General features: G+C 50.2%; 3 protein-coding genes and 1 long non-coding RNA gene across 17 annotated transcripts; 2 read left to right on the forward strand and 2 right to left on the reverse strand.

The window, feature by feature from the left end:
* The first annotated feature begins 58,334 nt into the window (after positions 1-58,334).
* On the forward strand, positions 58,335-197,772 carry AFDN (afadin, adherens junction formation factor). Of its 14 annotated transcripts, none has more exons than XM_070043504.1 (34): positions 58,336-58,716; positions 98,513-98,708; positions 101,884-101,999; positions 103,715-103,878; positions 106,338-106,498; positions 113,571-113,728; positions 120,437-120,548; positions 121,692-121,859; positions 128,733-128,827; positions 130,076-130,338; positions 139,465-139,534; positions 143,060-143,178; positions 145,947-146,008; positions 146,137-146,342; positions 148,333-148,353; positions 149,092-149,237; positions 149,566-149,660; positions 150,064-150,329; positions 152,329-152,472; positions 153,891-154,089; positions 157,936-158,039; positions 160,062-160,148; positions 173,340-173,405; positions 173,596-173,669; positions 174,044-174,162; positions 175,587-175,781; positions 176,365-176,456; positions 176,788-176,973; positions 179,160-180,086; positions 182,127-182,162; positions 188,390-188,503; positions 191,519-191,792; positions 194,915-194,999; positions 195,823-197,772. In XM_070043504.1, the coding sequence occupies exons 1-34, from the start codon at positions 58,612-58,614 to the stop codon at positions 195,974-195,976; spliced, it is 5,379 nt and encodes a 1,792-aa protein (XP_069899605.1). In that variant the 5' UTR covers positions 58,336-58,611; the 3' UTR covers positions 195,977-197,772. The 14 variants fall into 14 exon arrangements, with proteins under 14 accessions (XP_069899610.1, XP_069899605.1, XP_069899607.1 ...); XM_070043506.1 differs by having other exon boundaries at positions 182,130-182,162; XM_070043507.1 differs by having other exon boundaries at positions 103,718-103,878.
* A 25,401-nt stretch (positions 197,773-223,173) lies between these two features.
* On the forward strand, positions 223,174-234,999 carry KIF25 (kinesin family member 25). Its single transcript, XM_070043451.1, is given in 10 exon segments — positions 223,174-223,259; positions 223,831-223,902; positions 225,084-225,233; positions 226,930-226,952; positions 230,305-230,437; positions 231,795-231,914; positions 233,328-233,540; positions 233,923-234,032; positions 234,035-234,094; positions 234,995-234,999. Coding segments are annotated over 10 exon segments (972 nt in total).
* Positions 235,000-244,668: 9,669 nt separating this feature from the next.
* Positions 244,669-262,481, reverse strand: FRMD1 (FERM domain containing 1). Its single transcript, XM_060283529.1, has 12 exons — positions 262,342-262,481; positions 260,769-260,905; positions 256,472-256,562; positions 251,088-251,167; positions 250,717-250,799; positions 249,344-249,791; positions 248,992-249,057; positions 248,631-248,699; positions 247,881-248,055; positions 246,979-247,353; positions 245,477-245,556; positions 244,669-244,890 (listed from the first exon to the last, which is right to left on the reverse strand). Exons 2-12 carry the CDS (start codon positions 260,835-260,837, stop codon positions 244,669-244,671), a joined length of 1,758 nt encoding a protein of 585 aa, XP_060139512.1. The 5' UTR covers positions 260,838-260,905; positions 262,342-262,481.
* An 8,705-nt stretch (positions 262,482-271,186) lies between these two features.
* LOC132593368 (uncharacterized) lies at positions 271,187-281,085 on the reverse strand. The gene is made up of 3 exons (XR_009558766.1): positions 281,067-281,085; positions 280,445-280,565; positions 271,187-271,499 (listed from the first exon to the last, which is right to left on the reverse strand). It is a non-coding gene; the product is annotated as an uncharacterized lncRNA (long non-coding RNA).
* Between the last annotated feature and the right edge of the window lie 4,017 nt (positions 281,086-285,102).

Consider the following 285,102-nt stretch of genomic DNA (forward strand, 5'->3'; position numbering starts at 1 on the left):
CTTCAATAACCTCACCTGCAAAATGCAGATAGTCGTGGGCCTCCTTGGGCGCAGCAGGGAAAACGCAAGGGTTTACACAGGCTGTGCCGCAGCTCCCGGCGTGCGACGTGCAGGAAGCCCTCATCGAACGAGAGTTGCTAAGTTGTTGTTGTTACTCCTTCATTGGTGCCTGGGAGGGGAGACTTACACAAAAGTGCAGGAATTCCTCAGCGTGGATTGCAGACCCGAGTGTGGGAACCGGGCTGCGCGTTCATTCAGTAATGGGGGCAATTTCCAGGCACGAAGCAGACAGAAGAAATGGGGCTTGGGTGACAGGTGAGATTTACGTGGAAGATGTTGATCCAATAGAGCCAGCCCCAGGACCCAGCTCCACTGCAGAGCCGGGGGCAACCGCAGGCCCCAAGGACCAGGGGCTCTATACGATGAGCTGGAAAAGCCCCACCCGCCTTGGAAGGTCAGAATTCTGTGAATCACTGAGAGTAAAAGAGTGCCTCCAAAGCGGGCTTCATCTTCACCCAGACCTGGCCTTGGTGTTCTGCGGTCACACACCGCATTCTCTAAGGGGCCAAGGAGACAGGCAGGCGAAATGCAGACCAGGAAGGCTGTCGGCCCGTCCCCTGCTGCGTAGGGGCTCAGGATGGGACGTGCTGTCAGGAAGATAAGCAGTCGTACTGGAAGGTCACTCGTCTTCTAGAAATAGCGCTTAGCACGAACAGCCCCTCGGGTTAACCCTCCCAAGCCTTTCACTCCTCATTAGGCCCAGGGCCACATTGCCCGGGGTGACCTGGCCACTCAGCCGTCTCCACCTCTCACATAAGAAAGCCTCAGTGTTTCTGAGCACAAGAGATGGATCAAATTAATCAAGTAGTGGGCTTCCCTGGTGGCGCAGTGGTTGAGAGTCCGCCTGCCTTTGCAGGGGACACGGGTTCGTGTCCCGGTCCGGGAAGATCCCACATGCCGCGGAGTGGCTGGCCTGTGAGCCATGGCCGCTGAGCCTGCGCGTCCAGATCCTGTGCTCCACAACCGGAGAGGCCACAACAGTGAGAGGCCTGCGTACAGCAAAAAAAAGGTTAAAAAAAAGTTAATCAAGTATTGATCGACTCAAATGTGTCATTAACTATTATTATTGCTATTTCCATTAGCTGAAGTTACATTTTTTAATTGATGAAATTCTCAAATTGTTTGGCATGTGTAGACACGTCTGTGTAGAGAGGAAAGTCCTTTGCCCTCATATTGGACACAGGACGGCCATTCCCCGGGACAGGGCTCAGTGGATCAAAGGGAGCCTGCCAGCCCACTGCCTCAGGTCAGACGGAGCATGGCCTGGGGAGAGCCGCGTGTCCAAGGCATTCCACAGTCAAGCCAGAGAAGGGCACTGAGAGATCCCAGCATCCCAGTTCATCCAAGAGAGAATCCGAGTCACTGACACAGCTTTAGAACCACACAAGGTAGGTGTGAGCCCTCCTGGAGCCCCCCTAAATTATTCATTCACCAGCAAACATGTGTTCTGTCAGCCACTCCGCGCAAAGCGCTGTGATGAGTAACACACGATTCTTTCCCTCAAGAACTCTATCATTTGGAGGAGACAGGCAGGTTAATCACTAACTCTTACGCGGGGCGGGGTGAGATAAATGCTTAAATAAACGTACAGGCAGCGCATTACGGGGCTGCTGGGAGGGAGTCATGAACGCTGACTGGAGGCTTGGGGGGTGAGCCAGCATTTAAGTCGGGCCTCGAGGGCCGCCACAGGCAGAGAAGAGCGAGGGAAGCGTGGCCCAGGCCGTGAGCTGGGACTTAATCCGTAACCGTGTTTACTGGATTGCACTCCACACTGTCCGAATATCCAAACGACATTTAAGGATGTATGTATCCAAGCCCCTCGCCTCCCTGTATAACTCACCATCTGTGCTAGGTTTGAGCCTATCTTCTGTGCTTCTTTAAGTAAATAAAAGTAATGCTAATATATCTTCTTATCCACCTCGCCCCCATACGCAGTCTGTTGTCCGCTTTTCGCCTGGCATCCGCGCCCGGAGGCCTTTCCCCGCAGGGCACAGAGACCGTCCTCACTCCTTCTCGCCTCTGCGTATCATCCGGGCTGCAGAGCCCTTTCCCGCTCTTGCTGAGCACAGCGAACGGCGCGTTCTTATCAGTTCTTTATTCGATGTCCGCCTAAACATCCAACGTTGGTTTTAGGAAGTCAGCAGTTCCACGTGCCGAGCTCTAGCGCTCAGTCATAGTCTCTCCAATACAAGTGAAGCATGTGAGTCCGGGAAGCCCCTCCCGAGAGCACAGCGACCGTCTGCTACGTGTCTGCCATCCCCCCAGCTTAGAGCGGTGCAGAGGCCTTGCTGGTGTTCGGTACCCGAGGTCAGGCGGTCAGGGAAAAAGCACCGGCCAAGGGCCCAGAGGTTGCAAGGACGCCTCTCCCGTCACAGCCTGGGCCCCTTTCCTCTTAGGCTGGAGTCCTTCTGTCATCCAGGCCTCCAGGAAGTAAGTGGCTACCAGTGACTCTGGACCAGGCCCTGGGAGGCTCATTTGTCCATCTGCGGAACCGGAACCCCAGGCCTGCGTGGTCACCCCCCAGCTGTAGCACAGCCCGAGGTTCAGGCCTCAGGCCTCCTCAGACCTCCTCAGACCTGGCCCCCGGCAGAGGGAAGGAGGAGACAGAGGCCGCCGCTGAGGGCAGGAGTCGTTGTGAGAGTTGGAAACACACGAATATTTCTAATGAAATCCAAGTTGACACAGAGTCGCAGGGCAGTAGGCTGCGGACCTGGGGTCGAGCGGGTCCAGGGCGAGCCGCACATCTCATGGTCGCTGTGCTCAGACCGACACCGTGTGCGGTGGTCGTCGGGGGTCCGTGGAGCCGTGATGAGCCGGGGGCCCAGCTTGCTCCCTGGGCAGCCACTGGCCTGGCTGGTTCCGTGCCCACCACCCACACCTGGGAACCGAGGCCCGTTGGCCCAAATCCAGGCGACACCCAAGAGGGCAGAGCAACGACGGCCCAGAAACACCTCTCCCAGCAAACACTTACTGATGTGCCCCCCAAGTGAGCAAACGCCAGGCAGGAGCCCCGAGGATCCCCGGCCAGAACTGCAGCCTCTGTCTCACTCCCCCTGTGACGCCCTCTGGGACTAATCGTCCCAGCCTGAAAGGGACGCACAAAGTCCTCCCAGGAAAAATCACCCTTCACCTGGGTGACTGGGGCCGCTGGGGTCCAAGCTGCTGCCCACCCTCCGGAGCCCCCATGGCCTGCAGGGGGAGGGGACACAGAGGGACTGCAGGTGGGAGGCCTCGCAGCTTCCCCACCCCGACTCTCACACGCCCACACAGAGCCGCAGCTCGGGACTCTTCACCTTGGGGAACTCCTCTCCTGTCCCCATCTGAGCCAGGTGAGGATGCAGACAGAGGGGGAACAGTGCAGACACAGACAGTCTCCGCCCACCGCCCTTGGGATGTGGGCCACCACGGGCCTCCCTGGCCTCTTTCGTCAGCTGAAAACTTAGGAACAGGCCTAAAGAATTTTTCAAAGATTAAATACAATCACCCGTACAAGAGCCCGCAAGTGGTTCGGTTCTGCGTGTACTTTGAAGCCGGAGCGAACACACTTGCTGATGCTTGGGTGTGAGGGATGGGAGGTCAGGTTGCGGGCTAGCGCCCAGGGTGGCCTGTGCAACAGAAACACGGGCTCACCCCAGCCGAGGCGGGCAGGGCGCGGGGGGCAGGCTGGGGAGGGACAGGACATGCGTCCTGAGACGCCCACCAGGCATCTAAGCGGAGGGACCCAGGACCCAGCCGCCCAGGTGAGTCTGCAGTTCGAAGAAGGGGCTGCCCTGGAGCTTGGCTTGAGGGTCAGCGGCACAGAGATGATGCTCAAATCGGGGAGAGGAGACCCCCCCGCTGCCCCCCGCGCAGAGAGAGACGAGGATGGAGAGCGGGGCCAAGCGCACCAGGGTCAGATGTTGGGGACCAGCCAGAAGGGGAGGCCGAGGAGGAACCTGATGAGGTGGGAAGGAGCCCGGAGGCCCCGGAGGGGGGGAGATCTGACGGGCAGACGCTGACGGGATTCAAGTTCAAAAGACGGGGATTACGCCTTGGGTCAAGCAACGTGGAGAAGACCGTGACAGAGCAGTGGGGCGGACCAGGTCTGCAGGACAGCACGAGGGGATTTCTGACGTCAGACGGAGATAAACGTCAGACAGAGACAGCGCGTTAAGAAGTTTGCCGACGGGAGATGCAGGGAACTGGGGCCAAGAGGAATTTGGGGCTTTTTTCCTGAGACGAGAGAAATAACAGCACATTCCTGCGCGAGTTGGAAAGACCAGGAAAGAGGGAGATCGGGCCGAGGCCGGCCAGGGAGGGTGGAATTGCTGCTCCCAGCCCAGGGCAGCCGCGGGGTGGGCCAGGTGCTCAGGGAAGGGTCTGGCCTTCAGTGCAGCGTGGCCGCCCATCCGATCCCAGAAGCGTGATCCACAGCAGTTCCCAGATGAAAGTAGAGGCAGGGCTCCCGCGGGTCAGCTGGCTGATTTGTTCAAAATAGAGACACTTGCAATGCAGGTAGGCTTGTGCGTTTTGAAAAGCTCTCTGGAGACATTTAACGGCCCCATTACAAGGAGTCCCCACCTACCCAGCCCGGCCCCATTACAAGGAGCCCCTGGCATGCGGGATGCAGTGATACAGCCAAGAGACGGCTGGGCCTCTGAGGCCCTGGGGTGACAGTGGAGTGTGTGACAGAGGCTGTTCTGGGCACAGGTGGCAAAGGAGCAGGACGTGGGGCAGTTGGGCCTGCAGTCGGTGGAGAAACCGCGTCCCCATTCATTATATTTATGGCTCTGCTCTGATTCATTCATTGTGATTTTACAGATTATTTTCATTTTAATGTGCAATTTACTTTTCCTATTTCCAAGCCGGCAGGAATATTTCACTGCTGCCCCCCTGGGTCCCTCTCCACATTCAGCTGCCCCTCTGCTTCAGATCCAGACAAGGTCATCCTCATCCTGGAGATCCTGAGTGGTCCAAACAACCCTGTTCTATTCACTATTCTATCCCTCAGCACAGTCCTACACAACCCCCTACACACACACACACACACACACACACACAGAAAATAACCGGAGAACCACACTCCCAAAGGTAACCATCCTCTGACTTGAGGTGTCAGTAGGACGTCCAAGTTTCTCTCCTGGTGCTGTAGTGGCCCATCTCACTCCCTACAGCCCTGGGGAAGGTTCTCCCAGCTCTGCAGTGAAGGGCTCGCATGAAGGGAAGAAATTGAGATTGGAGTCAAGGAGGAGAGAGAAGGGAGGGGACTGAGCCCCCGGTGGTCACCTACCGGTTGCTGCCTCCGTGGTTCTGGGGGGAGAGGGTCCCCGACTCATGCCTGCCAAACCCAACCTGAATGCCTGGAGAGCGTCACGACCACACAGAGCGGAGCGCGGAGGAGGTGGTTTTATGGAAAAGACCTGACGGGGGGTGAGGGTGGAGGTGCACCTTGTACACAGTAGGTGCTGAGCAAGGATCCGTGAGAGGGGGAATGGATGAATGCAGGGCGAAGCGACAGCGGGTGAGCAGAGCCTGTCATGTGCCAAGCCGGAGCCTCAGGACGCAGGGTGGGAGCCAGTCGCCCAGGTGGGAACAGCAGCTGGAGGGTTCCCTGAAGCCCCTTCACCCTCCGCCAGAGACCACAGGCTCCGCGGGCTTCCCGACAGCCTTCAAGTGCCAAGATCAAAGGTGAGGAATGTTTTGAAACTAGGAGAAGCTTGGGCTCCATCCCTGGTTTCCCAACCCCTCTGTCCAGAGTCACTGTGATCTCTTCCCTGAGTGGAGTTTGCACAATTTTTCTCCAGCCCAGCTAACGCAAAGAAGTCGACGGGCTGGGAGGCTCTGCCACTTAAGTTAATCATCGTAAAGGGACAGCAGGCCGTTCCACATGCTTTCGTGTATTACCTCACTTAATCCTCACCACAGCCCTGTTTTTATTCACATTCCACAGTTGAGGAGACTGGGCAGTTACAAAGCCCCCCAAGGCCATGGTGAGTATATTGGTCCCTGGGAATTAGACACAGGCAGTGTGGCTGCACAGGGCTTGCTCTTAACCTCCAGGCTACACTGCCTCCCTTAAGCCAAAACACTAGGTTACGGCTGTCTACTGTGTCCAGCCGTCCGTCCAGCCACCCGACCATCCATCTGCCCACCCATCCAGTCAGCTGTCCACCTGTCCACACAGCCATCCATCCTACCATCCCTCCTTCCCACCATCCATCCCTCCATTCAACCATCCACCCCCCTGTCCATTTATCCATCCGTTAATCCATCTTTCCATCTGTCTGCCTGTCCATCCATCCACCCATCCAGCCATCCATTCATCCATCCATCTGTCCGTCTCTCTGTCCATCCAACCACTTATACATGTATCTATCACTAACAAGTCTTATAGGATACTGGTTAGGCAGGGGTCCAAACAAGATGACAAAGGGAGGAAAAGGAGATGACATGCTTATTGTCTGTATTATCACACGTATTAGTCTACACACATGGAGAAAACACGAAACAGAGGCTGAGGTCTGGTGAGCATTCTTCTGCGGCCCAGGAGGAAAGCTCCCAGGTGTCTTCCCTATTGACCCCCCTCTAGGTCCATCCTCACCCTCATTCTACCTGTTATCTCTGCACTTCACACCATCCTTACACTCCCCCAGGAAAGCCTTTCTTCTCAGCCCCCAAGCTTCACGTTAGTTCTGGACGACACTGCATTTTTGCCGAAGCATAAACTTCATTTATGGAAGGAAACTATTTACACATCTTGTCATCAATTACCAGGACCAGAGTGACCTAAGGGGTCGACTGCATTGATTGGTGAAATTATAACAAAACACATCTCATTTTCCACAATCTTCGCATCATATTCTATGACAAGTGAAACTCCCATTCTCGGGACAAGCTCTGTTGTAAATATAACGATGAACTAGGAGCTATTTCTCAATCTTGTTACCACCAGCGTAAATTCAGATGTCAGCACGCAAGCGACTGCCAGGAGACAGCGTGAGTGCCAGCTCATAATGGAGTCTTTGTGTTTCCATCTGGTGCAAAAGAGAGGAAGCAGCTTTGATCAACAGATAATATGCACAGTCGTTGGGGGCTTTCAATGCAGCCCATAAACACAGTCTTAAAATTGAGTTCTGTAAAGCTTTGCTCGCCTTTCGTTTCTTTGTACTGGCCTTGACCAACCTGAAGCTTCTGTAATGTTGCTACCCACGGGACAAAGTTGAAGGACAAACATTAGAATGAGAGAAATGAAAGGTAATCTTGCTTTTCCTTCTGATTTTAAAACAAGGTCGCTATGGGCTTCCCTGGTGGCGCAGTGGTTGAGAGTCCGCCTGCCGATGCAGGGGACGCGGGTTCGTGCCCCGGTCCGGGAAGATCCCACATGCCGCGGAGCGGCTGGGCCCGTGAGCCATGGCCGCTGAGCCTGCGCGTCCGGAGCCTGTGCTCCGCAACGGGAGGGGCCACAGCGGTGAGAGGCCCGCGTACCGCAAAAAAAAAAGAACCAAAAAATACCCCAAAAAACCAAGGTCACTATTTATCACATCCATATTATATATTACGTATCTCCAGACCCTCATTCTCCCGTTCGGTGAACGCTTGCTTAGCTATGCTTTTCTGAACAACAGCTCACGTTGATCCAGCGCAGAGACGGCAGCTAACGCTGCTCACTGGTACCATGAGACGCCCCCGCACTCAAATCCCTTTCCTCTGGCCACCGGTTCTGGCATCCTGGGCCCAGAAGAGGATAATGCAAACCCAGAGGACTCACGGCTGATGCCCAGTGGACGTGTAGAAGGAGCAGAAACTGACACCTTGGGGGTGTTGGACTCTGTGGGTCGTTGCAGCCTCCCTAATAAAAGTGCCCACTGGGCACCGGACTCTGTTCTAAAGCCTTTAGCTGCAGCCGCTCATTTTGTGCTCAGAGCAGCCCTCTGAGACGGACTCCGCTCGTGCCTGGTACAGAGCCTGAGGCACAGAGCGGAAAGGTTTATGGCACTCTTACACCCCAGCGCTTTAATAAATCAAGTCATTTATAAAACTCAGATTCTGTTCTTAAGGTCTTAAATATTCAGTTTTATGTGCACAACTGTGGATGACAACAGCAAGATGATTCCCCCTACTTCTTGAGAGTGAGGGACATTAAGACTGAATAAAGGCTGCAGACCGCCCCCCTGGCCAGTCGGGAGTGGTCCACAACACTCGCCCCAGAGCAGTCAAGAATGTGACTAGAACCCAGGTTCCAAGCGGGTAGAGCTGCGTCAACCTCATTGGGCCGGTTTCAGCCATGAGCTGCTGAGCCCCGAGCCACACCTCCCCTGCCACCCCAGGACCTTCAGCTCGGTGCTGTCGAAAGGGGTTCAAACCCTGGGGTTTCCACAAGGAACTGCAACGGAAGAGAGTGAGGGCTTGCTTCCGGAGCTCCACCCACCCCCAGCTCACCAGAGCTCCTCTGCTCCCGGACTGATGCATTGGATTTCCATTCCAACCTTATCTGAAGAGAGAATTCCATGCCTTGAACAAACGTTGAAACCCACTAGTATAAAATAAGCCTGCACTCAGCACTACTTACAATAGCCAAGACATGGAAACAACCTAAATGCCCACCGACAGATGAGTGGATAAAGAAGATGTGGTACATACATGCAGTGGAGTATTACTCAGCCATAAAAAGAATGAAATTACGCCATTTGCAGCAACATGGAGGGACCTAGAGATTATCATACTAAGCGAAGTAAGTCAGAAAGAGAAAGACAAATACCATATGATATCACTTGTATGTGGAATCTAAAATACGACCCAAATAAACATATCTAAGAAACAAAAACAGACTCACAGACAGAGAAGAGACTTGTGGTTGCCAAGGGGGAGGGGGTGAGGGAGGGATGGATTGGGAGTTTGGGATTAGCAGATGCAAGCTATTACATATAGGATGGATAAACAACAAGGTCCTACTGTAGAGCACAGGGAACTCTATTCAATATCCAGTGATAACCCATAATGGAAAAGAATACAGATATGTGTAGCTGAGTCACTTTGCTGTACAGCAGAAATTAAACACAACATGTAAATCAACTAGACTTCAATAAAATTAAAAAAAAAAAAATAAGCCTGCACTCAGGAGGCGCACAGAGCAGGTCGGCGAGCCAACTTTGCACTTCCGAGTCGTGCAGGCTTGCTAGAGTTACCTTCCCCATTACTTTAGTGCCTCGGGCATAAAATGGAAATAATAGGATATGGGACTTCCCTGGCGGTCCAGTGGTTAGGAGTCTGCGCTTCCACGGCAGGGGGCATGGGTTCAATCCCTGGTCGGGGAACTGAGATCCACAAGCCTCGTGGCGTGGCCAAAAAAAGAGAAAATATTAGGAAAATTGTGCCTACCTGGCAAGGCTGTGGAGCAGCTCCAACTGCACGTGGACTGTAAGGCTTGTGATGGACGCCAGGGCGTCCGCAGGTCTGGGAAGGACAGCCTTCCTGGAAGAGGCAGCATCTGAACTCAACCTGAAGGATGGAGAGTAAGCAGCTGACCTCCCTCTCCACGTGGAGGGGAAGCACAGGGTGAGACCGCTCCTGTGCCACGCGGATCAGCAGCTTGACATGGAAAGAATCTGCCTGCTGAGGTTCTTGCATTTTTTGTTACTCAGCTGCAGGCAGGGAGCAGAGCGGAGCGTACTGCTGCCAAAATAGATTTCTAAGATGATGTGCTTTGAATCCTGGCAGAACTCCCGGTTGGATTTATGCTCCATCCCAGTGGATTTCTAATTCTATGTTAGTTACCTCAAACGTAGCCATCTTCAAAGAAATTCACCGGCCCGTGACATTTGACTTAATCATAAAATCAGTCTCTGGGAGGAAAATCTCGTCCTCCAGGCTCCAAATCACGCGGTAGCAGCCGGGACAGAAAACAAGACTGAAAAGTACACCTTGGCCTCAATTAAGAGGCATAGTTTGTGCATGAAAACCCAGTCAAGTTGAATGGAACTTTTCTATGGGAATTTTCACTGGGGTTGGACGGGGCTCTTCAGGGTAAGCGCGGATTCCAGGAGGGAAATGGCGCTCAGGTGGGCGGGGGCTTCCTGATTGCCCGACCTCGGCCAGGTTTCTGCGCTTCTGGCGGGGGAGGGGGGCTGGAGGGGAGTCCCGTCCTCCTCCTGTGTTCCTCCAGCCAGAGACCGAGGGCCCGAGGGTTGTGAGGACACAGGGAACATGCTTCTGAGTCCCCACCCGACGCAGGCCGGTGAGAAACGGGACACGTCCCTCGGTGGGGGGCAAGCACCTGGACGGGCACCCCGCGAAGCCTCCGGGACGTCCTCCTCCAATCCGACTCTGCCATTCGTTCATGAACCATGCGTTCATCCCCCGCTCTCCCACTCCAACCCCCCATCCCCACCCGCCCAGGGAGGCCCAGGAACCGCCTGCTCTGCAGTGGACAGATTTGATCCCCATCTCACTGATTTAACTACCATTTTTGGTGACCTGGGTCCATCAATCTGATGTCCACAACCTCAGATTGTAACTCATCTTAAGCAAACTTTCCCCAGTGACCCGGCTGTGGCCTGAGCGTCACTGGCACCTGTGGCACACGTGTAGACCCCCGTGAACACATCCTTGCTTTCCCACCCGGGCCGGCGGAGTTGATGAGGTTCCCACCAGGCCCATTGGAGGCGGGCAGGTTGGTACTTCCAGCTCTGCTGGGTTCACGTTCTTCGAAGTCAGCCTAAGCGGCTTGAACCAGCTGCTTCACCGCCCGGGAGCTCAGGTCAAGACTGTGCACTGGGGAGGACAACACCTTCCCCACAGCAGTGTGGTGCTTATGCACACAGTGCCCGTGGATCCAGCAGGCACCTTGTTTATTTTCTTTAGTGGTAGCCGCCGGCTGAGTGACCAGCGTGCTCCCCGCGGGCGCGTCTGAGGACCTTGCCTCCGTCGGCTCGTCAGCCTGCAGGCCGCGCCATCCCCAGGCGCTCCCGGATCCTGGCAGTTATCGCCAGGGTAGCAGGGAGCTAGAGATAGATGGCTCAGGGCCCTCCCGCCGGTGGGGTCTCCTTTCTGAGACGGGGCTGTGCTCGGCCGGCCCTGTGGAGAGGCCGACACACAGGGGCCGGCCTGGAGGGAAGGCGCGACTTCCCAGAACAGGTCTGACGGGGTTACTTAGTCACCAGCCACCTGACCTTCACAGCAAGTCACCCTGGGGCCTGTGGTCTCCCTCCTGAGCAGACCCCAGCTGGGCGCACATCCTCGGTCCAGTCAGCATCATTCACGCAGAAAGGACCACGGGGGGCCCGGCCAGCACACGTCAGCCGCCCAGAGCTCCCTGGACTTTTCTCCAAAGTGGTCCCTGACGGTGTTGTGAAAGGCTCTCCAGGATTCAACTAACCGTGTGGGGTTGCGCGGAGCGTTCGAGGGAACAGGCCTGGGGAAGCGTCCCCACAGGCCCGGGGGTGACGCAGGCGTGAGAGACGCTGGCTTCATCTCGGCGGCTTCGTCCTTGGCCCCGGCACCTCCGTGGTCAGTGATTTCCTCTCTAGTTTGTCAGAATCGTCTAAAAACGCACATGGGGGTTTTCCAGATTCCTGTCTCTTCTTCCTCAGGTTATGACTCTATAATTAGCACTTGGATGTATTGAAAGGCTCCTCGGGGAGATGGCGCTGCTCTCATTTTCTGTAAAATCGCCTTCGTTTTCAGGAGGTAACATCTCTCAGCACTCAATCCCTCTCTGGGATCATCAGAACAGTACCTCAAGGTTCTACTTAGTTTTATACAGGGACCAAGTTTCAGCTGAAGAAACAGAATGAATGACCAAATGTAGACTCGAGAAATGCAGAATTAGGCTCATTTTAACACGTGGGTTGTAGCATCAGAAATGTGTCTGGCGTGGCTCCCCCGCACAGCATCATTCCTACATATGCATGAGACACGTTTCCTCCATTGCAGTGAAACATTTTGCCCTAAAACAGTGAGTCCCCGCGTTTGCGCCTGATAACCACCCACGGGCTCGTGTCACCTGTCCCCAGGCTCACGGGGAGCGCCTGCTGGCCGAGCCGAGCCGCCAGGACCCCAGAAGCAGGTCTTCTAACCGAAGTCCACAGACGGGCCAGGCTCCAACGACGACCCCGCTTGAGGGGAAGGACGCGACGCCCTCCCAGGAAGGACACCCCGACTGTCCTGCCCACACCTGATGTTCAGCCGCCCTTCCTCGCCCTCCATCCGACTCCAGCAAAGCCCCGATGGGCCTGCCAGGACAGCGCTTCCCAGGGGGAGGTGGAATCGTCCAAATGTGGTCCCTAGAGAGGAAGAGGGCGCCGACGCCCAGAACTGTGGCTTTGCATCCTGTTACCCGAGAATACGACTCTCTCAGAAGGCAGGGATTGTCCCCCAGGGTCGGGACCGAGGTGTGCAGGATGCCCATCACGGAGGTGAGAATGGAGCCTCCGTGGTGGGACAGCCAGGAAGGCCATGGTCCCTCCTCCACCCAACCTCTCTTCCCGCGGCTTCTGAAGACCTGTCCTCTTCGGCACGAGCGCCCCTGCCCCTTTCCTCATTTCCGCAGAGCCTCTCCACCCAGACCCCACGTTCCCAGCACCTCTTTTACACATCGCCCCTCCTCCCCCAGTCTCTCTGCCTACGAGACCAGATCCAAGCCCCCGAGCGTGGTCTTCGTTCTTCTCTGCCCACCCAGCCTCGTAGTACACAGCACTCCTTCAAGCCAGGGCCCCGGTCCCGAGAGTGCCGTCTGCGCGCCCTCTGGACCAATGCTCCAGCAGCCCCAGCTTCCCTGCCCCCGACCCCATTCACAGGACCAGCCTCTGCTCTCCTCTCCAGGTGCTCAAATCCTGACCACCGCGTACGCAGATACCACCCTCACCTCAAGCCTGAACATCCCAGAGCAAACGCCTTCAGCCTCCTCATTGTTCTGGTACCCTCTGTGGGCTCTGTCGTTCATCCGGCCCCTCACAGGCACGCAGGGGGTCCCTGAGCATGGAGCATCTTCAGAAAGGATGAAGGCCTGCCCATCAATTGTTATAAACCATTCCTCCTGGTCCCGTCCATTTAGACACTCTGCAGTGGGGGAGCATCAAAACAGTTAACTGAACGGTAAACCAATTTAATATGTAAACCAATATATGCTTTAAAATGGTACAATATCTTCCCCTTCATCCTCTAAACTACATAATTATCACGTCAACACTTTTATATATGAAACCATTTACCAAGATGTAGGAATTGTAGCACAAATTGTTTATCCAACCTAATAATTTCCAAATCATCCACAGACACCTAGGACTTCCCTGGTGGCGCAGTGGTTAAGAATCCGCCTGCCAGTGCAGGGGACACGGGTTCAAGCCCTGGTCCAGGAAGATCCCACATGCCGCAGCGCAGCAAAGCCCATGCGCCACAACTACTGAGGCTGCACTCTAGAGCCCGCGAGCCACAACTACCGAGCCCACATGCCGCAACTACTGAGCCTGTGTGCCACAACTACTGAGCCTGCGCTCTAGAGCCCACGAGCCACAACTACTAAGCCCGTGTGCTACAACTACCAAAGCACGTGTGCCTAGAGCCCGTGCTCCGCAACAAAGAGAAGCCACCGCAATGAGAAGCCCGCGCACTGCAGCGAAGAGTAGCCCCCGTGCGCCGCACATAGAGAAAGCCTGTGTGCAGCAATGAAGACCCAACACAGCCAAAAATAAATAAATAAATAAATTTTTTTTTAAAAGAAAAAAAACAGACATCTAAAAACTTGGGTGTGACTTTTATTTGACAGAGCTGTCCCTATAAGATGCCTCTGACTGAGCCACAATTGACATGGGAACCCCCAAATCCTTCTGGCTTCCCTTTTAATTACACTGTCGTTAGGCGACTTTAGTTCTTTTAACATCTTTGACATGGTTCATAGGACAGAAGCCTGTGTGAGCGTTTGCAACACTAACATCCATTCTGTGTAAATATTCCAGCTCTAAGAACACTGTCTGACATTTTCGCGTGTTCAATATCTCTGCTATTAAACTAAATCTTGAAAACTGGTTCTTGGATTTTCATATTCACTAGCTGGCTGAATTTTCTTTCTCCACGGGACTTCACACACGTCATCTGACCTAGTTTCAGAATTCCAAAATTTAAAAACCTTAACATTTCATTTTATTTTTTCCCTTTTTTCATTAAACCACAAGTGCATTTTCACTTAATTTATGAGGCAAGCTGGTAGTTTTTCCTCTTGGAACAGCTACTGTATGCTTTCATTTCAAATTTCATATCTTATTTCTTCCCTTGAATATAATCTTCTACTTTTCCTTCATAGTTTCATTTATTTGTTTTCTGTGTTCGTTCACTGAAGAAATATTTGTGGAGCACCCACCAGGGGCAAGTGACATTTTAGGCACATGGGATACATCAGTGATCAAAATCGACAATAAAATTAACAAAAATCTCTGCCCTGAAGGGGCTTACAGAGTAGAGGAAAGAAAATAAATAATAAACATAGCAAAAAAAGAAAATGATACCTGTTTAAAGATGATACGAGCTATGGGGGAAAAATAGAGCAGGGAAGAGGGTTCAGGAGTTCTGGGGACAGTGGGGACTGCTTTGAAATTTTAAATAGAATTCTCAGGGAAGTTCCCACCTTCAGGAATATATGTCTGAAAGCTTTCTTCATCCTTGCCTTAATAACTGAAATGTCTTTCTTAATGCTAAAGAAAATACTGACACCTTTGTTGGAGAGTAGTGTGCCTTAAAGCCAATATTTAAATGTTTATCCTCTCCCAGTTCACTAATTTTATTAGAGAGGCTGAACTTACCTTGATACTCTTTTTAAATGCTGTAATACCTCTAGCTGTACAGGGTACCCATTCAGATTCAAATATCCTTCTAATTTCCTTCATTTCTATTCCTAGCTCTTCAGATGTAGTATTTATAATTCTCTCTGCTGTTTCCTTGGTATATGAAACAAATATGAAACTTTTTGAGAAAAGCTATAAGGTGATCAATTTACATATTTTATTATATCATCCAGATATAATTGAATGTGGTCATTTTAGACGATCTAAATTAAAACATTTGGAAATTTTGGCTAAATAAAAATTTAGCCAGAGTGACACACTCTCTCTCCAATTAATTACAATTAAACTACATTACAATGTAATTGTAATACACGGCTGATTATACGTACCCAATATGTTCTCTATAGGAAGATTTTCCACCAAAATTATTTTTTCAAGCACTAATAATAATGATTGATGTGTAGCTACGTCCACCCCTTCCAGAACCACAAAATCAACCAAACCATGAAACTATCTTCAAAGCTCTGATTCTGCACTTCAAATAAATGTTTACAACATTCTTAAGTGAAAGAGATGAAGCATGACCAACAGTGATGGAAATTTTGCCGGCTTGGTTTGTAAGTTTCTCTAAAAGTTGTTTTCACATTTCAAGAGATGCCCATTTTCAGTTAGCAGTGTCGAAAATCTAGGTTACAATGACCCACTTACATCAATGTTGTATTTTTTGACGTTCTAGTAAATATTTCATGTCTGAAATGCCTGATTCATTTTAGCCACAGAGTAGGTGGTGTGAAAGATTATGATAGTACTTTCTCAGTGTTTTTTATTTGATTTATTGATACCCTTTAATAAAAATTTTATGCTTTTATTATTTTAAATATTTATTACATGAAACTGAATTATGATATTCTTTAAAAGTCTTCCACATTAACTATCACAAATATTCTTTACATAAACTATGCCTTTAGCACAACAAGTTTATCCTTGTGCTAAAATACGTAGGTGATTAGCATTTTCACTTCTAATAAACATTGGCACCATCTGCATTGGTATTTATATCAGTATCAATAGGCCACTCAAGTTTTGTTGAAATAATCAGCCTGTTTTTAATTCCAGGAATAGAGCTTTTCTAGTGCATTCTTGCATAATATCAAACGCTGCTCCAAGCTAGCCTGGTGCTTACATGGTATCAGAAGATAGTCCAGGCAGCAGATCTCATTAACATCATTTCTTCTTTGTTCTGAAGACTCAGAAGATGCATGCGTGTGAGATTTAAAGGGAGCATTAACACACCTAAATAGAGCGGTGTTTATAATATTTTATTATAAATCTGCAGTTACTACTTACATAAGAAGTTCAATGCACCATTGCAGTAAAAACAAAAGTTTCTCAGAGGGCTTCCCTGGTGGCGCAGTGGTTGAGAGTCCACCTGCCGATGCAGGGGACACGGGTTCGTGCCCCGGTCTGCGAAGATCCCACATGCCGCGGAGCGGCTGGGCCCGTGAGCCATGGCCGCTGAGCCTGCGCGTCCGGAGCCTGTGCTCCGAAACAGGAGAGGCCACAACAGTGAGAGGCCTACGTACAGCAAAAAAATAAAAAATAAAAAAATAAAAATTTTCTCAGAAAACAGTGAAATAGGAAGCCCATTTATCTTTAGAAGTCATAATGGCTGTAACAAGTTTACATGGCCATAATGAGTTTACATGAGAATTTATATCATTATGAAATATTACCACTATCACAGATACTGTTAAGCTATTTACCAACCACTGGGGAGATATTTCAGTATTTTCCCCGGCAGTTTCTTCTTGAGAACAGGTTCCTGCGTGGCCATATCTGGGCATGCTAGCTTGGTCCCAGCCAGATGATTGTTAAATCATGGTCAAGGGCTGTCCTTGAGGATGTGCAGATGGCTTTTTCATCCAACTAGAAGAGCAGAGTTGGCTACAATCATCTGTCCTCACACCACCCCCAGATTCCAGAACAGAGCCCTGCGTGCACCGCGTGCTCTGTGGTCATCAGGGCGTTAACGTGTGATGGGCCTTGCCTCCATCACGCCTCTCCGGGTGCGTGGCCAGACTGCACGTCCTGTTCTAGGGAAGGGTCTGCATCGTTCACCACGTAGTTCGGGCTGTTTTAGCCACCCCAGCACACTAGATCAACAGTTTTAGGAAATGGACCAACGAAAATTCTCAAGTACCCTTATCCAGTTTTCTTCTTTGAATGTTTTGAGGATGAAATGAGAAAACGTATACAAAGTGCCTGGTTCGTCCTCGGCCCTAAGTGACCATCAACTGCTCTTGCCGTGCAGTGCCTGCCCAGCGCTCCGGACGCTGCTTGGACTTTTCTCCCAGACACTCGTTCTCAGTGGCACTCACTTGGCGTTTGGTGTCCATCTGTCCGGACACGAGCCTTCCTGTCATAGTTCATCCTCCCGACGCTTCCTATCCGCGTGCTTTAGGGTCGATGGCAAACTTGATGATTCATTCCTTTGCTTTCTCCTTTAAAGGCCTGACTTCAGTCAATTTTCTTCTAACTGGGGGTCTGACAATCCAATTCAAGTATGTTTTAAATAAATGTTCTGTTTCTTCTGTTGCTTCCACGTGGACATTTTCCCAGCATCCAAAGAGAAGGTATGTGGGAGATTAAACAGTGAAGCCGTTATCAGTTAACTCTGTAATTTGCTCACTCATCTTCCCATAGGATTGATGAACACGACAATTGTTACACAGATTTGGAATTTCTTGCTGTCTCTTTCGACTGCCTAAATATTTAGACACATGGTATCTAAGCCATACCTATTTCTGTTCCCAATTACTTAGTTCTCAGCTTGGCCCACAAATAGAGAATGAGATTGTTTTGTTTACACTGGAGTGAGAAAGTCTGCTTTGCGAAATCCAGAGAATACGGTTTTCTAAACTGGGAAGGATTCTTGATAGAAGTGGGAGAGTTGCTATAACTATTCTTTGAAGGCGAGTGGGGAGCAGGGCGTTATCAGGCTTAGAGGAGGTTTCAGGCGTTGAGACTGGGGCTCCGGGGTCAAACATCAGACCTGCAGTCACCACGACCTCCAGGACAGCATCATCCACCCACGCATCAGCAGACCACATGGACCATGGGCCCGGGAGTGCGGATGCCCTCCTGCAGTGGCCGCCACCTTCAGCCCGTGCCCACACACTCCCTGGTCTCTAGCGGTTCCACAGGCTCCGGGGTTCCACCGGGTCTGCTACTGAGGACCCTGGCAGAGGAGGAGGGGCCGTTGCTGGACATCGCTGTCTCCAGGGACGTGTCGGGATGTCATTTTAATATATTATCGTGCTCTTGCTATGGATAATGGTAAAGGGACCCACGCTGATGGGTGGGAAATAGAAAAAAAATACTGGGGAGGGCATTTCCAGGTAAATGGAAATGAGCCAAATTCCGCTCCAGGTCAAGATGTACAAGTATCCACCTTAAATAAATGCAGGTGAACGAGGTCACCAGCTGTGAGCCCAGCAAAGCAGCGCCGGCTTGCTCGGCCCGTCCATCTAAATACGCAGCTCAAACAGCGCACGCCGCCTGGTGGGCTGGCACGTGCTTCAACTGGTGCGCCGCGTACGCACATCAGTTTGGCCATGGGTAGGAGTGGTGTGACTGTCCCCAGTTCTATTGAGAACGGCATCATTCACTTCCCTGGCCCAATGACAGCTGCTTCTGAATAGGAAGCAGTGCTTGTAATATATTCAGGACCATGTTCGCTTCCCAGTGGCCTTTCACCTCTGTTCCTGAGCACTGGATAAGGAGGAGTTATGTTCACAGCCTGCCATGCAGCCCCATCATCCATGCGCAGCAGACCGACAGGTCCTCATGGCGTCAGCACCAACCAGGCCCCCAGGGCTGTGCTCAGCTGCACAGAATCACACCATCCTCCCTTGTGGAAACACCCCCGTCCCCTCTCTATCACCACCGCCCTAGCTCCGTGGCTGCAGAAAACCGACAGCCCCACATGGGTCTCCAGCGGCAGCGGGGACTCCAGCAGCCTGGACCCCGGCCCCGCTCCTCCTCGAACTCCTCTCCCTGCTGCGCCCGGCCCCCCACCGGTCCAGGCAGTTTACAGCCCGAGCCCCAGCGCCTCCAGCCCCTCCAGGATCTCCCCCTCCAAAGCCACAGCCAGACTCATCCCCCAGGTGCCCGGCCCTCCGTCCAGCCTCTCCTGCGCTCAGGAATGTACATGCCTCACAATTACCGGCCACGCGGCTCACCAACTCGCTCGTCTGGTTCTGGGGCCTTTCCGTGCCGTCTGCATCCAGCGCGCAGGTGACGCCCGATTCGTCCTGTCTGCCCCCGGCCCCCGGCCCCGCCAGGCTTTGGTGTGGCCACTTCCCCGGCCTCTGCTGGCTTCCCGCCCCAACTCTTCGCAGCAGTGCCCACCGTGCCGTGTGCAGAGCACTGCATGCCTGTCACCTCCCCACATGGCAGGCCAGGTGTGTGCTGGAGTCCCCACATTACAGCCTGGGCAACAGCTCAGGACAGCCAAGAAGCCTGCTCAGGACCGTGCTCCAAAGCAAGGCCAAGGCCGGGCCCCGGGGCCGGCCTGTCTACTCCGAAGCCCACGAGTCCTCACCCCCAATTGCACAGCCTCCCTTTCCTCCAACTCCTGGACCAGCTATTAGAGGCCCCTGCAGTGCAGCAAACTTTCTAGATAACGAGGCGGGTGCTTGGCTGAAAAGAGCCCAAAGTGCATCAAAAGTAGAAAGATATGAGCAATAAAAAGGGTGACTCTTAGTATAAGGCAGTGAGTGATTAATACCACATGAGTGGCAGAGATCACGTTACTACAGAAGGAAGAAAAGCTGCCTCTGAGGCTAAAATGGCCTGGAGACGGTGCTGTGGAGAAGGTGCATCTGAGCTGGGCCTAGAGTGACAGGCGTGTCCCTACGGTGTCGATAAACAGACAGGTTGGGGGGACCAGCTTCTGGAAGGAAGGATCGTCACGTTCCGAGTTTCTACTTCTCTTCCAGGTTGCAGTTTCTTGCTGCCTAACCGTCCCCTAAGATTCAGTCGAGCCTCCCCAACGATGCGTAAGGCATCGTCTTACAAACACAAATATATCCAAGGGTTGAAATACACACCTTCTCCTCCTCGGCCAGGGCACGGTGCCCGGGCTTCAGCTGTCCATGGTTTGTACGCGTCACGTTTCCCTGGGGGCTGGTGAGTCACCGGTGCTTCCACTTGCAGGCCTGCTCCCTCTGTCCGCCCTTCTTTGCGTCTTGAGAGGCAAAGTGCCCACGTTAGCTGTCCCAGTAGCCACCTGCTCGCGGAGGCGCGTATTCAAAAGAGAGAGGCTGGGTCTCTGCGTCTGAACAGCTGCGGTACCAGCAATTACGCTATTTCAAGAGACTCACTTTCTTTTATGCCCACGGATGAAACTTGGAGGCGCCACTGAAAGCCAGGTGGTCGTGCATGGATTCTGAATCTCTACCCGAGCGCCCCCGTGCCTGCTCGGCGCCAGCACTGCACTCGGGTTTCACCCGGGATCTCGGCCATCACTGTTCAAAGAGAATGGGCAGGGACTCCCCTGCTGGTCCAGTGGTTGAGACTCCGTGCTCCCAGTGCAGAAGGTGCGGGTTCAATCCCTTGTCGGGGAGCTAAGATCCCGCATGCCGTGCGACGCAGCCAAATATAGACACACGTAAACTAAGAGAACGGAGAGGATCAAACATCGCGAGATTTAACCCCCTTCCGGTGTTCCCTCCTTGCACACACGTCAACGGGCCCATCAAAGCAAAGTAGGTGGCCAAGCTCTTTGGCCACATGTGTAGAGGAGATGTGTGATGCGTTCCAGAAAATAACGCTGCAGCTTCATGAACCAGGCCCTCGTGAAATGCTTAGTGGGTGAATAAGTGGGTGAAGGACTGAATCACTGAGCAGGTGGACTCGGCACTGCACGGGCTCAATGGACCAGAGCTGGCAAACGCCAGTGTAGGCGGGCGGGTTCCCTGGGGGCAGATCCCTGCTCCACAGCTCCCCACCCCCGATACCAGAGGGTCATACAAACAAAAAATTGCTGCACGGGCCACAGAAGCAGCTCTAGATGCACAAGTCATCCAACGTCATTTCGCCCTCCCAACACGAGGTGTCCTCTTCTCCGTTCCTTAGGTGGCGAGACTGAGCACCACAAGGTAGTAACTCAGCTGAGGTTGGACAACCAGCTGGCAAAGGGCTGAGTTTCCAAGTCCGACTCCAAAATCTGGGCTCTGAATGTCTGTGCTGCGGTCGTGCTTCTCATACCTTAATAAGAAAAGGAAAGGTCTGGGCTGGGCTTGACAGCCTGCTTTTTGAACAACCATCCGGCAAAGCCCTGCTGGTGGCCGACAGACCTCAAATCACTCTCCCCGGTCAGTGCCGTGGTGATCTGTCCCTTAAGGCATCGCCCACAGCTTGCCTAATTATATGAATGATTCCAAAGTTTTATTTTTGTAATTCAGTTTTGTGTTAGTCAAGATTCCCCAGGGGGACTTCCCTGGCGGTCCAGCGGTTAAGACTCTGCGTTTCCACCGCAGAGGGCAGGGGTTCAATCCCTGATTGGGGAATTAAGATCCTACATGCTGTGCAACACGGCAAAAAAAAAAGAAAAAAAGAAAAAGTTCCCTAGAGAAGAAAAACCAAGAGGAAAGACATACATAGAGAGAGAGAGAGAGATTTTAGGAATTGGCTCCCAGACCTGGGGGGCTGGCAGGTCTGGAATCTACAGGGCAGGTCAACAGCCTGGAGATTCAGGTCAAAGTTGATGTTACAGTCTTGAGCCTGAAGACAGTCTGGAGGCAGAGTTCCTCCTTCTTCAGGAAATCACAGTCTTTGCGCTTAAGGCTGATTGGATGAAGCCCAACACATTCCGAGAGTCACCTGCTTTACTCAAAGCTGGCTGATTTAAGGGTTCATCACATCTACGCAACGCATCCACAGCAGCATCTGGAGGGTGTTTGAACAAACATCTGGTCATCATAGCCTCGCCAAGTCGACCCACAAAATTAACCATTACAAGTTTCAACTTCCAGAGGCATATCCCTCCTTCCCCTTATCGGGGCAACTACTCTTCAAGTTTTATCATCTCTGCCTTGGAAATAGGTCTCACCTGTGGTCCTCTTTCTCCATTGCCCTTTCTCATTTCTAATTTTCACCCCAAGCCTCAAATTCTGTCCTTGCCAAGAAACACTCTCAGTGATTTCCCTTGAATGAAGGCTCACTTCATTCATTTTCTGGCAGATGTCTGCCAAGTACCCAAGTTATTCTGACATTTGTTCTTTCAAGTAAAAGAAGATGTTCCACGGAAGAGTGGAGAGTTCAGCTGGCAGCTCAGACAGCCCTCAAGTCACCCGCCCATGATGCGTCGGCTTCTGGAGAAGGCTGTGCACGCCTGTCCCATTTCATTGCGTAGAAAATTTTAAAGATATGTAAGATCTCGATGGTTGAGACGTAATGAGGTTCATTTTGGCTGCTTCACGTTCTTAAGTGAAATTGGCAATTTTCTCACCGAAGTGCTTAGTATGGAGAATCCAGCGACCACCCACACAGGGAGCAGCCGTCCTGGGTGGTCCTGAGACACCAGGAGTTCTGCGTCAGGACACCTGTCCACACGGGGACAAAGGCAAATGACATTTATATTCTTGCTACGAATATAGTTTTATTTTCACCTTTATATTTACATGGAGTACTATTATGAAACAGTTTTGACCTTGCAGACCTGAGAGGACGTTAGGGCTCCCCAGGGCCCCACGGACCACACTTTGAGAACCAGTGGCCTGGACTATTACATTCTACTCGTTATCTCACTCCCAACGCCCTCCACAACCTGACCCCTCTCACTATTACCTGATAATTCCATTTCTCACAACACCTTCAAAAAAGAGTTTATGTCAGTCAGACCTGTATTATAACACCAGCTCTGTTATTAGCTGTGTAACCTGGTGAAAATTAGCAAAACTTTATCAACTTCGGTTTTTCTCATCAGTAAACTAGGGGTCAAAATACTTACCCATCAGACAGCTGTGAAAATTAAAGGAGTGAATATATGTAAAGCACCTATCATTCATAAATATTAGCTCCCCTCCTTTGTCCCCCACTATGGCTAAAAGGACAGCAATTCCCTAAAAGCCCTGTCATGCCGTAACTCAAGCTTTAATCAGATTTCCTTGTGTCTGCAGGGAATTCCCAGGACTCCAAAATCGCGCTCCAAAATCCTTCCCCAAGGACTGGCTGACTTCCATCTCCCGCCTTTGAGCACGAAAGGCAAGTGTTTTCTGAATTATTCATTTAAGTTAGTCATACGCCTGTTCATTAACCATTTCACAAGTGTATCTTCTACCTACAACTAAAATCTAAGCTTTCTGAAGATGAACTATTTAAAAACTGTTATAACTCTTTGGTATTCGTGATCTGTTGCCCCATGACAGATTACCCCAAAATGCGGTGGTTTAAAGACAGCAATGATCATGACGCTGTCTCCTGCTTCTCTGGGTCAGGTCACAGTGAGACGCCTTGTCCCTGCTCCGTGACAGCTGGGGTTGGAATTGGCTGGAGGCTCTCTCACTCCCATCAGTCAGCAGATGCTGGTGTCAGCTGGGGGCCTGGTGGCTGGACCACCCACCCACACGTGGCCTCTTCAGGTGGCCTGGGCTCCCTCACAACATGGCAGCTGGGTTCCCAGGGTGGGGTCCAACAGAGAGACAGAGCTGGGCAGAAGCTTGCGGCTTTCGATGACCTAGCCTCAAAGTCACACAGCCTTACCTCCACCAAAATCACTGGATGGGACGCTAACCAGATCCCACAGGGACTCAGAGGGAGGAAACATTGGCCCTCACCTCCCCAGGAAGGAAGGTCAATTCCATGACAAGTTTCAGGAAGAGTATGTGAGGTGAGCTAAATAGATAGGTGTGGCCACCTTTTGAAAAATCCTCCTACACCCTCTAGAAATTGCCTCTGAACGAGTGCAAGCGAGCACGCGTGAATGAATAAATGAAGGGAGAGATGACTGTCGTTTGGAACAGATAGTTTTTCTCAACTGAAACGAATCAGGGTGTAGCCGAGACTGTCACACTGAATTCTATTCTCTGTTTATTCGTCTGGTTCTCCTCCACCAAATGGTAAATTCTTTGCAGGTAAAAACTGTGTCTGGGATCCTCAGAGATTAACCCAGAGACTGGTAGGTAATAGGTGCTCAGTAAGTACTGATCGGAAAGAAAAAAGGAAGGAAGGAAGGCGGGAGGGGAGGGGAGGGAGAGGGAGGGAAGGGGAGGGGAGAGGAAGAAGGTTCTTTCAGATGCTCTGAACTCTAAGATTCAGTGATGTGGGCTGTTCTGGTTTCAGGAACCCACAGTTCCCATCTGTGCAGGAACCAGAGCAAAATTGGGATAGAAATGAAACATAAATTAATTCACTGTATGCTGTATGATTCTCTCTCCACGGCCAGGAGCCATTTTTGCCTGAAGGGGAAAACAGAGCCGCCTTTTTCAAAACAGCTCGTCTTTGGACACATTTTATAAACTCAAAAGGAGGCACCAGCGTGTTCTACTTCAAGTCAAATAAAAGCTACCGTACCTAATAGTGATTTCACCTATTTTTTTTCTTCTGCACACCAGGGAATGTTTTTGCCCTTTTAAAGAAATAATTCACTTACATCTCTATTGTACATTTCCTCTGAAAGCATAAGGAAGAGAACACTTCAGAGATGAATGTATTTGCTAATGTTAATGCTGGATCAAAAAGGAGAGCTTTCTGTTTTTGAAAATTAAACTTACCTTTAAAAATAGTTGATGGAAAAATGAGTTAAATCCAGTAAGAAGCCTAGAGGTTTACATAAAATCTGATAATGAAAATCAGCTTCCTTAACTACTCCAACTTTATGAAAAGAGAGAGTATTTTCAAATCGGTCCTGAGTTAGGAATTCTACCAAATTACTCTCTTGATATTTGTCTATGACATCATAATTATTGTAAGATAAATAGGCTTTTCTCCCCGATACATTTTCCTTGCCTTCCATTTTCAGGCCGAATTTTATGAAATCAGGTGTTTGTGTGATAACGTGGGTTTGCCTTCCTTCTGAGCCCGGCCCGTGGCCAAGACACCAGCATGAACATCCATCTCCCGAACTGGACCTTCCACCGACCACTGGCTTGAGAGCTTTCAAAGTTATTCTAATTGATGCTTTCAGTGTTTCACCTGTGAATGTTTAAAAATATTCATCTACATTTAATTTTTGAGTGGGTCCTGTATCCATGAGATCAGACACACCAGCTAACTTCCCAGATCCCAACAGGTAACCACGGTTCCTGGTAAACAGACGTGGCTTCATGCAGTGTCCCCAGCAAAGCCCACTTGTTGGCGCCAGAAGGACAAACAAGCCAAGTAATTTAGGCTTTCAAAAGAAGGAGAGAAAGAAAAAGCCCTGCGTTCCCTAATAACAAAGGATAACTCGGGGTGAGCTTTTCAGATAGCACCCCGCCTGTGTCACCATGCAGCTGAGCTCAGGGTCATCTCCAGCAGGTGTTTCCGCCGCCCAGTCCGACCAGCACCTGTCCCAGCAGCAGGAGTGTCTGCCAATACCCCAGCAGGTTCTGCTCTTCTGCGGAATGTCAGTTTATAACTGCAGAGACTGATCACAGTTACTTCTTACCTTGAAGAGTTCCTTCCAGTCCACAGCCAAAATGACCCTCTGAAATAATCTACACTACTTCGAATCTAACGCTCAAAATATACACCCCACTCCAATTTTTTCCCACTCTTCTAACCTCACTAAGGCCTTGCTCAGAACTGAAACCTTTAACAAATTTTATTTGCAAAATATTTGCGTGCACTTAACTTTCAGCATGCCTGTACCAGGCATATGAACATTAGTGAGGTTGGTGCAGGTCCTGGACCACACTGCTCCAAAGGCCAATTTCATTCACTTTCACTACTCAGGGCACATCAGTTACTCAAAAACGTCTCAGAAAGAACGTCATTTCATGAATAACTGTGAAGAGATTATATAAATATAGTAACTATATATCATATAATAACTATATTATGTAATAATTACATAGTACGTAATAATATATTTATATATAATAACCATGAGAAGTCAGATGTAAAAAAAGAAAACGTCATTGGGTATTTATGTGATCTTTTGCTGGAGAAGGGCTGTTTTTGTCTCTGTTTTGGCCGCCCCTCACGGCTTGCAGGACCCTAGTTCCCCAACCAGAGATTAAACCCAGGCCACAGCAGTGGAAGCACTGAGTCCTAACCACTGGACCACCAGGGAACTCCCAGAAAGGCTGTTTCTTTTTAACACACAAAAGCAAAGAAAGAACCCATAAACAAAACTGTGACAGATTTTTTTACCTAAAAATGTAATATCTTTATCTGTCAAAATCTCAATTAACAAAATTAAAAGAAAATGAAAATTGGAAGAAAACATTTGTATTATACATTAAGAAAAAGCATTAATATTTCTAACATGTTTGATTATTTTAAAAATCAATAGGTAAAAGGTCGTCCCCATGACAAAAATGGGGACAGGGACTTAATTGGCAATTCATTAAAAATGTATCACAAATACATCAAATAGTATTCAACTTCTCTAAACTTCAAAGAAGAGTCTGTCAGAGCAATGAGAAATCTGTTGGTCATTGAAAATATTGTTTTATCTGGTTTTTATTATGTTTTGACAAGGGTCTTTTTTGGTGAAGATCTGATACACCAGACACTCTCAAACACAGGTAGAGGGAATGTAAATTTACCAAGAGACTTAACAATTTCAGACGCTATAACCCGTTTATTCCAGTTCTGTGAATCCAAGGAAGAATTGGAAATTTGCAAAGTTTTGGGTAAAAGGATGTTTGTGCGGCATTATTAACAATAATGCATGGGACGTCCCTGGTGGCGCAGTGGTTAAGAATCTGCCTGCCAATGCAGGGAACACGGGTTCAAGCCCTGGTCCAGGAAGATCCCACATGCTGCAGAGCAACTAAGCCCGTGCACCACAACTACTGAGCCTGTACTCTAGAGCCCACGAGCCACAACTACTGAGCCCGCATGCCACAACTATTGAAGCCTGCATGCCTAGAGCCCGTGCTCTGCAACAGGAGAAGCCACCGCAATGAGAAGCCCGTGCACTGCGACCAAGAGTAGCCCCCACTCGCCGCAACTAGAGAAAGACCGCGTGCAGCAACAAAGACCCAACGCAGCCAAAAATAAATAAATAAATTTAGTAAAAAAACGAAACAACAAAAGAAAAAAAACAATAATGGGTCCTAAATGTTCAAAAACAGGAGACGGGAGGAATTAACTATGTTTTTTCCTGTTTGGTAGAAAACTATACAGCCATTTAAATAAACGTGATTTTAGAAAGTATCTATTGACCCTGGAAAACGCTTACGACGAAGTGAAGAGAAAAAAGCAGGCTCAGATCACAATGATTTCCCCAGCAACGTGTGTCAGAGTTACCTGTGTCTCTGTATTTGTTAAAAGTTCACTCATTGATTCTAATGTATACCCCTCCACCAAGAATCACCAGTATGCTGTATTATCCCAGCTCTATCGCGTAGAAAAAAGATTGAAACAAAATCCACAAAGTATAGTGTTTTTTTCCCTAGATGGTGGAATTAACAGGCAATTTTATTTTGGCTTAAAACATTATTTTTCCCAAATTCTCAATAATGAGTATTCATTACATTTGTAATTTGAAAAGGGGGCTATTTTTAAAATGTAAAATAAAGTCTTTAATCTGGGATGAGACATGCTTTGAAATGTTGACAGGACTCGCTTCCCAGAGTGGTGGAAATACCAGACATCCTTGGTAACAGCGTAAAGAGCATACTTACTGAGTGACTAACAGCTTATAATCAACCAAGTTCTAACTGTTTAAAAATTATTTCAAATTAATTTGTGTTCTCTTTCTATCAAAATCCAACCCATCACTTAAAACCTGAGAATCAAAGCTTCCCTGAGTGCAGTCTGCTGTCATTTCTTTGTCCTCTGCGTTCCGGCTGTGACCTCTTTTCCACATCGATGCCTCCCTCACCTGTCCTCATCCAGCACCCGGTTAAGCTCGATATCTCAGGTGCAAAGCCGTAGATCCTTACCAAGCACAACGTGCACCCGGTGCTCAGAAGGCACGAGGTTCAAATTCCTGACGGTAACTTGCACCGCAGACTGGAATCTTACAAACCTCAAAGTCACGGAGGTGCTAATGTCCTCAGCTCCCAGCAGGTGTGTTTAGGGCCCAAAGGAACACACGCTGGGAGGTTGTTCTAAGCCAGAATCCACCAGCAGGTGAAGGGCTTACCTGGCCTGCACACGCTCAAGTGCTGTGGGCACCAGTGGGTCGTTGGAACCTGGGTAAAAGCGTGTGTTTTCACAGACCACGTCCCAGCCGGCACTGCCCGGCGGGGGCCTCTGCCCCTCAGTTGTCTCCTGTGCGGGCCGCACGCCGCTCGGCCAGCCTTTCCCCGCAGGCCCTCTCGTGTCAGTCACAGGCCACCTCGGCCCCAAAACATTCCCTGATCCAGTGGCTCGGCCCTGTTCTCTGCTGGCTTCTAGTGGTAACAGAGTCTTCCTGAGGTTAAAATAAACTCATGTCTTCAAAACAAATAAAAAGCAAGGCAGAATGCGTAACTTGGTACATAACTGACCTACGCTATGGACCCTTAGGGTAAGCGTATTTCTCTGCAAACACGTATACTTCTCTACCCGTTATTACAACTTGTGTATGAGGTCCCCTCCTTCCAGACCCTGACCTCCTGGGGGGCAGAGCTGTCCCCATCACGGGGCATCCCCACCAGAGCAGATGGCGATCGTGGCCATCGCTGGCGGGGGAGGTCACTCAGCCTTTCAGGAAGGGGCTGCCACGTGATTATGTGGCATTTATCGTAATCTGATCAACAAATTTTTCTCTTTGTATGAAATTTAATTTTATCTTTTTTCCCTCTTTACGTGGAAATTTTAACGTTTCATTTTTAAACCTCCTAAAGTAATGTGCTTCGCAGGAGAAAACGTATATAACTAGGGACACACGCTGCTGGAATCTCTGGCCCGTGCCGTGTCAGTTAATCTTCCTCCCAAGGAGATGGGCTCCAAGCAGGTCCCCCGGCTGCCAGGTCAGAGGCAGGTCACACTCCAGGCTCGAGGCCGCCTCATCTGCATCAGAGGGGCCGCCCCTTGCACGTATCTCACCTTGTGTTTTTACCTTGGACTCTCTGATTTCTCATAAATTATAACTGGGAAGGACGTGCGTGCTTTGTGCTGGAGGGGCACACGATGGAAGCGTGGAGGCCAGTGTCCAGGGCCCTTGTGTCTGAGGCGATTTTATTCTCTGGCAGGAAATCGAACACCCGGCAGTGATGAGGCCCCGCAGGTGAGGATCGACGTGTTTCTTGTCCGGCCCTGGGGACGCAGAGTGCCGGCTGCTCCCACAGATGCAAGGCTGATCGTCCTGAATGTTTCCAGGAGATCCTGCTAATGGCCAAGGTCAATGGCGAGACCAGTTGAGTGCAGCCAGCCGTCAGGGCAGGGTCTCCTCTGGCTGGGGTTGAGGGAGGGCCGGCCTGCTGGGAGGTTAGAACAGCCCGAGGGAAGCACGAGCCGCAGCCCTGGGCTCCGAGTGTGAAGACACAGGCCAGGCTCCCCTCTCATCCGCTCCCGCACCGTGGCTGGAACACGCGGGGAGACACTTAATACTAAACACTGAGGCAGGAACGAGGGACACTCAGCAAAGTTCTCGCCAAATCCTCTTTCGTTTACACATCTACAAAATAGGAAGCCTCAACTAGACGATTCTCATGATTGTAGAGTGGCTTGGTTTAGAGAATTCCTGCTTTTCCCCTGATTATCTACTTTCATACACGATTAGAGCAAATTGTAATCAAACCTCATTAATTTATAATTACAGGAGTAAGGCCCATCTAGTTCATTAAGAATCTGAATTATAACGTATCTGAAGAGAAATGCAAGTTTATTATTGGTAAACTCAATACATTGTACAAAGATGTAAGTGAATAAATGTAAAATGTTATATAAAAGGGCTTGTATGCTGGGGGTCTAGACTGTGAACTGCAAACTATAAAACATCCTAACAATAAAGTATAGTTCTGAACCCGGACCCTGAAGACATTCAGTGAAGCTCCTTTGTGCTATTTTGTTGAGTTTGTTATTTATTTTAGATGGTTTAGTCTTGTCTCTCCAACAAGATATCAAGTCTCTAAAGCAAGGGAGTGTGTACCACAGGACTTATGAGAAGGCTCTTGAAAATTTTCAGGAGTAATTCGGAGATCCCTACTCAATAGTTGCTGTGGGCTGAATTTTGTGCCCCCCAAATTTCTACGTTTAAGCCCTAAATCCCAGTATGCCTGTATTTGGGAATAGGGCCTAGAAGGGAGTAATGAGGGTTGCGTGAGGTCATAAAGATGTGGCACCCTGACATGACGGGATCCACGTCCCCCTAAGAAGAGACATCAGACCTCTCTCGCTCTCTCCCTGCTTATTGGCACAAAGAAGACGTCACATGTGCGGGGAGGTGGTGGGGGGTGGCGGCCCCCTGCACCCAAGGGACCCCCGGACCGCAGAGGGATGCCTACCCTGCCGGCACCTGGATCTTGGACTCCCGCCTGCAGAGCTGTGAGGGGCGAATTCCTGCAGTTTAAGGCCCCCGGTCTTTGGTACTCTGTCACAGCAGCCTCAGCAGACTAACTGGTGGTGACTTCAAACGCCACGTGGACTTGGCTGGCGTCCTGTGGACAAAGCAGGTCCTGAGGTCAAGGCTCCTATCTCTGCCCCTGGCCCAGGGGGACGCAACCTCGCCCTCCATCCTCTGTCTCTACCCCCAGTCGGAGACTCGGGACACCCCCCTGGCCCCACCGGCACCAGGACCCCCCTCACACCCCATTGTCTTCAGGAAGATGCCATCTCCCATCCCCACCCTGACCTGTCACCTCTGCAGTAGGCCTGCTTCACCCAAGGGAATGAAGGCTTTCCTTGATCACCACCTTAACAAAAGGTCAAGGAATCAAACAAGGAAGAGCAGCCCTTCCCTCCCACCCTCAGGGACCCACTATCAGCCCCGCCCAGCCTGGGCTGTGGATGGAGCAGGGTCCACGCAGGGCCGTGGATAAATGACAGGCTCCTCTGTCACCTCGGATTTCAGAGAAACCACGGGTAATTTCTTAGATCCAGCTAGATTTAGCCTGTGCTGTATACTACCCTGCAGTGCTAGTGTGCTGTTATATTAGCCTGTGCTGTATACTGCCCTGCTGTGCTAGTGTGCTGTTATATACCAGATGATACTGAAATTCTTCATGGTGCATCTGATGACCAGATTGCCCAGCCCACTGTGTTTCCTTTGCTCTGTCTGGTAACCCTTTCCTCACAGGAGGTCTGAGCCGAGCATCAGGGCAGGGACAGAGGTGACACAAATGAACTCATTTACAAAACAGAAACAGACTCACAGACATAGAAAACAAACTTACGATTACCAAAGGGGAAACGGAGTGAGGAGGGATGAAGTAGGAGCTTAGGATTAGCAGATACAAACTGCTGTACATAAAGTGGATAAACAGCAAGGTATAGCAAGGGAACTATAGTCAATGTCTTGTAAGTACCTATAATGGAAAAGAATCTGAAAAATAATATATATATTACTAATGAATATATATTTATGTACACATAAACGAATCACTTTTCTGTACACCAGAAACTAACACAACATTGTAAATTAACTAAAAAAAAAAAAAAAGAGCTGGGACAGAGGGAAGGTGCTGTTTCCTGGCCACGTCCACCACTGGTCGACGAGGCTGCAAGCAGGGTTTCACAGGAAGGAGTGGGAGTGCGCCTGAGTTTTCACTCATTCCCAGGAGCTGTCGGTCCCTGAGGCCCTGCAGGAACCCGCGGGCAGCTGGACACGAGGACGCGACCTTCATCCTCAGGAGCTCGTGGGTGACAGCTTCCCCCGTGACACAGCCCTACCACGTGGGTCGGGCCAGATCCCTTCTTGCACTAACCAGAGCTGGGAACTGTGCAGGTCTGAGCTCTTGAGACGCCTGTTTTGAAAGATGCTGACTTTGTTCTGCTTAAATTAAAACGTCAGGACGCTATCTCACCTTGACCCCGTGGGCTGTTTCTTGGTTACGACAGAGTCGCCTCAACCTGGTCCTTCCCGCCCTTCTCGGGCACGCGGGCTTTAGGGCTGAGTCTTCACAATATGATTCCTCTGGGGTTTGCAGTAAGAACATGCATTCAGCTGACACTGTATCCTGCCTTTATCTCCACTTCCAAGCAATCTCCACTTCATCTCTAGTGTGTTTTACAGTAAAATTGAAGAACAGAAAAATATACAGTTAAAAAGTAATGAAAAGCTGTCTATGGAAAGCGCAAAAAATAGCAAAACAAACAAAAACCTTTCAGAAGTCGGCACAGTGTTTGTGGGGATAGGGTGGGTGACAGGGCCTGGAAGTGGCCAAGGAGGCCCTGGCGTCCAAGGGTGCGGGGTGGATCCGCCCTGACGGTGAAGGGGTGCCGGGTCTGTGAAATTCACCACACGGAGGATTTAAGTACACTTTTCTATATGTCATATTTCCATAAGGGGTGAAAGAATTTTTAAAAAGCAATGGGAAAGAGGGCGTGGGTCACACAGATCAGGAGACCCCGAAGGCATCTGCTGACGGACGGGGTGCCCACGGTTCTCAGAAGGGCTGCTTTCCACAGAGCGTTCAGACGCAAATGCATGTTTAACGGCAGGATTTACATGCCTAAAATGCAAAAACCTGTTGAAACAAACTGTGCCTCTTTTCCCGACGGTCCCATTTAATAAGGCGCCAGGCAGTCCAGGGCCACGGACCACGTCCCTCCTGGGCCGCCCAGGTGTGCGGCCCAGCCAGCAAACGTGTGTGTTTCATATATTTTCCTTTAACCCTTTGAAAATAAGCACACGTGAGCGCTGTACATACGTGTTTTATGGCCTCATCCGAGGCCACAACTTTCTTTCCTTTTCTGACGATACTCAAAGTAATTTTTGATAAGAATGTGACCAAAGTCCTCACTTTTGACGTCTCAGAATTTCAAAGCAGCCCTGTTGTTGGGTTTTCAGTGCAAACTCTAAAAGGTCCGATTAGATGCCAAGTATGACCACCGTGATCCTAGTAGACTTTCTCCAGCACCCGAGGCAGCCTGGGGGGCTCTGAGACCCTCCATCCGTCTTGGTCCCTCCCCCTAAATCAGCTCATTCTCCTTAAAAACCGTCCGTATCTGACAACTGCCAAAGCATAGGCTACCCCGAGATCCTTGATGCCCATCAACACACACTCCCTGCGTTCTCAGTCACGGAACTCTGTATTTTCACTGCACATCTCATGCTACTTTTCCATGTGATTTTGGGGGTCCCTGGGGGGCAGATGGTTGCCCCCGCTGCTTTGCGACCATCACGTGCTCTGCCTGACACAGATTCTCTGCCCAACAAACATCAGATGATAAGTAAATTGTAGTTACACAGAAGCCAGGGGAGGCAAACGCCCTCCGTGTGGCTCTATAATTCAGCACCCGGAGCACGCTCCTTCCCGCGTATGCAGCAAAACCCTCCCTCTGAACCCACGGTCACCGCAGCCTCTGCAGATGTCCCCACTCACAGCTCCCTGAGAAACCTGTCTCGCCCATCGTGACCTAGAAAACACTCGGGCGTGTGTGGACCGGCCCCCAGCCCTGGCACCCTAGGGGGCAGCCCGGGGGGACAGCAGCCCTGTGACCGGAAGGTCCCGGGACATGGAAGGCTCACTGTCCCAGCACCTTCAGGCCACGGCCCCCTCATACAGCTTTAGTATTTCCTACCGCACTCAGCAAAGAGGGTTTATTCCTGTTCCCCCAAACATTTACGGCCCTACACAGGTTCACTGTCATCGCAGAGCTAAGCAGACAGACAGCGGCTCATTGCTGGATACAAAAGTATAAAGATTCCCAGAGCTAAAGTCAGATAGCTGATAGATGGATGCAGAGAGAGAGAGATAAACACATAGCTAGATAGGTACATAGTTACAGAGCTAGGTACATAGATACAGAGCTAGATACATAGATAGATACATAGATAAGTGAGATAGAGATTGAGCGAGAGAGAGAGAGAGAGAGAGAGAGAGAGAGAGAGAGGGAGGTGATCCCTGGTTGAAGCAACTTTGATCACTACCATCTAGACAAGTGACAGACTCCGGCATGTGGAAGTTTCTGGTGCTGTGCTGGTGTGCACAGGTTATGCATAAAAGCATTTTTGAAGGGGCAAGAGTGGAAGGAAGGAGGGGGGTAGAGAAGAGAAACAGGGGATAGAGAAGGCAGAGCAGACCTCCGTTTTTCCAACAGGTGGTTAACTGGGCAGCTGCAGCTGGACCCCTCTGCGGTTTCCCCACGCCCAGAACGACGCACACAGTTCCAGATTCTGCAACCGTTAAATCAGAGACTCTCCTCCACGTTCAGACAGTTCATGAAGCAAACAGCTAGAGCAAACTACTTGCACATCGCTCCTCTGGGGCCAAGGTCACTCCTACTGGCCGTTTCTCGTCGCCAGCCACAGTGCTGGGGCAGCCCGCGTCTCCCCACTTTTCTGTGCCGGGGCCGCTCAGAAGCTGGGGGGCTCCCTGCATGCAGAGACAGCCCCAGACGAGGGAGCGGAGGGCGGGGGTCTCGCTTTGGACGTGTCCCACGGGTGCGTCCCACGTAGGGCTGTGTCTGCAGTGGTGACATCTCTGCTGCCAGTCCTTGCCCCGTTCCCCTTGCCGTGCCCCACCTCTGCTCCCTAACTCACCGCTCAGAGAAACCGCCTGCTTTCAGAGGCGCCCAGCCGAGACCCTTCTTAGCTCCTGGTCCCCCAAACCACCAAGCCTACCCTCCGTATCGACAGGATTTGGTGGTCTCGACAGTGCCGCTCAGTGGCGGCCACAGCCCTGATGAGTTGGAATCAACAGCACTGACCCCTTTCCTGACAGCATCGTGCACCTTGGCCTGACTGAGGACGAAAAGAAGCAATCGCGACAAAGGCGGCCCAAGCCTCTGTAGCAGGAGCTCGGAAACCTCACAGCTGCTCTGGACGGGCGGGGACAGCAGACAGGCATCCGGCAGGGGCCCTGCCTGGAACAGGGGGTCCCGTCTCTCAGCACCCCCGGGCCCTGTCTGAGAAGAGGGGCCCTTGTGGTCTTGCCAGGGCAACGGCAGGAGCTCAGCGAGCCCAGCCCTGCGCCTCACGGCCTGCGGGCACCTCCTACACATGCCACCAGTGGCCAGGCGGGCAGGGTGCCGGCCGCTTCTCGTGGACGGGCCCAGTGTGGTAGAATATTCAGAAGCAAGCCCTTGTCCAGCATCCTTGTCCAGCAGCCCTGCCCAGCAGCCTGGAGCCGGTCCAGCTGTGAGCCTGCCTCTTTCACAAGCCCAGCTGAGGCCCGTGGACGGCTGGCAGGCGGAGAGGTCATCCGGCTCCCCTTGCAGCACAGAGAAAGGATGCGTTCGCAGCCGGGCACAGAGGCCCTGGCAGACAGCCCCATCCCATGCGATCAGGAGATGACTGAGCAATTCCAAACTGGGGCAGGAATGAGCCCGGACAGCAGGCAGGAGGACGCCCAGCACCTCAGCTGTGCTGCCACCCAGGGCTGCATCCACCCTCGCAGAGGTCAGGCTGCACGGTCCAGCACACGGGTGGGCCCCGGCTGAGACAGCCGGCCAAGTGCCCCCGGGAGGTGTCCCAGAGGATTGTTTCTGGTCAGCACGCACGGTTCCCAGTGTCAGCCATCATTGTTATAAATGGGGCAGGGATCGACGACAAAAGGGACGAGGAGGTCCCCACTGTCCCCGCCACCCGCTCATAAATGGGGCAGGGATCGACTACAAAAGGGACGAGGAGGTCCCCACTCTCCCCGCCACCCGCTCATAAATGGGGCAGGGATCGACGACAAAAGGGACGAGGAGGTCCCCACTCTCCCCGCCACCCGCTCATAAATGGGGCAGGGATCGACTACAAAAGGGACGAGGAGGTCCCCACTCTCCCCGCCACCCGCTCCTCCTGGAACACCGTCCCACCCCCAGCATCCACCCCCTGGCCCTGCGGGACCCTGCCTCCCGGTCACTGGGAAGGGAGGGCGTGGGACTGCAGCTCCTCCCCAGCTCTGCTCTGGCCCCATCTCACCATGCGCGTCCATTCCAAATGCTCCTTCCAGGGGCTGAAAAACTAAATCACATGCATTTCTTTAGTTTCTTTAGTTAAGAAAATGAAGTTTCACAGGAGTTGTTACCATCCAGGTAGAGGGAGAAGAGGAAGATGAAAAATCAAGTGGGGAAGTTCTGCTCTGAGAAATGAGGAGAACAGGCACTTATTAAGCGCCTACTGTTTACCCTCCATAGGTGTCCATTCAATCGGCCCCGACAGCAGAGCTGTTGCGTCCCTTTTACAAGGAGGTTTCGACGCTTGAGGACCAGGCAGTTATCACCTGTGAGATGCAGCGTCTTCAGGCTGCTGGCAGGAACGGAGCGACGATCCTGAGCCTCTAGACAAAGGTGGTGGAGGTCAGAGCAGATGGAAAAACGTTCAGGAGGAGGTGTCCCAAGGTCGTGAATCCAGAAAGAGGCAATTCCACTGTGAAGTTAATGCACGCTTCCGCATTATGAAGGGAGAAGTGAAACGTGTTCTGTAATAGTGGTCCCTGTGCTGTGTTGCATGCGAAACGGTGTTATTCTTGTTACATGACAACGACAGAAGAGAAGACTTTTAATTCATCCATTCTGGAAAATTCCTGAAATGACTGAAGAACACAGACTCTGCCGAAAATTCTGGAGGCCGCTCTCCGTTTTTCAAGAGACTGCAATGTGGTGGTGATACAATCATGTAAACAGTCGTAAGGGTTGCTATAAGTGTGAAGAGATGACCGGGACCCCAGGAAGAACGCCCTGTCACGCAGAGGGGCTCAAGACAGCCCCCACCTCGGAAGAAGTTGCTGGGAAAAAACTACTGTTGCTTTTTTTTTTTTTTTTTTTTTTTTTTTTTGCGGTACGCGGGCCTCTCGCTGCTGTGGCCTCTCCCGTTACGGAGCACAGGCTCCGGATGCGCAGGCTCAGCGGCCACGGCTCACGGGCCCAGCCGCTCCGCGTCGTGTGGGATCTTCCCGGACCGGGGCACGAACCCGTGTCCCCTGCATCGGCAGGCGGACTCTCAACCACTGCGCCACCAGGGAAGCCCCTAACTGTTGCTTTTTTAATGGCATTTCATCCACTATTACTGCTGATTTGGCAGTAGAAGAAGCGGTGGGCTGAAATTGTCTCGGAGCTCTTCTCAGCTGTGCTGTTCTGTGATGTTAACATGGTGGGAAGATTCTAGGCTGTTCCCAAAGGACAAGCCAGAAAGGACTCGCAGTCTTACAAAGCAGAAACAACCTCGCCTCTGCGGTTAAGAGATAACCTTCACCATCGCCGTGTCCTGACGCCCCTCAGGCCAGGCCTCAGTTTGGGGTCACATCACTGGGTCCAGGTCCACGGGCGGCTCCAGAGCTGGGCACCTGAGCTTCCGTCTCTGAAATGGAAATAGAAACAATGCCTGATGGGTGGCACCAAGGGTCCTGATGAGACAGGGGAAAGGTACAGTGCCCTGTGATGTTCAGTACCGAATGCGGGGCTTTCTCTCTCAAGAAAAGGTTACAGAAGAATGTAGGATTGACTAATAAATAAAGCCATCCCATGAATTGATAAAGAGGGAACACTTTCTGAGGTTAAATGAAATTTCCGGAGGTCTAGTGATTTTTACCATCCAAGTGAAATAGAACTCAAATTTTATCTGTGGTTCTGAAAAGTCCCCTTTTATGATAGGGTTTATTCAGTCCGGTTCTGAGTGAGTGTGCTGTTGGGATACAATTAGTTAATCTTCACCCTTCATTTGTCCAAATTGTTCAGCATGTGAATTTGTTCTTGAGGAGAACGACTCAAATTAATAACTAGATTTTTCCCCATCTTTGGAATGTGCTGCATCAAGTTCTGCCCCATTTCCTGGTAATTCAAATTCTAATGGTAACCTTCACTCTTTTGAAACTTCCTTTTGTGACAGGGATGAGGCTGTCTTAGCCGCAAAGAGGAAACAAGAGAGGCCTGTGTCAGACACAGAAGGACAGTGGCACACTGACTGTCTCCTGATACCTCCTTCTCAGTGGGCCAACCCTTTCTGATGCCCTAGCACCCCAGAGAATTGGGGTACAGTTTTTGTGACTCTCAGTGACACCGGGGGTCTCCAGTGAGGGCAGGGCAACCCCATATCAGCTCTCAGAGCCCTGCTGACTGCTGCCCTGGCCACACTGCTGCCACCATAACATCTTCTCATTCCATCACTGGGTGCCTTCTTCTGGTTCAGTTAAGAATTCTCAGTCAGCTCTTAGTGAAATGGAGACAATAAGCAGTGTGCCGAAGGTCATGGAAATGGTACGTCGTAGCTCAAAACACACCAGCTTTCCTCATTTTCAGGCCAGCGTTCTATAAGTCAATCAGATCGTGTCTTTGAGTATTCATTAGACACCCATCGCACGCTCAGTGTCATGTAAAGGGCCCTGAGGACGGAGGAGAGGAGGTGTGCCTCTGGGGCTTGAAACATTTATATTCTAGACCAGAGCATACACCCACCAGAAACAAAAGTGAGAGAAAGCAGAGCAGAAGAAAGCAGCTACGGAATGGGCTGGAGAGGACTGCTTGAGGAGGGGAGGATCTCACGTCACGACGTCCTCGCTGAAAGCTCCTTGCATTTGGGGTCAGGGCAGGGTTCCAAGCTGCAAACATTTTTCTTTATACCTACTAGTCTACAGAGGAAAATTGAAAGGCAAAACGACTAAGAATGAATACACTTGCCAAAAACAACTAAATTTAATTTAGTAACAAAATGAACCAAGTTTAAAGTTGTTCAAGTGGGCAAGTAGTCGTCCATGTAAAAAAATGTTTTTTCTTTAAAAAGAGAAACTGGCTAGTTCAGGGAACCCTGGGGGTCCAGCTCGTGAAGGCTGGACGGCGGCTTCCAGGCACGGGCACTGCAGCCCCAGGGCTCCGATGCCACAGGCTCCGCCACCCAAACAGCCAGCTGCTTCCTTCCTGCCCCTTTTGTGAACATTTTGTTATGTTTTGTGAACATTTATTACTGACACTTTATTTGGTTGGTGTTATTCGAGAGTGAACTGTTTCATGCAATCTATTTTTCGAAATAATGGAAACTCACTCCCTTAAGGGCTAATACTTTTAAAAACTATTTTAGATGGTTTGTAATATGTGAAACTTCTTTTTGCATTCTTAAACACATAACAGTTTAAACTTTTTGCACGTGTGTGATTCAGTGCCTTTGTTAGGAGAGTCAAATTTTGGACAATTATGTCATTTAGAGACACTGAATTAGGGAGGGGTCTTCGTACCCACATTCAATGGTTCCAGACTTCAATTACCTTAATCTTTTGTATTTGCTTTTCATAGTTTCTCTTCTTCCTCCCGCGTCTGCTGTATTTTCTTTAATAGATTTCAGATCTCATCTTGTGGGCTAAGACACATCATGGCTAAGTAGTTAGAGCGAAGAAAAGCTCAGGACAGGGAGAGGAATCAGGATAAAGAGACTAGAGAAAATCTCAAAAGTGAGATTTGCTGTTGTTGTTAGAAAGCCCCTGCTACCCGCCCACCCCGGCTGGGAGCGAGCGCAGAAGGGTTTCCGCCAGAGCGGCAGCTACGGAGGGCAGACGCTCTTCTCATATCCTCTCTGTCTCCTCGTCCCGGTCCACTTGGTCCTGAACATTTTCCTCTCCTCTGATGCTGCCCCGTCGCCATCACCAACGTATTGTACTGTGTCTCATTCAAAATCCGTGGGCTCTGCTCTCCCCGTTCCGCCGCCTTTACCACCAACCTTCTTGATAAATAGCACTTCCTGTTTCGACTTCCTCACGTCCCTTCACTCTCCAAAAAGCTGAAATTTGATTACCTGCCCCCCAGCTAGTAAAGAAATAAAATTCACCAAACCTGACCCCTAAAGAAGCTGCCCTTGCTGGTCGCCCACGACTTCCTAAACTGGTAAACCTGCGAGCAGGCTGCCACCCCCACAGCCCCCCAAGAACCATGCCCCCCTAAGGGCCCTGCCCTGATCCTTCCCGAACTGCTTCCTGTATCCGCCTGACTCTTCCTCAGCCTCCTGTGTGCACTTCCCTTCTTCCAGCTGCCCTCAAGGCCGGATCCGCCCAGGGATTCATCCGGACTGTTCTCCTCACTCCACTCTCAGCAGAAAAGCTGTCAGCCCGCAGATGCCCCAGCCTGTCGAGGCCGTGGCTCCGCCCACTGGGTTCTATCTTTGCTCCTCTCCCGGCAAACTTGGATTTGTTTGCTGTGTGACCAGAGCCAGCCTTTTGCTGTGCAAAACGCGGTGTACTGGCAAGATGGGGACGTGGGGAGAGTTAAAGGGCGTCAGAAGATGCAACTAAAAGGCGCCCGGGAGGGCTTCCCTGGTGACGCAGCGGTTGAGAGTCCGCCTGCCGATGCGGGGGACGCGGGTTCGTGCCCCGGTCCGGGAAGATCCCACATGCCGCGGAGCGGCTGGGCCCGTGAGCCATGGCCGCTGAGCCTGCGCGTCCGGAGCCTGTGCTCTGCAGCGGGAGAGGCCACAACAGTGAGAGGCCCACGTACCGCACAATAAATAAATAAAATAAAATAAAAGGTGCCTGGGAGAATGACAGGGACCAGGTGCTGGGCGTCTTCACACTTTTCAAGGAGCAAAGGAAACCTGCGGAGCTTCCAGGCTTTCCAGGGCCCTGAGCTTGGCCTCTGCGGGCGGGGGCTCTGGGATGGAGCCATGTGGCCACACCACTTCCCCGAGCAGCAGTGTCATTACCTCCCTGCCTGGCGGGTATCTTGTGGCAGATCAAAGCGACTCTAACCCAGAGGACTTCTGCTTCTGCTTCTTTATTAGGGGCATCACCCACCTCTGATGGCCAGAGCTGGGAACTCAATGTCTCCAAATTGGCGAGCAGGCCCGAACCAGTGGGGTCCTGGCCCAAAAGGTGGCACACTGCAAAGGGTTTAACAGAAGAGAGTTCATGGAGGGACTATTTAGACAGATGTGGGCAGGGTTATGGGAACACAGAGGGAGGGGTGAAAGTTGGAGGCGTCCTTTTCTGTGAAATGTCCAGTGTGGGCATCTACAGAGGCAGAGAGTGGATCCGTGCTCACCTAAGACCAGAGGCCCAGGGGCCGGGGGCTGGGACAGTGACTGCTGGCAGGTGCCAGGCTTCTTCTGGGCTGAAGAAGATGTTCTAAAATTGATGGTGGTGACAGCTGCACGACTCTGTGAATGTAGCCCAAACCATTGAATGGTCTACTTTAAATGGGCGACTCGTATGGCATGTGAATTATATCTCAATAAAACATATGTATATATATATGTGTGTATAGAGTGAAGCTTCTAGACATCTCAGAACTAAGCAACAGGGGAACTGTTGCCCCCAGACAGGAGGGGAGGGACCAGTGATGCTGGACCCTGAGAGTGGCAGAAAGTGAGGTAGCAGGGGCAGGAGAGACCCCACGCTCTCTTTTCCCCCACAGCCTCCAGCCTGTGTTCCCTAGTGTCACACTCAGTCAGGGGAGAGGTCAGCCTCCTGGGGCCCAGGGCAGGTGCCAGGGAAGGCAGATGGAGGATAGCCAGAAAGTATGAATTCACAGAATTATGAACTGCTTCATCCCGTCCTCCACCGTTGATACGTTTGCAAGGACCCTCATCAGGTCAGGCCTTGAACTTAATAGAATCCTACTCCTAAAGCATCCGTAAGACAGCCAGTCCTCACGTGGACGCCGCGGGGCCTGATGCCGGGATGGGAGCAGTGAGAGCGCAGGGATGTGGCCGTGGCGGGACTGTCTGTGTGGAGGAGGGTACACACGTGCAAGCCGAGTGAGGGGAAAACAGCGATGTGTGCACAGCGTCTGGACTCAGGGCAGGGGTCGGGCTGACCCCAGGCTGCCTCTGTCAGGCACTTCTGGCCTATTCTCGCCCAGACAGCATGTTAAACCGCTGCTCTCAGATACGTTCTGTGTTAGCATTGAGTACTCCCCAGCTATAGCCATAAACATCATAAATGTAAACAAGGCATTTGGATGAGGAAATGTGTCACAGACTAAAAAGGAAACTCAAATCTTCTCCAGCAAACTGCAAATCACATCCAAGGGCACATGTTCTGGGAGTGGATCTTGAAAGAAAACTCTCCAGAAACATTTTATAAAGACATCGTTCAATGAAACTAAACACAAGCAGAATTTGGTGGTTTGGATGCTTTCCTTAAACAGAAGTTGCAATAAAATGTTTTGACAAAGAAATGCTAACTCACGTGGTTTAATATTTCATGATTTCCTTGTGAAAGTTTTACGAGAAGCTCTGGTAAGAATTTCTAAACGTTGTAACTCTTGTGGGTGTAGTAGCGTGGCCTATGATCGATATCCAATGCGGGCAGAGGCCCAGCAGGCACAGATGAGGCCACAGAAGTTAGAGGAGTCTGTCCGATCTTCAGTTAGGAACTAGAAACAGGAGAGATCGCCACAGTGTGTGTGAGGCTGTCAGCAGGATTTACTGCCGGGAGCGCTCCACAGTTAGTCCCGTGTCACACAAGCCTGAGCGAGCACCTGGTACCTCTCAGCGAGAATGATTTCTCATTTTCCTTTTTATAATCTACTCGTAGCCTACTCTTCTGTTTCCTGTAAACTACAATAGGAAAACACAACAAGACAGAACTAATGCACGGCGGACATTCTTTGGTTGCATTTTTTCTTACAAACATGCTGTACGGTATAAGGTGTACATTCGATGGATAACACTTAAAATAGGCACCCCATGCCAGATACTCGGGGACCACCTGAACATGAGAGCCTTGGTCTGTCCTTGGAGACATCTGAACAGCTGACTTGAGCTGAGAGAAAAACGCTGGTTGTTCATAGGTATAATTAGGACGTGAAACTTGAATCTAATCACAGGTACCAACTGAAACCTGAGAGAAAGGAATGATGAGTTGACAACTATTTACAGTCAACAAAACCAAATCTTGGTGTCAGAGAGGAAGGAAGCATCTTTTTGAGAGACTAGCATTTGCCAAGGTGATCTGGTGCCTCTTCCCATCCTCACAGTAACCCGAAGGTGGGTGTCAGCGACAGGCAGTGCGCGAGACTTCACCCTCTGTGCGAGCTGACGGGGTAGCCTGGCACAGTGCCAAGGATGCTGGCAGAAGACACAAGCCTCCCAGCTCAGAGAGGCCTCTACTGCTCCCAGCACAGCAGGCAGCATGAGTTCCACGCCTACCTCTGTCCCCCTTGACCCCCAAGTCCCACACGGGTGATGCAGCACATCCTGGGTTTGTGTCCCAGCGGATCAATTCCACGCCTAGGAGCCCCCAGTCTTTTATGATCGGTTGCAAACGACCTGCCCCCTGCCCCAGAGGGAGACATTATCCCTATTACAAACAACAGCGAATGAACCTGCCCCTTGCAGATTAGAGGGAGGAAGACACTCCATCTCCCCAGACTGTTTGCCTTACTCCCAACCTGGGGAAGATCGTTGTAACAAAAGCTGTCAGTGCGTCTGCTCACAAGAGACCCGTGGACAGTCATCTCCTGACTGTGGGCAATCTTCTTCCAGTTATTACAGATTTGTAAATTAAACGCTGGAGGAGGCATCCAACCTGCTCAGGGTCACCAAGCTTAAGCTGAAGCATCAGGATCCCAGTGCAAGTGGGTCTGATCCCTGAGGTCATATCTATCAGACAGCCGGACAGCATCCTTCCGCATGAGACAGCAGTTCGTTAATACAAAAGGCATTATTACCACACACTCCTGAATCTCCCACCTAGCTCCTTGAGTATGTAGATTTCTCAACGACAGACCTATTACCATCAATCCTTTTAAACAGGCCTCACAGCCTAGCACTACCATTCTGCATTTTTCACATGTAGAACATGAATTACAGAAAGTAAGCCAGCAGGAGAATCAGAATTGTAGCAGGGACGGGGCACATCCTTACTGGGTTTGGTCCCACCTTTGGAAAGCAAGGCAAAGCACGGACCTCTGTGTCCCCTTAAATCTTTGACTCTTCAGACCAGGCCATTTTTAATGCTACATGGTGTGGCACCTGAATTTGGGCACACCGCACAATTTTTTTTCTTGTAAAGCCAATAATATTATATTTCTCGATAGTTCGGTAACCCAATTGAAAAAATTATTCTGGTCTATAAACAAATTTTCTAAGTCATTGTTATGTGTGCATTTCTGCAGGGATCTCTTACCAGAAAACACTTTTTAAAAAAATTGTATTTAAATTTAAAGATTATAATTCTTTTCTAGACACAGAGAAAGATTTTATACAATTGAAATGTATGGTTTATTCCCAATATCGTCTACTGATTTACTTCTAAAACGTTTGTGCTATATGTGCCCATTAAAAAAAGAGAAGCAGCGAAATTGCCCAAATTAGATGGTCTTAAAAAGGATCAGAAAGAAAAAAGTGGCCAGATTTTTGCCTAAATCTAACTACTTCAGGAAGTGAAAACCACACAGGAAACCACTTTGACCAAGTGCATGACATTTACTAGACATATAACATGATTTGGTTTTCAGATAGTGCAGAATCTTTCTGCCAGCTTTATTGAGGTATAATTAACATAAAATAAGATGCACATATTTAAAGAGTATAATTTTTTTAGTTTTCACATATGTACACACCCATGAAAATATCACCACAGTCAAGATACTGCCTTGTGATCCACTGTAATCCTCATTTTCTCCCCTCCCCAGGTGTATGTGTTGTATATATTTTCTTCCAGACTTGAGTAGAATCTTGACAACTCATGAAACCTCAGACATAAATGTTTCCAAATTAAAGCTTCTCAGATTAGCTGTGAAGTTTTACATTCTTAATTTGTATAGAAAAGCAAGATATGTTATACTCTATTTTTAACTAAAGCTTTCAATTTAATAATTATATCGTACAAAATACATTAGCCGATTTTTAAGTTATATTTAATAACTTAGGAAGATTTTTTCATTGACTAAGAATGCATTTTCGAAATATTAATTGTACAAACTTATCCTGCAACTTGATTTTTTTTTTCCTTTCAGCAAAATGAACTAAAGTGAGAATGTGTTAATCTATAAAATTAATTATAAATATGAACACCTTATGAAGCACACTGGGCAGGGATAACTAAGTCTAATACTGTAGTAGTAATGGTTACATTTTGATCATATTATAGGATTTGTATGGCAAGTTTTTTCATTTTAAAACAAAGTTATTCTGCAACAGGATGACCCTTGAAAACATGCTAAGTGAAGTGAAAGAAGCCCGTCACAAAAGAGCGCATGTTGTATGATACCTTTTAAATGAAATGTCGAAAATAGGCGTAAAAGTAGAAACAGAAAGATTAGTGGTTTACTAGGGTTGTGGGGTTAGGCAAAGTGAAGACTGACTGCCAATAGGTTTGGGGTGGAAGGATGTTCTGATATTAGCGGTGATGGTCGCACAGCTCTGTGAATATATCCAAAAACCCACTGAACTACACACTTATAAAGGTGAATTTTATGGTATGTGAATTATATTTCAATAAAGTGAGTATTTTAAAAAATTTGCTGAACTTCCTGAAAAATATCAATAAAGCCCTACTTCCATTCCAATAATTTGAGTCTCTTTGTGTTCTCAACCAGATACTCAACGTTTCCCAGAATTCACGTCCCTCTTAGATGACTGATGCTAATAAATAAAGCTGAGACTCAGCTCCTTGAAAGGGTTAGTGAAACAGAAATCTCAGCACAGAAATCTGAATTTAAAACATCCCCACCTCCACTCCCCACCGCCACCCTCCATCCCAAAACAGAACTCCAGGCCTAAGTCAAATCCAAATGTTTAAAGAGGGGTAGGGAAGATCAAAGAGAAAAAGGGGGACACTTCCAAGTAATTTTTATGAGACTAACATAAGTTTGACCTCAAAATCTAAAAGGACATTATAAGAAACTAAAGTGATAGGCTAAAATTCCTCATGCATATGGATCTAAAATTTATAAAAGGTATTAGCAAATCAAATATAGCAAAGTATAAATAGGATAACACGTCACAAAATTTGGGGTTCATTCCTGGGAGTAGCATATTAACATTATTTTTTCTAAAAAGAAAAATTATGTAATCATAGACTTGATAAAGAAAAACCATGTGAAATCATTTAATCCATTTATGATTTGAAAGGAAAATCTCTTAGCATCTAGGAATAAACTTATATTTCATTATTACAATAACAGATATTTTTTGAAGGTAGGAATAAAGTGAAACGTCACCATCATGGTAAAGAGAATTTGAAAACATATTTAATAGTGAAATTTTGAAACTTTTCCACCTGAGATTAGGAAGTAAACAAGAATGTTTGGTGTCACCAACACTATTCATCATTAAACTATCAGTTCTAGCCAGTGGAATAAAAATATAAATGTTGGAAAAGCAGTAACAAACCTGCCATTGTTTGCAGATATATGATTGTGCATGTAGAAAACAAAAATTATTAGAATGAATAAATGAACTTAGCAAAGTTGTTAAACACAAGTCACTATTTTAAAAATCAAATATATTTCTATGTACAAGCAATAGAACAGCTGGAAAACAGCTGGAAACATATCATTTACAATACCATAAAAAAATCAAATATTTAGGACTAAATCTAAAAAAAGTTGAACAAGAACCACACAGAAAAAACTATACAACATCATTGCGAAAAAGTAAATATGATCTAATTAAATGGGGGGTATACCATGTACATGGATTAGAAATGTTTTTATTATATCAGTTTTACTCAAATTAATCTATAAATTCAATGCCACCCCAATAAAAATCTCAGCTAGATTTTTTTGTGGTAATTGACAGTTGATTCTAAAATTTACTTGGGAACACAAAGGCTCAAGAAGAGCCAAGATGGCTTCTAGTAAAAAGAACACAGTGGAAGGACTTAGTCTATCAGATGTCAAAATTTATTATAAAGTTTCAGTAACTAAGGCAGTTTTTTTAAATTGAAGTATAGTTGATTTATAATATCATGTTAGTTTCAGGTGGACAGCACAGTGATTCAGTCATATATATATGTGTGTGTATACATATATATATATATATATATAGTCTTTTTCAGATTTAAGGCAGTTTTTTTGTGTAACGATAGACACAAAGACCAAAGAAACAGAATAACTAGTTCAGAAACAGACTCACACATATGGACACCTGATTTACGGCAAGGGTGGCAGCATGCACAGCAGTAGAAGGATTTTTTTTCAATCAATGGTGTAGTCGGCAGTTGCTGGATCTTTCAGAATGCATTATAATTATAAATATCCCCAAATATTGGACACCTGGCTTGCCAGTAGAAAACCCCGAGAATCTCATTTTGGACTAGAACACTTTCTCTGGGCTAATTATCACTGCCCTCCAAGAACAGCTGTGAATCGGATGTCTTCTTGGTTTCAGCAAGGCAAGTATAGTGAAATCAAGTCCCATCTGATGCGAAGTGAATACTTTCCTTCCCTTTTACTTCCGTAACTTAATATCTCTTTATCAGCTAATACCATATATCTAGGTTTCTGAATGAATATCTTGTTTCATGTCACCTCTCTTTTTTATTTTTTCTTAACCATTTAAAAATGTGAAAGCATTCTTAGTTCGTGGGTCATACAAAAACGGAAAGCAGGCTGAATCTGGCCCACAGGCTTGTAGTTTGCCAACTGCTGGCTTAAAATATTAACATTCGCTCACATTAATCTGCAGCCTATGTGACCTCAGAATAGGGGCTGCTTGTGACGGTGTAGATTTGTGTAGAAAATTGTACAAGACTGAAAGTACTTAGAATGTACCTTTTTAAAGCGGGAATTCACCCTGCCTCGCCACTCCTTATAATTGCCTTGCAACAAGTAAACCAAATTATTAAACTACAGAAAATAATTTTTTGGCATTTGTCTTTGAATGGGCATCTCTTCATGAATTTACTATATTTTAACAAATAGTTTCTAGGTAGAACATAACTCTTACTTGTAATTGGGTATATATCTGCTGGATACTTTGTTATATATATACTCTTGGCTACAGAGCCCCCTAGAAGTTTATTTTTTACTCTATTGCCAGTTTACTATTTATAAATTGAAACTCAAACTGTAATCCTGTCTTCTTTATTTAATAACTGTGTGGGAAATTAATAAACTGTGTGCTTCTTGAAAAAACTCTTGTTATTAAACCAAAAGAGTCTTGTTTCTGGAATCCCAGTGCAAATGAAAGGGCAGAATCATAGAAAATTCTCTCATAACTAGCTGCTGAGATTAATGTTTTAAAAGATGCTAATGATATCTTAAGCTTCTCATGGGAATTACAACCATGAAACACTCAAACTACATAGTACCTAATCCTAATACTGTTTAGTTAGTAATACATTCCTGACCGCGCTGTGGCTTCCTGCTAGCCTAGTGAAAAAGTCATGGTCTCAGGACGTATTAATATACAATTATTTTAAAGAATTTCGTATCTAAACAACAAATTGCTTCAATCTAATCTAAAATGCGAGTTACTCTATATTTATTCATTTTGACCTTGATATTTAAGTAAGTCTTCATTAAACAAACAAACCCTTGAAACCAAAAATTGTCATACTTTTCAAAATAGATACTCAGGTCAAAGGAAACTGGACACATTATATGAACAACTAAAATTTTTCAGTCTATGATTTTCATCTCTTCTGATAATTGGGTTTTTTTTAATAAATTAATTTCGTTTATTTTTGGCTGCATTGGGTCTTCATTGCTGCGCGTGAGCTTTCTCTAGTTGCGGCGAGCGGGGGCTACTCTTTGTTGTGGTGCACGGGTTTCTCATTGCGGTGGCTTCTCTTGCTGCAGAGCACGGGCTCTAGGCGCGTGGGCTTCAGGAGTTGTGGCACGCCGGCTCAGTAGTTGTGGCTCGCGGGCTCTAGGGCGCAGGCTCAGTAGTTGTGGCGCAAGGGCTTAGTTGCTCCACGGCATGTGGGATCTTCCCGGACCAGGGCTTGAACCTGTGTCCCCTGCATTGGCAGGTGATTCTTAACGACTCAGCAACCAGGGAAGCCCTGAAAATTGGTTCTTTAAATTGATTTTTCTTGTGAAAACTCAATCTAAAATTTATTTTTAAAAGATAATATTATTGTGTAATAATATAATCAAATTATTTACATAGTTATGTTTTGTCTTGGTAACTACCTTAAAAAATAAATATGTATCAATATCTGTGCCTTGTTTTTAAAAAAATCAAGCTGGTAAAAAATAATCAAACTGGTGAAAATATTGGGCAGAAAAATTTATCTGTGCAGTCTTGTAATTATTCTATACATCACAGAGAGGTAAAAATAAAATCTTACTCTCTGAAATTACTTTAAGGTTAGTGCGTTTTCTATACCAAGAAGAGAAAACGATGTCAGTGGAAAGGTCTCCCATTTAGGGAACACTGCATCTCTATGACTGCAGGATTGTAGTTCATTCATTTTTCACAATTCTGAGGCATCCTGCCAATTATTTAGACAAGAAAACTGGGTTTCAGAAAGAGAATTGGGCGTTAGTGGCCAACAGCAGTTTGACATTCAACGAGGGGTCTGTGCGACTCTGAGCCCGTGGTCTCCATCACACCGGGTTACGATTGCTAACAGAGGTACAGACCACCTGCACGGGTCCACCGGGAGGAGGGGCCTGCAGTTGTGGTCAGCGGGGAGCACTTCTGCGAGGGCGTGGGCCTGGGTCTGGAAGTCGGCGGTACTGAAGACAGGCCACATTGTGCCCTAGTAATCACTGGCCCCACATTTCAGCGCTGAACGCCCACTGCGGGGCCCAGGGACTCTACAGGGTCAGCCGGGGCTGAGACCGGCTGATCGATTTTACGGCACCTTCACTCCTACGGGGACTCGGTCACTGCAGCCAGGGAAGACGGGGCTGGGTGGCCACTCACTGGGTCTTCCACCCAGAAGAGACATACACCATTTGCATCTACACCATTTCATTGACCAAAACTAGTCACGTGGCCATAGCTGACATCACACGTGCAAGGTGACATTCTGTGTGCTTAGGAGAGGGAAATCGAAACCGGTCCACAGAGCTAACGTCTAAGGGAGATGGTTGGGATTTCAACCGGGGGGTCTGAATGGGGCATTCCCAGTGGAGGGAGGGAGATGAACAAGGCTGGTGGGCAGTGGGCAGAGGCTTGCTCGTCAGATGGGAGGGGGATGATCTGCTTGGAACTCACACGTGGAACAGTAGGAAACTGAGCTGAAAAAGTCACCTTGGATGCTAGGGTTTTTTCAGGGTGAACAGAGACATGATCAGAGGAGTGTGCTGGGAAGATGGGGACAGTTTGAACTGAGGAGAGGATGCAGCAAAGAACCCAATAGGAGGGTATATAGTCATAGAAAGAACTGCTAGGATGGGAGCCCAGTAGGATATGGAAAACGAAAGAGGAGGAAGAGTCAGGGACAACACTAAGATCGGAGTGACACGCGCCCAAGCCAGGCCTTCAGAGCAGCCATGTGATGGGGGGAGGGGGGAAGGGAACAGCAGCAAGACACCGTGAACCCTGCAGATGGAAAACGGCTGGAAAGGTGGCTTAGTAACCTAGGAGAGAAGAGAGGAGCACCTACTTCCCTACACCTAGAAGTTTAAAATGTTACAGTATGTAACGTACCAAATTCAGTGTTGCAATGAAAACAATGGTAGCACATAGCCCCAACGAGAATACAGTCAGATAATGTTAATTCCTTAATTCTATGGCTTGAAACCCGCCCAAGGTTTACTGCAACATTCTGAGCAAATAGAAGTTCTAATGCAGTGTCTTTGAATAATTAAAATATGCATAAAAAGTTAAGATTTGATGATTTTTCTTTTTTTCCACATACATAAGCATGAATACTTCTGTACTGTTTTACTCCCATCCAAGTCCATTAAAAAAAAAAAAAAAGCTTTTCTGGACTTTCCTTTTTCTCATGTACCTTTTTATCCCCTGCAGTGCCAATATTCAAATCTAAACTGAAGACATTTCTACACCCACGGACACTTGGAGAATACATTCATGTGCTTACTTTAACTTAAACCTTGTTGAAGCCTCCGTTAGGGGGGTTGTTCAGGTCATTGCCGTCAAGAAGGTTATTTTTTGCTTGAGAAACTGAGCCTCCGAGAGCTACAAGGACCCCCCTCACTGTCCTACGATTCGTGGAAGGGATGGATCTCACACTGCAGAATCTGACTCCTTCCCCAAAGCTGCTTTCTCATTCTAACGCCTCTGATCACAGGCATAGAATTGACTTCCATGCTAGTTCAGTGATATAATGGAACCAGCCTCACCCAGGAGAAAGGAGAAGTGTGACCGCAGATGTGTGACATTGGAAAAGTCATAGTCTCAAGGTCAGAAAGGACCTAAACAGTCATCTGAGCCAGCGATTATCAGGCCTGACTCTCAGAATCACTTAGGGAGACTTCAGATATACAGACTCCTGGACTCGCTCCGCATTCTGGTTCTGTGTCTGGGATTTGGGGCTGAGGAAACACATAGGTTTAAAAAGTCCTCTGAAATGAGAACAGAGTCGATAGTTGATGACTCTTGTTGTTTGTTTTCAAGGTATAATAACAGGAGGGGAATATATATTTTAATAGTCCTAGTCTTCTGAAGATACATCTGAAACACTAATGAAACAACACAATGTCTGTTTTTTTGTTTTAATTAAACACTAATGAAACAACACAATGTCTTCCCTCATCAGGGATGAGGGAAGAGGGCAGCGGGTCCATGAAGCAGGCTTGTGGTAACTGCTGGAGCTGGGTGATGAGTGGGGACGGAGGAGGGGTTTCTCATTATGCCTGCATGTATCACTGAGATGCTTCTATAATAAGGAAGTTGCAAAAAAAACTCCCCAGGAAATTCTGATCCGACCACACAGCCCTAATGCAGAGGTTGCCTGTGTTTCGTACCGTGTGCGCTCACCTACATCTTTGTGGTATTGCTGAAGATCACTCACCCATGCACGCCAAAGTGTGGAAATGGTTTGACTGAAATAGGGCATTTAGAATATAGAGAAGTGAGCACGTGGCTAGAAGTAAGTGTTCTCAGATACGGTTTGCTCCCCCAAAACCAGGGACTGTTTTCTGGGTCCACTCTTTGATACTCCACTTTCCCCTCCGTTTTCAGTCCATTCCCAGGTAACTTGTAACATTTCCACTTTGACCTTTTACCCTATAGTTTCCCTACTTTGTGTCCAGGTGTGTATTTAGTCTCATTCATCCTGATCCACGTTTGAAAGCACTTTTAATCTGAAGACTCTTGTTTCTCACATTCTGGAAAATTCCCAGCTTTTATTGCTTTAATTATGCTTCTCTGCCATTCCCTCTGTTCCCCTGGAATTCTGATGAGATGAGACTGACCTCTCCCAGACTATTCTTGTCTCTTACAGACTCTTATTTGTTTTATTATTTTTTTTTTGCGGTACGCGGGCCTCTCACTGTTGTGGCCTCTCCCGTTGCGGAGCACAGGCTCCAGGCACGCAGGCTCAGCGGCCATGGCTCATGGGCCTAGCTGCTCCACGGCATGTGAGATCTTCCCGGACCGGGGCACGAACCCGTGTCCCCTGCATCGGCAGGCGGACTCTCAACCACTGCGCCACCAGGGAAGCCCCAGACTCTTATTTTTTAAAAATCTTTCTTTCCATTCTACTTTCCAGAGGTGTTTCTCAGCACTTTTCTTCGTTCTATTGTGTTTTTTATGTCAACCCCTAAATGGATCATTTCTAGGATTTCTAATTGGTTCTTTTTTTTTAATTTTTATTTTTTGCGGTATGCGGGCCTGTCCTGTTGCGGAGCACAGGCTCTGGACGCGCAGGCCCAGCGGCCATGGCTCACGGGCCCAGCCGCTCCGCGGCATGTGGGATCTTCCTGGACCGAGGCACGAACCCGCGTCCCCTGCATCGGCAGGCAGACTCTCAACCACTGCGCCAGCAGGGAAGCCCTCTAATGGGTTTTTTAAAAATACATTCTTGTTTTAGTTCTGTGAGTTCCTTATTTCACAATTTCTGATCCCTTTTTATGGATTTATTCCATCATATATTCCCTTAAGGTCCCTAAACATTTAAAGCTTTTTCTAGACTGTTCTATTACTTTTATTTTGTCTGGAGTGAGTTCATCTCTAGATTGCGGCTTTTGATGGTCCTTTAGCATTCAGTTTACACGTGGGTATTGGCATATTGGGCTTGTCAGCTCATCCTAGGTGGGGGACTCTCTCCCATGGTCTCTCTTGCTGTGCCCCTTTGCTCACCCCTGCCTCTGGCTAACGAAGGCCTTGACCTGGTCCACTGGGGGCCCTGCTCCTGGAGCGAGTCGTGTTATCTCGACCGGAGGCGTCCCAGATGTAGCCACTGCAGGGCTCAGCTCAGCTCCAGGCCAGAGGCTGTATGAAGGTTTTCTCTCCTCCCGTGAGCACTCTGGTGCCCACGACCCGACAGGAGCCCAGCTTCCGGCAGCACCAACCGGGTTTGGGCCCCTGGGTTTGTCAGGACGGCTCCTCCGGCCCCTCTCACCACTGTGCACTTGTGTCTGGACACCAGTCCTCAGAGCTGGTCACGTTGTTTCAAGAGCCCTCTGAACTTACATTTTCTCCTTCTTTTTCGTCTTTTGCTCGTGTGTATTTAGAGCAGGTATATGTGTGTGGCACGGGAGCCTCAGAGCACAGACCTACAAACCATCATGACAGGAGCCTTACCCAAGCTTTTCACTTCTCATGGAATTATTGCAAACGTCAGCGGCACTTTCAAAAATGCGTTAAGTTGCACTGCAATTCCAAAAGCAAACACCTGAAATGTGGTATTTCGGATTTCCAGAGATGCTGGTGGATGAAGAAGAGATTTGGCTTGGGGGAAGTCTGGGGATGTCCCACTCCTGGGTTTCCCATGGACAAGACACTTGTCAACACTTTCTTCTCTGGTTTCTCTTAGTTTTACTGCTGGTAAAGCATTTAATAGCACATGTTCCCTTCATTTGGTATGTTTTTATTTGTTTAAGTACAATTTAATGGGAGTTTGCATTTAAAAATGCTTCCAGGAAAACATTACGTATATGCTATACCTCAGCATATATTATATATCACACAATTATATAAAATTTATATGCTTATATTTGTATAAATAATATAATGTATTACAAGTATTGTGTATATATATATATATATATATATGTATATATATATATACCCGTTTTCTAGCAAGAAAGGGCATGAGACATAGAGAACAGTTGATATATTTGTACCATTTGTCTTCTTAGGTCTATTAAGTTCCTGATCTTTTTCCTGATCCTATTTTCTGGAGTCTGTGAAAATTGGGCCGGGAGTCAGTTTTATTACATTTAGTTCATCTTAGAACCTGGTTTCCATAATGATGCCTACATTGTTTGGCTTTTGTCCTGTCAGTGGCAGCCAGTCGATAGCGTCCTATAAAGGCTGCTCAGGAGCTCGAGGCCTCAATTCAAGAGTGAGGGAGGTACTTTCCTCGTCTAGCCCCAGTTTTGGGGACTATTGTCACGAGAAAAGAGAAAGGCTGATGGAAAACTCCCAAGGCCTCCACGCTGAGGAAACTGCCCTTGTGAAGACCCCTCACTTGAGCAGCGGCCCACCGGGAGCTGCCAGCAGCCGTGGACGCTGTGTGCTAGCGGCCCCTCAGCACGCCATGCTCACCCAGTTGGGGTGATGTGTCTGACACCACTGCACGCGAAGCTCTGTGGGACACTCAGCAGTGGGAGCAGAGACAGAGTCAAAAATCAAGAGATGAGTCCCGACACCTGGGGCTGTGGACACAAACAAGGTGCACGAAGCAGCTTTCCAACACATTGCAAGGGGCATGAGCCATGTTCACGGGCTGTAATTCTCCCGCTAACACACACACACACACACTGAACACAGGGACACTCGCAACACATATGGACACACATATACAGACAGACACACATGGGCTATTTTCTTTGTATTCAGTGTAAATATCTTATTTAACTGTTTTAGATTTGGGTTTTTTTTTCAGCATTATCTTAGGTTATAAAATGCTAGAGACCACATTTAACCACAGAAGTCTTTCTGCATTAGTAATATTTAATTTTTTAAACAAGTAAGATTAATTTCCTATTTTAAGGGCTTTTTTATCTCTTCTTTCTCTGAAATCTTGTTTCCTGAGAATTCTATTAGGTAATCTAAAATTTAACTAATTATCAGGAACATTGGAATATAATGAAGAAGAGTTTAAAGATACATTTCCCCATTTATCCAATAAAGTAGCACATACCCTACTTATTTCTTGAGACTTTATCCTCCGGAATTTCTCTCTCTCTCTTTTTTAAACTAAATTAGCCACACTGACCTCTTTAGTCATGGGTTAGGCAAAGGAAGAGTTTGGTTATTTAACTTTCTAGATTAGCTAACTAAATTAACTTTCACTTGCTTAAGCTACTGTGGAAGGTAGTCTACCCTAGAAATTCTTCAATTTGAACCTTTATTATATCCCTTTACTTTTTGTTTAAAGACCATCCTCTGAATTGATATAGCTAATAAAAAGCTTATAAGATGCTTTGTCAATTACAGGATGAAACATTTTAAAATTCGGTTAATTTACTGAAATATGAAATTTATTGGCAGCTAGAAAATGACCTATAGGTCATTAAATATAGCTAATATAGTGAAATATTGTTAATATATTTGTACCATTTTTTTCTTCTGAGATGGATTAAGTTCCTGATCTTTTCCCTGGCATTTTCTATTTTCCAGAGCCTGTGAAAACTGCAGCAGGAATAAGTTTATTCCATTTGGTTGGTCTCAGAAGCTGGGTTTCATAATGTTTCCAAAAATATTTTTAAATGTTCAAAGCTTAACCAGAATTTAAAATTTTTCATTATTTATTTGTTCTTATATATTTATCCCCATTACATGATACTGCAAGGTTTTAAGTAGGTTTAAGTTTTAGAGGTATTTAGAACTATTTGTAGATCAGTGCTGACTTAAATAGGAGCTCTTAATAGTGTAGCTAAAAATAAAATAATACTTAGAAAAAGAAAACCAAAAGGTAAATATATACACTGCAAAATAAAATTTTTAAAATGGGTACTCAGATTAAAAAACCTGATTTAAACCTCACCCAATGAAGCTCTGTTTACCTTCGGTCTGGTCTCTTACCCCACACCTTAGTTCCTCTGTCTACACAGCAGGTTTAATAAAAAAATCCCATGTGACTTAATTTTTATACAGTATCTCTTGAGTAGCACTTACATATGATTTCTGAAACGTATCAGAACTCAGCAGTGCCATAAGAATAGAAGATGGATAGCACGTGTACTTACAAAATTAACATATGGCTCAGTATATTTCTTACAATTAGTAGAAGAACTTGTTAGCTTGAAGGTTTTCATGGCCTAAATGTACCAGTTCTAAGAGTCTTCATGAGTTAGTAATCATGTGTATTCTATGGGTCTCACCTTGCTTTTAAACCTTTGTCAAGAAACTAATGTTGGTTGGGACCTACTATGAATTGTATACTCATCTGCCATTCACACCTAATGCCAATGGGGATTTTTAATGAGTCAGAAAAACAATAATAACTAACATTGATTCAGAGCCTTCTACATGTCCTGCACCAAACTGTAGGCATTTCATGTATGCTACACACGTTTATTACAAAAACAACACTGCAGGGAGCCCATACTTATTTTTTAGCAATACTAAATTTTCTACGTGTACTTACTTCAGACACCAGCAAACTAATTGCCGGCTTTGCAAACGAATTCTTCGCTCTAAGAGCCAAGTCATTCTTGCTAATAGCATAGTCAGGAATAAAGTTCTTACTGTTATAATTCAGTTGACACTATAGCTGATGACTCGCACGGCATGTGTGGAACTTAGCTGGACAGTTCTGAGCTGTATGGACACCGTGGTGTTCACCACAACAAACAAACAAACAAAATCCCAAAACAAAAAACAACTTGAGTCTATAAAGAAGCACAGGAACTAAAAAGCATAAAGGAACAGAATGTCAGAACACAGATGTCTCGTTTATATACATATGCTTTTCCGCAAGTCACCACATTTTAATTTTGAGAAAGGAGGCTGGAGATCTATTGAAGAATTCATTCCCCCATGGCACTGGTTCAACCCTGCAGGCTTCTCTGCTGAAAAGCCTCCTTATGAAGCTGAACTGTACTAGTGCCGCAGAAAAGAGAGCTGAAGACAGAACCCAGCAGGGATGGTAGAATTCTCGTCTTTCCCAGAAGAGAAGAAATCCAACTGGTGGAGGGAAAAATCATCTCACACTGGAAAAGACAATGACAAAAATAAAGAGCCTTTGTCAAATGTAGCTCACTGTTTTCATCACTTAGCTGTGGTATTTCAGAGATGAAGGTTTTTGTTGCAACACATCACAGATAACACAGGAGATTGACTTCACCTGGCCCAGCACTGCACGGGGGAAATAAATGTCTGCTGGCAGGTGTTCTGCTGCCAAATTTGTTTTTTTTTTTTTGGCGGGGGGCGGCGGTGGGGAGGAGAATTAAAGAGAAAACACCTAATGAAATAAATACTCCTAAAATGGACGAAACTTGCTGCTGAAATGAATGTTAGGTCTGCAGAGGCACCGGGACACTCGGAGGCTCTAGCGCTGTGGAAAGGCAGCATCTCCCCGCGCCCGGGGGCACCTCGAGGGACCCCGTCACCTAAGGCTGCAACCTGGTGCTACGAGAAGACGTGTTTTCTGATCCACACGCAGCCAGGAGGCCGCTCCGACCGGACACCGTGGGACCAACACCGACATGGGGGCCCAGCCCCGGGGCGGGGGGACCCGCAGCGCCACGACAGACGCGCCCCCCCTCGGGAGGAAGGCCCAGCAGACGGGAGTCACCCAAGAGCCCACACGGGCATGGGGCGCTGCGGGGCCCCGTGCGATCAGCGCCCAGAGGGGCTCTGCGAGTCCCAGCCCTGCGGCCTCCACGGCCCAGCGCGCCCAGCCGAACCTGGCCCGCTCGTCTGACCCGGCAGCGCCCGTCCGAACTCCGCCCACTAGCTGGATCCGATACCACCCGTCCCCACACGGTACCATACGAACCCAGCCCGCCCGTCTGAACCCACCGTCCGAACCTGGCCCCCTAGTCGGACCAGTACCGCCCATCCGAACCCCGCCCACCGGTCGGACCTGGTACCGCCCGTCTGAACCCGGTACCGTCCGAACCCGGCCGCCCGCCCGTCTGACCCGGTACCGTCCGCTCGAACCCGATACGGTCCGAACCTGGCTCACCAGTCGGACCCGGTACCGACCGTCGGAACCCAGCCCCGCCCAGCGGGCGGCGCGGCGCGCAGGCGGGCGCAGCATCACCTAGCGGAGGCCGGAGGTGCGGGCGAGGGCGCGCGGGCGCGGGGGCGCGCACGGCGGGCGGGGCGGCGGCGCGTGCGGGCGGGCGCTCGGGGCACACACCGGCCGGCGGGCTGACGCGGGGCGGGCAGGCGGCTGCGGCGGGGAGCGGGGCCGGTGGAGGCGGTTGAGGAGCCCGCGGAGCCCGAGAGCTCGAGAGCTGAGGCGGCCGGACGCGGCCGCGGAGCCGGGAGCGCGGAACCGGGCGCGCGGAGCCGGGAGCCGGGAGCGCGGGGCGCCGGCCGGCGGGGCCAAGCCCCGAGCCGGGCCCGCAGACCTAGGCGCGTGGCCCCCCGCCCGACCCCGACCCGGCCCCGACCCCGCGGCGGCCCGGGCGGGCGGGCGAGCGCGGCCGGAGGATGTCGGCGGGCGGCCGCGACGAGGAGCGGCGGAAGCTGGCCGACATCATCCAGCACTGGAACGCCAACCGGCTGGACCTGTTCGAGATCAGCCAGCCCACCGAGGTACGCAGCCGGCCGGGGTCCCCACCTCCCCGGCGACGCCCTTCCGCCCCCCGGGACCCCCTCCCGCGTCGGCCGCGCCCCCGGACCCGGGGTGGCCGCGCCGGGCGCGGGCGGAGCGCGGTCACCTGTGCCCCGGCGGGGGGCGGGGGAGGCGGGCGTGGCGGGGACGTCTTTCGCGGGTCTCCCCGCCCGCAGCCGGGGTCGCGGCGCTGGGCCCGGGCCCGCGGACCTTTGTCACCGGTACGCGCGAGCATGTGACCGCGGCCGCCGCGGTGGGTTTGGAACTTGGGGGTTGGCGGCCGGGAGCGTAAAGTAAATATCGGGATAGTTGTTCCAATTGTGCGGCTCTGCTGATAACGCGGCCCGGAATTGAACTCCCGTGGAAAGAAGGTTTCCTCCCATTCGCTGCCTGCGCTCAGGTGGACGGGAGGGCGCCCCTCCCCGCGCCGGCCGTGCGCGCGTCCGCGGTGACCCAGGCTGGAGAGGGGGAGGGGGAGGGGGGAGGGGGGAGGAGACCTGGGCTGGGGGAGGGGGCCCGGACCGGGCGGGGGGAAGATCGAGGGAGGGGGTGGGGCAGAGGACCTGGGCTGGGGGTGGGGGTGGGGGACGATCGAGGGAGGGGGAGGGGGGCTAGGCTGGGGGAGGGTGCCCGGACCGGGGGGGGGAGATCGAGGGAGGGGGAGGGACTGGGGGAGGGGCTGGGCGGGGGCGGGGGTGGTGGCTGGTCCTGGGCGTGCTCCTGGAAAAGGAGGAAATCTCTCTTGCTCTCGGCCTGGGACAATGGTAGTTGTTTATAGCAAAGCTGCTGAAAGAGTTCCCAACAGTTAAAAAAAAACAACAAAAAAAATAGGTTTGGTCCCCATCCGCCGGTCTGGGGGAGGTGGGGGATGGGAGTGGAGGTGAGGGTCAGGGAGGGACCCTGAAAACCGATTCATCCCCGCTAGCGCTCAGAGCTGTGCCTGCTTCTCAGGCTGTAGTTGCACAGACTTTAGCCACACGAAATACACCTTACAGAGGATTTACGTCCTCTTAGGAAATTATTTTAATAGCATCTGTTTCTGATTTGTTGTAGTAGGTAGTTCAAAGTTAGTATTATTTACTAAAATGCCAGCTTTTGGGCAGCAATACTGTTTGGCAAATTTGAACATTCTCATGAAATTTAATCCCTATCATTAAACTCCAGTTTATATTTCTGAGTAAACTTGACCTTCACCTTTTCAGCGTCTTGATTTTGCTTGTGGTGGGAAAGATCCATTTCTTCTGTCTTCCTGGGCAGAGCCATTCATCTTACTCCTTAGTTGAATACTAATATAAATTATTAGGTTCAGGTTGCCAATTTGAACACCGATACTGAGTTACTCCTGATTCACAGCTCATCTTCTCTAATGATTTTATGGGTTAGGTGCTAGTAAGCAAATTGATAATATGTAGTTAAGTGTTCATAGGCTTATTAGCACATCTTTTGAAAGGTGACTGCAGTAATTTGGCCTTCAGGATTATGTTGTCTTTCAGAATAATGAGTTCATTTTTCTTATCTCTGGCTTTAAAAATTCGGATGTAAAATATTATTTTGGTAGATAGTTGTTTTTTTCTGTTTGAATGGACCTATTTATATATATATATTTTTCAGAGATTTCCCAAGTCTGGTTGTGAAAAGGAATATTTTTTCAGTTTAGTAATAGGTAATTCAGTTTACTCTTTGGGATTTTAAATTGCATTGGCATTTTAAAAAATCCTGAATCAAAAACAGATTAGTTAATTGATTTTATTAATTCTATTTTTAAGCACTCGATTGAAACTTTTTCTCTATTTTTTTAGGTATACGAGTAGTTATTAAAGTAAAACTGACCTCTCATTTGGAGAGCTACTCTTTTCCTAGTTATTCTGTGGGTGAAAAGTTGCTGTGCACACGTGTTGAAGCAAAGCAAAAGTTAAAGGACATTTCTGGGGAATGATTATATATTTCATTTAGTAGTTTTTCCTCCCCACGTATATCTGAACATTTCAGTTTTTAGAAATGATTCTCCAGGATTATGTTAGAAAGCTCTTCATAATGAAATAAGTTGGTTTTTTAAAACACCTGTATGTTATTTTCTTAGCTCTTATATTATCTCATACCTAGTTCACACTTCACTTTTTGTTTTCTGGAGAACCTTTGCACACTATTAAGTTTATTGTGGTCTTGGAAGTTTAAGCTTCGCATTTAGCATGTATTTTTCATTATGATGTAGGTAAAAACTAAAGTTAATAATTCTCTAAATCACTATTTCAAGGCCAACAGTTTCGATTTGCTTTATCTAAACTTTGTCGTCTGCAGTTTTTTACTATCTGAGAAATAATGAATTGTTACTCTATTTGTCCATCACAAGTCATTGTTCTTAGTTTTCTACAAGAATGTAACCATTATATTGGCCTTTATTATGGTCAGTAAATGTTGAGCAAATTTACTGCAGAATTTGATTTGTAGGAATATGATTTAAGCCTTATATGTATATATTTGGATAATCTTTTCTTATGTACATACATGAGAGTTTAGTTGTGGTTTGTTTTCTTTTGATTGCTTTTTTGGGGGTTACAGTGGTCAATATCTGTTATCAAATTATATAACTATAGATCATCTGTGATTGGTTTCAGGCAGCCTTGGATAACCACTGATCTGGGGTGTCTGTGTTTAGGAAGATGATAAACTTGGTTTTTTGCGTTACATTCACTTTTAAAGAACATTAGAATATGTTTTGAAATAAACTTGGTTAAGTTTGCTTCATATTCACCTTTGTGTGTTAAAGGGCTTCCAAAGAAAAAGCAAGTTATATTTTATCATTGTGTATTTTTCAACAGCTTCCTCACTCTGGATCCCAGGTCCTTTTGGAATTTAAAATGAGAGTTGATGATCTAAACTTAAAGTTGATGTTTTCTCACCAGGAGATTGATATTAAGCTGAATTAATATCTTGATTACTATGGGAAACTATAACTCATAATAAATGCTTCTGAGAGCTTTTTAGTCCTGTCTGTCCTTTTCTTATTTTTGATGTTAAGTCTTTATTTCCTTTAGGGATTTCTGATTATTTATTATGGCAGAGTTCTTGTTCCTAATCTCATTACCTCCTCAGAAGAGGGCTTCTCTAGTTACCCAGAGGTCTCCGTGTTGTTTTTTGGTGTTCTGTTGTTTAACTTATCCCAATTTTGTTATTATAGCCGTTGGTTTGTCTGAATCCCTCTCTGATTGCATGAAGGCAGGAGCTTAGAGTTTTATTGTTTTAAACAGTTTTATGGCTGTCACATGGTAGGTGCTCAGTAAATATTTTGTGGAAAGAATACTGAATATGGCTTCCTTGGTGTGTACCTTTATTCTTGACAAAATAAGATACATGCTTTTTTAAAACTTAGTGAAATTGTCTTTTAGGATCTTAAAGATTTATCTTTTCAAGTCTTATTCTTTTGCATAAAGTTTACACCTAAATGCAAAAACCATGCTAGGTAGTTGACCACTTCATGAGACATTTCTTAAAGTCATTTGTTTTATTACTTATTGAATTCATTGCCTTTATTTTGCATTGATGGGAAAAAAAGTAACCTAGAATTTGTGTGGATACCCATATATTCTTTATTAAAGGTAAATATGTTCTAGTTTAATATTCTGATTAATCTTGAGAAGTAATGTGGTGATTCATGTTACCCAGAGGTGTGGGTAAAAAATAACTTGAAGTTTGTCAGCGGAGGTGGAGTAGGCAGTCTTCAGATGAAGTAGTAGTAATTGCATAATTTAGAGCTAAATCTCTATTTCAGACTAATGCTTAGGTTGTAACTATGCTTTATCATACAACTTAACTATATTTGAAACTAGTTTGAAAACAACAGTTGTATTATTAAACGTTGGTACGTTAGAAGGTCTGTATTTCTGGTGAGTAATGTATAACGAGATAGGCAGTTGCCAGTGATGTGTTTTTAGTATTTATAGGTATCTCTGCTCCTTTTAAAAAAATCTTTAGGGCTTCCCTAGTGGCGCAGTGGTTGAGAGTTCACCTGCCGATGCAGGGGATGCAGGGGACACGGGTTCGTGCCCCGGTCCGGGAAGATCCCACATGCCGCGGAGCGGCTGGGCCCGTGAGTCATGGCCGCTGAGCCTGCGCGTCCGGAGCCTGTGCTCCGCAACGGGAGAGGCCACAACAGTGAGAGGCCTGCGTACCGCAAAAAAAAAAACTTTACTTTTTTTTCCTGTAATAATTGGTCGCAGTTTATGTTTGTGGGTGTGTGCTTGTGGGTATGAGATCTAGGCTCTGTGTCACGTTGTTTCCTTACCTTGTAACTGAAGCGGCATCTTGACTAGCTTCACTTTGCTGTGCTCCTGACATTGAAAAATAATTTTACTTTATGCAATTTATAGACTTCATGGAATGTAAGTGTTGTAAGTGTAGGCTTTTCTAGAACTATCAATTTTTGATTGTGGTTAATAGTAGAATAGCAAAAGTGGTTCTTTCATATTCATGAAAAAATTTGATTTGCAGAAGATCAGGATATGGTACCAAGTTGGTGGGGTGTTTAAGAGAACAAGGTTTAGGGTTATGTCATTAAGGATTTAATTGAGCAGTTGTAGTGTATAAAGCATTATTATTAGTGGTTGGTCATTATTCTGGTGGCGTAGATGAATTTGTTTATAAACAGTTTTACCAGACTTGAACGTGGGTGTAATATCAGAAAATGCTAATAAATAATATAGCAGTTATTTTGATATTAGCTTGCTTTCCTTTATTATACATAAAATGTATATATGGATAATATTTATGGAAATTAAACTGACCTCTTAATTGAACATTATTTTCAGGTTAGGTAGAGTCTGTTGATTTTGGTTCAGAATTTTGCTGTTGCTATTAGCTTCCTGGCTGACTGTATTTTGGATACGCTCGTTCACCTTGACGATGCCTAGGACGGTGACCTATACTTACGTTTGTAAGTTAGATACTAAGCAGTGAGCCAGATCCCACAGACCCCACTTACCAGGTCTGGGCGTGTCCCAGGCGTTGGCTGACACTGACAGGCTGGCAGGCCCTGGGAATCCATTGGTGGCTCCCAGTCAGGGCCCCACAGGTATGAGGTGACGGTAGGTGTGGGCGTGCTGTCAAGGTGGACCATCTTTATGCAGGAGCTGTGCACGAGCTGGAGCTTTCCCTTATATTTGGGGTCATGGATGGGGTCTAAATAAAGCAGGCTGAGGGCTGGTGGGGGGGTATTGGCTTGTCTGTCTCAAGTCATCTGGTTGAGATTTTGTTCTACAACAATAAAAATATAAAAGCTCACTTATCATTTTGGCATAGGTGATTGACCAGAACCATAATACATGTAATTCAGAAAGTGAACGTGCTTTATAAAGTTTAAGTACACAGAGAAGTATCAGGAGTTCACGTGGAAGCCGGGAAAGTATTTTCCCAGTATCAGTGGACCCCAGACAATAAGGATGATCTGGAGTTTATACTGGCAGTTTTACGATTGTGTGTCATGAATGAAATTATTTACAGGAACCGAGATTGAATAGTTTACGATGACTGGAAAATAGCCAAAATTTCTGTGTTTTCACTCAAAAGAAGTTTAATGTTAAGGAAGAAGTCAGTTGTGTCACTTACAGAAAGTAAGGTGTGAACTTCTGTCGCTGTTGTTTGCGTCGTCGTGTTTTTAGGTTGGATACACACAGCATGCTTTGCTTTCTCAGGCCGGTCACTGCGTCATAGTTGGGTTGACCTGTGGAGCACTGCTGTGACGACTGATCACACCAGGATGACAGGCGTGAGGGAGGTTCACTCTTCGGCGTGAACAAGATGAACTTGCTTAAATTGTTTGTTTTTTCCATTCCCTGACTTTACTAGTGCTGTTCGTGCCCATTTGATCTCGGCACGCTGGACAGGATCATTCACTTCTTTGTGTTTTTAAAGAAAGCCATTTTCCATTTCGGTTGGACGGAGTAAACTGGAGGAGGACATGTCACTGTTGAATCTGGTTCTGCTACTGTCGGGCAGTACAAACAGTGGGACAGGTGCTTCCAAAGGAGAAGTCTCGCCTAGCTTCCTAAAACTCCCCCTGAGAGTTTCACTGTTATTCAGAGTAGAAGAGAGTTTGACCCCCAAAAATAGGACCCAAGAAAAAAATGCTCATTCGTTACTATTGTTTGGGTATTTTATTGGTTAAGAGCAGTCTAGCTGGTGTGTTTTATTCTGAATCATAGCTTACAGTTCTCTGTTGCTTGATTTCACACATGTTCTGTTAAAGGAAAATCAGACTTTGGTTTTGGCAAATTTAAACCATTTGTTCCTTTAAAGAATGTACCCTCTCTCTCTCTTTTTTTTTTTTTTGCGGTACGCGGGCCTCTCACCGCTGTGGCCTCTCCCGTTGCGGAGCACAGGCTGCGGACGCGCAGGCTCAGCAGCCATGGCTCACGGGCCCAGCCGCTCCGCGGCATGTGGGATCCTCCTGGACCGGGGCACGAACCCGCGTCCCCCGCATCGGCAGGCGGACTCTCAACCGCTGCGCCACCAGGGAGGCCCCAACAATGTACCTTCTCTTTACCCTTGTTTGCTAATAGTGGTACTTTCCATGGTGACTGACTTATTATACTTTCTATTTCCTGATTTTTGCAGGAGAACTAACAGAATTTCTATCTTATAATTTCTTTTTGTGCTGCTGTTACCAGCTTCTGGTACTGAGGCTGGAGGTTGCCAGTTTTCTCCCCTCTTGCTTTGAATCTGGTCTAGTTCCATATGTTGAGTAGAGAAAATGAAACGTGAGCAGCAATACAGTCACCGTTGGACACGGTCAGATGTTTAAAAACCAGGGTATTCTTAACATGCGTGACTCTTCCTGTATTCATACTTGGTATAAAATGTGTGCCTTGGGAAGGTGTCTTTCAAATACGTTATTTTTAGGTAGGTATTGATATTATCTGAATAAATTTCTGAGTGCTCCAGACTTGTAGAGAAATGCTCGTGAAGTCTACCGTGGTTTGCCGTGAGTTTACGATAAACCGCGATTTTACATGAGCTCCTTAATGGGCTCTTAGTTTACGCTACATTAGATTTTTCACTTTAATGAATTTTTGTGTTGGCAAGTACTTGGGGGGATTATTGGGGGGATTATTTTTAAGAGACATTGGTAATAAAAGTAAGAATCAGTTATATGAAGATTTCTGGTTTGAACCTAAGTATTTTCACTTCTGGTACACAGTTCTCCTTTGGAAGATTGCTTTACGTATTTTTCCTATTCTGTTACATTAAGCTCCATTTGTCTGCTTTGCACTTGGAATGGGTCTTGTACGCCGGCATGCATTGACCGTTTGGAAAATACTGGTTCACTGAGCTGTGGGTTTTCCACGCGTTGGTAAATTTCTTTAAACAATATAAAACGATCCCATTGTTAATATCATCACTGACTAGAAAACTCTTAAGTGCTGGGAAGCTCTCAAGCTCAGTGGTGGAGACACATTTTCAAAACGCCTAGTGTTCTGTCAAAGCTCAGATTCTATTGCCGGCAGCCCTGCCACAGCAGCACTTGAAGGAAGGGGCTCTCGCTTCGTTTGTTCCTGAGGAAAGGCCCCCACATCCACACCCGAATAACTGTAGTTTGTCAGCAGCTCTTCCAGGTGGGCGTGGTGTTCCGTGAAAAAAGCGGCTCGCTCAGCGCGCAACGTTTACGCGGTCGCACACGCGCTTTTTCTTGAGAGAGCCGTCGGACTCTGATAAATGGACTTCTCTATGTGCACTTCGTATTTTGGCAAGTAGAATATTGAACAGATATACTCAAGAGCCCAAGTGAAACTGGCCTTTTTGTAGGTGTGAATGAATAGCAGTGAGAAATACGCGGGCCGTTAGTCCAGGTTGCTGCTGCGGCCTCGATTTGTGAACGTGCTGTCAGAGTTACCTGTCGTTACTGTGTACCGTCAGTTTAAATGCCAGCGTGGTGAGCGAGGCTGATACTGCCTGAGTATTCGTAGGAAAAGAGTTTTGACCTCCCAGTTGACCTGAGAGGGTCTGAGGGGGGACCCCAGGGATTCCTGGATTACAGTTTGTGAGCTGCTACCTAGAATACTTAGTGATTGGTTTTAAGAGTTTTGGTTTGGGCTGATTTTTAAAATATATTCTCAGGTGGATATTAAAGTCTGTATTCATGGTATTTTCCAACTAGGGCTATAAAATTAACATGTAACATTTAAAGTGTGAACATAAGACTCATTATGATAGAAAGGTATATTTTAACATATATTAATTTATTTGACATATATATTTGCTTAATTTTTGTTTATAAATACCTATTTTAATTCTTAGTTATCAGTAATAAGATGCAAGCATTTTTACATTTTTGCTGTTGAAGGGTACTGGCCATAACCCAGCTAAAGCAGTGACTGTGAAGTTTTATTACTCTGATTCACTCAGGCTGTGACCTGGGCCACTCCCTCCTGGGCCGGAACAGTGGCAGGTAGCGTGGTTGGTGGGTGTGTCGTTGACGTGGGCTCATGTCTTCAGGTGCTTGTCTGCCCTTTCCAGTCTCTCCTTCCCAAACATCAGCTCTGCATTATGCCAACCACTGACTGTGTAAGGATGTTTTTTTGGTTGTTGTTTTTAAATTTTATTTTATCTATTTATATTTGGCTGCGTCGGGTCTTCGTTGCTGCGCGCGGGCTTTCTCTGGTTGTGGCGAGCGGGGGCTACTCTTCGTTGCCGTGCAGGGCTTCTCATTGCAGTGGCTTCATTTGTTGCACAGCACGGGCTCTAGGTGCGCGGGCTCAGTAGTTGTGGCTCGCAGGCTCAGTAGTTGTGGCTCGCGGGCTCTAGAGCGCAGGCTCAGTAGTTGTGGCTCACGGGCTTAGTTGCTCCACGGCACGTGGGATCTTCCCGCACCAGGGCTCGAACCCATGTCCCCTGCATTGGCAGGTGGATTCTTAACCACTGCGCCACCAGGGAATCCCATAAAGATGTTTTTTTCCTACTGTTTTTAACCAACAAACAGTTTGTATTTTCCCTTAGCTTTCATATATCTCCCGAGAGAGAGACAGACAACACAGGTAGTATTTATATTTTAAAACTCGCCATGCACGATATGGAATTGTAATGCTTATAAATAATAGGTGAACATATTACTTTTTAAAATGCATATGGTAAAAACAAAATATTAGAATACTGAATTTGTGTTAAAGATTAGCAACACTTAAGATTAATGTAGCTACTCAGCGGCAGCTTTTTTTGCAGCAGATATGTTGTGTTCTTCATTCATGGCTAGGTGTAAGTTCATTTTGAAACTTTGGTGACCATTTCCTTTCTACTGATAGTATTACTGAATTATTTTGATGGTGCACTGTTTTTAACCACTTAGTGAGACATGTTTATTAATAGACATCTTGTTTTAATTTACCAGAGTAATAAAATACAGATAAGAAATCTGAATTGCTGAATAAGTGAATTTGTGAATGATTCCTTTGTAGATCAGCTGAGCTCTGCTTCTTCAGAGGATGAGCCTACCCAGAGCGCCAGGGACAGTGTTTTCACCACATTTCATATTTAGGACCTCGAATATTTTGAAATGTGTTTTTAATTCTAGTTTGGCAAAGGTGACCTTGTTGAGTTCATAGTACAGTTAAGGTGTTTTTGTGCCAAGCTTGATTTCGGGTTTTAAAAATAATTTTTTATTACCTTCATGAAATTGTTATTTTGGGAATATCAGGGACAGTAAAATTAAGACCAGTGAATCTGGAAAAGCACTAAAAAGCCTTTATGATGTTCTTTTATGGTTTACTTTTGAAGTGTATTCTTGAAAATGTTGTTAGACATCAGGAGTTAATGCATTTGCTTTTTTTCTGTTATGGAGATTATGTGCTTATTTTAGAATATTTGGAAGCACTTGAAGTATACATGTATGTTTAGTTGCATTTGGTTATTAATTATTTGCATTTTAACCAGTACTGAATCATGTTATGTTATTCATCATGTTATTTAGATTATCTAATCAGCCAGGTCTGTCAGGAATCCAGTTTTTAAAAGCTTCGTAGGTTATTCTGATAACAGTTATAATACTTAACATTCCGTGACTGTATAGTGTCTGTACGCATGGCGTTAGTGTAAATGCTTTGCATGTATTCCCTCTTAGTTTTTACAGCAGTCCTGTGAGGTGGGTACTTTTGCTAGAGTCTCATTTTGGTTGAAGAAACCAAGGCACAGGGAGGTCAAATAACTTGCTCAAGGGCATAGAACTGGTAAAGCTGGGAGCAGTGATCGGAACCCGGGTAGTCTGGCTCTAGAGCCTTCCTGTAACCACGATGAGAACTTGGAGAGTTAAGATCACTGCAGTTTAGAAACGGAACAATTTAGAGCTTAATTTTAAGGAAGAACCACAGGCATGACACAGTGAGACCTTATGTGCACGCGTATGCGTATCTTACATATGCATGAGTGTATGAATTTTCATCTTGACTTTTTAAAGCCCTATTATATCGTTTATCTTGGAGGCAGGTGATTCTGTGTTTTGTAGTCAACGTGGTGCAGCCGTATTTTATTTTCTAACTGTACGCAGACTGTTGGATACCTTGTATCTTGCACAGTAGCCAAGAATTTGGTAGCTTCGCTGATAGCCTTCCTGTGCCCGAGGGAAGGAGAGGTAGGCCCTGCCTCCCTGAGGTTCGGGGCGCTCTTCTGGCAGCAGGGCGGTGATTGGAGTCCAGCCGTCTGCCCACCCCGGTGTACTTCGTCCCCTTTCCTCTTGATGGCCTCCTTCACTGCCTTTCTTCCAGACTTTACTCTGGATCTGGCTGTGGCCCTGGCCCTTTCCTGGTCTGTGCCTCAAATGAAATGACAAGCAAAACTGCTGGGGCTCAGTTAATTTAACTTCATGAAGTGTTGTTTACATGTTACCTAGCAATTTCCCCCCAGGTGACATTGGAGTTTCAACAGAGTCTTCCAGAGCTAATTCCTTGTTGGTTACTGACGATTCTAACTAAGGTCTACTGAGTAAATATTTGCCTTTCCCAAACTGGAAGGGAGAATTACAGGCAAAAACGGCGGTTTTGGAGAACAGTATAGTGGACCTTCGAGATCATACTCACTTCTCTGTCATGAGCCTACGTTTTCTCTTCTTGAAAGAAATGGTAAAGCGTGGAGGAAGTTTCTCAGTGGGAAGTTAAGTGTACTTTTCTTTTATGAGCCAAGGGCTAAGTATTTGATTATGGGAACCACGCAATAGCATACCCAATTTGTGATGACAGCAGACTAAGTGTACTCGCTAAACTAGCGTTACAGGGTGATTAGATGCATGTAACTTCACGTTGTCACCCATCATGTTTTCCTTACTTGTATCAGTTTGATGTTGCATTTGCCTTTAGATGCTGTGGTTCATATTCTAGCATAAAATATAATTTGACTTTAAAGTTATCATTAATTTTTTTTAACTGAGTGGCGCCTAAACTATTAAATATTACTTGTCTGTGGTTTGCACAGCTTCTGAACACGTTTCCGGTGCTTCAGGAATGTTTCCATTTTATTGGGGTAATGACGCTTGTAGACATTTTATCTTTAGTGTAGTTACAAACGCATGGGATTGGTGTCAACAGCTCGATTCTTGAAAAACATTACAGACTTTATGTTAAGTACAGTGATAATTCTTGTTTGCTTCTATGAACGTGTGAGCAAAGATTTTGGAAATGGTTATGCACTTACTTCAGGGCCTGAGTGCTGTGAGAAATTGCTTCTGTGGCATATCTGTTTTTGTTTCTTTTTCTAGTGGCTTAGCCCTGTTAAAACTATGGCATTTAAACACTTCTCTTGGGTTTGTCATAGGCTAGTGCAGTGTTCATTCATTCAGACTAATATTTATTGAGTGCCTCCATGTTTTAGGCTTTGTTTATAGGGCCTGGGCCTACACGAGAGAAAGCTGAACTGCTCTATCTGAGGGAGGGAAGGGAAACAAGACTCGGAATAATGGCCCCATTGTGCCCTAAGAAGAAAGCTTAAGGCGCTGTGGCCCGCAGTGCCGACAGCGCCTGGGCCTGAGGTAGAGCCCTGGCCCTCCCACGCGGTTCCCGTGACCCTCTCTGCCGCCGCATATCCATGGGCGCTCACTCAGTGGTCACCTACTGCGTGCCAGTCGCTGCGTAAGTGCTGAGCCTGCAAAGCTTAGTGGACCCCGATCCTTTTCTCACGTAGCTCCCGTCCTAGTGTGGCAGGTAGACTGAAGGGCACGGCGGTAGTGTGGTGAGTGCTCCGCTGGGATGCTGAGGGGCCGGGGCCTCCTCATAGACTGTTGACATGGGTCTTGAGATGATGGGGGATTTTCCCTGTGGATCGGGGGAGGGTGTTCCTGGCAAAGAGCGTTACTAGTGCAGCAAATATGTGTTCATCTGATACCTGTGGGGCGGCGGTGATCAAGGGAGACATCTGTGTGCTGGTTTGGAGGAGTCAGGGGAGCACGTGGGGGCCGGGGGAGCACGTGGGTGGGCACAGTAAACAGCTGTGGAGGCCCGGGGAGCACGTGGGTGGGTACAGTAAACAGGTGTGGAGACCGGGGGAGCACCTGGGGGCCGGGGAGCACGTGGGCACTGCACCTCCCCTAGAGGGCAGGTCAGCAAAGCTTCACTGAGTTCATTTTAGGAAATGTTTACTCTGAGTCCTGAGGAATTTGTAGAAAAGGTGGAAAACTTATTTAAAAGTATTCAATCTGGTTGAATCTCTTTTTGCGCCCGTGAACATGCAGGTGCGTTGGTGACCTGCAGGCTGGCTTGTTCCTCAGTACTTTCTGCTCCTCCCTGAAAGAGGATCGTAGGGCTTTGCCTTCTTGGCACCAGGCTTGACCACGTGGCTTGCTTTGGCCAGTGACACGCCACTCTGAGCAGCAGCTTTAGGTCCCAGATGCGCGCTTCTGTTACTGCTCTTCCCTCCTCCATGAATTAGTGTGTCCCAGGCTGGGGCTGATGAAGAAGCCTGGTGGAACAGAGTGATCGCGAGAGAGAAATGGAACTTTGGAGTTGTGGCCCCTGAGCTCTTGAGTTCATTTGTTTTTGCAGCATGGCCTAGTGTGTGTCCGTGTGTGTCTGGATGTATGAGTGTGCCCGCTGGCCTGTCTGGGCCAAGGTGCCAGCTGCTGGCTATGGAGCTGCAGGTGTTAACAGGGCTGGTTTCTTGCGGGCCTTGTAAGCCAAGGTGAGAATGCTGCAGATGAAAGAAGGCGATGAAGTTTGCAGTTGAGCGCACCTGGCCTCGCTGGCGTCAGAGTCTACGGGGCAAGGGGAGAGCGGGCCTGGAGGCAGGGGGCTGACGGGGTTTACGGCGGGTGTGTCTGTGGGATCAAGGCCGCAGTTCACGTGGAAGGAGAGGATGAAACCTGAGGAGGTACAGGTGGGACTTGGAGAGTGGCAAGGAGATTGTTGAAGAGAAAAAGTTGTCCAGGATCATCTCAGGTTTGTACTTAGCTACTAGGTAGGTGGTGGTACCCTTAGGCGGAGTTAAAAAAAAAATACAAGTGGTAGATTAGATTTGGGTGGGGAAGTAAAAAGTTGTCTTTGAGATGTATTGAATGTGAGGTGCTTATGAATGTCCGGGTAGACGTTTCCTACATAGACAGCTAAGAGGAAGGGGACGGGGGAGAAGGGTGTGGCTGGAAGGTAGCCAAGGCTGGGTGAGCTTCAGGAGAGAAAGGACCTAGGTCGGAAAGCTTGACAACCAAACTCTCTGAGGTCGAGCGTACGGAAAGCCGGAGGCCATCCAAGTCCAGTACAGAAGAGCATGTTGCTGTCCAGCCGGGGGAAGGTTTGGAGCGAAGGTGTCTCGTGCTGAGCTTTCTGTTCTGTGATCTGCAGCCACCTTGTAACTCATCTCGTCCCTGCCTTCTTGCTTCCAATCCTCCTGGCCTGCTAAACTGCTTTTCTCGAGGTAGCCTTGGTTTCCTAATTGCCAGAACCAGTTGCCCATTGCAGGCCCACAGAAAACTTTATTTGCCCCCCCTTTTTCTTTGCAGTGGTATTTGTGCATTTTCACCTTCCCTGATTTCCCCTGGGTGACTCCATTTGGCTCTTCTTTCTTGGCGTTGTAAGTATTTTAACGTTGGACTCTATCCTCTACTTATTTTTTTTTTAACATGTACAAACATCTCTTTTTAATAAATTTATTTTATTTATTTATTTATTTTACTTATTTATTTTTGGCTGCGTTGGGTCTCCATAGCTGCGTGCGGGCTTTCTAGTTGCGGTGAGTGGGGGCTGCTCTTCGTTGCGGTGGGCCGGCTTCTCATTGCGGTGGCTTCTCTTGTAGCGGAGCACGGGCTCTAGGCGTGCGGGCTCAGTAGTTGTGGCTCGCGGGCTCTAGAGCGCAAGCTCAGTAGTTGTGGTGCACGGGCTTAGTTGCTCCGCGGCATGTGGGATCTTCCTGGATCAGGGCTTGAACCCGTGTCCCCTGCATTGGCAGGCGGAGTCTCAACCACTGCGCCACCAGGGAAGCCCTCCTTATTTCTGTAATTCAGAAAAGACCTGTAATTAAGTATGGGACCATTATCCTGAGGTCTAGCGGGCAGGTTGGTGTGGAGCGGAGCTGACACAGCACATTTACTTAAGACATTGACTGTAGACGGTGCGCTTGCGTGGATACGGGCACACGTTGCTTGTGTTGCTGGGTCATGGGAGCCGCGGGGCGGTGGTTCGTGGGAGGGCTGGTGTCCTGGTGGCCGCTTCCCCTGTGCCGCCTTCTCTCCTCCTCTCCTGCGCCGCGCGTGTCTCGGAGTTGCTGTGGGGTCTCTGCAAGAAGACGGGGGCCTGGCGTGCTTTTTCGCTAGGAATTAGGGAATTTCCGAAACACGCGTAGCTCGTTGCAGAGACTAACGACTCGACAGCACATCGTAAGAAAGGATAGATTCTTTCCAGAAAAACGCCGCTGCTTTTTACCTAGAGCTGTGATCTCTAGTTAGAACCTTCTGTGGTTACATTTTGTTGACGGTTCAGTGTCTGACTGGCCCCAGGAGCAGAACCTCCTTGCGATAGTGGCTGTTGAAGAATTAAAATTAAGTAAGACTTTTAGGTGAGTAGTAACTGACTTATTTTTACTCAAAAGGAAGCTATAGACACCTTTATAACACCTATATAAAATTCTCTTAATTTTTGATAGCTATGTAATTAATATTCCGCGTACTAGTCATACTATTCACGCTCTGCAATACAGTGTTTCAGTAATGCTCCTGTGAACATTTTGCGAACATCTCTTTCTGTAGTCGTATTTCTATAAACTAGATTTCCAAAAGCAGAATTTACATCACAGAACATTTTGATAGACTTTGCCAAATTCTTACCTTAAAAGGCTGTTGCAGTTCATACCCCCATGGTTGTGGGTATGACCCTTTACCTAACGCTGTATATTGAGAACCAGTTTTTCAGTCTGACAGTTAAAAGGTCATCGGTTTCAAACTTCACATTTCCTTGTTCATTGTTCAGGTGGAGCGTCTTTCATGAAGTCACTGGCCATTATACTTTTTAGGTGAAGTATCCCTTTTTCTGTTGCGATGTTTGTTTTAATCTTTTCAATTTGTACAAATGCGTATTGATGTTTTACCCTGTATTAAAAACATTTTTTTTACTTAGTCATTTTGGTCTTCTAATTTTATATCCGTAAGTGAATGTATTTTACTGCTCATTTCTTTCTTTGTTTTTATGTACTTGAAAAGTAGCTAAAAGATCAAGGGAGCACCTGTTTTTAAAATTGTCGCTATCTTAGCTTGAGTTACAGCTGAGAGCTTCTATCTCTTTCCTTTTACATTTAGTAATTACCATATTTTGTAAGCGTGTGGACAGCCTTTCTTTCTTAGATCAGGCTCAACTCTATTAAATCTGCACCACCAGACTTTACAGTATCAGAAGGAGGCTTACACATAGATGGGTTTGTTTCGAAGGTCTTTAAATGTTGAACTAGTTTGGAGTTTTGCTTTATGTCCCTAGTTTTCAATATAACTATAAAATGCTAAATTAATTTTACTTTAATGATTTTATTTATTTCTGCATTGAGAGGATTCTCAGAATGAACTGTAGGGGTATGTTTTTCCTTTTTAGCAGTAAATGACCTTAAAACCTTTTCCAAAAACCAGAATATGAACTTTAGAAGTTCAAAGCTAAGTCATGAGCTTTGCAGAAATTAGCTTTATTGTTAGTTGTAAATAGTTAAGGTTATCTGACTACTTAAAACTTCTCATTGATTTGATTTGTTTTAGTGATATGGTATGTATTTTTTTCAATTTATGTTATTTCTATAAATATCACAGTAAAGAAATTAATATGTTAAAAAACGATGATTAGCATTAAAAAAAACCAGGTGGTTTTGTTTCCTGGTGTTATCTTTTAGAATCTTCTATGTGATTTGGGGGAGAGGTAGCGTATTGGATGCCTAGTAAATGGCATTTTCAGGGGAATCACTCATTGTAAAAGTCATCCTTAGAACTGCGTGTGTGTGTGTACCAAATGTTGTTTAACTCTGCCGAGCGATTCTGTCTTGTTAAGACAGTCAGTAATTACATGATTATTTTGCTGGTTTGGTTATTTGGTTGATGTGAATAGCCACCTATAAAAGAAGAAAACCGTGAAGTACAGCTGTACTTTGCTATCAGTTTAAATTGTCTGATTTTAAAGATGAAAGTTAAATTTTAGAACTTTGTCATTGCTTTTCACCCTAAGTTGCTCAACCCTCGACCTCACCCAAACCAGTGACCTTCAAACCGCCAGATGCGTCACCACCTCGCGCCCCTCTGACTTGCCCCCCCCCCGCCCAACTCCATCTGCACTTGGCCTCCGGGTCTGGTCAGCTCTCCTTTGCCGCGGGGAGGAGCGCCCAGGTCTGGCTGTGACCTTCCCTCTGCCCCACAGGAGCTCTTTCCTTCTCAGGGCTTCAGGTGCCGGCACGGCCCAGTTTGTATCTGCAGGTGTGGTCACTGCCCAGAAGGGACGTGTCCGGCCCCAGTGCTGACTCCCCACTCCGCGCACACCTGCATCCCCTGCGGCCTCCCCGCCTGAGCACCAGCTGGCCCTCCGCTTGGCTCTCACCTTGCGCCCCAGCCTTGCCCCCGTTCCAGCTCGCAGACCTCCCGTTCCATCAGCCGCGGCAGAACCTGGCTGCTCTGCCTTCCAGGCATCATCATCGTCTCGCCTGTCCTCGGCATCCCCGCTGCCTGCTGCTGGCCCAGTCCAGGAGGGCCTCCTCCCTCACCTGGGCTGCTCCAGTAACCTCTTGCTTTTTCTTTTTCCCTCCCGTTGTCTACCTTTGCCCCCCTCACAGTCTGTTTCCCATGCAGAGATACACTTCTAAACCTTAAGTTAATAATACAGTTTTCTGTTCAGGCTCTCAAGTGGCTTTACTGTTACTCGGAGTGTAGCTCAGCCTCCAAAGCCCAGCACGATGCTGTTTTCTGAGAAGGTCTAATGCTGCATTTTCCCGTCTCATTCTGCTCTAGCAGCAGTGGTCTCGCCGTTTCTCAGATGTGCCCACCAGGCTTCTGCTTGGGGTCTTGCTCTCGTTTTCTCTGCTGGGAATGTTCCTTCCCTACAGCTCAGCTTTTGTTCAAGTCCCCCTTCCACTTACATCCCCCAGTGACTTTTGGTCCCTCTGCCTTACTTAATTCTTGTATCACCATCTGTCATTGTTGTGATCTCCTCCTGTTCGATTCTAAGTTCCGTGAGAACAGAGACGGTTTTGTTTGTTATTCTTCCCCCATCGCCTAGAGTTCGGGGACAAGAAGAGGAGGAGGGGGTGATGATGGTGATGATTTAACTGGAGATAAAAATGTTCTACCCCCTAGGCTTAAGGTCTGTTCTGAGTCTTTTTCGGTTACTAAATTACAGTTTTCATTTCTTTTTGAAACGTTTATTATAGATTGTTATTCCCGTGTTACTGAATATTTACATTTTTAATACAGCGTAAAAACGTTACTGTGAAGTGAGCTTTACCTTTGAACTGGCTGATGTCCCAGCTTTGGAAATCTGACCTGTGGTGATGGTTTTTATTTTGTCCTCCCTTCTAGACAGTTCCTTCCCTTTTCTTCCATTTCCATTCCTGGAGAATTATTACTGGAAAATTGTAGGGAACCCTTGTCCTGAAGAGCTCTGGCTAGGAGGTTCATGGTTCTACCACAGTTGGCATCCTGGGGGGTCCTCTGTCGTGGGGGTAGTGCTTTGGGGGGGGTCCCGCGCTCCTCCCGGCCCATCTCCTGTATGAGTGACTGTCGCGGCCACGCCTCTGACATATTACACGCCGAGCAGTGGTTTAGATGCACAGCCAACCTGTCCCTCCATTTAATTCCCGAATCAACAAGGGATGTATTATTATTATTACCTACATCTCTTTCAGTTGAATGAGGCTCAGAAAATTCAAGGACTTAGTAGTTATAGTTCCTTCTCCCTTTCGGCCTCCAGAGATAACTACTGACCTGAAGACGGTAGAGAATAGTTTGTGTGTTTGAACTGTTGTGTAGTATTCCTCTGTCCATTATCTCTGCTCCTGTCTAGGGACGATCAGGTTGTTCATAGCTGTCCCGTGTTACAAAGGAGGATTTACAGAACACCCTTGTCCGTGTTTCCTTCTGTGCTAATGACAGTGTTTAGGAGGATATCTAGAGGTGTAATTTCTCGGTCAGAGGCCATACACAGTTTCTAATTTACCAGGTTCTGCCAAATTGGTCTTTGAGGTGGTCTTTGAGATGGTTACACCAGTTGACATTTCAGACCTCAGAATTCCTCACGTCCTCAGTATATTCAGATGTTTTTGTAAGCTGGAATATATGAAATAATAATTATTACTTACATTAACCTGATTTCCGTGAGTGAACATGTTTTCTTACGTCTATGGTCATTCTGATTTTCTCTTTGAATTACCTATTTATATATATTTTGTCCTTATCTTTTTCGGTGAGCTGTTTGTATTTTTCTACTTGATTTGTAGGAAACCTTTATAAATCCTGAATACTAATCTTTTGTACATTATATATTTTGCCAATATATTTTTGTTTATAGTTTTTTATTGTTTATAATGTCTTATCACGTAGACTTAAAAACGTTAAAATGTAGTTGGGTTCATCAGTCTTCTCCTTAAGCTTTTGTTAGACCTTTTCCCTCTTGTTTGATGAATATGCTCCATGTTCTATTCTGAACGTTTTACAGTTGAACTTTGTACATTCAGGTATTTAGTCTAATTAGAATTTCTTTGCGATATGGGACTCCCCCGACCCTCCACCCCCATTGTAGCCCAGTGCTTCAGTGCTGGTTTTTCTGGCCTTCCCTTTTGGACCTCTCTTTATAAACTCAGTGTGTGTCAGAAAACGCTGACACATTTGTGTTATCTGTCACGTAGTGGGATGCTTACCGATTGCTTAGTCTGCATGTGGCTGAAAGTGGGGAGGGTTACAGCCTTCTTTTATACAACAAGGTCAGAGATAGCTTCACATGGTGGTTAGAAGTATGGCCTCTGGTTTGAGATTTTCCTGAGTAAGAATTCTGGCCCATTGGTGTTAGCGGTGTGATCATGGTCAAGTGCCTTCGTTTTTCTAAGGCTCACATGAGGATCTGTAAGACAGGGAGATAATGGCACCCACCTCATAGGGTTGCTGTTAGGGTTGAAGTAGGTGATGTAAAGAAAGCACTTAGTTCAAGGTGGCTACTTTACTTCTGAACCGAGGAGACTCTGTGAGGGTGCGTACCTACACGAGTCAGGCGCTCTTCTGTTTGTATGGTTCTGTCATCATTATTATCTGGATTTTTCTTCCTTTCCGTGTTTTGCTTTCTTTGCTCCAGCAGACTGTCCTCCTTGTTCATCTCGGGACGGAAACTCAGATCTGTTTGCCTGGCCTTATATCAGTTGAGGTTATTTGTGGGGCCCCATTGTATGTTTTAGGTTGATTCTGTATTCCATATCTTAGATTGAAAAAAACTCTTATTTGTTACTGTTTCTGATTTTGTCTAGAAGTGGTAATATCTTCTTCAAAAGATACAGTGTAATGTTATATATAAAAATAGAATCAGTGGTTTTTGAGGCTTTCATTTACAGAAGCTAACACTTTTTTCTCATCTATCTGTATCTTTGTCTTTGAGTTCATGCCTACAACATAGTCCATTAATTATCTAAAGAATTTATTCCAGAATGTACTTTTTTAGTTTATTCATATATATGTGTTATAGTTAAATATCCCACATATTTGGAATGTTTATTTTCAGTGTGGACAGTTCTGGAATAGAAGTTGGAAGTGTTATTTTGGTGAGCAGAGTGAGAATCTGCTTCAGTGATTGCTTCTTTTCATGAAAATTCTCGTTTGCAGTTATGTTAAGAAAACTCCTCAGTTGAACAGTGAGCTCTTCTCATCAGTGTCACTTTGCCCTTCTAAGTGTCTTTGCTAGATTAGTGCTGTTACAAGTCCTCCTAGACTTTGCCTTCAGCAGGAGTTCAGAGGTTGGTTCAAGATGGCGGAGTAGAAGGACGTGCGCTCACTCCCTCTTGCGAGAGCACCGGAATCACAACTAACTGCTGAACAGTCATCGACAGGAAGACACTGGAACTCCCCAAAAAAGATACCCCACATCCAAAGACAAAGGAGAAGCCACAATGAGATGGTAGGAAGGGCGCAGTCACAATAAAATCAAATCCCATAACTGCTGGGTGGGTGACTCACAGACTGGAGAACACTTACACCACAGAAGTCCACCCACTAGAGTGAAGGTTCTGAGCCCCACATCAGGCTTCCCAACCTGGGGGTCCAGCAACAGGAGGAAGAATTCCCAGAGAATCAGACGTTGAAGGCTAGTGGGATTTGATTGCAGGACTTCGACAGGACTGGGGGAAACAGAGACTCCACTCTTGGAGGGCACACACAAAGCAGCGTGCGCATCAGGACCCAGGGGAAGGAGCAGTGACCCCACAGGAGACTGAACCGGACCTGCCTCCTAGTGTTGGGAGGTCTCCTGCAGAGGCATAGGGTGGCTCTGGCTCACCGTGAGGACAAGGACACTGGCAGCAGAAATTCTGGGAAGTACTCCTTGACATGAGCCCTCCCAGAGTCCACCATTAGCCCCACCACAGAGCCCAGGTAGGCTGCAGTGTTGGGTTGCCTCAGGCCAAACAACCAACAGGGAGGGAACACAGCCCCACCCATCAGCAGACAAGCGGATTAAAGTTTTACTGAGCTGCGCCCACCAGGGAAACACCCAGCTCTACCCACCACCAGCCCCTCCCACCAGGAAACTTGCACAAGCCTCTTAGATAGCCTCATCCACCAGAGGGCAGACAGCAGAAGCAAGAAGAACTGCAATCCTGCAGCCTGTGGAACTAAAACCACATTCACAGGAAGATAGACGAGATGAAAAGGCAGAGGGCTATGTACCAGATGTAGGAACAAGATAAAACCCCAGAAAAACAACTAAATGAACTGGAGATAGGCAACGTTCCAGAAAAAGAATTCAGAATAATGATAGTGAAGATGATCCAGGACCTGGGAAAAAGAATGGAGGCAAAGATGGAGAAGATGCAAGAAATGTTTAACAAAGACCTAGAAGAATTAAAGAACAAACAGAGATGAACAATACAATAACTGAAATGAAAAATACGCTAGAAGGAATCAGTAGCAGAATAACTGAGGCAGATGAACGGATAAGTGACCTGGAAGACAGAATGGTGGAATGCACTGCTGCAGAACAGAATAAAGAAAAAAGAATGAAAAGAAATGAAGACAGCCTAAGAGACCTCTGGGACAACATTGAACGCAACAGCGTTCGCATTATAGGGGTCCCAGAAGGAGGAGAGAGAGAAAGAACCCGAGAAAATATTTGAAGAGATTATAGTCGAAAAATTCCCTAACATGGGAAAGGAAATAGCCACCCAAGTCCAGGAAGTGCAGCAAGTCTCATGCAGGATAAACCCAAGGAGAAACATGCCGAGACACATAGTAATCAAACTGGCAAAAATTAAAGACAAAGAAAAATTATTGGAAGCAGCACGGGAAAAACGACAAATAACATATAAGGGAACTCCCATAAGGTCAACAGCTGATTTCTCAGCAGAAGCTCTACAAGCCAGAAGGGAGTGGCATGACATATTTAAAGTGATGAAAGGGAAGAACCTACAACCAGGATTACTTTATGCAACAAGGATTCAGATTCGATGGAGAAATCAAAAGCTTTACAGACAAGCAGAAGCTAAGAGAATTCATCACCACCAAACCAGCTCTACAACAAATGCTAAAGGAACTTCTCTAAGTGGGAAACACAAGAGAAGAAAAGGACCTACAAAAACAAATCCAAAACAATTGAGAAAATGGTAATAGGAACAAACATATTGATAGTTACCTTAAACGTGAATGGATTAAATGCTCCAACCAAAAGACACAGGCTCGCTGAATGGATACAAAAACAAGACCCATATATATGCTGTCTACAAGAGACCCACTTCAGACCTAGGGACACATACAGACTGAAAGTGAGGGGATGGAAGAAGATATTCCATGCAAATGGAAATCAAAAGAAAGCTGGAGTAGCTATACTCATATCAGATAAAATAGACTTTAAAATAAAGAATGTTACAAGAGACAAGGAAGGACACTACATAATGATCAAGGGATCAATCCAAGAAGAAGACATAACAATTATAAGTAAATATGCACCCAACAGAGGAGCATCTCAATACATAAGGCAACTGCTAACGGCTGTAAAAGAGGAAATTGACAGTAACAGTAATAGTGGGGGACTTTAACACCTGACTTACACCAATGGACAGATCATCCAAACAGAAAATTACTAAGGAAACACAAGCTTTAAATGACACAATAGACCAGATAGATTTAATTGATATTTATAGGACATTCCATCCAAAAACAGCAGACTACATTTTCTTCTCAAGTGCACATGGAACATTCTCCAGGATAGATCACATCTTGGGTCACAAATCAAGCCTCAGTAAATTTAAGAAAATTGAAATCACATCAAGCATGTGTTCTGACCACAACGCTATGAGATTAGAAATCAATTACAGGGAAAAACACATAAGAAACACAAACACATGGAGGCTAAACAATACGTTACTAAATAACCAAGAGATTACTGAAGAAATCAAAGAGGAAATCAGAAAATATCTAGAGACAAATAACAATGAAAACACAGCGATCCAAAACCTATGGGATGCAGCAAAAGCAGTTCTAAGAGGGAAGTTTATAGCAATACAAGCTTACCTCAAGAAACAAGAGAGATCTCAAATAAACAATCTAGCCTTACACATAAAGGAACTAGAGAAAGAAGAACAAACTAAACCCATTTCTTAGTAAAGAAATCATAAAGATCAGAGCAGAAATAAATGAAACAGAAGCAAAGAAAACAGTAGCAAAGATCAATGACTGAAAGTTGGTTCTTTGAGAAGATAAACAAAATTGATAAAGCATTAGCCAGACTCATCAAGAAAAACAGGGAGAGGACTCAAATCAATAAAATTAGAAATGAAAAAGGAGGGCTTCCCTGGTGGCGCAGTGGTTGGGAGTCCACCTGCCGATGCAGGGGACACGGGTTCATGCCCCGGTCCGGGAAGATCCCACATGCCGCGGAGTGGCTGGGCCTGTGAGCCATGGCCGCTGGGCCTGTGCTTCCGGAGCCTGTGCTCCGCAATGGGAGGGGCCGCAGCGGTGGGAGGCCCATGTACTGCAAAAAAAAAAAAAGAAAGAAAGAAAGAAATGAAAAAGGAAAAGTTACAACAGACACTGCAGAAATAAAAAGCATCCTAAGAGACTGCTACAAGCAACTCTGTGCCAATAAAATGGACAACCTGGAAGAAATGGACAAATTCTCAGTAAGGTATAACCTTCTGAGACTGAACCAGGAAGAAATGGAAAATGTGAACAGACCAGTCACAAGTAATGAAATTGAAACTGTGATTAAAAATCTTCCAACAAACAAAAGTCCAGGACCAGATGGCTTCACGGATGAATTCTGTCAAACGTTTAGAGAAGAGCTAACACCCATCCTTCTCAGACTTTTCCAAAAAATTGCAGAGGAAGGAACACTTCCAAACTCATTCTATGAGGCCACCATCACCCTGATACCAAAACCAAAGATACTACAAAAGAAGAAAATTACGGACCAACATCACTGATGAATATAGATGCAAAAATCCTCAACAAAATACTAGCAAACAGAATCCAACAACACATTAAAAGGATCATACACCACGATCAAGTGGGATTTATCCCAGGGATGCAAGGATTCTTCAGTATACGCAAATCAATCAATGTGATACACCATATTAACAAACTGAAGAATAAAAACCATATGATCATCTCAATAGATGCAGAAAAAGCTTTTGACAAAATTCAGCACCCCATTTATGATTAAAAACTCTCCGGAAAGTGGGCACAGAGGGAACCTACCTCAACATAATAAAGGCCATATATGCTATGACAAACCACAGCAAACACCCTTCTCAATGGTGAAAAACTGAATGCATTTCCTTTAAGATCAAGAACAAGACAAGGATGTCCACTCTCACCACTGTTATCCAACATAGTTTTGGAACTCCTAGCCATGGCCATCAGAGAAGAAAAAGAAATAAAAGGAATACAAATTGGAAAAGAAGAAGTAAAACTGTCACTGTTTGCAGATGACATGATACTATACGTAGAGAATCCTAAAGATGCCACCAGAAAACTACTAGAGCTAATCAATGAATTTGGTAAAGTTGCAGGATACAAAATTAATGTGCAGAAATCTCTTGCATTCCTATATACTAATGATGAAAAATATGAAAGAGAAATTAAGTAAACACTCCCATTTACCATTGCAACAAAAAGAATAAAATACCTAGGAATAAACCTACCTAGGGAGACAAAAGACCTGTATGCAGAAAACTGTAAGACACTGATGAAAGAAATTAAAGATGATACCAACAGATGGAGAGATATACCATGTTCTTGGATTGGAAGAATCAATATTGTGAAAATGACTCTACTACCCAAAGCAATCTACAGATTCAGTGCAGTCCCTGTCAAATTACCAATGGCATTTTTCACAGAACTAGAACAAGAAATCTTAAAATTTTTATGGAGACACAAAAGACCCCGAATAGCCAAAGCAGTCTTAGGGGAAAAAATGGAGCTGGAGGAATCAGACTCCCTGACTTCAGACTATACTACAAAGCTACAGTAATCAAGACAATATGGTACTGGCACAAAAACAGAAACATAGATCAGTGGAACAAGATAGAAAGCCCAGAGATAAACCCACGCACCTATGGTCAACTAATCTATGACAAAGGAGGCAAGGATATACAATGGAGAAAAGAGTCTCTTCAATAAGTGGTGCTGGGAAAACTGGACAGCTACATGTAAAAGAATGAAATTAGCACACTCCGTAACACCATTCAAAAATAAACTCAAAATGGACCAGAGACCTAAATGTAAGACCGAACACTATAAAACTCTTAGAGGAAAACATAGGCAGAACACTCTATGACATAAATCACAGCAAGATTTTTTTGGATCCACCTCCTAGAGTAATGGAAATAAAAACAAAAATAAACAAATGGGACCTAATGAAACTTAAAAGCTTTTGCACAGCAAAGGAAACTACAAACAAGATGAAAAGACAACCCTCAGAATGGGAGAAAATGTTTGCAAACGAATCAACGGACAAAGGATTAGTCTCCAAAATATATAAACAGCTCATGCAGCTCAATATTAAGGAAACAAACAACCCAATCCAAAAATGGGCAGAAGTCCTAAATAGACATTTCTCCAAAGAAGACATACAGATGGCCAAGAAGCACATGAAAAGCTGCTCAACATCGCTAATTAGTAGAGAAATGCAAATCAAAACTACAGTGAGGTATCACCTCACACCAGTTAGAATGGGCATCATCAGAAAATCGACAAGCAACAAATGCTGGAGAGGGTGTGGAGAAAAAGGAACCATCTTGCACTGTTGGTGGGAATGTAAATTGATACAGCCACTATGGAGAACAGTATGGAGGTTCCGTAAAAAACTAAACATAGAATTACCATATAACCCAGCAATCTCACTACTGGGCATATACCCATAGAAAACCATAATTCAAAAAAGACACATGCATCCCAATGTTCACTGCAGCAGTATTTACAATAGCCAGGACATGGAGGCAACCTAAATGCCCATTGACAGACAAATGGGTAAAGAAGATGTGGCACATATATACAATGGAATACTACTCAGCCATAAAGAGGAATGAAATTGGGTCATTTGTAGAGACATGGTTGCTTCTAGAGACTGTCATACAGAGTGAAGTAAGTCAGAAAGAGAAAAACAAATATATATTAACGCATATATGTGGAACCTAGAAAAATGGTACAGGTGAACCGGTTTGCAGGGCAGAAATAGAGACACAGATGTAGAGAACAAATGTTTGGAGACAAAGGGGGGAACGTGGTGGTGGTGGGATGAATTGGGAGATTGGGATTGACATATATACACTTACATGTATAAAATGGATAACTGATGAGAACCTGCTGTATAAAAAAAATAAAAAAAATAAAAAGTACTTGTAAACAATATGCTTCCTTTCCAAAGTCTCTGCACTGGTTTATGCAGGTTACCTTTTTGTTTTTCTCTTACCCGGTACCAAGCGACATTCCAATCTCCTGTGGTCATTTGATAATGAAGAGTGAAACAGGAAGTACAGTCTGGAGGTACTGGTTGGCACCAGATATGCGGTTCAGGGTCCCTCATCGTAGCAGGGGAGAGAATGTCAGACGCTTGTACCAAAACAAAGTCTTTTGTTTTCTTTATAAAATTCCAACTAGAAGGCAGTAATGTTCATGTCACTGCTTTTGCACCCTCTATCCAAAAATTATTTTGTTTCTACTTTGTTCTTTCTACCTTGTTCCAACCCCCTTTAAAGTGTCTTATATGTAAGATATGAAAGGCCTTAAGATATGGAAGGACTCAAAAAACTGCCTGTGTTTCAAAAGGTATTTTTTACTCATGCAGTATATACTACAGTAGAGATTTGAACATATTTTTAATTTAGGTAAGTTGCTTGAGTTTTTTTTTAAATCAAAATAGGTTGAGTACTATGAATTCAATTTTTAGTATATTAAAAGGATTCAGATGGAAGCATTTTGATTATAGGAAGCTTCTTTGAATCAGTTGTTATAGTTTGAGTATTTACTTTGCTATGAAAGTTACTGTAAATACAGTAAATGATAGTCTACCAGTTTCTGTATATAATTTGTATGGTGCATTACCCTTGTTCAAATTTAGAAACTTCTTTTTAATATTTCACATACTTAAGACTCAGTGCAGATATAAGAAGCAGGTTTTAAAAGACAATTTCCTCATTTATCTTTCTGGATTTTCTTTTGGATATTATAATATTGAGGTTGAGTTCAGGGACATGGTTATTTTCTTTGAACAAGAAGACATTTCAGCATTTTATATGTGTTGATTTGGTTACAGTCAGTTAGAGCATTGGAAATGATTGATAACTTTTGGACAGTGAATTTCAGAAATAGAACTATGAATGTTGTACAGTGTGGGTTTTTTCTGCAAAGCTTAGTATTTTGTATTTTTCATATACATGCATATAGACTTTTAACATGTGCTCAGTTTTTTGCCTTTGTGTGTATGTTTGTGTGTGTGTATATATATATATATATTTTTTTTTTTTTTTGCTAGAGATAGGATTATATACCTTGCAAACTAGTTCTCATGTAAGTATATGAACACTTGAGAACTTGTAGATGGGAAATGACATTTATCATTTAGTGCCTTTTTTGTGGCAGGTGTGTTTGTATGCCATAAATAACACAGTAATCACAAAACCCTGTGAAATAAATAGTGGCTTCTCCATTTTATAGGTAGGAAATGAGAGACTCAGATGTCTTACCCAGAGCTGCAAGCGCCGTAGGTGAAAGTCCTGGGACTTTTAACCACTGTCTGGCCATTCCTGAGGCTCTGCCTCACCTTCTTTCCACCACACACTGGCTGCTCAGTGTGAGCGGAAGATGTTTGGCCTCTGGTGTTAATTCCTTACCGTCTGCCGTATCAAATTGCTTTGGATTTTTTCCCAGAGTCTCTTTTTATGAAAACAGGTTTATATTTAATACTATTTAGTTTGTACTTACAACTTACTTTCATATTTTTCATAGGAAAAATTTCAAACATAGATACAACTCACTTATATCCACCGCCCAGACTTCAGAATTTTCAAAATTTTGTCATTCTTAGTTCATTATTTTCTGTTGTTGTTTTTAGCTGAAGTGTTTTAAAGCTAATCCTAAAAACTAACGTTATTTCCCCTCTACTTCAGTGTGTATCTCAAAACAACTTAACCGTAAATACGGTAGCTCCATCAATAAAATTAACCATAATTCCTTCTTTTCTAGTATCTAGACGACACTCAGATTTCCCTGTCTCCCTCGAGCATGTGTTTTTACAGTTAATTTATTTGAATCAGGATCCAAACAGGGTCCACACGTTATATTTAGTTCTCTTATGTTTCTTTTAACCTAGAGCATTCTAACCCCCCTCCCACCCCCATTTTTATTTCACGTCAGACTTGCTGAGAAAAAGTGCTCATTTTTCCTGTAGGACGTCCCTGTTCTGGACGGGCCCTTTCTTTTCTCCAAGGGTGGGCGGTGGAGTGTGACTTGTTTCTGTAGCTTCAAAGCCTTGACGGTATCCAGCAGGGCCTCGTAAGCCGTGCCGTGTGTGTCCTGGGCCCCGTGCTGGTAGCGGAGGAGGAGCTGGGCCAGCCTGCGCCTCTGCACCCTCAGTGCCGGGTCCCCTCAGCCTTTCCGTCCTTGGCTCGGCCAGTGCCAGTCTTCGCCTAAATCAAGTAAGGGTTAAAAAATCGCGATCGGAATTCTGTCATTTCTTTCACATTTATTGGCGGGAATTCTTTAAAAAACAGAAGCACATCTTCCTCCTTTAAGCTACAGGAAAGCAAAAGGAATTATTAATTCTTTGACTTTAACTGCTTATTTTCCGACTGAGGAGTTGGTGCCCTTGTCGCCTCCAGTGGTAACAGTGATTTTGGTTTTGTTTGGGTTTTCTCATTTCTGTTTACTGTCATTATAAACTTGAGGATTTTCATGGATTCTGTGTCTCTGTGAGTTGCAGCCATTCTTCTTGCCGGTATTCAGATTGTCCGGATTTGGCCAGGTGCACCTTTTGTTTGGCTAGAGGGTTTTTTTTTTTTTTTGAGAAGTTTTTTTTGAGAACTTCCTTGTTTTATGGCATAACAAGGTGTCCCAAACTCATCTTGTCCATTTTGTGACCTATACCTGGATTAAACCATTTCTCCAGGGAGCCTGGGTCCCTTTTAGTGGAGAGTAGTATTGAGAGACAACGGTCTAGGTGCCAGAGGTGCTTGTTCCTACAGCTTGTCTTTTGCTTCGTGACCATTTCAGTGGTAAGAGCTAGAAGATACTTTTCTGTGGGGAAAAAAAATCCATGAGTTTCTACTGATGTTTCCAGTTCAGATTTGGCCCTACTGGGTTTATATGTAATTACTTTGATTTTTAAAAGTCTCTTTTCTCTTACATTGAAAATTGTGTGTTTGTGACTATATTAACACAGTACTTGTTTGCTTCATTCTACCATGTAGTTCTTGTATTAGGCATAATGGTACTAATATTATTATTAACAATAGGGCTTCTGAATAAAGATTAATATTTTTTCGCAAAATAATTATCCTTAGAATAGAGTCTACTAGGAATGTAAAGTCAAAACACTTTTCTAAGGTCACTTGAAAATGAGTCTTTTTTCTATATGGCAATGTGACCAACTTCATATATAGTTAGATGTTAATTTCTGTTTGTTTTAAATTTTTAGTGTTTACTTTTCGTTTAAGTTTTAATTTTTAAAATAATTAAATGGGTCCAGAGTTGAGGCTGTATAATAAAGTGGATTTAGAAAGGCTTTGCTTCCATCTTTTATTACATTTTGGTTTATCCACTTTAGGGAAGGTTTCTTTGTGCAGATATGATCAGGGGTGTATGTGTGTGTGTTTCTTGCCCTTTCACATAAAAGATGCTTACCATATACACTGTTTTGTTCCTTGCTTTTTTCACTTAACTGTGTACTTGTGATCCGTGCCATGTCACAGGGTGAAGAGTTTCCTCATTTCTTGTAGTGGCAGCATTTTATTCCATTATATGAAAGGACCAGAGTTTATTCAACCAGCATACCTTGCTGCAGCATTTCCAAACTTTTGCTGTTATAAATGGTGCTACAGTGAATAACTTTGCTGGTGTATCTTTGGAATAGATCCACGAAAGTAGAATTGCTGTGTCAAAAGGTACATGTGTATCTCATTTTGCCAAATGTTGCCACAGTTCTGCTCCTTGGTGTACCTTGTTTTGCCAGCCCCACTAATAGAGGATGTTGTCATACTTTCAGATTTTTACCAATTTGATTGAGAAACGGCATCTTATTATCTTTTTTTTTTTTTTTTTTTTTTTTGCGGTACGCGGGCCTCTCACTGTCGCGGCCTCTCCCGTTGCGGAGCACAGGCTCCGGACGCGCAGGCTCAGCGGCCATGGCTCACGGGCCCAGCCGCCCCGCGGCATGTGGGGTCCTCCCGGACCGGGGCACGAACCCGTGTCCCCTGCATCGGCAGGCGGACTCTCAACCACTGCGCCACCAGGGAAGCCCTTGTTATCTTATTTTAAAGTATTGAACTTTTATCATTAATGAGGTGGTTCACCCTTTTTTATACTTGAGTCATACTCACTTCTTTGTGAAGTAACTGTTGAGGCTTTTTTTACCCATTTTAAAATGGGTTATTTATGTTTTTCTTCTCAGATTTTAGAGACTTTTTATATACTACATTATATTTCTTTCTGTCATGTAAGTTCGAAATGCTTTTTCCCCAGTGTGTCACTGGTCTTTGGACTTCACTTATTGTGTGCCTTTTTTTTTTTTGCTAAATTCAAGTTGTTGGGTTTTTTTTAAATTCATTTTTATTTTTGGCTGCGTTGGGTCTTCGTTGCTGCGTGTGGGCTTTCTCTAGGTGCGGTGAGCAGGGGCTACTCTTTGTTGTGGTGCGCAGGCTTCTCATTGCAGTGGCTTCTCTTGTTGCAGAGCGTGGGCTCTAGGTGCGCGGGCTTCAGTAGTTGTGGCGCACGGGCTTAGTTGCTCCGCGGCATGTGGGAGTCTTCCTGGACCAGGGCTCGAACCCATGTCCCCTGCATTGGCAGGCGGATTCTTAACCACTGTGCCACCGGGGAAGTCCCATCAAGTTTATTTTTATGTAGACAAGTTTATTAACATTTCTTAAATTGCCTTATGATGACATCTATAATTTTTAAAGTGTGGGTTTCCATGAGGATATTTATTTATTACACAAGTTTTCAAAGCAATGTGTGAACTATTTACACTAACACTGTAGAGATGAACTTAAACTGTTCATAGACATGCTCTCTGTGATTGTGGTAGGACTGGAAAGGAAGCTGCATCTTGGGGTTGGAAAGCTATGTGATCCCACTCACAGGAACCAGCCTGACTCAGTGGACACAGTGATGTCATTTCGTGTGTACGCCTGAGCGAGAGAGAGAGTAGGGCTGCCAGATTTGTAGATCAGGGAAATGCATTAGTCATGATGTGTCTGGACTTGAATCAAGGAATTCAACAGTGTCTTTCATCCTGTTCTTCTGTTTAAGGGCTGGATCTAAGTGCAGTGAGATGAATTAGGAACCGGGTGATTAGTTTTACCCAAAGGCTGTTGCTCAACAAATTAGTGCCAAGCTGGAGAAAGGTTCCTGGGTGGACTAATGGGGCAGTGACTCAAGACTTGTCATTTTACTGGAACCTCCCGTGAAACAGCAGTATTAGGTGCTCTCCAACAAGCTAATGTCATCTTAAATTGCATTAATTACAGGTATGATATTAGCATTAGCAGTATATTTGCAGCTGGTTAGACACACCTGGAGTTCTGTGATCAAGTCTGGAAACTATTTGAGGCTCAGAGGCTAGAACATGAATGTGTTCAGGAGAGAAGTGAACACAATAGTAAGTGGATCTGAGATTATGTCCCAGGTAGGAGAAGACTTGGTTGAATGGGAATTAGAATGCGATATTGAAGAGGTTCCAGGCTTATTCTGAGTCTTGGGTCCCCACCAGGACAGTTTTATCCCCTGGGGAGTCTGTGCAGGTATCTGGAGGCAATTTTGGTTGCCACAGCTGGGTGGGTGCTGCTGGCATCCGGTAGATAGAGGCCAGGGATGTTCTAGGCAGCCCGCAGAGCACAGCACAGCTCCCACAGCAAGGAATCAATCCAGCCCAAAACGTCAGAAGCCCTTTTCTCCATCTAAACCCATTTACCGTGACCGGTAGTAAGAAAGAACTGCCTTTTTCCTAGGAGCCCAGGGCGTGCACAGGACCGCGCCTGGAGCTGAAGTCTCCTAGCCCAGAGCGCATGGTGCCTGGGAAATCTACTCTGCCCTGCTTCACGTCATCAGTGAATGGAAAAGAATGATCATTCATAAACCACGGTTTGAATACAGGTCTCAATGATACCAACAGGCAAAGTTAAGCAGTTGGCAAAGCGATGTGAGATGAATCTTGCTTTTGTATAAGGCGGTACTTTCTAGCTGTCGAGCTGCACAAAGAAAGCATCCGTTGCTTGGCTGGATGGTGCGTTTGTTATCACTGGAGATGTTCCACGGCGTTCTTAACTTGAGGTCTATGAATACATCCCATGGGATCTTTCAACGTGGGTGAGAAAATAAGTACATCTTAATTTTCAGTAAATTTTATTAGCCTCTAACTGAAATTTAGCATTTTCTTCATTTATGAGTTTAATCTCATATCTACTTCAAAATTGGAGTTCTAAAATTTTAAATGCATAAAATAAAATCTAGGCCTTATTTAATGTTAATAAAGAATACTCATGTTACTATGTCACAGGTTTTAAAAATATTTTAATAATTGTATTTTAATGTAATTGTTCACTTTGCAATCCTTTGTATTTTATTTTATGCATTTAACTTTTTTTTTTTCGGTACGTGGGCCCCTCACTGTCGTGGCCTCTCCCATTGCGGAGCACAGGCTCCGGACGCACAGGCTCAGCGGCCATGGCTCACGGGCCCAGCCGCTCCGCGGCATGTGGGATCTTCCCGGACCGGGGCACGAACCCGTGTCCCCTGCATCGGCAGGCAGACTCTCAACCACTGCGCCACCAGGGAAGCCCCATTTAACATTTTTATTCTGAGAAGAGTTGCATAGGCTTCGCCAGACTGCCGAAGGATCCATGGCAAAGTTGGGTAGACCCCCGCCTAGAGAGGTGGCTTTGAAAAGGGCTGTTTCGTTTACCTCTGTGCTGCACTTTACATTTGTACAAGTGCAGTATTTAAAGGTTACAGTAGAAATAAAGATGGTCTTTAATCACATTTGTGATTATTGCTCTTCGGTCATGTGGGTTTAATGTGTTCTTCAAGTCGTCATATCTTTCGCTTCCCCAGTGTATGTTGTGTGGTAGGTATTCAGATACAGATTAAAAATTCTAAGAGGACTGTGGGGAAGACGTTGACCTTTTGATCCCGTTATAATGCTGACTGAGGGCGGGTAGAGTTCCGGGTCCGACGGAGTCTCACAGGGAAGCACAGACGGAACTTGCCTGGGAGCCGGCAGACTTCATGGCTCGTCGTTCTGTGTTGTGAGCGGGCAGGTGTTACGTAGATAATGTTGGCAGTGATTACTGTGGCCTTTAAAGAAAAAAAACGTTGGCCGATTGGTTTTCATGGCAGCCTGTGTTTTCTGGCAGAGAATTGTCTTATTTATAATGTTGACATGGTTGGATACTGGATGGATTTTTGCTAGAGTTCATTAAAGGGGCGATCTGCGTGTGTTCTCTCTGTGGGACGTGTGTGTTTTCGATCGGTTTTTTAGTCCAGAGAACTTTTATCCTGAAAGATGACTTTTTCCCATTTTCAGTGAACTTGGTCTTCCTCAGCTTTGGTAAACTAGCCTCAAGATGTTAGGAGAACAGTAGTTGGCTCACATCCAACAGGTGTGCATTGTGATGTGTTAGAGATTCTGCCTTTATTTTCAGACAGAAAGATGTATTGGAGTCATTTTATTATAAAGACCAGTTAGACGTGTGCAGGTATAAACTGTTGCTGGGTGAGGATTGCTGGGTCAGAGCAGCTGCTCTCAGATGACGACTCAGGCTCGCTGCAGACACGGTGTGTTCCGTTCCAGATGCCACAGTAAAGCGAGGCACATGGATTTGTGTTGGTTTCCGGTTGCATATAAAAGTTATGTTTACATGATCCTGTAGTCTGTTAAGTGCACGGTAGCATTATGTCTGAAAAAACAATGTACATACCTTCATTAAAAAAGAGTTTATTGCTAAAAATTGCTAACCATTCATCATCTGACAACGCAGGGTTGCCTCAGATCTTCAATTTGTAAAAACCGCAGTATCTGTGAAGTGCAGTACAGTGAGGTGTGCCTGTAGGCCAGTTTATGTCACACAGAGTGATGGAGCCCTGCGGAGGCCGGGTGATGAAACAGAAATGATTGCCATGGGCAGAAGTGGGTGAAGGTACTTTCCAGATAGTTCTTTCAAGCTTTCAGGAGTATTTGTCTTGCAAAAGTTTTAGGTAATGAAATGCATATAATTTTAAAAAGTATTCTTGAAGTACTGGTTTAAAAAATAGTTCATACAAGTTTAAAAGATAGTGTTTATACAAGTAAGATTGCAGAAACCCATATTCAAGTATTTCTTCCATTCTCTACCTAACCTGTTGACATTGAAATGTTACTTCTGTTTTTAACGACGTGAGTCAGACAGCGGTTGTGCTGTTGATGGTTTATGTAGTGACGTGTGTGTGTTGAAGGCACGGCTGTATCTTTTCTTAACATTTTGCCCGTGTTGGAGGCACCAGCCTGGGAATAAAGTGTGTGTGTGTGTGTGTGTAAAGTGGTGGTACTGTCAGTGGCTGTGCCCTCCGGGGGGGTTGGGAAGCTGATTACCTGTTTGCAGGTAGCATTGTTGTGCTACAGGCTAAGACGTGGATTTCAAATAACTGCTGAAAGTGAGGAGAAGAAACGTGAGTGGAGCCTGGTTGCCCTGTTTAAGCTTTAGAGCAAGTCGTTCTGATTAGCTTGAGCCAGAGGAGATTTGGGGTTGCTCTGGTGAGTTTCTGTTCTTTTGGATAAGAAGGCCGATTGGTTATCAGTTTCATTCACTAATGAGATATTGATAAAATATTGAAAAGCAAGTCTCCATCTTTAACTCGTGGTTCTTTGCTTTGGCTCTTTAGTGTGTAATTTCATAAGAAGCCTTCTCTCTCTCTCTTTTTTGTCTGTTGCATTCTTTCTGATAAACGTGAAAATGCTTTTGTTTCAGAGTGGTTAACACAGCCCCAGGCAGTGTTGCATTTCTGTTGTAGAATTCGTCAGTGATCGTGTTTCTCACTTTATGTAAAGGTGAGTATATACCTTTAGGAAAAAAAGAAAGGTGTTTTCCTGTCAGGAAAAGTAACCATCAAGGAAAGGAACCAAGTGATGGTTATATTGTCTTTTCCTTCCCTCTGCACTGAGCTGTTGTGGTGGATATGCAGTACGCAGGTGACGAGAGGGGCTTGGTTCCTGTCCCGCCAGCTCCAGACAGAAGTTTCTCCCTGAAAACTCGCTGCCAGCAGGCAGCACTTCACCCAGATAAGGGAGGCCCTGCAGCAGTGCTTTTATTTTAAAGATTTTTTTTTTAAGGTCAAGTCTTTTATTGATTTATTTATTCTTAGCCGCGTTGCGTCTTCGTTGCTGCATGAGGGCTTTCTGTAGTTGCGGCGAGCGGGGGCTACTCTTTGTTGCAGTGCGTGGGCTTCTCATGGCGGTGGCTTCTCCTGTTGTGGAGCACGGGCTGTAGGTGCGTGGGTTTCAGTAGTTGTGGCATGTAGGCTCAGTAGTTGTGGGTCACGGGCTCTAGGTGTGCGGGCTTCAGTAGTTGTGGCTCGCGGGCTCAGTAGTTGTGGCTCGCAGGCTCAGTAGTTGTGGCTCGCAGGCTCAGTAGTTGTGGCTCACGGGCTTAGTTGCTCCGCGGCATGTGGGATCTTCCTAGACCAGGGATTGAACCCGTGTCCCCTGCATTGGCAGGCGGATTCTTAACCACTGCGCCACCAGGGACGTCCCAGTGCTTTTATTTTAAATGCTGTTTTATCTTGGGTGATAGGTGTAACCAGCACTAAGGAGGGGAGGAGTCTTTTTTAAGGAAATGTTTGCCTTTATAAAATTACGGCCGTGTTGGCTGCAGCAGCATCAGAATTCCAGCTGGCTACTGATTGCAAGTGTAAAGTTTTGTTTTTCAGAGTTCTGATCAGGTGAGAACAGACAACCATAGCTGGAGGCATCAGACATTGTTGCTGGAAGTTTTGACTCAAATGGGTTTGATTTTTATGTGTGAAGCATTGGAGACCGAGGGAGGACCTGGACTGTGAATGAAAGCTCCTCATCTCAGAAGAGCTGCCGTCCATGGAGAGGCCGAGAGGAAGTCACCTTAGGAAGGGGCCCAGGCACTGCTGGCGCCTCCACTTTATAGTTGAGGGCATCCGAGCTCACGTGGGTGATGAAGACTCTCTCAGGGGTGCCTGCTCTCCTGTGCCCTGCTGTGCCTCCCCCGGGTGTCCCCCTGCGCCGGGCTGGGCTCCGTGGGGAGTGGGGGCCATGAGGACACCTGCAGCTGAGCACGTGCTGTCCAGGTCTCCAGCCCCTCTGAACCTTCGCTCTCAGTTACTCAGCTGTCCTCTGGTGCCTGCAGCCCGCCACTTGGTGGCTGTGTGATTGTAGCTCATGTGCTTAGCCTCTCTGGACCTCGTTTTTCTTTTTTCCCCTGTGCAGTGGGGCTGATGGTAGTACCTAACCCTTAGTTTGGGGAATTAAATGCTGAACCGTCAGTATCTGGCACATGGTAGACCCTCATATATATTAGTTAGTTATTACTGTGTGTTAGTTTGGGCACTACATGCCCAGTTTTTAGGTTCAGGAGCTTGATTTTAGCAGCCTTCTCAGGTTTGATAAAATTCTGTGGACTTATTCACACCAGCCAAAATTAGCTGAATGATCGAACAGAACGCTAATGTGTTCATTCATTAAGGGACCACCCCAGTAACGACTCTACTCACATGTTCTGTGTGATGTCAAGGTCACCAGGCAAACTAATTAATAGTTATTTATTAATACTTATTTAGTGCAAATGAAATCAAATCAAAGGTAGTTTTTATTGGCTACTTTATTTAGGCTCGACAGACCTGGAGAATTTTTTCTTTAAAAACATCAATAGAAATATTATTACTTCTCTGTAGACAGCTGTTGCTTGCTGGAGACCTGTGTCTGTAACCTTGGGTGTACTCTATTTAAAAAAAAATCTTTTCTCTCAACATTTTATGTAAGATCAGTAGCTGAACCACATTAATAATGGAGGGTTAATATTTGTAGTTTTCTTTGTACCTATAAAGGGTAGTAATCTGTACGTGAGGGACTTTGATGAGGGGGACCAAGGATACGGGGGGCTGTCTCCAGGCTTGCCTCCATCTAGTTCTAGATGCTTTCCTTTGTTCTTGCCCAGTTGGGGTGGGCAGCCCCTCTCAGCCACAGATGCTGCCTCTGTTCCTTCAGTATCTGGTAGTTGGGAATTACTTGTTGGCTGTTCTCAGAGAAGCTGGTGCTTTCGTGTCTTTCGGGACCTGTAGGTGTATCTAGCTGTTTTATTCTCATCACAAATGATGTATTTAGAATGACCCAGTTATCAAAACGATTGAGTGCTACGGAGGGTAATCTAGAGAGGTGTAAGGGTGGGCTTCAGAGGAGACTGCTGGGTGCAGCGTAAAGATGATTTCAGGGCGGCGGTGGTGAAAGCGGAATTCTGGGATAAAAATGTGACTCCCATAATAAAAACTTCAGTGTGTGACCAGATTTCCAGACTAGGTGTTGCTTTCTGAAGTGCTGTCTCAGGGGCCTGTGGAGGAGGTTGGTCGGCAGGAAGAGTGAGACCTGGAATGGGGGTCCCTGAGTGACTTCCCGGGGCTGGGGCCAGGGGAGCCATGTGGAGAGCGTTGAGCACCGTGCCTGGCTGGGGCAGATGCGTGCTGAGGAGGCCTTGGCTGTTCCTGGCGTTGACCCGAACCTGCGTACAGATTCTGAGTTGAGGGCATCTCTCCCGTGCATCCTTACTTACGGCCTTTAGGGTTGCCAGACTAACATGGAGATGGAGATATTTATTTTTAAAGGATATCAGCCTAATTTTTTTTGCTGCTTGACCCAGGCCAGACAAAGAAGACTCCTAATTCATTAAGCTTTCTCAGCTCTCACCCCGTAACCGTGGTCCTGCTTCATCCCAGAGTCTGTGGTTCAGTGGTGTTCTTCTGACACACATGCTCACTTACCTGTGTTTCTCCCCGGGGCAGGGGGAACAGGGAGGGCGGGTGGCCCAGTGGGCAGGGTCTGGGCGAGCACAGTAAAAACTTCGTTGCTAGAAATGTGCCTTATAGTCTCGTTTTTCCGGTTTAACTTTCGAATGGTTACACCATTAACCCCATTCTATCAATAATATTCCATTTGCCTGCCTTTTCTTCAGATAAATACTTCCCAGTTCATAATTTTCAGTGAAGGTTAGGCTACTGGACTGGGACGTGGGCAGAAGCTTGACTGTGATGGTCTCTGAGCTGCAGGAGAAACTTGACGTCTGAGAGCGAAAGCCACTGCGAGGAAGAAAGCGAGGACTGATTTATCCGACTGGGTTTTGACAAGGTTTTGGATGGATTCTGGATGCATTTGGAGGTGGAGAGACTCCATGTGTCAGACGTGGCGGGCAGAGAAAGGCGGCCGTTGAAGAGCAGCCCGGCCGAGGCTTTTTGCTGCAGGAGGCTGAGCACAGAACCTCGGGGTCGGGTCACAAGTGCTCCTCAGGAGTTGGCGGGGAGCTGTGCTTTGTTCTGTGTTCATGGGAGTAATGGGGTGCACGGGAACCCTGGACCTCACTCTCTTACATCCCCAGATAAAGTGTAACCTGCCAAACAAACACGGATTCTCTTTGATGCGATGGTTCCCAGTCTGTGGGATGTGAACTGCTGAGTCTTATTTTCACAGTGATAGCAAAGGGCCTGAATAACCATCTCGTAATTGATTGAAAAGAAAAAAAAAAAAGGAAGCCATGGGAAGGAGCCTTCCACAGTCACATGGGCTTCAGCCTGCTTGAAGTAGTCTTTGGTTGACATTCTGTCGAATTTTTCTCTAGAAGTAAGGTTTTAAGAAAAATCTAAATTGTGTCTGTTGATTTGGGGCAAGTCGTTCATAGTGAAAATTACTTACAATTACATTCCGCTAACGCTGAGTTTCCATTTCTTCACATTCATGGTAGGATTGGGGTTAACATCTCCCCTCTGCTTTTAGAACAGTCTCTTCATTTAGGCTTTGTAATCTCGGGATGGGCTGGCACCTCGGGCAGATAGGCGTATGGACTTCAAAGTTCAGTGGATCTGGGTTTAATTCTGGATTTGCTGCATAACCAACTGCTTGAGCAAGATACTCAAACTCTGTGAGTTTTAAAGACCAAATCTTGAGAATTGGGTTTGGTCATAGTATCTGCTTCACTGGGTTGTTACAAAGACGTGATAAAACGATGCCTGTCCAGGTGTGCCTGGCATTTGCTGACGGCTCTGACGTCAGGTGCTCTACAGCCGTTACCTTATACTTGAGACACGTAAGAAGGAGACAGATTGTAAATAACTTGTCCCAAGTCACATAATTAAATTTGAAGACATCATTTTAGGATGTTGTTTTTCCAAAAATGTATCATTTGTTTTCCTTTTAGGATTTGGAGTTCCATGGAGTGATGAGATTTTATTTTCAAGATAAAGCTGCTGGGAACTTTGCAACAAAATGTATCCGGGTCTCTAGTACCGCCACCACTCAGGACGTGCTGGAAACGCTCGCTGAGAAATTCCGCCCTGACATGCGGATGTTGTCATCACCCAAGTACTCCCTGTACGAAGTGCATGTCAGCGGAGGTCAGTGGACACAGACGGGGCTTGGGGGCCCTGCTTTACTGCTGACCCCCTCTTTCTTATTCTGGAGGGGCCGGGGAAGCAGTTAACGGGTTGGCAAAACTCGAGTATGTCTGCGAAATGTCCTTGTAAGTTCCTAGTAGGTGCGTTTATTTGTTGGGAGTTAGAATGAATAGATTAGTTTTACGTGTGCTCACTTCTCCAAAGATAAGTAGCATAGCGTTTCATAATTGAAATTCTCCAGCAGGTCTGTCACATACATTCATGGTACAGTAGGCTGCTTAATTTTGGAGAAGTATTTCATGTAACTCTTCTGCATAGGTTATAATATTACAATTAACGATAACCCAGTGTTTTATGAGTACAGTATTTTATGAGTAAAACCCAGTGTTTTATCATGCTTGCTGTAATACTTTTGTAATGTGAAACAGTAACGTTCTTTTTTTTTTTTTTTTAATAACGTTCTTTGGGAACAATTAGGACATCTTGAGGAAACTCTCTTATGTAGTTAGTAGTTTCTCCTTGTTTTAAGATTTGAAATTTCTGAAAGTATCCTATATATCACATGGCAATTGAAGTTGAACTGATTAGAAATGTAGAAATTTATAAAATTTTTTATGAATGCTTTTGAAGTACTGAGTCACCTGTTTAAAAAAAATAACAAATTCCAGTTAATGCAGTAAACAAAGGATTGTATATAGTACAAGCCCAATTTGAATACCTGTTTAAGTTTCAGCCACAAAACCTGTTGGAACATAATTTATTTTTCTTATCTTCAGAAGTGCAGCTTTCTTTGTACATTTGAAATTGGGCTGAAATTTTTGTAGTGTGTGGAATTCAGGTGTCACCAAATGCTACCAGTATTATATTAGGTAGGCTGTACTTGTTTATCACTCGTTTAAGGTTACTAGGGTATCACCTACATAAATAATACCCAAACTGAATTTGACAATAGCGGATGGTCTCAATTTTGGACGTTTTTTTGAGGTTGAATTCTCCTTTTACCTTAGAATCTTTTTAAATAGGTTACAAAGAGGAAGAAAGTATTTCTCACTTTCAGCCCTCTTCTCGCTGCACCATTGGGTCATTTGAATGCTGCCAAGTGAGGTCTTTGAAATGCTATCTAAGATTGGGATTTGAGATCTAAAAATGGAATGGGTTTGATTTTTTTTAAAGAACATTTTTTCTTTAAACTTTCTTTGCTAGATTTGTTTTTAATTAAAAAGTAAAATATGTTACTTGTAAGGGATGAAAACACAAGGAAGGTGTGTAAAGAAGGAAGTGTTCACCATCTTCCCCCGCCCCTGCAGTGACCACTAGGCTGGCCTGGCCGTGTCCTCCTGCACCTTCATACCCCGCCAGCGTCTCAGAGAGGAGCAGACCCTGGCGTGCAGGTTCTCAATCTCTTTCGGGTCACGGAGCCCTTAGTGTGTCAGTAATTGTTTTAGTGGCATCTCTAGGCCAAAGGAAATACCTAACAGTTCATTTTACTGCATAGATTCAGACGCGTTCATCAGGATTTATGCTTTAACAGCTTGGTGGATGTGTGAAAAAACAGTACAGATCAGATGAAAGGAAAACTGAAAATTTCATCTCGTTCTTAACCACAGTTGCTCCCTGACGGGGCACGTGTGCCTCCTGGGCCCTGCCCAGCTCCTGGGTGGGGGCGGTGCCCTCCTTTCCTGTTCACATTGGTTTGCGGGCAGTGCTTGTTTCTACAGCGCCGTGGAAAGCCCGACGTGACCCTGGTGGGACAGTGCGCAACTTGGTGGGAACCAGCAGCTCCTGCAGCATCCGGCAGGTGCAGCTCGTTTCGCTGGAAATGTAACGTGCTCCTCAGTGAGCCGCTGGACACCGCAGCTGCTGTGTGAACCAGAGCGCTGGCCCAGCACCATGGAAACGCCACTCTCAGCCCTTCTCTGCGTTAGGGTTCCTTGTGTGAAATCAACTGGAAAAGTAAAAAGGATTCTGCTCTTCTAACATAAGGCAGAAGATACCTTAAGTTACAAAGTTGTAGCAGGGCCCTAATTATATTTGCATGCAGTAGTTAGGCACGTATGCTTTACAACAGCTCACCTTGTTTTTGTTTTATGATTTAGACTTAATTGTTCTTAAGATTGGTTCTCTAAAAAACGTGCCATGAGGGATTTTGATCTAGTGAAGATTCTGCAACACGAACAACTTGGTAATTTTGGTTTTGCAGCAGGAATTTGGAACTTCTTGATCCAATATGGGACTTACTACTCTTTTCTCATATTTTCAGTTGATAAAATAATGACTTAGAATTTTTTTCCTGTATTCTGATCATTAACACTGCTGTTTACCTATAATATTCACTGAAAGCCTCTATAAACTATCTTCTCAGTTTGCCCCGTTGACTTGCTTCCTGTACCAATGTCATTCACCCCCTCTGGTCTCACTGCTTCCTGTCTTTGCTGCCCGTGTTGTGCTGCATCCTGTGTGCGTTTACCTGGGTAATCCTTGCCAGCTCTCGGCTTCTAGTAGGTGGTCAGGCTGTGTAGGGCCCTCAGTGGGCTGCCATGAGGCTTGTTAGGTTTCTAGTAAGGGAGGAAGTAGTCACTTAACATAGCACTTCATCGACAGAGAAAAGGCTGGTGCTTCATGGTGGGAGGGGCTGTGCGGGTCGAGGAGTGTGCGTTTTGGAGACGAGAATCAGAGGTACAGGGGGAGGAGGGAGAGTGAAGACTGATGGCGGTGGTGCCGTTTCTTGACAGCATCTTAACATTAACATGAGAAGAAAAATCCCATGAATCAGTGGAACTTCTGTGTGATATTAACATTATTTCTGTATTTTCCAGTTGTATGTGAGGGAATTTGATTTATAGAAACAAACGTACGGCAAAGCCCTGCTTATAATTTTTTCTAGTCCATGTGTATTTCTCTTATTTTCTGGGTTAGATTCTAAATGTTGCCAGGAAGCTGTGCCTGGTCCGTGTCTGGCATTGGACACGTGCTAGTACACATATAGTAGCACCAAAATACTGAATTAGTCATTGAAACTCTAACTTCACAGTGTGAATTACACTTCAGCCTATCAGTAAATAATCAAGGGAATTAGGTATTTTTGTCTATAAAATGTATCGTGTATCAGAATGTCGCATTGGCTAGTGCCGTTAGCTAACCACGGCTTCTTTCTTTTTCTTTTCATGTTGTGAAGAAGAAAGAAGATTGGATATAGACGAGAAACCCCTTGTTGTGCAGTTGAATTGGAATAAGGATGATCGAGAGGGCAGATTTGTCCTTAAGAATGAGAACGATGCCATTCCTGCTAAGGTGAGGCCTTGGGTCTCGGCCCGTGCTGTGCCTGGCCTGCGTCTGACCGCGTGTCGTGTCGGAGGGGTTCATTCTCTGTTTCGCTTCTCTTCCTGAACTACCCTTTTACCCCTGTCCTGGAACATAATTTAAAAGTAGCCCAGCTTCTCCCTGCTCCATCCTCTGTTTCACTGAATAATCCAAAATATTACTCCTTCCTTTTCAAAGAAGAGTTATGTAAGCTTTTGTTCCTAAGAGACTTAATGTTCAAATCAGCTTCAGGTTTTTTTCACTAAATTATAAAGTCAAAATAGGTTTTAATAGGACTCAGAAGGGAAAATAAAACTTTAATAACCTATTTATATGTGAACTTCTAGATACAACTTAATGAGGCATATTTAAGACCTTTTTCATGTTATATGTGTAAGGTTAGAAATCAGTAAACTTCCTTGAGTGTCTTTGGATGATGAAATAGAGTGAGTCTAAAACTTTCTCAGGTAGTAGGATGTCTGGAATTCCTGTGCTACTGTTCTTTTTATGTGGAATACTATGAAATATTGATACAATTTTAAAACAATTATAATTCTGTTTTAAGTCAAGTGGCCTCTTACACTAGAATTCAGTATTGACAAGTGATAGCAAATGCAGAGGTTAAGAATATTTTGAGGAAAATCTTGTATTTAATTTTGTGCCCCAGCAGGCTGGGGGGAAAGTACCATTATTTACTTAGGGCAGCAGTTTCCACATTGTCTGTGTCATGTCCTCTGTGTTCCTGTTCCTGCGCTCCAGGGACTTTTATTGCCGTTGTGGCGAACACATGTGATACAAGAGCGGATACGTGTGTGTGTGTGTGTGTGTGTGTGTGTGTGTGTGTGTGTGTGTGTGTGTCTCCATGTTTTATTTTGTTCCTGCACCATGATTTCAGCTGATGTACCTTTTCACGGAGCCACAGATCCTGTTTGCTGTGTAGTAGAACTCTTCTGGGGTCGGGATGACAGGAGGGTGCTGGGGTAGCTTGCAAGGAAACGGAGATGCTCGCTCACAAAGCAGAAGGCAGTTTTCTTTCCCAATAAGATAATCTTTTATTTTTCTTGATTCTTTACCAGCCAACCTATTAAGTCACATAAAAATAATCTGTCTCTGTGTCATCTGCTGGCAGGCCAAGTTATAAATTAAGAATAAGGAAACGAGTAAGATCTGGAAAAGAAATTAGAAGTTTTTGCACAAACACAGTACTTATAACTTTGCTTCATGAAAGCCAGTTTATTAGGGCTACTCTTAACATTTCTTCTGAAGTTAAAACATATTTAAAGTAGACGATGATTCAAACACTTAGTTATTTCCGTATTTTCATTAGTTTCCTTTTATTTAAGTTACTTCATGTAAATTATTTGGATTTTTATTTATTAAAAATAATAAATAAGCTGGTGTGATTCCAACCCCAGTTTTCTAACTGGGTTTGGATTTTCTTGTGTGTTTGCTTCCTTGGTTATAGTTTTGAATTAAGATACAATTTACACACGGTGAAATGAGATCTTGAATGTGTACGTTTTGATCCGTACACTCACGTAACTGTCGGCCCATCAAGACAAAGAACGTTTCTCACCCCAGACCTTCCCCTGCCCCAGTGGCTCTGTTTCTGGCCGCAGTGTATGAGGTGAAGTTAGCTAAGCCATAGATAGCTTTATGTCATTCTGTGTCATAGCCAGTGTAGTGATAATGTTAACTTTTATCAGAAGGCTCAAAGTAACGGACCTGAAAAGCAGGAAAAAGAAGGTGTTATCCAGAACTTCAAGAGAACTCTCTCAAAGAAAGAAAAGAAGGAAAAAAAGAAGCGAGAAAAAGAGGCAATGAGGCAGGCGTCTGATCGAGACGATAGACCTTTCCATGGGGATGACACGTAAGTTCATTTTGGAAATATTCCTGGTTCTTTGTGTTCTAAGCCCGGTGTTTTTCGTGCAGCAGACCTCATTAAATTACCAAGTAAAGGCCGAAGAGGGTGCGCCTCAGGTAAGTGCGCTGGGGCTCGTGCTGGGTCCTCGGCGTCGAGGGAAGCCGGTGGGGCTCTGACTGAGCTGCACGTGTCGCTCACAGGGCTGGTCTCGCTGTGCGCGCTCTTCCTAAAGATGCGGACTGATGAACAGTATTGCCGTTCCTGGGTAGACTGGGTGCAGGGTGTTCTTCGTCTCTGCCTGGCCTTTCCTTTCCTTTCTGTTTTGGTCCTTAAGGCAGCAGTGGATTCTTAGACACCTCAGGTCCGCTTAACACCTGATCAGAGGTTGGCAAGACCAGTGAGAAAAGCTGGTGTTCGCTTTTCAGGTTCAAATGCACCATCAGGTTCACTCCAGCCCCCGCCAGCCCCCCTTCCTTATTCTCGCACAGCAGCCCCATCACAGGTGTCTTTGCCTGTCTGAAGGGATTTGAGCTTCTGACCTCGGAGCTGAGGGAATAAGGGAAACCGCTGTGTTTCGTTGTAACAGAAAGGACACGTGAGCAGAACGCTTGGAGTCTCCTGGCCACAGTGTCGCCTTGTCAGTTTTCAGTTCAGTTCATTCTCTTATCGTGGTTTCTCTTAGGCCTCTTCCTTGCCTTAGAGTTGACGGCATAGTGTTCTGTTTACAGCTTATTTTAGAAAGTCAGAGTAGATAGATTTGCCAGAAAGGGAAAAGGAGCTTCTTGTCACGTATGAACCCAAAGAGAGCCGTAGTTTGTTTATGCAACACAAATATATGCGCTTCATATATCTATGTAGAGAGTTTTTAAACAAGTATAATCAGTCTTTTGAAACCAGAACTTTTCACATGACATTTTTCCACTAAAATTATATGTATTTCACGTAAATACACAGTCAAAATATATATATGTTCACAAAAAACATACATATTAAATAATTTAAATGATTGTGCAGTATTCTATCGTATAGTTTTCCCATAATTCATGAAACCAGCCCTTTTCGTGTATTTGTGGAGAGTTTACAGGGTTTTTTTGATATTATAAACGATACTCTGGTGAATATCCTTGTTTTTACAATTTTGAGGACTCCTGAATATTTCCTAAGGAAATGCTCTGGAAGAATGGTTCAGAGACCCCTTGGGATGCTTGTGTTGCCAGACAGCCCCTGGAAAGGTCTGCACAGCCCACAGGCCCTCTCGTTTCCATACCCTTAGTACTGCTGAGTGTAACAGAGCAGAGTACGGTCTCTGCAGTATGCGAGACCTTCAATAACTCGAGCTTACTGTATCATTAACAAGGTAGATGTCTCTCTGCACGTTTATTAACCGTTGCTGTTCTGCTGCTGCTGCGGTGACCTCTTCAAGTCTTTTTTCCATTTTTTGGTTGATTCTAAGTGTTGTGTGTGTCTTGAGGATATTAACCATTTGTCAGTGAAGGGAGTTTACTTTAGAGTGGAACTTGAGCCCATGGTAGAGTGCATCCAAATGGATTTAGATATTAATCTGTTAGGCAGAGACGCCTATGGGATACACATGAACTCTTGACTATAGTATTACATAGTAAGGCTCTACTTAGTGTATTTATACAAGAGAAAGAACTTGTATACATAGATTGTTCATATATGAAAAATACCAAGGAAAAGGAGAGTTTAGAACTTAGGCTACAGTTTGTTCTATTTATTTAGTTTATAGGGGGATAAACTATTTGTGTTAAGGAAATGAGCTACTTAAAATGAGTTAAGTTTAACTTATTGATTCGAAGCTTGACTGACTTAATGAAATTATTTTGTGATTTTAAAAATGGCATCCTTAAAGTATATTTATCAAAGTTTAGTCAAGCATATCAATCTTACCTAAATATTTAGTTTTCAACTCATCATTCTATACAGTTGACTCGTTATAGGAACTTACGGAGCAATTTCCTTTTAAAACTTTCGCTTCAAGAGAGTGAATGGTGGTAAATCTCTTAGTTGTTAAAAAATCAGGCTGTTTGAGTTCTTCAAGATTACTGTAATTTGAAGACAGATTTTTACTAAAGTATGTTCAATCCTTTATTTCTAGTGTTTGGAATGTTGTATCCCTCATTTAGTCTATTTTAAGATAACCGTGGTAGAAAGAACTGAAATGTATAATTTATACATTCTAGCTTTATTAATGAATACTCAATAATTAAGTTCTGTAAACTCACTATAAAATTTTAATTATAAATTTCTGCTTGGTTCAGTATTTCAGCTGGTATTGAGAGGAAGTGTATTCTCTATCCCCAGTAATTAACACGTGGTGAATGGTACGCGGCAGAACTGTGTAGGCTAGTAACGTCTGCCATTTTGAGTTTTGTATGATTTCAGTATAATTGTTTCTGATATAAAATTTAAAAAATCTTGTTATTGCCTTTTTCTCCTTACAGCGAAAATTCTCGACTGGCTGCTGAGGTTTACAAAGACATGCCTGAAACTAGCTTTACCCGAACGATTTCTAATCCCGAGGTGGTTATGAAACGACGGAGACAACAAAAACTGGAAAAGAGAATGCAGGAATTTCGGAGCTCAGATGGGCGGCCTGATTCAGGTGCAGACTTTGAATTGTTTTTCTGTTACATTTGTTGTAAAGTCTATTAATTTCATAATCCTTTTTATATATGCATGAGGCCCTGAATAAGTGAAGTTAATGGGCGATGTGACCTGTCCATAGCAAGCGTGTGCCACGTGTGTCTGGTACAAAGTCAGTTTCGCCTTCAATACGTTTAGTTACGTGTTTATCCCCAGTATGGCTTTTTTTTTTTTAATTCTGGAAAATGTCAAGTATATACAAAAGAATAGAGATATAATGAACTTCCCATGTGTTTATTACCAAGCAAGCTTCCATAATTAACACGTTTCATCTCTGCTTCTACATATATTGCTTTCATTCCCAGACTGTGTTATTTTTGAATCAAATCCCAACTTTCTCATTATCTCATCCATAAATATTTTGATATATTTTCCTGAAAGGTAACAATTCTAAAAAAGCAAAAACAAAAATAAAGCAAACCATAGTACCACTATCACATAGAAAAGAATTGACAGTAATTCCTTAAAAATCATCAGGTACCTAGTCATTGTTCAGATTTTCCTGATTTGCCTCAGATAATTCCTTTAGTTGAGTCAGGATACAAATAAAACCTAAATGTTGCATTTGCAATTGGTTAATTTGTCTTCTATGCCTTTCATTCTAAAATCCCCTCTCCTCTCTTGTATCTTAACCTCTCAGTTTGCTTATTTGTTGGTTTGTTTTAAAACCCCAGGTTGAATGTCTTGTAGGTTTTGCTGACGGCATCTTGTTGTGCGGTTTACCGCTGTTTTCCTCTTGTTTTCCTTGATTAGATACAGGTACAGGGTTAGGGTTTTTGGTGGTAGGCGGTGGGACAGGAATATTCACCTTAGTGTCATCCCCAGGTGAGCAGTGGTTTGTAAAATTTTAGTAAAAGCTCATGGATGTAAAGCGTCTCAATGTTTGTCCATCTTCTGCGGTTATTGTCGTCTGATTCTTGAATGGTGGCTTCGAGCCAGCGGGGCTGTCTTCCAGCTGGCACCCGGGTCTGTGACATGGCCCAGTGATCTCGAGAGCTTCCCTGGAGGATAGGATGTCTGCTCACCTCGTGCTTTCCTGCCCCGGCCTAGGAGTCAGCTCTTCCTCGGAGGAATCCTGTTCCTTTTGCTGGGATAAGTGTCTGGTTACTAGGAGCACGCTCTGTTACTGGTTAGTCTTTACTTCTAAGCCTGTTTAGTGGACAGAGCTTAGGGAATATGTGGTTTTTTACTACTTGGACTTTAGAAAATCTGGGTGTCTTTTCTCTAAAGGTAAAATTCTTCCCTCCTAAGAACAATAGAATAATTATTAACAACATAATTATATTAATCAGGTATAATACCAAAATCAAAGTAGGGCTATTATTAATACCAATATGATACTGAAAACATTTTATTTAAGCGTCTTGTGACATCTGTGCTCTTTGAAATCGCACGCTCGGTCCCTGTGTGTGTGACTGTACACCCGCGTGGATTTATACTGAGGTTTGTTTTATTTTGCTTTTGACTTTGAAGGTTTGCTTCTTTAAAATTTAGTGTCGTTTAACAGTTTCTAAGTCAAATCTGCAAAACAAGGTGCGTTTAGAGAAGTCCAGCTTTTTTGTCCCTGTGGACCCCTGAATCAAAGGCAACATCCTGTACACGTCCCACCGTGATGTTTCCTGGAGGCCACCCTGTGTTTCTGAGGGAAATAAAGGTTAAAACGAGAAGTTAAAACACATGACTACTCTGTGAGCTATAAATTGGTTTTGTGTATTTTTAGCTATTTGATATAAAACTTTTATTTGTAATTAACCTCTAATTATACTCAGCAAGTAAAGTGGTTTTACTTGTTAAAAAATAATAGCATAATCATTTGTTTCAAAAACAATCCTTGTATTAGAAGGCTGTATCGTCGATCCAGCCTTTCCTAAGAATGTCTGACCTGGTAAGTCATCGCCTCTGCGGCTCTGTTGTAGCGCTGCGCTCCTGCTAGCTCACACACGAGTTTTAAGGTCTGAGTGCTGGGACTGGCGGCTTTTCTCTGGAGCCGGGTTTATAGCAGTTCTGGTGGGGAAGGTTGCTTAATTGTGGGCCCATTCTCTCGGCTCCAAGGCTGAGTCAAAGGGTGTTAGTCCCTATCCAGACCCTCTTATTATCCGATATGTTTATGTGGCAGCAGGTGGGATCTGTCAGGGGAAGCTGTGCTCACACTCGCGTCACACTCGCGGGAGCAGCGTTACCCTCTATTTTATTAGTGGTCCCTCTTCCCTCACCTCCATTCACGAGGTAGTCTGTGGACCGTGGTTCTGAAATGCATGGTTGCTTGATTCTGCCCACTTGACAGGAATTGCTGTGACCCATTTCTTGTGAGCTTGCCCAGAGCTTTGTGTTAGGGGGGCGTGTCATACAGCACCAGCCAAGGTGGGAGCCGGCCCTGGGACCTGCTTGTCTCTGCAGCATCACGGGTTTGCTTTGACCCTTAGTGCCTGTATGAACTGAGTCTCAATTATATGTTTCATGGGAATTATAGTATCGGTGATTCAAAAAAACTAGGACACTGAGAGACTTACTAGTTCTGTAAATAATTTGATAGATGGCTTTTGAGACCTAAATGATTATCTGTTTGTATATATTCTGTCTTGTTCAATCAGGAATTGAAAAAGACAAGAAAAAGAAAGTAAGGAGAAAGGAGGGAGAAACTACAGAGGTGAGGAAGGAGAAATGTAGTAAAAGTTTTAGGAAGGACGAGAGGAATGCTCAGGGGTACCTGCCACGTGCTAACCACGCTTCCGACCACGGGAAGGAGTCTGGCATCGTTATGGAAGTAACTTCCTCAGTGACCCCTTGAGGAATATTCAAGTATAGGCTCAGGGGTATGTGAGTCAGACTAAGGAGAGCTGGCTTAGAGTGTGAGTTTTTGTAAGTAACTTAACAAAATCTTTTTATAAAAAGTATGTCTTTAATGTGGGTCAGGATGCAACATTATATATGTTGTTAAGATAAAGCAAGAAGCTTTTTTTTTTTTTTTTTTTTGCGGTACTCGGGCCTCTCACTGCCGTGGCCTCTCCCGTTGCGGAGCACAGGCTCCGGACGCGCAGGCTCAGCGGCCATGGCTCACGGGCCCAGCCGCTCCGTGGTATGTGGGATCCTCCCGGACCGGGGCACGAACCCGTGTCCCCTGCATCGGCAGGTGGACTCCCAACCACTGCGCCACCAGGGAAGCCCTAAGCAGGAAGCTTTTTGCAGGTAACTTCAGCCTGTGTCCCCAGAGATCCATATTTATTTTCCTGTGCCATTGGGGGTCCTTTGATGGAAGTATTTGGTATGATCTGTTAATAAACTGCTGAAAGTTTTAAGCTAGGGATTGAGAACGCTTTCAGTTAGCCCAGGCCTCCAATCTGGAGCGGTTACTCTGAGAGCAGAATCTAGGGTTGATTTGAGGGAATTGTGGTCAGAAGCAGGTGTCCCCCTTCAAAGGCTCGTGTGGCCCCGGAAGGACCGAGTCTCTGAGCTCAGTCGGGGACAGTGGTCATGAAGAGAGAAAAGCGGGAGCAATGTTAAGAGAGAATGATCGGGAAGCAGCGCCAGCCTGAGTTTTCTGAGGAGAGGAGGCCTTCCGGATGCCGCCCTGCCTTGAGCAGGATGGATGTGGGTCTGGGTGAAGGAGCATCCGGAGGGGAAGACGGGCTTCGTCTGTGTGTCTTGGGAGGGGCCGGCGTGGTGTGGGGGTGCCTTTAGGCTGCCAGCTCGGTGGCTGAGTGCTAGTCAGCGGTGCCAGGTGGAGAGAAAGATTCGGGAGCAAGCTGTTCTTGGGATGCAGCATCATGGGCATGGAAGAGATTTGGTGGAGGTAGGAAGTATACCGGTAATACACGGCCATTGTTGAGCAGTAGGCCAAGACAACAGGAACAAAACCCCAGAGAATTAGGAGAAGAAACAGCAAAACACCCATTGGAGTAGAGCTTGTCTGTTACAGGGATGGTTGGGTGGAAGGAACATTTTTCTGTACAAGCTCCTAGGAAACCCTAAAAAACTGGATACTGTTGGCAGAATAGCTGTTTGTGGTTAATATTAATGCAGTCAAATATAGTAAGTTCAAGTGTTCTGTTGGTTTTTAATAAACAACTTAGAAAACGATATCCTTATAACCTACTGAGGCTGTTAGCTTAGCGCTTAGGTTGGTGAAGAATGTTGTCACGGGTGGGTAAGGTTCCCTGAGAGTAACAGCCAAGTCTGTAATTTTCCTGTCTTGTTCGCCCGAGCGTTGGTTCCCCAAGTTCTGATGACCTACTTAAAGAGATCTGACTCACTTCACAGTGGATCAGAAGTCATAACTTGTAACAAGCCTTGGCCCCGGAGCTCATAAAGTATTTTTAACACTCAGACGTATTTACTTTCTTGATGTCTTCCAAGTATAATTGACCTCAGAATGCCCTTGGGAGTCAGCCCTTCTGCCTCAGTTTTCTTGTGGACAGCAGTCTTGGAGCTGTGGAGTGCTAGGACACGGACTCTGGAGCTGGGTTCCGGTAGGGACCCTTGTGTTCCGTGGGCCACGCTTTCTTCATCTTCTGAATAGGGGAATCATCCTCTCTTAATTTTAGAACTGAAATGTATATTTATTTATACAAACAGATTTTAGTCGATGGTAGAATTTTAAAATGTTAGCTTTTCTTCTATCTCCCCTTCCTTAGGAAATTGGGAGGTATGTATTTCTGTTGTGATGATACTATGGTATTATGCTTGTAAACTAAAAACCTCTTAAATTAGACTGTATCCAGTCAGTTACTTATTAATCTGTCCATGGATGTCGGTGGAGTGTAGGTCCTCTCTGCTGTTGTGTTACTGTCAGTTCCTCCCTTTATGTCTGCTAGTACTTTATGTAGTTAGGTGCTCATGTATAGGGTGCATATATATGAACTGAGTGTTCTTGTATTTATCCCTTTATCATTATATAATGCCCGTCTTTGTCTTTTGTTATAGACTTTGCTCCGAAGTCTGTTTTGTCTGATAGGAGTATTGCCACCCCCATTTTCTTGTCATTTCTGCTTGCATGAAATAAATATCTTTTTCTTTCCCCTCGCTTTCAGTCTGTATGGGTCATTAGCTGTGAAGTAAGTTTCTCGTAAGCGGCGCATAGGGGCTTCTGGTTTTTTATCCAATCATCCATCCTGTTTTTTGACTGCAGCATTTAGTCCATTGACATTGGAAGTAATTATTGATAGCTGTGTACTCACTGCCATTTTAGGACTTGTTTTCTGCTAGTTTTTGTACTTCTCTGTTCATGTTTTCTTTTTGTTTCTTCCCTTGTATTTTGATGATTTTTTTTAGTGGTACCTGTTTTTTTGTTTCTAGTTTTTGTGTGTTTATTGTAGGTTTTTGATTATTGGGTGCCATGGGTTTCATATATGTTGATCTGTATCTACTTGTGGTAAACTAGTAGTCATTTAAGTGCAGACACATTGTAAAAGATCTGCATTTTTTACTTCCCTCCCCTGCACTTTGTGTTTCTGATGTCATATTTTATGTCTTCATGTTGTTGTCTTGTTTGTTTTCTCCCCCTGATTTCGACCCTGCAATCAGGTTACAAGCTGTTTGGAGCCTAGGACGATGACCAGCTCATGCTGTGTCCTCAGCGTTGGGACGGGCGGTGTAGGGGGACCTTATAATCCCTGTGAGTTTGTAGATAGCCTGACCCCTGGCCTGTGTCAGCAGGTCCGCGTTCTAATACCAGCCTGGGCTTGCTGGTTCTTTTTTTTTTTTTTTTAACATCTTTATTGGAGTATGATTGCTTTACAATGGTGTGTTAGTTTCTGCTTCATAACAAAGTGAATCAGTTATCCATATACATATGCTCCCATATCTCTTCCCTCTTGTGTCTCCCTCCCTCCCACCCTCCCTATCCCACCCCTCCAGGCGGTCACAAAGCACCAAGCTGATCTCCCTGTGCTATGTGGCTGCTTCCCACTAGCTACCTTACGTTTGATAGTATATATATGTCCGTGCCACTCTCTCACTTCATCCCAGCTTACCCTTCCCCCTCCCCGTGTCATTGCTGATTATTCTTAAAAGACCAGTGTTATTTTATTGTAGTCAAGTTGTCATAATGCAGTGTGTGCCAGACTTGTTGAAAAAGAGGGTGTGAGAAACATTCAGTAGCCAGAGTAACTGCATTAGAATTCAGAAGAGGCAAAAAGGAGTCATAGAGATTTAGAATTTGCTTCAAGAGATCCACAGATGTTTAATCTAGCTCTTTAACGTAGAGGTGAGCAGAGGAAGTCGGGAAGCCTCCCCGAGGTCCCACATAGCATGGGGATGTGGCACCTTGCCTGAGTTGCCTACCTGCCCCCAGTAGTCTTTCAGCTAGACTTAAGATTTTAGGGCTTAAAAATCTTAGATCATAAGTAAAAAGCAAATTATGACACCAAAAATGTCAGTAATATAGCATATGTAGGATTGCATTAAAAAGAAATATACAGACAAAAAGAAAAGCTGAGGATCCACATTGCTCTGCCCTAGTTGACTTTTTTCCCTCCCGAATGAGTTCACAGCTAGAAATGACATTCTGGTTTGCAGCACCTGGAAATGTAGATAGAGCCCAGTGCTTTGGTGACAGGTTCCTTATGAAATGTCTTTGGACTCCAGCACCTGAAGTACCCTGATTTCTGGTTCACTTTTTTAAAAAACTGAGTTATTTAGTGGGATTAATATTGTTTGGGGTTTTTAAGTTTCAGATTGTTGGTCAGGAAGTAGCGGAAGTGGGGAAAGTAGGTGTCTAACGCTGTGTAGGTGAGGAAGTGAGAAGGCAGTCAAAGCAAGAGCAGCACTTGGAAGAAACTCCGGGGTTTCTTCCCTTTCTGTCCTTTCCCCACAGTGGAAATCAGTTCGTCATTATAAAAACTGCACGGGCTTGAAGGGAGGACAGAAACAGCCTGGTCACACAGAATTACTCGCCCTGTCTAGCACAGGATCACTGGGTCGGCATGTCCCTGCCAGTGTGTGTCACCTACCAGGAAGTGGGGATAGAATTCGTATACAGATCTCTGGTATTGGGATAAAAGTTGTGATCAAAGATGTCACAATGTTTTTTGCAGGTGGAACATTGAGAATTTATGCAGATAGTTTAAAACCAAATATTCCCTACAAGACGATCCTGCTGTCTACCACAGATCCTGCAGACTTCGCTGTGGCTGAAGCTCTAGAGAAGTACGGTCTGGAGAAAGAAAATCCTAAGGATTATTGCATCGCCCGCGTGAGTACCTGCCACGTCGGTACTTCCCCATATTACACGTGCTAGAACTTTGCATTTAAATGGAAAGATATTCTTTAAATGAAGTTAAACTTAGGCTGAATTTCTCCACACTGTATCACTTAGAATCTGGTAAACCGAAACCACGTGTAAATGTATATAAGAAACAACATTCTCCTTTCCATTACAAAAGTAATCTGTGTTCCTGCTGTAGACTAAGAAAAGTATAAAAAGGCAAATGGAAGAAAGTCCTCTGTAGTTCTAATACCAAAGGATAAGCGCCATTAACATTTTGATGTATATCCTTCCAGTTTTTATTTTGCATATCTATAGGTGACAATTTTATTTTAGTAAAATCTGCTTTAATGATTTTTTTCTTAGGGTTTTTACTAAGATGTATCATAACGACCCAACTTTAAATAAATCTTGGTTTGCTGTTCATCATCAACCGACATTTGGCTGATAGGTTTAGTAGTCATCCGTAATTTCTTGGAGATAAAGGGTGTGTCTTTGACCCCAGTACTCAAGAAATACAGTGAAATTTTATGCCTCAGAGTTGAATTGGTGACGCTAAGTAAAATCAAGCAGATTTTCTCTTCTAAGACCAACTTTTTGGAAAATTACTAACCTTTAAGTCAATCACAAGTATGTAACAACTTCTTTATACCCATTACTTCTCTGTCAAAATCCCATTGGAAGTAGATTTTTTTAAGAAGATATCCTTCTTTCTCTCATCTTAGCAATTGATTATTAAATAATGGAAGTGTGCTTACTTGTTTTAGTTCTTGCCCTCGCCAAGATTATTGAGAAATAATTAAAGTACAAGGTATTACATGTATTTAAAGTTTATAACACCATCGGCTTGGGCCTGCAGCACAGTGAACGTTTCCTTCACCTTCAGGAGTTTCCTTGTGCCTCGTGGTATTTTTGTGTTTCATTGTATGGACATGTCACACTTTGTTCATCCATTCACCTGTTAGAATTTGCCTTGTTTCCAGTTTTCAGTTTTGGGCTCTTACAGTAAAACTGCTGTGAGCATACATGTGCAGGTCTTCTCACAGAAGTACTTTTTTTCTTGAGTAAATACTCAAGTGAACGGCTCCGTAGGAGGCATATGTGTAACTGTTAAAGAAACTCTTTCCCACCTGAGTATGCCATTTGCATCCCCACAGTCATATATGAGATGCCATTGCTCTGCCCCTCACCCATGCTTGGTTTGGTCAGTCATTTAAACTATTAGACATGCTGATGGGTGTAGTTGTATCTCATTGTGGAGGAAATTTGAGTTTCCCTGATTATCTGTATACATGTCAAGTCCTGTGTATGATACATGTACTGTGAATATTTTTTTCCCCGTCTGTGGCTTGGCTTTTCATTTTTAAGATGGTATCTTTCCGTGAGGAACAATTTATTATTTTGTTAAGTCCAGCTTGTTAACTTCTTAGTGCTCTGTACTTTCTGTATGAGAATTCGCTTCCTCCAAGGCTGCAGACACTTGTACCTATATTTTATTTTAGAAGTTTCATAGTTTTAGGTCTTACATTTGGGTCTGTGTGTTCCATTTCAAGGTGACATTTGTGTATGGTGTGAGATTAGGGTCGATGCTCATTTTCTTCTGTACAGATACAGAAAAAAAGACTTTATTTTCTCCCACTGAGTGCATTGGCACCTTGTTGAAAATCAGTTGGCCATATATGTTTGGTTCTATTTCTGGAATCTTCTGTTTCATTTGTATATCTTACATCTTTTCACCAACACCAAACTGTTTTGATTACTGTGGATTTATGGTGAGTCTTAAAATCATATAAAGTCCCAGTTTTGCTTTCTCCTTTTGCTTTTAAAAAATTGCTTTGGTTATTCTAGGTTATTTGCATTTACAAATAAATTTTAGAATCAACTTATCAATTTCGACATAAAACCTGCCGGAGTTGTGACTGGGTTTGCATTAACTCTGCACATGAATCCGAATGCTAACAGTGTTCAGTTTTCCAGGCTGTGGACAGAGTGAGTGGTCTTCTGTAAGCTCTCAGCAGTGGTTTCTAGTGTTGCTACAGAGAGAATTAAATAAAAGGCCTTGCTTGAGTTTTATGGCTTTTTTCTTTTTGCTGAAAAGCTGAGACTTTATATTCGGTTGGAAAAACCATTTGGTAGATGTGTAATTTTATGAATAAAGTTCAATTTTCATTTGAAAATAGATGAGAAAACAGATGTTTTGATTCCACTGAGATGACAATAAAGGATAAAGACCTGTGGGAGTGCACGAGAACAAAGAGAGTGAGCGAAGGGGCCAGCAGAGCAGTTGTAGATGAGAGTCTGAAGAAGCGGGTGGGTTGTATCTAAGTTGCTGGACCTGCAGAGGGGGCAGCCGAGGGGAAGCGCGCAGCTGCCTGTCTCCCAGCGCCTAGCGGACTCCGGCATGAGGGGCTCTGGCACGTTCTGAGGCAGCATTGAAAATTGGGCTGAAAACAAATTGGGTGGAAAGTTTTTATAAGCAGTAGTAGCCTCCAGCAGACTGCCTTCCCATCCAGCTACTGCGTCGTCTCTCCATCCGAAGGCCAGAGTAAAACCGCTGGGGGAGGAGGCCTTGGCTTTGGGGGTGACTGGCATAGCAGGGTCTTTACCACAAGCAGGAGGATGGAGGGGAAGGCTGTACCCAGAAGATTGAAGGATTCCTCCCAGAAGGCACTTTCTGGTCAGAGAAGAAAGATCTGTATGGAAACTGACCTTTGGACGTCTGGTCCAGCAGCCGTCCTCGCCGTTACCGTCAGCTTTCCTGTGACTCGTTGTCAGTGTGAGTGGACGGCCCAGACTCAGTAGACATTTGCAAATGCCTTTAAAATGAAAGACAGACCGACACAGACAGATCAGAGAATCTGGAGATCCAAGAGACAAAGCAGATGGAGCGTGGGAGAGCTAAGAGACTCGGCGGACGGTGCATCCGGAGCACAGTGAGGAGAAGCGTGCGGGGGCTCCTAGGGACTGAAAAGCCCAGGTAAATGAGGGGTGGGGGCAGAATGTCAGTGGAGGGATGAAAGAGCAAGTGGAGGAAATCTGCCGGAGGACAAAAAGAGAGGGGCTCCGGAATTTAGATTATCGGTGCAGAATATCTTAACATTTAGCCCAAGGAGGACCAGGTAGAAAAAGCAACAGGAAATGGAGAGATAGACGCTACCAAAGAAGCAATGCTAGACCATCTCCCAGGACTGAAGGATTTGAGTCTCTAGGTTGAAAAGGCCCACTAACTAATGGGACAGTTGCTTTGAAAAAGGCCCAAACCAGGGTGTAGTGAAAGTGCAGGAAACTAGAGAAAAAGAGAGGGTAATGATCGCAAAGAAGCAGGTTCAGGGCTTGTATAAAGGGTTGGGGGGCACAGTTGCAGCAGTCACTTCAGCAGTAGCCGTGGACTCTGGAATTCAGGGGAGCGGCACTTCCTGATGCAGAGGGAACCAACTTCTGGCCATACCCTCGGTCAGGCGCCGGGCGGCTGGAATAAAGACGTTTTAAGACACACACGGCAAAAATCTACCACCCACGCAGCCTCTCTCAGTAAGGTGCTGGAGGACATTCTCCAGCAAAATCGTGGTGTAGGCCAAGAAAGAGAAAAACAGGGTGTCGCAGAACGGGCTCCAGCACGGCAGGAGGGCGCCCCAGCGACGGGGACGGAGCGTCTGGGGGTCGCTGTGTAGCCGTCCTCTGCGGCACCTGTTTCAGAGTGGAGGTGATGTCTGAGGTGGAAAATATTCTTTAGAAGTACGGTGGTAAATATTAGTTTTAACGTCAAAATAAACAAATAGTCAGTAAATTCCTGAGTGTATTTCTGTAAAAACTTTTTTCCCGTGTTGTGTGTTATAGCAATAAACTAAATACTCATCGCTTAAGGAATACTTTGAATACCTTGTCATTATGCAACATTTTGAGTTAGACCAATACCAGTTGACTTAGACGTATTTACATTTTAAACAATACCCTATTTTTGGAAAAACAGTCGCCATACAATAAAACCAAACAACAAAATTCTGTGTGTATGTATACGTGAGCACCAAGAAAGGTACATGCATAGGAAGAATACACACCAGCTTAACTGCCTACATGAGGGGAGGGAGAGGAACAGGAGACTTTAAAATGTTACATGTGATCAAGCCATGCACCTTCTTATGTAAAAAAAAAAAAAGCATAATTATAGAAAGCATGATCAGGAAAATACACTTATTGTCTCACAGATTTTTTTTCCCCTCCTCCTTATGCTTTTCTGTGTTTGAGTTTTTTGCGTTGAGCCTGTGTTACGTAGAATCAGGAGGAAGGACAGCAGAGCTCATTTCACTGTGGGGTGGAGGAAGGTAGATGGATGCTCGTGAGTATTTGCTTTTTGCTGTGCCTTTTCTTTCTTTTGGTCTTATTAGAAAGAGACTGAAAACCCGCCTTACTTTGGGGAGGGAGGGGCTGGGAGGGCGAGGTTGGGAGGATAGGTCATCGGGATAATCACGCATTCTCTCCAAAGGGAAAGAACCTGAGATTCAGGCCACGCTGGGCGTTTTCCTCCTGCAGGTGAGTTTGAGACAGGGGGACCCTGTTGTCATGATGGCTTCGTTGCTTTCCTGCTTGGGAGAAATAGCAGGATGGAGCAAGCATTAGTGTATGTATGGAAAATATATTTACACCTAAAGAATAATTGTGTCCATGGATTAATGGTAGATTTTGATACACGTTCCTCATAGTTTTGGTTAATACCTGCTGTAAAAAGTGTTCTTAGGATAAAACCAGTAAGACAGCGGTGTAAATAGGGTCTGCATTGCTAAACAGAGGGCTGGCCCTTCTCCAGCTGGGTCCCTGTCAGGCTGTGAGCGCAAGGGCAGGAGCTTAGCTACCACTGCCGAACACTTGGGATTGCTGAAGCGCTTGCCAGGGCAGCGTTAACTTTTAAGTGTACATAAATCCATTAAATAATTCTCAGTTCCATAAAGGTGCATTTGATAGGCTGTGTGGTAGTGAACTTTATAACATTTTTTTCCTTTCTTTAATTTCTGCCATGTTTTTACTGATGAAAATCAGAAAGTGAAAGAACACCTTAACCAGGGCATGAAGTTATTGGGCTTTTACCGACGGTCCCTTTTGAGATCACTTGATGATTTCTTCTGAGGGTCGCCTAGTTTTGGTTTTTATTCCTCTCTGTTCTTGCGCATTTTCTTTCGCAAGCTTCAGGAGGATAAATTAGGAGTTGATTATTGTTTTAGCCTTGAGATGGAAGTCCTTTGTTTCCTTGCCGTCTCATCCATCCTGTAATATGTAGCCCTTTCATATTCATTCATTCATCTGTTATACCTATTCAGTGAATTAGTCAATGAACATGTAGGTTCCTCTTATTTGTTAGATACTGTGCTGGGATGCAAGAATAAGAGCTGCCTTCAAGAGGTTACAGTACAGGGAGACAGAGAGTCCGAGAAAGAAGTGCAGGCAAGGAGCTCGAAATTAGAACGGAGGTCAGAGCAGGCTCCCTGGAGGAGTTGTACTTGGGCTGGGAGGTGAGAGGGCACGCTAGCTAGACCCGAAAGCTGGGGACGGGCCTTTGAGGCACAAGGGATCGTGGAAGCATGAGGTTTCGTGGCCCAGTCGAGAATTCGGAGAAGTTCTGTGTGACTGGATCTATGAGGATACGTGACAAAGACTGCGACTTAAAGAGATGAGTGAGGGTCAGGTCCTGAAGCAGTGTGTGTTCCAAGCCCACTGTACTACATGTAATACAAGACGCTGTGAGGAAAGGTTGGTTACTTTAGCATAAGGGTGTGTTGTAATAAACTTGTCTTTTTGGGGTAATTTGCAGCAGTGCGGAGCAGAGTTTTACAGTTCTGTGGAAGTCTAACCCATCTGGTCTATGCACACGATGATCTAATTGGGAGTGAGGTCTGTTAGGGTGACGTTATTACAGGAACTCCAGGCTGAAAATAATTCTCAGGTGCCAGTGCCTGGCTTCTCCTGTTTTCTGTAACCGTGTTTCGGTTGGTGCGAGCGGTGGGGCAGAAGTCAGCGGGGGGTCGGAGACAGAGCCCTGCGGCCGCTGGTTCTGTTCTCTGAGTTACAGAGAGTTTTCTCGATTGAGAAAAGTCGTTTGCTGTAAAACATAGAATAAAGAGTAATCCAGTGTTACAGATTTTTGAGTGTGGTGAATGCAGTATCTTAAAGCATTTGTTGAATGAACGGCCCAGTAATAACGTCTAAATGATCTGATTAAAATTTAATCATAAAAACGAATTTTCTACAAGAAAAAGAAAGCTAATCTCTTGTGTGGTTATGTGATGGTTACACCCTAAAAGGTTACCTGTTAGATGAAACTCCACACTAAAACGTTTGGTTGTGAAAGCTGGGTCCTGCAGTCCCCTTTCCCGAAGGCACTACGCACAGGTTGACTGTCGCGTGCAGTCTTTCCAAAAGAGAGTTTGTCAGAAAGCAGACTCAGGCTAGTATGGGCCGGGGAGCCGGGCGCAGCGCAGAGAAGCAGGTGAAGGAAGACGGTCCGGCTGGCTGGCCAGGCTTTCAATTGGAAACTATTTTCCGTCACTTCTGTCAGTGTTTTTGAGAATTGTTCATTGTGTTTGACCAATTCAGTTCTATCTACAGTGACTTTTTTATTTCCTCAAAAACAATACATTCTTTCTTTTACATACCTGCTAATTCACTTTTCGGGTGCAGTCACAGCTCATTGTTCTTCCCTCCCAGGTGGTGCTTCCTCCTGGGGCCCAGCATTCTGATGAGAAAGCTGCTGAAGAAATCATCCTTGATGACGACGAGTGTCCTCTACAGATCTTCAGGGAGTGGCCGAATGACAGAGGTGAAGAGTAATCTTATTTGTCCAAGCCTTACCTCTGTGATGCGTACACTCCGACTTGAAACATTAGTCGTTTAACTTACTGGAAGGTGTAGGAAGGTGCGCGTGGCAGTCTTTCGAGGGCTGTGTGCTGTGCAGGTTTCTGTCCCCTTCTTGGACTTGCTGGGTGGTTCCTAGGGGGTCCCCGCATCCTGAGGGCCGCTCTCTGCTGGTGGGTCTAGTGGGAGACCTGGCACAGACCGTTTTGTGGCAGCAGGAGCACCGTGTCCTGAAGAAGCTGGACTTCAGCCCCGTGTCAGGACGTGGGAGGTGGGTGTCTGTCAGCAGCGGGATCCTTTCCCTGCCGACCAGATGGACTGGTGATGTTTGGACAGATTTGTTGTGATAGGGAAAATAGCCTTCAACCCTAAATACCGTCTAGTAATTTAGTCATTTCATATAATGAATCCAGACTTTTCACTATCGAAACGATTTCTCCTAATTACGTCAAAGCAGTGAGGGTTTAAAGGTATGTTTTTTATGAAATAGAGTTTTCTTGCTTTCAGATACACATCTTAAGCTACCTGTCGCTCTGTGGAGGGCCTTTGCATTAATAAAGACATAAAAACTGACTGCCAGTCACATTTGAGTGTAGACCGCGAGTTTTAAACATACACTTGCTTAGTACCTTTTCTCGACAGTATAAAGCGAAACTTTATTAAAGTCAGATTGCTTTGAATTCTGAGTTAACTCGGTTGAATTAAATAAGATCAGGTTAACTAAGAATGCATGTGTATTTGTGTGCGCATGTGCTGTTACATGTGTGTGTGAGTGTATTTATTGATCATAGGGTTCTTTACCAGTAGAAACATTCATTTATTCTGAAACTGGAGTGTTGTCTTTCATGCATGTGATATGCTTGGGAGGGGATTAATTTAAAATAATTTTTGGAAATTGCTTGCTAGAGTTTTCAAGAACATGTCAAGAGAGTAGTATTTCCTCTGTTGAGGGAAAGTGTAAATTGGGTAGAGCTTTTGCTTAATTATTCCCTGGGAGATGTTATTAAATTACATTTTCTTGATAAATCTTTGAACAGTTGATTGCCAGTCAGCTGGCCGTCTACACTCACTTGAGTCTGGTTGCTAATTTACAGTGTTACTGTTCTAGGGATTTTAGTCTTTCAGCTGAAGAGGAGGCCACCAGACTACATCCCAAAGAAAAGCCAGAAGCACATGGATGGGAAGCCGCTGCACGGGAAGGAGCGAGTTGATGGGTCTGGCTACGGCGCTGCACTCCCACCGGAGAAACTGCCCTACCTCGTAGAGCTGAGCCCAGGTGAGAGGTGTTACCAGTGTACATTCTCAGCTTTACATGTTGTTCTTTCTAATGAATGTTATTTTAATTGGTCTTTCTTTTGACTGACAACCTTTTTAAGATCATTTATTTAAAAAAGTGACCATCATAAGATGGTATTCATTAAAAAAACAAAAACCCTTAATTAAGGTTATAGGATATGTATATCTATATGTATATGCATTAAAATATGTATATGCATTAAAAATAAACTTCACCTGCACAGAAATAAATACTGAAAAACAAAATTTTAGTGAATATAGAGAATTTAAGAAGTTTAAATGATTTACTCCCTTTTAAATTTTTTTTCCAAAATAACCCTGTAAAATACTTAACTACTAAAAATGAGAAGCTGAAATGTAGTCCTCTTAGGACAGACGTCATGGAGGCAGGTGTGTGTGTATTTATCACACTGTTGCTTCATGTATGAACAGTGTCAAAAGAATATTTGTAAATTTAATTACACCTAAGAAGTCCACCTGTAAGAGGAGCGACATTTGCTTAGTTTTAAAATTATAATAGACTAAGTTTGTGTTCACGTTAGCCTTCTAAATATTTCGTTTGTTGAGCTCTCCTCTCTTAAGCTAAAGCTGTTTATGACTTAGCCATCAGGTAGAGAGATGCATTGACATTCTTAAGGAAATGTTTTATACGCGCGCGTCGTATGTAGTGTACGCATCTGTACGCATACTTAATGTATGTGTGACACGTCTGTTTACTGTTCAGCTGAACTGTATCATTTCTTATTTATTTGGTTAAAATGATGGTATGTGACCTTTATTGTAAAATGCTGTGAAGAACAGAGCATTGTCCCTCCCACCCAGAACTGCTTTTTAAATAGAGCTCAGTAAGTAATTATAGAAAAAGTGAGCTAAAAACAGACTGGTTATGTAGATAATCTGTGTTTCCTTGGGCGGCAATTATGTTTTTCTCCTTGATTCCTGAGTATTTATTTTTGTTTACAAGATTATAACTAATGATTAGATGTGGCACTTGTGGTCCAGGGGTCTCCATGGCACACAACTGGGTTGTGTTATATTGGTACAGGGAAAATGCTGTTGTTTTGACTGATACTCCATAATTAGTAGTCCGTGGCCGTGTGCTGCAGGTAGTGGTTTCTATGCTTAATTATGTTTGAAGGTTTTTTTAAATTGATGAGCTGTTTATGAGGAAGATGTGAGTGTTGCCTTGCCTCTCAGTTCTCCAGCTGCAAAGTTCATGAAACTTTGGTTTTCTCACAGTGGTTTGCAGACATGATTAGTGGTGAGGGTTTGGTGCTCAGTGGTCCGAGGCAGTGAACGGCGACTGGAAGACAGCCATCTGTTTTTGAACTTAGAAGTTTTTAGGATCATCTTTGGGCATTGGGTCTGCCATTCAGGATTTTGCATTACGTGCTAGAAGCTAATGATTGTTTTCTCCCAAACTGAAATTTTTGAAAATAGGAGTATTAACCCAGAGAGAGTGGATGAATAGCACCTGACGTAGGATGATTTTCAAATGAATAGTGGAAAGTTGACTTGGTGGGCAGCAGAGACAGGATGAGAATTCATCCATTTATTTCTTTGACAAGTACTTACTGGCTGCTTACTGTGTGTCAGACACTGTTGTGGACCTTGGAGATAGGAGCACACCAGCAAAGCGGATTAAGCCTGGCCGTGGGAACGTAGATTCTAGTGGGAATTGGCGTTCTGACTGCTTGCTTCAGAGAGAAATTTTTTGTCGGTGTAAGAAACTGATGGATCCGAGATAAACGCTAGCTGTGCCCTGCTGGTTGCCCAGTGCTGGCGGCAGCATCTACCAGACGCTTGTGAGAACACGGCTTCCCTCACGGCCCTCTGCCCCTTCAGCCAGCGTTTACCGGGCTGCTGCTTTAGGCCGCGCAGTAGGTACACAGGTGACTCAGGTGGCTTCCAGAGAGACTCGTGGTCCGAATAGCTGGGCAGCCGGGGCCCCCGTGAGTCTGACGCGCCCGAGCGCCTGGGCTGCCTGCTGGAGAGCTGCAGCGCTCCGCAGGTGCCTGAAGTTCAGCTCCGCGCAGCACTCGCAGGTGAGCAGGTGACGGTGGGGGGGATGGGGGAAGGCCCGGTTGCCGGCCGGGGTCTGTCTCACTCCAGAGCTGTTCTCTTCGCCAGGTCACGCTGTCTTCTTAAGGTGTCGCTGCTGACCGAGCCCAGTCAGCACGCGGAGTGAAATGGACTTAGTTTCCCTGTGTTCGTGGATGCTGACTTGTTACGAGCGACCGTTTCCCTGGACACGTTGTCAGCCAGGCACGTGTCCTCGGGGTTGGGCCGAGGTCCTGTAGGTGTCGTTGGAGGCTTTTGAGATGTGGGCGGGTGCTTCCACTGTCTTTTGGAGGGACGGGGGTAGAAGTCGTTTTCGTCCCTTGCTCTGGGTTGGGCTGTGCTCCGCAGGGAAGGAGTGGGGTGGGTCTCCCTGTCACGGACAGACAGCTGCTCCCCTGCTGCTCGGGGACTCCCTGTCAACTCAGTGTCCCCCTCAGCAATGTGCCCACGCCGCGCGGAGCATGGCTGCCGTGTCCTCCAGCCCAGGGCTGGGGCGGGACGTGCCTTTCCCCCTGGACAGTCGCCTCCCTGCAGCTCACCCTCTCCTTCTCTCCCCTGCATGCGTCTGCATGGCCTCTGTCCGCCGCTGCTGCCTTCACCCGGGTCCCGCGCGTGTGTGCGCGCCCCAGGGAGAAGGGGTCGCTTTGCCTGCTACGGCTGGCGCGCTTCCTGCTACTGTCTCATCTCGAGCACTAACAACCTCGCGGGCAGAACAGCGGTAACTGACCAGATGCTGGATGTGTTGGCTTTTCAATTAATATAAATAACTTTTCTTAAGAGTTTAAGGTACTTTCATTTTACCTCTATCTAGTTAACTCTTCCGTATCCAGGATTCATTTCATTTAATAGCAGCTTATTTTGCAGAAATGTCCGGTGTCTTTGTTCAGGCTAAGTTTTAAGTGGGAACTTGGACTGAAGGAGGGAGAGAGCTGCTTTCCTGTCCTTCGACCCTGTGCGCCCCCAGGAGGAAGAGGGGGAGACACGGGGGGGAGGAGGTGCGGATGGGGGTGGGGGAGGAGGACAGAAGGAGAAATGGGGGTGGTGGGTGGGGGAGGGAGCGCCGATCGGGGCCACGTGTCCGGTGACGCCAGGAGGCTGAGAAGGAAGAGGCCGCCACCCACTTAGTGCCGCTCGTGTCTGTATCGTTCTCGCGAGGCGCTCGCTGCCATCGTGAGCAGGTTTAGGGTGTCCTTGGCCTCGGCCTGCCCTCCTGCTTGAGATCATTTCTGGTTGGCGCAGCTGGACCTTCTTACTTGGAACTTGTTTCTCAGATTTTGTGCATTAGCATCTGTCACCTTAAATAGTACGTGGAAATACTTCCTTTGTCTGTTTTTATATTTCAAGTGTCATTTTTTACATGTCGATGTAACAATCAAAACTTTCTTGTATATAAAGTTGACTCAGCCTTTCGGCATCTTATCAGTTTGTTGAATTTTCTCCAACCTGATCATACAGGTTTTCATTGGATATTAACCAAACTTGGAGTTTTAGTTTTTTATTCTTTTAAAGAAAAATGGAAACAAGGGATATTTAGTACCTATTTTGATATAATACGTAAGTAGAGTCTAAGACAGGTTTCTGTTGTTATTTTATTCCTGAAAAGGATTCCTTAATGTTTTCACGTGTTGCTTACTTTCACACTGTAAAAGAATGGAGCAAACAGAGAGACAAATACGTTTCCTCTTTTACCTGGTATGTACCGAAAACAGTTTCTTCCCTGTTGTACTGGTTCGCTAAAACGTAAGCGAACGGAAGCTCTCTGGGGGCCAGGACATGAGCTTACTTTCTCACCGCAGACCTCTGGCGTCCGCGCGGCGCCTGGGACACGGAAGCGCTGGTCAGCACTCCTTAAACGCGTGAGTCCCCCGCCCTCTGTTTGCAAGCGGGCGGCCAAGAGACGCCCCAGGCCGTCGTCCACCCAGCTGCCCAGAGGCAGAAGCAGGCCTGGATGTGTAGACATGCTGTGCAGTGACACCAGAAGTGTCCTGAAAAACGTTCTCAGGCTTTGCTCAGAGTCATCTATTTTAAGTGCGTCCCAAACGTTGGACATTTGACTGGTTGTTGCATATTCCGTTTGGTAACCCCAAATGGTATTCTAACGCTTGTGCAAGCCAGGAGAAGGAAGAACATGAGTATCGGGAGGTGTAATTATATACGCACAAAATAGACTCTGAAGATTTGCTTCTGGGTGGGGCAGGACTAGGCAGGGGCCGGGTGGGGAAGGGTGTGGTTCACCGGGTCCTTTTTGTGCCTTTTGAATTTTGCACCATATGAACGTGGTACGTATCTTTAAGGCAAAAGTATGAAATATTTCTAAAAAGCATTTAAAGCCTCTGGAAGAAGCACTCGTCTGTGTGGTAGGGTTACTTCGGAAGATTTATCTCCGCCTTCAGAGGCGCTGCGGATCCATTGTAGCTCTCAAGTGAGGAGAGATGTGCTCCGGTACTTAAGCCAGAAATAGAGCATTTGTAGAATCCCTGTTGTGGAAGGGGATAAAATTTTAAGGTTTTTGTTTTAAGCCACAGTTTTACACGTTTGTTACTGCCTGTGAGGTGACTGTGCTCTTACTGAGGAGGGGCCTTGGATCTCCAAGAAGCTGTCAGTTACATTGTGAACGTTACTCGCCTCCGTTTCTGGGTTCTGCCCGAGGTCCCAGAACTCTGTTTTATCTGCCACGTGAGTGGCCACTGTTTAGGTTATTCAGGATATACCTGTAAAGGTATCTTTGTTTTCTATTATTACTGTGAAGCAGAAAGAAAGAAGGGATTGGGAAGGTTTATTTCTGATCCGTCTGTCGATAGATTTCTGTCACAGAGAAAGGAGAGACTGAGAACGTTTGTATCTCTCCCTTTCTTTCTATATTTCTAAATTTGTGGATGTACATGTTGATGCAGAAAAGTATATAATACCCATTTATTAGCTCACAAGGTACCCTTCAGAAGCATTCAAAATTCAGAAGGAAGCGAATGTGGATTTTTCTTTCACCCCTAAACAGACATATTTTTCATGTTCTTCTGTTTTTTAAACATTGTGATTGAAACAGTTGTTCTTGATCACTTCTTTGCTGCTTTTGCTGTCTTTATAATTCATTCGTATAATTCTGTGCGAGACCGTATCGCATTATTCTGTTCTCTGCATTTTTAGTTAATAACTCCTCACTGTTAATACGTTAACGCTTTATTGAGCGCACGCTGCACTGAGCACCAGGTGTGGAGAGATTGTTCTAAAGACCTAGCCGCCTGGGAGCTCGGGTGGGAGAGGTGAGGAAGCAGAGACCCTCACCGGACATGGCCAGTGGGCTTGAGACGAAGTGGCTCTCGGTGCGGTGGGTGCCGGAGAGGGTGCTTCTTGACAAGGACCGTCCTTAGGCTGCCTGTGGTGTTTACAGCCAGCAGAGTGGTAAGCATCCCTCAGGGATTTGGGCTCCGCAGGTCTAGAAGGGAACTGAGTCCTGTCCAGGGAAAGCCCCGCGTGACTCGGAGGCCCCGTTTTGGATCAGTGCTTGGAGTTGAAATAAAGTTGTTTAAACGAGGCTTCAGCTGCCAGCAGATCTGATGAGGATGAGCTGTGGAGCGACGCAGACCCGGGGCCCGGCGTTTAGTGCCTGTGAGACGTGTGTCTCTCGAATGCTGCTTCAGTCTCGCCTTACCTTCACCCAGATCCCAGAGATCGCTGCAGACCTGTGGTTAGCGTGTGACCTTGTGCACTCTCAAATGAGCAACCGTTCTGACAGCTTGCACACCCATGTTCCTGGCGTCTTTGGTCTGTGAGAGTTGAGACCACACTGCACTAAGATTTTAGCAGTCTGCACTCCGTGTACACTGCAGTGTTTACACTCCTGATCCTGGGGACTAGAGATCTTAACTGCAGCTCGGTGAGCGATTCTGAAGTCGCTGAGGCTCTGGGGCAGCGGGGCCTGCACAGCATGGGCACAGCGAGGCTGCTGCCGTCACGGCCCTGGGACCGTGTCCTGGCGCGTGAGTGCCGAGGCCCGTGTCCCCCGGTGCGATAGCGCTGAGATCAGAATGACCCTCTGTGTTAGGTGGGTTGGGTTGGCAGGTGAGGAGAGGAGGAGCCCATCCGGGGGTCAGTGGGCAGCGGCCGCGGCTCTTGTGGTCCCCCAAAGCCAGCCCGTCAGACAAAGTGATGGCAGGCAAGGGAAACATCTCAGCAGTTCCCGGAAGTATGAAATGACACAGAAGTAAAAAACCCAGGCTCTCCTTTTGTCCTTCACCCCAGCTCCACTCCGTGGAGGTGAGCACTTTTCACGGCAGTTCTTACTGGAGCTTCCTGCCAGGGGTGGCCGTCAGAATCACGTGGGGACACGCGCTGGGGCCTCATCTCTGGGGTCGGTCTGGTCCCGAAGGTCCGGGGTGAGCTGGGAGGTCATACTCCTTCCATCGGTAGCTCCGCTGTGCCTGGCGGTCTGTGAGGAGGTCTGGTCTGGAAGGAGCGTCTCCCTGTCTTCTTCAGAGTCAGACACAAGTCTAGGACCGTGTGGTGGGGAAACATTTTTTTCTGTGGTAAGAAAACGTCGGTATGAATGACGGTGTTAGTACCTTGAATTATATTTTAAACAGAAGCTGATGTGCGTATGTCTTACTTTGAATTTTGTGTATTCAGTTACTTAAGTTGCATGATATAAATTTGGGGAGTTCTTTGAACAGAAATCCTGAGAATTGAGAACAGTAGTGTTGCTTCAAAGGTAACCTGTTGTTTGCTTGTTTGTTTCAAATAACATGATGAGCACATTCGACTTGGCTAGTGAAGCCCTGTCCTTCTCTCGTCGCAGATGGTTCCGACTCCAGAGACAAGCCAAAGCTCTACCGCCTTCAGCTGAGTGTCACTGAGGTTGGGACAGAGAAGTTCGACGACGGCTCCATCCAGGTGCGTGTCCGGCTGCCGCTTTGCCGCTTCGGTGGGTCATAGGGCAGCGTGTGGGCCTGCCGCGCCGCGGGTGAGTGGAAGGGAGGGAAAGCCTTTGTACGTAATGGAAGCAGCTTGCTTGCTCTGGGTCACTTCTCTCTGCTTCATTGTGAACAGAGCAGAGTGTGAGTGTCTGTCCCACTCCCCCCCCCGACCTCCAGGGCTGTTGCTTTTCTCCAAAAGATGGTGATGGTTTTATAGGTTGTTTCAAGATTACAAGATTAAGGGGGATAACGTACGTGGAAGTGCCTGTCACTGGGTCACACACGCAGTAGGAGGCGTTCAGTGAAGTATAGTTAAAATGTTAGCTGAACCACAGTGCTCAGGCTGGATTAGAGGAGAGCTTAGCGTGCCTGTGCGTTGGGAAGGGCAGGGCTGCTCCCTTCCTGGGGCTTGGGCGTGGGCAGATGTCCCTTCTCTGTATTCTCACTTCTCAGTTGTGGCATGAGGGGCCCGATTACTAATGTCATTTTCAGTTCTAACCCCGTCCTCAGCACAGCAGTAAAACAGGTGAACAGGGATTTGTAGCCCTGATGATCTGTGTAGATTTACCCATTAATTGTCTTAATATTCAAGATGACCACGTTTTATTTTTTAATAAATTTGTTTGTTTATTTTTGGCTGCGTTGGGTCTTCTTTGCTGCGCGCGGGCTTTTCTCTAGTTGCGGTGAGCAGGGGCTACCCTTGTTGTGGTGCGCGGGCTTCTCAGTGCAGTAGCTTCTCTTGTTGCGGAGCACGGGCTCTAGGCGCATGGGCTTCAGTAGTTGTGGCACGCGGGCTCAGTATTTTGTGGCACATGGGCTCAGTAGTTGTGACTCGTGGGCTCTAGAACGCAGGCTCAGTAGTTGTGGCTCTCGGGCTTAGTTGCTCCACGGCATGTGGGATCTTCCCGGACCAGGGCTCGAACCCGTGACCCCTGCACTGGCAGGTGGATTCTTAACCACCGAGCCACCAGGGAAGCCCCCATATGCTTTTTAATGCAGAGTTGTGGTACCCCTTAAATCAAGCTGCTGGATGGTGAAAATATTCAGTTATTTTGACAGTGTTTATTTAATTAATAAATTAAGGGGAAATTCCCTGAAAGCACCAAAAATCCAGAGTTTATTAGATTATATTTGTCATAAAAGAGGGACTTACAGTCCTAAAATTCAGTCTTTAAATCCTCCGTAGTTGGTGATGGACGTCCCTTTGATTTTCCTTTCTTTTCAGTTGTTTGGTTCAGGAATTGAACCCCATCACTGTGACCTCACAAACATGGATGGAGTGGTCACGGTCACGCCGAGAAGCATGGATGCCGAGACCTACGTGGACGGGCAGCGCATCTCGGAGACGACGATGCTGCACAGCGGGATGAAGGTGCAGTTTGGGGTGTCCCATGTGTTTAAGTTCGTGGACCCCAGCCAGGACCACGCTCTGCCCAAGAGATCCATGGATGGAGGCCTGATGGCGAAGGGTCCCAGACAGAGGCCTGGGTAAGGAGCATCCGTCACTTTAAGAATTCCAGAGTGTTGTGATCGTGCTGAAAATGAAATGAATTCGCCACAGGTTATGTGTTTTATTGTGTTTTCAAAGTCTGTGGTTTGTGGTTCAGGTTCTTGTTGATTTGGGTTGGTTTCAGAGAAGAAGAAGAAGAAAGAAGGTCTTGACTTCATCTTGAAATTGGAAGTTGTGGCTGGTTTTTACTTTTAAATTTTGTTTTTTACCTGATACTTTTTTTAAAATATATTTATTTATTTTATTTTTGGCTGCGTTGGGTCTTCGTTGCTGCGCGCGGGCTTTTCTCTAGTTGCCGCGAGCGGGGGCTACTCTTCGTTGCGGTGCGCGGTCTTCTCACTGCGGTAGCTTCTCTTGTTAAGGAGCATGGGCGCCAGGTGTGCGGGCTTCAGTAGTTATGGCGCGCGGGCTCCGTAGTTGTGGCTCGCGGGCTCTAGAGCGCAGGCTCAAGAGTTGTGGCACGTGGGCTTAGCTGCTCCGCGGCATGTGGGATCTTCCCGGACCAGGGCAGGGCTCGAACTCGTGTCCCCTGCATCGGCAGGTGGATTCTTAACCACTGCGCCACCAGGGAAGCCCTAGCTGATACTTTAAAACAACACTTTATTTGAATTATGGTGTTGTGTGTTATGAGCCTTACATCACCGAGGTGTTTTTGTTGAGGTGTGCCTTCTCTGTTACTAGTAGTGAAGCACGTTGTTCTTTGTTAAGGAATTCACGGTATTTGGCTCCACCTAGTGCCTGTCTGAGGACTTGCAACGTGGGCCTGGTGCTGGAAAAGGAAACTCCTTACCGTCTGGGAAAACTTCTCTGAGGGGAAGGGAATAGGACTTCCTTTTTGATAACATTTTGTTCATGAATATACTGCCCGGTGACTATTACCCGTCTTACAGGTTGCTAGGGTGTGGATCTTGGGAAGACAGGGGCAGTAGCTTCTCCCCGGCCCTGCTGAGAGCACAGACGTAGCATCCCAGGGGTGGCGCTCCTCGTTCCTGTGCCGTGGTTTCCTGCGTGAAACCGCGCAGAGCTTCCACCTGGGGCCACGTGGGGATCGTTCCCGTTCCCTCGTGCTGGCCCTTCGCTAGCTCACTGTCGGCACTAGGAGTTCTACCCTGACGGCTGCTGCCAGGCAGTTGAGGACGTCTTGGCCTCTCTTCTCACTCTGTCCACATTGAATCCTGGCGGTGGAGAAGGGTGAAGGGCAGTCGCGGTTGGTGCAGATAAGACGTAACACCACTCCCGGGTGGACGCTCTGTGGTTCGCGCATGTTCGCGTCAGCAGGGTGGATGTAGGGACTGCGGTGCGGGTGTGGGGATCTGACGTCCCAGCGTCTCGCCTTCCAGTGCCAGGGTTCAGCAAGTGACCGAGCCCTTCGTCCCCGAAAGAACCGGCGTGGGTCTGTTCTTCACAGGAAGGTCCCTGTCTCCATCTTTAAACTGGGCGCGCGATAAACCCGTCCTTCCCTACTGTGTCTGGCAGGACCAGGTTGTTTAAATTCCTTTCTTCAGGTTGTATTTGTTTATCAGCCGTCTCCCCATTTCCTGTCTCTTGTCGTGACCTTCCCACTGGCTCTTCTCTTCAGCAGATGGTCTTGCTGAAAGGGTTTCCATGTTAATTAGCAGCTTTCCTTCGCCCCATTTCTTCCTTTCAGAACCAGACAACTGGACAGGGTAAAGCCCGCCTGCTTAATAGCCTCACGCTTATTCCTCGGAAGTTTCTCCAGAGAACTTACCGTGTGAGCAGTTCTTCTGGTGTGGTGTGTATCGTCTATCAGCAGTGCCTACGATTACTGCCTCTTATTTGCAACTGGGCTTTACTTCTAGGTTTTGTATCATATTTATTTTGATGGTGTTAGTTGCTAGTGTTACTGTCATAAACACAGCTCTACAAACTGTCTCTGTCCCACTCTTGCAGTCGGCGCTTCAGTTTTGTGGGCGATGTTTTCCTGGGTGAGAACATCCGTCTCCTACTGCTTTTTGCCTTAATGGTTCCTGCTCTGGAGGCCTGCGGTTGTTGATTCTTGTCTTGTCTCTGGCTGAAAGCAGAGTTCGTGTAAGGACATGGAGAACATCTCATTGAGGGGTAGTGCTGCTGTGACATTTTATTTTTATTACATCTTTTTCCTGCAAAACTAGTCAAAACTGCTTAGTGGTTGAATATACCAGTACTTACACGGACATCCATAAAGTAGAACGGACTTTGCTTTTTTATAAAAATTAATACTGTTCTCATGTTAAACCCTTATGCAGATTTCTAGGTAGATAACTCAGGTATTCCTTTTTTTCACACATGTATGTATATTTCTTAAATGAGCTATAATTGGCATATTAGTTCAGGCGTGTGACATAGTGATTCAGTATTTGTATGTATTGTGAAATGATCACAGTAAGTCTAGTTACGTCCATCGCCACACGTAGTTATGCAGTTTTTTCCTGTGATGAGAACTTTAGGATCTCCTCTTAGCAGCTTTCAGTTATGCAGCACAGTCTCAGGAAATGTAGTCACTGTGCTGTGCATTACATCCCCAGGACTTAATTATTTTAAAACTGGAAGCCTGTACCTTTTGACCCATTTTGGCATTCCCCCCACCATCCGGACACCCCTGCCTCTGGTATCCACCAATGTTTGTATCTGTGAGTTTGGTTTTTTTGTTGTTACTGTTTTTTTATATACAGTTTTCAAAGGTCACTTCCCATTTACAGTTATTACAAAATATTGGCTCTGCTCCCCACGTCGTACAACATATCCTTGAGCCCGTGGTACACCCGGCGGTTTACGCCTCCCATCCCACAGCCCCTGTACTGCCCTTCTCCCCACCCCCGTCGTAACCACTAGTTTGTTCTCTGTCTGTGAGTCTGCTGCTTTTTTCTCGTATTCACCAGTCTGTTGTATTTTTCAGGTGGTATCTGTAGGATTTGTCTTTCTCTGTCTGACTTGACTTAGCATAATGCCCTCCAAGTCCATCCATGTTGCTGCAAATGGCAAAATTTCATTCCTTTTATGGCTGTCTTGTTGTTCCAAGTTCCACATGTAAGTGAGATCATATGGTAATTGTCTTTCTCTGACATTCCAGTGAGCACAGTTTCTTCACATTCCATTCATGTTGTCACAAATGGCAAGATTTCCTTCATTTTTATGGTTGAATAATATTCCTGTGAGCGTGTATACACAGACACAGGCGTGCGCGCGCGCGCACACACACACACACACTCCCACTATATCATCCTTATCCATTCTTCCATCAGTGGACACTTAGGCTGCTCCCATATCTTGGCTGTTGTGAGTGAGGCTGCAGTGAACGTGAAGTGAGGATATCATATCAAGTCAGTGTTCTCATTGTCTTCGGATATACACCCGGAAGTGGGATTGCTGGGTCATACGGTAGCTCTTGTGTTAATTGTTGAGGAACCTCCATTACCGGTCTCCATAGTGGCTGCACCGATCTCCATTCCCACCAGCAGTGCACGAGTGTTCCCTTTTCTCCACACCCTCACCAACACATACCTCTTGTCCTTTTGATGATGGCCATTCTGGTAGGTGTGAGGTGATGCCTCCTTGCGGTTTTGATTTGCGTTTCCCTGGTGATTAGTGACGTCGAGCATCTTGTCATGTACTTGTTGGTGATCTGTATGTCTTTAGAAAATGTTTATTCAGATCCTCTGCCCGTTTGTTAATTGTTTTTTGTTTGGGGAGGCGATGTTGTTACTGAGTTGTATGAAGTCTTTACATATTTTGGATATTAACCCCGTATCAGATACATGGTTTGCAAATATTCTCTCCCCTGGCACACGTTGCTGCTTCATTTTGTCGGTGGTTCCCTTTGCTGTGCAGAAGCTTTTAGTTTGCTGCAGTCCTACTTGTTTATTTTGCTTTTGTTGCCTTTTTTGTCAGATGCAAAAACTCATCACCAAGACTGGTGTCAAGGAGCTTACTGCCTATATTTTCTTCTGGGAGTTTATGGTTTCAGATCTTACTCAAGCCTTTGATCCATTTTGAGTTAATCTTTGTGTTTGGTGTAAGATGGTGATCCATTCTCATTCTTTTGCACGTGGCTGTCCAGTGTTCCCAACACTTTTTATTGAAGAGACTGTCCTGTATGTTCTCTGTCATTGTATATTCTTGGCTCCTTTGTCATAGATTAATTGACCATATATGTGTGGGTTTATTTCTGGGCTCTCTATCCTGTTCCATTGATCTGTGTGTCTGTTTTTATGCTGATACCATTCTGTTCTGATTACTATAGCTTTGTACAATAATATAGTTTGAAATCAGGGAGTGACTTGTTCTTTTTCTTTGTTCTGTCTCAAGGTTGCTTTCACTACTTGGGATCTTTTGTGGTTCCATAGAAATTTTAGAATTGTTCTATTTTTGTGAAAAATGCCATTGGAATTTTGATAGGGATTCCAATGAATGTATAGATTGCCTTGGGTGGTATGGACATTTTAACAATATCCATTCTTCCAGTCCATGAGCACAAAATAACAAATATCTTCCATTTATTTGTATCTTCTTCAGTTTCTTTTATCAGTGTCTTGGAGTTTTCAGTGTACTGGTCTTTCACCTCTTTGGTTAAATTTATTTTTAGGTGTTTTATTCTTTTTGATGCGGCTGTAAATGGGATTATTTTCTTAATGTCTCTGATATTTTATTACTTGTGTATAGAAACACAACATATTTTTGTTATTGGTTTTGAACGCTGCAAGCTTACTGGATTGGCTTATTCTAACACATTTTTTTAGTGGAGTCTTTAGGGTTTTCTGTATATAGCATCTTGTCATCTGCAAATAGTGACAGTTTCCCTTATTTTCTGATTTAGATGGTTCTTATTTCTTTTTCTTGCCTAATTGCTCTGGCTTTGTTGAATAAAACTGGTGAGAGTAGGCGTCCTTGTCTTGTTCCTGATCTTAGAGGAAATGCTTTCAGTTCTTCGCTGTTGAGTGTGATGTTGACTTAGGTTTGTCATACGTGGCCTTTGTGATGATGAGGGATGTTTCTTTTGTGCCCTCTTTGTGGAGAGTTTTTATCACAAATGGCTGTTGAATTTTGTCAGATCTTGTTCTGCATATGTGGAGATGACCGTGGTGTGCCGCGTTGGTGGATTTGTGGCTGTTGAACCATCTGTGTGCCTCCCTGGAATAAATCACACTTGATCATGGTGTATGAGCCTCTCAACAGATGTTTTAGGGCTCTTTCTCCCCTTCGGTTGGGCCTCTCCCGTGAGCTGGAATAAATGGATTGCATTCACCCTTCCTTTCTGCCAAAGAGCTGTAGCTCGCCTCAGATTATTGACTCTTTGAAATGAGATTTCGTTTATATTCTCAACTAATTTTTCATAATGATAAGTTTAACAGTTTTGGTATTTTTGAGATATTCTTAAAAACTGTTTAGAATTACTCTGGATCTAATTATTGACATTATCAAAAATTTCTCCATTTCTTTATTTGTAGCCTAATGGTGGTATCCGTGAGCTTTTAAAAAACCATCAGCTTGGCTTTCAGGCAGGAGTCAACTGGGCCTGTGCCTTGTCTTCATGCCCACTCCACCCCCCCCACCCCACCCCAGCCTTCCCTGAGCCCACACGTGGGCTCCTGGCGCCTCAGGTGTCGGCGCTGTGTTCACACACCCCGGCCTTCCCTGAGCCCACACATGCCATTTGCCACCTAGAGAGACTCACTGACGGAACAGCTTTCTCTGTTTTCCTTTATGCTTCCTTTCAATTTTTTGTTATTAGTTTTCAAAAAACTGATCTCAAAAAAGGGAGAAGACTCAAATCAATAGAACTAGAAATGAAAAAGGAGAAGTAACAACTGACACTACAGAAATACAAAAGATCATGAGAGATTACTACAAGCAACTCTATGCCAATAAAATGGACAACCTGGAAGAAATGGACAAATACTTAGAAATGCAAAACCTGCCAAGACTGAACCAAGAAGAAAGAGAAAATATGAACAGACCAGTCACAAGCACTGAAATTGTGACTGTGATTAAAAATCTTCCAACAAACAAAAGCCAAGGACCAGATGGCTTCACAGGCGAATTCTATCAAACATTTAGAGAAGAGCTAACACCTATCCTTCTCAAACTCTTCCAAAATATAGCAGAGGGAGGACCACCCCCTAACTCCTTCTACGAGGCCACCATCACCTTGATACCAAAACCAGCCAAGGATGTCACAAAGAAAGAAAACTACAGGCCGATATCACTGATGAACATAGATGCAAAAATCCTCAACAAAATACTAGCAAACAGAATCCAACAGCACATTAAAAGGATCATACACCATGATCAAGTGGGGTTTATTCCAGGAATGCAAGGATTCTTCAATATACGCAAATCAATCAACATGATACACCATATTAACAAACTGAAGGAGAAAAACCATATGATCATCTCAATAGATGCAGAGAAAGCTTTCGACAAAATTCAACACCCATTTATGATAAAAACCCTGCAGAAAGTAGGCATAGAGGGAACTTTCCTCAACATAATAAAGGTCATATATGACAAACCCACAGCCAACATCATCCTCAATGGTGAAACACTGAAAGCATTTCCACTAAGATCAGGAACAAGACAAGGTTGCCCACTCTCACCACTCTTATTCAATATAGTTTTGGAAGTTTTAGCCACAGCAATCAGAGAAGAAAAGGAAATAAAAGGAATCCAAATCGGAAAAGAAGAAGTAAAGCTGTCACTGTTTGCAGATGACATGATACTATACATAGAGAATCCTAAAGATGCTACCAGAAAACTACTAGAGCTAATCAATGAATTTGGTAAAGTTGCAAGATACAAAATTAATGCACAGAAATCTCTTGCATTCCTATACACTAATGATGAAAAATCTGAAAGTGAAATCAAGAAAACAGTCCCATTTACCATTGCAACAAAAAGAATAAAATATCTAGGAATAAACCTACCTAAGGAGACAAAAGACCTGTATGCAGAAAATTATAAGACACTGATGAAAGAAATTAAAGATGATACAAATAGATGGAGAGATATACCATGTTCTTGGATTGGAAGAATCAACATTGTGAAAATGACTCTACCACCCAAAGCAATCTACAGATTCAATGCAATCCCTATCAAACTACCACTGGCATTTTTCACAGAACCAGAACAAAAAATTTCACAATTTGTATGGAAACACAAAAGACCCCGAATAGCCAAAGCAATCTTGAGCACGAAAAACGGAGCTGGAGGAATCAGGCTCCCTGACTTCAGACTATACTACAAAGCTACAGTAATCAAGACAGTATGGTACTGGCACAAAAACAGAAAGATAGATCAATGGAACAGGATAGAAAGCCCAGAGATAAACCCACGCACACATGGTCACCTTATCTTTGATAAAGGAGGCAGGAATGTACAGTGGAGAAATGACAGCCTCTTCAATAAGTGGTGCTGGGAAAACTGGACAGCTACATGTAAAAGAAGGAAATTAGGACACTCCCTAACACCATACACAAAAATAAACTCAAAATGGATTAAAGACCTAAACGTAAGGCCAGAAACTATCAAACTCTTAGAGGAAAACATAGACAGAACACTCTGTGACATGAATCACAGCAAGATCCTTTTTGACCCACCTCCTAGAGAAATGGAAATAAAAACAAAAATAAACAAATGGGACCTAATGAAACTTAAAAGCTTTTGCACAGCAAAGGAAACCATAAACAAGACCAAAAGACAACCCTCATAACGGGAGAAAATAGTTGCAAATGAAGCAACTGACAAAGGATTAATCTTCAAAATATACAAGCAGCTCATGCAGCTCAATAACAAAAAAAAAAGCAACCCAATCCAAAGATGGGCAGAAGACCTAAATAGACATTTTTCCAAAGAAGATTTACAGACTGCCAACAAACACATGAAAGAATGCTCAACATCACTAATCATCAGAGATATGCAAATCAAAACCAGAAAGAGATACCATCTCATACCAGTCAGAATGGCCATCACCAAAAAATCTAGAAACAATAAATGCTGGAGAGGGTGTGGAGAAAAGGGACCACTCCTGCACTGCTGATGGGAATGTGAATTGGTACAGCCGCTATGGAGAACAGTATGGAGGTTCCTTAAAAAACTACAAATAGAACTACCATATGACCCAGCAATCCCACTACTGGGCATATACCCTGAGAAAACCATAATTCGAAAAGAGTCATGTACCAAAATGTTCACTGCAGCTCTATTTACAATAGCCAGGACATGGAAGCAACCTAAGTGTCCATCATCGGATGAATGGATAAAGAAGATGTGGCACATATATACAATGGAATATTACTCAGCCATAAAAAGAAACGAAATTGAGCTATTTGTAATGAGGTGGATAGACCTAGAGTCTGTCATACAGAGTGACGTAAGTCAGAGAAAGACAAATACCGTATGCTAACACATATATATGGAATTTAAGGGAAAAAAATGTCATGAAGAACCTAGGGGTAAGACAGGAATAAAGACACAGACCTACTGGAGAACGGACTTGAGGATATGGGGAGGGGGGAGGGTGAGCTGTGACAAAGCGAGAGAGAGGCATGGACATATATACACTACCAAAAGTAAGGTAGATAGCTAGTGGGAAGCAGCCGCATGGCACAGGGAGATCAGCTCGGTGCTTTGTGACAGCCTGGAGGGGTGGGATAGGGAGGGTGGGAGGGAGGGAGACGCAAGAGGGAAGAGATATGGGAACATATGTGTGTGTATAACTGATACACTTTGTTATAAAGCAGAAAGTAACACACCATTGTAAAGCAATTATACCCCAATAAAGATGTTAAAAAAAAAAGAAAAATGATAATAAAGAATAAAAATGGGAGGTTGAGAAGGAATGCTCACTTTCTCACCTTTCAGGGTAGAGAGTCAAAAACAAAAATCTGATCTCAAGAGTATTCAGTATACATTGGTAGGAAAAGTTCATAAAGTCACAGTAGTTTTTTAATTCATTAAGTTCATATTCTGGCAGTAAAGTGATTTCTTGAAGATCTTTGAACGTTGGGATATTTAGCTAGCTAGCTATTCCTTTTGTGTTATAAAGAAGAGACTACCTCTTGTCATTGGAGAGTTATTAATTCTATGTATTTCTTTTTCTGTCTCAACAGAATTGTTCAGGAGACAACTTTTGATTTGGGAGGAGATGTTCATAGTGGGACAGCATTACCAGCGAGCAAGGTGGGTGATTGTCTCTTACCTAACAGGACTGTGTTTGTTTCGCATAACAGGACGTCTTTGATGAACTACTGATGACATCCTCGTAAAAGTATTGTACAGACAGACTTTAATAGTGGCCTGCGTGTGGGTGTCCTAACCACTTGTGTCTCTCGTGGTGATACGTGAGCAGCAGACCGTCTTTTCCGCTAAGGCCGGGAGGCTGTGCTCTCTCTCCCAAGCAGTGTGTCCTAGGCCTGTCCTCTGTGTGGCCAGCCTTTCTCGCTCAGGCCACCCCCGCAGATAGCGGACTCCTGCCCTTCTTACCTCAGCCTGGGTCCCGGCTCCCACCTGCCGCTTCACGCCCGTGGGCGCTGTGCTCTCTCTCTTGCACAGTTGGTTTACTTCTGTCCTCGTTCTGGTTCCCGTCTGCTGGGTCACACCCCACACCCAGACTCGGGGACTGAAGCAGCAGCTGTTTTGTTTCTTCGTAGCTGTGCAGGGCGGTTTGCTCAGGGCTCAGTCTGCTCTGCTGGTCTTGCTGGTGGCTCCTTGTGTGGGACGGCTGGTGGCCGGGACCCCTCGCCCATCTCTCTCCACGGGGGCGGCGGACGTCTTAGTGCCTCACGAGAAGCGCTGAGCTCCCAGGCCTTGCGCCTTCCACCGCGCCGTTCACGGGCCCGGCTCGGGGGCAGGAGCTGCTCGCGTGGGGCTCATCTTCGGGCACCGGAACAGATTTTTAAAACCCTTCCTTGCTGTCCTCTCCAGCTACTGCCCGTTTCCTACTCGTGTTCTCAGCACGGTTTCTGGCAGGGATCATCGGCGTTGGCCGTGTTCACGGCCTGCACTCCATCTCCTTTCCCGCTCGTAGGGCCGCGCCTGTCCCGGGCACCGACGCCCCCGGTTCCAGGTCCCATGTGGTCCGTCTCGGCGGTGCCAGCACCACCCAGCGGGTGCACGCCCTCTGCCCCAGGGCCTCTCTCGCCCCCGTCTCACGGCACCTTCCTCCTCAGTCTGATTGGTGGGTCCCCGTCCCCCCCCCACCTGATTCTGAAATTGGGGGCCAAGGCTTCAGACCTCGGGCCCCCCTCTTCCGTTGGTACCTGTTCCCAGCTGACCTTAGACAGTTGGATGCCCTTTGTGCGCGCCACTCCCGTCTTGGGCGCCAGCCCCCCAGACTCTGCAGCACCCGTCACATTCAACGCAGCTGAGACAAACGGAGACTTTCTTTCTCACGCACCTTCTCTCCCTCACCCTTCCCCACCTCGGGGCCTGACGTCCCGTCCTCCAGCGTCCTCGGCATCGCTCGACAGAAACCTGTCGCGGGCCACCCTGGCCCCCCTCGTCCCTTCACCTGGTCACGCCCTCACCCGGTCATCGGCAGGTCCCGCCGGCACGGCCCCTGCCCTCTGACCCGCCTTTGTCTGTCGTCCCCGGGAGAGTCTGGCTCAGGCTGCAGCCGTCCTGTGGCGGAGGGACCGCAGAGCTTCTTAGACGGCAGCCCCTCCTCTGCTCTTCCCTGGCCCGTCATTCTCCTCCCGGCAGCTGAACCGAGGTATTAAAGACGTGAATTAGACGTTGCTACTGCCCTGCTTCCGAAGCCTCTGGGTGGTTTCTTGTCCCGCTGTCACACGGTCGTCGCTCTGTGTCACACAGCTCCTGGGGCCCGGCCCCCTTCCCTCTCAGCTCAGCATGTGCCACCACTGCTTCTGTTCCCGGGACGCCCACCCCCTTCCCACCCAAAGGCCGGGTGGGCCTGCTTCTCGTGGAACGCTCTTTCCACTGGTTGTCCCCCAGCGAGCCCCTTCTTGCCTCGGGCTTCCTCTGCAGTCTCCTCCATGAAGGAGTCTTCCTTGAGCGCCCTGGCACTAGTGCACACCGTACGTGACATTCTTTGTGCAGCCCTTGATACCGTACGCTACTTGTTTGTCGATTGACTGTGGAGTGTGAGCTTGTGAGGGTGGTAGGGCTTGTGTGCTCACTGCTGCACTTCTGCTGCTTAGAAGAATGCCTGTTAGTACGTACAAGTCTCAGTAAAGGTCTTCTAAGCAACTTAATGAATAAGTACTCTCAGAACCCGATATGATAACCATCTTTAGAAAAAATTTTGCTTCTTATAAGAACGCATAGTCAATATAGAACACTTGGCTAAATTGAGAAAACGTGTAAAAAAAACTGAAAACAGTTCATGGTTGGCTTTTGGTAAAATTTTGGTAGATCCTTATCTGAACTCCTATGCGTGTGTGTGTTCATGTGTATTTTAACATGGTTAAATCCTTCTCTACACAGACACACACCTTTCTTTCCTGCTTCCTTCAGCTGTTTTGTGAGCATTTGTTCTAAAAACCATTTGAAAACAGCTAAAGTGGTTTTGTAACATGTTAGTTTATAAACATAGCAGTTTATTTGTTCATTGCCTTACCATTATTCATTTATAACAACTTTTTGTAGTCTAAATGTCGCCATCCACTGACCAAGCAATTTTATTTCTGTAGCCATACCTTAACAAAGTAATTAATTACTGTGTGTGAATATGTGTGTGTGTGTGTGTGTGTGTGTGTGTACACACACAAACAGGCACAGCTATCCTGACACTTTATACTGATGAACATTTTAAACAACCTAATAAAAATTGGTTTAATGAACCTTGACGAATAGACAACAGAATGTTAATACAGCCATTACAATTCTGTAACATAAAAATAATATTACGAGATGTCTACAGCATTAGAAAAAGTATCTTTTACAGAGTGTAGGCTGTGTAATGCCATTGATGGGAGATACAAAGAATGGAAAGGTACATGCTGCACAAGGTTAATTCTGGTGGGTAAGGCCAGGGTGAGTTTTATTTACTTATCTGTGCTCAGTTTCTACAGTAAGGGATGTAGCAAGAAGTCTTACATAAATTTTTTGCTGCAATGGATTTTTTACCTAAATTTATTGATTCTGTTCTGATTGTTCTCTGAACATCAGTAACTCATCCCTCTGTCAGCCACAGGCTGGCTAGGACTGGGCACTGCTTGGAGGGACTTACATCGACTGTGTGGGGTTGCTTCATAGGTGTCTTTTCCCTGTGTTGATTAAGGGCAGGAAGCGAGCCAGTTTCGGTACTGAACCCTTCACTAGGTTTTGAGCTGTGATGAGTGAATTCCTTCATCCTTCCTTAAAACTCACAAGTAAACAGAGAGCCGCCTCTTCGCGTTGTGCACATACCCTGTCCACTGTGTCCTGACCCAAGAGAACTCCGTGGAGTCAGGTCGCTGCTATTACTGGACTTGCTGCAGGGCCCTGGTGTGTGTGCCCCACGCCTGCATGCCTGTGTTTTAGAGCCAGACGGGGAGAGTGGCCGTGTGTGCTGTTATTCTCTCAGTGACTGTGCTCTTGGGCACACTGCCGTGGACGTGGCATCCTCGGCACTGCTGGGCCCCTCCTGGCCTCTCCTGTCCCTCTGCGCCCCCCCCCCCCGCCTCCCCCGCGATGCTGACCGAGTGTGAAGCGTGGTTGGTCCGCGTGCTGTGTTTAAACGCCCTGTGTTTCCTCTGGACTTAGAGCTCCTCCAGGCTGGACGGCGACAGGGGGCTGTCTGCCGCCAGCACCGCCGAGCGAGGGATGGTGAAGCCCATGGTCAGAGTGGAACAGCAGCTGGACTACCGCAGGCAAGAAAGCAGGTGGGAAATGGGGGCCTTTGGAATTGTGAAAGGAGTGAAAGTACACCTGGAGAGGGTTTGGGTTAAAGGTTACTCACTCCAGAGGTTTGGCTGACATTTTTAGAGTGTTAGCAGTGCTTTAAGGTTATTTCCTTTTCATGTTACTGAATTGAAAAAAAAAAGCTTCATCAACAGTTACATCCCTCGCTTACATGCCACGGCCTCATCCAGGTGAAACGGGAGGCAGTTTGAATTAAGATGTTTCCATGTTAAATGTGCTACTTCGTAAAAACAGGGAGAAAGGGAATTTTTGGAGGATTTTAATATTTGATCATTTTGATATTTAGATAAGACTAATCATTTGACCCATTTCCAGAGGAAATCCTCACGTGTTTAAAAATACACAGAGCCAAGAATGAGGTTGAGGTTGAGTGTCTCAGAGTCACGGAGCGCATCCTGCTCTGTCTCACGCCCTGACGGCTCCCCGTTGATAGACGGAGATGAGTCTTTTTCTCTGCTGGCACTGGTCTTGCCTAGTTTTTTTGAACAGAGAACATAGACCTTTTGTTATTTCCTTTTCTTAAGATTTTTAAATATATCTCACCTTAAGTCAGAATTCTGCTTCCTTGTGGCTTCTAAAATTGTTTCGGTGTAGGAAAGCATGGTGGTTCATTGTAGGTGGTGAGCCCTCCTCGCACAGAAACGGGGGAGCTGGGTGTGAACGCTCTCGTTATCAGCAGTGGAGCCGGGAGCGCTCGTCTTTGGTGCTTTTCAGACTTTTGATGAGGCCATGCTGACCGTTCCCTTTCGCAGATCCAGTAACCAAGGCATTAGCTGAGGCAGGTCGCTTACATTTGGTGACAGGCGACAAGCGACTGATACAGTTCTTAAGTTTTCCGTCTTGCAGCAGAGGGCACTGTACATTGTAAGATTTTAATAGCGTTCATCATAGTGATTAAATCTGTGGACTCATCTGGGAATCTCAAGTTTTTACCTCATTTTTATTATAGGGTTTTGGTTATTATTCAGTATTTTTTTGTGAATTTTTTTACAATTACAATATGAATCATTATACGTGGAGAATTTTTTTTAGATATAATAATAAATAGCCTACTTTCTGTGTCCGGACTTGTTTTTGGTAGTGTATTCTAGGATTAGATGTTCAGAACAGTGAATTAGTATTATAAGGAGTTAACCTCCATTTGCTTATAAGGTGATCAAGAGGTGTGTATCATAGTTCTTAGCCCATAAATACTTGAATAAGCAAATCATCATTAGGGGAGGGGAAGATTGATTAGGATAATGTTTTTAGGGTATGCAAAATTAATAAGTATATACTTACTAACATATTAACAGTTAATAAATATATGATAATATAGTGTCAGAATAGCCATATGATGATTAATTATATGTCAGAAATTATTTTTTCCTGTGAGCATATAGTTTAGTTAAGTTTTTTGCAGGGTCATATTCTTTTGTTTTGCCAAGACTTGTTGAAGTTTTATTGGATATAAATACGTGTTGCTTTGTTGGTATGAGGACAGTGATGGAAACACATGGTTCTTCCCATTTTCAGTCTCTGTTTTTCGTGTATATGATACATTGTTAGTATAAGCAGTTCTTCTACACTGGTGCGGTCATAAAAATCTAAGTAGCTTTCATGAGCGATTAAATACTAACCTTAGTCAAGGAAACAATTATGAATGATGGAAAAGACTTTTAAAGTACCACTGACACATTTTTAAAATTTTTTCAATGAGAATTTAAATTCCTTATTTTTAATAGATGTGTTGAAGTGATGAAGCATTAAAAAAATTTGGTAAAAATTTATCCAGGTTCACGTTATGGGTATTAAATTGAAAACAACTGCTTAGCTACAATTTCAGATGTTTACAAATACGGCAGCATAAGAAAGACATTAAAATAATTGAGCTTTTGAATTACTTCTGTTTCTAAGAGCATTTTTATACCTAAATTATTGAGTTAAATCCAAATTAATAAATCATAGACTGGATAATAAACTTTGAAGCATGTAATTTGGTGAAAAGAAGGTTTTTTTGTTTTTACTTTTCATGTTTATGATAGTTTGAATGAACCCACATTATATTTCTCCTTATTCATCTTTTGGTGCGTGGAGATGAGGATGGAGGGACCAGAACATTTGTTGTTGGAAAGGAATCACTTTAGTTCGCCCGTCTGTACCTGCAGATCTGTAGTCAGCCGTGTTAGTCATCCTACGGCGTGGTCACCGTGCGCGGGGACAAATGCTAACACTGAGTGGTCGAGGGGACCTGGAATGGCAGGGGTCACGTGTCTAACCTCTATTGGGAGAGAAAGGCGATGTCTAGCTCTTAGGACACTTTTCCTTTTCCTGTGTGAGAGCTCAGTTTCAAGCTCAGTGTGGTTTAGATTTTCTCTGTGTCTCCCAGCAGTGTCTCTTCATTGTCACTTGAGCCATCGCGGTAGCAGGTGCCTGGCAGCCTGATCTCTCTGCTCCACGCGACGTCTTCATCAATAATAAAGAAACAGGGTCAGATCTGTTCTCCTGAGGGAAGCAGATACTTCAAGGACCTGACCTCTGTGAGGAGCTGGGACGTGGTCACTCCCAGTTCACTCATTTGAACGCTTGAATAGGTTCCACGTGAAAACCAGTCATCGGGCTGTGTGTTATTTGAAAAAATTTTATATATAGACATTTAAGAAATAGTTGCAGAAATCTGCACTGGCTGTCGGTGATGTTATTAGCTCATGTGACCGGATTTTAAGAAATGGCCATTTTCCTCTTTCAGAACTCAGGACGCTCCTGGGCCTGACCTAATACTGCCTGCAAGCATTGAATTCAGGGAAAGTTGTGAGTAATTTCAGATTGCATTGGTAGTGAATTACTTCTTGTTCCATTTTTCTCCATCTGATTTTCATGGGGTTTTTTTGTTCTTTTTTTTTTTTTTCTTCTTCTTCTTTTTTGAAATCTTTTCACAGCTGAAGATTCATTTTTATCTGCCATTATAAATTACACTAATAGCTCTACAGTCCATTTTAAGTTGTCACCTACATACGTGTTATATATGGCGTGTCGGTATGTATTGTCCAGCCAGTACAGACCCGATGTCAGTCCCGCAGAACGGACGCACAAAGTGATTGCCATTGTCAACAAGATGGTGAGCATGATGGAAGGGGTCATTCAGGTAAGCGCCAGCCTGCAAAGCCAGTTCAATGACCGTGTTTATAATTTTTAAATCAGTTAAGTTAGTTTTTTTAACATTTCAGATTTGCTTACATGTTTGACTTCGTCTTAATCTTTTCTAAAACGAAAGTTACATAAGTAGGATTAGAAATTGTGTAGCTTTAAAAGTTGAAAAGAAATGTAAACTTTTCTGTTTCTTCCCTCCAAAATTTAAAATAAGGGAAGAGAGACTGTACATGGTAACATAATGATCATGAAAAAGACCCTTGAAATTACACTAGTTGTGAGAAGGCATTGAGAATTTAAAAAATAATAATAAATTACTGAGGTGAAATTCACGTAACATAAAATGAACCCTTTTAAAGTGAGTAGTTGGGTAGCATCAGTACATTCACAGTGTTGTGCAGCCTCCTGAACTTGGTTCCATAGCTTTCCCATCACTCCAGACAGACCCCTCACCCACCGAGCAGTTTCTCTCCATTACCCGCCCCATCAGTTCCTGACACCTCCTTAGAATTTTTTAATGGTTATGCAAAAGGACTTGTTCTTTTATAATGAGCCTACTAGGATGTTGGTAGTTAGCATCTGGGTTTTTTGATAGCAAACTTGTGTAGGTATAATGGACATCGTGACATTTCTCACTTACGATGAAAATCAGATTCAAGTTCTTTCATAAACCAGTTTTAAAGTTTTCGGGAAATTAGGATATTTTCGTGGCAGAATGGTTTGTTTCCTTTAGTACTGTCTTGTCTGTAGTTGATAAAATTGGCATAATCGTTTTCCAGACTTTTAGATAACTTGGAGGTTTAAAGTCCTTAAAAGTAAACGTACAGATTTTTTTAAAAAGTGTTCCTAAATCACTTGTCAACACTATTTATTACTCAGCTGTGAAACTCTAGGTATATAATGATACATAGCATGGCTAGATGGTTTGATTGTTTTTCTCCTGTCAGGATACTTTTCAAACTAGAAAAGACTAGTTTGAGGCAGACTAGTCTTTTAATTCCCTCAGAACTGTTTTAAAAGGCCAGACATTTTCAAGAAGGGTTTCTTTTATGTTTGAGTGGTTAGCCTGTGAATTTGAGGAGGTTATGAGTCTTCTACCCAAGTGAGGAAACAGATAAAAAGGAAAGTCGTTCTAGTTGGATACCATTTTGTTACTCTCTTATTATTTTATAGACAGATGTGGATTTCCTTTCCAGTTGTCATTCAGAGCCATTGTCTGTCTTCCATCGCGTTTGGATTTCAAATTATCAGACTCCCATCAGCAAACTACTTTTGATGGACTTTCCTTAACTAGGCAGTGAAATCACCATTATCAGGACAAGCCTTTCAGACTTCAGATTTAGGTTCAGTATGTGATTGGAGATCTAAAAATTTTCAATATTAAGATTGAAGATCTAAAAGTCTTCAATTTTTAGAGAGTAATTATGGAATAATTAAAATTCTTTCATTTTTTGTAAAAACCTACTTTCAAAAAACAAGTTACTCCTTTCTAGTATAGAAATAATGCGTCTTTAATACATTTTTAAGTTCTCAGCTCTTACTGTTTTTGCTGGTCTTTCTTGTTTTTCATTCTTATTAACTGGTCCAGGAGAATAGACTCTCAAGTTATGTACGTTTAAGTCGTCTCAAACACGCAACGCTGTTAAGAGATGTTAAGAAGTCCTTTTCTTTGTAAATCTTTTAAAGAGATCAGTGTATTCATTTGTTTATTGTAACATCTTCTTTATAGATAAACTCTAGGAATTCCCTTCGTTACTGTGCCAGTTTTAAGAACATGAAACTAATCGTTTATGCCCTAGGCTTCCAAAGCTGCCTCAGACTGTAAATGAGTGTGTAACGTGGGAATAGCGTAACTAAGTGTCGTACCCTCATGTCGTACCTTCATGTTAGTGTTTTGATTTTTTTTTTTTTTTTTAACTATCATGATTGTTTACAAGTTTCTTTCTCTCGTTCTGCTTGGTTTCCCCGCGTCTGTTTTTCTCCAGGAAGTAGACCAGGTTGATCAGGTAGGACATACTGCTGGGAGCCGATCCTCCTGGCTGTGTTGGCTTAGCTGAGTTTCTCATGCTGCTTCCATGTCAAAGTACAACAACAACCGGACCGAGGCTCATAACACTCATTTGGCAGCTGGAACATGCAGTACTAAAACCCTTTTTGGACTGTGCAGCCTTTATCAGCATTTCATAACTTTTGCTTAATGCACTTCAGTGTGGATATGAAATGACAAAAGTTCTGTTTCTTCTCTTTATTGTTTATCCTTGGTTCCTATTCTTTGGATCTCATCTGAGGTTGCCTGGCCTGCACATGTGGTCGGGAGATGACACGATAGATCAGTACTTGATACCGAGTTGCTTGGTGTCCAAGCCAGTGACTTTGAGTATCAGGGTGGCTGTTGGGTAACCATGGATACACGTGTGTATACTTCACAGATTACCAGATAATGCACAATCTCCAATTTGGTGTTGTATTATTCGATACCTCCTTCCCCCCACTGATTCCATAAATTGTAGCTCATTAGATCCGTGTGTCTATACATGAATCCTAAGAAGTTGCAGTGGGTTTTTACTTTCCATTGCTATGTATGTACCCAAATTCCTCTGCACGTATCTGGTATCTGTGGTAAATACCTTGGTGAAAATGGGAAGGTACTGGTCTATCTTCAGCAGCTTTTCAAGAGCATTCCTTTTTATTTTTATTGTTGTTGTTTGTCCTGTGGTTGCTATGGAAACGTGTTCTGTCTACAGAAACAGAAGAATATCGCAGGGGCGCTTGCTTTCTGGATGGCGAATGCATCTGAGCTGCTCAACTTCATAAAGCAGGACCGAGATCTGAGTCGAATCACGCTGGATGCCCAGGATGTTCTAGCACACTTGGTTCAGATGGCCTTTAAGTAAGAACGTGTGTCTGGAGATGATACTGTTCTGTAAAGATTTCAATCATGTTTTCTGGTTAAATTTTCAAAACTAATTTTAAGGGGTTTTATTTACCCGAATTGAAGATGGATATCAAGAAGCATAATTAACTATATGCAAAATGTGTTGATTTAATAAATTTAATTCACTTAGCTGTGTTTCAAGAATCCTGAGAGTAGAACTCTTACATATATTTTTTACATGAAAGATATTTCTAAACAGTACGAATTGTTTCTCTTGTGATATTATGTCTGATGATAGCAGGGCGTCCTTCTGAGATTATTAAAATTGTTTACGTATTTTCAGATACCTGGTTCACTGTCTTCAGTCAGAACTGAATAATTACATGCCAGCCTTTCTGGACGACCCCGAAGAGAACAGTCTGCAGAGACCCAAAATAGGTTAGGCTTCTCTTTTTCTCCTTCGTCCCCTCCTTCCCTCCTTCTCCTGTTTGTTTAGCTTCATTTTAATATTTGCTGTATGTGAGAGGGAGGTATTATGAAAGTAATGAGACATTCTATTGGATCTGGCATTCTTAACTAATAAATTGTGATCACCACGTGTCTTGTTTAAGAAGAGTTACCTTGTCGCATCCTGCTGGTGCGACATCAGACTTTCCCAGAGGTCTGTCCGGGTGAACTTCAGTAGATACAGTTCATACCGCTACGTATTGGTGGTTCGAGACCACGTCACTGCTCCCTGTTGGGGTGAGACTGCTGTTCTAAAGAGGTTGAACGGACGTCACGCGCGTTTACCGCTAATTCCGGAGCGCTCTCGGTGACGCAGTGCCGTCTCTCTGCACAGACGACGTGCTGCACACGCTCACGGGGGCCATGTCGCTGCTGCGCCGCTGCCGGGTCAACGCCGCGCTGACCATCCAGCTCTTCTCCCAGCTCTTCCACTTCATCAACATGTGGCTGTTCAACAGGCTGGTGACCGACCCCGAGTCGGGGCTGTGCTCCCACTACTGGGGCGCCATCATCCGCCAGCAGCTCGGGCACGTGGAGGCCTGGGCGGAGAAGCAGGGCCTGGAGCTGGCGGCCGACTGCCACCTCAGCAGGATCGTGCAGGTGGGTGGTCCCAGCCCCGCTGCCCCGCTCAGTGGCGCTGTCGTACACGTCTCTGGTTCTACCACGGGGGGAACGTGGACTCCGCAGAGCTCAGCACCCTCCTTCTGGGGTTTTTCACATGTACACGTAGGTTTATTAGTTTGCCTGGGTTGCTTGAACAAAGTGCACAAATGTGGTGGCTTAAACAGCAGAAATGTATTGTGTCTGGAGGCCAGAAGTCTGAGGTCAAGGCCAGGGCACGTTGGTTCCTGCGAGGGAGACTCTGCTCCAGGCCTCCGTAGGCTCTGCTGGCTGTTGGCAGTCTTTGGTGTCCCCGGGCTTGTGGACACACCACCCGTCCCCGCCTCTGCCTTTGTCTTCCTGGACGCACACCTGTGTCCAAACGTCCGCCTTTTATGAAGACGCCAGACCTACTGACCTGATTTAACTTGATTCCTTCTGTTAGGATCGTGTCTCCAAATAAAGTGACGTTCTGAGGTAAACAGGGTTAGGACTTCCCCATATGAATTTTGGAGGACACAGTACAGCCCGTAATAGGTGGTACTCAGTAGAATAAATACCTTAAAGGGTTTTTTAAATTGAGAATAGTGAGGTATATTTCATGAAGCTCCTTACTGAAAGATAAAGTCCAGTTTGAAAATGGATGGTGACTGCCTCTTTAGGAATACAAAGCCAGGTGACCGCAGAGCAAAGACCTATAGCAGATACACAGATAAAGAGAAAGGGATCTAAGCACACCACTGCAGAAAATCATCAGGTCACCAGGAACAGAGCAGGAGAAGAGGAAAGGAACAAAGGAGTACAGCAGAGCCATGTCCTAATGGCTTAACCAGTTCTAGGAACTTCCTAGGTATTAAGACTAGAAACTGGTGTTTTGCAGTTAAGGAAATGAGTATCTAGAGCCTCATACCCTAGGACATTTTTTTAGTATTATTATTATTACAGTGTATTATTACAGTGTATTATTACAGTGTATAATTTTGTATTTTTTTCTCAGTCTCTTAAAAAGATTTAGTTTCGAAAGAGGTTTCTGCCCTCTTACTTTCATTGAATCAGCGAGTTATTTAAAAAGTCATTACAGGGACTTCCCTGGTGGTCCAGTGGGAAAGAATCCACCTTACAGTGCAGGGGACGTGGGTTTGATCCCTGGTCCGGGAACTGGGGTCCCACATGCCGCGGGGCAACTAAGCCTGCGCGCCGCAACTGCTAAGCTTGTGCTCCTCAGCTAGAGAGCCCGCGGGCCACAAACTACAGAGCCCACGCGCCCTGGAGCCCGCGCACCACAACTAGAGAAGCCTGCCCATCACAATGGAAGATCCCGCGTGCCTCAGCGAAGATCCCACGTGCTGCAACTAAGGCCTGATGCAGCAAAAAATAAATAAATTAAACAAATAAATAATAAATAAATCTTTTAAAAAAGAAGTCATTACAGTGGTATTTTACTCAGACCTTAGTAATTGGTGATCTTAGTGGTTATATAAATGTTGAAGTTTCTAAGAAGTTTTTGTTGTTTTTGTTTTTGTTTGTTTTTGCGGTATGTGGGCCTCTCACTGTTGTGGCCTCTCCCGTTGCGGAGCACAGGCTCCGGACGCACAGACTCAGCGGCCATGGCTCACGGGCCCAGCCGCTCTGTGGGAAGATGTGGGATCTTCCCACACCGGGGCACGAACCCGCGTCCCCTGCATCAGCAGGCGGATTCTTAACCACTGCACCACCAGGGAAGCCCTCTAAGAAGTTTTAAATGCTCTCTGAACATAAATTATTGAGTCTCATTATAAATATATATTTTAATAAAACAATTCATCTAAAAACCTTTACGATGCTTTGAGTTCAGTTTAACACATATAGGTAATGTTAATGGAACTGTATTTTCTTAAAAACACCCTGCATTTCAAAATCAAATTAGCAAGTTATTGCAGTTTTACAAATGTTATGTAAAGGGGAATATTTATGAAATACTTTTAAATCATGATCTTTCATGTTGCTCATTCCAAATTAGGCAACCACTTTGCTCACGATGGATAAGTACGCACCCGATGACATCCCAAATATAAACAGTACCTGCTTCAAGTTAAATTCGCTGCAGCTTCAAGCCTTACTTCAGAACTACCACTGTGCACCCGATGAGCCTTTTGTCCCTACAGTAAGTGACAGCACCACACTGCCACTCCATGCGGGCCGTGTCTGCACAGGGAAATGTGGAGAAAAAGGAAAATTTATGTAATCAGTTCCCTTATTTCTTTAGTAAGTAAGATCATTCACTTGGTCGTCTCACGAGGTCACTTTTGCTATTGATGTCTGTATGAGTTAGAGGTCGGTGCAAGAAGTGGAAACTACATAAGCATGTTAAGTAGAAAGGGATTTAATTCGGGGATTGAGGTTGTTGGAAAATGGTTGGAAAGCCGGGGCGGGGAGTGAGGAAGTTGCCCTGACATCTGAGTTCTCGGGCGCGGCGCTGTGACCCGAGACCCCGAGTGCCATCCTTGTGTTCACGCAGCAATAGCTGCAGGGGCTCCCCAACCTGTGCAGAGGTGTCTGCCTGGTAAAACCCAGGTTCTTGTCCAGAACAGAGTCTGCTATTTTGGGATGCCTCCTAGAAGGGACAGAGGGTGAGAAGCACAGAAAACAGTACGTGCTGCAGCTGGCTCTCTATAGAGAGGAATGCTGCACGTGCCCTGAGAATTCGGCAGAGAAGTAACCTAATTGGATGGATGGCTTGATCTCCAGTGTGGGGTTTATGCCTACAGAAGACAGGTACAGAATCGCCCAAACCTGGAAACTACTACCTGTCCCCAAATAGACCGTGTCGCAGTCCGGTAGAGGAGCCTGACGCGGCTGCACAGCAACGCAGGAAGTCACGCACCAGCTCTACACCCTGGGCTTCCCTTTGCACGGACTCGGGGACACAGGAGGACGCGGCTTAGAAGCCTGGGTGGCCGAGACTTTGGGGACGGAGGGCAGGGCAGTGAGGGCAGCTTCGCAGTGGGTGTGGTTCGGTCCCCCGAGCGGGCTGGTTGGTGGGGGCGGAGCTGTACAGTTAGGATTTGTGAACTGTCCTGTGTGTACGTTATCTCACTACCGGAAAGTTTTTAAACAAGAATCACCCATAATCCCATAATAAGGCAATAACCTCTGCGTAAGCCGGGAACAGATACTTTTGTCCTGATTTTTTTTTACATTTAACATTGTGTTAGATTTTTCCGATGTCGTTAAGTATAAAAATAAGGTTATTAGCAAATGGATGTTAAAAAATTGTGCAAGGAAAAAACTATTTTTGAGAAGGGAAAAAGACCGTTTTCTTGTGGTCGAAAAATTTCTTTCTGTTTAAAACTACAGGTCTTTGGAAATTAATAATTAATATGGAAGCTGACATATTAAGAGTGTGTGCTGTACTAGTGTTTTATTGCTTTACAGACTGATTTGAATTGTTGATAGACTTCACTCTCCCTGTGCGTGTGTATGTAGCCACGCTACACGTGCTTAGACGTTTTTCTGACAGCTGCAGGTCAGCTGCGCCCGTCACCGAGCGTGTCCTTAGCTCTGTGTCTGTTTTCCAACCAGGACCTGATGGAGCATGTGGTGGCTGTGGCGGAGAACACGGCCGACGAGCTGGCACGCAGTGACGGGCGGGAGGTGCAGCTGGAGGAGGACCCCGACCTGCAGCTGCCGTTCCTTCTGCCCGAGGACGGCTACTCCTGCGACGTTGTCAGAAACATCCCAAATGGCTTACAGGAGTTTCTGGACCCTTTGTGCCAGAGAGGTGGGTGGCGGTGCCCACACCTGGCATCCGAGCTGGCCCGCATGCAGGCGAGCCTTGCACTCGTGTGTGTCAACCCACCCGCGTTGTGTGCGCCCTGTGTGCTGGAAAAGCTGGGGGTCCAGCGGCTTGGAAGGGAGCGTCCCGTGGGGACGTGGGGTCAGAGGCGTGCAGACCATGGGGTCCTGGGTGTTGCCCCGGCTACCCGCGAGCTTGCCTGGTGTCAGGTTACAGCAGGAGGGACCTTGGCTGCCCCTCCCTCCTGGGTTCTGTGAGAGCCTGGGAGCTCCATCTGCCCCGTTAGCGCGAACCGTAAGTGTTGGTGCCCCCAGAGCAGAGCAGGCAAGAACAGCACCAGCGTTAGAACCAGACGGCCGGAGCTCTGACCCCACTGTCGCCTTTGACCTCCCCCGTGCAGTGGGCGTGTCGACGGTGCCACCCCACGGGGCTGTCTTGAGGATTGAGCAGGTGGCTGAGTGTGGAGCCCTTGGCACTGTGGCACGGGGCGAGCCCGTGCACGTCACGATGCCAAGCTCGCACGCGCGTGTGTGCCGATGCACAGCGCAGCTCGCTTCCCGCTTTTACTCTGTGCCCTCTGTCCACCCTCTTGTTGATGTGTTCCGAGGAAGACACAGGCCCACCTGGGAGGCGCCGTGGGTCTGGTTCCAGGCCACGGCGATGAAGAGGACGCCGCAGGAAAGCAAGGCGCGTGGAGCTCTGGTTCCCAGCACGTGTGCGGAGGTTATGTTCACACCGTGCTGTAATCCGTCTGTTAGGCGTGCAGAAGTAGTACGTCTGAAAAGCAATGGACGGGCCTTCGATAAAAAAGTACCTTATCGCTGAGAAATGCTGGTCACCGTCCAAGCCTCAGCAAGTCTGAGTCGTCACAGAGCGATCACAGGCCACCGTGACACACACGATAATAATGGAAAAGCTTGAAAGAGTGCAAGAATTCCCAGAATGTGACACGCAGACCTGAAGTGAGCAGATGCTGTGGGGAAAGTGGCGTCGACAGCCTTGCCTGGTGCAGGGCTGCCACAGACCTTCCCATCTGTGGGAAACAGTCTTTGCAAAGTGCGATAAAATGAGGTCTGCCTACCACAGTTACACCTGAGCCACGAGCTTTTAAATTAGACCGGATTTCACTTCTCGTCTGCTGCTTTTGTGTAATGTGGAGCTCAGATGAGTAGCAGAAGAGAAGCAAAATTTAGGAGTTAACTTTTCTATTATTTTTTTTTTTGCTTAAATTAAGGTCTGTAGATATATAAATATATAAACTTAGTGTGACTTTTAACTTCAGTGAATGTTTCAGTCACCACAATAGGTCTTTACATCTTCAAAGGTTTTGATCGTTTTAAAAAATTCATTTTACAAAGGCTGCTGCTTGTAACGAAATGCGTGTGTACAGCAGCTGGCAGACGCGTCTATAACCCTCCCCGGAGCGCTGACTGAGCTCTTGGTGCTGTCCTGGGAGAAGCACAGGCAGGGTGGGATGTGGTTCTTAAAGCATCGGTGTGTGTGCAGGATGAAGGGGCGGGGGCGGCGGTGGGCTGGCAGAGCCCTCAGTTCAGCCCTGACTCTGGGACAAGCGGGGCGGAAGGGAGGGGTGCGGGCTGCAGGCACGTCTGAGAGAGCTTCAGTCGGGCAGCGGGAGTCCCTGAGCCGCAGTGGCCTGAGCCTGGGCCTGGTAGGGAGGTGGTGGCCAGGGCAGCTGCTCTGGGGCCGTGGGGCTGCTTTGGGGTGTCCTCCCTGCTCCCGTGGGCTCCCTGACACTCAACGCAGCAGCCCTGCACCTTCGCCGCCGGGCTGGTTCCTGCTCTCCTGCTCTGAACGTCCCCGTCACCTGCCGTTGGGCGTGGCACCATCTCCTGCCAGTCCTGGCCCCCTATCTGCAAGCACACGAGCCGTGCTCCCAGTACTGGACCGTGTGCTGTGCCTCCATGGGGTCGCTCCCCGCGTCCACTCCTCTCCCCGCTGTCTGACTCCCGGCAGTGGCCCTGTTTTTCTGAAATTCCAGCCAGCATCCCTTTGTCTGTGGACTCAGCCTCTCCCTCACACTGCTGCCACCTTCCCCCCCCCCGTGGTTCTCCCCGTCTTCGGTGATACTTGGTGCCAGTGTGTGAGCCGTCTGTGCGTCCAGCAGGACAGGCTGGCGGTCGTCCCCGCTCTCCGCCTGCTCAGTGCCGGGCAGAGGGCCTTCGGGGCCACGTGCCGGCAGAGCTGCTCTTCGGGGCCTTGTGAATAAGCCTGCGGAGGCTGACTCACCAGCCCCCGTGGGACGTGCTAGGCGTGCTGGGTACCCAGCTGCCGGCTCCACAGTAGGTGCTGCGGAGAGGGTCTCGGCCAGCCCGGGGGCAGCGCCATCCTGACTGCACGATGCCATTTTTTCCGTGATTTCCCCTTAGGCTTTCCCGAATGATTCGTTGTGGAGCGTACGTGGTATTTCCTCACGGTCTAGGCGGCCCCACGCTGTTTTCATACATCTTAGATGATAATGTAGCCAAGTACAAAGCCACTTTTAAATAAGACTTACAGAGAACTGGGTGTTTTCTTCTATGACGTCAGCGGTTTTAATTCTTCATGCTCAATTTTTTTGTAAGCCAAGGAAAGAACTGCTGTGTGCTCTCAATTTACGTTCCTTTGGCTTTTTCGTGTGATACGATTCTATGAGAGAAGCTATAAAACCAGCACGGACTCATACCTGACCTGAGGTGCGTTCCTGGTGCTGAGAAAGTAAACCGTCTGTGTGCATATGGTCCAGACGTGCAAACCTGATGTTTAAAAAATTAGAAAATTACAACTGTTGACGTTTCAAAACCGTGAGAATTATGATTCCCTAAAGCATGGGAAAGAGAAGTAAATTGTAGTAATAATTCAATGAAACTGGATTGAAACTGATTTTTTTTTTTTAAAAAGGACTAAAACTAAGTAAAAATAATTTTTGCCCATATTTTAATTGAGTATATTTGTGATGTCTTCTTTTCCCTCTACCACAAACAACCTCATAACTGTCCAAAGATAACAGCCCCCCCCACCCCCACCCCCCCAGCACCCAGGTCGTGGGGACCAGGGCGTGTCTGGCAAGCAGTGTGCTCTTCGTAATTGTGAGCTGCTGCTAATAAGACCACTTTGGAGAAAAGAATTGTGCAGGGCCTGTGTGATCTGACTTCGTCACGAAATCTCTGAGAAGCTCTGTAAGATCTGACAAATGAGGAACGACGTAGGCTTAGTTTTGTAAAGATGTCATTTGTCCCTGATGAACGTATCAGAGATATTCTTTAAAACAGTATAAAGTGATTCTAAATTTTCGTTTGGAAGAAATTTAAGTGAGTGTGACTTGTCAGAAAATGTGGGCAAAGAGTGATGAGAAGGAGGCCAGTCCTACCCCAGAATTGCTACACGAGTGGAATCAATCGTTTGCCCCAGTGCGTGAGCCTGTGCGCAGACGTCTGTGCTGGTGCCGTTCTCTGGCCCCTCTTTCCTTCCCTGTGTTAGAGATTCTCAGCGTGACTGAGGAGCTCTTAGTTGAGCAGAGCAGGCCAGTCTGCAAGGAAGCAATTTCCATGCACTTCCGTAATTTTTCATCGATGTAAGGGAAAAAGTCTTTGGAATAAAGAAGAGGGGAGACCAATTTCACTTCTCTGCTTGGTGCTGAAATTCCATTGGACCAAAGCAAATACGCACTTTTAAATGTCTGATGATGCTGTTTTCAGAGAGAGTAAAAGTAATTCAGGAAGATAAATGTCATTAGGCGTCATGCAGTTGCTGCTTTCGGTTGCTTCCCTTGTTGAAGATTATGGGTCCGACGTGTGCTTTGCATTCTTAACAGTCTGCCTGTTTTCTCCGCAGGATTTTGCAGGTTAATTCCTCACCCACGCTCGCCAGGCACGTGGACGATATATTTTGAAGGTGCAGATTATGAGAGTCACCTTACGCGGGAGAACACGGAACTGGCAAGTATCGTGACAATGACAGATGGACAAGGAAAAGAAGCGGGTGCCTTACGATTTGAAAATATTTTCTTTATTTTCAGGCCATGTCTGTATAGTTTTGTCTATAAACAAATGGTACTTTTAAAAATAAAGCATACTTATACCCACAGTTAACATCAACCATGATACCTATTTAAAAAATATATTAATATAGTAGTCTCAATGGGTTTTATTAGAAAAGTTTTCTTTGGTAAAAGTATTTTCTTTTTTCTAGTCAGTTCTGCCTTGTCTTAAATGTGTACCAAATCATTTACTAATATTCTGTATCTTTCTGAAAGAGCGGTCATCCCGGCATTCACTAGCCTCATAGATTTTAGGGAGAATTCTGCCTTGCTTCCCACAGAGAGTTTTAAACGAGAAAGGGTGCTTTTCCTTGTCTTAGAAAGTGGTGCCAGACCGGAGTTGTCATATGCCACGTACACTAGCAAGTCATTCCAGGAAAAACACAAACAAATGAAATTTGTCCTTTAGAACTTTTTTGTTCCATTCCATTTACCTTAAACGTTACCTTAAATGTAATTGCCTCTTAAGCCACGTAAGGGTTCAGGGGAGCCAAGCAGAGTGACCACACGTTGGGCAGGTGACTGTGGGCGGGGTCCGTGTGCTACGTGCGACGGACGTGGCAGTCAGTCCCCTGGCCCTGACACCAGTGTGCCCAGGCCAAGATTCAGGGATTCTCGTCTATGCAAAACAGCCACAAGTCTACTGAAGCTTTAGAAACTTCCTTGTGGTGTCCTAACTTATTCCTTACTCGAAACATTGTGCCTAGTACTTACCTGATTTCTAAGAAACCCAGAGTATGTAAGGTGACAACACTTAATGTAAGGTGAACAGTGTGATGTGTTTTGTATATTAAATTCAAAGTAATTATTTTTGCTTAGTAGCAAACTTTAGATTTGAGCATCTCCAAAAATTGTATTAGTTGGTGATTGCTGTTACACCAAGTAGATCACATTTAAGTACCGATACAGTGAATGTGCCGCTAATACTCTTTACTAGCTGTTGTTTAGCTCATAGCAAGTAACAGCAGCAGCAATTTCTAATTCCCAGACGTCATAGAAAAACAAGTGCCTTAGATGGAATCACTGATTCTTTTCAACTTTCTAGTTTATTCATGGATCCCTGAGAAGATTTCAGGTCTTGATATTTTAAAAAGCTTTGTCACCTAATCTTATTTATTTCCCTTAAAATATTATCATCCAGACTTTGGTTCTGAATTAACAAGCCGTGTGTACAGTCACCACTTCTTGGCCACGTGCCTGCATACTTACGTGTTTAACTAATTAAATTCTGTCAGCGTGGGCCCTGGGAGTTTCTTCTTCACTTTTGTTGGCTCTTTCACGTGCGGTAGGACATGTACAGGACATGGAACTTCAGTGGCTAATTTTACTTGCTCATGTGTTGGTGGATCTGTTCAAAAACTGGCCTGTCTCATTGGTCGGTAACTTATTCCCCAGCCACGGGCTTCACAGAATCATGCAGAACTTTGGGTCCCACTGTCTGAAGCCTGTGGCTGCTGTATTTTTGCTGTTGAATTTTCTTAAGAGACAGAGATGTGAGATCATCTTTGTCGTCACTGTTTTTGCAGTCCTCCCCATAGACAGTGTAAAGTAAGTGTAAATTTCTTTTTTAAAAAACACCTAGTAATTGGCGCTGAAAGATAATAAAGTAAAAATTTAATTTTATGATCAGGTTTTTCTCATGTGATAGTAATGCAAGGTTAGTTTTATTTTATAAATTAAGTTCTTTAGATAACATTTAAATAGCATCTGTGATGATTCATCTTTAAGGCTCTGGAGTCAAGACTATTGGTATTTACTTTTCCAGGTCACTCCAGGAGGAGTATCTGTGTTCGTTGATTTTTACTGTTTCCTTTTCCACTCTCCGTTGGTTTCCTCTCCCCACTACCGGAGAGAAAACGAGTGACCGAGTGGCGGTCCTTGCGTTTCAGGCCTGTGGTAAAGTTCTGTTTCCATCTCTTAGGCTCAGCCTCTGAGGAAAGAACCGGAAGTAATCACGGTGACCCTCAAAAAGCAGAACGGGATGGGCCTCAGCATTGTCGCAGCAAAGGTAGGACGGCACAGGTGGTGGCCGGGCTGCCAGCCTTCATTCTTGAGGCCTTGGACCAGCAGCTGTCGGGGCCGAGCTGCGCGTCCAGTTCTGCGTCTGGGAGGGGGCGAAGGCGTGGGAATGGAGCCCCGGGCTCGCTGCGTTCCCGGGGTGACTACTCCGCGGACGGGCCAGGGTGCGAGCTCCCCAAGCTGGGCAGGTGGTGCTCCCGGGGAGCCAGGGCGGGAGGGACCCGACACCCTGCTCCCGTGTCCGTGTGCAGTGGGCCCCCGGGTCCCTGGCCCCCCGCTGGCTGCAGCTCCTGGCAGCAGGGGTCCTAGAGGCCGCGAGCCGCGTGCACGCGCCACACGGGCACTGCAGCAAGGGAGCACCGCACGGCACGGCCCTGTCTGGGGAGAGCGGAGGGGAAAGAGGGCCTTCGCTCATTTTGAAGACTCTCCGTTGACAGGTGGGGTGTTCTGTTTCTCAGAGAAACGAAAGGGTTTGGAAGGAAGAAGGGACATGGTGCAACCGAGATTGTAGGGCCTTGGTGTGCAGGAGGCAGTACAGCGCTGGGACTGAAGCAGCCAGAGGAGCTGAGCCTTTGCATTAGCACGTGGAAGGCAGGTGTGGTCTGGGGCACCGCATCGCCTGGGCTCACCCAACGAGGCCAAGGAGCCAGGCCAGAGCCTCGCAGGCCAGTACTCATGCTCACCCCTTCCAATGCGGTCCCGCTCGTGGGCCATGTTTCCTGCCTGTCGTGATCAGGTGGGCCCACAGCTCAGAACGCTGGGGGATGTGAGCGGGAAGTTACAGGCCACAGACTGTTCTCCTCTTTGCTCAGCGAGTCAAATGCCCATTTTCAGGGCGGGAAAAAAGTTATTAGGATAAAAATTACCCCACCATACTCCAGTATACAGGAAAAATGTAACGTCCACATTTTCTGATTTTTACATGTATATATGTATATAAAAATCTTATTTCAGATACGTGTCTTACTTGAGATTTGAAATTCTCCTGATCTTTTTCAGTACAAAGCTACCTGTCTTCTGTAGGTTTAAGTAGGATCTACTTAAGTGTCTCTGGGCCCTTCCCTCTGGCCCGAGTCCTGAGTGTAGCGAACAGTGAGGCACCGCATGAGCGCCCCCCAAACCCCCCCTGGCCGGCCTCTGGCCTCGCCCGGCTGCCAGGTGTCCGTGGGCAGCTAGGACAAGGAGCCAGGCTGGGAGTCGCCGTCCAGCCTTGTCCCCGTGCCTGCGGTTGCCGGCGAGAGGCAGGAGCGAAGGGCGCTAGGCCCAGGGCTCCGCTGCACCAGGTGCGTGGCCGGGGTCGGTGAAGAGCAGCCGCAGGAAGCCCTCTCCCTGCCAGCGCGGAGTCGGGGTCAGCGAAGGCCCCCGAGGAGATGCCTCGTGCGCTGGACCTCGGAGGGTGAGCCGTGAAACCTGGCGGAGGGGCGGGCACAGGCTTTGCGGCCCCGGGGCCAGCGCGCGGAGGCAAGGGGAGCCCTTGGAGGCGGCCCGAGAGCAGGCGAGGCCGGACGCCGGGCAGCAGGGTCTGCAGGCCCCCGTGGGGCCCAGGCGGGCAGACGCTCCGCTCCGCGGGCGTGTGGTCACAGCGGGAAAGCGGGCAGGGCAGTGGTCAGTGAGGCGTGTGGCCGGGTCCCCAGGACGCTGATTCCAAGAAGCCCGAGGGCTTGCTGCAGTTCAGGCTTTAGAGGGAGTAGCCACTGAAGGGCTCACGTAAGACGTGGTGGCGTCAGAGTGCAGTCCTGAGAGTTTATTCCTCCTGCCTTGGAGAGCGTGGTCCGGGGGGCTCAGAAGTGCAGCCAGGGGCTAGTGAGGGAGCTACGCCTGGTTTTGCAAGTGGGAGGAGTGTCCGCTCAGCGGGGGAAGGAGGTGGCGGCGGAGACGGAGGCCGGGCAGCCGCGGCAGCACGTTTACTTGTGGACCAGTGTGGCGTCGCTGGGACAGACACCCCTGCAGGCAGCCGGGCCCCAGCGCGTCCGCCGCTGCAGGGCTGCCAGCTTCCGGTGCGCCTGCCGGGCCCCGGCGCGTCCGCCGCTGCAGGGCTGCCAGCTTCCGGTGCATCTTGGGCGCTGATGTGTATTCGTTGAATGGCAGCTTTCACCTTGGCTGTTGAACGGGGTGTGTGTAGTGAGTGGAAGAGAGAAATATCAGTGTATCCCGGGTCTGTCTTCAGCAGCTGGGCGTGTGGGCGTGTTTACTGAAGGTGGAGCTCCTGAAAAGGAGCACGTTTTGGCAGGGAGAGAATCGAGAGCTCAGTTTTGAGCGTGTTAGATTTGAGAGCTGGGTGGATGCCTGTTGAGCTGGGCAAGCGAGCACGTTATCGCATGCATCGCCGGATACCCGAGTGTGGAACTCGGAGGGAGGGTCAGAGGCATAGGGTGCTCTAAGGGGGTAAGAGCAAGCTCTAGTAACCAGATGGCGTGCCGTTTTCAGGCATGAAAAAGTGTGTCAATGTCTGTTCTTACAATGAGACACGACTCCAGCAGTTCACCTGTGGACTCCATGGCTTTTTCTCCAGCAGAGCTGTAGTCTGTCTGGTGCTCACAAAGGAATGTTGAGCAGGAGTGAACAAGTCCTGTGATGGGCCCACGTTGCTGAAACGGCGCTCTGTGCCTGATGCCCGGCTAGGGCTGTGCCGGCCCTCATGACAGCGCAGGTGGCCTCGGGAGAGTCCAAGGCCGTGCGGCGAGCGCGGGCAGCCGGGGTGCTCGCAGAGCTCTGCGTCCTCCGTGGTGGGCGCCCGGAGCAGAGCGCTTCCCGCCACACGCTCAGTGTGCCCGCACCTCGAGTCTCGGGGAGAGGAGCCTGTGGGGCGTTTCCAGCTGGTCCCTGAGGATCACACAGTGCCGTCACCTGTCATTTTGTTCCTGTTAGACACAGAAGAGCCCGCGGCCGCTATGTTGAATTTTACCCCCGTCACCCTTGCTTGCGTCTGTGTGTTTTGGTCTTTTCCGTGAGCTCCTGCGGCCTTTGTGTTCGGCTCCGTTCTTCTTTACTTCTTCCTAATTAGCATGTGGCCTCGCGGCCGTGAGCCTGGGCAGGGTTCTGATGTCAGCCCGCCAACGCCCCTTCCAGGCTGCGGCTGTTTTATGGGATCCAGATGCCTTGGAACCGTCGTGCGCTGTCCACTCTGTGAAACCCTGCTTTGGGGACGTTTGGGGCGCTACTTCTCACTCAGCTGAGGGCCGGCATGGTGCTTCCTGTTTAATTTGGATTTTTTAAATAGCAACCGTTCCCTCCTTTTTATTTTTCTAGCTCTTTTTAAAGTTTAATAAAGTACAAAGTAAATGAAACTCTGAGCTTGCCCGGTTACGTAAGAGTCCGAGTGTTGCATCAGTCTGGCTGGAGTTGCTCAATGCCGTCCGGGTTGTGGCGTCCAGCTCAGCTTCGTGGTGGCGAGCCTTGAGAGGCCAGCTGTGTGCCGCTGTTGCCACCGGGGGAAGTAGACAGTTGTGTTTCAGCTGGAGAAGCTGGTGCGCCCGAGAGACCAAAATGTGGCTCTCTGTTGTCGGAAGAGCAGAGTCTGTGGTGAGTCTCTTCGGGGCCGTGGTGGACGCGGATGTTCTCTTTAGAGTCTGCTTTCCCTCCACGGTAACGTGCTTCAACCTGTCCGGGGTTCACTCGCCCATGCAGCAGCCGTGTAAGGGAGCTCGTGATTACACACCCAGATGTTTACTGCTCTGTAGCTGAGCACTATGGATTCCTGAGGTTCGTGAAGCTCTAAGGCTTCTGTGTACTTTTTATACAAGAAAAACCATTAATCTACTCCTGCCGGTTGTAGTATAGTGAAAGTTGCTTGAAACAGTGGAAGCTGCTGCTGTAGAATTTGCCCAGGACATGCAGGAATCTCCACAGTGCAACTTCTTCTGGGCCGCTTTAGGTGCTTTTTACTGCAGGCTTTCTCCAAAACCTGGTTTTTCTAAAAGTGAGCATAAAAGTGACAATTTGAAAGGTACTTAGGATATTTTACTATTTTGTTTAAAAATGAATGGTTAATTGAATCTTAGTTTGTGCTTTGACTATATACGGTTTTTAAGGTTTTAAATCTTAGCTTAAAACACAAAATAAAATTCCTGTGCCTTAAAAAGGAGAGTCTAAAAGCAGCGTTTATTGATCACGCTGCCTTTTCACCACTTACAAAGCGAGTGTGAGCTACAGTTTAGGCCTTTAAGGAATTTGAGACCTTCACCCTATGTTCCTTGGTGACCTTATTGGGACCAGGTGGGAAAGACCTAGTCAAAGAAATGAGTTGGGAAATTCTCAGTTCCCTTTTAAGATCAATTCCAAAGTACCAGGTGACTGCAATTACTCCCGTGGACATGCCAGGAATAACTTTCCGTTAAGTTGTGCGAAACGACCGAGTGCCCTGCATGGCTGTTGGCTTATGAATTTGGAAACAATGTTTTATATTTCTGTCCTAATAGTAAATTATATAAAAGAACAATGTTTTACCTATACATTTACAGTAGTGGCCTACGTGCAAACTTCTTGGGTCCACTGAAATAACTGAATTCAATTACAGTATTAAAATAATGTAATCGGAAGAGTCACATTAACCCTGTAAAGCAGAGCCCTCTTTTCACGTGGTGGTTGGTACCCGTAGAGAACGACGGTATTTGCAGGGTCCCCGGGTGGAGGGATTGGCTGTGGAGCAGCCCAGTCTGGCGAGGCCCAGACAGCCCCGGGGCACCTGCCTGAGCCGTGGGTCACCTTCCTTGTCTCACTCTTGAGCCACAGACGCTCTGAGGCTCCTGGGGAAGCTGCCCCTTCGCCCTGGAGAACCCTCCTCGCGCCCTGGGGAACGCTCCTCGCACCCTGGGTCGTGCGCCCACGCTTCCGGGCTCCAAGGCCTCCTGCAGCCCATCTGGAGGGCCCAGTTCAGAATCAGTGTGGTTTGCTTCCTTTACTTTATGGAGAGTGAAAACATAGATGACACAGTGTTGTTTGTTTGTGCTTTATGCAAACGGTAGAAGATGGGCAGAGCTGACCCTGGAGCGTGCGTCTCTGGCAGAAAGGGCACTTACCACGCAAGTGCCGTCCAGGCTGCTAGGGTGGAGAGTGTCTCGGGTATGAGTTTGAAAACTGATTGTTTCAGAACTAAGGTAACGCCTACCAAAAAGAGAGAGCCTGACAATGTTTTAAAAACTCTAGTCTGAATTTTAGTAGTTTATGAATCAGAACTCTTGTCTGACTAGAACTAAAGCGGCTCCGAACACTGAGGAAGGGGCGGGTGGGCAGAGCGTTGTACTGAATCTGCCTGATGAGTTTTAAATACTCCTGGCTCTCAGGTCAGCCCAGCCCACTGATTGTTTGAAAGCCATTCGCCAGGGTGCAGGCTGTTTCCACGCCGGGAACAATAGGCTGAACCCATGCTGCTGTGGCTGGCCAGTCTGTCTTCCTCCTGCTGCTGCCTTTTTTTTTTTTTTTCGGTGGGGGCGGGGATTGTGTTTTAATGATGTTTTTATGCTGTAACTCATATCACACTCCCACACTCACTCAGACATTGCAGCTGGAATGTTTGAAGCGGGGTTCCTTCTGACTGAGTCTCTCTGAGCGGGAGGTGAGAGCACCTGTGCTTCAGTCTTTCCCAAGGTGCCTTAGAAGACTTAGAGCAAACAAGGTATTTGGGAGCAGCCTTTTCTAAACTTGTAGCCGGTTCTCATCGGATACATAAGGCAGCTGACTGACAGGTGCGTGTTTCTTTCAGTTCTGGGGAAAGCGCAGTGCGGCTTCTGCTGTCTGTCGTTCTGTTTGGGCATCATTTTTGTCAGCTGACCTCCATTCTCTCGTGTACCTATTCTGCAGGTAAATTCCAGGTGTGGTTGCTTCACCCCCTTCAACCTCTGCCCTTTCCTTCTCTCCTCCTCCTCGCAGACTCCTTCTCCTCAAGCCTCCTTCTCTCCCTTTTAAGGGAAAGGAGAGCACCTCCAGGATGCACTTTAAGGTTAAATACTGAGACCACACAGGAGTGACCTGTGTTATTTCACTTTAACTGCTTTTTTCAGGACTGAGGATCTAGCCCTCTGCCTTCTTTTGTGCCCCTGGCTAGTGTGTGTGGTCCCCATTCTCTAACCTCCCAAAATTACGTTAAAGGCCACAAATGCCAAACAGCAGCTCGAGCGCTGTACTGCGTGTTCCCCTCATCAGTGCCTCTGGAAGGGAAAGTGTGGTTGTGGTTTTTTTAAATGGACTTTTAATATTTAATTCCAAAGTTGTGTCTAGTGAAATTCGTAATTCCTGATGCCTTTGGAACACATCACTGCTTTCCAGAAGACAGTTTTTAAAAAGGAATTTGATTTGTCAGGTGAGGAATGGGTAGTTCCAAATGGTTATGCTTATCCTGTTCATTTTAATTTTACAAATAACACGGACCAAAAATACAATAATATCTTTTCAAATGCCGGTTTAGACAACTTTAGGCAAGTAATTCTTAAAATACTTTACTCTTTATATATTTACTTATTATACTGTGGTTCTCTTCTCATCGTTGGAAATCAGGGTGTGTAATGTTAGCGTATATATTGTGTTGCAGTTAGACCTTGTTTTTACACAGTTATCTGCATAATTATAGATTATTGCTAGTATCTTTGGTTACTAATAACATAGATATGCCATGAAAAGCTTATAGTTTTAGAGCAGTGATGTCCAGTAGAAATAGAATACGTGGGCCGTGTAGGTAATTCAGAATCTTCTATTAGCTACATGTAAAAAAATAAAAGAATCTGGAATTAACTTTAATAGTGTGTCTTCTTTTATGCAGTTATGATTTCAACGTGTAGCCGTGTCGGTCGTTAGTGAGACAGTTTAGATTCTTCCTTTGCGCTCAGTCTTTGAAGTTGGGGCGCTTCGCGCTCGGTCTTTGAAGGTGGGGCGCTTCGCGCTCGGTCTTTGAAGTTGGGGCGCTTCGCGCTCGGTCTTTGAAGGTGGGGCGCTTCGCGCTCGGTCTTTGAAGGTGGGGCGCTTCGCGCTCGGTCTTTGAAGGTGGGGCGCTTCGCGCTCGGTCTTTGAAGGTGGGGCGCTTCGCGCTCGGTCTTTGAAGGTGGGGCGCTTCGCGCTCGGTCTTTGAAGGTGGGGCGCTTCGCGCTCGGTCTTTGAAGGTGGGGCGCTTCGCGCTCGGTCTTTGAAGTTGGGGCGCTTCGCGCTCGGTCTTTGAAGTTGGGGCGCTTCGCGCTCGGTCTTTGAAGTTGGGGCGCTTCGCGCTCGGTCTTTGAAGGTGGGGCGCTTCGCGCTCGGTCTTTGAAGGTGGGGCGCTTCGCGCTCGGTCTTTTGAAGGTGGGGCGCTTCGCGCTCGGTCTTCGAAGGTGGGGCGCTTCGCGCTCGGTCTTCGAAGGTGGGGCGCTTCGCGCTCGGTCTTCGAAGGTGGGGCGCTTCGCGCTCGGTCTTCGAAGGTGGGGCGCTTCGCGCTCGGTCTTCGAAGGTGGGGCGCTTCGCGCTCGGTCTTCGAAGGTGGGGCGCTTCGCGCTCGGTCTTCGAAGGTGGGGCGCTTCGCGCTCGGTCTTCGAAGGTGGGGCGCTTCGCGCTCGGTCTTCGAAGGTGGGGCGCTTCGCGCTCGGTCTTCGAAGGTGGGGCGCTTCGCGCGCTCGGTCTTCGAAGGTGGGGCGCTTCGCGCGCTCGGTCTTCGAAGGTGGGGCGCTTCGCGCGCTCGGTCTTCGAAGGTGGGGCGCTTCGCGCGCTCGGTCTTCGAAGGTGGGGCGCTTCGCCCGCTCGGTCTTCGAAGGTGGGGCGCTTCGCCCGCTCGGTCTTCGAAGTCGGGGCGCTTCGCCCGCTCGGTCTTCGAAGTCGGGGCGCTTCGCCCGCTCGGTCTTCGAAGTCGGGGCGCTTCGCCCGCTCGGTCTTCGAAGTCGGGGCGCTTCGCGCTCGGTCTTTGAAGTCGGGGCGCTTCGCGCCGAGCTGCACATTTTGGTCTGGGCGAGCCGCATCCCAGCGCCCAGCAGCCCCTGGACCTCGTGGCTGCCGCGCCAGACACGCCTAACGTGCCTTCGCCAGCGAGCGTCTGGAAAGCTCTCTGCGTACATTCCTCTTGTTGGCCTTTGGTCAGTGCTTAGGCCGCTCATCCTTACATTCTTCTAATGACAGATGTGATGCCTTGATACGTAGCAGCAAAAAGGTATAACTTGTGGACTCCGTTTTCATTTCTTAATTAGAAAAGTAGAATTACCATAAAATGAATTTTAATTTTGGGCGTATGTAAATAAAAGAGGAACTTAATAGAATTTGTCGAGTAAATTTTTTTAAAGTTCAGTCTTACTGGGCTAGTGTGTGCATTATTGTGTAGAAATGAGACATAAGTGGTTTAATATTTCTGGAATTAATAAATTTTGCTTTATTCATTTTTTTTATCATAGTCTATAACGTTTTTGTTTTTATTCGGATGAAATGGGGTGGGAGGCAGAGCGCTCTGTAATGTTAAGGAACGATTATGTCTTTTCCAAGAGCTGACCTGTTCCCAATACAGATGGTAGTGGGTAGGGACCCACACAGCTCACCAGCTCCCCGTCTCCCCAGTCACGGGGGCCGTTCCAGCCAGGGCTGCTCTGGCCAGAGTGAGGCCTTGGATCACCTCAGCGTTGCTCAAAGATTCCGGTCTTTGGGGTGGAAAGTAACTAAACTATCCATGGCGATTTTATAGAGAGAGAGAGGGAGAGAGAGAGAGTGTAAGGAATTCCGTAGAGTTCTTTCATCTCCAGGTGGTATATTCATCTTTGATTTTGTTTTTCTAAAGTCGTTACCGGTGGGACTGTAATTTATCTGTACAGCAGTTGCATTTACAGATTTTTATGGCCAGTTTATAGTCATGAGCTACCCACGAAGTACAGATAAGATTCAAATAAGGAGAGATGGGAGAGATCCAGCCTGGAAAGAGGGAAGGGCCCCCCCGTAGAGACAGGCAGTCTGCAGAAAGGGACACGCTGACAGACGTGTAGGCAGAGTGCTCTGTTAAGTAAGGAATATTCACTAGGTAAATAGTGCGAGGTTGAGACCACATTTGGAAGATTCAAATGCCAACCAAAGTTTGGATACCTGTTAGAGCAGCGGTCCCCAACCTTTTTGGCACCAGGGACCGGTTTCGTGGCAGACAGTTTTTCCACGGACTGGGGGGGTGGCCCAGGCGGTGATGTGAGCGGTGGGGGTGGATCAGAGCAATGGGGGGATCCGGAGCGGATTATGAAGCTTCCCTCGCTCGCCCGCAGCTCACCTCCTGCTGTGCGGCCCGGCCGTTGGGGACCCCTGTCTTCGAATATTACTTATGTATCTCCCTACCCCCAAGAGTCTTTTTAAAAGATCATCTTTTATCATGGTGCTTTGTTGATGACTTTTAACTAAAGTCAGTTTTTATGACGAACCTTCAGTAGAGCTTTTAGATGCTCGTGGTCTTCTGAATTGAGGTCTCTAATAATCACGACCTCTCGTTTTTCCTTGTGACAAGGAAGCATAAATTGAACTTACTTGGAACTAAAAGGAGCGGCTGTGACTTAGAATTTAGGTAACTTCCCGTCATGCGAGGCAGTAAGTCCAGCAGTTCTTCAGCGCCGTGCCTTCCTCGTCACCTGCTGCCTGACAGCGGTGGGTCCGAGTGTCTCAGAAATGCTTGAGGTTTCTAACTTTTTACACCAGTAGCTCCGCAGTGCTGTGTTGCCAGCTCCCAGATAACGCACATATCAGCTGCTTCTTAGCCTGCCAACGTATTCATTCAGTAAGATTCTGGATTTCCCCAGAGAGGGTTTTTAAAATAAGGAGTTGACCCTGTTGTTGTAGCCTGACTGCAGGGATTTTGGGAAGCGGCCCTGGCAGGGAGCTAGGGGAGGAGCCGCCTGTAACCGTCTGAGGGAACACAGGAAATCCCATGGGAACATGAGCCAGCGAGAGGTCGCATCCTGCCTGGCCTTGGCAGGGTGAGCGGGCCGGCAGGTGGGCCTAGGGGTCCAGTGATAAAAGGATTTTGGCAGAGCCGTTGCATCCGAAAGTCGTTCTGTGTGGTGAGAACAGCATAAATAAAAGCAAGGACCTGGCAGCCGGGGGTGGGAGGGGGGATGTGCAGGGCAATCAGGTGGGCGTGGTGTGCTCGAACTTGAACTTGGGCGCTATATGCAGGAGGCTTGTGCCCACTGACAGATAGCTGGTGACCTGTCGGGTCAGGAGAGCTTTGTTGGAGGCGTGCGCTTCCGGAAGGGGAATTTTGTAAGGCAGGTTGGATAGAGGGGGCCAGCGGGCGAGTCGTAAGGAGAGTTTTCCTCATTTTGCCAGAATTTTTCTGAAATTTATAATGGAAACTAATGCTTGTTTAAAGATGTGGCTTCAATAAAAAAAAATTTTTAAATGATGCTGTTAAATATCTATTACAGGATCGGTTACTTGAATACTTAGAACTTAGGTTTATTAAATTTCGTATTGCATGTAACGCGTAATAAATTATCTGTTTAAAAACATTAGGCTTTGGGGTTATTTCCGTGCTGCTTGCAGCTCATGTGGAGTCTGCTGAATTCAAGCCTGCGTATTAGTTGTCTAAAATACAGGGCGGTCGTGAGATCCTAGAGCCCGGTAGTTACCCGCAGCCGTGTGATTACTGGTCTAAAGGAAGAGGTTGAAGACAGGAAGTAATAATGTAGTGAAGCTACAGTTTATCGTGGACGTGCAGCCGGGGCACCTTCCTGGAGGGAAAGCTGTGACTAACGGAGGCCCTGACGGGTATGCAGCGAAAAGCGCGTTTGCGAGTTCTTGGTTTATCTGGAGGAAGCAGAACAGCATTTTCATGGTTTTCTTGTACTTTCTATTTTGTGACTTTAAAAAGATTAAAGTTTTCTTATCACTTTAATTTGTCCAAATAAATGAGATTTTTTTCTTTATTAATAATAATCTTTCATACCAGAAATGGGGAGGAGGGCTTGATTTATTGTTTTAAAATATCCAAATATGTATTTGGTATTTTGTTTACATCAGTTACTAAAAATACTGTCTTACTGGTATTGCTGCTAGAGATTTCTTTTGTCAAAGGTAGTAGTGATTGACTATCTTATTAAAAGTACAATTTTTATTATCTAAATTACAAGGACAGTATTGCATTCCCAAAAATTAATGCTTGTGAAAATGTAGTGTGTCCATTCACACTAAAAACTGGGATTTTGAAGTTTAATAGTCAGTCAAATAGAGAGCAGAAGAAAAAAGTAACTATGCTTTTAGAACCTTTCCCCCAAAATCTGGCCTTGTTACCAGGAAATAATCACGCAGCGTTTGCAGAAAAAGATAAAGAGGGATTTTCAGTACCCCGGTCAGAAATATTATCTGACATCCGCAAAGAAAACTACTCTAGAATATGAGCTCCTTTGGGGGTGGGGACGTGGCGAGGTGTCTGTTTTGTTCGTTCACGTACCCAGAGAGCTTAGGGTGGTACAGGCATTCAGTGACTATTTGCGGAATGAACGCAGCTGTTATTCAAAGAGCCCAATTAGGTAATTAATCATAGATTACATCGAAGTATAGAATGTTATTTGAAGGAGTCATTTAATTAGGCAATATAGGAGGGGTGCCCACTTTAACAGATGGGGCAGGGGGGCTGCCCTAGAAGTAGTGTCCCACGGATCATCTTAGGCCTCAGGTTCAAGGCAACCATATTGGCACAAGGGAAGTCAGATGAGAGCTGTATTTATTGCTTTTTTGCTAAGCGATAGGCTAAAATTCAGAAAGTTCCCGTTTATTGAGTGACTATATATACACACATGTACACACACGTGTGTGTGTGAAATTTCAAATGTACCCAGAAAAGTACAGTATTTCCCCAGTATGCCAGTAATTTTTTACGTGAGGCAGAAGGGCCAGCTGAGTCCTCGGGGCATGTGGTTGGGTGTCTGGACCGGGCAGGAGACGTGTAATGAGGCAGGGTGGTGGATGTCGACGTATAGACAGACAGAAACGGAGAGGGGTCTTGAGGGGAACAGTCGGGAAACCTCAGCCAGAGGGTCAGGAGCTGCTGAGGAGAAAACGGATTTTACTTACCGTGTGTAGAGCTTTTGTAGAATCAGCTCCCAGATAATGTAACCCCAGGAAACCTGGAGTGGAGCTGTTGTGTTGAGGCAGTGTGTATGGTCTTCAGAAAGAGGTAAGTGGTAGGTGCTCTTAGGCTCACAAAACGGCACCTCTGCTGGGTTTTCCCTGAGGCGGGAGGTTGGGCAGACTGCCCTCTTTTACCCTGTTCTGTTAACTAAAGGGAAAAATAAGTTTTCAAGTGGAAATTTGGGAGTTCCAGAGTGTTGTAGAAAATTGGTGTCAATTAAGTCATTGGTTGAACTATCTTTATACCTTTCTGTGATACCTTACGTTTTTGCTTTTGTGATACAATATTTCGTAAGTACTGAGGTTCAAGCTGAGAAATACGTTCTCAGTTGTAGAACATGGGCAGTGACATCCGAATGACGTTTCATACGTATGAATGCTTCCTTTGGCGGCCCTAATAAATTATCTGAAATTCAGATGTTACGTTGGAGTTGTAACGTCCAAATAGAACACTGGCGATTCTGTAAGGCAGTTGTATCTATTTCTTCCATCCGCCTCACAGAGGTTCCTCGCCCGTCCGTGATGTAGCGTGCAGTGAAGCTAGTGCACGCGCGCGTGCTGCGTGGGCTGGTGCTTGTAGTTCAGGACTTCCTTAGGGTTACAATGCGTGATCCTTAAATTGCAGCAGTGTAGAGTATTTTCTGCATAATTGTCTCTCCCTAAGTCCCTCTTCTTGTTTGCCACAAGAAGGTTTTCCTTGTTTTAGATTTTAAACTTTACGGGTGTAAGGGGAGGTGGGTAAGCTTTGGAACGCAGAAACCCTCTGGTGAGCTGCTCTTGTATCGAGGTGAGCAGCAGTGCTTGCTGCGAGCGTGGCCCACGTACACTTGTGCCGCCAGGACTCACCTCTGCCTGCAGGACTGCAGGTCGGTCGTGGTCACCTCGCCAGCTGGCTGGTGATTGACTGATTTTTCAGAAGTAGTTTTTCTTAATTTGGAAAGACAAAGTGGGTGCATTTCCTGTTAGTTTCTTTATATTTACCGGAGTGTTGATTCTATTAATATAGTTTTCGCAATTCTAATTTTCATGTAAAAACAATAGCTGAGACTTTACTTACAGTCATCTGTATGCATGTTTTATTTTTACGTTTCTTACTGTGTATTTTCAGTACGGTGTTTTCCACCTTGTTTTTGTTTAGGGTGCTGGTCAAGACAAACTTGGAATCTACGTCAAGTCTGTTGTAAAAGGAGGTGCTGCTGACGTGGTGGGTATGACTCTTAAAGCGGCCAGCTCTCAGTGCGCCGTGTGTTTAACAGACGACATGCGATGTTCCGGCTCTTTTAGTCTGTGGAAAACCCAAGTCTGAGCGTACTTACCGTTGGCTTCCTCTCCTCCCTTCTCCCTCTGCTGTGCCCCCCTCCTCTCCTGTCTGCATGCCTTCCGGGTGTGTCCAGGACGGGCGGCTGGCTGCAGGTGACCAGCTCCTCAGCGTGGATGGACGGAGTCTGGTAGGACTCTCTCAAGAAAGGTATCGTTTCTTTATTTGTTTAAAGCTTAAGAAGAGCACTTTTTAGGGATATTTCATATTAAATTTTGGAATTGGAAGACGAAAAACCATGCTAAAAACTATGCCCTTCCTCTCTAAGTGTAAAAGTCTTAGTGTACATGAAAATTATGTATTTTAGTCTGAATACGTTTCTTTGACTCTAAGCACTTGCTGAAATTTCTGGAAGTCATCTACTGTTCTTATTGATAGTCAGAGGGAGGGAGTCTGTCAGAACTTGACTCAGGCTGGCGGGTGAGGCCGGCGGGCGTGCTGGCCTCGCCCTGACCACAAGCTGCCGTGGGGACAGGACGGGTGCCTGAATCACTTCTCTTACAGCCGTGATGCTCTCTTCCCAGGGCAGCAGAACTGATGACAAGGACAAGCTCCGTGGTGACGCTGGAAGTAGCAAAGCAAGGAGCCATTTATCACGGTCTCGCTACCCTGCTCAATCAGCCGTCACCCATGATGCAGAGAAGTAAGGACTGCGGGTCGCCGCCGCCCCCATTGACTGCTGCCAGTCGTAGCTCATGCTTACTGATCACCTGCCGTGTGCCAGGCTTTTTCCAGTCGTGGCCTCGTCTAATACTCACAGACCCTGTGGAATAGGCCCTGTTGTCGTTACTACCCCGGTTTTAAAGAAAGACACGAGGCTGAGCGCGGTGCCCAGGATTACTAGATCATGGGCTGTGGGGGCCAGTCGCGCTATGGTGGTGGTAGTTTATTAGGGCCCCCCCCGGCAAGAGCCACTGACAACGTGCACACGCCTGGTGACTGCAGGGGACCCCGCACGTTCCACATGCCAGCGGCACTCGGGGCCCTTGGTCGGTAGTAAGTGGAGGAATGACTTTTCATCTTTGACAGACAAACACACACGGGATATAAAGCCTTCAAAGAACAAGTAGAATCCTCTCCCGAAGGAATGTTTACACGCGTGTGTACGAATAGTTGTTTCAGTCTTGCATGCTCTGAGATAGGGCATGACTGTTATGTAGAGAGTTCACTTTAACTAAAAAGCTCAGTTTTTGAATGAATAATTCGTTGGTGGGAACCGTGGTTTTTGTAGTACATCAAAAACCTCAGAATAAAATCAGTATAAATGTGGGGCTTTGTAAAGAATTAGCTGAGAAACCAGGGGAAAACCATGATGATGCCCATTGTCTGTGAAATCCCCACATACTTTGTACGTCCTTGGCTGGCTGTGTACATCCCCAGAGCCGGTGCCCTGGGCGAGCCCGGAGCCCATGCCTGGTAGTGACTGCGGCCGAAGCGCTGAGAGCCTGGAAGACAGACACAGGCCTCCACACGGCACTGTGGTTGTGCTTTTTTCATGACATGGTGCTTAACATATGGTTGTCTGATGCCTTAGTTTATAGTCATTTGAAAGAAGCAGACTAGGTGATGAGTTTAGGACCAACGGGGGAAACTGTTGGAATAAGTACTAGGTCAGGGCCGTGGAGTGAGAGGACAGGAAAGCTAGAAAGTAAAGAGTGAGCGATCACAGCAGTGACACAGCGGTTCCCGATGAGGACAGCACCCCTGCGTGACTAAAGGAATTAATACACGTTTTAAAAACTGAGGGAAGCGAGTTGATGTTTCAGCCAGAAGAGTCACTTTAACAGTAATCCTGTTGCCTAAGCAGGTACGCTAGTGAGAAAATGAGCTTTGAAAGAGTAGTTTCTCTCGTCAGTGACCCTTAAATGTTGCTTCCTTTGAAAACTTCCTAGAGATTCTTCAGAAAGATTTTACTTTTATATAAAAATCACCTCATTTCTTCTGGTAAAAACATTCTTACTTGCGGAGTTTTAAGTATTTGTAGCTTCACCTTTCCTTTAAGACTAAACGGTGTTTCAGATAAGATCTTGAACAAAGGAACAGGTCTTGAAGGCGTTTTGATTTCAGTTTCAGATCGTCGTGGATCAGGTAAACCCCGACCAAAGAGTGAGGGTTTTGAGCTCTATAACAATTCAGCTCAAAACGGGTCCCCGGAGAGCCCTCAGATGCCTTGGGCAGAATACAGCGAACCAAAGAAGCTGCCTGGCGACGACAGGCTGATGAAAAACAGGGCTGACCACCGCTCCAGCCCCAACGTCGCAAGTAAGAGGAGCCTCGCGGCCCTTCTCTCATCGAGACGCGCGCCCCGCCACGTGCCCGCTCACAGCCAGAGGGAGGAGGGCGCCCCGGCTTTGCTGCGCGTTAAAAGAACATTATTACCTGCGTGGATTAGCCACCTGGGATGTGTTTTCATGAAAGATGCTACAGCTAAGGTGCTAACAGGAAATAAAAACTAGTCCGGGAACGTCGATTCCTGGAGGCTCCGGGCAGGTACACTGATGAGGGGGGAGCACAGGTTGCTGGATGCCCCGTGGGGCAGCAGACAGTCTTCATGGTGTTAAAGGGTTGTCAGCAGGAAGCAGCAGCTTCCTGGGAGGAGACATGCCCCAGATACCAGGTTCGCAGATACAGCTTCGTGGCTCCGGGCTCTTGATGATTCAGGAGGCGGGAGTGGGCGAGGTGAGCCCTCACCTCCACGCGCCTTGTTTCTGTGTCTGTGCTCTCGACACCTCGCTGGCGGCGTGCAGGTGCCCGGCGCGCGGTTACTGCCTGTAAAGAGCTCTCGCGATGTTACGTCGGGCTTGTTTATTTAACATTCGCTTTCTTTCCTGTTTTCCACCAACAGATGAGCCCCCTAGTCCCGGCGGGAAAGGCGCCTATACCTCTGGGACAGCGGCCAAGATAACGTCCGTCTCCACTGGAAACCTCTGCGCTGAGGTCTGAGACGTGAGCACACAGATGCTCCGACAGCAGACCCTTGGGTTCCCCCAGGGGGCCTGAGTTATCTAGGAAAAAGTTCTCATGGTTTCTGGTTCCTGAGTGTTTGGGTTTTGAATTTTTAATATAATGGGGAAATGAGCTTTCAGTTAGTAAGTCGGGGCAAAATAAAATGTTTTTAATTATTCTCAGTCCAGGATCCGGCACTTTAAATTTTTAACACCGCTTGTAAAATACACGGATCCTGCTTTAAAAGCGGGCCTTGGAAATTGGATCGGTCTGCGGTGCGGACTGCGGAAAGCTCAGCTGCCTTCCCTCTGCCCGTCTGCAGGAGCAGACCCCTCCTCCCCGAGCCGAGGCCTACCCCATCCCGACGCAGACCTACACCAGGGAGTACTTCACCTTCCCAGCCTCCAAGTCCCAGGACCGCACGGCTCCTCCTCAGGACCAGTGGCCCTGTTACGAGGAGAAGCCCCACATGCACACGGACAGCAGCCACTCCAGTACTGCAGTCCAGGTGAGAGGGGCGGGGTCCCGACACGTCCTTGGCCCTCGAGGGGACCAGCTTGCGGGAAAACGGAGGGATTTCCGGGGCACAGCTGCCATTTTCTGCAGAGCAGCACTGCTGGTCCTCTCTTTGTTTCTCTCGGGTTTTGTGGTCACCTGAGGAAAAGAGGGCATAGGAGGGAATACTGAGCGTGAAAGGTGGTTCTCTGCTCTCTTGCTGAAGGCTTCACTAGGGTCTGTAGGCGAGGCTCACTGATCCTGGAGTGGGGCGGGGAGGGAAGCAGGAGGCGTCCCCGGCACTCGGCGCGCACCGGCGGCTGTTCCAAGCCCCGGGAAAGCTGAGACGGCCGTGGTCCCGCCCGTGAAGCTGAAGCTGAAGCTGGGGTGGGACGCTCACCTAGACCGTAATCACGGGAGCTGGGTTCTGAGCTGAGGGTACGAGGCGCGAGGAGGGTTGCCTCGGCAGGGGCAGCGTGAGCGAGGCCGGGAGGAGCCCCGTCTGACGGGCCCGGGCACGAGTCGCCTGGCTGTTCTGTTCGCCCTGAGGCAGACCTCCTTCCGTGCGTGGAGGCACGGGGGTTGGACAGCGCCAGGGACCTGCATGCCTACGGCCTGTGAGTGCTGTTTGCCTCGGCCTCCCAGCGTGGGTAATAAGCACCGGAGGAGGGCCAGGGAGCTGAAGGGTCACTTACGTGGATGGTGAAATGACCAAGAATTGGACAGGACTTATCGCAGGGGGGCGGTGAGTGGGCACCAGCAGCGAAGTGAAGTCCTCGAGGAAAGCGAAGGGTGGCCTTGTTGTCACTGGGCTGCGAGGGCTAGCGGGCGTGTGGTCTGGATGCACCAGCTCCAAAGCTTTGTACTCGAGAAGCGCCGTCCACACGCAGCAGGCAGTCTGGCCGTGCTTTCATGTGAGCTGCAGGCCGTGCGCCCAGTAGTCAGAGAGCTGTGCTTCTGCGCACACGGCAAAGCTGTAGAAAATGTGGGAAGTACATGTTCCATTTTTCTAGCAGGCTGCTGGTTTTTCAAGTGATATATTTCATTTTTTTGTTCTTGGTGTGCCTTTTGAGAAAAGGGAAATAGTTTATTTTCCAGATTTGTGTCTTCAATTTCTACTCATTAATAGGGCTGGAAAGAAAACTGTTTGGCTGGGACATCATTCATAGCAGATCATTTTCTGGGGGCTTCCCTGGTGGCTCAGTGGTTGAGAATCTGCCTGCTAATGCAGGGGACACGGGTTCGAGCCCTGGTCTGGGAGGATCCCACATGTTGCGGAGCAACTAGGCCCGTGAGCCACAACTACTGAGCCTGTGCGTCTGGAGCCTGTGCTCCGCAACAAGAGAGGCCGCGACAGTGAGAGGCCCGTGCACCGCGATGAAGAGTGGCCCCCGCTTGCCACAACTAGAGAAAGCCCTCGCACAGAAACGAAGACCCAACACAGCCAAAAATTAATTAATTAATTACTAAACAACTACCCCCAGCATCTTAAAAAAAAAAATCATTTTCTGTCGCATCACGCCACTTTCAGACATGCCTCTTCCACGCGCAAGACTAGCCTCGGAAGCAGGTGTACTCTGTTTCGTACATGTGCAGCGGGTGTGTCCCTCAGATCATCCCGCTGCCTTTCTGAGACTCGGGTACAGGCTCATCCCTCCTCGCCGCGCCCGGCTCTGTCTGTGCGCTCGTGGGCCCGTGGGCCCGTGGTCAGCTGGCGGGACTCGGAAAGTCGCGGATGGATCACGTGGCTAGGATTTGATAATTAGTCTGAATGCTAATTAGAATTTTACTGCAGAGAAGTAGTTCTTGTCGCTCTTCACGACACAAGACTAAGCACATTGCTCTGCTCAAGGTCAGCCGCATGTCTGGCACCGCAGTGCAGACGCCCGTGAGGCCCCAGGACAAGGACGGTGCCGGATGTGGAGAGCCCGAGCCTTCGTGCATTTCGCTGCTTGGCCATTGATGTGGACAGGACGCGCCGCTTTCCCTTTTCCCCTTTAGCTTTCTAACAGATACAGACGTCCTCTGGGAAAGCACCGTCGCGGGATTAGCGCTGGGTGCGGGCAGCCTCGGCCCGTCCTGTACGCTCACCGCACACTTTCCCTAACACTCCTTTCTTCCTGAGCTGAACTGTTTATGTACTTTCAGTAACTTCTGACGGTGGCTGAAACACAACGGTTTCCCGTTTTCTTTTTCCAGCGCGTGACCCGGTCCCAGGAGGAGCTCCGGGAGGATGTCGCGTACCACCTGGAGCGGCAGAGGGTGGAGGCGGCGATGGAGCGCAGGTCTGACGGCGGCGACGCGTGGCTCAACCAGGGCTCCTCGCTGGGCTCCAGCACCTCCAGCCAGGAGCACCTGGGCCCCCCTTCCAAGGCGGGCACCCCCGCGTCCACGCTCACCAAGAGCGGCCCTGGGCGCTGGAAGACCCCAGCCGCCTCCCCGCCGGTGCGGACCGACCCGCCCCCCGGGCACTACGGCGATGGGGACGGAGTCCCCGCGGACTCGCCCCTCCCGCCGCCTCCCACCGGCGCCCAGGCGGCTGCAGAGCGGAAGAAGCGGGAGGAGCAGCAGCGCTGGTACGAGAAGGAAAAGGCGCGCCTGGAGGAGGAGCGCGAGCGCCGGCGGCGGGAGCAAGAGCGCAGGCTGGGCCAGCTTCGGGCGCAGGCGCCGCCCCCCGGGCCCCCGCCCCCCGGGCCGCCCTCGCCCGCCGCCCCGCCGGCCCCCGCCCGCGCCCCGGACACCGTCATCCGGGAGCTGCAGCCCCAGCAGCAGCCGCGCACCATTGAGCGCCGGGACTTGCAGTACATCACGGTTAGCAGGGAGGAGCTGGCCTCGGGGGACAGCCTGTCCCCCGACCCCTGGAAGCGGGACGCGCGGGAGAAGCTGGAGAAGCAGCAGCAGCTGCACATCGTGGACCTGCTGAGCCGCGAGATCCAGGAGCTGCAGGGCAAGGCCGAGCGCTCGGCCGAGGAGAGCGACCGCCTGCGCAAGCTCATGCTGGAGTGGCAGTTCCAGAAGCGGCTGCAGGAGTCCAAGCAGAAGGACGAGGACGACGAGGAGGAGGAGGACGACGACGTGGACACCGTGCTGCTCATGCAGCGCCTGGAGGCCGAGCGCAGAGCGCGGGTAACGGGGCCGGGCGGGCGGGTGGGCGGGCACGCGGCACGGGCTCCCAGCCTCCGCGGGGCGTGGGCGTGGCCGGAGATGCTGTCCTGCGGCGCCGGGGCGAGATGCTCTGGGCACGAGTGCTGGAGAGGCGCTGGTTCTGCGCGGTCCGACGGCGCTTGACAGCTGTGGGGCGCCCACTGGCTGCGGCCGGCTGGCTGGCACGTGGGTGGAGAAGACGCGTTAATAACCGGTGATCACCGTGATCAGGGGTTGGCAACGTGTCTTTCAACGGCTGCAGAGTAAACGTCTCTCAGGCTCTGTGGGCCGGACAGCCTGTTAACTGCCCCGCTCTGCCGCCGTCGCCGGCACACGGAGGCAGGCGTGCAGTGCCCTGAAGCTTCATGCCGGGACGGGCTGCTCCTGGTCTCCATGGTCCGTGCTCCCCAGGGGTAGCAGAGGAGCGGTTCACAGCTCAGGGTCAGGGCCGGCGTCACGGCCCAGATAGAGGGAGACTCTCGAGTGTTATTAAAGTGCTAAGCAATTATATTTCAGTGGTAGCTTAAAGGGAGTGAGAACTTAGAATTTTATTCATGGTTCTCCATGTTATAAAAATAACTTCTATTCGTTTTGTGTCAAGTCAAAGAAGAAAACTTAAATTTATATTAGTTTAATGCAGTCGCTTGTTAAAGTGCCGCATCTGAGATTCTCTGTTACCCTGTGTATCGGGACAGTTGTTGACAGAGAAGCATTTACTGGTATTAACTTGCAGTGAGTGCTAGGGACTATTTTACGTTAATGCACTTCAGTGATTTTTTTTTTTCAGATATAACGCAGTATTCTGAGGAAAAAACAGCAAAGGGCATGTCCTTTTTGTCTTTTGGATTTTGTTTCTAATTCCACCTCTGATGTCATCTGTACTGGAGACCTAAACCAAGGGTCTCCTGTCCCGTCAGACCCTTGAATCTTTCCAGCTCAGGATGAAATTCAATCCTAGACCCTCGGCAGTGAGTGCCTTGAGCCGGCGCTGTGATGCCTTTTCACTTCGCTCTGAATTATTTTCCTGGAATGTCACCGCACACACTTCTTGTTCGCTCTGTGTTCTCAAGCAGACGTATATGTAACTTGGTCCAAAATTCAGCTGGGATTCCTCTGAGGAAACTTAAATTTCTTAAGTGAAGGTCTAAATGGTAAACATTACATTGTTTTATTAGTAGTTTCCAAGTCATCAGTAGTAAACGTCCTCAAAAACAAGTGTATTTACCATCAATACTGTTTGAAAGAGCAGCTGTTTGATGAAGGACTGATTATTTTCCGCATAAGGATCCTTTGAACTATTTCCACTTTCTGGTCAGCACTCTGGCCCGTCTGTAGGTGGTTAGCTGTGTGCCTGTCACGGCCGCCACCCCTGCTCCACCCGGGTCCTAGTGGACGCGCTGCAGGTGGGCTCCCCGAGAGGCTGCTGTGGCCGTGGCCCTGGGGCTCTGTCCCCACAATGCGAGGCAAGAAGGCTTACCTCTGATGCAGCCTTAGCTCTGAATCTAAAGCTGATGTTTATGGTAAATAAGTGGACGTCATTAATATTTACTGTTGAGGGAGAAGTTAGAAACCCCGTTGCAGTATTTCTATAATTATGCTTTCCTTTGAAGGCTAAAATTTTATTGAATGTCTCTCAGTTTTTCCAAGTGATTAAAAAACACTGAATATTTCAAAGCCTCTTAGTATGAATTACGATAGTTTGAAGTATCTGTGTGTTTGATCATTACTTAATTTAAGATTAATATGTTAGTCTCCAAATACGAGAGCTAAGGGAAATTTTCCTCATTTTGGTTGCTGTGTGTCTTAATAACAAAGCTCAAGGATTTAATGCCATGCGGGCATTTTTCTATTTCTGGATACTGGAAATGGGTCTGTCGTTTCCGTACTTTTCTCACTGGGTTGTCCTTCAAACACAGATGGAGCATGGGAACCACAGATACGCTGGTGGCGGATACAGATCTAAACTGAACCTTTTTTTCACACTTCATCTTTCTTTTTTTTTTCCTTCTCTGTTACCTGCAGCAGACTGCTATGCCAGCAATCTCTGTTCTAGATTTGGTATGTTCTTGTTTCTTTCCCTTGGGTACTTTTTTCCTGTCTTGATTTCCTTTTTTTCCTTTTAGTGGTGGTGGTTTTATGTTTTCAGTAGATCTGGTTCTCAGGGGTGTCCTAGATCAGGATCTGTAGTTCCCTGACTCTAGAAGCATGCTTTTGAATGTGTTTAGATTTAGTTATTCTTTGCTTTTTCTCTGTTACTTTTTAACTGTTACTTACTGTTTGTTTATGGTTTTGACCTTTACTCAGTTTTAGTCATAAAATTCGTACTCTGTATTCTTACGTACTCATAAATACATAGGCAAATGAGAAATTTTGCAGTGAGTAATCTATTTTTTTCTTGTTACATTAGAAATACGTTTTAAGTATTCATTATTAGAAGCTCAGTTCAACTGGTATTGCCATTGTTTGCCACTTAAGATGTAACTGTCTAGGGTGTAACTGTCTATTGGCAGAGAAAGAGGAATTTCCAGTAAACGTTTAGTCTGTGTTTTCTTCAATAACACCACATGATTTTAGTTTAGTTTATCGGCTATACCAGTTCATTGCCAAAAAATACTTGAGGTCGCATTCTGCTGTAACTGTGATGCGTTTATGTCCATATTGGGGAAATTGAGTTGGTCATTTAGCACCCTCGTGCTTGAGGGCGGTACCTCTCGTGGCTGCCAGACACTCATGCTCTGGTGTATTGATACTGACTCTAAGTCAACATTTGTTAGTCAGCTTTTAAATGATACAAGGCCAGTATCTGACACTACTTTTTAAAAAATCTCTGAATCCAGGTTTGACTCTAATGGCCTTTTCACCAAGTAACAGCCCTCCTTTTTTTGTTTTGTTCTTTTTTTTTCAATTTAAATAGCATGATGGCAGCGCCACTCCAAAGGGAAACCTTTCTTGAAAACATCTCTCCTCGATGACTGAGAGGCATGTTTTCTGGGCTTTGTGTTTTTCTCCGTATGAGACAGAGACGAGAAGTATCTGCTTCTTTCCCTGCCTCTCTGTGTGTTAAGGTGTCCGTATGGAAGGGGGTGGGAGACACCAGTCAGTCCCACTCGTCTCTTCAGGTGCCAGGTCCTTGTCACACGCGTGCAGGCCAGGCAGCCTGGGGCCTCAGCTTTGAGATGCGCCGACTGAGGCCCCAAGAGAATCCTGAGTCGGGGCGGGGGGGGGGGGGGGACGGGGGGGGGGGAGCGTGGTGGTGACAGGTGAGTGACAATACCCAAGGGTAAAGGGTGCACTGAGAATTTTATTTCAAAGGCGTAGTTCGGGGTTTTCTTCCTTTAAAAGACAATTATTTCGAGGGCTGATGTTGACGGTAAGCACCGTGTTTCCGAGCATTTCTTAGCCTGATTCCCCAGCAGAAGTTGAGCTCTTGCCTTGTCCCGGGGGCTGTTAGGCACTGGGCCCCCGGGGACGATGGGGACCGGGTACAGGCGTGTGCCCACTTGTGTAGGGCCCCGCCCGTGCGGTCTGTAAGGCCTTTCCTTAGGCTTTGTCCCGGGATATTTACGGTGACGCGGGGGAGAAATGGGAGCTTCGGAGAGGTGGAGAGGTGGAGAGGTGGCGAGGCTGCCCTGGCGGCTCTGGGCCCCGGGTCCCTGAGTGCCCGTCGCCCCGCGTGGGCCCAGGGCCGCCCTCCCCTGCGCTCACCTACCCCCTCCCGGACCCGAGCCTCCCGTGCACTTGCATACGGGACGGGACAGCGAGCTGCCGTCTGCTGCGCCTGCAGCTTCCCTGCCGCGCCCGACTCTCCCGGTCGCCCAGTCTGGGGAGCCTGCGGTTGCCGTGGCGCCTCTCCCCTCCCTGCAGAGGGATTCCCAGCTTCCTGGGAAGCTGACCACCTGCAGAGTGGCTCGCTCGCCCCGGGCCCGTGCTCCCTTTGCAGACTCTCCTGCACACGGCCGCCGCCGCCCGGCAGGTCGCAGAAGCCCCGCGGCCCTGCAGCGGCCCCCTGCCCCTCCAGAAGCGCCCCGGGTCTCCCGGCCCGCAGGACGCCTCCCGGGCCCACCCGGCGCTGCGGGCCGCGCCTGCTGGCCCTGCTGACCTCTGAGGGGCAGCCGGTCCGGTCCTGCCCCCTGCAGACAGGAGGGGAGCTCAGCCTTCACTGCTCTAGGCGGCTGGGTGACCGCTTCTGTGGCCCTCTCGTCCGTGACGACTGCAGCGTGTGCAGACGAGAAGGGCAGGCCTAGTACCCGATGTCGTGTAGACTGAGAGTAGAGATCCGGACCAGAATATTCTGGGTTCATATTGAGTATTCTCTGTGCTTCACGAAAACGTCTGCTGCTCATAAAACGGTTACTGCGAACCATCTTTCAAGGAGACGCTTCCGAGACCAGCAGTCTCTCAGCTGGCCCGTCGCAGCTTCGTCTCCTGCCAGTTGAGTGGTTCATCTTCCGTCTCAGATGACCCGACAGCTCACGGGAAGAATCCCTCCCCCTTGGGTAGAGCAGGGAGGGGGTGTTTTCAGAGACGCTGTGGGCTGCCTTCTTGTTTGGCCTTTATGTAGAAATTGGCCACGGCCCTCTGGAGCATCTCTGGTATGGAAGCAGTTGAACTAGACGCTTTGTAGAAACCTCAAGCAAGGTTTGAGTAGGAACCTTAAGGGAGGAACCTTAAGGGAGAGTTGTACCTGCGGAGGGGCCTGTCTCAGAAGGCAGCAGAGCGTTCTCTGCCTGTTCAGGTGGGAGACCCTGCCCAGGATGTTGAGGCTGGAGGGTAGACACAGCCCACCTTCGGGAAGCGTCAGTTTTATTCAAGGAGGAGAAATAAGTTCATACTCAAACCAGCATGTGTGCGTTTGGGAGTAGAACACGAAGTTCCTGTGGTTGTGTCGGGGAGAACAGCTGCCCTAGGCGAACGTCAGATGTCTGCTCTGGGCTGCTGTGAGCCACGCTTCTTACCTGTCTCTGCTGCTGGAGTAGGCCTGCACCTGTAGGTCTCCCCTTAGAACTCTGGACAGAATCATGTTCCTTCAGTTACAAAGAAGGGGACGGCTGCACCCGGGGCAGGGAGCCCCACTGACGGAGGGCCGAGAGCTGGTGTCGTCCAGTGGCAGCCCTTCCCATTTGCTGATGGGGAGGGCCCTCCCTCCAGAGGGAAATTCCGCGCCCCGCCCCCCCCCCCCCCCCCCCCCCCGAGAAGAGATGCGGCAGGAAGCTGCGTGTGCTAGGACAGGATGCCAGAGTCCTGTCCTAATAAGTGGCCTATCGGGACCTCTTTATCTGGGGGCCTTAAAGTTGTTTTAGGGTGAGTATTTTTAATGGGTGGGAGCATAAGCAGAAAAGGCCTGCAGAGAGAAAGGGTGATGTGCTTAACAGACTTACAGTTGCTTTTCAGAGAAAATGTCAAAAAGTAAAGGATGTTTTGACCCCGTTTTGTATTCAGATATTTCAACATGAAATTAAAGATATAAGTTACCGTATTTTTGTGGAACAAAAGTATAAAGTATAGGGCTTCCCTGGTGGCGCAGTGGTTGGGAGTCTGCCTGCTGACGCAGGGGACACGGGTTCGTGCCCCGGTCCGGGAAGATTCCCCAAAAAAAGTATAAAGTCTAAACACACAGATCTCAACGTACTATTTTTTTAACTATTTTTTTCGGACTGCCTCAGTATCGCAAGGCCTCGGGTCAGGCTTGCGTGCTGCTTTCGGAATCCCAGCCTAGTTCTTGGCTGGAGTAGCTTCAGTCTGGGCTGTCTTGACTCACTCTATAAGAATGATTACTGTGTCTATTCAAGTCTAGTTTCCCCAAGTAGAACTTCCTACGAGACGGTTTTGATAGCATGCGACTTTTCGTTCCTTTAATGTGAAACAGCGAGCTTGTCTGCATTTCATGTAACCTCACAGTGTTCAGGCCCCGTCAGGCACTGGCTCTCAGAACCATTAACTTCCCAACGTAAGTTGAAGTGCTCTTTAACTGTTGTGAGACGTAACCGAACACCTCGGTGTACCACCTGGCTCTGTTATGTGGGGAAAAGTAAGAGGTTCTCTTTTCTCTCTCTCTCTCTTTTTTTTTTTTTTTTTTTTGAGTAAAGCAGCATATTTTTGAAAAGCAAAACAGCCTGTGTTTTGAAAATGAAAATACCTGAAACAACTTATCAAAGAGTGGAAAGAAACTGCCTTAGTTCTAACAGCACTGGTTCATTTGCTACCTTTATAGAAACCAGTGAAACAGCACGAGGGGAAGGCTCCTCGTTTACCACCGTCAGGATTTTAAGAGAAAATGCCTGTTGATAGATTTATGAGATAGAGTTCTGTACCTTTAATTATGAGAATTGAAATTGCTCTGATTTCTTAAAATTATCCTGTTTAACTTAAAAGAGCTGATTCAGTGTGTACTGATTTTCTTGCTCAGAACTTGTTTTTCATTAGGTCTAAAAAGTACTGAGAGAACATAATGAAATTAGTTTTTGCTTTATTGGGTAACAGAAACACTTCTGATGCATTCATGCAATTTTACATTCTTCCACAAATTACTTTTCTGTAGATGTCTAATGTGATCAATTGCTTTTTTATTTTGTTATTTTTATTTGGATGCTGTGTCCCATAATTTGTGCTGATGACTCTAAGATTCCTGGTAAGTCCTTTCCTCTGCGTTTCCACGCAGCAGGGCACTTCTGACTGTTTCCGTGCTGCTTAATCATTAGCATCTACTGCCACAAAACCTCCAAAACCTAATAACTAGCATCCTTCTAGGCTTATACCTAGAGTATACTAAAGAGGTAATTAATTTGTTCTCCTTGAGAAGGGAATTTTAATTTTTTTCTGAGATGTTTTATTTTTGTTCACTGACATGAAAAAGCGTGATTACACAAGTTAGTTACTTTCCCACCAGATACAGGTTTTGTTTCACAGAAACCAAGCAAGAGTCAAGTTGTTCGGTTTTTGTTTTTGTTTAGGAAAAAAATACACTCCAACAGTTCAGATCCAGAAGTTAACGTTTTCTGGGTTTGCTATGAATAACCTATAGGGTAACTAGTGATTATGTAGATGCAGAAGTACACCTTGAGTGGTTTTCTGTCGGGTTCCTGCAGTGGTTAGAGGTTGAACTCGGTGGCCTCAGTGCTACTTTAATGTAAAACTTTGAGTCACCTCTTGTGCCGCGCCCAGGTCTGGAACAGAGAAGAAGTAAATGGCGAGTGCGAGCTTTTCCAAGCCGCGTTGCCTCAGGCTGTAACTACAAAAGTAGCTGTAACCCACGGACAAGGCGAGAAGAGACCCTTACTCTGCTCTCCGCTAGCCAAATGCGCTTTGAATTCACGGCTCCCTGAGGCGTTTTCGACCTGTAGTGTGCAGAGGCGTGAGCAGGAGGGCACAGGAGCTGAAAGCCGAGCGTCTCAGGTGTTTGAAGGTGTCCTTAAGTATCTGAATGGTATGAAGGACAGATACTAAATTTGTTTTGTATTGTGTCAGAAAGGCAGAACCTGAAGGACGAAAGACAGACAGCGATGAGGGGATGAAGTTTAGAGCAGTAGGAAGGCTTTTGGACTAGTAGTTACCACTGTCCTGGGAGGCAGGCTGTAGGCCCCACACACTGAAGGTGCTCGAACAGGATGGACAGTTACTTGACAGACATGTAGCGGGACAGAGTTTCAGTAAGGTTCCTCCCAAATTTCAGCTTCACATTCTGTGAATCAGACTTTGGGGGATCCCTGAACTGGGCAGGAATTCTTGGCGTCTGGGGTGGGACCCAGAGGGAACGGATGGCAAAGGGCCAGGACGGGCACGGGCGGGAGGAGAGCTAGAAGCCGTGTCCCTGAGACGAGGCGGCCGCTGGCCCCTGGAGCTTCTGCTGCCCCGTGGGCCTCGCCCCACCCCCATCCAGAGGCTAGTTCACCTGCCACGGGCCGCGAGAGTGGGGAGTCTTCCTTGACCTTCACGGTGGAAACTGAACCGGGGCGAAGGAAGGGGGTGGGCCAGTGTGTCTCACGGCTCCGTACGTTGGAGCCTTCTCTGCCCCCACGTGAGCTGCTTAAGCTGAGTATGTCCTAGTGAAAGAACTGTGCTGTTTCACGTGTAAGCGTCCAGGGTATATGCTTCCTCCTCTGAGCCACAGTCGATGGAAGCGTAGCTCTGGAGCGGTGGGGACGGAGTCGTTAGGTGGCGGGCTCTGGTGTCCGCTGTGACCTCCGCCTGGTGTCTGTTCTCAGCCGTGCGTGTGCTTGTGTCGTGTGCGCGTCCTGTGTCTGGCGCTGGGACGCTCCGGGCGCGCACTGAACGGGACCTGTCCTCAGTTGCAGGACGAGGAGCGGCGGCGGCAGCAGCAGCTGGAGGAGATACGGACCCGGGAGGCTGAGCAGCGGGCCCGGCAGGAGGAGCAGCGGGCCAGGCGCGAGGCCGAAGAAAAGGTCCTGGTGCTCTGAGGGCGAGGGGTGCGCGGCTGAGGGGCCCGGGACGCGCAAGGGGGCTGCCGCTGAAACTGGAGCCTGGTCAGCCAGCCGGGCCCCGGCCCTGTCCTCTGAGCTGTCATCCCCTTTTCCCCCGGGCTGTCCCCCTCCCCCCTCTCCAGGCTGTCCCCCTCCCCCTTCTCCTCCTGCTTGTCCCCCTTCCCCCTTCTCCTCCTGCCTGTCCCCCTCCCCCTTCTCCTCTGGGCTGTCCCCCTCCCCCTTCGCCTCCTGGCTGTCCCCCCTCCCCCTTCGTCTCCTGGCTGTCCCCCCTCCCCCTTCGCCTCGGTCTGTCCCCCCTCCCCCTTCTCCTGGCTGTCCCCCCTCCCCCTTTTCCTCTGGGTTGTCCCCCCCTCCCCCTTCTCCTCCTGGCTCTCCCCCCACCCCCTGTCCTCCGAGTCTTGTCGCTCAAGCTTGTGGACTGTGGGGCCTCTGTGTGCTCGGGGCTCTGGTCTTTGCTGGACGGGGTCCAGCTTGTCACTGTGAAGGTGACAAGTGTCCAGTTGTTCACAGGGAGGTCGGGCCGTGGGAAGGACAGGAAACTAGGAAGTCACTGTTAACCTTAAGGGTTTCAAATCGGTTATTTCATGACTTAATTCTGGTCAGGGGTGAAGAGAGCAAATGGCTTATAGAAAACACGATACAAGGACATTTAATTTAGTGTGTAATCTGGTAGATATCCTGAGTTATTGCTTTGTTTCCGTATGTGGGTTTCTGAGATTCAGGTAATCCTTTCAATTGCCTTTAACATGACAGCACACGAGCTCCCCTGAGAAATGGGCGCTTGGTGGTGCTGCCCTCCGGGCCCTGCCGTCCGTGGGCGCGTCGCCGCGGCTCTGGGCTCGCTTCTGGGTCTCTCCAGGGCTGGCCGGTCCCTGGACAAGGTGTGGGAGAAGCTGGCCTTCCGTTACTTCCCTTCTGTGCAGGCGGGAGCTCTGAGGTCATGGCTCCTGGTGGGGAAGGTCCAGCGAGCACCCTCACGGCGCACCCTGCAGGAGGAAGCTTGGGGGGCTCTGGCAGTGATGGGGTCTGTGGGGACGCGACAGGCAGAGAGTAAGACGGTGGAAATGACGGATGACTTGGTTAAGTGCGAGCCAGGTAGATGACGTGGGCACACCTGCACTGAAACGAGCCATGTCTACAGTCTGTTGGCCTTTGCCGTCCCGGTCATCGTGCTGTCGGCTGTGCCTGAAGAGCTTGTGCGCTGTTCCCAGAGTCGGGTTTCGTGGTGAGGCTCCCCTCGAGCTTGTCAAAGTCAGTAATGCGTCTAAGGAAATGGGGTTTCCACAGTTTGAGCCACTAGACCCGGGTTTTACAGTGTCTGTTGTGCTGCTGTCCCGGGGCTGCTCGCAGGGTGTGTTTTCCTGGCCGGGCCCCTCAGCTGTCTGTCCCACCTCTGCCTGAGCCCTCGGCCACCTGGGAGTAGTGCCCGCGGGGAGGCGGCCAGGCCGTGTTCTCCACGTTGGGAAATTCCTGGGTTATTTGACTTTTTTCCAGTGTGCGTTCTCACAGCTCGTGATTACGTCAGGTGCACCTGTGTGTGGGTAACTGCTTCTATAATTGAGCACTCAGTGTAAAAGGAAGCCAAGTAACCTATTTTTTATAGAGAATGTCCAAAATTGATGGGTTTCTCTGTCCTAGGAAAACGTGCCGTTCACTTGTGGGTAGAATGAAGTCTTCTCGGTTCATGTGCCTGTACACCTGCTCTTAGTGTAACTGAAAGAACATGTTGTGGTCTCCCTAAAATGTGACCACGTGAGCTCTGTTCACATAATACTAAGATTCCTCACAACTGCACTTAAGCTCTGCGGAGGTCGTTCCAGATGTAATTCCCCACTCTAAGAGAACGCTCATTTTGTGTAGAAAATAAGGTAAAAATGTTTTTCCTTCAGGGTGTCTCAACATAGTGTAAGAAGATGACGTGAGAAATGGGGCCCAGGGCCAGGATTGAGGCTGGCATCTGTCCTTAGCGTTTTCTCCCTCAGAAGGTGAAGCTTTGCCCACTGTGTACTCGTGTGTGTGTGTGTGTGTGTGTGTGGTGTGGAGGGAGTAGGGAGAAGACACAGTGTGCAAAGTGAAATGGGGACTAAAAACTTTAATCGTAATGCCAGCAAGGCCCTAAAATTGGTCCCCTTCCGTTGAATGAATTTAACGTCCACTGTACTTCCGTTCTGTGCTCATTGTACATTGAACATTCCTCAAGTTAAGGCAGACTACTGTTGGATCTTTCAGCTCTTCTTCACTTGTTTCTTGTGTTCTGAAACTTTGTCAATCTTTAACAAAACTGTGCTGTTACTTTTTTCAATGTTAAGTTAACGCTGTCAACTGTAGTTTGTGCAGATATATGTCAGAAAAGAATGTACAGTCTGTGTCAAAATATATTTGAATATCTTGCTTCCTGGCTCTCTCAGTTTTCTGTCTGGCAGGGAGTTTATTAAGATTTGAAATACCAATTAAAAACCGTGGAAAGCGTATTGGTTGTGACCCTGGAAAGATGAGTCATGTTTTCTTACAGTTCGGGGTTTCCTAGTCGCTTCCCTCTGAATACCTAGAAGTCAGCCAGGTGACGTAATCACGTCCTTCTTGTCAAGGAAGGACCGCTCTTCTGAGCTTACTGGGGTTCGGTGGAAAAGCACACAGGGCTGCACTTCGGGGAGTGCCAGCTCTAGAAAGGCAGGTGCAGCCTAGCTTTGGGGTGCCTGTGTCTTTAAACTCAGGAGTGACAGGTAAGTTACTGTCCCACCGGCAACAGAAGGAGAGAGAGAGAAGCGGCTGGGGATGGGACAGCCTCGTGGTACCTGGGGCTGGGGCCCTGACAGCTCCTTCATTCCTCCCTCCCCCGTCCCCACACGGTCTGGCGTCGGAGACCGAGTCCCAAGGGAAGACGGTGTCCGGGTCCATCCGCCGTGGTGCTGGGGGACCCGGGGCAGGCCCGTCCCTTCCTGCCCGCTGACCTCGCGCTTCTGTCCACTGCCACAGAGGCGACAGGAGGAGGGGTATTACAGCCGCCTGGAGGCCGAGCGGCGCCGACAGCACGACGAGGCCGAGCGCCAGCTGCTGGAGCCCGAGGAGCTGGGCCTGGGCCGCCCTCCGCTCCCGCGGGGCTACGAGCCCTCGGCCCCCGCGCCCCCGCCGCCGCCCCAGCGCACCGCCTCCTACCTGCAGGCGCAGGTGCTCTCCCCCGACGCCCTGTACACCGCCAAGCTCGTGGCTTACACCGAGGAGGACGACGACGAGGACGGCGGCCCGGCAGGTCAGGATGCGCCTCCCGCGCCAGGCCCTCCCCCCGCCGCGGCGCCGGCCTGCGGTGGCGTCTTCCTCTCCAGCCCACCCCCCGCCCCTGCCACCAAGCCGAGCTTCTGCCGTCTGTCCGGCAGCCCCTCCGCTCCGCCCGCCGTGGAGCGGGGCTCTCCCTGCTCCACCGCAGCCGGAAGGCCGGCGTTCCTGCTCTGGGGCAGGCCCTCTCAGGGTGCCAGCAGTGATCTCCGCACTGGAAACCGTCCCGTTTCCGCAGTCAGCCGGCAGCGGCAGCCCTCCTCCGTCCCCCTAATCGCTTGAAGCGCTGTTGGTCCCGGCCCGCGTCCCCTACCTCAAATAAGTGGGTGCGCGCTCGAGCATCTCGGTGTCCACAGTTAAATTTCTTCCTGTCGCTAGTGCCGTCGGCCCCTGTGTACTTCCAGCTGTTTAGCACACGCAGAACTTCGTGTTGCCGGCTGAGCCGCCCTGTCGGGGTGGGTGTGAAGCGACCCCTGCCCGAGCCGGCCCCGGCCCTGCTGGCCAGGCCCGGGCGGCGTGCGGCTGCCTCTGGCCGTGACCCTCCGTGGACCGCAGAGCACACCCACGGGTGCTGCAGGCCCGTGTTCCTAATCGGCTTTGGAGACAGCGCTGAAAGCTAGATTGAAAGCACAGCTGTGCGTTATCAAGATTCAGGCTTCAGCCTGGTCTGGCCACTTTAAACATTGGGAGGCTGGCAGTAAACGTGCTCTGAGTCTTCTCGGTTCTGCAGAGTCCGTGCATCGGGCTCCCGGCAGTTCTAAAAGAACTGAATAGTCAAACTGAAGTAACCGTGACTCGTAGGTAAACGAGTTTTACTAGGATCTTTCTTGCCACTTGAGTCAGAGCTCTGAGTCACTTGGGAGGTTTAGTAGATAATCCTTAGGTCGAGTCACTTAGAAGCCAGCGTTAAATCTTTTTGTAAAATTTCTGTTGCAAATATCTAGAATGTGGTACCTTGAAAGACCTGTGTGATGATAGCAGTTTTGAAGCAAGATGCCATCAGATTGCAGGCTGAACCTCAGCTGTCTTGTGGGTGTCGTGACACAGATAAATAGGTTGGTGAGGGATATCGTAGTGCGGAGCCGCTTCTAGCCATCTGGGCTTTCAGTCACGCCACTAACCCTCTACCTCACACTAAAAGCACCGCATGGGAGCAGGTCACACCCTGCGTCTGGTCGCTCCTGCTTCTTGAAGATTCCTCGTAAAGTGCAGAGCTGTGTGCGTTCTGCCCTCGTGTCCGCCAGCTCCCCCACTGTCTCGCCCTGTTCAGCTCCCCCCTCTGCCATGAGCCTCTGTGGCCTGGACTCGGTTCTTCCCCTGATGCTGTGAGGAGTAGGGTTAGGGTACGGATTGGAATGGATGCTGTCAAATTTTAGCATAGCAACGTGTTAAAAAATGTTCTTCACTAAAGCTCTTTGAAAATGATTTGAAGAATGTGTAGTGTTGGGCTTCCCTGGTGGTGCAGTGGTTGAGAGTCCGCCTGCCGATGCAGGGGACGCGGGTTCGTGCCCCGGTCCGGGAAGATCCCACATGCCGTGGAGCGGCTGGGCCCGTGAGCCATGGCCACTGAGCCTGCGCGTCCAGAGCCTGTGCTCCGCAACGGGAGAGGCCACAACAGTGAGAGGCCCGCGTACCGCGAAAAAAAGAAAGAAAAAAAAAAGAATGTATAGTGTTACTTCATATTCAGCCGAAACTGTTCGATATTCTGATTAAAAATTCTGAAATTTTTCAAGAACTGATTTTTACCAGTGGGAAGAAGCAAGTATTCTTAAAGCTCAAAAGATAAAACACAACGTTTTTAAGGCAAAATGAAGGAAAAATATAGAATTAAAATTGAAAGCTTTCCACTCTGCACATAATTTATCTAAAGGCCCGGAACAGATTACTTTAAGTTAGAGATGTGTTTCTCTTTAATCTTTTGAGTCTTGGCGGAGGGTGACTTCCCGGGCCACGATCCGGTGGCCTGCGCTAACTCGTGAGGGGAGATGCGGTGCGTGCAGGGACCCGTCAGAAGTGACTGAGCTCCGTCTTGGACGTATCAGACATGGCTGCACGTCACACGCTCCTTTTATAAAGGGAAGAAAGAAACATAAGCATTCATTTTTGTGCAACCTGTCTGAAAGGATGATTTTAGTGTTGAACTATTGTGATAGTTTTGTGGCCTGTTTAACCCAGTGCACGACACCGTCAGTGTTTGCTGAGTACTTTGAGCGTTTATTCCTTCACCGTAGGTTATAAGCAAAAGATTTCTCAAAGTGTGAAATTTTCTTGCTGATGTTAACCGTTAGCAGAAGTACCTTAGCACCGATTTAATCGTACGTCCTTAGCGGCACTGTTACCTACATTCGGAGGCGTCTGAAGCTTTTTACGTGCATCTTCCCTTTTGATCCTCAGCAGCCCTTTGCAGTAGACGAGCGTGTGGTGCTGGTACCAGGCCGGCCCACGTCACTCGCCCACAGTTACCGGCCGGGCCGGGCAGGTGTCTTGACGGCCACCCCGTGCTGATCCAGGTCTCCTTTTTGTCTTGTCAGTGATTTTGTATACACAGCGTTAGTATCAAACGTTAGGGGGTGTTGGTACCTCATTTTTTCCAAAAGTTTTAAGAATTCTAGCCATTTATTTTGTGGGGGAACAATTCAGTAGCTGTCCTGAAAAGAGGAGCATTACTTCTTCATCTTTGGGTTACGTTTGCTGTTGGTGATTTTGTAAGAAAATTCTTAGTGTCAGGAGTGTCTGAAAAATGTTGCCGTCTCCCCACTTGAGTCAGTCTAATGTGGATTTTATCGTGAATTCATGATACTTACACATTTTACCTGATTTGAACTTTTCGGCTGTTACCCCCTGAGACTGATGCTGGTTTCCTCTCTAATAGTAAAAGGCAGCAGGCCAGGCACTTAGCGCCTTGTGAGGGTCCTGACTGGGTTGCTCAGGCCACCGAGGGATGTGAATGTCCAGTTGTTGGATCTTTTACTGATTTGAAGAGCCTTTGGCTGCTTTATTCAGGACTTAAAGACGTCATGAGCACTGCATCGTCATCATGAGTGAAGTTTGGGAACTAATGCAAGTACTTTAACTTTGACTTTTCCTTTTATGGGAAAGGACCAAACTCTTACGTGGGATCTGCTGGAACACTGATCGGGGCCCATGACGTTTATCGCGATCCGAGAGAGAAACTGTCTAAAAGGTATTTGCTAGAACTTGCTAGAACTGAACTTGTGCTGGACGAGTGTCTCGTCCTCAAGGACTTTTTTCTTGCACCACCGTTTATGAGGCTGGGCTGAAATGTCAGACTTCGTGGTCAGCTCAGGTGTTTCTCATTGTACAGAACTGTGTGAGCACAGAGGCTTTGTTTTATCTTGTGTTGCTAACATAGTTCTGCTTCAGACGGTGCGTAGGTACCAGGCTTTCTGGTCAGAACTTTAGAAGCAGCTGGACACACTGCTGTTCGCTTCCACCAAAGAAGGTCGCAGAGTCCAGGGCAAAAGGCCCAGGTGTCCTGATGGACCGCGAAAGGCCGCCCCCTCAGGCTTCAGCGAACGTCCTCAACTAGGTTTTAGTCAGAACGGCTGATGCCCAAACAGTTCTTAAGTCATTGACGTTGAACTAATCCAGAAAACCTTTAGCATCTTACTATAACTTTTTATGAAGTTAGTATGTTGATAGATGCCTCTCGGATACATGTAGGATTCATTAAAATGCTGGGTTTGAACACGACCCTCTTTAGTTCACCTCAGCTACTGAGCAGCATCTCCTTGCTAAAACTGAAGCCTCTGGCCTTTTGAGAGTTGGGTGTGACTGGAGAAAGTTACCATTTTAGTAAGGAGAACATTTTGCCCTTTTTCTACACGGGTTTAAGTACAGCCCACAGGCAGGAGTATGACAAAATTTAACAAAGAATGAGTCTTTGTTCTAACTTTTACTTAATTGCGCATTATGTAAACTTAGCTACTCGTTGACGGGTTGTTTCTATTTTGAAGAGTAACCCTTTGCATTTCCTTCCAATGCAGCCAAGACGCGGATGTGCCTGGGGGTCCTGGAGCCCCTGAAAACCTGACGTTCAGAGAGCGCCAGCGCCTCTTCTCCCAAGGCCACGACGTCTCCAACAAAGTGAAAGCCTCTCGCAAATTAACGGAGCTGGAGAACGAGCTGAACACGAAGTGAGGACGGCCCTGTGTCCAGCCCAGGCCTCTCGCTGTGCTTCCGGGCTGCGCCTGCCTGGAGGATGGGGCGGGCCACCTTCCCAAGCCACTGGTGATTCCTGTTTCTAGAAGCGTTGGCATTTGGAAGCGTTCCAGCGCTAAGAAATTCCATTTTATTTTACCAAGAGAGTGTCATTTCTACAATTTAGACCCTGTCTGCTTTCTTCATTATCTGACGCCCACGAAGATAACTTTTTCTCTTAGTTTCTCTTTTAGAGTCTGGGCCTGAAAGGGGGCAGAATGAAGGGCAGTAGAGGATAATGAGATGCTTCTTCTCCCCTGTCTTCCCCCAGGGAGCACGAAGAAATCCTATTTCTGTTCTTTTTCTGAAACCTTACGTTCGCTTATCAGACAGAGTAGCTTGAACTCCCCAGGCTGTCGTTTGCACTGTGTAGCGGCACCTGCAGTCTCTTTTGCAGGAGAGTCAGGTTTCGCCTTCCAGGAGGGACCACGCGGAGACGCGCTTGTGTGCTGAGGAGTCCACGGCTGGCGTCCTCCTGTCCCTGCAGCCAGGAAGCAGCCCAGACCCAAGTGTCCTCCAAGTAAGATGCTCCATTCTGCGCCCTACAGGGACAGCCCTCCGGCTCAGCTCTAGTATTTGATTAAAACAAGTTTCTCCAAGAAGAAAATTTTGAGGATTTAAGCTTAGGAAATTTTATTTTTATAAATATCAGATGATTATTATACCAGTAAGTCATCGGTGACTTTGAAGGTGGCGGTTACGTTAGAAAGTTAACTGTTTGAAATATTCCAAGGGAATCTGTAAAAGAGGACATCTTTACGGAACAGTGTTGACATGAATAGGAACAAAAATATCTAAGAAGAGTGAGAGCTTAGTAGGTGACACTTGAGCACAACTCGGAAACTGAAAATTTGAAAAAGGACTGGATTTACATGGATCTGCTGCCAGGGAGAGGAGGGGGCTCGATCGCATTCGGCATCTAATTTAAACACTGTAAGAGAAGTTCGTATGGCGGTTCAGGCTCTTCGTTTACATTCTAATAGAGTTATTTAATGTTCATGTACGGAATTATTAGTTACTGTCACTGCTGCACCTGTGAATACGTGGCTGGTGTTGGGGAAACGGACCTCACTTTGTTTTATATTACGTGATGTTCAAACAGTAAATTCCTTTGTGATTAAGAGCAGATGTTCTATTTGGCAAGCCCTGCTGTGGGTCTCGATGGTTTTTCTGTACCACGTTGTCCTCTGGCCAGGAGGCGTGTTAGGAGAATACGCACACTTTCACGAGAGCTGTATGGCAAGTCTTTAAAAGGCGAGTGTAAATAGTTTCTGTGTCTGTCAGGTTCTTACTTGGAAGTGTGCTTTCAGCAGCTCCCTTGTTAAGTAAGAGAGTAAAGTGGTTCTAAGTGTTTATGAAGCATTTGCATGCTTGCTCCTCCCAGACGTCTTGAGAGCACTGGCGGCCTTATGGGGACTAAATCCACGCCTTCTTTAAAGAAAAAGATGCAGGTGAACTATTATTCTGTTAATACATAGAAAAACAGCAAACACACCTAAGTCCATGCAAGTACACGTAAATATTTACACGCAGGGATATTGGTATGTGTGGTTGTAAACTCGCACACGTGGATTTGGCCGTCCTTGGACGATTAGGCCAAATGTGAATATGTGTAGAAGTGCGTGTCATGACTGTGCATTACTATGGAGAAGGCATCAGAACTGCTGTAGTTTTCCATTTCTACTGTATTTCATTGGCAACCTATTTTTAATAAACTTTGTATGTATTTAAGTGTATTTGCTATGATTTTGACAGTGCTGAAAAGATTGCCTTTGTGCTATCAGTCCCCCTCCCGTCTCCCACTCCCGTCCACTCATCCGTCCACCGGGCATCAGTCCCGTCCCGTGTCAGTCGGGCGGACGTTCTCCATCCCGATCGCACGGACGGACGGACGGAGGGTCGGAGGGTCCAGGTCCCCTTGGCCGCGGCTCCAGTGCCCAGCCTGCGGGCGTCCAGGACTCGCCTTGCGCCTCGGCTGCTCTGTCCTGCTGGGCACCGAGGCTGCTGCTCGGTTACACCGTCCCGCCGTTGCCCGTGTGTGTGAACCGGATGCCTGTGCCACGTGCTTGAGGGCAAGGGCCCGCCCACCGGGGGCTCGTGGTCGCCTGCGTGTCCCGTCCACCTTCACCATGGCCTCTGAGCGGGGCTGTCGGGTTTCAGGAAAGACTTTCCCAAAGGAAGGGGCATCTCGGTGGTAGAAACTCAGGGGACCTTCTCGTAGCACCGGCTGTTAACGTGTTGGGACGGTAAGTGTTCACCTTTAGTATATTTTAAGGCCCAAAAAGGTACTTGAAGTCGGGAGAACGAAAACTTAATTAAAAGAGACGGTGTTAATACTGATTCCGTTTCATTCCAGGGCCACAGTTCTGTTGCTTTTAATGGCAGTAATGACCCTGCACCCCAGGGGTCTGTCCGCTGGGTCCGCGAGCACCAGACAGCTTTCCAGTGTGGCCGTGGGACAGTGGATTCCTCTGCTTTGCCTGTGGAAAGCTGATTTCAAAGGTTTAGTCACACACTTAGGGTAACATTAGGCCCTGGCAAAACTGAGGTGGGGGCTTGCAGAAGGGAGATAGGTACAAAAAGTGACCCGTTCTCATGCCTGTATTCACGCAGTTTATTCAGAGAAGTCATGTAACCCCAGAGATATGTATTCGACTTGAAATTGGGACACAAAAGCCAATTTCTTGCGCAGTTTATTCAACAGATATGCCTTATGAGTGCCTACCTGTGAGTCACTGGCCACCCAGGTGCCCAAAGCAGATCCTGGGCGACAGAAATACGTGACTCATGTACATAAACGTAGCAACTATGAATTTGCATAAAGAGGATGCCCAGGGCACGCAGAAGGCTTACTAGGAGGACCCAGTTGAAATCACGGAGGTGGTAGACTGAGGAAACAGCCCTCCCTTTGGGAGAAGGGGAAACTGAGGCAAGGCTGCTGCCCTCAGAGCAACGGGCCAGGGCGCCCGGGCCCAGGCGGAGCGGTGCCAGGGGGCGCAGGCTGGACATGCAGCTTCCTGCTGGCTCTGAGCAGGTGAGGGAGGAAGCCAGCGCCCTCCTGAGGGCGGCTCTGGCCGCCGTGGGGAGAAAGGGCAGGCGGCGTCTGCGGGGTGACAGGGACCACGCACGTCTGGGGCTCGCCCACAGTGGGTTTCCAGCTTGAATGACCCAAGTGGATGATGGGCTGCTGATGGAGGTGGGAAAGAGGAGGGGCCGGGGGCGGGGGCACGGCTGAGGTCCGGGGGGAAGTCGGCAGACTCTGTGGAGGTACCACCAGGGAGCGTGGGCAGCGTGTCTGCAGGGCCACAGCGGTATCATCACGTGTCGTCGGTGGGTTAAGCCTCATTTTTCACTGCTCTTGTCAAGCTTGTATTTTGTTCTTTATGGAGAAGACAGGTGCAAATGGCCTAAATCTAAACTGGCGACAATGGTTCCAGCTTCAAACTGGGATTTTTAAAACATAGTATGAAACGTTTAAGTAATGTAGCAGCAAAGAAAGGAGAGACCTGAAAAACACCAGGTTAGTTGTGCAGCCTGGAAGAAGTCCCGTCTCCCCCACGTTTTTCTTCCATGGGAATGGGCCCAAACACTGGGACAGCCTGAGTTGAGCAGGTGTGACACGCTCCGCGCGGCATGTCCAGGACAAGGAGTGAGGCGTAGCCGGGGATCGGGGCCTCCGTGTCGGCCGCCCTGATTTCTGTTCTTTACCTGTCGTTACTCGAGTACTTGAAGATTACTGACAGTCATGGAAACTGTCCCAAAGCCTCCCAATCTTGGGACGTAGAGTTTGACGTATTTCAGTGAACGCGTCTCTCCGGGCCGTTTGTGGTGTTTCTTGCTCATTCTTTCCAGTTGTTTAATTGATCTTTAATACAATTAAAGTGATGGCTCAGAAGAAACTGGGTGCCGCTTGACTTCCCCCTGAATCGTCCACTCAGGTCTCCTCTCAGGGTCCCCATCTCCTGTGGCAACCAAAGACACTAGTGGAGTCCAGTCAACCCCAGGAACTCAGGAGGAAGAGTGGCCTGTGGACGGGGGTCCCACCCTCGGGTGGCCAGGACGGAGCCTCCGTCTCGCGGGCACTTTGCCGGTTGGCACCCGGCAGGGACGGCACCGACGGAGTCTGGCCTCAGTAGCAGAGAGGCGCCCCTCGGCGGGGCTGGCGGTGGGGAGCAGACCCCTCGGGCCGGTGATACCACATAGTGGCGCCAGGCAGCGGTGGAAGCGTTTTGCTCCGGAGCCGCTGCAGCACGGGGTGACCGTGCAGCCGGGGCTCAGATCCAGATGCAGCGGGGACGGTGGGGGGGGCTCGGGCGATGGAGTGTCGCTGTGCAGACAGCAGGAGCTGGATCGGACTTACCCCCGCTCCCCACATCGAGGAGAGTGTCCATCTGTCGGTGGAGCCAGGAGACACACAGAAGTGTCTGTGCTTGGTCCACGCTGCTCACGACCGCTGCCTGCCATCCGTCACGTGACAGGCCGTCACTGCCTGGTCATCGCCTTGACGACGCCGTGAGCTGTGCGCCTACGGGGACCGAGGCGCCTCCCCGTCGGCCCCGGCTGCAGCACAAAGACGCGAGTGTGGGGCGAGGGAGCCGTGAGGACCCGGCCCCGGGGCACTGGGTGGGAGACGGGACCCGGGTCTGCACTGAGGCTGGCAGCTCAGCTCTGTGACCCTGTTCCCGCGTCCTAAGGTAAAGGAGGGTGCAGTAAAACACGATGCCAACCACTTAGGAAACTTTAAATTTTCTAGTAGCCACTTAGAAAATGGGTGAAATAACTTATTTTGCCCAGTATATCCAAGAAGTGCAAGATGGATCCCTGAGCCGTTCCACATTCTCCTCGTGCAGCCCCGGCGATCCGGAGTGCGTTTTGCGCTCAGCACGTCTCGGTGTGGACCGGCCGTGTTGAGCGCCTGCGGGTCACCCGGCTCCAGGCACCGGTGCTGACGGAAGCAGGTGGATGTGCTCGAGCAGCCCAGTGACCAGGTCACGTGCTAAGGTACGGATGGGCGTTCCTAAGTGCTGGCCACTGGTGTTGACTGTTACTAATAACTTCACGTCAAAGGGTTTTCTCTGTTTATCTGAATCCAACTTTGGCGTTACATTAGGCAGACCGTGTTCGTTTCTGGACACACAGGGTCATCGAGGCCAGGAGTTCAGCTCACACCGTTGGCTGGTGGTCTGGGCCACAGTGTGAGGCCCACAGGGCAAGTCAGCAGAAGGGGGACCCGGAGCCCTGGGCTGGTCCTGGCTGCCCGACTTCACACTTCTAGACGCTTCAGTGCAGTTGCTTCCTGAGCTGCTGATGTAAACTAAGAGAACATTAGCAAACGGTTCCAGCACAATCGGTTGATGGCGACAACTGGCACAGACTTTGGAAGTTCTTAAATATGCAAAACAATGACAGTTCATCTGCCAGAAACTAATATACACTCCAGACTTACTACTCCTTTGAAGGTGACAGTTTTAAATTTGCACAGGGGCTTCCCTGGCGGTCCAGTGGCTAGGACTGCGCGCTCGCACTGCAGGGGGCGTGGGTTTGATCCCTCGTCAGGGAACTAAGATCCCACGTGCCTCGTGGCCAAAAAATAAAATTTGTACAGAACTCGGTATTTTTTCCTCCCCGGCGGAATAAAGTTACTCCTGGCATATCACTGTACCACAATCCCACCTACCATTTGAGACGCTGCTCAGAGACTGGAGGGATTTTCCAGAGACTTCTCCTTCCTACCTCTCACCTGAATGCTCTCTCCTGCCCCAAACTGAAGACCCAGGACGAGGGAGAAACATTTTCCTGCTGGCACTGGGATTCGTCTTCAGGGAGCACAGCCTCCTGCGGCTGCGGGGAACATTGGGGCAGGCGCAGGGCCAGGGCCTGCGGGGGGGGCTGAGGGCAGACGGTGCCAGGACCTCTGGCTTCCCAGGAGTGCCTGCAAGTCGTTCTGAAAACTCTGCAAAGAACAAGCAGTCCAGAGGCAGAGGTGACCCGGAGCATGGAGACCCGGGTGGAGTCCACAGACTCAGTGCGTGGAGTGGGCATTCGGGAGCCCGAGACCCCGGCTGTCATGGTTGTCAGTCTTTGCACGAGTTGCATGCCATCTTGAAAAACCTAATTCTAGTCACTTGCAGACTTCTAGAGATACACAGATAACCATCATAAGAGGTCAAATTTCATTTCTCATCTTCCCGGGCATCCGTTTTTTTCTCTCTAGAAAAATGAGATAAGCCAACCAGTTTTCCAAGCATCACTGAGACCAAGAAAAATGTTTGTTTTATGTTTAAGACCATTAGCTATAGAATGCCAGATGAAGTCTGCAACATTTGGGGCGTTTGTATTGTAAGTCCCTGTATTCTTTTTTGATAATTAAATAACAGAAAGTCTTCGTGTTTGTGGCCCACACCCCCTGCACCCTCCCAACTTCCAACACCGTTGCCTCAGCCCCTCTGAACCGCAGTGGGAGCGGACGGGGTGTGTGTGGATGGCGTGTCCAGCACTGAGGACTCTGCCATGAAACGGTGTTCTCATTTTCACCCCCAACCGTGCAGCCCGGGGACAGCTGTCGTCCTGACCCTAAGATAATGTCGCCGGTTCCTGCAGCCCTTCCTGCCCACCGACGTCCCCAGGGTGGCTCTTCCTGCCCGGGACTAATACTCCTGTTTTCAGTTTCACACTTGCCTAAAATAAGTCCAGGACCCTTTGCCCGAGTGACGGTGTTTGTACTCATCCAGCCTGATTCCTGCCTCTCCCTGGTGTGCGCCCCCCATGGGAAGCCTCCGAAATCTTCTCCCATCTCTGCTCACCCAGCCGCTGCCAAGCATCCCCTCCTCTCGGCAGAGACGCCGGCCTCCTGTTGCACAGTCGGGCTTCCTGCCTCTCCAAGGTCAGGACACCTGTGTCAGCTTGCGACCCTGGAGCACCGGGGTGGGCATGCCCTTCCTGCTGGGACCAGCCTCCCACCCCGTAACCCCGTAACCCCAGCTGCTCAGCTGCTGAGACCCGTCCCTTGGCACAGGGGTCAGCGTCTGGTCCCTGTCCTAGCTCGGTCCTGGCTCCACCTTCACGATTCCGTGTCCACTGTTCCAAGCATGTGCCTTGGGCCCTCTGTCCTGGCCTCCCCCTGCCGCTGGCATTATTTTGCGTGTCCCCCACCTGCCCCCATGGACAGTGTCACATGGTGTCCCTCCCCCCCATCACCCCCCAGATGTCTCTGCCCTCTGCCCCGCCCGAAGATAAGAAGTGGGTTCCCGCTAATGAAGTGAGTGCACATCCCGTATTTCATGTGGCTTTTGAGCTGTGCATCTCAGTGCTGGGTACATGGTAACTCTGTCTTATCATGCAGGTGATGGCATGATGGTGGGTGGTATTGGTGGTTCAACCAGGCGTTTTCACTGTATGGGAACATGTGGTTGCAGTTCTGGGGGAAAAAGTGTTTGTAATGTTTACTGGCTTATAAGGATGTAGTGTGAGAGCATAAACACCTAAATAAATAGAGTGGGAACCAAACAAAACGAAGCAAAATCCCAAGCTCATTACCTTTGCCCCAGTACCTCGTGGCATCTCCCCACCAGCGGCTCAGGCCAGAGCCTCATTCCTGTCCCGTCCCGAGGGTTTGATCCATCGATCTGTCCCCACTGTGATAGTCTGACGTCCAGGCCACCAAGGACGGACCTCTGTCCGTAGTCTGAGCGGTCTGCCCCTTCCCTCCTGTCCTCCCCACAAGACACCTGGAGTGATCTTTGTGAACATGGACCTGGGCTAGAAGTCGTCCGCTGGCTCGGCACCATTCTTCACAGGGAGCAGCCTCATGGGCGGAGACGCACGCCCTCGACCTTGGCCCAGCTCTGCTGCGCTGCCCAGGTAGGAAGAATTTCTCTGGAAGTCAGTCTTCATTTCCACCATGAATGTTGCTGTTCAGTAGTGAGAGTGATTCTTTTCTGGTGAATTGTGTAAGTCATGCCTGTCAGAATACATCTACTCTGTGTTTATTTATTTTTATTGAAGTCTAGTTGATTTACAATTTTGTGTTAGTTTCTGCTGCACAGCAAAGTGATTCAGTTATACATATATATATATATATATATATATACATTCTTCTTTTAAAAATATTCTTTTCCATTATGGTTTATCCCAGTAGATCTACTCTTATGGAATTAAAAGAAGCCTTAATTTTAGGAGGTAAAGCCCCTCCGCGTATTAGATATAGATTTTCCATTCCAAGGGACTGATCTGGCCTTGTTGATTACATTATAAAATTGTTACCATTTTTATAATCGATTGTAGCTGGAGTTCACTTTGGGAGTTCTTTCTGAAACTACATAGAAGACTAAGCCTCAAAACACGATTGGGGTCCTGAGCAAAAATAGAAAAGGAAAATGCATTTGGCCGTGAGACGGATCGCTGCGTTTACCTGGTCCTTGAGCTTCACACATCGCGGTTGCTCTCGTTTTCATTTCTGCGTCAAATGGTAGAAAACTGGTTTGTCTGTGTCGATCCAGTGGCATTAATACAGCGGGTCGTCAAAGAAAGCAGCTCCTCTTAAAGACCGTGGCTTCTGGAAGAAGCTGGAAAAGGAGCCACGGATCCGCTGGAAGGTCTCCAAGGTGGATGCGTTTAGAGCATTTTTCACCTTTTGTTACAAACAATGTGACCAGGGTAAAGATTAGAAGCACAAAAAAAAAAAAGATAATTATTACAACAATGGAAACACCGTCTGTAAACAGGATTAATGTGCCCTTGGGGTGACTCGTTCCGGTTCCCAGCCCTGCCCCGCACGAACTGCTTCACTGTATTTAGAACGGGTTATACAGAACGAATTCTCCATTCTCTTCCACCCGGTAAAATGAATCCATCTCTGAATAAAGGATATAACTTCACCTGCATTCCGTATAGTAAAAATACTTTAATTCAGTTTAATTTTGATGTTTTACGAAAACGTTTCCCAAACATACTAAAGTGATCTCCATTTCATAGCCAGAAAAGACTTAACAAAAGAGACAAAGAACAGCGGTTTCAGTTCAGTTAAGGTTCCACGAGTTGAGTGTTTGATATTAAACAGTAGCATCTCCGTTCTGTCATCCCATGGACCTGTCCTCAAGCCAAAGTTCCTTCAAGTAATTTCAGGAAGAAGAAAGCGTACCTTCCGCGTAGGGTGCTATTGTGTTGCATTGTCGCGTTGTTCCCAAAGGTCTCTGGGAACGGCATGTTTATGAGCCTGGAATGCCGTTGCGCACGTTTATGTCCCGGGCGTGCATTGTTCTCCCCATGGCTTGTGATCAGTTGGCTTCCAGGGGCTGGTCTGCATAGTAGATTAGAGCTTTGTTCCCAGGAGCGGAGGGCGGGCATCACAGGAAGTAAACAGCAGGTGGAAAAACGTCCTAGGCGAGCTCTTCACCATGGGATGAGCTGTGCTTCCTACGGACACGGGTGACAGACTTGATATTCTTAAATACGCCAACTGTGTAAGTATGTAAAGTCACATGTGCTGCTCTGTAAAGCGCAAAGCCCGGATCTCGTGGCTCAGAGGGTCTGAAGTGAGCCCAGGCACGTACGTCACTGAAACCCTTGGCTGGCAACGGCGTGTGTGTCTGTGATTGAGGACGTCAACTTTGCATAGAGTTAGTTCATGATAAATTCATGTCTGATTGTGTTAAGGCTGTGTCCTTATCTTACAGAAGCTTTGTGGTTATGCTGTGATGATTAGTAATCATAGGCATTGTATTAGTCGTGCACGTTCTTTTTTTTTTTTTTTTGCGGTACTCGGGCCTCTCACTGCTGTGGCCTCTCCCGTTGCGGAGCACAGGCTGCGGACGCGCAGGCTCAGCGGCCATGGCTCACGGGCCCAGCCGCTCTGCGGCATGTGGGATCTTCCCGGACCGGGCCACGAACCCGTGTCCCCTGCATTGGCAGGCGGACTCTCAACCACTGCGCCACCAGGGACGCCCCAGTCGTGCACGTTCTTGTTTTGTAGAAGCTGAAACAAGGCATACAGGAGCTTCATTCCTCTTCTCGGGGCTTTTCAGGAGTTACCGGGCTGAGCGTCGGAACCGTCTTTCTGAGAGTGTCCGGCAGCACGGCTCCCCCACAAGGCGCTGCTAGCTATGTACGACGGGGACCCCGACCAAAGGCAGTGTGCTTCACGCAGAGGCAGGGGCCCCGCAGGGCCGCCAGCCAGCCTGGAGCGCGGGCACCCAGCTCCTTCAGCCCCGAGCGCCGGCCCAGCTCACAGGCGGGACTGAGTCCCGGCCTCCCCGGCTTGGGTCTCCCTGCGCCCCACCGAGAGCGATGCTCGTTTTCTCTGGGTGATGTCAGGAAGGCCTTCATGACCTTGAGCTGCGGCTGGTCCGGGCCCCGTGCGCAAGGGTCCCCTACGTGTGAGGGCTCTGGCTCCGTGGACTCCGCTCTGCCTTCGCTCTGAGAGCCCCGCGCCGCTCCCCCAGGATGCATCGTGACCTGAAACTCCCGGACCTCACGCCCGCAGGTGTAACCGCCCCCCACCCGGTGGCGCCCCAGGAATCCTCCGCGTGCATGGTCCCCCGTCCACACCATGGGGCGGGTTGTGAGGATGGGGGGAGCGTCCACGGGCCACCGTCCGGAGACGCATGTCCTGCTACGAGGCTGACACGTTGCATTTCAAGTGGCCTGGGTGCCGAGGGCCTGGCCCCCGGCGCACTGGGTGCGGGGAGTGGTGGAAGGGGGCTGGGGACCCATCTGGGAGCTGCTGTAACTCGGGGTGGCCCTGCCCCTGCGGCAGCGCGGCGGGCACAGGCGGGGCGTCTGGAGTGCTCCCGCACGGCGTGACCAAGCAGTGGCAGCGGGAGCCGACGTGGCCGCACGATGCTCTGCTGGTGGGCGACACGTGGGGAACACAATCCCTTCCCGCAAGGAGCCCCCGTCCACCCGGCCAGCGATCCAGGCACAGGTGACAACAGGGTGAGGCTCCTAGGGACGTCCTCTGGGCTCTGCCCCTGACTCTTTGGGTCCTAATTACATGTGACTTGATGGAAATAAAAAGGCAGGTTGATTATGTTTGAAGATACAAGTTTGAAAGGAATAGATAGCAAATATGTTGAATATCAAAATAGCTCAACAGGTTAGAGCGGCAGCCTCTACTGACTTGTCCCCAAAATGCCAAGTGCACAGGTGCAAGAGAGAGAATGCGGTCCCACCAGCAACGGTGGCACTGCAGCTGCAGTCAGTTTTTAAGTAGAAATGAACATGTTGGGACTGACGTCGTCACCACCATCTGCGCTGTTGTCGCCAGTGGACCCTCTCGCCAACTGCGGCAAAAGCCCAGATGACAAGCTCCCTCTGGGGTCGCTGTCCCTCGCCTTCCAGGCTTCTCCCACCGGCTTCTGGCTGCCCAGGGACAGATGGCGTGAGGGCGGCCGTCCCCTCCTGGGAGGTGGCACCCGTCACTCCACAGGTGTAATAACCTCCCAGGTCACCGGACGTCACCCGTCCATCCACTTTCTCCCAGCTTCCCTTGCCTTGTCCCTCCCCCTCCTTTCCCTAAGTCTCTGCTGTCCTGTGAGTCCCCGCAGGCGTCCCTCCGCACACTCCGGATTCCGGCTTGGGGTAGTGGAGGCTTCTGGCAGGTTTGCCTTCCTGCTACTATTTCTCCTGCTTTCCCGGGAACGTCTCCATAGCCTGAGGGACGGGGCAGGAGCTGACGGCTCCCTTGAGTGGGTCCAGAGCTCCCTGGGCACCAGGGGCGTAGGGTGTCTGTGGCGACCCTGCAAGCACTGGTCCTTCACGTCCGTGGCTGCCGAGCGAGCTCGTGGCTTGCCCAGCTGCGTGTACAGAAGGATGTATGAGTGCCAGAGAGGGGGGAAGCCTCCTTCCTCTCCTCGCCGTTACCCGCAGCTAGAGACGTGCTTCTCATCCCGGACATGATGCTTCAGGAAAGATACAAACAGGCTGGGTTGATTTTAGCCGTTTCAGGACGATGGTGGACGCGGCCCAGAGCAGTGAGGGCCGGTGGGGTGAGCGGAGAGTGTGGTGTCTGGAGGTCGCTGAGCAGTTTCCGACAAGCTGGCCTGTGGAAGAGGTAGAGGCTCCTGCAGTTGTCGGAGGGCAACGGGTGAAAGATGTCAGCGCAGTCCCGGGAAGAACTGTGGGGCAGTGAATCACAGCTCGCCCGGGGGCAGTAACTTCCTCGTCGTCAGAGCGACCCAGGCACTGCCTGGTGGAAACAGAGCCACATCTGTGTGGCTAACTCAACACGATCTTGCCATGAATTCATTCCTAAGATAGCATAAGCCTCAGCTTTCTTAGTCCCCAGAATGCAGGAAGGTGCGGCTTCATCTCTGTGCTGGATGGAGGTTCAGCCCGGTTCTGATTCTTTGTTTCCGTCTCTGCAACGTCTCAGCGCTGAGACGAGCCCCTTGGAGGGTCCGGATAATGAGCAAAGGTACCACATCTCAGAAGCCTTCTGAAATGCCTGAGAGATTTAGCCCAGGATGCTGTTAAAAGGTATCGTCTTGATACACCCAACCGAGTGTGCCACACGAACAAATTTAAGGATGAACTTTTTTTTTTTTTTTTTTTTTTTGCGGTACGCGGGCCTCTCACTGCTGTGGCCTCTCCCGTTGCGGAGCATAGGCTCCGGACGCGCAGGCTCAGCGGCCATGGCTCACAGGCCCAGCCGCTCCGCGGCATGTGGGATCTTCCAGGACCGGGGCACGAACCCACGTCCCCTGCATCGGCAGGCGGACTCCCAACCACTGCGCCACCCGGGAAGCCCCTCCTTCAGGACTTATATTTTGCCACCTTAGTCCTTAGCATCCTCGTTGACTGGTCCTGACAATAGGACACGCCTAGCACAGCTGTGCAGTCCCGCGGTCAGTGGTCCTAAAATGTGATGTGTCCGCGAAAGTGCTTTGGGAGCGGTGTTCACAGAGTGCCTTGTCACATTGTTAATCTACTTCTGTGCTGCCTGATAAGGTAGCTTCCTGCCACATGTAGTTTTGTGACTTTAAATGAATAAAAGTTAAATAAAATTAGATGTGTAGTTTCTCAGTTGCACTGGCCACACCTCAGGTGCGCTGCTGGACAGTTCACGTGGTACGTTTCCATCATCACAAGAAAGCTCTGTCGGACGGCGCTGCCCTGGGCTGATCAACTTCACACAGATTCACAGAGGCTTTGTGAACTATCTTTTGTGCTCCTATATTATTTACATTCATTTAATTTTAGTGGTTTTTTTTTTTTTTTTTTGGCCGCACTGTGCGGCATGCAGGATCTTAGTTCCCCAGCCAGGGATCGAACCCTTGCCCCCTGCAGTGGAAGCGCAGCATCTTCATCACTGGACCGCCAGGGAAGTCCCTAATTTTAGTTTTGAAACATGTTGCCTCTTTCCGGATTCATGATTGCCTTCAAATACCTGAGCTCCTGAAGGCGTAGACCTTGGTATGATTTTCCTTCTGTCTCCGTCGCCCCCAAGCTTCTAACCTCAGGCTGTACGTCTGGGAGGTATTTACATATAGACGCATGTATCACACAACACAACTAGGGAATACAAAAATACGAAACAAAGCAGAGGTAGAGAGAAAAAATGCCGAGGGAAGGTAAAAAGGAGGGAGGAGAGATGAAGGTAGGAAAAGGATAGAAAAATGGATACCTGGGTGCGAGAAGGTGTCAGGGAACAGAAGGGAGGGAGCAGGAAATAAACCCCAGTGCTGGAGAAGCAGAGGGACTTCAGAAAGAATTCCATCGTCATGTGTATTTTAAATGTTGTCTCACCCCCTCAGCTCTGTGTCTGGAGGAGCATCTATGCAGTGGATGGCGTGAGTGAAGTTTCCTAACACATTGTGTTTGGAAGCTTCCTATTGGATGGTTCAAATATCCCCACCATTGAGAGGGATTCAGAGGCTGAAAGAATGTAAAAGAATTTCCTCCTTTATTCATGCTTTCTTAGTTAATGAAGACTGCTTCTGTTTCTTGATTTCTATCAGACGGGAAATTAATGCGGCATCGGGTGCACTTCCCCACGTGAACACATAAGGTTTCTCACTTGTAGCTCAGCGTGAGGAAAGTCACTTCGCTTTCATTAATTTTCCAGCCCCCAAATCAATCAGTGCACGTGTGAGTGAGTCCTAAAATTTGTAGCATAAGAAAAGAAACACAAGTATCAAACTAATAAAGTTAAGTATGACCTTAGTAGTTTTAAATTTGAAACAGGCATTTCTACTATGAACTCATGATTGTGTTTTTCCTTTAAAACCCACCTGTTTCTTATCTTTGTCTCTAGAAAAGGCCTAGGAGTGGCAGCGGGGACCCAGACTGTGGTCTCTAGGTACAGGGCAGTGGGACTCCTTGAGGGAGCATGGGTCCTCGGGTGCCAGAAGGGCTGTGCTGGACAGGAAGTGAAGTGTCAGGACAGTGGGGTCGTGTCAGAGGATGCAGAATCAACTTAGCGGGGTGCCGCCAGACGTCGGATAGAATAATGGCGCTTAGGCAGTGCCTGAAGCAGACGGAAATACACACTCCTGTGAAAGCCTTCAGTTCATAGTTATTATTATTTTAAAATCTCATGGATCACCTTGGGAGAGGGCTAGAGCATCAGGCCTTTATTCTAAAAAATGATAAAGAAATAAACATTGTGATGCCTCTTCTGCATTGATGAGGGGAAATTCTTCTTTATTAGGAGAGTCTGGTGAATAAACTCAGAGTAGATGATAAAATTAGAAAATCACGATCTGAAACCCCTAATGACTCTAGGTAACGGTCATCAACAGGTGTTAGACCACTGGGGCTGACGGGATCTTTACGGTGCGGGGGGGCCTCTGGACCCCATAAGCACTCTGGTTTCTCTGGAAGCAAACCTCGCGGTCATTAGGGGCTGGAGGTGGCGGCCGTAGGCCACCCACGGCCTCCGTAACCGAGGCTGCTGCTCTCGGTCAATCTCAGCGTCCATCCACGATCCGCCAAGTCAGAATGGGGACGTTTCGCAGGACGAATGACCTGCTTCCTCTAATGGGTGAATAACGTCAGAAGGTGGGAGTGAAGGCATGAGGGTGCTGCAGGACAGGGGCTTACGAGGCCCAGGACCACCGTGGTGGGGCCTCCTTTGAACCTGGTTTGAAGGAGCCACTACCAAGACATTTTGGAGACAACCAAGGAAGAATTCACATGTATTGGATGGTTTTAACTTTATACGGTAAGATTAATGGCCTGGCGGTTATATTTTTAAAAAAGGTCCTATCCGTTAGATATACAGACTGAAATTAAATGATATGCTGTCTGACATTTAATTAAAAATACGCTAGACAACAGGGAGGTGGGTTGAGTGGGAATATGTGTAAAACAAGATTGGCCACAAGTTAAAGACGCTGGCTGAGGGTTCATTATCCTGCTTCATCCATTTTTGTATCTATTTGAAAATCTCCATCAATAAAAGTTTTAAAAGATGTTGGGCTTGGACTTAATTCTAGCTTTATTATGACGGTCACAAAATAATTTGGAAAGCATACAAAATGCTAACGTTTTAGTTACTATTGATCATTTTCGTTGAGTGTGGAAGTCCCAGGCCCCCTAGAGGACAGCGACCGTTTTGAAGGTGTTTTTGTCGTGTATTGATTCCTCTAAATCCCTGCCCTTGTCCCCAAGGCCTGTCCTCTGAGTCAGTTACTATGGTGACACATCGTTAACTTCAGCAACTCTTTTTAAAGTGGTTTCAGTTGATGGACTGACGGCTTCATTTTTTACAAGGAAGCCGCGAAAATTGTTGTAGCTGATTGTAAACTTCCTTATAAAACGAGCGCTTTAAAAATTCCTTGTTTTAAGTACGTTTTCTTCCATCATTTTACGCCCGTATGTCTCCTTCAGTACCAGGATTATTGCGGTGAGCAGAAGGGAACCAATTTATCCTCATGATTAGCAGTCTGGGTTAGAGCGGGTCCTGGGGACCGTCTTACCACCTCCCCCGTAGGTGAAGGCACTGAGTATCTGTGGTTAAGTTACTGCCTTTTCTACATGTTCCGAGCTCTGAGGGCATCCTGGTCAACGCGAGGAGCTTTCAGTGGGAGGGTATCGGCCCCACCCCTCCCCCGTCCCCACCCCTCCCCCCTCCCTTCCCACCCCTCCCCCTTCCCTTCCCACCCCTCCCCCTTCCCTTCCCCTCGCCCCTCCCCCCTCCCCTATCTGCCCCCAGCACGCGGTGGAGGCTCATCCCTGTTGCTGTGCTTGGTTACATCTTCATTATCCTGACGGGCCCTCCCGTCCCTGTACAATTTCCACGGAATCTTCAAATTCAGAAGTTTGAGGGTTTAAAAAAATACTTTACCCATCATGATCAGAAAATTTCTTTTGATTGGGGCATTTTGGATTATGTTGTAGAAAATCAGCAGAATCCAAGTTTTTTTTTTAACTTTAATTAACTTGTTTGTTAAAAGACTTCATGTCATTAAATCTGCTGAGAATGCAAGTGAACTGTTTTGTGACACTGTAGCTCTTGGCTCCCATGTTGTTTTTATTTCCAAAAGTCTAAAGAGAGCTTGCGTTTGTACTGGGCGTGTAGCACAGCACTTCATCTCGATGAGCAATCGAATTCCACACTGAAGCGTTTTGGATTCAGCCTATGAGTAAAATCAGTCTCAGCTGGGAGTCCGGGTCCTGCCCTAGTTCTCAGGGACTGTCGTCAGTGTTACCCATCTGCGCTTCTCATTTAGTTTGCACCTGCCTGTTTGATAATCCGCTGTGGAAGAACAGATTCCTGGCTTGTGTGAGAGCCTTTGGGATGGCTCATTCGGGTCTCAGACATAAACTTTCTAGAACGAATTCTCGATTGTCCCTCCGATGGCCTTGAACGCCACAAGCCCTGTGCTGCCTCAGAGCCTCAGCACACGCCCTTCTCTGTCCCGATGCTCCCCCCGCCCACCTGGCTCACCTGCCCACCCTCACAGTAAGCATCACGGGCTCAGGAAGACCTCTCCTGGTGTCCGGTCTAACGAGGACACTCTCTCATGCAGTCTCACTGTATCTGTATTTTTCTTCGAGGTTCTTCATAGTATTTCGTATGATTCTTTTGTTAAATTTGTCTGTGTCTCCAGATCTTGAGGCTGGTCCAGGCAGGCTGACGTCTCTTCTGTTCACCTGAAAACTCCACGAAGGGTGTGGCACAGACGCCTCTCCAAACATACTCGCCACGTGAGTGACTAAAAGGATGAAACGCACATTTCTAGCTTGGTCTGTTTCTGGGCAGATGATCCTCAGAGACTGAGATTGTCTTTGCCAATAATTTACTTAACCCAGGTTCACTGTGGGAATGAAAATAATTTCATAAGCCCATAGCACACAGGATAATGTCTCTTAAAAAGCCAGTAAGGGAGTAACACCCTACAAACAAATGACAGATTGATCACACGTTGTTCCAGGTAAGGGGGATGAAAGAAAGTGCAGATTGAAGTGAGCCTTTCTAGAAGCTGGCTCTGGGGAGGGGCGACCTCACCAACCACACGCCGATCCAGGCGCCGACGCAAACCCAGAGTCCCCGTGGCTGGAGCATGTGGCTGGACCCAGCCTTCACCTCGGCGGGAGCTAGTGCCCCGAGGTCTTCCGGGGCTGGGTCAGCGAAAGGCCGCCTGCCCAGAAGGGACACACTCGGATGGTCCCAAGTGTCCCCTCCTCAACGATGCTGCCTCCTCTCTTCTTATGGAGAAGAATCCCCCGCAGGGGCCCCTCGGCTGCTGGATGAGTGACAAGATGATAGGACAGCATCCTGACACAGCTCACCTCATCCTTATGGCAAAACACCTCACTTCTAGAAGCAACTTCATTCTGGGATCAAAACAACTTCACTCTTGAAAACAGTTTCATTTTTGCCATCAGCAAGTGGATTTGAAATCATACCAAACGAGTATACCACGGCTCGTCCCAGGGCCCTGGCGTGTCTCATCCGCACCGTGACAGAGAGATCTCCATGGAAACGAGACCCGAGTCACGGGCCGAATATGTAACTCTTGTCACGTCACTTCTCCAGGACAGTTGAAGCTTTGCTCTTTCCTACTGTAAAGCTCTACGTCTAGAAGGGGCTTTGCTAGAATCAGGATTTGGTTTCTCAAATATGAACCATTTTGAGGAATTGAAAATTGTTATAAAACAAAGTATGGCTTTTACAGACTGTGGGCAGAGAAAGACTTGGATTTTTTTTTAAGGTATTACAAGGATTTAAGGAAGAAGTTGTTTCAGTTTCCATCAGTTTACTTCAAACTGATTCTCTGTATTTACATTTTCTTCTCCTACTGATGGGTTGTTTTACATCTTTAAATCAGGTTGACGGAGAGGATCTGTCCCTCATCACCTGTGTTCAGGGAAGGATGCTGCTATTCTTCCAGAAATTTCTGCCGAGTCTTCTGCGCGGTGCTCTGTGTACACGTGGCGTGGGCTTGTTTTATACCGGTTTGTTTCGGGAAATGATCTTCTCTTTCATCATGTGTTTTCCTTTACTGTAGCGAAAGTTCCTAATATTTTCTTGTTTTATGAAAGAATTTAACCCAAATTTTAGATCCGCAGACTCGACGAATCATATAATTGTAAGGCCCCTCTAGGACTAGCCTCCACACCAGCGCGTTTGACCGACGGCAGACAAGGAGACTTTAAAAAGATGAGCGACTTGCTCAAGGTCACATAACTAGTTGGTAGCAGAATTGGAATTAGCGAAGAGGTTTTGTGCCAGTTCTGAAGCAATCTGTGGCGGTTCCTTACCCGGGGAGCTTGAAGAACAGGGGAGCCTGCACGCAGCTGCAGTCGGGAAGCTTCTAGGAGGCCCTGCTCAGCCTTAGGGGATGGCCCGACCACGTGGGCACCACGGTCCCTGGGCCAGCCCGGTGGTGTCTTGTCCCCTCTCAGCCACTGTGGAAATCTACCAGCATCTATTTTTGAGAATCATGTTCCCTTCTTACCTTTCTAAAAAATCGAAGTATAGTTGACTTACAATATTATATTAGATACTGTATGATCCAGCAATTCCACTCCTGGGTGTGGAGAAAACAAAAGCCTCGTTTGAAAACATACCTGCACCCCAATGTTCATAGCGGCATCATTTACAATAGTCAAGACGTGGAAGCGGCCTGAGTGTCCATCAGCAGGGGAACGGATAAAGCAGACGTGGCATCTGTCTACATGCACAATGGAACGCCGCTCAGCCCTCGTTACCGTGATCCACGCACACACACACGCACGTGGAGCTGTGAGAGCGGACCTTCCCCCGACCATGTTCCTGATCTCAGAGGGTATGGGAGGACATCTGGACGCGCAGGAACCCTTGCGCAGGGTCCCCTCTCGGTCACCACCACACTGTGAAAGCAGAAGGAACCAGGAGCTACATAATAACATGTGTTAGTAACACACAAAAATATTAATAAATCTATTCTTCCAGCTGCTTAAAAAGAACTCCAGTAGGAAATGGACATCATCCCTTGTGTTCTCTCATTAGTTTAGCAGTAAAACAGTATTACTTACTATTGCTACGTAAGTTAATTTAAAAAGAAGCTTGTCGTGTGCCGTACATGAGTGTCGTGAGCGATGTGCTTGGAACTAACCCTCCTGGTGGCATCAGCGCGACACCAAGCCTCTTTATTCTGAGGTCATCATAAGAAATGTACTGGCACCCTTTGGCACTTGGTGAGAGGTACCGTACGTGTGGTATTTGCCTTACCACTGAAGCCAGGCAGCTGTGAGCAGAGGTGGATGTGGGTAAGTAGGGAGTGGGTGTCACTTTCCTGGCCCTGAGGCCCACGGGGATGCAAGTGCGGAACCAGCCATGAGTGAAAGGGGTGCTCCGGGCAGAGCCCCAGCCGCCTGTCCTACACGTAGCAGCTGTGAGGTGACAGACATCGTGTTCCCAAAGACGAGAACCAACTAGTGAAGTGGATTTGCCCGTTAGGCAGAAATTCACAAGCGAGAGGAAGAAAGACGTAACCAACTCCAGCGGCAGGTTGCCCGTCGTTCGGAGCTGAGGTGCACAGGGCGACAGCGGACACGCAGAGCAGCCGATAGATCGACAGATGGATCACCCACTGGGATTCAGAGCACAGACTAGGAGCAGGCTTCCGGAAGGTTCCACACTCACGGGACATGTGGAAAAGTGCCTACAGACCAAGACGGACAACCCAGCTGGCCCCCCCCACCCCGCTCTGCGCCCTTCGCTCTGTGGTCACAGGTCCTATGCAAATTGCTTCGGTTCGGTGTCTGTTCTCATGGCCACCCCGGGAGGGGTCCCGCTCCTGCCGCTGTCCTGCAGCGTGGAAGCACCTGTCCGCTGCCTTGTGCTTGTGGTGGGAAGGCCCACATGGGCATTGGACGCCGCATGAGCCAGTTCCGGCCAGGAGGACGTGTGTGACCCGGCCTGGCTGCTGGGGAACGGGATGGAGACTGCGTGGACCTGGTCAGACGCGCCCGGTTTCAGATCCTTGTGGTCTGCTGCCCGAGGGCACGTCCCCAAACACCGTGGTTCAGTCCCGCCCGCTTTCAGGTTGAGTCCTTAAGTCTTCTTGGCCTTTGGTTCGCGCCTCTCCTCTCTTCCCTATGTTTTGTCTGTGGAGCAGTCGGGGCCCAGGACCTGGGAGTTTCGCACCGTCCGCGTGATGCTGACGACGTGTCCTTGCCGCCGCCCAGCGTGTTCCTCTGTCCTCTGTGCATTGCAGAGTGGCAGGTTGACCCCGAGGCTTGGCCAGACCGGGTTCAATCCCGAGGGGGAAGGCGGTGGCTCTGGTGGTGGCATCAACAGCGAGGAGGCAAAACGTGCTGATGTGGTGCTGGAACCTCTTCCTGGAACCTCTGAAAGAGCTGCTCTCCCCACGCCCTGGTCCTCCAGCAGCACCGTCGCCCAGGGACGGCGGGCGACGCGCCATCTTCCTCGGTTATGGGTCAGCTTCCAAACAGGGAGGAGGCTCCTGGCTTCCTGCGGTGGCACCAGTGAAGGTTTTCGCTGAGCATCGTGGAATCTTGTGGATCGAAGCGTATCGGTGGGTTTTCGTCCACAGCAGTAGTCCTGGCGCCCGAATCGTCCGTCTCTGCCCAACGGGAGCTGCTCCAAGTCCCGCCCCAGGGGCACTGCCGTCTCGGGGATAACCCTGCTGCTCTTGTGGGCGACCTCACGTCCAGCCACCACCTCCCCACCTGCTCGGGGTCTGCAGGTCACTCGCTTTTATAGTAAATAGCGTGGATCTTTGGTTTTACCGTCTGGTCGCTCTGTTTCTTAACGTGGAGATTTAGGGTGGTTCAAAGTCTGTGCCTGCGTATTTATTTTAATGACGTCCAGACTTCTCTGAATCCATCACCCGGTATGGACCTGTCTGCATTTGCTCGCAAGAAGTCATTGGTTGGTTTTAGCTGTATTCTGGGGGGACTGAGTTTTTATACTCAACTTGGCTTTGCGGAGACGTATCCGTACCGGTGCAGGTGCCCGGCAAAGGCGCGGTGACGCGTTGGAGGCCGTCTTCTTGGGGCCCTGGTACTCGGCATCCCCTCCAGGAGAGGATCATCGCTCTAGGTCTGCAAACTCAGGGCCCATCTCAGGAGAAGGATGTGCACCCCCAAAGGTGGTGCTGAGTGCTGACTGCAGCGGAGGACTCCGATATCTGCTGTGACGTCACACAGCGCTCCGCTCCGCCCCGCCCCCGGGCAGGTGGAGGCTGACCTTCCCTGCCGCACGTGGACCAGGGCGTGACTGAGGCCCACCGACCTTGGTGAGGGCGGTTTCCGAGGCTCAGAAAACGCTGAGACGGCCTGAGAGAGGCACCAGGGGTTGGGGAGAACCTGTAGGGGAACCGGAGGCCTGGGCTTTCCTTCTGAATGTGGTTCACTTACCTCCGCTTGGCCTCAGATTTCTTTCTGGAGAATGTGGGATTTGGATTAAAGTTTACTTTTAGCTCTAAAACTTGATGACTGAGTTGATGGCAAAGAATTTTATGCCCCAGATGCTTTGAAAGCTTCCTAGGGAGTTGGATACAAATAAGAAAATAGACGATAAAGCAGCTCGACGTAAGGGAAATAACCATCATTGATCACTGGCTCTGAGCCAGGCACCCCTGTCGTGTTGCCCCATCTGGGCCGTTCCGCGAGGCGGAGGCTGTAAGGGAGATCTGGAGACCAAGCCCGGTGTCCGGACCCACGGCTCTGCACAGCCCAGGTGCATCCGGAAAGGAAGGATCTCCAGCGGTCAAAAGCCTGAGGACTGTGATAAAAGGGAGTTACTCTAAAAGGCCAAGGGAAAGACTCTTGGTTGTTTGTGGGATGTGCACAGGCAGGGAGAACGTTGAAGCTGTGTTTGGAAAATTAAACTCTGCTCTTGGAATCATCTCAGACGCTGTTTAAAATCTAGTCATCATACTGTGAGATGACATTCTAAACGGTCGTAGGGAGATTCTGGATTCAGGCTTGTTTTCATGGCTTTGTATGTTCCTCATATGGTGTCCCTGGAGCTTTTGGGTGAAACACTGTAAACCTTAGCAGTTTTCGCTTGTTTTTCTTTATGGTTAAAACGTAGGCGTTTGAGGACATCAGTAAAACCCTCCGGGGTGTGTGTTCCGGGCAGCTTGTCCTTAGGGTTACATTTTGGCCTGATGTTAAAGGAGCGGCAACACAGTCAGGCAACAGAAAAAGGAAATTATGCCCCGGGGGGTGGGGGTGGGGGGGGCGGGCGGGACCCGGCTGGCGGACAGACTCCAGGGCCAGGCGCCCGCCGTTGGGCCCGGGCCTCTCAGCTGCGTCACAGCCTCGGTCCTGGTGAGTGTCTGAGCTCTCCCCAACCTTCCTCCAGAGTCTGGGAGCGGAAAGGATGTAAGAGCTCCTTTTGCTGTAGGGGACATCGCTGGCGTTATATCGGAATTACACCTCCTGAAACAGATTCCGGCGTCCGACGAGGCCTCCATGGAGAGACAATGTCTCAGTCAGTCAGTGACTCCCCTGGTAAGCGGGTTAGAACACAGGCACCCACGCCTCCCTGCGTCCATCAGCGGAGGCCATCTCGGCGGCTCTGCCATGGTCGGAGGCCCGCATCACCGAGCTTACCTCTCCCTCACTGCTGAGGCCGCCGTGACTGGTGTCCACCCCCATCCGCCCTACTGAAGGGACTCAGGGTGTTCATTATGCCAGCAGAGGACCTCCCGGGACATAACCAGTGCGTCACTTGCCATCAGGACCTAAGTGGCCCCACGGTGACACGCTCTGCATCACTCGTTCCTCCTCAGACCTCTCTCTCCAGCCCCAGTGATTTCATTCACTCCCTCCTTGTTTAATTTACATTTTGGAAATACCTCTATGGGAGCAATGTCTAGAGTATGCTAGAAGGGCTGTAGGCTTGGGACAGAGTGACCAGCTGGGGATGGTCAGGGGCCGTTGCATCGGCCTGGGTGGTGGATGAACTAGTCCCTTAGCAGGTGTGGAGAAGAGGGACCAATCGAGATGCTTCAGAAGTCGAGGCTGAGTCAACAAGCGCGTGCGGCCGAGGAATGACTCCCGGAGCATCTGACCTCTGACGCTGAGACGGCAAAGGATCACCTCTCTGGGGATACCAGCACTTAGCACCAGGAGACCCTGCAGTGTCCAAATGTGGCAGCATCCACTCCCACAGCTGCCCGTGACCGAGCTCTCAACAGAGGAGGAGACGGCGGCGGGGCCACTGCAGGCGGGGAAGTCGCCAGTGGTCACCCGCCCCGTCTGGGGATCGGGGAGGGGGCACCAGCTCCGTCAGCTGAGACGGGAACATCCTCCTTGGTTGGCATCTCAGTGGCCATACACAGGGTTCAGGTTGAAGGGGAGGGTCCTCGCTGTGGAGCTTGGGCTGAGCCCGAAGAGAAAGGAAGGAACGTGTGTAACGTGCTGCACAACTAGGTGAGAGGAAAAGCTGAGATTTAACTCTGCACTCAGGGCTGATTCTGGTCTCGGGATGCAGGATCAGCTGACTGTACAGGTGGTGGGGCATGTGGGTCTTAGCAAACCACAACGCTGTTTATTTTCTAACAGCTTTTTATGGAACTAGTAAATGTCACAATATTTTATTTCAGTTCTGAAGGAAAATCGCAACAGTTTCAGCACTTAACTCCTTTTTAAAAGTAAACGTGGCTGCAGGGGAAAGCACAGGCTTTACCACTTGGGAAGCTACAAATGGCCCCGTGGTCAGAAGAAAGTGGTCTCGTAAGCAGAATAAAATAGTATTGTTTTTAAAAAAACAAACTAAAAGTAACAGGAACTGACCCAGAATGCAATGGGAAAAATAGGTCACTTTTCTTGTTTTGAGTGTAATTTGCGTATCAGGCAGCTGGAGGCCTCTCGGCTGTGTTCTCTTACTGTGTGTGGTTATGCCGTGATGTATCTACCAACATATTTGTAGTAATTTCTACGTGTAGTTGTTCAAGTTCAAGCGTTGACTGACCCCCGGTTATGGGCAAGACACCCTATTAGGTACGACGGGCACAGGTAAGGCGAAGATAGGCCCCACGGTCAGAGCTGCATGTGGGGACCATGCCGGGGAGCACAGGACGCGGGGCTGAGCACAGAGATGCAGGTGCGCTGGCCACTGGGTCTCCACCGTCAGCTGAGCGAGAGCAGCCAGGGAGAGAAGGAGAGAAAGGGCCGGCCTCCCCCGGCCACCTGGGCCTGCCTTTCCTCTACCTGCTTAGCTCACCTGTCAGAACCCACTTCCCCATCGCTCCCCTGGGGGCCCGTTGTCGGCCTCGGGGTGGCTGCCGGCTGTGGCGAGAAACGACATCTCTCCATGGCTTCCCTTGAGTCAGACCCCACGTCTTTTCACGTGGTTGAGTTAGGGGCATTTCTTCTTTTCTGTGAGCTCTTCATATCTCTAGCTGTTTTCCTATAAAAACATAGAAAGGGTTTCTAATAGAAGGAATATGTAAGAAATTTAAGGAATATAAGGGATACTCTTTCTATTATACTCTACATTTTTTCTTCTGTATTTTTAGGGAAATCAACCTTTTGTCAGTGATTGAAGCTGCAGCTGTTTCCCCTAGTTGTCACTTGTATTTTTTCCTTTGCTTCTGATATCTTTCAGCCATGCAAAGTCTCTTATTCCCCTTTAACGTAATTGTAGTCACAAAGGCTGCCAGGTAATAGACAAATATACCCGTGTGCTTTAGTAGTTGCAGTGGCCGGGTTTCTTACATTAATCAAATCTCATGACCCATTTGGAATGAACCGTATGAGGAATGGTTCCAGTTTTATTTTTTCATGTGTCTATCCAGTTATCTCAGTACCACCCATTAAATCACGTCTTCTCCCCTAACCTGGGATGTCCCCTTTATCAGAGAGTACATTGCTCTTTGCAGTTGTATCTGTTTCTGAATTTTCTCTTCTGCCCCAGGGTCTATTCACCACATGCCCTGACCATTCTCCCCGAAGCATGGGCTTCACCACAACTCCACGTCCCACTGCTCTTCCCCCAGGGTTTTCCTCTCTATTCTGCTCTTTGATTTTGCTAAATAAGTTTTATAATCAAATTGTCTAGCTTCAGAAAAAACCTGATAGTATATGTGGTATTTGGGGGGCGTTCAGCTCAATTTATAAGCTAACTTTGGAAAAACGAACGTCTTCATGTTGGGACTTCATATCCAAGGACATGGCGCTGCGTATCTTTTCATTCATTGAGTTGAATTATGTGTCTTTCAGGAGGGGCTTATGGTTTTCTTCATAAAGGGTTTAGACATTTCTTATTAAGATCTACACCTTGGTTTTCTATTTTCTGGTTTCCTATCATGTATACAGTCTTTCTCCCATTATATCAGGGAGCTCATTTTGTTCGTATATATGAATGCTATTGGGTTTGTACATGAATTGTACAACCTGCTACTTTGCTAAATTCTGTTGTTGATTTGGTGATTTTCTTCATCATTTGGCTTTGGCTTGCCCAGATGTCGGGCCGTATCACCTCTAAGCAGTCAGCGGTTCCATCTGCTTTGTGCTCCTCACGTCCCAAGTTAGCTAACGAGGACTTGGTACCATGGTGAGTAGCTGTGCAGTGCAGGCTTGCCACCTTTTCCTCCTGTTGGTGAGAAAGGCTCCAGTGTCTCTTTAAGTAAGATGTTCATAAAGCCTAAAATAGTTACTATTCAGAAAAAGTTTGCTACCCCTGAATATCTATGAAGACATTCAACCAGCTGCAATGATTCTTAAAAACTGACAGGAAGGGCTTCCCTGGTGGCGCAGTGGTTAAGAATCCGCCTGCCAATGCAGGGGACACGGGTTCGAGCCCTGGTTCGGGAAGATCCCACATACCGCGGAGCAACTAAGCCCGTGAGCCACAACTACTGAGCCCGCATGCCACAACTACTGAAGCCCACGCGCCTAGAGCCCGTGCTCCACAACAAGAGAAGCCACCGCAATGAGAAGCCCGCGCACCGCAACGAAGACCCAGCACAGCCAAAAATAAAGTAAATAAAGTAAAATAAAATAAATTAACTTAAAAAAAACTGACAGGAAAAATAAACTTATTAGAGAACTGGAGAAATGTGTACGCTACCCTCATCTTGGATGATATAAAGGAATTACTGTTAATTTGTAAAAGCGTGACAATGGTTAACACTGCGATGATTTTTAGGAGTCATCATCCCTTAGAGATGCATACAGAACATTTACGGACAAGCTGGACCTGAGGTCAGTTTCAGAGGCTCCGGGCTGAGGTGTGGCTGTTAGGTGAGGCTGGGGACAGTCGGTGATTGTAGGAGCTGGTGGTGCACAGATTGGACTCCTTCACTGTTCTTCCTGCTTTTGTATTTTGGTGGGACTTTTTCGGTGAAAAGTTAATTGAAGAGTTCAGCCCTGTCCCTCTTGTTCTAAATGTCCTCCTCGGCGACTTCCCTGGAAGGCTGGTGGTTAGGACTTCACGCTTCCACTGCAGGGGGCGCGGGTTCGATCCCTGGTTGGGAACTAAGATCCCACATGTCGTGTGGTGTGGCAAAAAAAAAAAAAAAAAAAAAAAAAGCCCTCCTCATCATGTATAACAAGCAGCATTTTATAAGGAAGGCCCTTCAGGTTTAACATCAGTCCTGCTTCTAGACATGGTCTGGCTCAACTGAGCATTAGGACACATTTTGAAAATGAAAGAAAAGTTTGGTTCCAGTTAAGTAAAAACCTGTATTTCAGAAAACTAAGCTTAAAATCTAAGTATATTCGATTCGCACATGACACACCGGGGCTTTGTCAGCAATGGGCGGCCCACCGCTGCCTCTGCCCTTGGGGCGTTGTTCCCATCTTGCTTCACGCTGCAGTGAGCTACGGTTTCTGGAAGCCACTTCCTACTTGGGTTTATCTGTACATGTTTATAAACACACAGACTGTCCCTGTCATAGCCGGCATTCCAGTCCCATTTTGTGTATTAATGCTTGGCCGAACCAACCTGGGGCCTAGGAGAACAATATTTTTAAGAGCTTGAACATAAAAATTCAGTATTACATATCAAATATTGCCGGAGTATGATTTTTACATCCTTGTTGTTGGACCCACTTAAGTGGAACTCATTTAGCTATGGGGTAATTATATGGTATCCTTTCTTTTTTTCTTGCTTGCTTTTTCTTTCTGCTTTGCAAGCATTTGTAACTTTGCTTACGCTTATTACATTTTTACAGCAGAGGAAACAATTTTTATTCTTTCTTAACCTCTGTTAGCTTGAAAAGTAATAAAATTCATCTTTCATTGTTTCAAAATGTATGACTCTTGACGGTGTTGGGGTTCACGTGAGAAGCACATAAGGTTATTTTGTTTCTCAGGTTTCTGTATTTGGATAGTAACGTATATCTCTTTTTCTCCCAAGAATGCATCATTTTCCCTTTGCCTCTCAGAGTTTATGGTCGAGCAGAACTTCAGAACATGGTGTTTGAGGACGTGTGTCCCCTTCTGATGTCCTGAGATGGGTGAGTTAAAATATTTCTGAGGTCACTTAACACAGCTACATGTAAATGTAAGTGGAGTTCATTCATGCTACACGCGAGAGTTGAACATGAGCATCTGAGCCTTTTATGTGCGTGTAGAGCAGACCCCAGCCCAGCCTCCACGGCCCTTCTCCTGGGAGGAGGTGTAAACGCCATCTGAGGAATAATTGTTAAAGGAACACGAATGCCTTGGGTCCAGATGATCATTCAGTTGTATCACCTGCCGCCATAAGACTGAGACGGCAGCAGCCTTCTTCTCTCCGGGATCCTTTGTACATTTCAGGCTTTTCTAAAGTCTGTTAACAATGTTGACAGTAGATCAAGGGGCTTGTCCCTGTGGGAAGGAGCCTTTCCCCATGGAAACTACTACTGGTTTCCAAGGCAGTGGCCATGACCTAGGAATAAGGGTCACTTTTCAGCAGTAAAGTGCACGGCTCTGTTGACTTAACTGACACACGAGAAGCCAACACTTTCCACTTCAGGGCATTTTGAAGAATCTCGGTTTGGCGGAGAAGTTGACATCAAGCGTCCCGAAGGAGATGCATTTGTGTTTGTCCAGCACAGCCAAATCCAACAAAATGGGAGCTGTAATTATAGGGCTGGATCCAACCACAGCGCTGCAGCATCTGACATCATGGGGTGCAGGGAAGGCTCGCGAACCCAGAGGTCGGGTCAGCACAGAAACCGCGTGTTGTCAACTGCACACACCTACCCGGCCCCTCCTCTGGAATATTGGGGTTTTTAACGTCCATCTGACAAAATTTCTTCCATTGAAAATGATAGGAGTCTCTCTCTCTCTCTTTTTTCCTAAGTAGGCATCTAATTAAGCAGATTCCAGAAATAAAAACTGGCATCGTGGTTAAAATGGTCTTTGCCTGAGTTGCCTTTTCCATGATAAATACGAAACAGGTATCGCTGAGCTGCCTGTGCGTGTGTAAACGTGAATATGATTTAATCCAACGTGTAACCAAATAACCACAAGGGTGGATTATGCGAAAGACGGTTGTCTTAAACGAAGGCCCGGTTTCTCGGGAACGGAGGAACAGAGGCTTCACAGGGAAGTGTGTTCAGGTGTTCATCCACGTGGCACTCGTCTCAGAGTCCAGTCATGGCACCAGGCCCACTGTGTGTCTTTCTGTCCTGAAGTCTGGCTTGCATTTCAGATACAATGTTTGCATCTCGGCTTACGGACAGACAGGAAGTGGGAAGAGCTTCACCACGCTGGGCCCGCGTTCCAGGGAGGAGCCGACCCCGCTGTCGGAATCCTTCGGCGACTTGGACGTCATCCCCAGAGCCGCTGGAGGACACTTCAGGTACCGGGCGGGCAGTGAGGATGAACAGAGATACAACAGATGCGGTGCTGAGGGTGACAGTGTGTGAGAGACCACGTCCCATCTCCAGCAGGACACGTTCAGAACTGCCGAGCGTTCACTTCTGGGCGTTATTACCACAAATGCTAGAAATGCTTATGACACATTTATGTCGAAATTCTATCAGTGAGACAACACTTCTCGAGGAGATCTCTAGTTAGACGGCTTCCCCGGTCAAGGGAGGGTGGAGGGTGCAAGACAGCAGGGAGGGGACAGAGTGAAAACCCGTGGGTTTGCCCTTCTTCCTGCCTGGGCAGAGCAGACACACCTGGTCCTCTTTGTGGGGTGACAGCGAACGTGCGTTGAAGAGTCTCCTGTGCCACTAACACGGCCCCAGGAGCCACAGAGGCACGTCCCCTGCTGTTGTCACGATTTTCCCACTACAGTCACTGCTAGAAAAAACCAGTAACAGTTGCCCCGTGTGGTCCAGGAGGCCGTGGTGCCAATGTCTCCTCCCGTTGGTCACTGACCTCCCGCCCTTGGGGAGTCCCGGTGTGAGATACTCATCTTCACTTTTTTAAAAAAATTAACTAATTAATTTATTTTTTGCTGCGTTGGGTCTTCGTTGCTGTGCACAGGTTTCCTCTAGTTGTGGCGAGCGGGGGCTACTCTTGGTTGTGGTGCACAGGCTTCTCATTGCAGAGGCTTCTCTTGTTGGGGAGCACAGGCTCTAAGTGTGCGTGCTCAGTAATTGTGGCTCTCAGGCTCAGTAGTTGTGGCGTGCAGGCTCAGCAGTTGTGGCACGTGGGCTCAGTAATTGTGGTTCTCAGGCTCAGTAGTTGTGGCTTGCGGGCTTAGTTGCTCTGCAGCATGTGGGATCTTCCCGGACCAGGACTCGAACCCGTGTCCCCTGAATTGGCAGGCGGGTTCCTAACCACTGCGCGGCCAGGGAAGCCCCAGCTCATCTTCACTTTTCTCACCGTTTCCTAAGAGCTGTGGCTCACCCCACGTGCGCGCCGTATGTCCCTAGAGCCTGTCAGCCCCTGGAGGGAAGGCGTCTCCTGCGGCAGGTGTTCAGTGGAGCCCGCTGGCCCTCTGTGCTCCTATAACCCCTGGAATTCGGCTTTTGTCTCCATATCTTCTTACATCGTCCTTTTGTGTCTTCAAATCGGAGCCAAAACCTAAGAAGTCCCACAAAAGCCTGATATTTTGGTTCCTCTTCAAACCAATATTCTTTCATTATTAGTGCACATGAAAGAGGTATTTGTTAATTTACTTCTTCTAACCCCTTCTGAGAAAAGACCTCGGTGAAATATTCCCCGATTTTTGGTAGTTCTCGTTCTCCAGTCGTCTCCTGTGATTTTCAGAATCAGATTGTTTCCTAGGAGATCAAACCCGTCAGCACTGGTGAGCTGCTGCTGCGGTAACAAGCATCCTGAAAGTCCCTGAGGCCACAAGGCCCTCGAGGGCTGTGCTCAGCGTGGCCACCAGAACGCATGGGGAAGGCCTGGGACGAGGCCAGCCCGGGGGACCCTGCCTGTCTCGTCGGCCCGAGAAGGCAGAGGGCCAGACCTGAGTTCCACGGGCAGGACGCTTGTGGGCAACAGAGCGGCCCTCCCAGACACAGGGGTCACTCACTTAGGGACGAAGCCCTCCTCTGGGGACACGGCACCACGTGAAGCGTTTGGTTCCGTTTCAGGTTCAAGACACAGAAGCGTCGGCGTGAGTCAGAACTTCTCTGCAGAGCCACTGGCATTTGCTAAGGGTGTCACCCGGTCCCTCGCCAGGGACCCCTCGGCTGGCCACAGCCACGCTTGCTGGAAGTTGGGTAGCAGCATGGGAGGATGTGGCGGGACTGCTGCAGCAGCGGGTGGCTTTCCTGGATGTCATGGAAGAGGGACACGGGAGAGACAGGTAGTGGGTGAGAGGAGGGTGCTGTGTCCGCCACGGAGAGGGGTCCTGGGGAGAAGCGCTCCGCCCGTCTCCCCGGCCCTCATCTTACCCACATTTAAAGCGCCTGATCCGAGCGGCGGCAGGTTACCAGGTTACCAGGTTACCAGGTGTGCTGGTAACGCTCACAACCGTCCAGCCCGGTGGAAGCAGCGTGGCTGGTGCCAGGTATCAAAGCATTGACCAGTAACTTACCTCCCCGCTAAGCACACTTTCAAGGCCCAGAAACAGAGAGATGAGGCGATAGAAAGAAGAGCCCAGGTCAGAAACGGGGCCAGAAGAGCGGGGAGTCAGAGAACCCTGCCCCTGAGCCTCACACGGCTGCCGTCTTCGTGTCTTGTGCTGGGGCCCCCGGGGGGCAGGCAAAGCAGGGTTTGGCTTCATTGAATCCCTGGTGTGAGCTGTGCACCTGCTTACAGTCTGTTCCGGACGAAGCTGGATTTGCAGACGAATAACGTACAGGTCATGTGTATTTGGTTCTGAAGCTTGTCCACGAGGGCAGCAAACAGAGGCCAAGGACTCAGGGCAGGACAGAGGCTGCTGAAGGCGTCCGGAAAGAGATCCATTAGGACCACACTTGGACAGTCAGCCTGTTAGAGATGGACACACAGCTTCACCAAATAGGGACGTCACACTGACACATTATTAAGTCACCTCGTTTCTACAGCGGGTTTATTCATGTTTTGAGTCTTGGGCATGAAGTGATAACTTAAAGTATAGTGACAGGTGCTCACACAGAGTTCGGGGTCTTACAGTGCTAGGAGCCTTCAGACGGGATTGTGACTCTGTTCTTCCGAGTGGGTGGCCACGGGCGAGGCTTACCTCACTGTCATCGTTTGCAAAATGAGAATGATAGTCCAAACGTGGAAAATTTTCTACCTCTTTGTTTTCTAATCACAAGTGGACAAGATCCAGAAAGGAACGCGTGCAGCCGTCTTCGCGGGTGAGTTTGTGCCCAACTCAAGATGCAGCACAAAACCATAATAACCTCGGGCATCGGTATCAGAGGATGTTTATATGAACGGTTTACCTTAAAAAAGGTGACTCTTAAATTGCTAAGGGGACCAAAGGAAGGTATCCCCCTGCCATTTCCAATAAAGCAAAATTCTAGTTGGGGTTCTTTCTGCCTAACACCCTCTCCTGCGTCCTCGGGAACCCAGCTGCTGGCCTGCCTCTTCTCCAGTGACCTCGGCTGTCATTCTTACCCACGGCATTTACAAGGCTTTCCTACCTGCTGGACACCACTGCAGGCACACGTGATCATATTCAACCCTCAAGGTGTCTAGAACAGAAACAGACAAATAACCAGGACCCAGGAGGACCCGGGCGGGAATAGGTGAACAGGACGAAAGTGGCCGAGGACACCTGGAGGGGGTGCTCGTTGGCGGGGGCTGTGATGGACCCGCCACCTCCCCCCGCTCTGACTCTGGGCTCAGCCCCTGTCCTGCGTCTCATGGGAGCTTCTGCGTATTTTATATAAAATGTATCACACTATATAGGAATCGTTTGCCTACTAAACACTTCGTTTCTTCAAAGCCAAGAATGAAGACTAGCTTTACCATTGTTCCCAGAATCTAGCCAGTAACTGAGTGATACTTGTGTGACGAATGAATCAACGCATTAAACAAATCAAGTACTTAATTTAACGGAAGAAAAATCTTTCCAATTAGCTCCCCGGTATTGTATAGATAAGAAATGTAATTCAGGTTTGGGGCCCCTCGGAGGGATGGAGCTGAGTGCTAAGAGGGGGTCTGTGTGCGTTTTTCCTGACGTGTGGCGGAGGGGGTGTACAATCTTTAGCTTAGCGCACCTTGGTTTTTCACTTTTCAGACAGATATTCTTAGTGTCCTCAGCAAACCCCAGTGCTGAGAACAACCCCAATCTGAGCTCTTTGCTAGCAATTATTTTCATCAGAGAATTTAGCTTATTTTTCTTTCATTGTCGTCTTTTTGATCTTCTTTTTTTTACAATTTACTTATTTATTTTTGACCGCACTGGGTCTCCACTGCTGTGCGCGGGCTTTCTCTAGTTGTGGCGAGCAGGGGCTACTCTTCGTTGTGGTGCACGGGTTTCTCATTGTGGTAGCTTCTCTTGTTGTGGAGCACGGGCTCTAGGCGCGCAGTCTTCAGTAGTTGTCGCGCACAGGCTCAGTAGTTGTGGCTCGCGGGCTCTAGAGCGCAGGCTCAGTAGTTGTGGCGAACGGGCTTAGTTGCTCTGCGGCATCTGGGATCTTCCCGAACCAGGGCTTGAACCCGTGTCCCCTGCATTGGCAGGCGGATTCTTAACCACTGCACCACCAGGGAAGCCCCTAATTTTCTTAATTATCATTAGAAGACATTAATGGCTCATTTTATCCATAGATCTCTTGTGGATGCTGGTGAAAAACCCAACCCAGCAATGGTTGAGTAGGACCCGTCCAGGCCAGTGCTCAGAATGGACAAGGAAAAGCACAGTAGTCAGAATCAGACTGGCTTTGCCGGGCAAGTGTCCAAGATGAAATTGTTTGTTCCTTGGTGACTGGGTTGTCTGTCAAAGGGACAAAGCAGGGACGTGGGCGTCGGGGAGGAAACCCAGGGTCAGGGTCACTTCTCCCTGGGGTAGGCCTCTGGGGTTTTGCTCTAAGTGTGTAGTGACTTTATTTTTAAACTGATCTGCAATCTGCAGGTAGTACTTTAAAACCTAAAACAAAATAAGATGTGTGGTTGTTTTCTTAAGAGCCTGGGTGGGTTTTAGAGAGGTCATGGTCAGGGCTTAGTTGGAAGGCGCTATACCAGTGGAACTGACTCAGTTCCATGGACTCGATCTCCCCTGAAACAGGACAGATTTTAAACTAAACAAGCCCAGTTGCTGGACCAGGGCTCAAAGCCTCTGCAGCTTGCTTTGGGCTTCTGGGTGGGATTCACCTCGGGTGTGGTGGCTTCTGAATCAAGGCTGCGGGCTCTTCAAGCATCTTTATAGAATGTGATTAGAAACCGATGCTGGAATCATTGATTTAGATACAACGCAGATAGAACTGTCTGCATTCCCAAGACAGTTATTTTTCTCTGCAGTTTAAGGAGGACGTTCCCTTCTTCCTCCGTCATCTTGATTAGTGAGATGCTACCCTGTGATCATGAATCATGAGTTTCCATAGTGCAAGTTTATAACAATGACATTTTCGACCTCCTGGCCAACGACAGGTGTCGAGAGGCGTCTGGGTCGGAGCCACAGGTGCCGACAACCCAGGAGGGGAAGGAGGTCTCTGGGCTGACCTACGAGTGAGTAGTCCAGGTGCCGAGCTCTGGGAACAACGGCACCTGCAAGGGGCCCCACGGAGAACCGGCCGCGTCGTCCAAGTCGGTGCTGTCCCCGAGAGATGGTCCATTGTGTTTCACTGCTTAGTGTGTGGTTCACAATTTTCAGTTTGCTTTAGAAGTGATCTTTAAAATCACAATGAAAACAAATTAATTAATCCTTTAGAATACCTTCATTAAGAGCTGACGGGACAGGTGTTATCCCTGCAGCTCAGCTGAGGGAACAGGTGTGGAGAAGTCACAGGACTTGCCCGAGGTCACTCAGTTAAGCACAGTATCCTTGGGCACCACTTGCCATGTCAGTATTTTACCGAATACACTAAGGAAGCACAGCTCCTCACCTTAATTAGATCTTCTCCTCAGAGCTCTGCTATGCTTTCTTTCTTTCTTTTTTTTTTTTTGCGGTACGCGGGCCTCTCACTGTTGTGGCCTCTCCCGTTGCGGAGCACAGGCTCCGGATGCGCAGGCTCAGCGGCCATGGCTCACGGGCCCAGCCGCTCCGCGGCATGTGGGATCTTCCCGGACCGGGGCATGAACCCGTGTCCCCTGCATCGGCAGGCGGACTCTCAACCACTGCACCACCAGGGAAGCCCCAGAGCTCTGCACTCTTAAACCCATGTTCGTGAATCAGCTTTGCTCCAAGCGGGGGGTCACCTGACTGACCACACAGGGAGGAGAAGGGATAAAGGGTCAGCGTCATGCTGCCCGCGTCCTGTGGTCTCGAAGTTATCGAGGGAAGGGTCTGCAAGCTATTTCTACCACTTGAAAAGGCCTAAAGGAAATCACAGTAAGTTTACACAAGTTATCCAAAACTGTCAGTTTTTGATTAATAGATAACATGATCAAAATATTGTCTCCTGCAGATCAAAAGTTCTACTTAGCTGTCAAATCTCATGAATTAAAATAAGAAAGTAAATTAAATTTTTCTTTCATAAGTTTGATTTGATACACAAAGTATGTTAAAGTCTTGAGGCTCTTGAAGGTGCCGTACCTGAAAGAACACTTGATGTTGAAAAGGCTGGGAACCTCCATTTGGTTCCAAAACAGCTGATTATTCCAGGGTGAAGCAGTTAGAGGCACAGTAAGGCAGTCAGGCCTCATAGCAGTAAAAATCTGATTTATGATGTTTAATTTTGTCTACGATGTGCTGCCTTCTTGAGCTGGGTACGCTTAGCTTGTATGCGAGGTCTCTGTGCGGAGAGTTAGAGGTTGACGTGCAGGCGGCCTCCCCGGTCCCTCGGGGACGTTCGTGTGCTCTGGGCACCCTCGGGGTCCGCCCGCAGTGCGGTGGGGCTCGTGACGCTCGTGGCGGGGTCCGCAGCTCAGCCGCGCGGGCGGCCACCGCAGCGCCTGCCGACTTCTCCAGATCTCACCTGCTGACCGCGGTGCCTCTACCACAGCTGCTTCCCCCGCAGCAGCGGCGAGCGGCCGTCGGCGCCCGGTCAGTTGCCTGTAATAGAAAGCCACGTGCGAAGGACAGAATCCGCGCACCTGTAGGCTCTGGGCATCGCACAGAGCCCTGGGGAGGAACTGCAGCCACTTATTCGGAGGGTCTGGAACCCAAACCCAAGAGCCACAGGGACCCCAGGCTGAGAAGAAAGGGGGTGTGGGGTGGGAGGAAGGAGGGCGCTTTGTTAAATAAGAAGGAAATGGCATATTTTTACCTTGGAATGTGATGCGTTCAGCATGAATGACGCTGTAATTGTGATTTGGGCTTGGAAAGTTACACACCAGTATATAAAGTAATTCCAGTTGTGTAAGAAAATCATGCACGTGTCGCCAGGTCTGTAGGTCATCATTGGTCGGTAAGTCTAGGGGAGCGCACACGGGGTCACCTGCGGGGTTTGTGGAAACACAGACACCCCCTCACCCCACACCGTGATCGCAGCCCCAGGGCTGGGGCGAGGCCGAGGGATGTGCACTTCTCCAAGCTCACGGGCCCAGAGCCGCCGTGGAGAGCTACTGGTCTAGGGCCTACACTCGGTAACAAAGAAGCCCCGGGCCCAGGGGGTTCACCCTAGAAAGGGCATCCTCACCCCAGTCTCAGGCCAGTGTGGGCTACGTTCCTGACCCATCTTGTCTCGAGGTCACTTGAAACTCATGGCCCAGGCAAGGGGGCAGAGAGGGGAAGGCGATGCCCGGATTACTAACTGCCCACCAGCTGGACCCGCACTAACCAGTCCTAGGACCGACCTTGCCCCCAGGGAGCGCCGGGCGGACAGTGCTGCTGAGGGAGCCCTGGCTGTTGGTGCCCACACATCTGGTCCACAGACGAAAAGGCTGGGCGCGCCCAGGCAGTGGGCCCAGAGCCGCTTTCATGTTCTTTCTAAACGTAAGTGTGTTTTCTTTGCTTTCTACATAGGGATACACTATTTAGGGTTTGTGTAAAAAATCTTTTAAAAAAGTCTGTTTAGGAATAACACACGATGAAACTGATATGTACATCAACATGAAGAAGACTTTCTCAGAAGTTTTGTGGTGTATTATTAAAACAGAAATTGTAGAATTTGTTTCTATAAGATAATAGATTTTTCCACTGGGATTCTAATTAATGTCATTACCAAGTCTTTCTAACGAACCTTAGCTCATTTTCTTGGAACTACTTAGGCACTAGTTCAGCTTTCAACAGTGAAAAATGCTCTCTCCTGCCTGTTCTTTCCTATTTTACCCAGAGGATCCCCTCAGGGTCACTGGGCCCCTTTCCTGTCAGCCTTTAAGAGGAAGGGATGAAGCCAACCAGGGTCTTGCTCTGTGCGAGGTGTTGGCCTCTGGGACGGAGCTGGCGGGGCCTCAGCGGGTGGCAGGCTGAGGGGAGCTTGGGGACCATCTCCTGTCACTGGTCACTCCCTGGCAGCAGACCCGCGGTCAAGTCGGTCACTGCCCACGGGCTCCTCTGCCCCGCACCCCGGTTGCCGGCCACCAGGAGGAGCCCGAGCACGTCCCGCAGAACCGCTTCTGTGTCGCCGAGGACCCAAGGACTCGGGCGGGGGTCCCTGGGCCCCACCAGCCACGGGGAGCTTGTGCGCGCCAAGCTGCGGCTCGTGGGCCTGGCGGGCAGTGAGCGCGGGTGAGAGCGGGAAGCCTTCCCCTGGGTGGCCTGGGGACCAGGGGTCCTGACCGTGAGCGGACGGGGGTCCCAGGCCCGCTGTCCCCTCCCAGATGCCCTCTAAACTCCAGCCCCATCCTCCTGGTGCCGTCTCAGCACCGAGACCCTGTGCGTCAATCCAAACACTGCTCCCTGCGGGCGACCTGCGGGGCGAGGAGCCCGGTTCCCCTAAAAGCTTCCCCTGCTGGCGCTGCGTGGGTGTCAGAGGGGGACACCAAGGGGACGCAGGGTCTCCTCCACCTGCTCTTCCCGAGAAGCCTCCATTTTGCTTTTCTGATTCATCTTGATGTCGCCCTGAATTCATGTAAATCCTGTGTGTGGCGAGGTCTCTGCACTTTGCCAGGGTGTCTGGAGCGACGGGATCAGCCCTGAGGGAGACTTTGTGCAGGAACTGGAGCCTGGCAGCCCTCGCAGACATCCTGGGGGTGCTGTCGGCAGGCAGAGGCCACGTCCCAACAGGAACAGTGGGCTCACGCACCTGCTCCAGGACGCGCTCGGCACTGCCGTCCCCATCGGTGCCCCAAAGAGGGGAACTGCTGCCCCGCTGCCCCTCGCCCCGGGCTCGCCCCTCCCGGCCACACCTCCTGGGGGGCTTCCCGGCGCTCGGGGTCACTGCCGGCCCTTCCTCAGGATTTGCAGTGCTGTTGAGAACACTGTCGCTCTTCTCAGTGTTGTCTGGCCCTGGGTGGTTTGTGGAGTGTGGGCACCACCAGCCCCTCCGGCTGGGTTCCAAGTTCCTAGGGGTGTGGCACACGCAGGGGGTCTCTGAGCTGTGGGACTGCACTGCACTTGCACGGACGCCCCTGCTCTGGGCTGTGTGCACTGGCTGGCCATGTGGAGGCTGGACTCCTGGTTGCAGGTGCCAGAGACCCGACTGAGTTAGAAGAAGTGTGGGCGACCCTCGGGGCCGTTGAAGCATCAGGCTGTGGGTTTGGGGATCGAGGTGACCTGACGACGTTGGCCCTCACCAGCTCAAGCTCTGAGCCGATGGGGGGGAGCTCGATGGGGCTCTGTCCTGCACCAGGCTGTCTGTCCCGGCAGGCAGGTTCCTGAGCTGAGCTTCTCTGTCAGACTTTCCTCAAGGCAGCCCTGGCCTGGCTCAGGCCGCCCACCCCACAGGGAGCTCGGGACGGGAGGGGCAGGGTGGGCACCCCCAGCGTCTCCTACCGAATTTGACAACAGTTAAGTGGCTTGTCTTTCCTTGGGAGACACCAGTCATGGGAGGCTAATGGAGCTCCTGCCATGGGGGATAAACATGGGGCAGGGGATGGAAACACACAGGGGAGGGGTAGAAACGCAGGCGAGGGAACAGATTGCTCTGTTTGGAGCTGCAGCCCGTCCTGGGATGACTGAGGTGATGCTCCAGGGCCCCTTCTGTCCCTGGTCTCGGGGTCTCCCTCTCGCTCTGTCCACAGGATGAGAGGGGGGCTGCTCCCAGGGCCCGTGCTCAGCCCAGGACGTGCATGGCTGAGGGGGAGGGGATGCAGGGCCGGGCGCCCGCAGCCCACACTCTAGTCCCCATGGCCGGGCTGCTGTTTCCGCCTCGGGTTCCCTCCGCGCCTGCCCTTCCCCTGTCTTTGGTCTTCCTCCCAAACTGTTCACCCTACTGCTGGCCCTTGAGGAAAGCAAGAGCTGGATTCCACTGTGGGGAGAAGCCCCGGTGCTCCTTGCCAAGGGCCTGGAGGAGGCCGAGGGCCCTGTGAAGCACAAAGCGGGACCCCAGCCTCACCAGGTGCAGCCGGGGGCCTCTGCCCCCTAAGCGCAGGGGCACTCCGCGGGGATCCCCTGGGGCGCCTGGGCTGGCGCTGCTGGGGGCCGGGCTCACCCCTCCTGAGCCGGTGCATACGGAGACGGCGGGTATGGCCGCGACCTGGGCTTCGCAGGACTTTAGAGATGCCACTTTTGCATTAGAATCTTTCCAACTGTGTGTCGTCACTTCTTTTTTCAAGGAGCTGATGCAAAGTTACTGGGCGATCGTGGGCGTGGCCCAGGCCAGAGGCACGTGGCTGAGACGCTGCAGAGCCTGGGGCTTGGAGCCCAAGTGAGCGCTGCAAGCGGAGCGAGGCCGTCCAGCCCCCAGAAAACTCAGGTGAAGGAGAGGTGGATGCGGGCTTTTCTCCCTTAAAATGTGCTTCCTGGCATTGCCTATAATGCATGTGCTGTGAAAATAAACACGCTGAATTTGAAGCCTGTAAAGCCGGCCCACGTCTGGACAGATCACTGAGACAGCAGGAGGTTGGGGGAGGCAGGTGCATCTGAGGAGCCGCCTTTGGGGAAGAGGACTTGGGCAGGGCCCACGGGTGGGTCCCAGGGGCTGGCCGGCTGCCGGCAGGAGGGACAGGGAACCTGTCCTCTCGTTCGGCACAGATGGGGTGTAACGGGGTGCCGGGTGCACGCACCCCGCAAAGAGCAGGTGACTGTGTGTCCTTATTCCCCCTCACGAGGACCGGTTCGAGCCCATGTCAGGGGGCCGAGCACGATGCAGACTCGAGGGGGGACCCCGGCCCTCAACCCTGGGGCCTGCGGACAGAACTGGGGGGCCCTGCAGACTTGGAGAGGAGAGCGGGGCAGCTTTATCCCCCTGAAGCCCGGCAGCTGCGAACGTGGGAAACACACCCCGTCGTTGTTCCTGGCTGTGGTCCTGGCTGTCCCCACATCCCTCCTGGCACAGGTGCAGCCCCGTCGCCGCCGGCAGCTGAGCGGGCTGTCAGTGCAGTAACGGACTTTCCGCTGCTTCTCAGAGCATCTGAGCATTGCTACAGGCCCGCCAGGCTGCGGAGGGCCGTCCACAAGGGTGGACCGTCCACGTGGCTCTCCCCACATCACCCCATTGCTCCGAGGGTTTGGCACGTGCCCAGAGAGGACGGTGCTCAGGAGGGAGCTGCCCGGTGCAGGGCCCGGCGGGCAGGTGGGCGTGGAGGCATCAGCTGCTTAGTGCGGTGTGGCCACCCGTTTCCCAGCAGGAAGAGACTGTAGCTCCGCAGCAGGGAACACGCGGGCGTCCCCGAGAGAGGACCAGGGTCTCGTCACCGGTCTCACAGAGGGCGTGACCCCAGCCTCCGGGAGCCTGGTCCGTGAGGCCTGGCCCTGGCCTGGCCCTGTCGGGGAGGGAGGAAGATGAGCGGGAGAGGGGGTTGCCCGGGTGGGAAGACCCCGCAAGGGCTGCCACGCTCCGGGCAAGAAGAATCCCAGAGCCGCGCGGAAGATGTGCATTCTGATTTAGATCAGAATGGTTTAGATCTTTTCTACACGCGGAAATGAAAGCGATAACACCCAAAGACGAAGCGAAGAGCTGAGGACCCTGGCAGAGATTTTGTGCACAGCTCAGGGAGTGGGTCGCAGTGGGTCCGGGTCAACGCCCAGGCACAGCCAGCACCTCCAGGAAGGATGGGACACGCTGGTCCCAGCCCAAAGGAGGGCCTCCGCTCCACAGTGGCCGCCAGTGTCTCGGGCTGGGCACTCTGCACCCCTCCAGGGCACCCACCTCCCGAGTGTGCCTTCTAGGTGCCCACGACAGGAGGGGGGCAGCCGCACGATGCAGGAGCTGTGGGCTGCTCCCCGAGTCCCAGCCGCCGGGACACGGCTCCCCGGGGACCCGAGGGGCCAGCGCTGGGGGTGGGAGGGGCGCTGCGTGGAGGAATCACACACCATCAACCACACAATTAGATCCACGATAGACGGATCAGCAGAGAGATGGCAGACGACTGTAAACAGAAGGGCTAAGTGGACCTGTTGTGTGTGACACCTGCACGAACGTGGCAGCTGCGGAAGCAGCAGAGCACAGAAGTGTTTCGTATTCACAGCTCAGATATCGTGAGCAGCGTAGCCAGTGGAGGCAGAATCTTCTCAAATGGTGAAAACTCCCTAACGTGACAAACAAAATCAGTTTCCGCTTCCCTTGACTCACGTGACTTTCGCGTTCCTGCGAAGAGGGGCGTTAAAGCAGCAGGGGCGATCCCGCGTGACGTGGCGGGGAGCAGGGTGGGGGCCCAGGCTCAGCGCACGCACGGTCCTCACCTGGGAGTGCCCGCCGGCGTGTCGGCAGATCCTGCGGGTGTGAGGGATGTGTTCGCGGAACAGGACCCGTCTGCGCGCTGCGTAATCCTAGGACGCCCAGCCCCCTCGTGGTGACAACCTGAGACTGCCACTGCGCCGTCGCCCCCCGAGGGCTTAAAGGGCTGGCCCGAAAGCAGGTGGATGCGACTGCAGCGAGCTCCGCTCTCAAACTGCCCCTCCCCTGCTTGCCAAGCTTAGGAACCCCGTCAGTGGGACGAGGCCTTTGGGGCGGATTCGAAGCCGCAATACAGCAGGACAGCAGTAACCGAGTTTCTCCACAGGACAGGCGCAGACCGCAGCAGCTGGGCAGGACCACTGTCAGCTCCTGCATCTATTTCGGCGTAGAAGAGGGAGCTGGGGGACACGGGTGCCCAGAGAGCCAGGGACAGGTCACAGCCCTGAGGGCTGCGAGGCCAGAGGAGCCGCCCGCCATGCTCCCATGGTGCCCGGCCGTGTGAGATGGGCTCTGCCCTGAGGGACAGTGGCCGCTGCTCTAGGCACTGGGCCCTGGGCCAGGCTCCGTGTGACCATCCGATCGTGTCTCTGTTCGTCCCCTGGGCCCACGCGCCCACCGCCCCCGCTTGGCTGTTCTTTGGGGAGAAGCAGGTGGCAGCGGCTGTGGCGGGTACAGTGCCCCACCTCTCTCCCGTGCGTGTGACCAGTTCTCCCTGCTCCACGTCCCCTGTCCCCCCACAGCCCCGTGTCCTCCTGCGGTGAGAACAGCACCCGGGAGACGCTGCCTGCCGCGCTGGACGCCCGCTGAGGACGTCCCTTGAGACAGTCACTGGTCGCCCAGGCCTGGGCCACCACGAGCCTCATGGTTGGAACAGCGGGCCACACCCTGACAGACAGTGACAGGGGCATGAGGAGGAGGGGGGAGAGCTGCCACCGGCCAAGGGCAGGGCTCCTGGGGGCCGGCCAGGGCTGTGCCAACACATCGTCGTGGCCGCTGGCATCCCAGCCCTCAGAGTGGCCGCTGGCCAGCCTCAGGACAGAGCACAGGACAGCTCTCTGACTCTGCGCTGTTGGCAGAAACAGAAAACACTTCATTTGCGGAGGAGGCAGACGTGGGGTCTCAGGCTCACCGTGGCGTCCCTGTGGGGCGCCAGCACGCTGTCCAGCTTCCAGGGGTCCCGCGGTCCAGGCACGCGGGCAGCTGCCCACACCCTCCCTCCGGGGGGAGGCCCGGGCTGGGCCGGAGGCAGGGCTCGTGGGGCCCAGAGGGAGCCGGCACCGCCCCCTGGGCGCCCTGGGCACCTGCACCAGGCGTGTCGCCCATGTCCACTCGCTCACTCAGTCACGGGGCCACCCCTGGGAAGCCCACTGCACGACGCTGCGCCCTGTGGGAGCACCGGGCTGCTCCGTACATGGGGCAAAGCCCCGCCCTCGAAGACTCCATAACCAGTTGGGGGTTAGATGTGGCCCCCATGTCTGCGCCCCCGTCCACACAGCAGCAGCAGGGGCAGGTGTGTGGACCAGAACCTCTCAGGTAGACCCAGGTGCCCCCGCCCTGCTGTCCCGGGACAGGCCTCGTACAAGGACAGATGAGGGAGGGAGCTGGCCATCTTCGGGGACTTGTTGCCACTCTGGGGAACCTGCTTCCCGGACTTGCTAACCATCGCCAGGCCGAGCTGCCCGCCGCGGACGGCCCAAGCCCTTGGGCTACACTCACCCCGCACCTCCCTCTGCCGGCTGCCCCCTCCCCCTCAAAGCCTCCAGCCATGCCCACGAGATTCCCCGGGGGGCAGTGGCCTTTTCAGGTGGCGGAGGCGTATTAACGATTAACGTGTTCCTACATCTGCTCTCGGAGGAAAGCTGGGTTTGCATTCACGGGAGCCCCACGCCCCCCGGGAGGAAGCAGAGAGCAGAGGGGGCGCAGGGACACGTTCCCATCTGTGACCAGAGGTCCTCGGGCAGAGCCCCTGGCGGGCCTGGGTGGGCTGGGCCTGCGGCCTGAATCTTATATAAACTGACGGTGACGGGGACCCTCCCGCAAGGGAAAAAAAATAAGGTGACGCACTCTAAAGGAGGTAGCAGACACATACCTAGAGAAAAACGTCACCACCGTCAAGTCACAACGTTAAACTTTTCAAAGCATGCGAATTGCACTAATAACCACAGGATTCCGCGAGGCGCTTCCACCACTTCATCCGACAGCACCCGCAGCCTCTCCTGGCTGCGTCCTCGACCACGTCCTTGACCGAGGAGTTCACCCTGCTTTCTCCCAGTTTCCCCTGACGCTGGTGTCTGCGGCTTGTGCCCTTCACAGCCACGGGAGGGCCTGGGATGTCCGTGAGCCGTGGGCTTCCCTGCCACCCCCGCCCCCGCGGTGCCAGCTTTGCTGCCGCGTGCTTCCGGCACTGGGGGGTCAAGGTCCCCACGAGACGTGACCTCTGACCGCAGGGGTCCTCCCGCAGGCCACTGCTGTCCCCGTCCAGCTGTCCGTGACTGTGAACCCTGCGGGTATCTCCCACCAAACCCCACTTCCCCCTTGGCTGGGCCCCGAGTGCCCGCCGGCTCCGCCCACGGGGAGGGTGACGGGGTGCACGGTGGGTGGACAGCCAGCTTAACCACTGACGGTCAAAAAGTCCCAGTCCTGCACATTTTTCCAAACGGTGTCCCCATGTGAACATGCCGATGGGGCCCAAAGCCCAATGCCCATGGCCTGGCGGTCAGCTCGCCCTGCCCGTCTCCTCCGTGCCTGGGCCGCAGAGTCCCCACCGCAGGAGCCCCGGGCGGGGCCTGCCCCCAGGGTCCCCGGACACAGCTGAGCGACGCGGTCCTCTCTTCCGAGTCTCAAAGCCCATGCAGCCCTTCTTGGGGCATCAGGCTTTCCTGGAGAAAGGACACCCTGAACCCGGATTCTGTCTCCCAAGAGGGGGCCAGGGCCGTTGGGCAGAGAAGGCTTCACAGAGCGGAGGTGGCCGGCTGGACACGTACCCTGGAGTCCTGGCCCATGACCGAGAGGGTGAGGCCCCCAAACACCTGCCGCCAGGTTGGGCTGCGGTGCTTCTCTGGCCCCAGAGTCCCCGGGGCAGATGGGCCACGCTGGTCCACATGCAGGTTCCCAGGGCCCAGCAGCGGGTGGCTGGCCCTGAACAAGCCCTCGGGGTTCTCGGGAACTGGACCTGCTGGCGTGACCTCCGGCCTCACGGGGGAGCCGGTGGTCATGTCCGGCCTACTCGTTCCTGAGCCATCTGCCCGCCCGCCCTCCAGCGTCCAGAGGGAACCTGGGGGTCTTGCCTCTCAGCCCTGACGAGTGTGGAGGGAGACGTTTCGGGGCGCCCCCCGCAGCCCTGGGGGCCACACGACCCCCGGGGCGAAGGTGGGTCAGTCCTGAGTGACCCCTCACAACTGCGGCCCCTGCTGGCTAACACCCGTTTTCCGGGGCGTCTGCAGCAGCTGCCTTGCCCGGAAGGCCTTGGGTCCCCACCCACGCAAGATGAAGAGGCGGTTCTCCCGCTGCTGCACAGAAGCCTCCTTCCTCTCCTGGGGACGGGCCCCCTCTGCCGGCCTTCGCGGCCGGCGGGACAGGGAGGGAGGCCGCAGGGGGCGGGGCTGGAGACCCGGGCGCGGCGCCGCCCAGCCACCGCGGAGCCCCGGCGCTGAGCGGACACGCGGCCGTTTGCCGTGTCTCCGCAAGGCCCAGAGGGAGCGCAGAAATAGGAACAGGGCTCGGGTGGTTTCCGGGGTCAGCCAGCGGTCCCTGCCGCCTCTTCCGCCAAGGACACGGGCTGCGCGCAGCCTCTCTCGACCCGTGGCGCCGGCCACCCTCAAGTCGGGGTGGGTTGGATCAGGGGTGACAGACGCAGGCGCAGCCCGCGTTCGAGGTCGGAAGCCACGCAGCCTGAGCGGCCCCGCCCGCAACCCCAGGCCACGCCCCCGCCTTCCAGAGCCGCCCCTGAGCCGCGCGGGGGCGGGACGCACCCAGGTCCCTGCCGCCCCGGAGCCACAGCGCGCCGCCAGCGCCCTCTCGTGGCAGCCACGGGACGCGCGGGCGCGGGAGCCGGCGCTCAGACACCGGAGCTCCGAGTCCCCGCGAGGGGCTCCGAGTGGGCACCCGGTGAGAGCTTCCCTCCACCGCTCCGCGCCCACTCACCACTTCTGCCCACGTTCGTGTGCACGCGTGTGCTTGCGTGTGCACACGTATGGGTGTGTGTGGGACCGCAAAGCAGTCCGTTAGGCTGGGCTCTTGCTCCCAAAAGTTCCTTTAAAGGACCCTAGACCAGGGCAGATGCAGCCTCAGTTCTTACCATGGGGACCCGACTCAGTGTGACCTCGGAAACTCACGGAAAAGCAAGGGCTCAGGCTCGCAACAGCTCTGGAGGCCCAACCCCGTCCTCCAGGACCACACCTCCCTCGCCGCCTGCTCTTGTGGCCACAGGCTAGGAGTCCTCGCGAGCCCTGTTTCAGGGAGGCCCAGCTGGGCATGTGGGCACCTCCTGCACAGGGGACTCTGAAGGGCGGCCCGGGAGGTCCAGCACTGCCACGGCCGACCCTGGCCCTCACCGCGCTCCGTGCTGGGGGGTGCTGCCCCCGTCTGGCGTCCACCCCGTGCTGGCACGTGACCTGACTCAGTGACGTCTGCTTAATGAGGGAAAGACTGAGCAGATGAGGCCACCTCGACCGACCCCTGGCCACCCTGCCGGCCCGTGCCCCACAGCAGCACCGCCCTTCAGCCGCCCCCACCATGCTTCTTTAAAAAACGACTTAGACAAATATGAACTCCAAGGGCGGGGGCTGGTCTCCCCTCCAAGCTCCTCCGTCCACGCAGCGCTAGGACACCGTGGTTCTTCACGAGGTGAAGCTCTCGGTGTCCAGGAACCCTCACGGCGAGAATCTAGTACTCGTGTGGCCGCACCGCCCAGCCTCCCAGCGCCCCGCCCCCGGCGCAGGCTGCCCAGGTGCAGACACACGGACGTGTGTGCAGCTCTTCATTACACATGCGCGGTGTGAGCACGAGCGCGATTTCCTTTCACAGTAAGGACCAAGAGCCCGGGTTAAGGCCAGGCTGCAGACCCCGCCCCCTGGGCTCAGGCTCCACCCCGTCCCCAAAACACGGCCCTTGTGGGGTCCTCAAGGAGTGAGCAGAACAGGGAGGGGACGATGGTGTCTCGGGCACAGCGTCTGGGACTATCTGACAGTGACACACGGGTCAGTGCATCCAGACAGAGGGCAGCAGGTGTGCAAGGGGGGGGAGGGCCAGAGGGACGCACAGGTGAATTAAGCCATACCACGCCACGTGCCTGTCACCAGCCTCAGGCTGGGAGGGTGGTGTTACCCGTGGAGTCCCACCTGTTCCAGAGCAAGGAATGCAGGGCCCAGCTGGGGTCAGGAGATAGGTGAGACACGGCACCAGCCCTGCTTTTCCCTCTGGGGACACAGAGTGCCAGCCTGAGGCCAGCTCCCTCTGCCGTCTGGGCTCAGCGCAGCCACTCTGCACTGTCCATGAGGTGGACGGTTCGAGAAGGCCCCCTGCACGTAGGGCCCTGGAGGCGGTGGGGGCCATGTCTCAGCCCTGGGGCAGCTGCCCTGACTTGGACGGGAAAGCACAGCGTTAACTACAGCCCACCCTCCGGGCGCCCCGACCCCGGCGGGTCCAGCCCCAAGTGGGACACTCGGCCTGCTCACTGGCCTCTTAATCACCGGCCAGTACGGCCCCCAGCGAAGGTCAAAGTCCCTCAATATGCTTTTCCAGAAATCGCTGTGAAACTCCACTCAGCCATTCAGCCACCTGTGGAGCCGCCAGCTGGAGAGGTGGCGAAGCTCGGAAGGGGTCTCCTGCCCCAGACGAGGGGTGTTGGCGGTCCGGACCCATCCCTGTCCCCACCTCCCATCCAGTCTTCTGACTCGGGGAGGGGAAGGGGCAATGAATGGCCGGTGGGCGGGGGGTGACCAGTGCTGACTAGATGCCACGGCTCCCTGGTGCCCAGACGCCCTCCGGGCTGGGTGGATACTGGGGCAGGAGGTGGGGAAGGACCACCTTCAGAGCCTGACTTGTGATGGGAAGGAGAAAACTCAGGCTCTGCGCTGGCGGGCTTTCTTCTGGAGCCTTCCTTCTGTGAGTGAGAGTAGATCACGGCTTCCTCCTTAGCCTGCCCCTCCCACTTCCTGCCACCAGCTCCACAGGACCAGTGTCCACGTGGCTGTGCGGTTCCAGGCCCGGTGCCTCTGTGTACACACGGCGGACAAGGTGGGCTCTGCTGAGGGTCTGGGGTGACGCAGCTGGGCCCACGGCTCACAGAGGCACCTCTGTCCAGTGGGCCCAGGGCTGTGAACAGCAGGGGCTGCAGAGAGGGTGGTCTGGGGAACCTGTGGCCAGTGCAGTGACAACGACGGTGACCGTGAGCTCAAGGACTCCCGGGAAGCTTGCTGTTCTTGGTCTCACCATCTATCGAGGAGTTGGTGGCAGGGGAACCCCAGAGGTCTCTCCAATGTCCGAGAGCAGCTAGGACATTGGTTCCCAAACTTTTTGGCATGAGGGACCGGTTTGGTGGAAGACAATCTTTCCACAGGCGGGGTGGCGGGTGGGGGTGGGGGGAATGATGGTTCAGGCGGTAATGCGAGCTCCGGAGGGCATGCTGTGCGGCCCGGCCCCAAACAGGCCGCGGCCAGGCGGTTGGGGACCCCTGAGCTGAGACACCTTCCCTCGAGCGTTAGAGGCAGCGCGGCCCACGCGCCACTGCGCAGAGACTGGAGCCGCGGACCTCGGAAGATGCTCGGACCGGCCATAGTCCGAGCAGCAGGGAAAGTGAGACCTCGTCGGCACCTCCAGGCCTGACAGAGCTGGCTCCACCCCTCAGACAGGTGAAGGTGCAAAGCCGCCAGGTAAAAGGGGCGGTGCCAGAGGCCCCGTTCAGCCTGGCGGTGGTAGGTGGGAGCCTCCAGGGCAGAGAGGGCCAGCGAGACGTGGATGGAGAGATGGACGGAGCCCCGCGTGGATGGAGCGGCGCTGCAGGGACAGAGTCCCAAGTGGGCGGAGCCGTGCGGCGCGGACGGGGCCCTGCGGGGGTGAAGCGGAGCTCCGAGGCGTCTACACCACAAACTCCTCAGGGTGGTGGTCTTCTCCGAGCAGGTCCAGGGAGCGGGAGTTCACGGACCTCCTCGGCCCGGGGTCCAGCGCGCGGCGGAGGGGGCAGCTGCGCGGGGCGGGGCGCGGGGCGCGGCGCGGGGCGGGACGCGGGGCGGGGCGCGCGTCGTCCACGCTGCGGTTGCGCGGGGCCGCGGGGTCGGCTGCCGCCCGGGCCTCCGGCACCTGCAGGGAGAGACCAGGAGGCCGTCTTGCAGCCGCCTCACCCTCCCCTCCATTCTCTCCCCCTCCCGCCCCCGCCCCCGCCGAACTCCCACCTCCTGCCGGGCCCCCGCCCGCCCGCCTCCCTCTGAGTCAAATCGCACCCTAACATTCACTCTCTTTCCAGGGTCACCACCCGCCCACTGGGGCTCCCCCAGGTCCGCCCTAAGCAAGGCCCGGCGCCTCCAGCCCCCGCTTCCTCTGCCTCACCTCCCAGGGCCACTGGCTTTGGCCCCCCTCCTGCTCCTGGGCCCCGGGGCGCAGCCCCCCAGAGCCCCGCACTCCTGGGGCCCGAGCTGTGCGGGCCTTGTTCACACCACCCACCGCCTGGGAAGGGGGCGGGGCCGGGGGCCGCACCGCACGGCAGGCCGAACTCTCAGCTCTCAGACGCAGAGGACCCAGCTCCCGACCCGCCTCGCTCCCTAAAGCCTCACCGGTCCCCCACTGCCCGACGAGTCTCCCGGGGACCCTCGGGCGGGCCTAGGGCCCCTGACCTGACGAGGCGCGATGCAGAACAGGGAGAGGCCGCCTGGCCCACGTGGGGACCTACCTGGTGCAGGGCCTCAGCGCTCGGGCCCGTCGTGCTCACCAGTGTGACCCGCACCGCGGCCAAGGGCTGCTGGGGAGAGGCTGCGAGGAGGGCGAGGGCACGTGAGCAGGGCCCGGGGACACCCGCCTGCTCCCTGCAGAGGGCAGCCCACCCCAGGGCCCCAAACTCTGAGATGAGACTGGGTGCCTCTATGGTTCCCGCACCCCTCCTCTCAGGCCTCGGGGTCACAGAGAGGTGGGCTGTGACCTTGGCCTCCTCCCTGCAGGTCATCTGGAACCCCAGACTATCACGTGTCTTCTCCACGTGAGGTGTCGGAGCCCTTTCGAGGAGCGATGGTTTCTGTGGGCGACCTGGGCTCCTCCCCTTAGGTGGTCTCCGCCTATCCCAGCCTTCTCCCTGCATGGTCCCCCAGGACCCCACCCACTCCCTGCCCCCCCCTCCCAGCTCACACTGCCCTGTCCTTCCGCACTGGGCTGCTGTAGTTGTCCAAGTGCTCTGATGTCTAATCAAAGCAGGTGCTTACTGGGCAAACAGCATCTTATCATTATTATTGCTCATTCCAGATTGCAGACCACACACTTGGGCAAAACCTCAGAGCTGGAGACCGATCTGTCCTTTATCGCTCAGAATGTAAAGGTGGACACGGCAGGTTGACCAAAACCACCTGACACTGTGTGATCTTGGCTGACCTTGGGTAACCCTGAATGACTCTGGTTGGCCCTAGGTGATCTTGGGTGACTCTAGGCGACCCTGGGTAGCACTGGGTGATCCTGAATGATTCTGGGTGACCTTAGGTGACCCTGAATGACTCTGATTGGCCCTAGGTGATCTTGGGTGACTCTAGGTGACCCTGGGTAGCACTGGGTGACCCTGAATGACTCTGGGTGACCTTAGGTGACCCTGAATGACTCTGGGTGGACGTGGGTGATGCTGGGTGTCCCTGCATAGCCTTGGGTGACTCTAGGTGGACCTGGGTGGCCAGGCCCTGAGGCTGGTCCCCACGATTACCCATTGCATCCACTCTCAAAGACGCTGCAGGTGCTCAGGGAATAGCAGAGCCTGCGTAACCTTCCTGGGGTGACAAGGAAGGGCCCCCACTCCCAGACCTACTGCAGAGGCATCCCTGGGGACAAGGAGCTCTTGCTAAGCCGGGTGGGTGCTTGGTCCTAGAATGGCTCATAAGTGGCCGACTGTCATGTGACTTCTACTGACCCCGTGGGTAGCAAGAGAGAAACGTGGCTGAATGCTTTCCGATGGGATCTTACATGAGGGACGCTGGCCAGGCCAGGCTCCCTAGGAGTTACCAGCTGCAGGGGGATTGAAGGACCACCACCCACCGCGTCTTGCAGGGAGGGCCCTGTCCTCCCTTCTCTGCTCCCAGGCCCTGTGGTGGAGGGGCCCCTGTGTAACAAGGTCCCCAGAATCAGGGTGACGAGCACCCCAGCCTCTCCCGGCACCCACAGCGATGACCCAGCCGGCATCTAGCCAAGCAACACACTCACCTTCCCCCTGGTCCCGGGTGTCGCCCTCAGGCCCACCTCTGCCACCACCAACTGTGCCACGGCTGCTCTGGCTGGTCCTGGAGCTGCTGGGCGGCTCCTCCCCGTGGAGCGCGGCAGCCCCGACGATGGGCTCATCCACCGACATCTCCCCGGGCTCCACGGGCTCCGCCAGCTGGGAGTCGGCCTCGATGCCCGACGAGCGGGAGCTGCAGTGGCTGCCAGACGAGAGGAGCGAGAGGCGGTGCGGGGGACGCCAGCCTCCGTCCCTATTGTCCCCGCTGCCAGGGGAGCCGGGGGACGCCCTGCTGGCCAGGTCCAGGTCCAGGTCCAGCTCTAGCACGTCGCTGACGCAGGACTCCCGGTAGCACTTCTTCTCTGTGTGGGGGGAGGGGGAGGAGCGCTGGAGACGGAGCCGCAGGTGGCCGACAGAGGCCCAGGGGTGCAGCCCACCGCCAGGCCCAGGAAGATGCAGAGTCGGGGGAGGGAACTGCCACCCAGAGGTCAGGGCCCCGAGTGTCCGCTGTCACAGCCCAGGCAGCCGGTAAGCTCCTAACACTTGCCCGTGTGCTCGCGGCCCTAGGGCTCCCAGGTCTCAGGGCGAGAGGCCCCAAGCAGCCCCCGCAAGCAGGTGTGCACACATGTGCACACAGGCACTCCACGCTCACACACACGCGTGCATCGCCAGGGCCTCCAGGAACCGCGTGGGGGTTACTGCAGCCCTTGCCTCGCTCCCCCCCGGCCCCCATCTTTAGAATCAGGCCCCAGGAGAGCTGGAGGAGTGGGGTCTCCACCACCCCCTTGCCAAGCCCCCCTCTGGGAAAACAGGGTGTGACGCGGGCTGCCGTGCCCAGCGTCCGACCTAGACCGCAGAGGAGGGGTGGGCGCGGAGGGGACGGCCCCACCTTGGGCCTCCTCCAGCTGCCGCAGCCGCTGCAGCGCGGGCTGCAGGGTCAGGTGCAGCTGGTGGCTGCTACTGAGCAGGTGCAGCAGGTGGCGGGAGCGCCAGGAACAGCCCGTGCGGTACACCAGCTTCCGGGCCGCGGGCAGCCCGTCCGGCCAGAGCTCAAACCTCTTGCCCTGAGCAGAGAAGAGACGCGATGTGACATACCAAGAAAGCCAGAGGACGGCATCAGCCAGGCCCTCCGCTGGGGGCTCCCCTGTTTCTGTCCTGCCACCAGATTTCTCCTGGGGGTGCGGGTGGGGGAGGGGCCTCAGGGCAGCTGTAACCCGGCGCCCACCGCGCTGGGCCGGGGGAGGTGGACCCTGTGGGCCCACGGCCGTGTTGGGCCCTCGAGTTCAGCCTGCACCCAGGACCCACCGTCCCTGCCACCCGCCCAGCGCCAGGCCCGGCCCAGGGTGTCTGGATGGAGCGCGTCTGCGGCCTCCTCCTCGCCCCCCTTTATTGTCCCCACCCAGGAGCCAGAAGTCCTCCTGGTGACGAGAGCCAGGACACCCAGCCCGGCAGAAGGGCACTTCCAGGGGGTGGGGCCGTCTCCACGCGGGACACTCCCCAGGCCTCGGGCTGTGCCTGCACCTCGTGGGCCATGACGTGCCTGGTCAACGTCCTGAAGGACAAGCGTCTGCCAGGCTCCTCTGGGCTCCTGGGGGCTAAGACACCCCCGACCCCAGCCCCGACCCCATCAGACACGCACCAGGAAGGCCAGCTTCCCGATGTGGCGCCAGGGGAAGTCGTAGAGCAGCTGCGGAGCGCGGTTCACCTCCTGCAAGACAGCAGGGCCGCGTGCACAGGGCCAGCCAGAGGGAAGCAGCAAGACCAGCCCCCGTGGGGGAGGGGAGGGGCCGTTAAGGAGAAAGAGGAGGGGGATGGGGAGGGGATGGGGAGGGGAGGGAGGGGAGGGGTGGAGGGGGAGGGGAGGAGGGGGAGGGGAGGGGGAGGGGAGGGGGAGGGGAGGAGGGGGAGGGGAGGAGGGGGAGGGGAGGGGAGGGGAGGAGGGGGAGGGGAGGGGAGGAGGGGGAGGGGAGGGGAGGGGGAGGAGGGCCCCTGCCGGTCACCTGATAGACCTGCACCCCTCTGAGGGTCAGTCCCAGGACAATGGTAGGTCGGTCCTCCTTCTTATCCTAAGAGGACACAGACGTTGGCAAGGTCTAGAGCCCCTGGCCTGGGGTTGTGGCCCCCCTCGCAGACCCTCGCTGGTGGACCAGGGGTGCCTGAGGGCTGAGGTGGGGTCCCCGGGCCTCCTCCCATTTCCCCTCTGATGCTGGCTGGGGGTCCCGGCCCTAGGACAGCCGTGGGGACTCTGTCCCTCCTGTTCTGGGTCGGGGTCCCGGCCGCCCTGTGGACCCTTGGGGAGGTGCGTCCCAGGCCTGAGCCGCCCTCCCCCACCCGGCGTCCCCGCAGCTGGACCTTGTACAGCCTGAAGAAATGGACGGGCACGTCCTCCAGCCGGCAGGCCTCCCGGATGAAGCGCAGCACGGCCTCCTTGGGGCTCAGGCCCCCCTGCTCACGGTGCAGGGTGGGCGCGTGCCTGAGGATGTAGGCGCTGCCCCTCTTGGTGATGATCTGAGGAGGGAGCCGCCAGCCATCTGTCCAGCCTGCTCCCCCTCCAGCCCGGGGTCCCCCCCCCGCCCCTGGGGGTGGCGGCCAGGATGGAGAGAGGGGCCTCACCCACTGCGGGAAGTAGGCCTGCGGCTCAAAGTAGCGGCCCGAGTGTGCTGGCTCGCGGAAATTGCCCAGGTCGGCCTGCAGCCCGTAGGCAGCCAGCAGAAAGTAGGCCTCCTCCCGGTGGGCGCACTGGGACCGCAGCACCCGCTCCTTCAGGTGGCAGTAGTACAGGTGCCTGGCCGTCCTGTCGCTGGCGGGCGAGCGGGCTTGGGAGCGCCGTCTCCCTGCAGCCTGCGGCCTCCCACCCCGCCAGTCACCGCCCCCCGCCCGCCACGCCCCGTCTCGTTGCCCCAGGGCCCCAGGACCCTCAGGGCCCCGAAGCGGGGGAGGTACAGGTGGACATGCTGCCGCCCCCCTGCTGCTGAGAAGCCAGGTGAGCCTGACTTTGGGCAGGGCTCCTGGGACCCAGGACTGGCCGACCTGGTTTATAGCCGCCTCCTAAGAGACAGGCCCCTTTCTTCTGCTAATTTCCCAACACACACAGGGAGCAGGGCCCCTGGGAAGAACAAGTTCAGATCTTCTAACACTACCACCAGCGACTGGCCCCACAGCACGGGGCAGCCACGCTCCCTCCCCGCAACCTGCCTGTTCGCCCCTCCGAGACTTTTCCAGAACCTTCCCCCCCACCAGCTCTCTGCCTGGGGAGGCTTGTGGGGACCCCGGCCCACTTGCACCTGCTCAGGGGGCTCCTGGGACACGGGCCCCGCTTACCCGCCCCCGCTCTGGGGGCGCCCCAGCATCTGTATTTTCCCACATGCTCTGGTGGGGTTCTCTCGGGAAAGTAGGCCCAGGAACTCAGAAGGAGGCCCTGCAGGTGTGCCAGCCTGGGGTCCTTTCCCACCCGGACGGGCACCAGCAGCTGGGCGCGCAGACCAGAGCAGGAGGAGGCCCCGCTTACAGAGGAATCCGCAGACCCTCCAGCACACACCTGGGAAACCCCACCCTAGGGCATAAAATACCTGTGTTCGAAACACTCTTGTTTCTGCCCTAGTCTTTACATGTTGGTTAATTAAAAAGAATGGCTGCGCCTCTGCCCCCCAAGCAACAGCGATACCGCATCCTGACAGGTGGTCACCCTTCCGGGAACGTGCCAGAGAACCAGCGAGCGACTTTACCTGATAAGCCTTCCGTTTTCCACGTAGTACTGCACCCTGAGGAAGGCCACGAAGGGGGCCCCGGGCCTGCCGCTTCCCTGGGGCTGGAAGGGTGAGAGAAGGCGGTGCTGAGACCTGGGGGGAGGGGGCTGACCCCGGCTGGTGCTCAGGAGGGAGCACCATCTGCATCGCTTCAGACCCAGCCGGAGGCCACAGCTCAGGTCTGTACTGCGGGGCAAATGTCCAGAACACTGGAGGGCGTTGCACCTGCACCCACAGGGCTGGCTTCCCTGCGCCCGGCAGACTCCGCGCCGGGACCTGGGGCGGGGGCCAGCAGCTGGGCCTCCCGGGCCCCTCCACCCTGCCCTCCCCCGCCTGGCAGTTTAGCTCACTCTATGCCTTTCTCTCTTCCAGTCCTTTGAGAAGTATTTGCTGAGCTTCTGCTCCAGATCCATGAAGACGTGCTCGCTGTCTACAGAGAGAAGCAGGGCCTGGAGCAGAGCGTGCTGGGAGGGGCCCGTGTGCGAGCAGTCACACGCGGTGGCCTCCTTGGGGTGGCAGGCTGAGAAGCGTGTCTCCTGACGTCCAGGCTTTACCGGGTGGTTTTCCAAAGTGCGGAATCTTTAGACACTGACAGCGCGACGGCACTAGAGCTGGTCCTTGCCGGGAGCGTGACCGTCCGGAAGGGTCTTCCTCCCAACAGCCCCTCTCCCAGCTGTAGACCGAGTCCTTCGAAACTGGAAAGGCCTGTAAACCTGGGGCCAAGCTCCCCAACTTCAAGTCAAGTCACATTAACGTGGTAATGCTGGGAATGGTCATGGGACCCTTCTTTCCAAATTCTACGCTCTGTGTTTTTGGACTATTACGACCACGTGTTTCCTTTGTGAGCTGGAGAAAAATGAGATTATTCTAGAGAGGAGCGTGGGGCGGGCCGGCCTCCCTCCGTTACTGTCAGGCTCAGCTCCAGAACCCGTGACTCTCAGGGCCTCGACTGCGCCACCTGCAGGCCCCTCTCTGAGGACAGCAGGACAGCCTGACCCCTCCCAGCTCTACGAGGCAGCCTTCCGGGGTATAGACAGGGCGGTGCCAGGGGACCAGGGCGGGGCCCGCCACACCACTCAGCAGCCCCCCGCCTCAGGAGGGGGTGTGCCTGCCGCGTGCAGGCTCTGGGCTTGGGACCCTGAGCCAACCCCCGCATCCTCAACACCTCGGCTGTTATCTCTGCTCACTTTGCAGAGGAGGAAACCGGGCCTTGTAGAGGCTTGGAAGCACGCCAGTCACACGGCTAATAAAACCCTGGTAGGGGTCCCCAGGCCAAGGACCCTCGAAGCCCGGGGTCAGCAAAGGAGGGCCCTGGGCCAAGCAGAGCACAGCCGGGCTCCTCTGCTACATAATGTCTGTAGCTGCGTTCGTGCTCCAAAGCCAGAGACACTCACTACCTGGCCCTGTACAGGAAGCGTGCCCACCTCTGCTCTGAGCAAGCACTGCTTTTCATTCATCTAGACCATCCTCTGTGTCTGGGAGGCTCCCCCAGGGTGGTTGGAGCCCACAGGCTTAGCCATCGCGTGCCGTCTGACCTTGGTGGCGCTGTTAAAGGATCGGGGTTCTGTCGAAGGAGCCTGCACGTGGGAACAGGTGTGAAAAGCCAAGCCCCACTTGCAAGGGCTGCGAGGGTCCTTTTCCGCATGTGATTATCCAAATCACCTGCCTGCTCCTTCCAAGCTCCCCGCCAAGTTCATGATAAAGAACAGAAAGAAACAAACCACCTTCAGCTTAAGTTCAAGCTCCAGAAGAAAAGTCCCGACAGCATCACTAACCTAGACGACAAAGGTGCTAGAAACGGATCGAATGTGCTCTCAAAGTCGCCCACTAGCCCCCCAGCTGCAGCCCACCCGCTGGACGTGGGCTTCCAGCACTGCCCACCTGAACCCATGGGCCAATCTCGCACCACTAGAAGTAGGGCCCAGACGTGGCGTCCGGTGACGGACACGCCCAGGGCCAGCCCTGCAGTACGTGTGATGCTGTCCCACCCAGAAGGCTGAGTGGAGTGACTGGGCGGTCCCGCCAACTTCCAGGACAGGGAAGTGTGGGGTGAGAGCCAATTTAGGTGATGCTGGGAGGAAACGGGGTCCTAGAGTGTGGGGCTGCCAGTGGGACAGTGGACGCACCGGCCTCAGCGAGCCACTGGCATGAAAAAGGGGAGGGGTGTCAGGAGCCGCATGTGTCCCCAAATTCTTATGTTGGAGCCCAAACCCCCAGGGCCTCACAACGTGACTGTATTTAGAGCTGGGCCTTCTAAGAGGTGCTTAAGTTAAAATGAGGTCATTAGGGTGGATCCTGATCCGGCGGGACTGGGGTCCACATAACAAGAGGCGCTCAGACACAGATCTGCACAGAGGGCTGGCCACGTGAGTTCAAGGGGAGAAGATGGCCAAGTACACGCCGAGGGGAGAGGCCTCAGGAGGAACGGCCCCACTGACCCTGGGATCTCAGACCTCTAGCCTCCGGACTGCGAGAAAACAGGTTTCTGTCGTTTACGCCACCTGGTCTGAGGCCTCTGTTACCTGAGGCCGTGCAGGCTGCGCAGAGGCTGGTTCTGATCCTAAGAGGTTTAGGGACCAGGTGACAAAACACAACGCGGGGATGCTATTTGGGTCCTTATTCTTACAAAGCAGCTATAAACAGACATTTCTGAAACAACTGGGAAATTTAAATATCAAGCGAATATTAAATAATATCAAGAGGGGCTTCCCTGGTGGCGCAGTGGTTGAGAGTCCGCCTGCCGACGCAGGGGATGCGGGTTCGTGCCCTGGTCCGGGAGGATCCCACATGCCGCGGAGCGGCTGGGCCCGTGAGCCATGGCCGCTGAGCCTGTGCGTCCGGAGCCTGTGCTCCGCAACGGGAGAGGCCACAGCAGTGAGAGGCCTGCGTACCGCAAAAAAAATAAATAAATAAATAAAAAAAATAAAATAATAATATCAAGAAATTGTTAATTCTGTTGGGTGTACAAATGGCATTGTGGCTATTTAAGAAAATATTCTCTTTCAAGAGATGCGTAAAGAGTATTTAGGGATGGAATATCACGAAGCCTGGGATTTATTTTAAATAATCAGCAGAACATTCCGGGTTCAATGGAGCAGGTTTGGCAAAAGGTTGGCAACTGCTGCTGTTGTCTCTACTTCCAGGGATGTCGGAAAATCCTCAAAGTACTGTTTCAGTAAAATGAGCATTGCGTCTCTCTTCTATCCTGCAGGGCTACCTGCCGGACGGGGGGCTGGCTGCGCGGCCCGCCGTCCTGGGCAGAGGGAGACTGGGGTGGGCCTGTGAATGCCACTGGCCTCCTGCTTCTCCCTCTGAGACCTCCTTGCTCCGGCGGCCAGCCCGCCACCCCTCTCCCGACGTCCCTCGATTGCTTTACTGCCGGTGGCCGGGCTTCAGGTCCATCCTCACTCCGCGTCTGGAGCCCCCAACGTGCCCACCCACTGAGTCTGAGCCCGCCTGCACGTCCCACACCCAGACCCCAGCGGGGCCTCGGAGGGCCAGGTGGTGGCGGCACTGCACCTCACGCCCTGGCGGGGGGACCCAAGAGCTGGCAGCTGTCCTGGACCAGAGAGGCCCGGAGTGGCACGCGCCCTCAGCTAAGCCACCTCCAGATGCTCCAGAGGCCCGGGCTCCCAAGTGACAAAGCTCAGGAGGAAGAGGTACCCCTGAACCCAACCACCGCGTCCCAGGGGTCGGGGCCCCCCAGAGCCTGTGACCCCCTCCCCCCAGGGCTCCGGGTCTCAACGAGTCCCCGCACGAAGTCACCACGCGTGTGCGTGCCCTCTCTCTGCTTTACTGCCCGCGTGTGCCCGGTCCTACGCCACGAGGCCTGTGCCGCGAAGTGAGCGGTCCCGCCACCTACCCCAGCCCCCCGCTCAGCCTCCACCAGGCCCACCAGGACCCTCTCTGGAACAATGGGGACTTCATTTCCATGAAGCGGGAAACTTCTAGAACAAGACGACAGACTTGTTGAGGAATGGGCACTGGCAACCCTCCCCTCCCCCAAACAAACCAAGCTTCTTAGAAACGCTCGCGTCCTAACTGGCTGTCTGCGAGGGCCAGGCATCGCGTCCTGACTGGCTGTCTGCGAGGGCCAGGCATCGCGTCCTGACTGGCTGTCTGCGAGGGCCAGGCACAAGGCGGCGGCGGCCAACGGCTAAGACGGCGATTCTGGACAGAAGCATAAACTGGGGCAAAGCTACCCATTAACTGAGCTTTCCCTGCAAACCGGGAAAAGTCCACTAATATTAAAATTTAACCCAAAGCTGCTACTCCAGGACATGAACCCCATGATAGGCGCCGGGCCCCTTGCCTGCAGCACCGTCTCACCAATGTCCCCGATTCTGTCCGGGACCCGGAACTGGGGAGCGATTTCCTGACAGGAGAAAAGGCGGTTGTCCTGAGCTCTACCACCTCCCCCGGGCCAGCCTGGGGATCCCACACGGGACACCCCAAGTCCACGCCAGGGGGCGCACGGCCAGGTCTAAGGGCAGGAATTCCCATGGGGACCTTGACCAGTGACCCCACCTCATCCTCCTTCTCTTCCCTGCTTCGTCCGCGCCCCCCACCCGCCCCCCAAGTCCCTAGGCACTTGGCCACCAGAAGTCCCAGGGCTCGGCTCTCAGTCACGCTGAGACGAAATTACAAGCTCCAAAGAGAGCTTGGCGGAGACGGGAGTCGCACCAGTGACAAGACTGGGGCCTCCACCGCTGTGCTCGGGCCCGGAGAGGTCAGGCGGCCCAAGCACGGAAGCTTCTCTGCGGCTGGGGCCGAGGGAGCCCACGTGGGACGAAGGCCTGGGTCACCACGGGGGAGCCACCGCAGGATTGTTTCCCTCGGAGAAATGCTCACGAGTCTGCAGGACACGCTGCACGGACCGCCGAGGGAGAGGCCAGGTCCTCAGAGCCCATGTCCCCATGGGGTCTCCCCATCTCACTCGGCCCCCACCTGGACGCCTGCCTGGGGTGCACAGGCTGGGGGATCCAGGAGGAGGATCAAGCTCCCCTGCTCTGCCCTGTGCTCGTCCACTCAGCCTGGGGGCCTGGAGGGAACCTGGGACGGGGGGACAAGGCGGCCGCCCCACCTCGTCTGCCAGCACTGCCCCTCCTCACACCAGGGGTCCACGGAAGCTCCATCTGACCCCCGGCTCTGAACTGGGCCCTGCACACCAGCAGAGCCCAGGGCTTCCAGAAAGCAAGCTTCCAGCCTGCTCACCTTTTCTCTCCAGAGGAGGGAAGTGTGCAAGTGTATATGTGTGTGTGTGCATGTGTGCACCTGTGTGACAGCATGTAAATACGTGTGAGTGTGTGCCTATAAGTGTGAATAAGTATGTGAGGGTATGAGTGTGCCAGCACGTGTGTGAGTATGTAAGTGCGCGCGTGTGAATGTGTTAAGTATGTAAGTATGTGAGACAGTGTGCACGAGTGTGGTTATGTGTGTTTGTGTACTTCGTGTGCGCGTGAATACTTGAACATGTATGTGTGTGCCTGAGTGTGCATGTGTGTGAATGTGCAACTATGTAAATATCTGCATGTGTGAGCATGAGTGCACGCGCCTGTGCTCCGGTGCAGCGAGGGGGAATCGCCCAGACACCCTGGTGCCCTCGGAACACGTGGGCACCAGGCGGCACCAGGCGGAGGCCTGGGGTCTCCTTCAGACTCAGCCCCAAGCACCCGCCCTCCCTGCCCTGGGAGGGGCCCGGGGGGCCCAGGGTCGTCGGGCGACGCTTGCTTACTTCTTATCACACTGAGGCCAAAGAAGTGGGCTTCTCTGATGCCGGCCAGGTCGCACACCTGCTGGAAGAGCTCGTGCCCGGCAGCCTGCACCTGCGATAGAGATCAGAGGTGCTCAGGGCGCTGAGCAGGGCGACCTCTGGAAGAGGAGGGAGTCCAGAGGAGGGTCCACCGAGCCGGGCTGGTGGGCAGGGGGTCTGGCTCAGCGGGCTTCCCGCTCAGCAGGGTCAGGGCTCGGGGTCCCTGGTCACTCCCCAGGCTGACGGCTAGAAGTCCCCCCAACACAGCAGGCCGCCTGTGAGAGGGTGAGACCCTCACGAGGGCAGGGGCGGCGTGCCCGACCCCAGGACAGGAGGCTGCTCCCTCCAAGGACGGGGTGTGGGAGGCTCCGTGTCCCCAGGAGCCCCACTGGGCTCTCTCCTCACTCGAAGCCAGCATCGCTAGGCGACTCCTGAAAGCGGGGCTGGCGTCTGGGCACTCCTGAAAGGGGCGTGTGCTGCAGGGGAGGCGCATGTCTCCCCACGGCCCAGTTCTGCCACAGCAGCCGTCCTGCCCCACAGGAACCTCCTGCCGGGCTGCAGGGCCCAGGCCGAGCCCCAGCGCCGTCACCTCCCCGCCCCTCCCCGCTCCCACGCGGCCCCAGTCCTGGGTGTGCGTCCACGCCTGCACGAGTGAGGTCTCTCTCGCATCGGTGTGTGTACACGGAAGGGCGGGCTCTCGCCCTCACCACAGCTATTAGCCAGTCGGCTTTCCATTATCCACAAATGCTTCGTGACACCTAAAGCGTTAACAACATCTTCATATCAGCCATCCCACACGTTCAAATTTCCGGTTGTCTCACAAACGTCAGCGTTTTCGTGCTTTGTTGATTTGAATCCAGACTCAGGGAAGGCCCCACCCCGGGACCTTCCCCGCCGTTGATTCGTTGGGCACACAGGCCCTTTATCCCGTGGCCGACACAGCTCCCTGGTGGGTCTGGTCCTCTGTCCTCTGTGCTTCCTGGGCCGGTGATTGGCCCCCACAGACCTACGTTGCCGTCTGGCGCCCGTGTCCGTGTGTGTGAGGCCGGCTGGTGGAGGCTCGGGTTCACCGAACGGAGACCCATTTACCGGGGGCAGCTGAGGGGCTGGAGTGCGACGGCCGGGCAGCCTGAGGACGCTGGTCGCAGGCTTCCTGGGGACAGGCGGAGCTCCTGTGACTCGGGGAGTCCCACTTCTTAGTGGTCAGTGCCCGGGAGGCCGGCCTTGTCATCGTCCGTCTGATCTGGTGAGGGACAATCCCTCCGCCCGCGATGACGGTGACGCGTATTCGCAGCAAGGCTTCCCAGCCCATGGCTTCCTAATGCTTGGTGTGAAGCCGCACGCGGTACAGTTAAATACGGGCTCCTCCCTCACTGCTAGCCCAGTGCGCACACCCCGGAAGTAACTTCCTCTGGGCTCCGCGTGGCAGGGCCAGGAGGGCGAGGCCACAGGCACTGGAGGCTGGCTCCGTGGGCCCCGTCGCAGCCAGGATCCACGTCTCCTTCTAGAGGGTTCAGCTCTGCTCCGGCTGCACGGTCCTTCAGGAAGACCTTCCCGTGAATTTCACCCAGGAACCAGGCTCCCACAGGGCAGGGCCAATGCCCCAGGACCTCCCCTCCCCCCACCCCGCCCCAGGTCCCCTTGCTGCACCCTCCCCGTGGCATAAGGCACCTCTAAGGACACAGCGAACCCCCGGGAAGCCCATCGATCAGCTCCAGCATCTCATCGCTGGATGGGGACGCTGAGGCTTGGGGACCTTGACTCCAGTACAGAAGTGTGTCCCTGAGCAGAGGAGAAATTCCCAGGACACAGGCAAGACATTCCCGGGAGCCGTGGGGCATCTCAGACCCCTTCCGCCCCCTCCCAAAGGCAGCCCCAAACCAGCCCCGCAGGGTCCAGCGCTCTTCGCCAGACCCCTCCCACTTCAAGTGCCGCGTTTCACAAACCGCAGTCATCCTTCAGTGAGGTTACGCCCTCCCCCAGGGGCCCGCCCACTTTATGGGCGCTTTCCGTTGCCTCTCAACTCAACTAAGACAGGCAGACAAGGTGAGAGTAGGAAGGAAAGACAGACACAGAGATTCCGTCTTCCTCTGATTGGGCCCTAGACAGCCCGAGCGTCCGCGATGGCCGAACACATGAGATAGACATTTCCACGTGGACGTTAGCTTCCCGAGTTCTCCGTCGCCCTCGCACCCTGCACCCCGCGTTCCCAGAAAGGAGATGCAGAAACAGGAACTTATTTCTCACAGTCAGCAACGTCTATCAGGAACACTCCCTTCACGGGCCAAATGGGAGGGCTGACCCCTCCCCGGCGTGCCTCCAAGACGGGGTCTGGGGCTCCAGAGCACCCGCCCCCTGCCCCCCTGGCTCTGCTCCCCTGCGGGCGGGGGGCTACACCTACAGCGAGAACGCAGACGGGCTCTGGAACCAGGCGGCCCAGGCTGCAGCCCCAGCTCGGCACCAAGTGCTCGCCAACCCTGGGCCTCAGTTTCCCGTCTGTGAGATCAGACCAGCGGGGGGCAGGGCCCCGGCTGCGCGTGGAGAGGGCTAAGGGAGGGGGCAGAGCCGGACACGTGGGGGCACCAGTTAGCGCAGGAGGAGCTGCTCCGGGCCGCGATGGGGAAGAGAGACTTCGACCTCAGCTCAGACACGCCCGGAAGGGCCACTACAACCGAGCTCCAGAGACCGCCTGGCACCGGAGGGCTCAGGCCACTTCACTTTCTCTCGGGCAACTGGAATGAGGTGGAAAGACGTCAAAATCCTGGCTGGAAGCGACCTGGCCCTGCACGGACCCACTAGACGCCCCGTGTCCCGAGGGCCGGAGCTGGGGCGCAGGCAGCCCGCGGTGCAGGCTCTGAGTTGCCGTGGGGCACAGCAGCGGACCCACAGCACGGCCGGCTCGTCCGGTGTGTCCCCGCGGGTGTTTGTGCTCAGGCCAGGCCCCACGCACCCCTACAGCTGCTGTACAGAGACGGGGGCTCCCCTCCCCGGCTCACCGTACCCCCGCTCCCCGGGAGGTCCCGTCGGGGAGGGTCTCTGCGGGGCTGGGAGTCCCTGTGCGGGGCCAGCGCGCAGCCCCTCTCTCGTTCTGGGCGCTCCTTCACAGGGAGGGAGGGGCAGGCGAGGCGGGCCTGCGGGGCGCCCTGAAGACGTCTGCGTGGCAGCCGCTGTCCCGGGGTGGCCGGGGGCCTGGGGAAGGCGGTAGAGGCGAGCTTCGTCCCCAGGGCTGCACTGGTCCTCACAGACGAGGTGGCATTCAAAGCCGGGCACACGCCACCTCGGTGACGAGCTTCTTAGCTAATGGCTCTGACTTCAAACAGCTGCACTGTCTGGTGGGAGCTTGCAGGAGTCACACGCTTCCTAAAGAGAGCCTCCGTCCTGTACCTGCGCCTGCGTGTCATCCTGCGTGTGGAGTGAAGCCATGGACGCCTAAGCGACAACTCACATCTCCCCTGAAAGGACAACCTGAGTCACGTGGCCATCAGGTAGAGGCCAAGCAGGGTCTCTCACGGACACTGTCGAGCGAACCCCTGCTCCGCTGCCCCCAGCCCAGCGCTTCGGGGCTGCCCTTCCCAGGGAAGGCGGGAGCCACCTTCTTGGGAGGACAGACCCGCGGCCTCGCCCCTCCAGGCAGGACCTCACGGTCACCCGCAGACAAGGTGTGGGCGGCCTGACTCCCATCTGCCAGGTCTGAATCTGGCTCCCTCAGCAGCTTTAGTGTTTATTCCAGGCCGAGGACGCAGCTGCCCTCAGATCCACCCCCGCCCGGGTCATGGGAAGAGGCTCCAGAAGGGATGGGCCCCTCGGAACAAAATCTGCCCACGCAGGCGCCGGACGCTGCGGACTGTGTCTGGCCTGGGCCACAGCCGGGGGCTGCAGACCGAGAGGGACACACACTGTGTAAAGGTGGCCAGGGCCAGCGTCCGTTTCTCTAAGCTGGGGGGCAGTGGTGTGATTAGAACACAGTGCGGTCCCAGGGGGCAGGCCCGCCGGCACACTGGCCCCACGTGGTCCCCACGGCCACCCCTCACACATGGCCTGGCTCACCCCTGGCCCCTGCTGCCCCCCGCTGTCGCCCACCCGGCCCTCCTCTGCGCTCACCCCCACAGCCACCCCACACACATGGCCTGGCTCACCCCGTGGCCCCTGCTGCCCCCCGCTGTCGCCCGCCGGCCCTCCTCCACGCTCACCCCCACGGCCACCCCACACACATGGCCTGGCTCACCCCTGGCCCCTGCTGCCCCCCGCTGTCGCCCACCCGGCCCTCCTCCGCGCTCACCCCCACAGCCAGCCGCAGCCGTTCCCGCGTGGGGAGTAGCACCAGGACGTCCCTGCGCTCCGAGGGCATCTCGCTGTCCCAGGGCCACTTCCGCCAGCCTCACATGGGGTCTCAGGACCAGGAGCCGTCCATCCGCCCTGCGGGAGAGAGCTCGTCAGGGGCGCGGCACCGGAGGCACAGGACCGTGTGTCACCACGCGTGGGCCCTCTTCCACCGGGCGGACACAGGTGCGGCCCTGCGCCCCCAGACTCACCCAGCTCCGGGCTCCCTGGGGACAGGCACCCTGCTGAGCTCCTGGCTGGGAAACCGCCCGCAGTGGAGCCAGGCCAAGGTCCAGGGTCCTAAGTAGCCGGCTACGTGCAGGTTGATTGGAATGCAAATAAACAACGCGCCAGGCTGGCACTGCCGGCTGCAGCTAAGCCAACTCCCCCACGCACCGCCTTCTCCGTTTCAGGGACCGAGAGTAGGGCCACCCGAGGCCCGTGGCACAGACCCCGGACCCAGGGCTGCCGTGGCGGGCACTGGAGGGGCACCGCGAGCACTGGGCACGCCCGGTCCCCACTACAGCCCCTGCCGCTCGCGTCTGGAAACGAATCCCGAGGTAGCAGATGAGGTAGCAGACACTGGTCCCCAAACAAGGTCTCCCTGAAGGCCCGCTCTGATCCCTTCGGGCCGAGGTCACAGCCTCCTGCCGGGCCCTGAGCCGGTGACCTGCCGAGCTCGTGAGCTCTGACCCGCGGGGAAGAGCAGTGTTAAAGGGCGGGGCCCCTGTAGCCCCCTGAACGCGGTTTCTGCTCCCACAGGCCGGCTGGTACCCCCGTGTTTCTGTTACGGGGTGAGCCTGGAAGGGTCCCGAGCTGTCCCTCTTTGAGAGGGACTCCAAGGGGCTTTTATTTGACAAACACAGGAAGCTCCTCGAGGGGCAGCTGGGCAGGTCCTAAGGAATTCGGTTCCCGCTGTCCCTACGTCTGGCCCTATGGGGCTGGAAGGTGGGGAACACAATGGAGAGAAGGAAACCTCTTGCTGGCTCTATCTGCCTGTGATTCCCGCCCAGCTGTACGGGTCACACGTGAATCTGAAGAGGCTGCCGCCCTATCTTTTTCTCTCCAGGGTGAATGCAAAATTATTCTCTTCCGAGATGTGTGTGTCCTTTTTACCGGCAACTTAATGATTTTTAAAATGGCCAAAGAGCCTGAAAACAGATGCTGTATCCCGTGATCCCCTGCACGTGCACCCTGGTTGCTCGATTCACTGGCCGAGATGTCCTGTGACCCACTGACGAGAGGTCCCTGGCGCTCCTGCTATAAGGAGCAAACAGGGAGGACGTGAGGTGACCGGGCAGCTGCAGAAAGCGTGGGCACACACACACACACACACACACACACACACACACACACACACACACAGAGGAACCCCGAGGTGGTGGACGGAGGGACACGGAAGTGGGGCTTCTCCCGAGGAAGGTGTCGGGGACGGACGTCAGCCCCCGCTGGGCATTCAATGATCCACGGGCGAGATGCTCCATCCCAGCTGTGCTCCTCTGACCAGCGCTGGGTGACGGTGCCTCACTTGCCTGTTCGGTGCTGGCTGTGTCGTAGGTGACAGTTGGCAAAGGGCTCCAAACACCTCCAGTGACGAAAAGGAAAAGAAAGGCTGCTTCTTGTTGATAAATGCTCCACCTTGCATCATGTATCAGGTATCAGGGCAGTGGGTGCACTTCCCGGAGGGGCTGCAGAGGGGCTGCACCAGGTGCCCCAGGGCCCGCTCCCACCAGTCAGGGACCCCTGTCCTCTCGCTTCTCAGGAAGGTGGGAGTGAGATAAACACACTTCAAACACTCGGGTCTTCAGCCAACATCATTCTCAATGGTGAAAAACTGAAAGCATTTCCTTTAAGATCAGGAGCAAGACAAGGTTGTCCACTCTCACCACTCTTCTTCAACATAGTTTTGGAAGTCCTAGCCACGGCAACCAGAGAAGAAAAACAAGTAAAAGGAATACAAATTGGAAAAAAATAAGTAAAACTGTCACTGTTTGCAGATGACATGATACTATACATAGAGAATCCTAACGATGCCACCAGAAAACGACTAGAGCTAATCAATGTATTTGGTAGAGTAGCAGGATACAAAATTAATGCACAGAAATCTCTTGCATTCCTATACACTAACAATGAAAGATCAGAAAGAGAAATTAAGGAAACACTCCCATTCACCATTGCAACAAAAAGAATAAAATACCTAGGAATAAACCTACCTAAGGAGGTAAAAGACCTATACTCAGAAAACTATAAGACACTGATGAAAGAAATCAAAGATGACACAAACAGATGGAGAGATATACTATGTTTTTGGATTGGAAGAATCAATACTGTGAAAATGACTATACTACCCAAAGCAATCTATTCAATGCAATCCCTATCAAATTACCAATGGCATTTTTTACAGAACTAGAACAAAAAAATCTTAAAATTTGTATGGAGACACAAAAGACCCTGAAGAGCCAAAGCAATCTTGAGGGAAAAAAACGGAGCTGGAGGAATCAGGCTCCCTGACTTCAGACTATACTACAAAGCTACAGTAATCCAGACAGTATGGTACTGGCACAAAAACAGAAATATAGATCAGTGGAACAGGATAGAAAGCACAGACATAAACCCACACACCTATGATCAACTAATCTATGACAAAGGAGTCAAGGATATACAATGGAGAAAAGACAGTCTCTTCAATAAGTGGTGCTGGGAAAACTGGACAGCTACATGTAAAAGAATGACATTAGAACACTCCCTAACACCATACACAAAAATAAACTCAAAATGGATTATAGACCTAAATGTAAGACTGGACACTATAAAACGCTTAGAGGAAAACATAGGCAGAACACTGTATGACATAAATCACAGCAAGATCTTTTTTGACCCACCTCCTAGAGTAATGGAAATAAAAACAAAAATAAACAAATGGGACCTAATGAAACTTAAAAGCTTTTGCACAGCAAAGGAAACTATAAACAAGATAAGAAGACAACCCTCAGAATGGGAGAAAATATTTGCAAACGAATCAACGGACAAAGGGTTAATCTCCAAAATATATAAACAGCTCATGCAGCTCAGCTCAACATTAAAAAAACAAACAACCCAATCCAAAAATGGGCAGAAGATCTAAATAGACATTTCTCCAAAGAAGATATACAGATGGCCAAGAAGCACATGAAAAGCTGCTCAACATCACTAATTATTAGAGAAATGCAGATCAAAACTACAATGAGGTATCACCTCACACCAGTTAGAATGGGCATCATCAGAAAATCTACAAACAGCAAATGCTGGAGAGGGTGTGGAGAAAAGGGAACCCTCTTGCACTGTTGGTGGGAATGTAAATTGATACAGCCACTATGGAGAACAGTATGGAGGTTCCTTGAAAAACTAAAAATAAAATTACCATATGACCCAGCAATCCTACTACTGGGCATATACCCAGAGAAAACTGTAATTCAAAAAGACACATGCACCCCAATGTTCATTGCAGCTCTATTTACAATAGCCAGGTCATGGAAGTAACCTAAATGCCCATTGACAGACGAATGGATAAAGAAGACGTGGTACGTATATACAATGGAATACTACTCAGCCATAAAAAGGAACAAAATTGGGTCATTTGTAGAGACGTCGATGGAGCTAGAGGCTGTCATACAGAGTGAAGTAAGTCAGAAAGAGAAAAACAAAAATTGTATATTAACTCATATATGTGGAGCCTAGAAAAATGGTACAGATGAATCAGTTTGCAGGGCAGAAAGTGACACAGATGTAGAGAACAAACATATGGACGCCAAGGGGGGAAAGCAGGCGGTGGGATGAATTGGGAGATTGGGATTGACATATATACACTAATAGGTATAAAATAGCTAACTAATAAGAACTGCTGTATTTAAAAAATAAAATAAAATTCAAAACAAAAAACCACTCGCGTCTTCTGAGCCGGGTGGGTGCTCAGGTGGGAAGCGGCCACCTGCTGAGAGTCTGTGGTTCCGGGTCTGGGGGGAGGGCCACCCCTGCACTGGGCCCTCCTGAGGGCTGCTGCCCCGGGACCCCTTCTCTGTGCAGCCTGCCTTTCTCTGGATGAGAGAAAGCATCCTCTAGCATGAGATGGACCTGCCAAGAATGTTCTAGAAATGAAGCTTCTGAACCATAAGCCCGTAAGGAACAGATGTCACAAAACAACACAGGAAAACCATTCAGCAATACTGGTAGGTGGACAAACGTCAGTCATGCCGACCCAAAGAACACATCTTACGTGATTCCATGAAATGTCCAGAAGGGGCAACGTCCACAGAGACAGGAGGCAGGTGTGCGATGCCTGGGGGGAGGAGCCTGCACACGGCGTGGGGACGTGCCACAGTCAGATGGTGGAGGCTGCACAGTCATAAGTTTACCAAAACTCACTCAATTGTTCACTGAAAATGAACGTATTTTACAGTATGTAAATCCTACCTCAATAAGGCTACTAAAATACATGTTATAAAATAGTAGAAACCCACAAAAAGTCATCAGTCAATGGCACAGAATGCAATGCAACCATCTGCCGGAAATGCCCCTTCCAGCAGGTGTGTGTGTGCGTGTGCGTGCGCACACGGGCGTGTGCACGTGTGAGTGCCCTGATGACAGGCTCTCCTGCACCGTCAGTACCGCGTGTGGACCCTTCCCCGTGTGCCTCGCCTGCCCTTTACGGAGCCAGTTCTGATGGCCGCAATGGCCCATTTTAGGGAGTTCAGGGGTCTTAGTTAGCGGTCGGGGAGGGGAGGCCCGCCTGCCTTCCGCCCCACTGCTACGCCCACGTGCACTTTGCCCGCCCCCTCTGGTGCTCCTCCGGCCTGACCCATCTGGCGTTCAGTGAAGAGCCCATTCCAGCCCAGCCGCCCTGGGCCGTTCTCACACCGCTTCTTAAAGTGCTTCTTTTATTGTCACCTTTCCTGAAAAGGTGGTTGGCCAGATGCAGCGTATTTTGCTCATTTTATCCGTAGGGAACGTGAGGCACAGAGAAACAAATGCTGTGCAGGGCCCCTGGCTACAGCGTCTCTAAGAACCCCCCCAGAGTCACGTGACAAGTGCTCATTCGCACGGACACGTCCAGGGTGACTCCCGCACTCAGGAATGACAGACGTCAGCGTTTGGGGAAGCGCAGGAGTCTGACTGCCGTTGGGAGTTGCAGGTGGGTGCGGAGTGCTGGGGGGTCCCTGATGTGCCTCTGCTGGGCGACGGGAACTGAGGGCCCCTCACCGCGCCAGCCTGGTGACGGAGACACTGGAGGGGTCGCCCCGCGGGTGTCCAGGGCCCGGGTGCCTGTGGGGCTGAGAAGAGCCGGCCCAGAGGAGAGGCTAGGCGGCTGGAGCGCCGCCTGCTGGCTGGAGCGCCGCCTGCTGCCCACGCAGGCGGGCCATGCTGCGTCTGCCGCCCCCTCCACCTCTTGACCTCCATTAAAACCCAGGGCCCAAGAGCAGGGTGCGGGGCGGCGTGCAAGCCCATCGTCCACCCCTTGGTGCGCCAGCTGCTTTTCCTCCAGCTGACAGCTGGCCAGGGTTCCAAAGCAACGCCCTGCGGGGAGTAGCGCCTGGCGACGGGGAGTAGCGCCTGGCGAACTCCTCATTTGCCAACAGCAAGTGCTGGCACCGGCCCCCCCGCCCCCCCCCACCGCCACGCAGTTGGAAGCAGGGCTCCCGGGCTCACCTGCCACCCACAGACCTCACACGGCACATCGCAGGGCGCCTCTGGGCCCTACTCTCAGGCTAAGATCCAGGGACACGATGGTGACAGACAAAGAAAGGAAGGGGGCCGAGGGACCGCGTTAGCGGACACAGTGGGACGAGGGCCAGACCCACCACAGCTACAGGAGCACCAGGCCCCCGGCCCCTGGGGAGGGACCTCCCAGCACTCACCGGAGACCGCTGCCCCCAGGCTGTGCTCCCATGTCCCTCTCACGCAACTCTCTAAAACCAAGCCACCCAGTAACTCGCCCTGGCACCGCAGCTCCTGCCGGGTCCCCCAGTCCAGCCGGGGAGCTGCTGTGAGCGAGGGAACCTGCTTCTGGGCTTGCTCCCTGGGCCTGATGCCAGTGCGACGAAGCTCCCGGGTCCACTGCCCGTTTGTGGGGCACCTGCGTTGTTAGTGTCCACGCAGCTCCCAGGAAGAGGAGGCACGAAAACGAGAGCTTGGGGCAGAGAAGCGTATCTCAAGGATGTATGCCTTTCTCGTGTGTTCTAGAATGGTTTCTATTTCAGAGAAATGTATCATAGCGAACAAAATTCTATGAAGTCAGAAAATTAGCCAACCTAGTTGAACAAGAAATTAAATAAATGAATTAACCCGAACAGTAAAGGCATCTGAGAAGCACGGCGGGAAGGACAGTGAAACTGTCAGATCGTGGGAGGGTTTGCCCTGTCCCCGCGTCCCTGGGCGCAGAGATGGATCTGGAAGAATTTGCTGAGACATGGGAACACGTAAGGGCCGACCGTGTAGGGCGTGGACATGGCTGGGGGCCCGTTTGGGCCCCGGAGTTCGGGCTCAGCAGGTTTGGACGCCCACACTAGGGTGCGGGCTGGCAGCAGGAAGTCCGCCAGCGCCCGGCCCCCATGGGGACACACTGGGGGGCAGCAGAGTGAAACACCTCTTCCGTGAAACCCGAGTCCTTCCTAGTCTTTAATATAAATCAACTCATGTGTTACGTGTGACACTTTATTTTCAAGACTCCCTAAGCCAGGGTCTCCCACACTTGCCCTGAAGCCCTGTGGAGGGGATGAGGACAGGGGGTGCCCGGGGACCTTCACCCCAAGCAGCAGGTGAGGCGGGGGCCAGCCGGCAGCCCCAGAAAGGACTACGGTGGCTGGTGAGGTCAGCTGGCTCACGTGTTCAATTTGCCTTGGCAAGATTTGAAGGAAACTTCTATTTCAGGCCTCTGCTTCTTCCCCCGGGAAACAGCCTGTCCCAGGACCACCAGCCCCTACGGACGTCAGATTAAAACAAGCCCGTCACACTGCTGCTGCCACCGTCACCGGGCCGGGAATGGAGCTGAGTAGGAAATATCGGAGCGATGCGTGTAGCAAAGATTCCTTAAATCTGCACCCCGGGCTGGGACGCGTGCTGTGTTTGTGCTTCACGAGTGTGAAAACCTCATAACCCCTGGATTAAGAAAGCCCAAGGCAGCAAATGCTCACAACGTGCCCTGAACGCGCTGCCCCTTCCCGTGGGCTGCAGGAGGACGAAGCCCGCAGGAAGGGGGAGCGTGGGTGGAGGTGTGTGCGGTGCCCCGCATCAGCAAGGCTCCCCGGAAACAGACTGCGCTTGTCCCGGCCCCAAGAAGCCATCCCCGTCCCCCGCCCCCAGGAAACGCTCCCCCCCACACAGGAGCCACACCTTCCCTCTGCGTCAGTCCCAGCTCCAGTCACTGTGCCCTTTAGATGACTACAGTGCACAGCCCTGCAGAAACAAAGCAGCCTCCCGGGACCCAGTTCTGTAAGGCAGAGGGACACAAGGTCTCGAACCTGAGAGGCAGCCCCTGGGGCCACAGCCTCGTTTCTCCCCGTCTGAGGGGAGCGGGGCCCCTGCGACAGGGTGGTGCCCACCACAAGGTCGAGGCGAGCTCACTCCTGCCAAGGGCTTGAGTCCACGGAAAGAAGGAGGTGCGAGCAGCCCCATGAGATACGCCTCCGCAGCTCCCACCTCATTACAGGGCTGACTCGGGGGATGGTCACCCTCCGGCAGAGACCACGGCCACGCGCTGAGCATGCGCAGACGGGGCTGCAGAGCCGCCTCTGGTCTTAGGGGGCTGGATGCGAAGGCTGGGAGTGAGGCCACAGCTAAGGTCCCACTGGGCAGGGGGCTGGGGACGGGCCCTGTCCTCCCAGGACCGACGCACACACGGCTGTGGTCAGCGGTGCCTGTGAATGAACGCAGAAAGCCTGCGGGGCCCAGGGGGACGGTACGTGGGCTCCGAGGCTGGGCGGGGTGCTGAGGAAGCTGATGTGAGGCCGAGGCAGGAAGCCTGTCCTGCAGGACGCTTGTCATTTGCAGGGACTCCGGCGAAGGTTTCGAGTCTTCTGCAGAGAACAAGGGACGCGTGGCCCGGCCCTGAAGACCATGACAACGGGATGTGGGAAACGCAGGGGGGCTGCCGCTGCTCCAGCAAACCTGCTCCCTGACCTTCCATGGCTCCCAGCCGCCCAGCGCCCCTCCCCCTCCAGACACCACCTCCCCAGAACAGCGTATCACTCGAAATCTCCGCCTGGCGCGGTGGATGGGGGTAACTTCGAACATCAGGAAGAATGTAAAGGTCACATCAGTTAGGAAAAGAGGGCTCCCTGCCGTTAGGGGTGAACCTCGCCCCCAGCCGGGGCCCCAGTTCTGGATGGAGCCTGTGGCGGTGTGCTCACTGCGCCCTCCTGTCATCCTCCCAACCCCCCACCTCCTTGCTCAGGCCCCGCCCCCCGTCTTCCTGCAGCTGCCTCGGACCTCCCCTCCCCCCCCCCCAGCTGGGACTGTGTTATTTCAGGGGAGCGGGTGCTGGGGGGACTGCCCGTCCCAGCATCTCTGGTCACAGTCCCCTGAGCCGCCCCGGAGCACATCCCCACCCCCATTTTCCATCTCATCCCTGCATTCCCACCACTGAGTTGGGTCTCATCTCACCTCTCACTGTGAGAGCTGCGCACACCAGCGGGGCTCCTGCCAGCAAGCAAGGCGGGGAACCCTAAGCCCAACCCCTCTGAGGCATAGAACGGGACAGCTGGGGCCAGCGTGGGGGGAGCGGTCCTGAGGCCCTCAGTTACTTTCCCCCTAATGTCGGCTCTCCTTGGGTCACGTCACTTAAAGGGGTGAAGCAAGACACTGTCCTCGTACCCCCTCCATTTTGGTAGGGTCTCCCCTGTGGATGGGATGGTGGCCCCGTCACCCGCTGGGGCCCTCCACCCCTCCTGCACCGGACTTTAAGTTGTGCGCCCAGAGCAGAGACTTGGAAATTGGGAACGGGGCAGGGAGTGTGGGTCACAGACAGACGGAGGGTGTTGGCGGTGGACAGAATTTGGTGTTTGCAGAAACCACCCCCGCCGCCGCAGGACGGCAGGGCTGGGGTGTCCCTGGGGAGAGCTGGCTCTGAGTCACGCTGATGGCCCCCCTCCATCTTATGACAAGCTGGGGGCAAGGACTTCCTTGTTCCCATTGCAGGGATAAGAGCACTGAGGCTGGAGGAGCCGGGGGCTCGTCCAAAGGCTGCAGCTGTTACTTGGCTAGGCACACTGGGGCTTGTTCCAGTTTGGGACTCGGGGTTCTGCTGCTCCAGCTGTAACCTCCTGTCGCGGTCACCAGCTCCGTAAGGTCAGCAGAGGAGCCCTGGGGTTGCCCTGCATCAACCCTCAGTCTTGCTCTGGGGCGACCCAGGATGGGAGGAGGGAGTGCAGGAAAGGACAGGACTCGGCCAGTTACTACAGCTGGGCAGTGGCCCAAGCCCCACCCCCAGCTCCCGTTTCCCCCTTCTGCCCCGAGAGCAGATTCTTGGATTTCCCTCCCCGCCAGCCTCCTCTCTGTGCTGAATTGCCATGACTGTGAACTTAGGAACTAGAGCCCCTATGCCCCCAACACGCCCAGAAGAGCGAAGCCTCCTCTCTGTGCTGAACTTGCCATGACTGTGAACTTAGGAACTAGAGCCCCTATGCCCCCAACACGCCCAGAAGAGCGAAGCTGGCTGTGCACAGGTGGCACTTTGCCCGGCCGTGTGGAGCAGAGGGCAAGGGCTTTGGGGAGCAGCTCAGTACCCACGCTTGCAGCCCTGGCCAGTGGGCGGCCATGCACGCAGCTCAGCTGCAGGAGCGCCTGCCTTCGACCCCGTCTAGCGAAGCTGACTTCTTCCCAATTGTGAGTGGTCCAAACCAAGGTGCCTGTGACGTATTTGTCTGTCTGCTGCTGGGTGACTCGTTTCTGCTCCTCGAGGCCTGCCTGCCGGCTCTTCTGGGTAAGCGCCTACCCTCGCTGGGAGCCCACGCTGTCCCACTGCTCTGATGCACAGGGACACTGGAGCTGCAGCTCAGCAGAAAGACACACTTTGGAAAGTACAGTGGATTTTGGCAAAAGGCTGTCCAGGTGCCAGGGCCACACGCTGGGGCTGTCTCCCTTGGGAGGCCGCGCGGGGCAGGGAAGGTGCTGACACCGGCGCCAGGCTACGGGTTCCACCCCGGACTGGCCACTGGCAGCGGGGTGACGTGGGGAGGGGTCCCCGAGTCTCCGCACCTCCGCAGATCCTGTGCTAAGAGACCTGGCGGGCGCGGGGCAGAGGGGCGAGGTGGGGACGGCCCACCCCACACGGAGGGGGTGTGCGGCTGACACTCGCCGTGGACGGTGGCAGGAAAGCAGACCTGTCCAGTGCGTTTTATTGCTTCCTTTGAATCCTCTACACATGGGGCAGCGCATCTCACCCGCTCGGGGGAGACCCGCCCGAGGCCTCTGAGGGTCCCGTGCGGGCCGCGGAGACCCAAACGCAGACCTGGCCACAGCGGCCCTGCTCATCTGAAAGCAGGACTCTGCCCTGAAACAGGCGTGAGGACCTCGGCCAAGACAGAAGGTCACGGGACACGCGGTGCCGGCCGGGCAGCGTGGGGCAGGTCACCCCTGTGCTTGGCGGAATCCATCCCTTCATTGATCCGGGAGGCGTCTGCTGAGCCCACAGACGAGCTGCCAGGTGCCGCCCGAGTCCCTGGGAAACAAAAACAGCCCCTCAGCCACGCGCTCAGTCCCTCCCGCCCTCTGCTCTGGACAGCAGGCTTGGGAGTGGCCTGGTTTCTTTCTTCTCCCACCCCAAGTCCAGACGGTAGCAAATCCTCACGGTTTTATCATCAAACCACGCCCAGCACCTTCCGGCCACGCCCCCCTCCACTGCCTGGTCCACACCCCTCTCATCTTTAGCCTGGACGAGCGCAGGGGCTCCCAAAGTCTCCTCTCTCAGGCCCCAGCCCTGTGCTCTTAACATCTCAGCCCCCAATTCTTGCTAAAACACGGGGCAGATCACGCACTCCAGCTCAAAGCCCGAGAACGGCGCACACCTCCCACCAAGGAGAGACCGGAGTCCTGAAAGTTACCTCGGCCTTCAAGCCCCTGGACCTTGGCCTGTGTCCCCTTCAGAACTCAAGGCCGTGGCCATCACACGCCCCCGCTCCTTGAGAACTCAAGGTCATGGCCATCCGGCCATCCCACATACCACCCCCCGCCCCCTTCTCCGGGCCTGAAGAGAAGCCCTGTCAGTGGCGGTGGACCAGTGCACTTGGTATTACACTTGGCCACGACCAAACCCACTTCCTAGGCGGAAGTGTCACTGTAGACCCTGACAAGGATCCTTCCAAGTTTATAGGTCTGTCTGACTTTTACAAGGTGGCTCAGGTTCCCTGGACCAACCCCAAGGTTTCCATCTGCTCAAGGTCACAGCAGTACCCGAGAAATGTAAACCAAGGTGGACTGAGGCTTTTCTCAGAACCGCCAATGGATTCTCAGGTCGGAGAAGCACACCAGGGCATTCAGAGGCCAAAAGGTCTTTGGAAGTCTTTGGAGATGCTGTTAAGGGCACGTGTTGGGAGTGGAATTCACGAGATCTGGACCCTCCCTCATGATGAGACACTCGGAACAGCTACCTAAAGTGTTGCTCTTCCAGAACTTTCTGCTTCTTCGCTTAGGAAGCTGAGTTCTGGGGCTGGGGGATCCAACACATAAGCTCCTCTTGTTGGCGGGTGGAGTGAAACGAGGCTGTTGTCTCATGTGTCGTGTGCTGTGACCTCAGCGCCCCTCGTTCAGTGTAAGAGGTGCGTGTGCTCTACAGACGCGTGTCCTCACCAGCCACTTGCTGGCAGGGGACCTTGGCGAGCTAGCTAACCCCTCCCACTCAGGAGTCCCTGAACCCCTCCCTGCTCAGCAGAGCCTGACCTTCGCCTGACACAGCCTCCTGCCCCTTCCCAGCAAGGTTCCACCTCCGGGGAGCCTGGCTGAGACCTCACATTTGCACTTTCATACTTTCTTTAAATATAATGCATTTTACATTTCACTTCTGTATATTTACACTTTAAACTTTTGCAAACGCTTTTCTATACGCCGTCCCGTAAGACAAAAGGGGCAAGAGAAGCGCCCAGGAACAGAACCAATCACCGAGACCAGAACCGAGACACCCGGCCGGTGCTGCTCTCACCCTGCCTCCACAGGGCTAGCCAGGCCAGGGGCCTCCCAGCCCGGATGCCCGGGCGGGTCCTCCGTGTGTTCTGAGGGGCCCTGGCTCGCTCTGGACCAGAGAAGTCCTGAGTGCAGACCTCCCCGAGGTGCACAGAGGGGCAGAGCCTCCCCAGCCCCTGCAGCAGGAAATGAGGCGTCCTGCAATTCCCGAGAGAATGAACAAGACGGCTCTAGTGAAAGGGGACGGCGCCTGCTTCTCCTCGACTTCACGTTATGAGTTTACAAGCCAGGGGTGGAAGCTTATAGACAGGGTCCTGAGCAGCAAGAAAACCGCAGACCGAGCTCCCGCACGCAGGCAGAACGCCCGGCACGCGGCACAGAGACGCCCACGTCAGCCCCTCCCTGCTGCATGACTCCCCGGGGGGACCCTTCCGCCGAGGCAGTGGCGCCCCCTGCTGAGAGCTGTCGGCGGCTGAGAAGTGGAACGAAAACCTGAGCCCGCAGCTAGGAAAGCACGGTGTTGAGGAAAGGCTGAGCCTCAGGCCAGACCGGCCCAAGCTCCAGGCGACTTTGGGCCCGTTCCCCTGGGCGCCAGGACACTGGGCCTGTACAGGCAGGCTGGCCACAGACGGGGTGCCCAGCCCGCCGGGCTCGCGGCTCCGACGCCTGGCTCTTCTGCTCGTCCTCCTGCTGCTGAGGGTGTGCGGGTCCTGACACCTGTCATATGGAGCCTCAGAACACGCAGCTCCCGGCCCTGCAGCAGCCCAGGCCCAGCGGGTCCTGACACTCGTCATATGGAGCCCCAGAACACCCAGATCCCGGCCCTGCAGCAGCCCAGGCCCAGCGGAGAAGCCGCGCTTGGTGCCTGCTTTCGGGAGACCAGGGAAGAGCCAGGGCGGGAGCCTCTGCATAGCGCGCGTCTCCAAAGACATGACTGATCCAAGTTGCTGTTAATGCAAAGAATCGAGAACGATTTCAAATACACACCAATTTCAAACCAACAGCATCAAGCCAACAGTTCCAGTTTGAAACACGCACCATTATTCGTGAAACGGCGCTGGTTTAAGGGCAAAGCCGTGGTGGGCGGGAAATGGCGTGTGTGGTGACCAGTTATCCGAAGCCGACAGCCCACCCTATTCCCAGGGAGCAGGAATGTTTCTTCCAAACCCTGGGTGTTTTCCGAGGGTGCTCCACGTGTGGGCGGGGCACAGACACCCACCCCAGAGCCCGGTCTCCGGGTCCAGCACCAGTAAACGCCCTCTCTTTCCGGAACCCAAAGGACGAATCCCGACGGCAAAACCCCTCGAAGCTGAGAGAGAGCCGCTCAGACCTAAGGAGCATCGGGGTGAGAGACGCTTGCTCTGGGGAAGAGGCGCCCTGGGAGGAGGCAAGGGAGGCCGCGGGGGCAGAGCGTCCTGGGGGACCGGGGAAGCGCCCCTGTCAGGGACCAGCTTATCTGGTTAACTAGTCACCTGGCAAGAGCTCTGGGAAAGGCGCGGATGCGGGAAGATGGACAGATGCCCGAGTGGGGGCTCCAGCACCGAGAAGAGTGGGCGTCCACTCCGCCGATGGGGCCTCATGTGCCCCGAGGACGTGCCCAGGCCGCACGGGGCAGGCCTGACGCAGTGTGGACCCCGGGGGGCCGGGGGAGTGCCCTGGCGGGTGCGGGGAGTGGCTGCTGCCTGCGAGCTTCCCAGACCTTCCTCAGGTTACGGGAGCGGGGGTGGGGGGGGGGGTGCGTGGGGGGAGGGGCCTGCTCTGGCCTGGGGCCCTGACCCTGCTGCAGGTGTGCGCTGCTCGGTGCTCCCTCTGCCTGGAGGGTGAGCCCCGGGACCCCTGCGCGTTCAAAGGCAAAGTCAAGGGTCAGCCCAGGACACACAGGTCCCCAGACTGGGGAGGGTCCAGGGCCCAACCTCACGAAGCAGTGGCCTGAGGCCCACAGTGGGGGGCACCTCCTGGGGAAGCAGAGGCTTCCTACACGGGGGCCCCCGAAGGGTCTCCATCACCTTTCATGTTGCACCCAGCACGTAGCCTGCGGGGTCGCTGGGAGGGGTTCGGCCAGCAGCCCGGTGCCCCCGCCCCGAGTCCCAGCCCCTGCCTGCCGGCCCCCAGGGCTGCACTGGCTCATCGACCATGGCCCCGGAGGAGCACGTTTCACCTGTGATCGGGGTCACACACGCGTGTCGGCCCGGAGGAAGCGCGAGGCCTCCAGCGGACGCCCCACGGTGGAGGCGGCCATCGAGAGAACGTGACCACCGGCTGACCACCAGCCGGACCCAGACGCTCCGTACCCGCCCTCGGACGCAGGCTCTGCCGCCGGTTCCCGCAGGAGAGGCAGTGTCAGAGCCGCGGCTGAGGCCCTCTGGAGGTGAACTCAGCCGACCGTCAGGGCCTCCGTGTGAACTTGAGACTCTGGCGGGCGGGGTGCCCGAGATGGGCGTCGCACCCAAGTCCCTGCTTAGTAAACTTGCACCTGCCGCCCGGGTGTCTGCCTCTTTCCTGGTCTCTCCCGCCCTCCACTTACGGAGCCAACTTCAAATGCCACCCGGGAAACTCCCGAGCCTGCGAACCGGCCAGGGGCAAAGCTGGGTGGGTCGCGGTGAGCGCCGCTCCCTGAAATCGCTGTTCCCGCGTTGGGAGCGTGCGCTAGGGCTCGGGGGAAACCTTTACTTATCGGGGTCCCAGTCACGAGTTAGCTGGCCGCTCCTGAGACCCCAGGGCCCCAGCACCCGAAAGGGGCCCACAGGCCCGTGCCCAGCCTAGAGGACCACGTGCGGCCTCGTGGCTGCCCAGCCCTCGTGTGTCCGCCTGGCTGGGCCACGTAGCCGGTGTCCGGCTGCTCGGAGGGGGTTTTGGGGTGAAGTTATGGTCTAAACAGCTGACTTAAGCAAAGCCCGTGAGCCTCCGCAGTGTGGGCGGGCCGCACGCAAGCGGTCCAAGGCCTTGAGGAAAGACTGAGGTCCCTGGAGGAGGCCATTCTCCTCCAGACGGCCTTCGACTCGAGTTGCAGCGTCAGCTCTTCCTGGGTCTGCAGCCCTGCCACCTGGCCCGCCCCGTGGATTTCAGACCTGCCCGCCACTCAGTCGCGACCCAGCCCCTCAAAATGCAGCTCTCTCCCGGAGAGCCACGACTAAAGCCCCATGTTCGACACCCATTCTATTTATCTAAACCCACATTCCTGCTTCCTGGTGACGCCCCGCGGAACACACGCGGGCAGGTGGGGGGCTCCTGCACGGTCCTCTGCCCTCCTCCCTTCCAGGGCACCCCGCCTGCCAGGTCCAGGGGAGCAGACCCGTCCCACCTCCTCTCTGCTCTGTGCCACGCGCTGGCTGTTTCCCTCCTTTCTCCTCCAGCCTGGCCTGTGCCGCCCACATGTCCCGCTTGGGCCAACAAAGCAGCCTGCTCCCCTGCCGTCCCTCCCTCCCTCCCTCTCCTCACAGCTGCCCAGACAGACGTCTGGAAACAGGGTGGGATGCGCCTGCCGCCCGCCCAGGGCAAGTCCTCCAAAGGCACCCCTGCCCCTCAGGGCGTCTCCCCCTGACTTGGCGCAGCGGCTGGGCTCTGTCGTCCTCCACCTCCTCCTCTCCTGCCCAGCCCCTCACCTTCTCCGCGTCCAGAATTCTACGGGGCCTTCCCACCATGGCCCGCACGGGCTCCCCACCTCAGGGTCCCCCCACCTTGGGGACCCCACCTCTGCGCCGTCCTGAGTACCGTTCCCTCCGCCTGGGATGCGCTACCTCAGGCCAAGGCCCCTTCCCACCGTCCACTGGCCTCTGGCCGCCAGCCACCTGGCACCGACCCTGTATCTCCACGGGCACGTGGACTCCTGTGTGCCAGACCTCTGTGCCCCCCGTGTCCTCGGGCTGGTCTCCCGTGCTGCGCCCCACACTTCCTAGGGCAGGTCTGTGACCGGCTGCTTCGCTGCCCCTGGGCCCAGCTGCCCGGTGCACACGCATGAGAAGCCCAGGGCCACGTCCCTCTCTCGGGAGCAGAGAACAAGCTGCAGGGTCACCCGTGGCTTCCTCTACAAGAGCAGAGGCAGGTCCGCTCAGCCCTGTGTCCTGGCAGGGGCGCGACTCGTGGCACAGGGCATGCACCTGTGAAGATCCCCTCCAAGAAAGGACTGATTTTCACCCGCTCCCCCCAGACTTTTCTCCCTGTTGGGTGGGGCTGGGAGGGAGGCACCGACAGGAGGTCTTGGCCGTGGCCTCAGGGGACGAGGAGAAAACGGCCAAGGGCAGGGTCCCCTGGGCGTCCAGGCGCACAGGCAGGCACCGCGGCCTCAGGGCTCATCCTGCCGGCGCTCAGCCTCCCTCCTGCATGTGCCGCGCTATCAGGATCACACTCTAGGTGTCCTTCTGCCAGGGTTTGGGGTCCTGGGGCCCGCGGGCACCCTGTAAACCTCTCTGCATCCTGATCCATTATGTTGTCGAGCGAAGTAACTGGAATAACGACCCCCTTGGTGATGAAAGAAGCTTAATGTCATCATCACAGTCAAGCCCGTGTGTGCAGGTGGTGCCCCAGGAACCAGCGGCCACCCAGACCCACCCAGAGGGGCTGCTGCCCATTGCCGTCAGGGGTCCCTCCACGGGTGCCTAGAGAAGGGAGCCTCAGGTGTTGGGCCCTGTCGTGCTCTGTAGACAGGACAGGGAGCATGGTCACGCAGGCCGTGTCTGGGCTTGTGTGGGGAGCAGAGGGCGGGGTCCCTGGGGCGCTGACACTGGTGTAGGGCGCGCGGCCCCCTTTCCCCACCCCCGTCCACACATCTGTGTCGTGATGGCCACAGTCGCTCTCGCACTTGCTCACTGAGTCCCCTCGCTGACTGATCCACCAGCCTCCCGCCGGGCTTCCCAGGAGGGGCACAGGGGGGTGTGGACTGCAGGGTGAGAGGTGCCCAGCCCAGGGGTGCAGGACTGGGGAGGGGGCCGAGCCCAGGGGTGCAGGGACTGGGGACAGGGCCGAGCCCAGGGGTGCAGGACTGGGGAGGGGGCCGAGCCCAGGGGTGTATGGACTGGGGAGGGGGCCGAGCCCAGGGGTGCACAGACTGGGGAGGGGGCCGAGCCCAGGGGTGTAGGGACTGGGGAGGGGACCCAGCCCAGGGGTGCAGGGACTGGGGAGGGGGCCGAGCCCAAGGGTGCAGGGACTGGGGAGGGGACCCAGCCCAGGGGTGCAGGGACTGGGGAGGGGCTGAGCGCAGGGGTGCAGGGACTGGGGAGGGGACCCAGCCCAGGGGTGCAGGAACTGGGGAGGGGGCCGAGCCCAGGGGTGCAGGGGCTGGGGAGGGGGCTGAGCGCAGGGGTGCAGGGACTGGGGAGGGGGCTGAGCGCAGGGGTGCAGGGACTGGGGAGGGGGCTGAGCCCAGGGTGCAGGGGCTGGGGAGGGGGCTGAGCGCAGGGGGCAGGTACTGGGGAGGGGGCCGAGCCCAGGGTGCAGGGACTGGGGAGGGGGCTGAGCGCAGGGGTGCAGGGACTGGGGAGGGGGCCGAGCGCAGGGTGCAGGGAGATACAAGGTTCCCGTAATCAGAGACGTTTCCTCCCTGCTGGCGCCCACCCTCAGCCGTGCCCAGGTGCCTGGGTCACACTGTGTGCTCTAAGGATGGGGGAGAACAAGGTTCAGGTGACCCCGAGGCTTTCCTGAGTGACAGCCGCCCTCAGACAGCAGGTGTCATCTGAGAACATCCCAGCCCCGCGGTCCTGCCACGGCAGAGACCTGACCAGCTCCTCAAAATCCAGTCATTTCGAAAACAAGGCACAGTTCTTGTCAAGTACAAAGTACCCGGTCTTTGCGTCAGGGACACTTCAAACTTTAAGGAAGCCAGCGACTCTGTGTAGGCAAGTCTTGTACTTTTCCAAACCAACCACCTTCCTAAAAAGGCTGAGGCCGTGAAACCAACGGGCCAGGAGTCAAGAAGCAGCTCTGCTTGCCCTGAGCACAGGGTGCATCTGTGCAGTGCCAGCCACCTCTGCGGGGCGGGGGGGGGGGGGCAGCCACGCCTAAGAAGATGCACAAACGGCCCTCCTGGCGGGATCAGGCGGCCGAGACGGGAAACCCGCAGGCCTGCACCTTGTCAACACGGCTGGCTGGCGTTCAGCCCGCCCTTCTCGAGAGTAAAATGGCGCAGCGACGGCTGGCGGATTAAAGCTCCTGGGGAGTTACTGCTTCCAGAAGAGAGGAAATGGGGGCCCTCTGCAGGCCCCTGTTAGGAGGAGGGCAGGGTGCCCCAAACAGTCCCCGTGGGGCAGACCAGTCCTGGCTAAAGTGGGGCTGGGGTGAGGTGACAGACGACCAGGCCCTGCCCTCTGAGTAGCCGGCAGGCCACCCAAGCCTGCCGTGTCCTGCTGAAAAACACGTTGAGGTTCTAGTGGGCCTGTCTTCCCAGTCTTGGGAGGCCTAGGATTTCCTGAGGTTCAGGTTCACGTCTCCCGCTCACCGCAGGGACTGCTCGGTGCCAGGCCGGAGTCCGGGAGGACCGGCACCTGATGACAGCTGCTCTCGGAAAAGCCACTCTTCACTTGGGGGCCACAGGGCCCTGCCACGCAAACAGCCCTGCACGTCCCACCTACAGCCCCACCGTCGGGGCGTGGACCTCAACATACCCACCAGCCATCCAGCCCGTGCCCAGAGGCCAGGAAGGGGTTGCCACAAAATGCCCACCTGGGCCCACCAGGTCACCACTTTAATAACCTAACCCAGGCCAGCAGGTGGCTGGGGCCTCTGTGCCCTCGCGTCACCACATCCTGGTCACCAGAAGATCCCTGAAAGTCCAAGAGGAATGAACTGGACACAACTATGTTACGTGGGGCGTGGCTTACAGAGCCTCCTCGTGTCAAGCATGCAGCTGGCCCTGCGCACCCCAGCCCCCAGGTAAGCACAGCCGCGGGGCCTGGGCTGGGCCTTCCCCCCACTTCCTTTTGTCTGCCTGCCTCTGCTGGGAGGACACTGGGACTGGGTGGGTGGGCGCGGGACACACGTCCCTTTTTGTCTTCAGTCACATTCGTCCATATTTGATGGACGCAGGGGGCCGAGGTTCCACAGAAAAGCGGGGACAGGGGTGTTTCAGGGCCAAGTGGCCAGCAGCCCCCTTCCCGATGGAAAGGCCCAGCTCCCCACCAGCAGCGTCCTAGAGAAGTCCGCTCGCCTTTCAAGGAAACTCGGAAGGTGGAAGAAGACACACTCACCCACTGACCCCAGCGCTGGCCTCAGCCCCTCCCCCGCAGCCCCTCCCCCGCGGCCCCTCCCCACGCCCCAGCCGCTTTCTGCTCCAGCCTTCTTCTCTGGGGAGGAAGAAGAGAGGGGCTGTGGCCACGCAGCTGAACCAAGGAATGCCCTCAACTTGGTGATTCACAGCTAATGTCGTTTTGTTGCCTTGCGCCAATGCCACCCCCCCACCCCACACACAAATCACCCAGAACAGCCCGACCCTGTGACCTGGGAAGTTCCAGTCCCCCTGGGAATCCCATACCCTGCAGGCAGGCAGGTACCCCTCACCTGGGTGTCTGCCTCTCGGTGCTTTGGCCGGTCCTCCAGGCTTCTCCAGGTCAGCCTCAGGCAACGTTCAGAGTCGCGCCCTCTCCAAAGGAGCTCAGAAAGCCCACGTTTCAGGCCGCACCTGGATGGAGAGTCGGGGGGGGGGCGGGGTGGGGGGCGGATAAAGGAGGCCGCGCCGCCAATGCAGACCAGCGCCGCAGCCCCGGACTGAGTCGGGAGCACGGGCCACTGTGGGGTGTGGGTGTGGTGGTGATGGGGCTGCGAGAAGCCGCGGAAGGAGTGCAGGGCGGGGGGGCCGGAGGGGCCGGGGGTCCAGGGGGTGCCAGGGGGGCCGGGGGCTTCCTCTAGAAGGGCTGGCCGGGACGCGCCGGACCGCTCCGCGCAGAGCCTGGGCCCGGACCGGGTCTCTAAGTAAGAAGCCGCCCAGGGGCGATAGCAGGCCCGGGGGAGGGTCCCGACCTCCGCCTCTGGGTGGGACCTAGAGGCGTAAACCAGGAAAGGCGACGGCCGTGAGGTGACAGCCGTCGGATCCGGTGCCCGCGACCCCCGGGACCCCCGGCAGGGGCCGGGGCCGGGGTCGCAGGAAGGGGGTGCCCCCCGCCGCGGAGACTGACACGCTCACCTGCGGGGATCAAAGTCGGGGTCCAGACAGGGTTCACGGTTCCGGGTCCGGGTCGGGGTCTGGGTGGGCGTCGGGGTCCGTATCGGGGTCAGGATTTGGGTTCGGGTTGGGGTCCGGGTCGGGGTGAGGGTCCGGGTCTGGGTCAGGGTCCGGGTCTGGCTTCGGGTCCGGTTCCGGGTCCGGCTCCGGTTCGGGGTCGGGGTCCGGATCCGGGTCGGGGTGAGGGTCTGGGCGAGGGTCCAGGTCGGGTCCCGGGGCGGCGGACTGAACGTCGCCGCAGCTCGGTTGCAGTCAGGCTGGAACCCGCGGGGGCGGCGGTTGGGGACGATCCCCAGGGGGAGGTGCCCGGGCTCGGGATTGGCCGGCGCCCCAGCCACTGCCCGCTTCCTCCCGCCCCCGCCCCGCCTTCTCCCCCTTTCTCCCAGCCCCGCCCTTCCTCAGCCCCCACCACCGCGTTCCTCCCTCCCCGCCGGACCAGCTGGACGGCCCGGCCGCGGGGCTCGAGCATCCCGGGTCGCACCTTGCTGAGGGTGCAGCCTCGCGGGGTCGCAAGGTCCTTGGGTCCCATTCTCCGGCGTTCGCACGGGCCCGGGCGCACCGGTGGTGTCTGGTGGAAACGTCCCGCCGGACCTCCACCAGCCAGCGCGCACCCGCTCGCACTGGAGGCGCAGCGCGGTGCCTGGCGAGCGGAGGTGTGCCCAGGGACCTGGTGACCTGCGGGGGGACCCAGAACCCACCAGTGGGACGCGCGCGAGGCGGTAGTGGTGGAGCCCGGCGCGCGCGTGGAGGGATGCACGCCGTTTCCAGTGCCGCAGGGCCCGAAGCTGATGCAGCCGCGGGACCCCGAGGAAGGGCTGGGGTATGATGTCGAGAGAAAAGTAGGCCCAGGGCCCTGGGAGGGGCTGCGAGGGAGCAGTCCTGAACCCTAAACCTCACCAGTTCCCAGCTTTGTTTTTCTTCATAGCTCGTGTCAGCTTCTAGTATATTACCTTATTTACTCTTTCATGTTGATCAAGTCCCCCCACCGGGGCAGGTATTTCTGTTTGTTTGCTGCGGAGACCCAAACACCTAGAAGAGTGGCTGGCAGCTCACGGTTGTTTGTTCAGTGAGTAAGTTCGTACCTCGGGGTCACACTCAAACCGACAACTGGGGTAAAGCTGTCCCCAGCTCCATTTACTCACGGCTTCCTTGGGACGCTCTCAGCACTGCAAACCTCAATTACTTCACAGACTCAGTTGCAGTGTGATTTTTCAGGTGCCCCCCCCCCCCACTCAACGGTGAGAGCCTTGTAGTTGGGTACAAGGTATTTTTCATAATGCCAACCATCTACTGGGTGCTCAATAGTATGCTGAATTCTGCAAGACAGGGACCAATCTTCCTATTTTATAGAGCAGGACAGTGAGGGCTGGAACAGATCGAAACTCGGGTAAGGGGGCCCAAGGCTTTCCCCCGTTGCACAGCCTAGAGATCCACCGTGTCCTGCTGCTGCGTTTGCCCTTCACCATGTAGTCAACACTCAGCGGGTGAGTCTCGTTCGTCGGCAGGCAGAAACTTGTTGAATAAATGAATTTATTAGCAAAAACCATTATAAATTGTGCCCTTACACTTATTTAATTCTGCCCTTACATTTACACCTTTCAAAACAGCTTCATCTACTATCTCATGGGATCAGCCCAACGTGAAAACTGGCAGAGGAAGTATTACGCAGTGGCTAAGCACGTAGATTCCGGAGCCGGACTGTGGGGTCCAAAACCTGGCTTTGTCACTTTCTTGCTATGTGATCTTAGGCTACTTAACCTCTCCTTGCCTAAAAAGGGGATGATAATCGTACTTACTCATAGAGGGGTCTGAGGATTAATTGAGTTAATATTTGTAAAACATTCAGAAGTGCCTGGCATGTAAGGGCTGAGGAAGCGTTGGCCTCTCTCCTTTTTTCCACCCAACAAGACAATCTGCAGATAGAACAGATCAACAACGTAAAACACGTGCAAAGCACCGGGCCCTCTGCCTCACAGGGAGGAGCTCCAGCCCTTCCACTTCCTTTCTAGCTGCAGCGGTGACAGAGCAAAGACCCACGTCAATGAGGATGGCCCCTGCCATTGTGCCAAGAACGGTGCCATGAACGGTGAAGACCTTGGTGCTGGGGACAGGGTAGCACAGACCAGCATGTTCCAGAAACCTCAAGAAGGCTTGGAGTCCAGGTGTCGTGATGCCTGGATATGTGCGTTGTCTGGGTGCTTTCTGGTTTTGTCTGTGTTGGTTTATAAGCTTGTAGGGGAGCCGTGACAACTCCCATATTTGCCCAGGCTCACTGTCTGGAATCCCTAGCTGGCCATCCAGATCTGCACTGGTACAGTCCACACCCATCTCCAGGAGGCCTTGATCTGCTCATCCCCTTTGTCCTGTCCTCAGCAGAGATGGGGCTGAAGGGCATCAGTCTTCCTGATGCTCCACTGGGTAGCAGGGGGTGGCTGGGATCCCCCCTCTGAGTGAGTTAGCTCAATGTTTCCCTTCCTTTTACATCTTCATAAGCTCCAAATTGTCACAAGACGCCCTGCACGCAATTCTATGTCTGAGGTTGTTTTGTGAAAGTTGTCATATAATTCCAAGTATCAGTGTTAATATCCATGAGCAGTTATTACACATGGTGACAATTATCTTACATAATTAACGAAGGAAATTAAAATTCACTTTGTGACCTTTTCAGCGTCACAATAACTGGGCAACAGTGAACTTAGTCTAAGTTCAGTCTAAGATACACAGTTTCATTTTCCTAGAAGGTGCTAAAATAACAAGTTGGTGCTGCCCTGGTGCACTTGCTGGAACGCACCACCAGCCTGGAGATGCAGCTCTGAGGCCCAAGGCAATTTCCTGTGTGATAAACATGATATGCTAAACAGCAATGGCTGTTAACCTTTCTAGCTGAGAGTTTAATGATTCTCTCTCCCTAGAAAAAGATATAAAATGTCCAGCCTGGAGAGGAGGGAAGGAAAATAATTTTTTTTAATTATATATTTACAGAGAAAAATGTCTGGATGGAAATACGTGAACACACATCAAAAGTAGTAAGATTTTAGGGTTTTTTAGCTTGTCTTTTTTGTTAATGAATAATTCTCAACAGTAATAAGAAGAATTATTTGTAAATAATAAGTATCAAATAAATAATAAGTATCAAATTATTTCTTACTTGATAAGAATTAACAAAGAAAAACACCCAACAACCTGTTGGAAGAGGGAATGCTTTAGTTCCAGGAAACAAGATAAATTGCTGGTTGATTCCTCCATCCTCAGTTTTTTAGCTGCAAAAATAGAACAGAATTTCAGCTCTGTCACTGCAGCCTCGCCTAAGGATGCCGGTGAGGAGAACTGTCCTTGCCTCAAGGCGCAGAGCTCCAGCTCCACCCGGGGCCCATCTCACTGTTGATCAGCTGTTTCTACAGATTCCCTGAATAACCGGCCCACAAACTGCTGGTTCTGCTTCAGGGTGGGCTTCTTCCAGAAGCCTGGTACCAGGCTTGTTTTGTTTTGTTGTTTCAAAAAGCTTCTCTGGATGTAGACTTCTCTCTTTGGACCCTGGTGGCTCCACTGCCTTTCCAAATGATTTTTCCCTCTTAAAGAGAACAGTTATCAAGAAGATGTTTTTTGTTTATTTGCTTTTGTTTTTAAAGGGGGAGCAACAGGAACTCTCACACGTTGCTGGTGGGAACGCAAAATGATGCGGCCAGTTTGGAAGACAGTCTGGGGGTTTCTTACAAAACTGAACATATTCTCACCATACGATCCAGCAATCACATCCCTTGGTATTTACTCAAGTGAACTGAAAACTTATGTCTGCACAGGAAACCTGCACATGGATATTTATAAGAGCTTTACTCATAATTGCCCAAACTTGGAAGCAACCAAGATGTCCTTCCGTAGGTGAATAGAATAAACCTTGGTTTTATTTATGTTCATCCGGACAATGGAATATTATTCAGCAGTCGAAAGAAACAAGCCGTCAAGCCATGAAAAGACATGAAGGAACCTTAAACGCATA

The sequence above is a fragment of the Globicephala melas genome, chromosome 14, assembly GCF_963455315.2.
Source record: "Globicephala melas chromosome 14, mGloMel1.2, whole genome shotgun sequence".
Taxonomy (NCBI): domain Eukaryota; kingdom Metazoa; phylum Chordata; class Mammalia; order Artiodactyla; family Delphinidae; genus Globicephala; species Globicephala melas.

Coding starts and splice junctions, on each gene's coding strand:
- FRMD1 (XM_060283529.1), bottom strand. CDS start 260,837: ATGCCCTCGGAGCGCAGGGACGTCCTGGTGCTACTCCCCACGCGGGAA. Junction 251,168..256,471: donor TGGCCTCAGTGTGATAAGAA/GTAAGCAAGCGT, acceptor TTCTCTCTGTAG/ACAGCGAGCACGTCTTCATG. Junction 247,354..247,880: donor GCAGCTGGAGGAGGCCCAAG/GTGGGGCCGTCC, acceptor CCCCCCACACAG/AGAAGAAGTGCTACCGGGAG.
- AFDN (XM_070043504.1), top strand. CDS start 58,612: ATGTCGGCGGGCGGCCGCGACGAGGAGCGGCGGAAGCTGGCCGACATC. Junction 148,354..149,091: donor AAGTAGACCAGGTTGATCAG/GTAGGACATACT, acceptor TTCTGTCTACAG/AAACAGAAGAATATCGCAGG. Junction 158,040..160,061: donor CGCGGGAGAACACGGAACTG/GCAAGTATCGTG, acceptor TCCATCTCTTAG/GCTCAGCCTCTGAGGAAAGA.